We start from the raw sequence: 242,058 nt of genomic DNA on the forward strand, positions 1-242,058 counted from the left end.
AAATAAGCTGGTCTCAGAGGGGTCTTTGTGACAGCATGGAAACCCCTGGAAACACACTGCACGCTCCACACACACATAAACCTGATGCTGGGGGAAGCCACGGAGCAGATTTACTCCCTCACCTTCTCTCCACTTTCTCTCCCTCTTTGTCTACTCCCACTGCCCTTGAGCACTATCTCTACAACCACCCCCCCCCTTACACACATATACACAAACCCCCAGTCACACACCCTCCTCTTTCTCCTTGCGCCCCAACTCAGACCTTGTTATTGCTGTAAGTTATGGCAGGAATGACAACAACTCGGTTATTCAAGGCCCGTTCATGTTTATGGTTATATCATTTTATTAAACAGTTGTCCTTTGAATATCAAACCACAAGACGAGGGAGGAGTTATCGGCTGGCTCACTGACTCAAAGGTGACGGTGGAAATGTGTTGAGCCCTAAAAAGTCAGCTGGTGATGGCGGCATTAGAGGGATGTGAGCGAGGATCAGTGCGGGATATCTTCTGTACAGCGTATATCCGACAATACAGCAAACAGGAGGAGGAAGAGATGGGAACTAAGTTGGTGGTAAAGTCATTAACAGAAGGTCGTTCAGTTAACAGTGTGATTTAAAGGCCTGAAGAATGTGTAGAAATGAGCTCATGTGCTCTCAGTAAATCCTCTTGCTCTCTGCTGAGCTCACAGTGTCACACAGACACAAGCCTGTTTCCTTTCTCTCTGTCTACTGATTAAAAATAGCACACAAATTATGTGCTGCCTCAAACGCACTCCACACAAATACACACACACACACACACACACACACACACACACCAAGCCTCCACCCCCTCCTAATGCTGGGCCCATCCTCCTTTGCTGCTTCTCTGTCCCCTCCTGTCAAATTTCACCTTGAATTTTTAACAGGCAACTGAAAGTCTTTAAAAACTGCGCAGAACTTCTGTGTTTTTTGTGTGACTGATTTTATTCACTTACTCATTAAAAGTGTTAGGACCAAGCAACTGCTTTTAATTTCCATTCAGTTAGATTCAACATTGATATGATACACATACAGTATATTTAGTATCTGCTTGTTTCAGCACCTCACTGAAACTGCAGCCTGTTTGCAAACAATAATTCTATGGATGAAACATTAGATTAAATCTTTTTAAAAAAGAAGTCTAGATTCATTTATAACTTAATGCACAATTCTCTGTATTTCTGTATTTCAGCCATTATGGAGACTTGACTAGAATTTAAAGCAAAAGTTCTGTGGGTCAAGATAAGGTCAGGTTGCACACCATGCATTTGACATAATGATTCCCCTGAAAGGTCTTTTGGGTTTGAAGAGGTTAAGTATGACCCTCCTACGGCAGCTAAGCTCAAGAGGGCTGAGAATTATTACCCTGCAGGATGCTTGCAAAATAGGCCCCGTCATAGACCATTTGGATTCTCAGAAAAACACAGGGATGAATTCCAGCTCTTGTTCTCTGATCAACCAGCAAGATTAAACCTGAGCTGATAAAAGAGAACCATCAAAGAACATTCATGGAAGCTGGAAGATAAGGTTGGCCAGAGGAGGGGTTCTGAGACGGCCTCACAGTTGTAAAAAAAACACTGAGATAACAAACCCTCACAAAAATGCAGATGCTCTTGGGAAATCAATTCACATATTAATCGCACAATTTCACACATGTAGGCAAATTTAGATTTTTCCCATCAGTTAGACATCACATATGAAAATCTAAACTTTTTTCTGGACCACTAGGAGGCAGTGGAAACAAGTTTTGAACACAACATCAAGATATCATCTTCGCCTTCTAAGTTGACTTGGCAAACTTGTTATCTAACAGCTGTTTGTTTACCCATCCAAGAGTTACTAAGCAATATTATCATTTATTTGCAGTTGTGTTTCCGGCCACCTCGTGACTGCCCAGTGTTTACTCCCCTTTTATCTCTATTTTGGTCTCCTCCAACTCCCGAGGGGAATATCTGAGTCTTTACCCGCTAAATGATCCAAGTTTACCACCAGCTAGCTGGTAAGTGTGTCTGTCTGCCAGTTGGTGCTGGGTAGGTGGCGTACAGCCTGTTTCTAGAATTGTTTTGGTGAAAACAGTTGCTTGCATCAGCCAACAGAAACGCAGAGCGAATCACATTATAACCACTTTAAATCAGATGTATAAAAGTAGTTTATTAACGTGTCAGTGCTGTTGCCACATGTGAGTTTTCCTAGGAAAAACTGTGCTTGAGTTGTTCTTGTGGAGGCTGCCACATGGTGAGTGCGAGCCGACGATGGAAGGAAAAGTGATGTTGATCTACCTGTGTGTTACCCAGACTGGAAGTCAACAAATACCTCGATGTCATCGGCAGAGTGAAAGAGCCTAAAACACTTGATAATATTTCCCCACGCTGCAGAAACCAATTATATTTCACTACGGAAACTTGTATTCTAGGGACTGGACTGTCTCTGTTTTACAAAATGTAGCATTTGATCGAATTTCAAGCAGCAAAATAAATGAGCATCAACGAATTTTTCTGAGTTGTTGTTGACCGTGCCCTTTGTAAGTCGACCCCACAGGCTCCTTTATGATGACAGCCCGCTGACGGAGACACAGAGAGCCATTCATGCCCTCTCTCAGCAGAATGTCACTTTTGTGGCTTTCCAGACTTTCAAAAACCACAGACTTGTCAAAGGAAGCCAGTTATGATCCTCTTGTATGTTCACTTGTAATTATTTTAAGTTGGTTGAGTATAGGTTTAGCTGGGCTCACCATTGGGGTTTCTGTGGTGGGGTCTAGAATTACATCCAGTGGTGCTTTGTGAGAAGGATTTAATTTTCTGAGGTTCTCAGTTATTCAGTGAATGTGTCATTTTCTCATCTGCTCCATTGTGTCTGGTTAAATCTGTAAACTACTTCTACTTTTATGTCGGAGAACCAAGTTCAAGTTCACACTATTTGTCAAGGAGCAGCTCTGGAGTTCTGCAGATTCACTTTCCTTCTGCTTCTTAACTAATGAAATCTCATTGAGATTAAAATCTTATTGTTAAGAGAGACCTGGTGAAGACAGCAACATAAAAACTTAGCACTTTAACAAAGTGCTATGTATACTCACATATGGGGGTCAATTAAGAAAAGTTAATGTTTCAAGAGCAGCTAAGCAGGAAGATCCATGTGTCGTTGTTTATGAGGATGTTACTTTTAAAAAATATTAACATTACAATGTTAAATTGCTTGATGCATGTTGATGATGTTAAAACATAAGAGTTTCTGATTGTAAATAACAGAAAGGTGTATTTTGTGAATTATTTGCCCTGATTAGCTGACAGCTGCATGCATGCTGAGAGTGGAGAGACAGATCCATTATTTTCTGTATTTACTGCCAGTATTGATGCAGAAGGTTGCTGGTATTGATACTTACTAGTACATACAGTACTTACAGTACTATGCAGGGGATGGATGCAGAATGTTGCAAAGCATTTAGTCTAAAATAAGACGTCAGCCAGCCATTGATTTATTTTAATCACACAGCTACAGCAGAAGCAAACAGCAACAGAGTTTTTCATTTATCCATCTCAAAGGCCGGACAAGTTGAACAATATTATATTTTAGGTGTTTGGCTTTTGAGCTCTGGAACAGCAAGTCGATCATCAAAACTCAAGAATGGCCTTTTTCCATGACCACAATTCGCTATAATTATCATGTGACCTCTCCAAGAAGCCGGAGTAAATGAGCACCTGTCAGTGGGTATAAACTTTGGTCGTGCTGAGGCTGTGCGCGGGAGGGAATAACAGCGGGTGACCAGAAACATATAAATAAATCAACCAAATGCAGGATTAAAGAGCTGCTCCTGTGAGCCTATTTTAACGTGATAGTGATATTTAATTAAATGGAAGATGGACAGTCCTACAAAAAAATTGCAGAGTTCAGCAGAAGCCCCCCCCCCCCCCTTGTGAACTGAATGGTCTGTGTCACTGAGTGGCAAGGACGAGCTTCTCTTTGTCAAACTCCCTCCTAAATCATGCGCCACATCAGAGCAAGGTTGATTAACACCTGCTTTCAATTAAGTGACTTTCTCATCAAGCTCTGGTTGGAAACAAAAAAAAAAAGCCTCACGCCTCGTCACGTCGAAGATGTTCCTGAATTAGAAAGCTATTAAATCAGAGGAGCAGACGCACGCCGTTGCGAGGGGCGTCGTTTATCTTCATTTGAGCAGGCCCTCCATGATCATCTCCACAGGGGCGGCTAATTGAAAAAGGGCTTCAGAAATGCGATTGTTAGCGGCGATAATAATTTATTACTCTCAGCTTGTGGAGTCCTGGGAGTCATTTGTATTCATTAGTGTAAATTCAAATTATGTTTGCGATTAAAATGTGACTTTGACAGGCAGAGGGGCCTCAGACGGGGACAGGCACTGATGAGACCTTTGCTCCGGGTCATTGCCTCCCACATTCGCCTCTTACTGGGTATGCAGCGGAGAAGCCTTCGTTGCCTCACCACCATCAATCTGTGTCTGATTCAAGTTGAGACGTTAGCTTTGATGGCCTCTACTTAGGCGTGTGTGTGTGTGTGTGTGTGTGTGTGTGCTCTGAGCACACTTAGTAACCAAATTAACCTACCCTCTGAAAGACAACACCAATCAGATGCAAGATAAGACACGGGCGCTACTCAGTAAAGAGTCATTCTTCTCTTTTCTCTTCCATTTAGCCAGTAGTCGCTGTTATCGGGGGGAGTGCAGGTTATTATCTGTCATGCCTGACTAATATTGACCAAGCTTTTCTCCAAATGTCAGGCAGTGATTTCTTTGACATCCAAGAGGAGATGGCAGTTAAGTAGGTCAGTGTCATTGTGATGAACATCAACCATGGCGGGTCACTGACTGGGCTGCTCCTCCACTTGCCCGTCTGTCACAAACCACTGAGCCAGAGGAGCTAAAGGAGCTGAGTGCTCCTTTATTGAATCCCAGTAAATTACTCCCAATACAGGCTGTCACCACGTAAAGTGAGGAACTTTATCAGATGTACACTGCCAAAGGTTATATTTTATTGACCTGACAGGTCTCTGGCGGGGGCCTGCTGGAAAGGGCGACAAGGCTGGAGCAAAGGCTGATGGTTAAAGGCTGTTTGTGTTGGATGTGAAAATGTCAAACACTCCGCTTTAGAAGAAAGAACAGGAGAAGAAAAGCGTTTTTCTCTCTGCTTTTCTGTGAACTCGAGCCACATGCAAATACCTGTCTGTGAAAGTTTAATCACCATCTGAAGGATGACGTCTGTATTTTTAAATGTGGGCACTATGATTTTTTTTTAAACCGCTCTCCTAAGTCACCAGACAACATAGATAAAAAATCATTTTACAGAACATGGGCATTGCCGGTCTACTGCAACCTTGATCAGTTAGATCGATCAGGCCACAATCCCTGTGACTAAAAACATCACAAGTGAAACTTTTCTGGATCCAAACTAAACCTTTAAAACACCAAAGACATACAATAAAACAAATAAACTAACCCATCAAGGCAGCAGTGGACTTGCAACTCCTGTGTCCTGTGAAGTTAAATTCCTGTTTTTGTCTATGGGGTTTGGAAACAACCATTTCTGGTAAAACAAAACGGACCTTACAGGTCGATCTCTGTAGGGAATATTTTCAGACACTTAGAATAACAATCTGAGCCTGTCAGTGGCAAAAACAAGCACTTTAAGTGGACGAACTCTAACAAGCGTGGTTGCTTCAAAGGATTACATTACAGCCATTGTAGACTGTTCGCAGCCCTAGAGGGGATCTATTGGACCAATTCCAAAGCTTTTTGTTCCGACCAGTCATTTTGAACCCAAATATATTGGAAGAAGTGAATGAGAAAATGAGGAAGATATTTCATATTTCTGTATAAACCTTTTAAAAGCACTAACAATGTTACTTTACATGCCACAGTGAAAACCATTCATGGCTGTATGACTATTATTCAGTAGATGACAATCTGACTTCTTCTTCTACTTCTACTGCTACCTCAGTATTACACTATCTGATTTTTCCACACTTTGGTGGAAATATCATCTAAATATCTTTTAGCCGTTGTAATAATGTAGGTTTTTCATTTAAAAAAAAGCTGTGTTAAGGGGCCTCAGATAAGCCTATGTACGCAAACAACTCACTCTGATTCATCGCTACTCTGAGACATTCTCCTCCGAGCCTACAGAGGGGCATTCGTCTCCTGCCTAAAGCTCTGCAGCATGAAAACAGATTTCCCCTCTCAATTACGTGTGAATCACACACTTTAAAACGTCATACATTTCTAGGCAAACATGGGAAACATGCAAACACACACACACACACACACATATATACAACTGTATATCTGTGGAAAATCCCAGAATTTCCTTCTGACCCTGGTCCACACTTGACACGGGTGCAGGAGCACCAGCTTACATCAATGGATCTTTTCTCTTACTGTAGGTGGAGGGAAACCTCATACACACACACATACAGACAGCATGCACGGGAACACACTCACAGGGCAACCCCCTCACACACTCCCACGCTCCAGTCCTCTGTAAATGTCAGACCGTGGGAGAGGGGGTTTATCTTGGAGTGGTATGGTATTTTTACACCTTTCGTTACTGCCTCTCTCTCTCTCTTACACACACACACACACACACACACACACATTGGCTATTCAATGGAGGGCAAACCTTGGCCTTGACACGCTACCTCACTGTATGACACAAAAATATCAAAACACGTACCAAATACTGAAACATTTATGCTCTGAGATACCTTTCAAGTCTTTGCAGAGTTTAATCAAATGTCAGAATCAGAGCCAGTGTCCATAGCAGTAAATGATGGGTATCACTGTCACAAGACCAATTTCAAGCCTCAGGATTCTTTTGTTTGGATAGGAGCCCTTGAATTCATATTATTGTGAATTTATATGGGTTTTTTTTCCCACTTGAGGTTGTTATTGCACTCTGTTGTCCCACATTTGTTGTGTTTCTCATCTGTTATCTGTGTCTGCACAGCTTTTCTCTGCTTGTACCATTAGCAAGCTCCATAGGGAACTTACTGACTTCCTCTGTGTTATACAAACACCTTATCTGGATGCACTCTCAGAAGAGGGTGTATATTTTGGGAATAGATGGCCTTTCCTTCAGTGAAAGATAGTGTTTTCCTTGTCTGGGCTAGTCTAGACTTGGAAAACATTATGAAAAGAGACCACAACTCACAATACCTGCCATCTGGACAGAATCATGGTGACATTATAGAAGTAAAAATACTTTTTTCTGCTTTTTAAAGGAGATGACGATGACGTCTCCACCCAAAACCAGATCAAGTGGCGAGGGTAAGTACATGTGTACACACACACACACACACACACTCACACAACACAAGTCCATCAAATCAACCCAGCACAGATCTGCTACATAAACTCCTGCCTGCAGAGTCTCCTGACGCTGGAGGACTTTGTCGCAGCCATCAGCTGTCAGGAGCAGGTTTGGAGTTCGAACCCTGGGGCTGCACTCATGAGGTACAGCACCTCTTAGATGCAAAAACTCATTTTATCCTCACGATGAAGCCTGAAATTTGTTTCCAGAGACAATGCCTCTGACCCTCTGCTCCCTCTCCAGATCATTTATGGACATCAAAAGGTCTCACCTCTCCAGTAACGCCCGTCATAAAATCTGCCTCCTCGCTGGATTCAAGAAGGCGGTCTCCATCTGGGCTCCAACGTTCTGGGATCTCCACCAGAAAGTGAGTAAGCTGCTTTTGTGGTTTGTTGTTTCTCCCTGTTCTGATAGTTTCCCCTCAGTGTGTAAACTCCTCAACGATCGCGTATCTACAGGATTTAATTTGTGACCAATACATAAATAGCGACTTTTCTTTCTTCCCCAGAGAGCAAGCAGATTGCAACTGTGGCAAGGAAAAACTCCCTCTGAGAGGAAGAAACCTCGGGAGGAACCAGGCTCTCTGGGGGGAGCCCATCCTCCTGAGGGCCGAGAACCTGCTGCTGCTCCTGGCCACGGGACCTCCGCATGCTACATCATGTAAATCCTCTGTGTTCATCCTCACCCAGCAAAGAGACACAAAGGAAGACAGCACTTACCTCACAGGCGGGGGATGGCTTTCTCTTTGACCTTTGTCCGGGAGTGCGTCACAGTTAGGTGAGAAGCAGCCAGCGGTTCAGTCCTGACCGTAAAAACACATTTACAGTAAATACAGTGTTGCTGGATTTCTTAATCGCTCTTCTGAGGAATTTCAAAGAACATCAGTGTTTGCTTTGTGTCTCTGTCTCTGCCACACATTGTCCATGATGTGTTTCACCACAGCGCACATGTACTCAGTGTTTCATTCTTACGTGTTTTCTGTAAAACAGGATGTAGGCCTCTCTCTGCCGCCGGTCACATGCAGAGGTGGCACTTGTTTCAGTGACTATTGCGTCATTGTAAGTGAACCAGTGGTCAGTCGGGTCCTGCAGTCCCACATCTGGATCCACCCCATCACAGATGTAGTGCCCTAACAGGAGAGGAAGCAAATGGGCGGTGATTTGGTGTCAGTTAAAGTCAGGAAAGAGTTATAATTGTGTCTGACTTTCTCAGTGGAAGAAGGAAAACAGCATAAGATGTTGCTTTATAGTTTGAGTGTTAAAACAGTGACTAACAGTAGCATAATTGATTATCTTACCACTTCTTGCCGTGGAGCCGATGTGACTGATGCTGCTCCTGAGACTGTAGCAGCCACCGCCCTGAGAGAGACACAGTTACACCAGGGTTAGTCCACAAAGTCCACACATTTACTTGCATCATCGTCTTACCCGGTCTGATGAGTTCGTTTTTGCAATCAGGTCGTCCAGTTTTTATTTACCTGGCTGGAGGACAAAACTAGGTCCGGGCAGAGAACGACAGGGTCATGGACCTTTTTGAGCTGGAAGGAGGGAGTAAACCTGAAGCGCTTCAGGTGCAGGACCAGCACTCTGTAGACAGAACGAAAAGATTTGAGCACCAGAGAAGATAAAAACTGGTGTTATCAACGCTTTCTATTGGTATTTAGTTAAGTACTTTACAGTTTCTCTGTAGGGTCGGTGGAGCCTAGTTTGATACCACTGGGTTAGCCAGTGGCATCACTGTGGTCGGGAGCTTGGTCGTGTGTGATGCCACTAACCTTGGCAGGGTAATAAATGATGACCACTGGCTTGATGTGGTAGCACCGCACTCAGGTAAACTCCAACTCAGCCTCCTGCAGAACAGCAAAGGACCAACGTGTTTTCACACACACACTAACACAAGCAGTGGAGGCAGGATTGAAATGGGACAGTGTTTTCTACATCATATCATCACGTCATATCCGTCCTTTCTAATGTGAATGAATGAGGACAGGTGTTTCTTACCGCCAGGTAATTCTGGAGCATCTGTTCCACTGGTCCACCTCCAGGTATCAGGTCCAGGGACAGGTTTGTAAACTCCTCCTGTCTCTTGGATCCTACTCCGCACCTGCACATCAAGTTATTATAAAATACAGTTATAATACAGCTGCAGAGGTCATGACAAGATCACTGTTTGTATTCTGTCTGTCGTGACCTATTGAATATTCAAAGATCATTTCAGCAAAATTACAAAACAACACATGTCAGTCAGTGGTGGTGATGTGTGTAACTGTGCAGTCGTACCTCTTGCAGGTCCTGGTGTTCTGCATTTTAAACACCAGGTGATCTTCCACCTGACACCTGTAGGCTCTGCCAGCCGTGGCTGCCATCACCTGCAGCTGTGGGGCCAAATTCCTCATCTGCTCCAGCACAGAGATCAGGAACTCATGGGCATCCTGTAGATACACAGACACAATCGTTGTTAAGAAGTTTACACACTGAGGAGTTTATGCAGCAGATCTGTGCTGGGTTGGGGAACCTAAGACACAAACAGAACAAGCAAACACATCAGTGTCATAAATTCTCCAAAGACATGATCACAAACTAGAGCTCATTGTCTCACAATGTCTGTTTTACTTTGATTTGATGGATTTGTGTGTGTGTGTGTGTGTGTGTGTGTGTGTGTGTATATGCTCATGTACTTACCCTCTCCTTTTGGGTGGAGACGTCATCTTCTGCCTCCTCTTTGGGCACAGCTTGAGGAACCGTCTTGTCCTGCTTTGGCAGTGTTTTCTGTCCCTTGACTTAACTTTCACCACTTTGTTGTGGTGAGGGGTGGGGGGGCACTGCTCCTTCGAGCTCTGCTCTTCAGGTGCAGGTGCGACCTGTTGCCTTTTCTGTTGGAGGACACAAATTCTGTGGTTAAATCACACGAACAGGCACACTTATCAACTAATACCTGGTTCATGCTGAGTGCTGCACTTTGTGCCAGTCATACGTACCTTGAACTGGGTCCAAGGCTTCTGGTCCTTTTCCTTCTTGGTGGTTTTATAATAATAATAATAATAATAATACATTTTATTTTTAGGGCGCCTCACAAGGTCGCCGTACAGAATACACATAAAACATATAATAGATATTTTTAGCACATCACATGACAATAACAACATTGCAACAGGGGAGGGGGGGGGGAGTGGAGATCAGCTGAGGTGACGATGCTGAAGACAAGAGATAGAGTTATTTTATTGTGAATTATTGTGCGTATTATTCCCAATAACTCATGAAATTCTCTGCACTGAACATGTTAGCAAACAAAAGGACCGTAGGTATAAAGAAATGCAGCCGGCAGGCAAGTGCTTACCATTGCTTTTTCTTTTGTTGGTGGTGGACACAAAAAATAACAATTAGTATAAACCATGTCAAATATTGATGAGATTTACAACTTCTAAGTGCAAATATAATTCCTACAAACTACCAAAATGAGTTTAATATGACTTTGTGACACATTCCATCAAACATACCCTGGGACGACCTAAGAGTTGATACCACCACAGAGTGTTTTCATCCTTGTTAGTGGTGGCAGCAGAAGTGTCTGGTCTGTGGACAATGGTGAATGATGGTTTTTCTGTTTTGTACTCAGAAGAAAATCATTTACAGGGATATATTTAACACACAAAGTGTGTAGTTACAAACTCTGCCATCTGCAATACTTTTCTAGTGTTTTTGTCAGTGGTCATGTCTGATAGGAGACAAGTACAGTCTCAGGTCTACAGCTCTGGTACTAATGGGACCAGGACAGATATTTGTGCCATTTGATACTGTACATACAATACACATGGCTTTCTCCCAGCACTTCATGTAAAATAATCCACCAAATTCAACAAGGAAGGTAATTACTCTGACCACAGACATGAAGAAATAGTCAGCACTGATAATAGTTACCTCCTGTGAGAGCTCTCATCTGCCACCACATTCACAACAGTTGTACTCTGTGCAGAAAAACACAAATATGACTGTACACATAATGTATCTACGCAGATGACACTCAAGTGGCTTCGCAGAAAGTCTCTACTCAATGAGAAATGTGCAGTAAAGCTGGAAAACAAACCTACCTTTCTACAGCAACGGCAACTCAAACGACACATCTCGGTAAGTGAAGTAAACGCTGAACGTGACTCAAACTGTTTCTCTCCCGAAGGTTTGTTTGAATAAGACTTAATAAGGATTCTGTTCTAGAGTGGTGACAGCTGTAGGATGTTGATATGTCATATTCCAAACGACAACGACAAGCGTAACCGTGGCGACATGGGTGTGAATATGCACAGATCGATATTTCATATCAAAACATTAAACTTCTTTAAACAGCAGATTGGTGGACTTGGAAGGCTCAGACTGCAAAAGTGCGAAATGTCAAAATGAAATGTACACGTGGCTTTATCTTCAAAATCCCAACTGTAACCTGCTGCATTGTGATGAATACGTATTTAAATAACAATATATCTACATAAATTAGCTCAATACATGAAAAATGCATTTTGAGTTATTATTTGTGTTTCTCCAAAATATTCAATAAAAATGGTAATTTGGACATAAAATCAAGAGGATCAAGGCTGAGTTTACTGAGTGTACTGCTTCACACATATATATAATATTCTGGACCAAGAGTTAATACAAACACAACATACACTACTCTCAAAAAGTTAGGGATATTCGGCTTTCAGGTGAAATTTCAGGATGAACCTAAAATGCATTCTAACCTTTCCAGGTGAACTTAATGTGACCTTCTCTAAACCTTTGAATGCACATGTCCAACTGTTCAGTGTCTCAGTACTTTCTGCACAAGTTGCTGTTCTCTAACAAGAAGCTTCACAGCAACATTCACAACAGGTTTGATCCATGAATCCACCAATACATTTCCTGCTTCAGTTAGAATTGGTATTTAAACAGTCCTCCTCATCCTGCTGTTCACATTCTGACATCATGAGACCAAGACGACACCTAACAGTTGATCAGCAGCACCTCAACACTGGAGGCTTCAAACAGGAAGTCCTCAGACGGAGGTGTTCACTGAGCTTAGAGGGTCACAGAGTGTCATCAGGAGGTTGGAACAGTGATACAGAGACTGGAAGAGTCACAGAAAGGAGAGGAGTGGACGTCCTTTGGCCACATCCCAATTTATTGAGACACTGAAAATGTTTTGTTGTGGTATACCTACCACTGTTGTTAGATTTTCTTTCAATAAATTGTTTAAGATGAATAAAATTACCATTGCATGCTTCTACTTAAATGCCCTACTTTCATGATATAATATCACTGTAGCATTCACTTTTTACATTTTCCATAAATTTCACCTGAAAGTTGAATATCCCTAACTTTCTGTGACTAGTGTATATCATAACAAGATAAAAAAAAGATATTATATGTGGGTTTGTCTGTTATATTCATGTGTAGCTGTGCATGACCACATACAGCTAAGAGACGTTGCTACACACCTCACATCGTATGTTCTCTGTAAATGTATATTCTCACCTACATAAACACGTTCATAGAGTCATGTAAGATTGCTATATCAATACATTATATCAGCTAGAATTGATTAAGAGCATCCTGGATTAATACCAATTAATAACTTGGATCATGGTGCAACCTCTTTTCCATACATCCTACAAAACCCCACATTCATTGTTTTCTATGTCGTTTCCATTCGAACTTAATATAATTCATTCATTTGCGACAACAAAACGGTGATGCATCACCGAGACAGGAAGCTCAGTCTTCCCCTGCGTTGGATGTTACGTCTTGTTTGTTTCTGGGAAATGTGAGCGTGAAATGAATCTGACTTTTTTTTTTTTTTTTTTACAACAAGCCTTGTGGCAGCATGTGGAATCAAACAACCTCGACCCAAAATCAGACCAAAAGAAGCAGCATCTAGCTTCTGATTTGGATGCTAAGTAGCGTGTTCATTTAACATGTTCCAGTGCAGCGCTGTTTGTTTCTTTAACATCCTCAAAATGGCCGTGTGTGCTGTAGGAGCGGAGGTGGCTGGCTGCGATAGGGGTGACGGGGGCCACGACAATGCCTGTCTCCTTCCCTGCTGTTCCACCCGGGAGCCTAAACTACTAATGGCCCCCTAATGTATAAATACCATTCTGTAGGCATTAGTCACACTTTCTCTCTTTCTCTGACACACACACACAGAAACATGTATGCACGCACACACTCAGAGGGGCAGGTCTACGAGGCATTAGTCACAGTGGCAGCCCTGCCTATGGTTGGATTGCAGATGAGGGCCAAGGCCAGGGGCTGAGGGTCTAAATTCTCTTGCACAAACAATGCATGTCAAAGAGGCCCGTGAGAGGCATTCTTCAAGGATAGGAGGATGTTGTTTAGAGCACAAAGAGAGGGCAGCAGGACCGTGCCAGGGACCGGTGAAGATAGAGATGTGTATACCCAGAAGCACAGGTTCCTATTGTAAAGTGTGTGTGTGTTTTTCTTGAGTTTGTATCATGACTGCATAACCATCAGGGTTATTATGGATTCTTTTTTTTTTTACTTTGATTTCAATTTTGACTTTTGTTTGCAAATCAGTTCAGTTTTAGTCAGTTTCCAAAGTGCGTTTGCTTGTTTCGGTTTAGTTTTTATTGTTTTAACAACTTTTGGTTAGTTTAGTTAGTTTCAGTCCAGGTTTTATCTGTTTATTTATTTAGATTTAAAGGTATTACAATACAAACGCAACACTTTCTGAAGGCGACTGACTCACAGTCATGTAGAAAACCCTGTCTCGTCGAACATGTGCACATTGCCTCCTCATACTTGTGTTGACAGATTCTTTCCACATTAAAAAGAGCCAAAACTAAAGACATTTGCTGTATATTTTAATCTATTAGTTTCATAAGGACACAATACTGTTTCAGTTAGTTAGTTCACGTTATTGGCAGCTTCGAGTGCAGAAGAGAGATTTGAAAACATGTTTTTGATTGCAAACCTTTTTTTTTTTAATCTCTGATGTTGTGAAGTGAGATCACAAGCGGGGGAAGACAAAAGCTTCTTTAGTACCCGGGGGGGTTTGGTGACAGCTAAATATCTTCATTCTCACATGAGGCATTACAGATGCAAATTGGCATTTAGGTGCATGTATGGAAGAACGGCGGAGATCATTAATTCACATTTAAAGCATCATTTATCAGGCTTATGTAAAAGCTGTATGAACAGTCATTAATCACTGCATATTGAGTAAAAAGCTTGTGTGCAAAAAATGTGTGTATTTTTATGCTTTTTTTTCGTGTGTGTGTGTGTGACTGCGTGTAAGTGGGTGCGTGGGTGCATGAGTGTGACCTTACCCTAACTTTCTGACACTTTCCCACACATGTCAAGGAAGCTATGAGCTGACAGCCAAACACACTTGGATAAATTCATCATCTTACTCCTTCTGCCACATACATGATCAATCAAATTTCTTTTATTATATTCTCTGATGTTGAAGAACAAGCAGGGGCCCTTTTCAAGTCCAATTCAGCAGGAAACTTTAGATAAGACAACGAATTCTTACACAGTCACGTATGTGCAGGAGGTTCTGTGATATTATTTGCGAAGACAGACATGCAAATTTAACAAATCTATTGATGCCAACAATCCCAAGGAAAGTTTTTTTACTTTTTAAATTGTGTGCTGAAACTAACAGATGGTCTTGGGTCAAAAGCCCGTCATGCTGCTGCTAAAGCACAAACCCATATTTCAGTCTATCTAACAATTAGTGAACCTCACAGCAGGAGACGTGGAGATCATTATTGGAGAGCATCAATCAGACCCTTGAAATCAACCGTGGCCGTGCAACTAATACTGAGCTAAGGCCACTCTGTACCTGTGACCTTATAACAGGGGCTGTAAAACACACAAGGAGGCTTTTATTCTTTTTCTATTTTTTCTGGTTTCACAGCATTGTCCGTTCACGTTGCTTTAACGAACCTATTTTAGAGAGCAAACAATTTAACAGCCTGGTCTCTCACTTGTCTGGTCTATGTTGAGCCAGAATCCGATTACAAGCCAAGACAAAATTGAGAACATTACAGAACATTAATACCTTGTTTTCATCAAAAAGGTCGTGTATGGTTTGGCGCGTTTGAATTCGTGTAGGCTGTTATGTGACTGAGCAGGAATGTGTGTGTGTGTGTGTGTGTATTAAAATAACAGTGTTTCTCTTAAGTGGTTGGAAACTGTAACGAGCTAGCAGCATTTGAAGGGGGATTCCATGAGAAAACACCTCACCAGGGCTTTCCTCAACATCCTTTTCCTCCACCCGCGCAGGCGCCCACGCTCGTACACGCTAATAGACAGTGACATGCATACATGCAGAGAGAGTGAGGCACGCTAATTTCTGCTTCTCTTGGACAAAGATAAAACCGTGCAGGAAGTCGGCAGGTTGTTTGGATTCATTTGTGTTATTAAGACATCAGATAGCTGGAGCGTAGGAGTGTGGCTGCATCGAGCTTCGCTGTGACTGTTCCATGCTTCACCCTCTGAAGACACCGAGCGAGAGTGCAGCAGGCACCTGAATGTGATTCTCTCAGCTCATGCGTCAAGTGCAGTCGTAAATCTGTGTCTGTACGTTAAATACTTCTCACTAAATCTCACTGTCTCACCATTTTAATCCCTCCTCCCTCCCTCCTAGTACATGCATATTTTACTCCTCATTTCATTATTGTTGTACAGTCTGAGGTCTCCAGCTGATGTGGTTGTAATGTTTTATACCTCTGCAGAGTTGCTGGGCAAAGGGGAGGCAGTGAGGCACATTTTCCACTGATTTAGATGTTTCTCCTGTTTACCAGGTAAAGACCCCAGAGAGAACATAGGCTGGAAACTAAAACGAGAAAGCTCATTTAACGAGGAACAGGGGGGAAAAGCTTTTGCAATTTGATTTCACATCATGGCGGAAAAAAGCTGGAAGTTGAAAAGAGTGCATGGAAATCAGCAGAAGTAGTGGAACACAAATGCTTCTGACCGTGCAGGGTAGGAGACGACGGTGAGGGCTGTATGTTGGTGAATTTCATTCCAAACGTGGGATTTTAGATAAACAGTGAGATTGGCATCCGCTGCTCATAACGTTCAAATTCTGGACTAAGAATGTATTGAAGCTGAAGTGCAGCATCTAAGTGCTAATAGTTTCCATAATGTCACACCGGCTGATCTCGGCTGGCAGGATGAACTGTGTCATGGAATATCACGGACCATTGATGTCACGTGTAACCAGACAAAAGCGACCTCTTTCTCACCTGTGATTTAGATGCATTTAAGACCTTAAGTCCTTCACCAGGAATGGATGGCTGTAGGACTTAACTGACACTTTGGGATTGAGTCTGCCATCAATTTACATTTTGTTGTCATATGTCTTTAAATGAGACTTTTATTACCACAATTCCACCAAACTACAAACACAGAATTGCAAAGCAGGAACAACAAGTGAGTTGAGTTCCAGGGTCCTTGTGGCAATCCTTATCAATAGATTTATATAAAAAAAATGTGGAAGATGTTGCTCGTAGCTTTTTAGCTCTCAGAAAACGGAAACTGTTTCCTAATAAGTTAGTCGGATCAACTTTATTATTGTATGAATGTTGTGTTTACAGTTTGTTGTATTATTTAAAAAATAATCACTTAAAACAGGTTAAAAAGTTCAGATGTTGTCATTTTTTCTTTATCGTTTTTCATTCAAGCTTTTTCAGACAGCTATTAATGAAGCTATTCAGTAAAATCAATGCCTTTCTTAATGCCTATTCTTTATTACATGGCCAATACTGGCTCTAGTCTATATACAACAGGTCTAAACTTCGCACTATAGGCAGTGATAGACAAGGCACACCTGTTGGATGTTGCCACATCCACATCTGACAGCCATTACATCCAAGTTCAGATCTCCACTCCATTAAACTATTACACCGTTACCATGACACCACGATACCACCAAAGACGACAGCCTCATCAATCTTCTGCTGTCTTTGAACACACACACACACACACACACACACACACACACACGCACTCAAGGCAACTGACAAGCCTTTCTGCGCTGCGCTCAGGCCTCCTCCTGCAGGGAGTTTATTATTCTTTCTCCTCTGACATGTTATGTGCTCTTTTATCTTTAAATAATGCATGAAGCCTTTTTGAAATCCAGTTGTACATTTGGCTCCAACACTCGGTTTATTTGGCTTTGCTTTGAGATGTCGAGGTGCCCCACACATTACAGAAGTCTGTCAGACCTCGAACCTCGGCTCTCCTTCTTTTTCCCTCTCACTTTTCAATAATGACACACACGATTTACAGAACTTTCTCCGCTCGACTTTGTGCAGCATGCCCCCTGCTTTAGCATGTATGACTCTTTATTTCTTATAGTAGGTCCTACTTAGGAGTGTCCAAGTCCGTGACTGGGATCTTTCCCTCCCTTATGTATTGTAATGGTGTCGGGGCGATAATGTAAAGTGTTAGCAGCGGGCTGGGTCACTGGCTGCTGTTTTGAGGCCTGTGTGTTCTCTCAGGCCTCTCCTTTCCCAGCTCCTCTCCCTTGAAGCACTGTGGGTGTGTTTAGAGCATGCCCAGCAGGCCGCCCTCAATCACAAAGCCCTCTTCTTCCACAGTCCAAGGCTGCCAGCTGGTGAGAGTGTCCCATGTAAGTGTGTGTGTGTGTGTGTGTGTTTGAGAGCAACAGAAAAACAAAATGACTTTATCTACTCCTCCCTGCGCTGCTGAACTAACCAGAGAGGAAGAGAATGAAAGAACTAGACTTGGAGAGAGGCATGCAGGACTTGGATCTTGAGGTGGAATAAATCAACAAGCTGGACTCATTAGACTCAGCACTGCAGGTTTTTTATCTCCCCAGCAGGCAAGCAAGGCTGATAAAGCTCCTCCACTCAGTAGCAGCTCCAAAGAAGAAAAAAAGAACATAAAACAGAAAGAAAGAATAAAGTGCTGGCTTTGGGGGTTTACGGAATCCAAATTAACTGCGGGTCATGTCATGTGAGAGCCTTGCTGCCGGTAAAGCAAGAAAATGAAACGGCTGAACTACATCACCTTTCTGGAGCAGTGGGCAGATCAACCATTCCCATGGGAACTCACATGGGCCCGATGACCCGCCCACCATGAAAGCCTTTATCAAAAGACGCGAGTTCTCAAGCAGAAGAGCAGAAATAAGATAAAAGACGTAGGAGTGTGAAAATGAAGGACACAGTTTCTCGTTTTCTTGAGGCCAAATAACACGCAGCTCTCCCTCCGGCCCTCGCTCAGCTGTATTCTGTGAAGGAGACAAATGACAAGTGGTTGACGAGCATCACCCTCCGATCCGAGCCAAGTCCTCAAACACCACCAGTGGCCACCAAGAGCGATATATCTGTCAGCTGTCATCTTCCTTAAAGTCTCACAGTCAAAAAAAGAGTCCACTTCCTTCCTCCCAGGCGTCGTGCAGCAGCCAGGTTTCAAATGAAAGACATTCTGGTGCTCATCACACACCCTTATGATTATTTACAATAGTGCTGGAATGCTGCTGCGGCTGAGAGCTGCTTGAGACGTGGCTGCGGCCAGACGGACCGTAAAAGACACATTTACTGATGCTACAATGTCCAAAAACTATCGGGCGGCTTTTTTTTTCGGGGCTTACAAAACAACTGGTCATGTGCCATGTGGGTTTATAGTGAAGGATGCGAGAGGGAGTGGACCCCAGTCAGTGGTTACCCTCCTTGTTCATTTGTTTCTTCCCCTCCACATGCTCTGACACTCATTTTTAACTTATACACATTTACAACAGACCAAGCTTCACTAAATAATTTGCTTTTTTTTTTTTTTTTTTAACTGAAATGTCATTAAGTTGATCCAAAGCGAACACCAGAAGGAAAACGCTGTGATGGATTTATAGGCAGTACACTTTTCCATTTTGGTTGTTTGTTTCATTTAACCCTGATTGTTTACTTCTCATGTAGCTTCTTGACAAAATCCAGCCACTGCTTTAAGGTAGGGGGGGGGTCCACTTTGGCCAGGGTGTTTGTGATTACCCTCTGTGTCACTGCTAACAGAGCTTCAACTAGATCCTCTGTCCCTGTGTTCCATGTTTATATGTATATGCATATCTTATTAAATACAGGACAATATTATACATACAGTACGTCAATCCAAAATGTTCCCACCCAGAGCAGATGAAAGTGATCTGCATACCTCTCTCCACGCACTCTGCAAATGAGAAGACTCTCATTTCTGTATTAAGAGTAACTATATTATTTCTTCTCTCTACAGCCTGTGATGGTTTCAGATAGTTTTAGAGAGTTCGTTTGTTCAAATAAAATAAAAACAGCAACACGTTTCCTCTCTATCTCTGAGCAGTATTCAGAATGAACATGGTTGGAGTTTATTTGCTGTAGTTGTCTGCCTCCACAACAGCACGAGGGAGGTGCATGGGATTTCATTCATGTGGCACAAAGAGCGTTGAAAAACTGCATTTAAAATACTCAACAGCAGCATGACTTCCACATTCAAAGTCCCCTTTAGCCTGGAAAACCCTAAGAACACAGGTTTTTCATTTGAGAGCGCTCTTTCCTTTTCCTTTTAGCACCACAATAATAACAATAAAAAACTGAAAAAAATCAGAAGAATTCTGGGCAAATAAAACCAAAACTATCTGCATAGCTGGAATCCTAAGTGTTCATATATGCTTTTTTTCTTTTTGCTTATCTTTTTGCAAATCTATATCATAACCAGACAGACATTTGGAGTCGAGCAGCGCGAATGCCGTGAAATATTTTGGTTCCACATGGATCAGCCCCCACATTCTGCTGAAGCTGGTTGTTGTGGTCGGCCAAACTGCAGAGCGATGGACTAGATCTGTTTTCAAAGACGCTCACGCTGAGCTCTGCTATTAAAGCAGACACTTACAGTGCCATTTCAGGAGCAGCCCTAGGGGCCAAATAACAGTGTTTTATTGTTGTGGATGGTGCTCGAAATTAAACAAGCCACTTTTGAGCTTCAGTGAAACAATTTCAGGGGCTGACTTAATGAGGTGGATTTGGGTGGATAATAATAGGAATGATATGAATTCACAACACATACTGTACTGGCTGAACAATGAAATCATAGGCCTTTTGACTCAGGAGGCATACGGAAGCACTTCAGAGAGGATCCTGCTTGGCCACGGTTTCAGTTTTCATTCCCCAAAACCATGATTATTCTTTTGAATTTCACCCCATCAAAACTGCTCTCAGACCTCAAGGCACCACAGCAATCCTCTGGGTCTGTGATTTGCATTTCAGGATTTATGGGAACACGTTTGAAGATCTCCAGATCAAATGCAATATTAGAACACTCAACCACTCCTCCAGCTCCATAAAAAAAAAGGAAATAATTACATAAACATAAACAATCCTAATGATATATTGAGATATGATGAGAGACGCGAAGCAGAAAATTGGATTGCTTTTACCTTGTGCACAAAGCCAACGAGGAGGAGGGGCAGATGGATGGTCAAGGGCATTTTCAGCCACAATTTCACACATGCAAGTACATGAAAGATGGTTTTTATTTCCTGTTTAAACACTTCGTGGATCCACTTTGGCCCATGACCCCAACTGCTGTGAATGTGATTGTTTGGAGAAAAGCTACATGGCCACATTTCTGATTACTGATGGGGTTAGTCACCGGGTAGAGACAGCGTTAGTCTCTACTCACAGCCTAACAAGCTATATGTAACTGCTGGTGACCACAGTCTGTTCTTTTGAGAGGGAGAGTGACTTCTTGGCCTTTCTCCTGTTTGTCTTTGCCTGTCCAGGTTTGTATTGGCAATGTGGTGACTGAAGAGAAACACAATCAGGCCCAGACTGCTGCTCTGTGCCCTTCATTCATCCATCACATCAAGGACTTTCTGAACACAGAGCTCCTACAACCGATTAATGCCAGTAAGCTCCAGCGCTGGGTGCTGCTCAGTGTAAAGGCTGCCTTGAGGCGCAGACCATAGAGGTCACAAAGCACTTCCTATGCCGCTGCCCTTGTAACGGAAAGAACAGACAGGCATCAAAGCAGTGTCAAATCAAGATAAAACTTTCTTATTAAGTTCATAAACCACCTGGAGCGACTTTCTCCTCCATAGTTTGTCCCATTCAGCCGCTGATTGCACAAAAGCCTTGATTTCCCTCATACAGCTGAGAAACTTCTTGTGTCCACAGCGGAGGTGAGGAGCAGTTCAGCCAGAGATTTTCTGTGTTCATTGCAAATCCTACTTTATCTTTTTAAACAGACAATCTTACACAGCTATTTGACCAGACACATGCCGCCCAGCCGATCAGTTTCCTGTGTGGAAAAGAGGACTTGACACATTTTTCTTGCTGCAAAGTTTCACTTTTCACCAAGTGCGCTGATAGGGAAAGGTAGAGAGTAACTCAGAGCAGCGGTACCGGCCAAGCAAAGTGTTTTCTTTGGCTCCAGTCAGAATGGGTGTCATGGGAGAAAAGTACGCTCCCTGGATATACCGTGACATGTTGTACTTTACTTTACTTTATATTACAATTATAAACATGTTTTAAAGGCAAAATAAAATAAATAAAAAAGAGTTCATCTGTTGCTCAGAGGTTAGCTTTTACTTGAAAGACATGCAGGGGGATATTTAGAGGATTAAGATGAATACGTGTGCACAGACACAGACACAAATGCAAAAGCACCAATGCATAAAAACATGTTTTTCCTCCAAAGACCTTCACTCAATCATGTTTCATGTTTCGTGTTTCATGTTTCGTGAGAGCTGTTCGCGCCTGCTGCTGTCAAGGCACATCTAACTAACATAACACTGTCCGTTGGAATCGGAGAACTGCATTTCAAGCTGAATCTGTGGTTTTATGTTCTATAAAAGTTTTATTTTATAAAGCATAAAGCAGAAGTCCTAGGTTGGATAAGATCGTTTTGGCATGGCAGCTATAACAAATACTCTGGAGAGGCATGGGTCTTCTCAAATAGTCAGAGGGTGACAACAGACAAAGGTGTAAAGGTCAGCTTCAGCATCTATTAACCAGGCATCTCTTCACCCCAGTGTGGTGTGGCTCTGGGCCACTGGGCTATAAAGAGAGATGAGATAATCTGGCAATGGTGGAGGTCCACTGTGGAGCGTGTATTGTCTCTGATGAAGCTAATAAAGTCCAGCCATGCTGTCGGATCCTTGATATTTGGCCCAGGTCCAGACCGGGCATACTGCTCTTGTCTCTCCACTTATCGTCTCCTCTCTGCCCCCTCCGAACTGTGACAGGAGGGCTTCCAGGAGCAGCTTTGATCAGTGTCTGCCTGTCATTCAGCATTAGTCACCCCAGGAGCGGGGAGTCCTCTCCTGGCCCGGGATGGACTGGAGAAGGGCTGGATCCTGAATGGAAGGGCCCATGGCTGTGGAACAATCAGCTCTGTGTGGTACAGCAGACGTCTGGGTGTTAGCAGACATACTCTGGTGTGTGCCACATGTCTCACCCCTGACACTGTCATGACCCAATGTGAACTCCTTACAGCTTTATCTCCCTAATATGGCCCCACAACTCTATTAAAAAGGATGTGTTGGTGATATCATAGCTACTACTGACACTTACACATGCTCATTTAATGATGATTTAATTGATATTTAATGAGTTTTCCAGGGCAAAACTCCTGAAAATAGTGAGGGCATCGAGTTGTACTCATTGCAGCCAGAAGGTAAAACATTTCACATAAATTAGCTTATTTCCCATTCCATTAGAAGCACTGTGCTAATGGCTTGTTGGGCAGAATATTGTTCTTGGCTTGTTTCACTGCCAGGCATGACATCAGACGTCTCCTATCCAAATCTATCATCCGTCCCTGCCTCGTGTCTGAGGTTCATCACATAGATGGGAGTACAGGAGGGGGAGTGCATGCGTATGAGTGTTCAGGCTAACAGATTTTTATAGCCGAGCCTCGAGGTCACTGGGACTGATAGCACCTTTATTCTTTGACTCCCATGGTTTGGCTGCTTTTAAGTTGAATGGGAGGATTGTGGAGTCAGTCTGTGATGGTATGAGAGGTTAAACATAATGTGAAGACCTCATGGTCCATGGCCATGGCCTTGGAAGCGGTCACGGGTGCGATGCAGGCGCACACATGCACGTTCACACACTCAGTATATACACATGCACTGCAACATCTGACACCGCTTCCCCGCTGCTCCCACCGTGTCAGGAGGGGAAGTCCATTCATTTCAGGAAAATGCCTTGTGAATCAGAGAGACTCTGAACCAAGACTGAGGTTTCAGTTTACATGGAGACTGAACGTTAACAGCTTGTGTCCGAAACATCCGAAACCATTCATAAATAATATTTAGATTTTATATGCTAAGGTTGTGATAAGGTGGACTGGGACCATCGATCACGAAGCGGTGCAGACTCCATTGAACAGTAAAAGTAAGGTAACATGAAATTTTATGTTGTTCATTTTAACCACGCAGTCGAACGTATGAAACTTAATCAACTAATGTCTTTTTCTACAAAATCTGCCTCTACATCACAGCAGCAGTCACACAACTAGCAGACATATCAGCTATCACAACCTGTTTAGCATTTCCTGTTCACAAACCAAAACTTGAGCTTCATCCAGAGGCAATCTATCATTGACATTTATGTTTTTTGTACGGTCACACACACACACACACACACACACACACACACACACACACACACACACACACACACACACACAGTGGAGTCTGAGTGGGAGGGGGGAGCTGTAGGATTCCACTTTTGAGAAAAATGTAAAATGAAGAGGGAAAAAAAAGAGAAAAGTGGATATAAAAAGAAAATTGGATGAGAAAACAAGTAAAAAATTGGACTAATACTAATTCATGTACTTTGTGATCAAGTCAAGTCGAGTTCAACCACATATCTCTCATTACCACCGTACATCACTGTGCTTATACCCATTAACATTCAAGGTAAGTTAACTTCAAATATGAGATCAATAAGCTTTCATCAGCCACAGAGAGGAGACGCTTTTAAGGTTTAAAACTATTTTTTTATGGGATGAAATCAAAAATGTATTCATCATTACTTTTTGTTCGACCAGTTTGATTTAATTCACTGTCTGAACACACCACCAGTAAATAATTCACATATCGGCTTTCTTCTTTCTTGCACTGTTGATATGTTGTCATAATGGCTCATCTTTTAACAGCATCCAAGCAGCACCACAACTCTATGAACACTTTGTCTAAAACGCCTTGGTGCTCCTCCTCCTACTATGTTATGGTGTTGGTTCACGATGTTAATTAAAAAAAAAAAAAAAATGTCCCCCCTGTCTTCCAGTCTGATGCCAGAATGGAAGCAATATTGCAGCGAAACCTGAAGGTTCACTTTGTTTAAAACCAGGAAGTTATCAACAAAGGGCCTTCACTGATATTAATTGAATCTGCGTTCCTGTGAGATTGGCCACCGCTGCTCTGGCCTTGACCTTACAGCAGGCTCTCCAGGGCTGTGAACATACATGGGTCTCACTCTCATACTGTATGTTTATTCTGCGGGGTGACCTGCCTGTAACTCCTCCAGAGACAATAGATCCCATTAGGCTCAATAGATGAAGTGTTTGCTCTGGTGTCAACGATTGCCAGAATCATGAAATATCAAACTGATTCAACATGACTTGGAAATATAACAACATGTTTCTTTTTCGGTCTCTGCTTCCCTAACTTTGAGTAATCAGTCGCTCACCACTACCGGGCTTTTCTCCTCCTGAAACCCACTGGCATGACATCACCGCAGCAGTGGTCACGTCCAATTAAAGCCCGGAGATCGACAGGAGGCCTGAACCCCCACTAATGGGAAATAGATATCACAGTTATTACCCTGCAAGGAGGGTAAATTTATTGGGAAATATCACACACTGCCTCGCTAAATGATGGAGACAGAAGCAAATTAGAGCAAGGGTCAATCTGACAGATCCATCAAGTTATGAAAAGACGCTGCCATCATATTCCCAACACGTATTACATATCTGCTTTCTTTAGAGAGCCAGAGCTCTGGGATAACAGGCTTTTTTTTGAGGAACCTTGAGGCCATTGGGTAAAAGCCGGCCCAACAGAAACAAACCTCGTGTAAATCTCAGCAGGATATTGTACTGAATGTGTGTGGGCATATCACATTCTAGTTAAACACTCACGCATGCGTGCACAAAATTATCACATCTCACTGAAGAAATACACTCCGTCTATTCTTCCCAACTCAGAACTCAAGTTAAAAAACACACGAAATGTGAAGTGAGAAGGAAGTGACAAATAAGTGCCCTTTGATTTGATTTACAGTTAAAATACTCAATCTCATTCCCAAGTGCTTTGCCTCTGTTTTCTGTCAATATTATGAAACCTGCTGAAATTCCCATAACTCAAATAAAGCCTAAGATTTCACTTGAAATTTAGAGTTAAAAAAAACAAAAATAAAAACACTGCAGTGCGGTCTGTTGACTGTGGAGAAAGCTGAATGTTCCCATCTTTGTTTGACAGAGTCAGCTACCAAAGGCACAGTCAGTCAAGCCCCATTGTGAAACCCCGAATAATTAAAGGATTTAGCCAATCAATCTCCCGGCGCAATTTCCTCCATCCTGGCTCCAGCCCAATGGGGTTTAAGAGCAGCCCGTGGAGGTGAAGGTCACGGGCCTATGGGACATGTTCAGGAAGTAGCAGCACACAGCGCAGCCTGTAATGAATATCATGGGCGTCAGAGTAAACACAACACCACCGGTCACAGCTCAAATCACACTCTCACCACAATATTCTGCATTCCCAGGTAACACTGCACACTCAGTCACTCCAGAGTCTGAGCACAGAGCAGCTCGCTGAGCAAAACGTCTGTAAAATAAGCCTGACTGGAGACGGCATTGTACGAATGGATAAGTGATAACTGACAAACAACATTTTAATGGTATTGGAGGGGAAAAATAAAAAGGCTTCCACAGAGGCAATTAAAGACGGCATGACAATTTTCTCCAAAATAAAACACACAAGCCACAAAAAATAATAAGCTATTAGTTGAGGTACAAAGTACGACATTGATCTTTCTGCCGGCGAATAACGTGGTCATTGAGAGACGGAGAGAAAGAGAACAAAAGCTGTATGTCAAACCTGGCAAAGGACATCAGTCACACGCACACATATATTCTCCATTTATTTTCCTTCATCACCAATCAGCCGTCCTGTCAAGTGGTTTGAGCCACGCTCAGAGAAAATACTCAGCCAGCCAGTGAGATGTATGTTAAGCACAATGCGTCTCTCAGTGCCTCACCACAGGCTGTGAGGACAGATGTGAACCAAAATTAATCTGAATCAGTCCATTAAGAATGAAATAACACTCCCGGTGTGCTGTGGGATGTTTTTTTTTTTTTTTTTCCATACAAACGTCAGGATGTCACATGAGGTGAGAAGTCAGTTGTCAGTTTTTAACCTCAGTTTAACAGAAGACGTCCAATTCTGCCTTCTGAGATTACACGGCCACCTGCGTGTTCAGGAGTCTTCTATCAAAGGCAAAGAGCCAAAGGGGAAAGAAAACCCCAAAACACAAAACTATTTATTGAGACAAATTCAGAGCAGGAAGGGAAATATTTGGTTAGCTCGGCGGCGAATGGTCGGCGGTGTTGGAGCAGTCCACGGTTGAAGCGGGGGGGAACAGCCGGCCCTTTGTTTGCGGACAGAATGGTGCACTCCGTGGGGTCACTGCAGGAGGCCCAACATCACAGACACAAGCGCACACACACTCTCCCTCCTTCACACACGGGCATGCATGCACACAAACACACACGTTCGCCTGCACATGCATGCACACACACACACACACACACACACACACAAAAACCATAACATTCCTCTGCTTCTATGAATGTTTTATTAACCATGTGAATGGGTCACAGAGTTACACCCCCTAGCATAACTATAGTCTCCATAGTCACACACACAAAAACACACTCCTGCTCTTTCTCACACTCACACACCTACCTACCAGGCGGAGTGGCTGACAGTCACACGGTGGGATTCCTGCTCTCGTAACCCTCCAACCTGTGTCTCCAAAGGCCACACTATCTGGATCTGGCTAAAATCCATGAATCTCCAATTGTAGGATGTCTGTGTTTTACTGGACTTGTATCCGGTATCCTGGTATCAGTCTTACTGCTGAAACAGCCATTCTTTTCCACAAATAAGAATTAAAGGATTAGGTCACCCAAATCCCCAAAAAACATATTTTCTCACTCACCACTAGTGGTATCTAGCCATGCAAATAGTTTTGGTTTTATTTGCCGTCAGTGAGATTTCCACCCCAGCACAGTGGAATTTTGTTTGTGGTGATTACAGCATTGAAACAATACATAAAAAAAAAAAAATTCAGCACCAAAGTGTCTCACCAGAAACAATGTCATGGCCATGAGGAATATCCAGAGATATTGGGATGCAATGTTTGGGGAGGGGTGTTGGTGTAATTCTCCAATGCTGTGAGCACAAACAAAATTCATTTCACTTCACCTGTATTAAGTAGGAAGAAGAAGTTGTATGGCTTGATAACACAACAGTGGAAGAACTGTTTGACTCTGTAGGAAACACGATATGCTCATTTGATTTCTTTCCAAGATTTACATCAGAGGATCAATATCACTCTGTGATGCTAACTATGAAGCGGAAGCCAGCAAGCTGTGAGCTTAGTGTAGCGAAGAATAAAGTGTAAAAACAACTTGTGGTTTTACCGATGGGTCATGTGCTGGATTAGCTCCTGGTTGGGCCACCGGCTCCTGTATCCTCTGCTTTTAGTTGTGTATTTAGCATACAGATGTGAGAGCGGTATCGATCTTATCATCTAATTCTCACCCAGAAAGCAACCAAATATTAAATGTTTTTCTCATCATCTTAATGGCTGCAGCATTTATTGAAAAGTAGCCAAAATAATAATGCTGTTTTCACCTGGACGTTTAAAGCCTTTAAACTGACATTGGCGCTTTTCTGCTTAAATTCCTATATTCCTGAGTGACCTCTTGTACGTTAGAGTGTGACCTGTTGTTTTTTCCACCTATGAAATATTCCTGAGGTACACACAGGAAAGTCACTTATAGCAGCTGTAAACATCCTGGAGGATACACAACATGAGAACATTTGGCTCAAACTTAATCCTTCCTTCATACGTGCAAGGCACTGTTATTCTTTTTGGACAAACCATGACGACATCAGTCCCTAGAGGATGACTGGCCAATAGTCGATCTATACCAAATCCCCCATGCCCACCCACAGACATCTATCAGACACCCACCGCTAAGCTCTGGAACCAGAGAGTCCCACCCAATACCATGAAAAGGTGTTAAACTAGGAGCATTTCCAGGACCAACCATCAGTCGTTGCACCACACACAGGCACACACACACTCGGGCGTGTTAAATCCTCACGCTCCTCCGTACCCCCACGGAGAGCAGAGCACAACTCCTGTTTGGTTTGGATGGCCCTATGGAGGGGACCTCCATGTTGAACAAACTATACACAGCACAGCCTCACAGGCCTCACAGTGCAGTGCTGCTGCACAGATCAGTGATCGGCCAGAGCCAGACGGTGGCGACTCACCTTGAATCACTTCATGTACTGATAAATGTACTGACGGAGGCTGTGTATCACGGTGGCTGCAGTTCCACTTGTCCTATTAACGTGATTTCTGATCATAAAGATCACGTTGCTGCATATCCACCCCATCTATTACGCGTCTGACGCGGCTGTATTTATCATAATGAAAATGTGTGTGATTCAAATCTCAGCGTGAGCCTGACTACTTCCACATGTAGCTTTGAAGATCCAATGGCAACATAAGCAAAATCCAATTTTTGTGCACTGTGACCTGTCACTTAATACCCCCATGCCTCAGACAGAAACATTAAATTCCTTCTAAAATGACATTCAACTGCAACCTCACACTGTTCGTCTGGCTGAGATCTCTTGAGAAACATTCACCAGTGGTGTCTCTGTCCTGCTGCTCTTTTTTTGATCTAACCACAGTGATGCTGCTGTCATCAGAGTCATGATTGAGAGAGGAGCATTATTGTAGATAATGCCTGACATTAATCTCACACTGCCCTACATATTCAGGGTTAAAGGTCAAAGCCATTTCACGTTGTTGTCCTCACGCTTTAACTTGTATTGGGCTGTCTTCTCCCCAGGACTATTTATTATGACCCTAATGCCCTGGTCTCAGATATCACTTTGACTCTCCCTCCCTCTTTCCCTGCCCACACTTATGTTGGAGCAGGATTTTGAGGTATTTCGGTATAAACTCCGGTATTTTGTTGAATAAATAATGACTCATGCTAGTTAATGTAAATGTAATAATGTAATGCAAAGGACTATTGGTTTATTTCTATGTGCTACTTCAGAAAACAACAAGAGATACGCCCATGTTGTCATAATGACAAGGTTTTTTTTCTTCTAATGGTGTGTTAATAACAGAGAACAACACTTCTCACTGGTGGGCAATTATTGTTTGGTTTTCAAATGTTATTACATTCTCAAATGCCACTCTAAATTCTCACTAGATTTATCACAGTGTTGTTCAAAGATGACACTCAGCCGAGGGGGAGACAGTGTGGCATGTATTCAAACAAATAACCACAATAGTTAATCACGCTTTGTTTTTCAACAGCGACGTGGTGTGGGATGAGGGAAAACATTCATGTGTTTGTGTGCTATGACAAAACCACAGAGCATGCCACTTCAGGCAACACCCTTATAATATCACACACACACACACACGCACTTTCAAACACATCTCCAGAATAGTCCAGATTTAAGACCTGTCGCTGCTGTGGAACATAGTGAAAAGGAGTATCCTGTGGGGCCCTTGGGGGCCAGAAAGGTACTATGTAGCTCTGTATATGTGCTCGTGCGTGCATGCGTGTGTGTGTGTGTGTGTGTGTGTGTGTGTGTGTGTGTGTGAGTGTGTGAGTGTGTGTAGCGGCACAGAGTGACCCGAGAGGCCCAGCTAGTTACAGCCTCTCTGCTGGAGACCACCACTTCCACAAAACAAGCATTGTTGGTACAGAGCTCCAGACACCAGAGACACACACTGGAAACAACTCCTCTACACACACACACACACACACACACACACATATACAAAAATATATACACACCAGAGACAAAACTGCACTGAGTCTGAAACCATCAATCCCAGCAGAGATCATGTTCTGTTTGCCATGAATAAAATCACAGTGCGTCGCTCGAAAGAGTCTCATCTCACAGCTGCACTGCAGCCCTCCACTGCAAAACTCCTTCACTCACACACACACACACACACACACACACACACACAACACCCTGTTCAAAATGTGGATCACTGTCGCTAACAATAGCCCTTGGGTGGTTGGTCAGACTATTATTGTAGGTGTTTCTATGCTAATTATGTGTGACTGAGAGCATGTCAAAAGCATTTACTGGAAATAATGTGGTGAGCTGGAAACTGTGAGGTGGAATTACTTTGCCTGCAAAGAAGAAGAAAAAAAAAAGCACAGTTTTTGAGTATCAACAGTGGCTTTGTCTGACCAACACTAAACTGCCCTGAAACACTGTGCCAAAGCAACAAGATCAACATAAGGAAGACATCATCATCATTAACATCATCATCATCATCATCATCATCAAAGAGAGCAGGGAGGTCAGCATCATGACCTCCACTCTGACTGTGTGCTCTGCAGAGACCTCGTTGGCTGACAGGAGGATACGTCAGCACCTCTCACCGCTCCAGTATAACCCCCTCAAGCCTCTGGCGGTCTCACAGACGCAAGTGTAAAAGTAGCAGCTCCCAACTGTTGCCCGGACTAACCCATTCAGCATCCACGTCCCACACAGTCTGACACAGAGGAGTGAGACGGCTCACCGAGCACGAAGGGGAAAGCGAGAGGAGCGGTGGAACATTTACGCACAGCCTTTTTAGTCCGGATTGTTTTGGCGCGGCTTTAAAGTCCACCTTGGATAGTTTTGGACAACATTTCTCTGCACCATTTGCCTCTTGGATTTTGATTTTGCGGTCATTTCAGCACTTACATGGCATCTCTAAGTATGATTTCCTGGCACCTGTTCCTGTTGATGTTAAACTGTTTCCTGGGTGCTGCATCAGTTAGGACCACGAAAGGGGGGCCCAGGAGCGCACAGGACAGCAGCTTTCTCCAGTCCGCATCAGACCCGCTCTCAGATGACCTGGATCAGGACATGGTCTCCCAGCACATGTCCAAACTGTACGAGAAATACAACAGGGAAAACCGCCTCAGAGAGGGAAACACTGTCAGGAGTGTCAGAGCCAGCCAAGGTGTGTGACCACATTGATTAACCTGCCTGCATTACGCAATCGATAGGTATCCTATAAAAGCGCGCAAATGCAATACTTCAGATTTTATTATAGAACCCCAAAAGGAAAAAAAATAGCCTTGTGTGTTATTAGTGTACAAGAAATCCGACGCAAACATAAAAAAAAATGAATGTCAGGAGCAGTCAGAAAGCTCCCCTGATCTTCTTCATGGATGGTTATTAAAAGTGCAAGCGCTCAGTGGGGCTGCATGGCTCGGCCAGACGCTCTAAATAGGTAGGATTGTTTTGGAACAGTCTGAGAATGCATTTAAATGATTTCAGGACGCTGTGGGCACAGTGTGTTTGTGGCAGCAGCTGTGCCCCTTCTGCGCGGAGTCTGATCAATTACCGCAGACAAACGCGCAATATGCGCAAGAATGCATGCGATTTCCTACGAGCAAAACCTCAGTGCTGCAAAGGGTCATTGTCATTGGCTTCTGTGTCCCTGTTGTGGCTACAGGACATGTGTGACTCCACGTCCTGGAGTCAAGGGGGCTTAAAGCACAGTCGTTCCTCTCTGTCTGATACTGTTTTTATAAACACAACTCATAGACATTTATATCCCACATAGTTCTCAGATGGCATATCATAACACGTGTGTATTTTTACTGCAGAGGCTGAGTGTAATCCAAGGAGAGATGTGAGAGAGTTTTCACAACAATGTAAGATCTGTTAAAACAGTTGATTATGTCTTGGTGTCTGGGCGGACAGTGCTGGCTGTATTAGGCTTAAGGGGAAGCTTTAAAAGAAACTGAGGTAAGCATTTCCATATGCAGGCTGAATCCGAGGTAATGTATATCTCTTGAGTCAGTCCATACTTCCGCTGAACTCTTATACAATGAACAATAACTCTGCTGTTGAAGTTAATGTTCATCATGAATATGTAGCTCTCTGCTCACCCCCTCCACCCCTGCCAGCCAGATCCCCAGAGTCTGGTTCCTCTTAAGGGCACCTTCTGCAATCCTACCAAGGCACGCAGCCACGTACCAGCCACAGCGCAGGCATGTAACGCTGAACAAGAAAAGGTGTTTAAATGTCCCAATTCTTGAGATTCTAACCACAGCAGGAGCGCTTTTGGTGTCATTTTCACCTTCAAATAGGACTTGGTGATCAAATTGTTATGAATCTGAATCGTCATTCAGTAATTCATCTACATTTATAGATAAATAATAGTGCAAGCCCAAAAGTGTAAATTCAAATGAGGTTACCACACACACTGGCAAACACTTGCATCATCTAATCATGGCAAACATTTCAGTCCATCGGTGTGGATCAGTAAAAAACTAATCAAGAACAACTGAGCATATAAAACAAATTTTGGCTAATTTATCCGTCTTTAACTAAAACATAAAAGCACCTGTTGTGAGCTACAAAACTGCCAGAATTAATTCCATGTGGATTCATGTTTTATGTCAAGAATCGAGTGGCAAATATTTTCAAATAAAACTTACTTTACAAACGTTATTCTGTGGGTGAAAAAGATCTTTCACTGTCAGGTTGTTCACCTGACTGACACTGATTGATTGTTTGCTTGTTGTCTTTGTCAGACTCCTCTGACCACAGGACGGTGTACCGGCTAAACCTTACAACCCTCCAGGACTCAGAGGTCATCCTCTCTGCCACATTCCACTTCCTGCTCGATCGGCGTCCTCATCAGAAGCCCTGGTTCTGTAAACGCTTCAAAAGCCCGTCCTGTCGTTCCTCAGCCGTCCACCCTTCTCCGTCCATCAGCCTGCTCCTTCGCGCTGTCTCCTCTGGGTCAGAGGTCAGATCTGGGTCAATGGGGTCACTCCTAGGCAATGTGACCTTTCACCCCCACAGGAGAGGGGTGTGGCAGATGAAAGATGTGACCCAGGTCATAAAGGAGGCACAGGACAAGGGTCATCTCCTGGTGTCAGTGGAGTTGGACTTAGGGCAGCAGCACCAGAGGAAACCAGAGGAGGTGCTGTCCACTGGCAGCCTGCCCTACCTGTTACTGTATGCTGATGACCAAGCCTTGGCAGAGCCCAACAGCGTGGCCGCAAGCCTTCAGAGATATGACCCGATCAACGAGGGAGGGGAGCCTCCACATTCCCCTGAGTCCTCTCAGCTCCTGCACAGGCCAAACTCCTCACCAGAGTCAAAAGGACGCGTGAGAAGGGAAGCACCTCTGCTCTCTGACCCTATTCAGAACAATGAGCTGCCCGAGGTTGACTACAGGCCTGATGGATACAGGAAGGATGACCTCTGGGGGAGCACTTGGTACCTGGCGCTCAAACCCAAACCTAAAGCGGGAAAGAAGGAAAAGAAGACAAAGAGCCTGGAGGAAGAAGGAGTGGAGCAAAGTAGAGGAGCACATGATACAGAAGAAGAAGAAAGAACAGCACAGGGGCTCAAACCAGAGGACGCAACTGTGAAAAAACTCAAAGACAGTCGCATGCTGACTATCAGCGACGGACGGAGGCATGAACGGAGAAACGAGGGAAAAGATGGAAAGAAGCACAAGGGGAACGCTAACTCTCAGTCGCCTGTTCTGAGTTTTGATGAACAAACGATGCGTAAGGCCCGGAGGAGGCAGTGGGCCAACCCCCAGCACAGAGGCTGCTCCAGGAGGAACCTCAGAGTGGACTTTGCCGACATTGGCTGGAGCGAGTGGGTCATCGCACCCAAGGCCTTTGACGCCTACTACTGCGCGGGCACATGTGGATTTCCCATGCCCAAGGTACGTAGGAGCACAGACATCTGAGCCACTCTACATTATTTAATTGCATTACCAAGCTAGATTGAGTTACTAAAGTGCATTGTTCTTTTTTTTTGTTTGTTTCTCCTCCACTCATCCCTCCCAGGTGGTGAGGCCGTCGAACCACGCCACCATCCAGAGCATAGTCCGAGCCGTCGGGATCATCCCCGGAGTTCCCGAGCCCTGCTGTGTCCCAGAGAAGATGAGCCCTCTGGCTGTGCTTTATCAAGACGAATCCAGGAACCCAGTGCTCAAGATTTACCCCAACATGTCCGTCCAGTCCTGCTCCTGCAGATAGGGAGGGAAGGGCAACCAGGGGCCGAGGACAAAACAGGGTGGAGGTGGAGAGAAACAGAAAACAGGACAAATGGACACAGAACCATACCTCTGTTTGTTAGGTGGTTTCTTGATGCTGAGAAACAAAGTCACTTTGGCCGTCGTTATTCCTCGAGGAGCACAGGCTGTAGGGAAATCGCTTCCATCTCTTCTGTCTTGCAGCAGCAGACTTGAAGAGACACATTGTCTGGTGTCTGCCCGAACCAGAGGAGCAGAGTCACACATGTAAAGTCGGGGCTCCACATGTCCAAGAAGCCCGGTTGTTTTTGTTCTGTGTTTGAGATAATATTGAGGATTTCATGGACAGGAGCTTTTAAGGGATGTTTTCCTTCTCAGAATGTACTTGGTTTTTCAAACAGTGAGTTTGTGTTCACGTTTTCTTTGGACACAGAGGCTATAAATAAAAGACTTTATCAATGTGTCATTGAGCAGCTTACACAGTCACCTACAGATGACAGAGATTATCAAACATATTTCCACACTTTTACAGACCGTGCACAGCTGTTCTTACTTTAAAGCCAATCATACGCCACATTGTACATATATGCAAACTTAATTTGTTTGCAAGACAGGGAGGTTATTGTACATTCTTGCTCTGCACATCTTAAAAAGTAAATATCCAGTGGATTGTAGGGAGCATCTGGAATTCATTTACACCCACCAACCCCCTCATAACACTTCAAGAATGTTATATGGAAACCAGAAATATTTTTATATTTTGAATGTGAATTTTGGTTAAAAATAATTTGTCATGGTAACTAGGTTATGTATTACTATATTTTAGATGAGATGGTGTTTTGTACATGTGTATTGTTTAAATTATGAAAAGGTAGCCTTCTATAAGTTAGAATAAAAAAGTAATTTAATCCAATTCTCCTGCTGGAATATTATTGTTTCATACAGTTTGTGTTATTTTTGGACATTACTGTGTATAATGTTTAATTCTTGGGGGATATTTTTTGTCCAAACAAACCTAAAAGGGCACCACTGTCCCAAAATAGCTTCATACAAAAGTAGGAAGGTTCCACTCAAAGCCAGCCAACATTCCCCTAAAGCCCCTTGAACCCATTATTACCCCACACCAAAGGCTCAGGCGTCTGTTGTCCAGCAAAAAAATGTGACTGATGCAGTTGCCGTGGGTTAATGGTTGATGGAGGAAGCATGCACGCACCTATTAGGACGTCAGCCACTTGAACTTCAAAACATGGTGCACTTCCCCTTTTCTACCCGTCAGCCACCCCCAATCAAAAGCAGAGCATTTCCAAGAGCAGGTTGTTCTCATCAATGGCCCTTTTTTTCCGTTATAAACAGACAATTTCAATAACTTTAACTCAACTGCTTGTCTTTCTGACTCACATGAGGAAGTAGGTGACCCATGTGGTGTGTTAAACTGACAGTGAAATGACAGGGCGAGCCTTTTGATTATTAACCCATCACTCTGTGGTTGTTTCGCCTTGAGCCTGAAAAAGTTGGCACAGAGTGTCTCATCTGTTCGAAAACAACAGAATGCCTTGAAGTTTGCCACAACTGGACAGCAGTTTTGTCTCAAAGACAGAGACATCTAGTAACCACTTGGTGGGGAGGGGGAAAAGGGGAGAAAAGATTGAGCCCTTGTTCTGTTTATAGCAGTTGGGAATAATGCTATAAGTCTTTTGGCTTGTGTGCATGCAATTGTGCATGGAGAGCTAAAAAAAAAAAAAAAGGACCAGTCACCTGTTATTATCTGTAAAAACAAACTGTGTCACTCCTTCTGTCTGCACTGCCTTGTCCATTAGATAAGCAGAGACTATAAAAAGTATTCACCCTCTTTGGAATTTGTCATGTTTATTTAGTTACTAAGTAAAACATAAAAAGGGAAATCTCATTATGCTTGGTAATAAAAAAAAAACTGTGATAAACTCATATGTTACCATTTGTTATTGCAAGAGTGGAATTCAGTGGGTGATGTGCAAAAGGAGTTGCTTTGCTGCTGAGTGTTTACTGCCAAAGTGTGCTGTTATTTCACTGTGGCTTGTATAAATGAGACCCTAAAGAGATTATCTTTAATTCATATTATTTAATTCATTTCATACACAGATGAGGGGAGGGAGAATTGTCCGAAATACCAGATTTATGAGTCAGTTTTCTCCATTCTGAACAAGTGGAAATCTTCAATGACAAACCTCTTTTTGTCTTTTTACAAATGCACTCTTTATGGGGTAAAACCTCCATTTAAATCATCATGATGACTGTAATTAGGGTTATTATGAATCGTGTTTGTAATAGATGTTTTAGCTTCAAAGGGGGGCCGAACCAGTTATAATGAACACATCCAAGCTCTTTTTTTTTTTTCCTCATTTCCTGACTGATCCCTTTTACAGTTCGGACCCACAGTCTGCTGTTGCAAAGTGAACCCCGTGTCAGCCGCAATCACAGTCACAGGAGAGTACTTACAATGGTCAATTCCAGTCGAGAAAACCACAGTGGTCTAGGCCTGCGTTCAGAGCCCGGTATGCCTAAAAGCCAAAACGAAATGAGCCAAGCGGGGAACCAAGAACAATATTTGTTTTTCCACATGATGACTGTTCAATTAAAGGGGAGCAATACAGCCATTATTAGACAACAGAGGATTTTCTGTGTCTGGGCTGAAATGGCTCTTTCCTCACATGGGTCCTGAGCTCAGAGAACTAATAGCTCCGTTCATTAGAACACAGTTTTAATAGAGTGACACTGTGCCTCCTAATCACCCATTTAATCATGCGGGCCGCTGGGTATTTTATTTAAAAATGATATTTTCCTTTTGAAAGTGGGGAGAAAAAAACTTTTACCTGTTTCCAAAAAACTTTTGGTACTTTTATTCAGCCAAGAAGTCAATTTTAGTCTGAAACTAATAATATTTGGGCTGCAGATGAATTAGGTTTCAAAAATTAATGAAAGACCATGTTGGACATGTATTTGTTCTTGTAGACACATTTCTGAAGGTTGTGTGCAGGTTTTTTGTAGGTTTAAATCCCAGAAATATATAATATAACAGGAGTAATGATCTCCAACTGATCATCAGCACCCATTTAATCAAGCAAATCACGCATGAAAGAAATCCGTTATAGCTCCAGAGAAGCATTAACGAACCCCCTGAAGGCTCCGTCTGACAGTCAGATTGGTTCGTGGCATGAAGAGACCAGGAGGAGAGACTATGTTACTCAAATAAAAGTAGATAACAGCAGTGTGGGTGGGTTCACATCCCTGCTAACGTTACAGAGTGACTGACCAGGGTCGAGGCTTGACTTTCCCATGAACTTCTTCCTGCCTCATTTACCTGCAACAGAGACGGCTATTTATGTCCATCTGCCCGCAGCGTGAACTGAACGGGACGCAGGCCCAGCTATTGGTGGGGAAAAAAATCACAAAATTCAAAGCTCCAGAGCTTAAATGGACTCCATCCAGGTCTGTAGATGACTGATAACCGTGAAACTTTTTTAAAACTAGAACTTGATTTCACTTTTCAGCGGCAGCCTGGAAATCAGCCTCTTATTGTTCCAGCTCATGGTCACAAAAACAGTGTGCTGAAATGTTACTCAGAGGAAACACAGATGATGACTGATGCACCTTTTAAACAATAGATAGACAGATAGACAGATAGACAGGTAGATAGATAGACAGACAGATAGATAGATAGACAGATAGATAGATAGATAGATAGATAGATAGATAGATAGATAGATAGATAGACAGATAGACAGACAGACAGACAGACAGACAGACAGACAGACAGATAGATAGACAGACAGACAGATAAGCTGGTCTCAGTCGCTGCCTGTTGGACACTAACTGACTCCCTCTGGGATTTAAATCAACATGATGGTGGAAGAAAATACTCGACACTTCTGTTTCATTTTCAGACTTTTAGATTTCAAAACGAATGTGCAAACACACTCAATCCACATCTCTTTGTAGAAAGCAAAGCAGAGAAAAGCTGATAAATATGAGGATTGCGTCGAGATATGGATGACAATCAGTGAGCTGTCCTCGGGATCTCTCCGTCTTTCCTCCCTCCTGAGCTCCATAAGGCACAAAATAACCATCAACCTAACATGCGGGGCTACAGGACACACACGAAAACTGCAGTGAGATCAGTTTAAACGTACCTCTATCGTCATCTAGCGGACAGGCTGTGATGTCCACGCGTGTCCGTTTTGCTATTTTCTTTACAGCTACACCTACATTCACTGTTAAAACACCAGAGTCTCGTGAATCTGCAGTCTAAGCCTGTTAAATACGAGCATCGTTTAAGGGAAATAAATAGTGTTCAGTCCCGCCTTTTCTCAGTTGTGAGAAGTCATGTGTCTGGACAGGTGGTGCCTCTCCCGGAAGTACTCGTGGCAGATGGGGCAGGTGAGTTTCTCCTCCCTCCGCCTCCTCACCTGGGACTCCGCCGCGAACTCCTTCTTGTGGTGAGAGCGCATGTGGAAGACGAGGTCGGAGGTCATCCGGAAGGAGAGGTTGCACTTGGCGCACCAGTTCTGCACCGACACGCCGAATGAGGTGAAAGTCGGCGGGAGGATCGTGAGGGAGGATGTGGTCTGCAGCTGGACGCCCAGATTCCGGGACCATTGTTCAGGTGCGTAATGGAAAGCGTTGTTTAATGCAGCCGGGGAGGGCACAGCCTGTAAGTCACCGCTCAGGATGTTGGACGCCATCAGGTTGTTGTATCCCATAACAGTCCTGGGGGTGAAGGCGTCAGCTATCTCCTCTAGGCGGCTAGAGGGGGCTGTTGCAGCGCTGCTGAGATGCGTCTGGGGGTCAAAAGGGGAAGTCCTTTTACTCGGTTTGCAGAAAGCGCTCTTCTGCTCGCCCTGAGAGTTGGACAGGACCAGAGAAAATGCACTGGTGCCGCATGAGCGCACGCCAGAGCTCTCGCCCGCCTCCACCTCCCTGTCGTGCGTAAAAGTCCCCTTGGCTTCCCCCACTTCAGCAAAAGCGTCGTTCTTACATCCCAAATGATCCGGTTTGATCTTATCGGCTTTCAGCCTCCCCGCAGAGGAAGAAGCATCCCCTGCTGCCTGCTCGTAGCCCTTACTCAGCTGTGCGATATTGTCATAGTTTGAAATATTGTTTTTTTCCAACAGAACCGTTTTCCTTCCTTTGGAATAAAGAGTTTCCTCGTATTTCCTTCTCTTGAAGGAAATCTCTGCGTCCTCGTTGCTGCCAGACTTTTTGTGCTCCAAATCTCTGGCGATGTTGTGGAAATCTGTCACTCGGTGTTGCCTCTTGACTTCGGCGCGCTTGTGCTCGTAAACCTCACGGCTCCAGGTGTCACTCTTTACCTGAGTACACAGGAATCGGCAGTGCGCCAGGAAGGGATACTCATTCTTGAAGACTTGGCTACATCTTCCACATTTGAAGTCTGGAAAAGACAAAAAAAACCACAAGATGTATTTGAATAAATACATACAAAACATAGAAACATGTATGTTGGAGTGAAATACAATAACATGTACGACCTCACAGAAGCAGCAGAGGGACTTCATGATAAAAGACCATGTTTAAGGACACCTGTCAGTATCTTGACCCAGAGCTCTGCCTCACCTTCACTCGGTCTCCTGCTCATGTCTGTGAAGCCCAGCAGGTGAGACAGCTCCTGGTCGTACCACACCAGCAGCTCTTCCTCCTGCCGGATGTCCCGGATGGTCCGCACGTACAGCTGACCCGCCTTCAGAAAGGCCTCCGTGTTCTGCTCCTCTCCATTGCGCGCAGCCTGCACCAGCCGCAGCCAGGACAGCACCAGCGCAGAATTACGCATGGCCTCCGGGTCCACCTGTTGACAGGAATCACGTCGTTCAATCAAATCTTAAATCGGTAATCTGGTGAAATGTTGCAGGTGGCACCTTTTAATTCACGATTTTAAATGTTAGTCATTTGATATCACATCCAGATGGACATCATAAAGTTTAGTCACATAAAATAAAGAACAAAGCACATCAAATATGTCAATTCAGTCAAACTTCAACTAACAAACAAGCAAATGTTTTGTCCTAAACAGGATGAAGTCACCAGGCGTCCGGCCCACAACGAGTTATATAATAACCGACTAGAGCCAAGCAGCTTAGAGATGCCATCTATCTGAAGACCAAGCGTCCATGTTGCATGACAACTGGCCAACTCACCCTGAACACGTAGGATTTGGCTGTCTTGTCGCAGGATTTCTGCGCTATGAAGGCGATGGTGTCGTAGAAAGTGTTTTGGAGCACACATGGACCAAAGCACGTGCCTGCGGGGATGCTGCGCGTAACGACCACGCTGGTGTAGAGGTCCGCTGGATGCTGGAGGAATTTACTGTCCCCGGTCCAGATGGACCGAGGCAGGAAAGTGTGATCCATCGTTAGTCTGTAATGAGATGAAAGGGTTATTATTAGATAAAGAGCAGGTGAACAATGCAGGTTTTAAATGTTTTTTTACAGGTTTTATTATTATTATTTCAGGATAAAACGATGAGGCCTTATTTAGTCTTTTATGGAATTGGGTTAAAAACATGTGAACTATAACAACAACAGCATTTAATAATTTGTTTTAGTCAAACAAAATCTAGAGCCAACAACTGGGTTCATTTAAGCTCATTTATACGCAGGTTGTGGTGTCTGACGTGCCCTCAGCAGATTTGGATTCAGATGCTCGAAATCCACATTGAACCGTCTGACAGGAAATGCTGAGAAAAATAATTAATTCAACAGTATTTTGGGGGTTTTTTTGGCCAAAATTACGCGTCTCCACTGTGGAGAAGGCGCAGCCGGTGTCGAGGCAAAATGATTTCTAGCGTCCTTTGTTTCAGTTTTTCAGTCGGTTTCTCCTTTTGTCTCCCCATCTGCCGTGGAGCCCAACTGCCTCCTCTGCGCAGGATAAGTTCAGTATGTTTTTTTGTTTTGTTTTTCTAATTCAAGAACGATATTAAGGCACGAAGATTATGTCACTTCTGATTTCCTCCTCTCTGGTCATTAAAAAGTATTGGATCTTTATCTTTAAAGATGTTGACAGCACGGCGTCACGACGGACCGATCTGGTACCTAATTATGATCATGTCATCTGAGTACATGAAATCCCGGGTCCCTGTGAAGGAGAGCTGCAGTAGTAATGTCGCATGTGGACTCACCCGCCGGACACGGAGGAGGATGTTCGCGCCGTGTGGCAGCAAGTTGCAGCAGGTGCAGTGGACCTCGGTGACGATGCCCTCTCGTTTCTTGGTGACGAGTTAGTTATCCGACTGAATCTTCCTCCGTACTGTCGTCCCCTCTCCTCTCCCACTCCCACTTATCCCCTTCAGAGAGCTCACTGGAGCGTGGCGCATTGATATAAACACGTGCGCGCTCACGCAAACACACACACGCGCGCACACACGCCTCGAATTTGGTCCCTTGGCTAATTCTCCTGCTTCTGATTTACAGTCTTTTCAATGAAGAGGAGAGATACGGGCGCTAGGCAGGAAAGACAGTGATAATTTGGCCAATAACGCACCATATGGGGTCTTTTTTTATTGTGGTTGTTCATCTATGACAGCATGCAGCTGACTGATGTGGATATATTGTGCACCACATATTAGCTAGAGTGACATTTTCACCCTTTTGGATGGTGTGAAAACATCTTGAATCTAATGTCCACAGTCTTGATTGCGTATACAGTTTAAAACAGGCCGTCTACATTTATAAACCCGAGCTTAGAGGACCAAAACACGTAGAACAAGACCTCACAATAGCCTCTGGCAGCTTGCAATTAGTTAAAAGTCATCATAATGTGTGCATGGAGCCGCTGACATCTTATTGTCTGCCGTGGTTTTAAAAGAAAGTCACTCCACTAATTGTTCTTTGCCCAACAGATCCTCAGACTGTAGCCTGTGCACGATATGTGGGATTCAGGAAACAATAAGTCAAGCTACAGGAGAGTTAGAGTGGTGGTAATTGTCCTGGCTAATGTGGGCAGTGGGAAATTATAAAATTGGCCATTATTACATGATATGATGCAGGGTGGTCGAGGTTTGCCACTGGGCAAATGCATTATTCATCAACTAAATGTTTCTGTCTAATGAGCATTTAATGGATTATTCTGCATCAAAGCTTTGGTTTGGGTAAATGTCCTGGTGGTTATGGAGCCAACTTTTTTTATAATGAGAAAGCAGGAGCACATAAAAGCTTTTCCTGGGGACTCCGGCTGGACGGTTAAAGTAGGCTACAATTACACTTTAGGCTGAAAAAATATCTTAATTTATATTAGATAACATTTCCTACAGTTTTAGTTGCTTATTGCATTGTGTTGGGAAGTTTGATGACAATCTCAGGAACACTTTGAAACCCTTCCAGCATCAAATCCTTTCATGGGTCGATTTGCATTCAGGCCCATAATTGAGTTGCGTTTGTTTTTGCAGCCTGACGTCAAAATGCCTCAAGGCAGTGAAAAGAAGGCTCTTTTTTTTGTTTTGTTTTAACCACAAGATCTGAGCACTAATCAAAGCAAGGTACAGCATTATGAATTTACAAATGGCATTAAATTATACACTATACTGAAATGTATTATTATGTTTCTATAAAGAAGAAAATGTTGAGGAGCAACGTTGCGTTCAAGGACCATCATTTTAATTAATCATGTTTTCCACGTGATTTCTGATCTTTTGTTATTTAAAAACATGAGCAATTAAAGAAAAAAAACACTTTCCCTTGTTCTCAAGCAGTCTGCTGTTATTTTGGGTAATCCCATCCCAGACAGCAGATATCTGCTTCTCTGCTGGGTTTTTTTTTTTTTTTTTCTGTGTAAATGTGGAGTTTTGTGTCTCTCCTCGGGTGTCGCTCCTCTCCTCCATCCTGTCCTGCTCCAGTGCATGTTTTTTTTTTTTTTTTTTCTCCCTCAGCTGAAAGAGAAGACTTGGAGAGCCCGGCTTAAACCGAACACGACTCCTGTGGGTTGAATGCACCCAACCTAACAGGACAGAACACCGAGAAACAAAGCCTTTTATACGCACACAGTCGGTCCTGAAACTGACTGTAGAGAGAAAATGTGAAGATCTGTAGTTGTCACAGTGTTGGAGCAGTCAACGGTAACCGGGAAAGATGGCGAGGACGCAGACTCGCATGTTCCTCGCCTTGGTTTTGCTGGGAATTTTCTTTCTCGATGTCTCGGTGAAAGGAGAGCTGCAGGGAGAGCAACAGGAGGAGGAGGAGGAGGAGGAGGAGAGGTCCTGTCAGGGCGCCTTCGACCTCTATTTTGTCCTGGACAAGTGAGTGTCCGATATTATTTATGGCTTTGTTACTTTCTCATCGCTGCGCATTGCCATGCAACCGCCCAGTTGTTTGGAAACGCGGAGCGCATCAGTCAGATTCACTCCCCACGTTTCTGCGGCTCAATTGTGCTCAAGAAAAATAACCTGCGTGTTTGAGCTCGTAAATTTTGGAATCATTTATCATTTAGCTTCTGTTTAAAACTCACAAAATCAGATGTGTAAATAGTGGCTTCCTGTTTCACAGAGAGGCTGCTCCTAACACCATTTTGACCCGCACTGTTTGTCTTTAAGTGTCTTTTCGCACAGGTTTATGTCTTTTGTATTTGAATTAGGGAGAATATTTCGACACTGGGCCATGCTTTTCTTTTCTTCTCGTCCGGTTCAAAGTGGAGAGGCAAGCAGACTGAGCTGTACCCACGGGATGTGGGCAGGGCGAGCAGGATGGATAGAGTTTCAGGCTGATGACGCCTGCGGACACAGCTGCAGCAGCTGCCCCACTGTGGTGCTGTATGTGGCCTGGTGATCCTTTAAACTGTCTCCATCTACTGCGAGCCTATTGTACCCTGAACCGGGCATGTAGTGACTGGAAGCAGAGTCCATTCTTTGCTGTTTTGACTTGGATCCCATCTCACTAAATCTGATTAGGTGTGTTTTGTTTTTATGGAACGAAAAACACCAGAACATGAAACTTGAAAAGCATCGGCACTACTTTTTATGGCATGTTTTATGTTGTTATGACAGGTTAGAGTGTTATTTCTTAATGTTTTATGCAGTAATGATAAGCATAAGAATAACATTTGGGTAGCCTAGTTATGAAAAATCACTTCACCAGGATGTCAAACATTTACCTCTAGAAAAAGGCTGCAGAATATCTCAACTAAAATCTATTTATGTTACAATTTGTAAAAAGTAATCACAATAAACTGCTGTATATAAAACTGGGGCTACATCTTCCGAAATCTAACCTTGATCTTAGAAGTATTTCTCAGGCATTGCTGTGTTCATTTAATAGAAGATGATCGAGGGTTGATGGGAAATCAGGTGAGGATGGCAAAGGTTGCTTACTTAGACTTCTAGGCCACCAAGACGCCTCTTACAACCCCAGCTGACGGGTTGCAACAAAGGAGAGAGTCCACACCAAAAAGTAGCAGGGAGATATTTATTAACTCAACAGCTTGTCAGTGTTGTAGGATGTTGGATGGGTGAAAGAAACAAGTGTGGGTGTGTGTGTAAACAAAGAACAAAACTAAACAACAGGCCAGAAGGACTGAGCCGGCCTTTTATCAGGTAGGACCACTCCTACAGGTGTGGCCGGGCAACTCCGACGCCCACTTCAGGGTGCAGGGTAGCAGCGAGGCCGTCACACACCCATGACCCTATTCGTAACATTTTCAGTCAAACTTTTCTCGTCTGCAACTCAGTAGACTTTGAGTGGCACCATTTGTAAGCCAAGAGGAATACACATTAGGCCACAGCCCCAACACACAGACTTAATCTCATATTAGTCAGATATTTTCAGGCTACATGTTCAGTGAGCATGTTTTTTTTTTTTGCCACGTTTCTTTGGACTATTCCAGCAGTTATCCACGTGTGATCTCTCTGCATTCTCAGACTCTGCTGCTCAGACGTTATAATTGACATTTTTGTCGTATCTTGAGTGAAGCTGCAAGGTGAAGTTTAAACACGTGGACAGAACAATCAGACATGTGGGAACATGCGAAGTGAGCAGGGAGACGGGGGAGAGAATGGCATGAAAATAAGATTAGAAGTGGTTGGATGTTCAGCCCTGTTTGTGTGGAAGAACACCGGGTCATAGCGTCAAATGAGTGAGTGCAGTGATCTGGTGGCGAAGCTTAAACACTGTGGCATCTGTGTATAACATGTGGGAATACTGGTGAGGTAATAGTCTAAAAAAGCTCGCTGTCTGTCCTCAGTTGCCCAGTGTGCACCACCTATGCGCCGTAGACACTTTTAGTGACATTTTACTTTAGTTCCGACACATTTCATGATCTTTCGGATGTCCACGGCAACATCTGCCAGCTGCTCTTTAGTCTTTACACTTTGCTTCAAAAAGTTTAGGAGGATCCTGGGGAGAGTGGCACGTCACGCACGGCCAAGCCTCTGGTACGCCTCTGTTTGTTTGACTGTCTGTTTACTTGACCTGCGTGCTTCGGCAAGCCTTCAGGAAGCTTCTGCTCTTTTCCCCCAAGATGGCACCAACTAGTTGGCTGTTTTTCAGACCTTAAATGCCACACAGTGACCTAATCTAAGGCTTCAGTGATAGAGACTAGAGCAGAGTCACGTGTTGGGGATGTTCTCGTGTGTCTACTTTGGTCTTCAACTCTTTACTATTTGTCTTACTCACATGTTTGGCTTTGGCCTCACTGTCCAGGAGGTTATGAGACATGCTGAGTGAAGAATGTGTGTGTCTGCGCTCCACTGGACGCATGTCAACACACAGAATGAACACTAGAAAAGCTAAAGCACCACCAGCTCCCTACATTCCTACACTCTACATCTGACCCACTCCAAATATCAGGCTGCATTTTTCCTCTCTATCTGGTTGCCCACAAATAGAATAATTGGTGTTGTGTGTTATGGCTGGGTTCTGAACAGAGATTAGTTTTCACTGATCCAAGCAGTTGCAGGCAAAAGGGGGTCCTGCCCTAATATTATGCAAACTTAGAGGGCAGAAAGGTGGAGAGTAATTGCTGAGTTGGTTGGATGTTGGCAGTGATTACGATCAGCAGCCTTTCAGTGTCTTTATAGTAATTGAAGTGACTCAGAGTGCATTTGCTGAGAATGAGAATTTTGCAATACTTAAAAGCCATTAAAATCATTAGTGATCAATATATCAATTATTTTTCTAATTAATTTAACTATATTTTATTCCAAAAATGTCAAAACATAATGAAGAATTCCCAGGGGACAAGGAAATCTTTTACTTTACAAAACCCAAAGATATCCAGCGATATAAAACAGTAAATCTTTGCATTTGAGACACTGGAACTGAAAGATGTTTGATATTTTAACTTGATAACTGGATCAATAATCAAAACTTCCAGCCATTAATTTTCAGCTTCAGTTCAGCACATAGAAAAGAACTAATGATGCCAATGAGGTCAACTCCTCCTCAGTCAGCCATTAAATAGCATCAAATATAAAAGCACTCTGGCATTTGCTTTATATTGATTTGAGACACTTTCTCTTTGAATGACGATTAGTTTGAGATTCAGAATTTATTTTTTTTTAATCAATCAAAGTGGGAAACTTGTACCCTGAGGAGACTCGTCCTGGATCAGGGCTTTTCTCATGCAGTCACCTCCAGGGAAAAGGATAAGTGGAGCAGGAAGCGACTGGTTAAGTGAGAGAGACAAAGGAGCCGTCGTGAGTCTCAGACTTTCACCCTGTTTATGACCCTGTTTCTCACACACACACACACACACACACACACATACACACACAAGTAGTCCTGAGCTGAGTGTATAAGCTGTTTGATGTTGCATCCTTAACTAGACACTCACACTCACATTTACCCCCTGCTGAGTGTTACTTCTGCATCCCGCTGTTGTTCATGTCGCAGCCTTTTCACTCCGCAGACCCACAACCTGTTGTTAGACTGGCTGTGCTCACTGGGACCATCTGTTCCCCCTCACAGTCTCACACACACACACACACACACACACTAACATGCACCCTCTTATTAACACTGATACACACAGGGACACAGTGGCCAGCTGCCTGCTACATGGTCCCTGCTAGAGGCAGACTGCTACATCTGTCCCTGTCTAACCTCAACCCTCTGGCCCAGCAGCAATTAGCCCCCATTAGCGGCCCCCTGGGACTGGGCTTCATTAAGGAGACACAGCAGCATGTAGCATGCTAACCATCGGCGCTCACCGCTGACAGGTTACTGTCCGAAGTAATGGCATGTGACTGAGTGGCCACAGGAATGTCTTCGGATGTGGTGGAGATAAACCATTACTGCTGTTCCAGGAACACATCTCATGGCACTTAGATCTCCAACAAGTAATGGTGTTTTTCTTAATATAAGGCGGAGTTAGATAATTATTCAAATGCATATAGATTAGGTTTTAGTCGAGGCCATTTAAGTTATCACAGTTCATCCTGTGGGGAGCATGAATGTATGTATAAGATGTCATGGCAATCCATTCGATAGTTGTAGAGATGTTTCACTCAAAACCACAAAAGCCACTCTCATATTGGAACTAGATGAAAGGTCAGGGAGCTATAAAGTCAGTAGGCTTCATCCTCTGGGGATCAGGAGTGTCTGTGCAGATTTTATAGCAATCTATCCAAAGGTTGTGGACATTTTAGTCTGGACCTAGATGGTGGGCCGACCGTCCATCCATAGAACCACACCACTAGGGTAGATTCTATTATTTTATTTGATTCTATCAGGTACAAAACATTTTTATTTTTGTGTGATCAAGGCCAAACTTCGTAGGAGAGTTGGCTAAGTTTTAATACAATAAAACCTATTGGCTGTAACAGTCTGTGGAAACATCACGTTTCTTCCTTATAAGGTCGTGTTCTTCTTGTTTTTAAGGTCTGGAAGTGTGAAGAATCACTGGAAAGAGATTTACTACTTTGTGGAGCAGCTTGCAGAGAAGTTTATCAGGTAAAAGCACCATTAGTCATTCAGGAATTTCAGTGTTTCCTGTTTTTGTTTTTATTAATGTGAAACTGTGTTTGCAGCACCATGCTGCGAATGTCCTTCATCGTCTTCTCCACACGAGGAAACATCATCATGAAACTGACGGAGAACAGGTGAAGCGCACTCCTGAGCAACACCTGAAATGTCACTGTTTCTTCCCTCTGGGTCCTTCCCTCCGCATGTCACTACACTAAACTAGTGCTGCACATGTCCTCTTCTGCTGTGTTTATCTGTGGTTTTTAGACATTTCTGGGAATTAAGATTTTCTGAACAGATTTTCTTCAACTCAAAATTTAATTGCGTACAAATTTCATCCAGCTTTAGGCGACTTGCTAATACAAAGCAGTGCATTCAGCCCACTGAGGGCTGAGAACTAACCTCGGATGTTACCTGAGCCACACAATTACTTGCCAGCTGAAACCACACTCCTTCTTTCTATCTATTGTATTGGGAATGTTTCTCTTTTATATCTCTTTCCCTGAGATCAGCTTTCTTACTTCTTTCTTGCCCTACAGGGAGACCATCTCTGACGGCTTAAAGGCTCTGAGCAGGGTTATCCCTGGAGGAGACACATTTATGAACTTAGGCCTGGAGATGGTAAGGATGAGGCTGACGACCCGACACATTAAAGCCAGCCTACCTCACACTAGCTTGGTCCTCGCTATAAGATTTTATTCTGGAAAATATGCACTTAATTGAACCTGGCAGCTGGAACCGGGACCAATTAGATCAGCACGAGGAGCGGCTCAGATCATGAAAGACTTCCTGCTTCTTGAAACTGCTGAGCTTTGTGAACGAGCATTTAAGTTGAGGCATTGAAATATTAAGCCACACTTCCAAGTGGTCTTGTTCTCATTTTTAATCCAATCACAAGCATGCTTTGGTGGTTAAACATAAAAAAAAAAAACATTTCCAGATGATATCCAAGTTTGAAAATCTAAAGCAAAGATGTCATTGATCCAAACAGCTGTAGGAAGGGTTTATGTTGATGTCGAAGAAAAAGGGCATTTAAGAGTCATAAATTCAGCCTCAGCAGACCAAAATGAGCAAAGTGAGATTTGTGAGCTGGCTTTGTAACAAGATCAACATGTGTAAACCCAGTGCAGGCTGCTGTGATATCTGAAACTGTACTTAACTGGGGCAGAATCTTGATTTACGCCTTCTTTTAAATTGCAGGCTAATGCGCAGATCTATCAAGAGAAGCATGGTAAGCCGTGTCTAGTATTCTTATTTCATTAACCTACATCTAATACGTTGTTTCAGAGAGCATAAAAGTTTGTGCTCTGCAGGGACGGCCAGTGTTATCATTGCTCTGACTGATGGAGAACTGAATGAGTGGCAGTTTGACACAGCTCAGCGAGAGGTAAGATGTTCTATGTCCGTCCTCCACCTGTTTGTTGGGGTCAAGATGTTACTGCTGCTTTTTTTTTTATTGATGCTCTTTATGATGTATTAAATAACTTCACAGTTTTGTTTTGATTGATGCACGTGATGGATACATTACTTGCTCCACATTTCTTAAAAAAATTCACTACTTCATTGAGGAGTTTTTACTGGTACCAGAACTCTCTTCATTCTCGCTGCATTGTGGCGTATTTGTTCTTTTTTTTTTTTTTTTTTGCAGGCACAGAGGGCCAGGTCTATGGGAGCCATTGTTTATTGTGTAGGCGTCAAAGAATTCAACCAAACCCAGGTAGGATCCACAGAAAAATATTAAAGATGTTGCAAATACACAAAAAGCAAATACAAGCCTGTTAATTCTGTGTCTGTATGTTTTTTCTAGCTTGCAACTATTGCAGACACAGTGGAACATGTGTTTCCTGTATGGGGAGGCTTTCAAGCCCTCAGGGGAATCATTGACTCGGTATGACACATCCATACCACATGTATACTCTAAACAAACCAACCACATGCAAAGAGACGCAGACAAAATCAAATTATGTCATTAAATAGTCATGTCACTGTGTAATTTTCTGCTTTTGTGCAATTTCTCAGATCATCAAGAAGTCCTGCATTGAGATTTTAGCGGCCGAGCCGTCCAGTGTGTGCGCAGGAGGTAAGAAGGGAGAGCAGCGAGGGGTTCCCCTCCTTGTTAAGGCACTGGGCAGTCACGGTGTGCGATTGTGTCAGATGACAGTCATCTAAAGCCTCTGGAGTGGAACATGAGGTTGAGTAATCACACTGAATGCTTATGACTGCGGAGTGACAGAGAGCGTATTGTCATTCACGGCCGGGGGAAATTAGCATAGGCACTCCGGCACAGCATGTGTGCAAAAAGGAGGAGGGGGGACGGGTGTTGGTCAGAGGAATTAGCTGTGAATCTTTAAGCATGGCTGCTTCTCTGGCCTAGTTTGCCACATCATATATGCTAAATAGCCATTCGGGCTTCCTCGTCCTCCATGTCCAGCTCTTCTGCCTCTAGAAAGCAGCTTCACTTTCAGGAAGTAAGAAACAGGACTAATGGAGATGGTGAGAGAGAGCCCTTATGTGTAGCCAACAGGATGGATAAGCTTTGACATGACCTTATTAGGACTCACTTAAGAGCATTTGCAGCCATGCTACCAGGACAGCCAGTGGAGACTAGCATCCATTATGGGATACAAGGGAAGGGAGAGGATATGAAGAGAAGAGAGGAGGGAAAATGTTGCCTTGAAAGGACAAAAAATGAGGAAGGAATAATAAAGAAACACAGTTGCCCTCATGTGATAATTGCAGTCTGGTGTGTCACCAGAGCTGGACCGTGTGTCACTCGACATGTGCCCAAATTTCCTCCAACAGCCTCATTTATTATTCGATTGATGAGCAGCCTAATGGTCAGTGAACTAAGAAACCACAGACCCGCTTTGACTTGATTCTGGCCTAATTAATGAAGGCCAGAAATTATTGTAATGTGCTGAAATCATGCTTATAGTGCACAGCATTTGCATTTATTATGATACGATCTGTATGAATTATAAACAGCTCATATTCAGACTTCCAGTTCTTACATCTTATGCTCACAAATGGCTTTTAATTGTCCTGTAGAGAAATAACCAGCACTTATGTTCCTTACGCAAAGCTTATTTTTGCAGTATAATATGATTTAATGTTATTCTTAAGCACGTGACCCATTTTTAACTGCAAGGCTGAGGAGAAGACAATCTACCCACATCCACCCATTTTCATATATGCTGACATATTGCATAGGTATTGTGACAGTCTTTCCCTCTGTCTGCATGGTGTCACATACCGTACATGCTTTACCTCAACACACACACACACACACACACACACACACACACACACACACACGTCCCTTACATTGATGTGAAGTGACCAGACTGAGCTGCCTGCAAACAGGCCATCAGACTGGACAGTGAACGTTGGGACACACTATCCAACATGACAGCACTGATTCCACTCACACACACACGCATGCACACACACACACACACACACACACACACACACACACACACATTGAGAGGACAGTGAGAGTTGGGCCTTAGATCTAACATGACAGCAGAGATTGCTGCTTTCATTAACGCCTGACCCTTTCCTCCCCGCTGTCCCATCCTCCTTTGCCCCTCCCTGCCCTTCACTGTCCCGTCGCACTAACGTGATTGAGGAGCCACCGTTCGGACAAGCTGTACCCCATTTCCTCCACACACACACACACACACACACAAAAGCCCGTGCATGTACATGTTTATAGTCACGCACAGACACATTCATACGAATCTAATCCTTGTCAAATGTTCAGGTGTAGATGAAAATGGACATGTGGCCACAGCGGCAGGCAGAAAGCAGAGAGGAGAGGGCAGCAGCATACGTGTTGTACATGTCAGCAGGGCACCACCAGTCCCGTCCCACCATGAGTCTGACAGCACTGACCTTTCAGCCCATCAAGCCTCAGTGTGTGTGTGTGTGTGTGTGTGTGTGTGTGTGTGTGTGTGTGTGTTTCAGTTTATATCTGTAACTCAGTTATTAAGATCAGAAACGTCTGTGGAATCCAACAAAATTCAGTGATAGCTTCAAGATGATTCAGGATTTGATGTCTGAATGAGTAACAGGATTCACTGATAGATGTTTAACTGTTACATGTAGTTGTAATGCTTATGAATTAAACTTTGCCAGTAAGCAATTTTCTATTCAGCTTACTACATTAACAAGGGTCGGACAATAATGAGCATTTTTATGTTGCACACTGCTATTTGATAGTAACTCTGTGGTAAAGGGGCCTGACTGCTAAACCAGCGGAGGCTCTGAGCTTTGGGAACAATTAGTGTTAGGAGCTCTTATTAAGTTGTACATTATTGTGGTTTCAAACCACATAAACCACATAAACCAATACTTAATGAAGAAATTAATACAGTCCAAGTTATGCAAAATTATATTATATTATATTGCTGTAATTTACTGTTATGATTCTAATTCTGTGGTTCTGATTTAATGTGAAATTAGGGCAGGATTAGGGAGAAGACATGGGGCGTTGAGAACAGTAAACGATTAGGCTATGTGGTTAATCGGGTGGTATGTGTGAGTGTGTGTGTGTGTGAGTGTGTGTTTGTACACATGTAGAATCTGAGTCTCGCTGAGGAAATGACATGAGCAGAACTGACAAGTAGCAAGTCATTGAACATCTGTAAACATTCAGATGGACACAGTTGTATGAGGTCGGCTGTGTGCACATTTGCAGGATATTAGAAATATGAGTGAGAGTATTTATATTTTTCTGAAGCTGGAAACCTGCATTGTCTGTACAAACTACGATGCAATGTGTTTAGTAATGTGTATTATCTAATACCTTTATTACGTGTAATATATATGCAACTTATCTCTGTGTTGTGAGAGCTCAATTTCAATTTCCATCTGTCTTGCACATCACCATTTTTCCTCCTGGATATACCCCATCAGCAAATCTGCACTCTTCAACATTTTTACAGCATCTGTAAATATGTCAGGCTGTGCAGGCAGATGTAAAGTGTTGTTTGTTTGCTCCGCTCAGCTCTGCCTCTGTTTGTGTATCTGTATTTATGGCTTTGCGTAGCAGCTTGTCTGACCTTTAAGGAAACACTGTCACATATACACCCACACCCTGTGATGTTTTTATCCAGTGATCTTCACGCTGGAGCTTTAAATGTTAAAGGTGCAGCAAACGTTCAGTTCTATCAGCCAGGATAATGCTAGAGGAAACCTCAGTGCACAGCCAGAGACCACCAACACACACACACACACACACAGATGCACGTTCAAACACATGCATGCACATACTGAGGACATTACACACAGAAAAACCGTGTTAAACAAGACAGTGTCAACACATACACTATGTACACCATGTTATATGTGTATCTGCATATACACACACACACACACACACGTGTTACTGGTGCCATAGGTAAGGTCAGACCTACTTTGACAGTGCTGTGCTGTTGTCAGCCCTGCAGGCATGTTTTTAAGCAAGTGTTTTTTTCCCGCTCTCTAACATATGCTGGGTAGCAGCCACATAGACACTCCAGCATATGCTGACAAGACTCTGTCAGTGCGCTTTAACAGTGCCTGGGGGAAGCTAAAGGTCAAAGACACACACACACACACACAAACACACCTTCTGGCATCTGCACAGCACATATTTGTGAATAGCCACACTTTTGGCATCAGAACCATTGGAGCTTATTATGGCCTTTCCACACATACACGCACAAGCACACAGATATAAACAAGCAGTAATGAGGCATGCACACATTTCTGCTGCTTATGTCAAGCACATCAGAGAAAGGGAACGGAAAGCACTCTCCATAATGGTGCACCAGAAATTTCCTTCTACTTCAAAGTAAAATTGGGGACCAATTTTGATCTTTTTAATATCTCCCACATACAGCTGAAAGTATGTGTCTTACCGTTGTTGTGCATATTGCTAATCATTTCTTGATGGTATCTCCTCTCTTTTTGTTTTTGTCTTAGAGAGTTTCCAGGTGGTGGTTAGAGGCAATGGGTTCCTCCATGCTAGAAACATTAACCAGGTCCTCTGCAGCTTCAAACTGAACGATACGCACACTGTCGGTAAGTTTTACAAGTGTGTGTCCGTGCACACACACACACACACACACACACACAAGAACAGACATGTCCTGAGCAGGTTGGAAGGATTAAAAGCATAATTCAAGTTAAAATAAATCTCAGAAGGAAAAAAAAGTTGTGAGTGCACAGATTTATCAAGTTTGGGACTAAAAGATCCAACTTTCTGCTTGACATTATTATTTTATTACATTCAAACTAAAAAAGATCAGAACAGAGCACTGATGGATCTGATGGATTCATTTCTTTTGTATCCTTCTTATTAAAGCAAATTGCTGTAATACACGAATGCTCACACTTCAATTCATCATGGGACCATGGTTTGGTTTGTGCATTTAAGAAGAATGTGGAAACTAAAGAGGGATTTTATTTTCTCCCTGCACAGATGAGAGACCGGCTGGAGTAGAAGATACCTTCCTGCTCTGTCCTGCTCCCGTCGTAGAGGAGGTTGGGAGGTAAGCTGCTGCACATCTCTTTTGGCTCCCACTGCATTTTCACCCCCCACACTGCTTCTCGGCGATCACTCCAGCTGCCAAACTCTCCGTGTTCAGCTGTAACTGTCTGAGCCCAGATATTTGCCAGCTGCACGCAAGTTTGGTGCGGACACAGAAGACTGCTGTCCTTGAACAAATTAGGGCCAAAGTCATTAAGTGTCTGTGATCAATCAGTGTTTGTCACAGCTAACGAAGCCAGACACCAATCACAAGGGGACAACAGGAGTAGAGCCCAGGAACACGACTTAATGAGAGACTGCTGGAGAGGACCTTCACAACCGTGTATGTGTGTGTATGTGTTTGTGTATTTACGTGTGTGTGATGTATCCCAATCTCTGTCTGACACTTTGGGAGAGCGAAAGTGTGACTGGAGTCGGCGAGGCAGTGTAAAGTTTCCTCTGAGGGCTTCCAGCTTTGCTCCCGGTGATTCAGAGGAGAAGTTTCTTGCGGGGCAGACAGAGCGATGCTGTGGGCCGAGCTCGGAGAGGACCGGGGCCCAGTAGCCTTCCCGTCCCCGCTGCCTGCAGTCCTGTATATAATTATACACTCCAGCCTGCGGCCTCAGACACCTCCCAGTCATCATCTGTCTTGTTGCTGTCACTCAGATTTCTGGCGTGATTTGAGCTTGTCTTGTCTGCCAGTGAAAAGTAGTGCTTTGCTGGGGAAGTACTGCTTAGAGACGGAGGAAAAATACATTTTGTTTTCACACTGTGGCAGCAGGGAGGTTTCAGAATCTGTCACATACAGTGTATTTCACTCACACACGCTATAACAGACATGGCACGTGGAATTTTAATTATAACTCAAAGACAAGTCTTCGGGGACGGATTGACAAAAAAAACAAAATTAGAATCAGCAGCAGTTCATCTAATTTACAATCCAGCAAATATGCAGTCCTTTGTCTGCCTTCCTGCCACATAGTCGTTGCCACCGTGGCCACACTCCTCCTGAGAGAAGAGCCAAACAGGGAGCATCATTAGACACTGCAGTGGTGCCTGAAGGAGGCGTCCTCCCATGTAACACAAGCCCATTACAGCAGAGTCAGCACTGCCTGGGTGCTACTGAAGAGGAAGTCGGCTGTAAATGGCTGAAGGGCCCAGAGAGGAGGCCAACAGCTGGCTGATGAGTTCTGGGCTGCGGTGCGGTAACGTGCAGATAGACGTGGAAATTTGCAGTGATGTGAAAGCGCCACTGTGCAGGCTGGACAGGTGTTTGTGGCACGAAACAATTTGCTTTGCGTGTTGTTGTGTGCCAAAATACTTCACTTCCTCTCAACAATATCCTCTTTCTGACTGTTACTATTCCCAGTTTCTCAAATGTGCATCCTCCTTTGGTGATATAAACTTGCGTCACATTTTTCTCAATTTTCTTTTCGTTATTTAAGCTGTTTATTATTATTTAAAAGAGAAAGCAGAATACACACAAGCACAGTAGATGAGACACATTATCATTAAAGCTAGGTACTCATATCATAATGTAATAAAAAAAAAAACTGAACCCACCTGCACCTTCAGAAATAGAAAGATTATACCAATAGCATCAAGATCGCCACTTAATACAGCAAATATTTCACTATTTTCTGCTATTATATAATAAAAACTTAATGAATAATGACAATTCTCATCAGTTGAAGTTCTAAAAATCACCCTTACATGTCAGATCACATTATTGGTGAACTGATTCCTTTTTTGGGGGGTTTGTAAACTCTGTACATGAGGTCTCAGGGACTCCAGCTCCCAGCATCACCTCTTCCCCCGAACCCCGAAGACCTTCACTCACCTCCTGTGCCACCCGGGTCTTTTCACATATAATGAAGTCATTGACACTGCCGTCACACAAATCTATGTTGACTGGGAACCTTCCGGATGCAGCTCCCCCTCCTGCACACTCGTGTGCGCACACAGGGCAAAGACATATATATATAGTGGGCAGACTGATGATTGATAGGGGCTGAGATCTCGCTGTCAGAGAGGAGCTGATAGCACCGTGTCCCCTGCCTGCCTGAAAGGAGGGCTGATCATATGATTGGTGGGGGTGGGGGGGGGGAGCAGAAAAGATGAGTGGCACCTGCACTGCCAATTTCCTACTCTGAAGTCGGTGTCAGCATGAGTTACGAGACGAGCTGCAGCGGTATGGAGAGGATACAGGAGGGGGCGAGGAGGCGAAAACAAAGTCAGTGATTGAGGAAGTAAAGAGGGGGTCTCAGAGGGGAGGGACAGTGCTGAAGGGATGTAGAACAGGAAAGGCCCTCCTCCTCCCATCCCCCACTCCCTGTTTCCTCTTCTTTCTCCCACCCTGCAGTGACCTACCCCTCCTCAGAGCTCAATGCCCCCCTTGTTTCTGCTCCCCCCCCGAACCATAAGAACAGCACAAGAAGCCTTTCTCCATTCTTTTCCAAACTTAAAACAACCACCCAGCTGTCTGCGTTTCCTCCCCTGTCTGCCTATTTGGCTAACATGCCTCAGTCCTGTACAGCCTCTGCTTCCATCAACACCGTCTTCCTGCTTCCCAGAGCAGAAACTACACATTTCCTCCCATCTCTTGTCTCAGCCCTGCTTATCTCTGTGCAGTTTTAGCTGCAGATACCATCACAGAATACTGGAGAATGAGAAGTAAAGTAGCAGTCTGTGGTTTCCACATTAGAGGTCTGGCTCCGATCCAGACTGAAGAGATTCCATCGGTGGGTGGAGAGCTCCCCGACCTCTTAAAGGACTTTGGCTTTGTGTCTATGTCAGCATGTTTGTCTGCTTATAAGGGAGCGAGTACAGACAAAGCAGATAGAGGAATGTGTTTGACACCTCAGGCGAACTTCTGCAGTAGCCAGAACGAGACCGCGAATGTGTGCACACATGCAAAGGTTGACCCCAAGTGGGAGACGTGTGTGCAACTTCTGTCACGAGTCTGTGTTTTGCAGGGTGATCTACCTGCAGGTGAGCATGAATGAGGGCCTCTCCTACATCACCAGCTCTGTTCACATCACCACTACTGAATGTGTGAGTACCACCTGTGTGTAGCGTCACATGATGATATGACCCTCTGGCATGCTGCCTCGTTTAAATAAACTTTCTTTCAAACTTATTTTCTCTTGGTTCTCTAGTCTTCTTCCTATCTCCTTCCTCTCTGATGTCTCCTCTGTTGTGTCTGTCATCAGAGGAGGCTGTGAGTACTCTCACTTTTCATTTGCACCTTTTTTTTTTTTTCCTCTTTTCTTATATCGTCTCATAGTTTGGTTTGATCTTAATCCCGTCATTCTGTGTTTGTGCGTAGTTTGACGGCACCATCGTGTTAGTATCGTTGCTGGTGGTGTTCCTGCTGTTGGCTCTGCTGCTGATGTGGTGGTTCTGGCCTCTCTGCTGCACTGTGGTAAGTTTGAATTTAAGATCAGCAGCAGGCCTCGTAGTAGCAGTAGTATCTCAGCTTGTGCTCATTTGTTGATCATATATTTATTTTGTTTCCCTCGTGAATCTTTATCTGTATTTTTATCTTCAGGTGATCAAAGAACCTCCACCACCTCCTCCCCCAGAACCAGTAAGTCATTTTATGGCAGTATTGGTTGTATTTGTATTCATATTAATGGTAGTATGTTAGGGAGAGTAGGAGCAGTGTCATGTAACTGTGTCTCACTCCAAGGACTCAGATGATGACGATGGGATGCCCAAGAAGAGGTGGCCCACAGTGGATGCGTCCTACTATGGAGGAAGAGGAGTGGGTGGCATCAAACGCATGGAGGTACACACACACACACACACACATAAAAACCCACACTGTCCGTGCTCAGAAGAATACACACTTTAATGAGTTTTTCTCAGGTGCGATGGGGAGAGAAGGGATCCACGGAGGAAGGTGCTAAGCTGGACAAACCTAAAAATGCTGTTGTAAAGATGCCAGAGCAAGAATTTGAACCTTATGAGCCGAAGCCTCGAAGGTCACCCCGCCGCCCCCCACAGCAGAGGAGGTGGTACACACCCATCAAGGTTAGTGTTGAACGTAAATGCAGTTAGAAGTTAAATGTAAATTCAAGGTTTTTTAGATTCTTTTCATTTGAAATGTATTTTTTGCCTTCATGTGATTTTCTCTGGGTGCTGCAGGGGAAGCTTGATGCTCTGTGGGCTCTGTTCAGGAGAGGTTACAACCAGGTGTCTCTGATGAGGCCGCAGGCTGGAGACCAGGTGAGCTGAGCTGACAATAACATTTCACTTCACATCTTCACCTAAAACATGACTAGACAATCTGATGTACCACAAACCGGCATAATGACTGATACAAAACTACAATTTAGTAATTATGTGTCATCTTGGGGATTGCACTGTGGCTCACAAACACTTAAAGGCTTTTTATGAGCAAGTTGGAGGGTACAGAACATTTCAGTGTTTTTCCATCTCTGTGTTTTTACAATTGAGCATCTGCGTTCTGTCTTTGTGTCTGTCACATTGCATAAAGACAACACGTGTCAGCTAGCTACATGTACAGCTTCAACACAGCAGCTCAGTCCTGATTTTCTACACACACACACACACACACACACACACACACACACACACACGAGTCAATGAGCTACTGCTAGCCCTCTCTTCGTCAAAGCTTTCATTGTTCATGCACAAGGAGTACTGTACTCTTCTTTGAGAATTCCCTGTGACTCCCAGGAAATAACAGGGTTTCTGTCAGGATTTCAAATGGCATGTTTCACTCTCACTCTCTGCTTTAAAGGGTAATTACGGCACAAAACGCGGCTACTGTGTCACACTGGGTTTTATTTGCTTGGTTTCCTGTAAAAAGCCTTTTATGTGCTACGTTACTGGCCACCACTGCAGCTCCTGTAAAAAAAAAAAAAAAAAAAGTCCTAAATCATGACATCATTGTGAGTGGCCCGTTATCTAACCTTGACCCCGTGTATGGCATCCCATAACCCCACAGACATGTTTTCATCATCACACTGGTTGTCATGGTGACACATCTGCTCCGTTGTAAAGGGTTTCATTGTCGATTTTTTTTTGCAGCTGAGGCCATATCGCTGTAAAATGTATTGATTTGTTCTTTGAATGGCGTGATTCATTTTTACTGCGGAAGTGTGTGCATGTGTGCGTGTGTGTGTGTGTGTGTGTGTGTGTGTGCTTACTGTATCTGGAGTCTATAAAAGTGGTCATCAATGGTTTTATCCCTTCTTTCCACTTTCCATCTTTTTCCCCCCCCGAAGCAGAACAATTAATCTCTGTCAGGACAGAAGTTTCTCGAGTCTTTGTCATCCACTTTCTGTGGGGCTGTGGTTCACAGAGCCGCTCAACAATGACCCCCACAACTCCCTTCACGAGCCATTAGCTGCAGAAAATAAAACGCTACTTCTCACATGGAAAGAAATGAAGGGGGAAAAAAAATCACTTTTGTTTGCGAGGGAGATAGTCGTTGAGAGCTGGTGCTAATAACCGTATCGGACATGAAAGGCGACAATGATTTCTATAGCAACAAAAGCCAGGCGCAGATCTAGATTCTCAAAGTGAAATCCTTGTGCAAGAAATGTCTGCAAAAGCAAGAAGCTGCAGCTGGGTGACAAACGGCAGAGCTGGATTACAAAAAAATCCCCAACAAGGTGGCCAAAAGAACAGCGATAACTAGAACGGATCAGACTTCTCAATGCAGATTGTTAACGAGCAGCTCAGGAGGAGCTCGTCCCGCTTTCTCCCCACATTACTCCTACTTCACTGCCTCTGCAAACGGCCATCAGCGGGCTGCCAGTTTCTGCCACACTCCCTGTTTGCGTTTGATCTCTCTCTCTCTGGTGTGTGTGTGTGTGTGTGTGTGTCACTGTAACGTGTGTGTCAGCTCTCCCGAGTGAGCGTCACACAAACAGATGGGGAGTTGAAAGGCCACGAGCCATATTGTGACAGAAGAGATTCCCTTCTTTTGTCCCCAGAGCTGATGGCACTGATGGCCCCGTCACCCAGCGCAGGCCAGACAAGAAGGCGGCCACCACCCCTCCTTCCCCGAGCACAAACGACACAAACGAGCACAGCAGCACCTCCCCTTCTTCTCCCTCTCCTCTGGTTTTCCCCTTAACATTTCACTTAAAGGACCAACGCTACATTTATTCCTCACATCTCTCGGTATCAAGCAGACAGTTTCAGTTTAGCGAAGGTTGTTCGATGACAAATTTCTCCTGCCACCACAATCAGGTGGAGGTGGAGGGAATTTTGTTTGTGTTGCCTCTCAACTCAAGGCCCACCTGCTTGTTCTGGAGCTTTCAACCATATTGCTCAGTTTTACATGGAAATGAGATTTTTAAATGAAAAAAAATATATATATATTAGTAACATATGTTTGAAGCAACAGTTCGACTGGTACTCTCGATAATAATCCACAGAAAATACAGTTTTCATTGGGACTATTTCTTCCATAGAAAGTAGTTCTGGTAAAAATTGTTTACAGCAGTCTTCATTATCCAGAGCAGTGATTCCCAACCAGGCGTACTTGTCCCTCAAGGGCTACATCTGCAGCTGCCTGATGGCAGATGGGAAGATTGCAGAGTAGCTTCGTTAATTTGAAAATTCAGACTTCATACACATATTTGTGTTTAGGGAGGGAAATAAGGAAAATTGGCACGAGGCTGATATTCAGTATGTTTGTTGTCACAGTAACCAGTAAAGTACCAGCTACTACCACAGATAGACGCCACCAGATGTAAGTGATCAAATCTTCTGGAGTAATTTGGGTAAACCAGCTCTTTAACACTAAATGTCTCCATTCCAGATCTGTATTCTGCAGCGTATGTTGTCTATGAAGTGTATTAACTGTTGTCAGCACACACGGAGCATGTTCCTTATGCGAGTGGATCGCTGTAATGTCATGCGAGGTGACAGGCAGAGCTGTCAGGTCAGATGTGTGTCTCCACTCTCTCGTCTTTCTCCCGTTTTCTTTACTATAATAGTGACATGCGCAGCGCATCAGTTCCCCGTAAACGGGCCCCAAAGTGTCTGCTTTATATGTGTTTGTGAGGGAAGGGCAAAGTCTTGGGGCTCAGAAGGAGAAAACAGAGGCCAGACGGAGGAGCTGTGTGACGAGGGATGCTGGAGGAGTTTTTAGGGTTTTGTTTTTCTCCTCAAAAGGAGTTAAGGGTTTAAAGTAAACAATCACCAAGAGGGGAACTAAAGCAGTGACAGACATCAGAGCCAAGGGGGCACACAAGGAGACTCACATGACACATTGCTGACCCCTCACACATCTCATCTATGTACATATCACCTCCTTAAAAGTTCAAAACCTCCTCTTTTCGCCACTTTTCTGCTGCTCCTTTCAACGCCGATCTCCTGTTTTCTGGTGCTCTCTTGCAGCCAGCCCCCTAACCTTTCCCTCCCTCTGTTTCTGTTATTCATGAGGTCGACGTTTCATTCAGGCCATATGTTCCGGTGGAGGCATGCTTACAGTCACACACACACACAAACACACTCATATTCATGAGCTTGTGTTCTCATTGTGTCCATATGCTGTCTCTGGTGTTGTGCTGCTGCTCTGCTGCTCACAAACTGGCCCTTTCACCGCGGCCCGGAGACAAGACCGAAGCAGTCACCCCCTCCAACCGGGCTGCCCCCAATCAATTACTCGCCGCTCATACACACACACACACACACACACAAACACACAATGACCCCCTAAGTCACAAAGCTACTGCTGCTGGGGTCCTCTTATTGGCCCCTGAGTGACTTTAGGGCCTCTGTGTTTAATAAGGTGTTATAATCAGACCACCAAGGGTCTGTGACACAGAGACCTACTCTCCATCCTTCACACACTGACTGAGCAAGACAGGAGTGTGTGTGTGTGTGTAGGAGGAAGCTATGCAGAGGAACAGAGAGGAAAACCATCAATGAGAACAATAAGAGAAGCGTTCCATTCTCCGGACTTGTAAATTACGTTAAATGCTAATGAGCCTCTGTTAACTATTGTGGGGATATAGAAATCCCCCCCTTTACATTCCAACAAGTCGAGCACATAAGAGACATAAACCACTTTCTGTTCTGCATCAAGACAGGCCGATTCACAGCAGAAGAAGAGGGGAGACTGCTAAAGCATGCGTGTGTGTGTGTGTGTGAGATAACTTTGCTAGCATCACAGCTATTGTAGTGCAGGTGTGGACAGAAGACAGAAGCAGCTCTGTGTGCCCTCCGGGGCCTCGAACACACATGCCTCTGTCAACAGAGCCGGGCAAAGTGTCAAACGAACCGCTTTGCTTCGTGGATCATAGAAGCTCATTGATTGTGCACAAAGATGTGCAGCATTTGAATCTCTATTCTGCATTGAAATGATAATGTGTAGATGTGGTTTAACCTTCGTCTGCCCGCCTTTGTGTCTTGCAGGGTCGCTGTATTAACTTCCAGCGGGTCAAAGATGGGGAGTCCACCCCAAACAACAGGGCTCCTCCTCATCACCCCGCCACACCTCCTCCTCCTTCTCCTCCTCCTCCGCCCGTCGAACAGCAGCCCCTGGTCTCCAACTCTGTCCCGCGTACGAAGCCGCCATCGAGAGGGCCACGCACCACCCCACCCTCCCGCACACCCCCTTCCATGATCCAGCCCCCTCATGGTCCACCCCCAACTCGTGTACCCCCGATGCCCCCAGGACCCCCTCCATCCCGACCCCCACCAAGGCTGTAATCATGAGAGGGCCGCCAATAAACAACTAATACATCAACTAATTCCATAAAAAAAAGCCTCCTTTCACCCCAGAGACGCTCATGAGGCAGGAGCTCGGCCTTGGAGCTCCGTGCTTTGTTGCTGGACAGCAAAAAAATATTTATCCGACATCAAAATCAGCCACCGAGTTTCGTCGAAGGTAACGACACGTGAACATTAGAGAAAAAAAAACAAGCATGTAGTTACTTGATTAAAGCTGTGTGTTCGGTGTTAGACGTCATGTTGACAGAGAGGTCAGAGTACGTGCAGTCCTGAGGATGTATGTTGTCGGATTGTGAGAGTTCATATGAATGACGGTAAACAGACTTGTTTACTTTGAGTCGGTAGAAAATAACGTGATGCAGCATGAAGAGAAAGTTGATGACAAAGTTGGTTGTGTTGGCTCCGGTTTGTAAATGTGCACCAAATGATTCATTTAAACTTTTCAAGCAAAACTTTTCCTACATTTGAGTTAAAAATTTAGTGTAAAAGTTCAATGATCTTAATGCAACTGCAGGGCAGTTCCTCCATATTTTATTTATTATAACACAAGCCCTGTCTGCTTCTGTTTTCTATCTAGTGTAAGGTGGGTTTCTGGGTCTTCACAAGGAAGCATTGTGGAATAATCTGATGTATTTGTGGTCTTACTAGCATCTTCAAATGAAAGATGGCATTGAAAACTTATATCTTCAGGGTTCTTCTGTATTCAACATTTATTGACTGAAATGATCACTTGCATTATTTCTATAATAACAACCTTTTGTCTGTCTTCAGTAAATACAATTGGTTTTTTTACGTAGTGCCTGGCAGTGATTTCTTTCTATTAAATGTGTTAAAGTACGGTATTATATATCAAGATTTCTTAAAGTCATATTGTGAATCACCTTACAAACACTTCACAGTCACAGCACAGAGACCTAATGACATTTATTAGTTAAGTGGACATCGCAGGATGCAACATTTGGTGACGTTCGCGTTCCTCTTAATGTCCTTTAATTAAAGTAATTACGCTTCCTGCGGCCGTCGGGACACTACTTATCTATCCATGACATTTATGTAGGTAGTCGGCAAAATTAATAGTAAATTCTAAGATTTTGAAATTGCTTTTGGGTTTATTCAAAGTCACATTTATGGAACACATCGCTGCTCTGATATAACGGTCACTTGTTTCCCCATTAAACGACCGGTCCTGCAGTGCACTCAGGCCTGAAGTACTTATTCTACATTAAAAATATGTTTTAACATTTGTGTTTAAGGGTTGTTGTGTGTAGTACACACTTAAATAAGATCTATAACACAAAGCGTGAGAACAGTGAAGCTGTCTGCATACTCTGAAGTCCCTTTAATATACATTTAACCACAGTATGGATGATTCCTGGTCTGAGAATGTCCTGAATCATCTCCCTTCCTCAGAAACTCTGACACTCTGAGCTTAGACAGCAGAGAGTGCGATGAGGTCAGTCTGTCAGCTACATGACTCATTTTGCTGCAATCCATCTGCAGAAACGAATCGCACGAAGGTAATAGTATGTCAGCTCATCCTGCACAACAACAACCTACAGCTTCTCTCTCTGTTTGGGAAACTAACAGCAGAGAGGAGAGTTTAAAATGTACTTTCAGACTTTTCGGGAACAAAAACAGCTTTAAATTAATATTCAAATCATCTTAAATGCATTGTTGAATCCTCTTATTGACGCCACAAGTCTACAGCGCCCTCATGTGACCAAATAACGCAATAACAGAAGCAGTCTGTCCAGACAATGTTCACACATAAACACATCGATGTTTATCAAAAGGGAGAGTTTTATCTGATGCATGTACTGGAGATTACAGTCTGAACTGCCAAAGGATTTTTCCATTTGGTCTGTTAACATCCATCAAAGCAGGGCCAGCTTCTCTCTCTCTCTCACACACACACACACACACACACACACTAGTGAGTGTAGTGAAAGGGTCCTGACATCAATCAACACATTTCTAGAGCTTTGACGGATGATGCAGTTTAAAAACAAACTGGTTTCACCTTCATTGACAAGCTGTCAGAACATCAACACACACATCCAAGGCGTATGTCTGCATTTTACTGTTTGTGAACACACACACACACACACGCGCACACACACACACACACACACACACACACACACACACACACACAGGCACGCACGCACTTCAAGTCCACTGATAATCCTAAGTGTGCTCATCAGGCTTTCCGCTTTCGTTTCTGCATTTTCTTTCCAGACAGCGCGCCCTTCTGGGCTCCTCTCACCATACCCTTGAACTGGCCTTGCAGTTTGGCACGTTTCCTGTGAACACACGAAGGATAAAGCTCGTTAGCATCCGACTTTCTCAGAGAAATCAATTCCTTGTTGGAGAGTCTACACGGACAGTGTTGTTAGTACCTGCGGTTGAGCTGGGCCTTCCTCAGAGGGATGTAAGCATAAGGATCATGCTTTCCTTTTTTCTTCACATCTCCTTTTCCTTTCTGAGAGACGTCAGAGGAAAGAACAGACACTCAGAATTATAGTTTCTAGACAACAACTCCTGCAGTGTGTGTGTGTGTGTGTGTGTGTGTGTGTGTGTGTGTGTGTGTCCTGACGAGTCAGACTCACCTTAGACTTGTAGTCACCCCCGATGTCTTCCCTTCCTCCCAGGGGTCTGTGGATACCTGAGCCCCCGGCTGAAGGAAGAAAAACAACATGCTGTTTTATCTAAATCACAGCTCATCATGACAGCCAGAGCCCGTCTGAATGTCTAAAACCTAAAAAGAGGAAGTGACATCCCAAAATCTCACCTATAACCTAAACTTTATGCACAGGCTGATTTTACATTTCACACCTCACTGAAGATGTTGGTTATCAGGCTCACCTTTATATTTTAGTTGGGGTTCAATGTCCATGTCGTCATCAAAGTTGTCGTCTCTGAACTTCCTTTTCTGTGACTTTTTCTGAAAGTGATTAAAAAAAAAAAACAATAATAAATGAAAAATAGTAAGACAAACGGTTGCTAGAGCAACAAGAAAGCTCCACAGTGACTGTGTCACACAGATGAGCACTCACACTCTTGACTCCGGCCTCTTCTAGGATATCTTTCATCTCTCCCTCATCTGTGGGAACAGTAATGGGTTATTGTTCACACATAGAGCACAGAGATGTTTATATGGTGCTTTTATCCAAAGCACAAGGTTTTTGCTGCTCATTCATCCACTCAGGCACACACTCGTGCACAGAGAGTGATGGGGAGCTACAAAACAGCACCGAAGTGTCTCGCCTGAGGACACTGTGACAAGTGGACAGGAGGAGGTGGGAATAATTACAACATTCCTCTTACCTTTGTCTTTTCCATCCTCTTCTTCATCGTCTCTGATGATCAGCCGTCCGTCTGACGTCACCTTGAAGCCGTGCTCAACCTTGCCGCTCTTTTTCATCGCTGGGTTGGTGGCTGAGAAACGACCAAAAGCATGTGAGCGAATACCTCCACGGGGCTTTTTCTGTTAAGAAATCAAAGTCTGGCAGTAGTTGTCTGTTACCTAGCACTCTCTGGGAAACCTTGGGATCCAGGAAGTTGAGTGGGTCATCGGCCTCTCCTTCTTTGAGCCAGGCCCGTCCTTTCTGCTGTTTGCCTGCTTTCTTCGGAGCGTTTCTTGCCTTTCCTTCATCCTCTGACAAATCACTGTCTGAATCTGCAAGGATGTCCTCAATGCTAGAGAGGAGAGGACGCAAGGTTTTAAAGAGGGAAGGTGGGAGAAAATTGGTTTGTGTTTGGGAAAAGTGGTTTACCTTTGGCCATTTGCTTTAGGTGCCTCCGCTTCGGTCTCAGAGTCATCCTGCTGCTCTGCCGCCTGCTTCCGTCTCTTGGTGCGCGCCTCGGCCTTGCGGATGTTTGCAAGCACCTTGTGGTGTTCTGCAGGCAGCATGCTCTTCACCAGCTCAAACCTGGAAATACGGCAGATCATCAGAAACAAACACACACACAGTATATATGATATAACACGTGTCTTTCACTTTATACTCAGAAGAACCAATAACTCCTCATCGGGGATTCATCCGATTGATTTTCTTTGTTTAAATAATGTCTGTTTGTCTGCTACCAGTTAACCAAAAGAATCTTGCTGTAAACACAACTGATTAAAGCCCCGTCCAGGGAGATTATTAGAAGATGTCAGCAATAATAATGTTAGCATACTAATCACAAGCCAACATTAACAAAGCGTTGCTTTGTTGAATAATGGCACCAGCTGTTTGTTGAAACGAACACAGCTGACTCCTGTTAAAACTCTGATTGCTTTGGAATTGAGTTTAGAGCTGAAGATGAGTCGCTTCCACATGTCCACGTCTTTGTGCCATTTTCTTTTATTTTCTACGTCTTCATCACACACAACTACACAGCTTCTGTGTTACTCTGTCACATCCACATCCCAAGACCAACACTAAATGTAATATTTCAGCAATTTCAGTAATGTTGCTTGTAAATTTCCCCGTCGTGGGACTAATAAAGGAATATCTCATCTTAGAAAACCCACACTTACCCAAACTTTCTGATGAATTTAGTGAAGATGTTCTTTAGTTTGGTTCTGAAGTGCCTCCTTACGTCATCTTTGATGTTCGCAATGGCCTCCAACTGAACACAAGAGAGAAATCTGTATTAAATAAGGGCACAGCTACCTCCTCCAGTGGACTCCAGTGTCTCCAGTGTCGATGCCTACCATGACAGTGGCGTGTGATGCCAGCGTCCTGGGGTCCATGATGAAGAGGATGACCTTGATGAAGCCTAATGCGGCTTTGACTATTTCTCTGGTACGAGCCGACAGCAGCAGACACACATTGTACAGCAGCTGCTCCCTGGTTGTCGTCTCGATAGCGTCTGGGAAAGAAAAGGCACCAGACTGAGCCCAGTCCACAGACACAAGCATTCGAAACACCATCAGGAAACAGCTGCAAGCCAGCAGGCCTACCTTTATACTCAAACACTAGTCGAGTTAGCGCTAACACAGTGCAGGTGATCATGGTGACGGAGCCGGTGAGTCCTGTGTACACCAACAGCAAATACTGCTCCATGGCATCTGGATGGCAGACACTCAGTTAGCATTTGAAATCTTCACAATGAGAAACTTGCGTCCACACATACATACAGGGAACACAAGTGTTACCTTTTGGGTTCCCACAGAAGCGGACAAACGCGTTTCCTATTTCCACCAGCAGAGTGTAGGCGTTCTTACGAGCTCCGACGGACACCTCCTTCGTGCATATGATCACCTGAAAGAGAGGGAAACCTCGTGAAAATGAGGAATACCAGTCGTCTCCGCGTTTGTGTGTTTGCCGGCACGTATCCGTACCTCTGGCAGCAGCGCGGCGATGAAGTCTTTGTGTTCTTCACCGAGTCTTTTCACAATGTGGATCAGACACTTCAGTCTTGGCTGAGGACGAGAGAGAGAAAACACAATCAGACGGTGCTCTAAATCAGATATACAATCCATCTCACGTCTTGTTTAGTTTATTTTCCTCTACGCGGTACACAGTCTCACCCTCTTTGCTGGCGAGGAGGCATTTTTAAGGGTCTCCAGCAGGACGACTTTGAGTGTTTCAAGATTGGCGACTACAAACGACTGACACTCGTCTCTCTCTCCTCCGCACATCTCCTCCAGCACTCGGTACGCCTTCTTCTGCATGCCCGGCTCTTTGGTCTGGACACAAATGCACACAACAGACAAAAAAAGTTAGCAGAAATATACTTCGTTTCAATTGCCGTTAAGCACGACGTGCATTCCCTTACCTCCAAATACGGCCTGATCAGCTCAAAGGTCTTAGTCATGGTGACCTCATCCACAAAGGGAGCCATGATAACCACAAGGTCCATCATGGATAACCTGAGAGGGGGAGAAAGCCAGAGGAAAAGAAGCACATTAACAGATGAGTGAGTATACTGATATGTATTCTAAGGCAGACAGACATTTATAGCAGAGTATCCATATTCATGTCCTACCGTGTAAACTCAGTGGTCTCTGCGCTGGTCATCCTGTCTGTGGCTTTTTGCAGGAAAGTACAGGTCATCTGAGGATGAGTGTTTAGTTTAGTGGCACACCAGCATAACAAACATGGCAGCACAGACAGCCAATCAACAAATGCACACAACATGTCACATTAATGGTTTACAACATTATACAATTATGTAAACTAGTGTTTCCCAATCCTGCATGCTTTAGATATCGCCCTGCTCCAACATACCTGATTCACTGCACCACATGAGAACACTGTGCAGCAGAGCTTTGACTGACCTGTATTTCTGTGACAGTCAGGTAGACCTTGATGGTGTCTAGTACAGCCATCCTGTAGGCGCCCGACTCCCCAGCCGCAGGCTGCTGGCTGTAAACGTTGAAAAAAATGGGCAGAAAGTTCTTAGAGAAGCGGCCGACTTCAGCCTTCTCCTCCTCTGTAGGCAAAAAGTACAGGAATTTAGTTTAGAGTGGGAAGAGGCAGTAGGTTTTTTTATGTGTTGTCTCTCTTTGTGAACACGCGTCTTCCTACCAGTGTTGCAGCTCTTGTTGATAATGGTGCGCAGAGCCTGGCACACCGTGAGTCTCAGGTCTGGCCGTTCGTTAATAGCCATGCCAAGTACGCGGGCAATGCCTCTGAAGGACGACAGCAGGTCCATGGGACATGTGCAGAAGCCAGGGAGCATGGTCCAGATCTGAACAAAAAAAAAAAAAAACAGAGCGAGCACTTAACTCCTCATTCCCTGGAACTCTTTTACTCTGAAAACAAGGTCAACGTTGAGTCAGTGTAGAGTTACCTGTAGCTGCAGCGTCTGGTAGACTTTGGCCTCAAGCTTCTGTCCTGCTTGCTCCAACTCCTCAGCTACAACAGAGCCATCAGTTAACACACGTAAAGATGAGGGCGCCTAAGGCTCAAGTGGAGCATCTCACACATGGTTTACCTCTCTGCTTGAGTGTAGAAGCCAGAGGGAGGAAATAAGAAATGAAGAATCCGAGCTGAGTGTTCTTCACATGATCTCGTATGACTGGGACCAGCCAGCTGCGTGGGAACTCCAAGTCATCCCTAATGAAAGGAAAACAACACACAGTCAGTTCGAGCGCCACAACGACAAGAAAACCCCTCCGCAGTGTTTGTGTGTCCGCAGTACGTGCACTTACTCGTAGCCGGTGATGTTGAGAGGCACAGCACCCAGCACGACTTCAGGCCCCATGCTCTCCACAGCTCCTCCTACAGCGAGGTCCAACTCACCACTGAAGGGGAAGTGAGGAGTGCAGCGCAGGTCTGCCAGAGACTGCAGGGACTGTCCAGGACACATCACACACAGACAGACTCAGGCAAACGTTTCTCTTTCTTCACTCGCATAGTGGTCAACAAAGCTTCCCGTCTGTACCTTGGTCATGATGGGGTGAGCTCGTTTCCCTGCAACTCGATAGAAGCAACCCAGGATCTGCAGCACAAAGGGCCAGGAGGCGTGGAAGCGATAGGACAATCCTTCCTCTACGATGCTGAGAATCACACACACACACACACACACACACACACACACAGTCACGTTACCACAGTTGCCATGATGAGCATTTACATGTAGTCTCTGCGACAGACTGAGACTAGCTCTGCAAACAGTTCGGGAACTTACCGAAACATTTTGCAGACATAAGACGGGTTCCCTGAAGAGGCTGTGGCAGAGATCGTGCCCATTTCCTCCACGTGAGGGGCAACACATTCAGTCAACAAAGTCTGAAACAGATTAAAATGAATACGTCCTCAATTAGCACCCTGCGTACACTGTAAAGCCTTTACAGGGTGCATGGGAACGCATCTTTAAAGATTCCATTACAATCCAAAAAATACCCTCTACTCAGTGTAGATGTGCTGGAGATCATTTATTTACCTTTAGTGTGTTGGTGGCGGCAGAAACCACCTGCGTGTGAGGCGACAACAGGCAGGATATGGCTGCAGAGAAGAGGCGAGGGAGGTGACCCAAACTCAGAGAACTCTGCAAACTAGACAAAGACAAACAGACTGATTACTAATCTGACCAGAGACACATGTAATGGAAAGATTACAAGAAAGGATTTGCTGTCGTGAGAACACAGTTTACCATGACAAGTGAACGTGTGCTTTCTCCATGACGGCGAGCCAGGCCAGCAGAGGCTGCAGGTCGTTCTCACTGGGCAGGTAGTCATACAGAGCCTGAGGACGAGAACCGGCCCGTTAGCACTCACACCACTCTCTGCATCGTGACTGTGGTGCTTGTGATCAGTTTGTGTCCTCTCACCGTGATGATCTGCGCGTTGAGTTCCGGCGAGAGGGTTGAAGCATTTGGTTTCCCGCCGAAGAGCTTATGAAAAGCCTGCATGGCGCCTGCCGTCACCAGCTGCAGCCGGAAAACACAGTAGCAGTACGTTTTACAATCCGCGTAGGTGAATGAAGGATATCAGGCTGCACCTACGAGTGATTCTGTGCTCTCACCACATGGCTGAGTGTCATCACTCGCAGCAGAGTCTCACAACAGGACTTGACGGCTCCCAGAGGAAACGTGCCCATCAACTCCTTTAGGAGACCCAGCACGTGAAGTGTGGTGGTGTCCTCTTTGCTGCCTGAGGAGGAAAGAAAGAAACAGACATAAACTACGACTTCCTGGACCACAGAATAACAAGCTATTGTCGTAATCGTAATAAGTCCATATTGATTCTGTACCGATGACCGTGTTGTCTCACCTCCTGCCTGCTCCATTTCCTTGATGCAGAACTTGGCTGTGGTGACGGCAGCAGGGTGATGGGTCGGGGCATTATCTGTAAACAGGAAGTCGCTACCTCGGAGAATGGAGCAGACGCCCTGCTGAGCTGCTTTACGGACCTGAGAGGGAAAAAGGGGACATAAAATCAAAAAGTACAAGCGTATATGATTGTTGCATCTTATCTGGGGGTGAATTCAACGCGTGATGCTTCAGAGGAAGCTAACAGCAGACGGACCTTTGGCTTGCTGTGCACTGTGAAGCTCAGAAGGCCGTGGTAAGCCTGAAGAGTAGTCGGGTAAGTCCAGACAGACACGTCCTGCTTCCTCAACAGAGTAGCCAGGCACGACAGGATCTGCAGGGGCAAAGATGACCGAATCAAATCTTCGCTGTGGTCTTCAGCGATGAAAAGACACAAACGCGTGCAGAGACGGTCCACTCACCCATCTAAGAGCCGAGGCGGCCTCAGACGTGGCCTGTTTGGACATGACGTCCATCAGAGCCTTGGTGGTGTCTGAGAACTTAGACACGAGCACGGGAGCAGGGACCCTAAGAGGCACAACACAGCCGTCAGAGGAGAAACAAGTCAAGTGATATCTAATTGGCCTCGACATAGCTGGAAGTTAAAGTCCAACCGTTTCATGACGAGGTTGAGGAGGTACGCCACCGCAGCCTGCGACTCTGCTGAATCCACAACCTCCAGGGTGGTCATCTACACAAAGCAGAGACTCACAGGTTCACTGTCACTGTCACAAGTCATTATCTAATTACTAAGAGAGCCTTTAAAAAGGCAGCACTCACCAAAGCAGCAAAATACTCTGTTTCCGTCTCCTTCCCTCCTTGACCCCGGATCACCTCAGTAACAGCTGCCAACACTGCGCAGATCTGTGAGGAACGTCAGGCGACAAAGTTACGGCTTCAGGGAAACTCAGCGTCTTTCCCTCTTTACCGACCGACCGACCCTCCGTGCGATGCCTACCTCTTTGTGAGCAGCTGAGTTGGACTCCCAGTAGCGCTGCACCTTTCTGAAGGTCAGGTTGGAGCAGTCCGACAGGCCGCTCAGGAAGGTACCCGAGGTCCTCTGTGACAGCTCCTCGTCCGGCTCCTCTTCCATACAGGCATCTTTACGGCCGCCTGCGCGGAGCTCCAGCGGACCTGTCTGCAGATCATTGTGCAGCTTGAGAGCATCAACTGTCAGATCACTCTTTCCTGCGGAGAGGGAAACAGACGGGAGGCACTCCTTTAAACGAGGCTGACAAAGTGAAGCTATAACAGACAGGGTTTCTACAGTCAGATACAAGAATGAGGAGCTTTTGTTTGGTCCGATTCAAAGAATTTACCATAGCTGCATCATGACTACGGTCAACTACAGTTTGGGCATAAACATGGATGCATAAATGACAACTACAGCGCTGCCTTTAGATATCTACACAGAGATGCTTTGTTTCTTGTTTCGGCTCTAAACGGCTCACATGAAACAATTTACTGCTGGATGCTGCCTTGCAGCTTTAAGGGTGCATCATGGGTGTATTCCTGGATGATCAACGGTGGAATCAAACACTTTTTCTTAAGACAACACAGTCGAACAGTGATTGTAAACCAAAAAGCCGAAGTAAGCAAGAAGTTTTTAGGTCTGCATGTCACCTTGATCCAACTACACACGAGGATTAGACTGAAACCCTCCAAACATGGATGAAGTGAAGCTTGGTGCAGAACATCAGCAGGTGTCTGGTGATGTCTACAGGTTATATACTTCCCATGATCAATGAATAATTGATAGGATAATCAGGGCTATAGTTTCCCAGTGTGTGTGGATGTAAACACCCTCAAATTACATCATAAAGTCCAAAATTAAGAATAACATTACATGTATTTAAGACCTAATGTGCTGGAGCACAGAGCAAACATTAAACTTTTTATACTGTTATTGTTAAGACAGTCTCTATTTCAGGGTGTTGGCTTTGGGAAATCAGCAACAATCAATACATCATAATAATAATAATGAGATCTAAATAGATATTAACAGTGTGTCTCTTTGGCCCACAGAGACACAAACACACTGTGGTTATCATTAAGATCGTTGACTAAACTCACTGACGAGTTATTTCAGCTCACAAAAGGATAAAAGTGAAGTGACAACCTTCCTAGATTACCAGATTAATGTTAGTCTAGATTACTGACATTAACACACGCTGTTATCTTGGGCTGTTTCGTGTTAAATGGCTGACTGCAGCTGCTGTTAGCACTAGCCACAGACCCACGTGTAAGGGGAGGCTCACCGGAGGGTCGGCTGAAGAAGCGGCTCTTAGCGGCCTGTCGAAACCGGCTGGTCTGCGGGTTGGAGTCGCTGCTGTGTCCTTTCTTCCACCGCTTCAGTTTGGACCCGGTCCCGGACCGGAGCTTCCCCGATTTGACCATTTTTCTTTCGGGGTTGAAAATAATCAGCAACTTCTCCGTGCGGCTCCAGATGACTCTGTCGCACGCGGATGACGTCAGGGGCGCAGTCACGTGTCTGACCAGTAGAGGGCGCAGCTCAGCAATAAACAGCACAGAGAGGAAGGATGATCAATGGACCTATTACCTAATACCTATTGGTATTGATCAGTCAAACACATATTATTTTACCGCTATTCTGCTCCTTTATATTTATTAAATATAATGTGCTCATTTTATCACCATTCCTCAGAATCAGAACCAGATTTATATATATTTATATATAAGTTTGTTATTTATATACACTCTATACACACATATTTAACTTTGGCAAAACAAAAACATTAATGCAATGTGAATATGTGAATATATATATAAAATAATAGATGTAAAAACTATGACAGAGTGTGAAAAGACAGTAGTGCAAAGATGCTGGAATAGATATGGAATTGTTATGTATATTCCTGTTTATGTGCCATAATCTTTGTTCTGATTATTGACATTTAGGACAGTGATTTTCTGACCATGGCTTGCGACCCCTCATCACCACCCACGGCTTATACTGTGGTCGTGAGCAATTTGAGATTGTAGAATTTGAAGGATTTTCAGAGGCCTGAGGAGATGTTAGTAGCCATCGTTTCACTAGAAAAAGAAAAAGTGACTTACCTTGTGAGCTCCTACGACCCTGACTAACTGCTTTAGGATTACTTAGGAGTCAGGAAAGCGGAGAATGCCTTCAAATTGACAATGTTTATTGATAAGTTATTCAAGTACAGTGGCCATCATATCGTACATCAGACTATAGTATCTTGTTTGGAGTGATGAAATAAAAAACAGATCTAGCCATCTCTTCCCGTCTTTCAGAAAGGAGCCTTCTTTACGTTCCAGTTCTTTATGATTAATATACAGTTGTGAAGTGAAAATGTAGTGTGCACATAGTTACACGACCAAACACCACATATGGAAACTGATATTTACATTTCCTCTACAGTTTTCTGCCACCCTTTATCTATCTCTGAAAATGCGTGACAGAAATCTTTAAAAAAAAAAAAAAAAAGAAGAAAAAACAGAGAATAATGGGTTTTCCTTTTTTCGGATCCAGGCGGTGAACCATATCCAGTTTATCAATAAACAGACACGACAAAGGAAGGGGAACCAGTGTAAACAATAGAGCTGTGACTTGATGTCCACACAGACAGACAGACAGACAGACAGACACTGGGATGTACATCTTAGGACTCTACTTTTTAACCTAAAGTGTGTCAGTGCTTTTCAATATTCTTATTTTGTTTGGAAAAAGGAAAAAATACAAAAAGGAGCAATATAAAAGCAATAATTTCTTATATAAAAATGTACAGAAAATTCCATTGCATGACTTCAAGCCCTACTCCTATTCCTGCATCCCTCTCTGGCACATCCTTTGTATTTTCTTCACTTGGTGGCCCTCCGGCTCACTCCTCAGTTAGCTATAACCGGAGGGTTGATATTGACTATCACTTGGACGACAAAGTCCTTCTGAATCTTGGCGTCTTGCAGACGAGTCTTGTCGGTCAGGAGCTTCCCGGAGAAGAACCACCTCTGGCGGGTCACATCAATTTCCTCCGTTTCTTCCAACTGTTTCTTCAGCTCAGCGATGGAGTCCGCCATGCTGGCTGTCAGACGCACATCCTTACCTAAGAAAACCACGAGGCATAAATAGAGTTGACACAGATTTTCTCGACAAGCTGTGAGACGATGAAAAGCTATGAATTATAAATCAGTCTCCAGCCTGGATGAGTCAAGATGTGATGAAATGCTGAACGCATGAGGGAAAAATACATCATAATATACATATGTTATAGGTCACACTGAGTGTTTCTCACCTGTTGACAATCGCACCCGCAGCTGGAACTCTTGTCTGCACGGAGGAGGTTGAGCTTGTTTTTGTGTGGACTCAGAGACTTTGCTCTCACTGGACGTTTCAGAGATGAGGTTGACAGGCGGGACTAAAGTGTAGGCTGGGAGCTGATAGCGGTTCCCCAGTTCGTCATAACTCTCCGTGAGAGAGCCTGCAGAGGGCAGAAACAGCCTGCATTGACAACCGGTCTCCAAAAACCAGTAACTTTAAACCTTGATACATAAACTCTTCTCTGTCAGTAAAGCAGGGGGAGTGTGAGGCATTCACATTTACATTATATCTACTTACACCAACAACAGCAGTGTCCTTGAACTACTGTAAAAGTTAAAAGCCAAACCCCTCCTGCGTGAGAGCAGATAAATATGTGCAATCATAGTATTTTTTTTTCCATCTAACTGTGTCATGGCTTCCTGTGCACCAACCCATTCACAGTGGTCACGCAGCACTGCGACTATTATGTAACTATTAGCAGCAGTAATCTCTGAACAACTGATGCATGGGATCCTGCAAACTGTCCTTTGACATTTTGAGAATTATTACAGTGAGATATGCATTTGTGCTGGACGTTCCAGGACATTTACAGCTTACAATTGATAGCTGGATGGTGTGTGTGTGTGTGTGTGTGTGTGTGTGTGCCCATGGGTGATGTCATACCGTGTGGCAGAGTAATGCAGGCTCCATCCACTATAGCCTGTGCTAGCTCCAGGTCATTGCACTCTGCAGCCAGGGCTGCTGCTCTGAGTGCGTCCCAGATCTCCTTCCGTCCGTCAAAGGCCGGAGCCGTATCCCAAAACTCATCCCTCTTACTCCTCAGCTGGCCCTCTGTCATCGGGTACTCGCTCTTCCACTTTGGACGCTCCTTCTTGAGGGGCTCATTGCGTCCTGTAAGATAAAAAGAAGAAGGCAGTGGTCAGTTTGATGAAAAGTCCTGATGATCTGCGACCCAACAAACAAACAACCTTCAGTTTTTAAAAGGTGACACGAGCTACGTTTAACTTTGTTGTTTAACATTTATCCTAATGACATTATGGCCGCAGCTAAAACAGCTAAAATGGATTATAGGGCAGTGAAACCAAGTATCTGGCAGTGAAGCTCTGAGAGACTTGTTTACTATGTAGACGGGCGGCTCAGGTCACAACTGCGGTAAAAATAGCTGAGCTCTTTGCTCTTACCTCAGGTACGCGTGCGTGTCAAGAAATACTATTGTGTAATTCAAACGGTCTTCTAACGCTCACTGAAACGTTTATGAGCAGAAAAATAAGCATCTCCCAACATAATATGTGATAGAATCTATGGAAGATACACTAAAGAAGCTAAACACGTCACTTGTACTGTTTTAAAGGCTTTTGTGCATGTGAACACCAGCGAGGTCAGATGAGGAGAAAAAGGGTCGTCTTGCAGCTGAAGATAAAGATAAAAAAAACAACCTTTGAGGGGGCTCAACGTGCATCTGTGATATTCCTCACTGTTATATTTACTATACAGACTATGTCAATCCTACCAAGTACTACTATGCATGTAACTGGACTTCATCAGAACTCCTGCAGGAGTTCCCACGCTGTCATGTGAGGTAAATCCACTGTACCAGTATACCAAGAAAGTCAGTTTGATTCGGAGGAAAACCAAAGTGATTATTTATAGTGTTGTGGATTACTGAGTGGCTAGTAACGCATACATGAGCACTGACATGCACTCACACACACACACACACACACACAAGCACACACCAGTGGATTATAGGCAGTAATCAGGTTCCACATAACAGGATTTATCTGCCTCTGTCCCATAGGGCACTGGTCGGAGAGATGAGCACTCTTCGGCCAATGAAATCTGGCAAAAACACTCAGGGGCTAAGACAAGTCTAAAACAACAAGCACATGGAAATACAAACGCAAAGCTCCTAGAAATCAATCATCACATCACTTCTGTCAAATATGTGCGCTTACATCTGATGCTAAATGTTTCAGAACAAGAATAAATGCATATGTTTGCTTGCTAAGTTGAGCGTGAGGTTTCGTCATCATGTATCATGCACAGATTTGTTCTGTGCCGTTAACAATGCAAAACACTGCATGATTACAAATGTGACGCCATGAACTTGAGAGGTGAGTTTCAGGTCGGCAGTTTGGATTCGTGGAAGGTGTACTTTTTGCATAACATGTAATAAAACATGTAATAAAACATGTAATAAAATGCCACATTAAATATCAAATCAACTTTGAAGAACGTAACTATAATAAATTGTACTCTATCTCCGTGTCTGTGACATTACCATGTTAAAGAACATTCTACTCTTTTTATTTCTCTCGCACACATTTAGGCTTTCAGCCTCCATGTCTGCTGTTGTTATTGTGGACTGGCAGCTGCAAAGTTGCAAAGGAGAGCATTAAAATACCAGCCAAACAAATATTTTATCATATTGTGGTCGTCTGGGATCCTCACAAGAAAGCAGGCCGGCACAGAAGGTACACCGAGTCGCTCTTAATTCAAGATGTATGCACATAACAGCTTGAGAGTAAAATTATTATCAAGACTGAGTATCTCTGAAACACATTCAGAGACGGTGACAGAGTCCAAAACCTGCTCTTCAGTTTCAGTTCAGGGGGCTTCGTGCTTAGCAGAATGAGGAGGGACGTGCTCAGTAATGACAACCTGCATTATATGAAGTATGTTTTCTAAGTCGGCGAGCCTGATTGTTTGTGTTCAGAGAGATCATCTCTGACAGCACGTCCTCAGCTGTGAGCCTCGCTAGCTGGAATCTAAGCTTAGAAATTTCAGATGAAGTCAGTGGATTTTTTTTTTTTTTTCCTTGAGCCTAAACATTCCTGCTATTTTCATTCCTGGCTTTTTTTTTACCAAAAAGGGAAGCGATGTAGTTTACGCCATGTAAATTTGGCTCTTGTTATTCCTGCACCATTTCTATGTGGTATCTTACTAATTACTATTTAGTTTTAGTATTTCCGTGTTCAGCTTGGTGCATATAAACAGCACTGATGACCACAAATAAGCTTAGAAACGTAAAATATTAACATTAACTCAACAACATCAGCATCTTGGTGTCAGTGTTACTCTCTTGGTGTCAGTGTTACTCTCTTGGTGTCAGTGTTACTCTCCGTGAAGAAATGCACTTCGGTAAGAGGCAGTAATGTGGATGTTGGATGTTGAATATGGATGTTGTGACCATGTGTAGCCATTCTCCTTATTGTTGCTTTAATATTTTCCTGCACAGTGTTCACTGTCTGCTGCACAAAGGTACGAGGGAATCTAAAAACCGTAACACAATAACAGCATTAGCAGCACAGACAACCTTGAACTCAAAATACTCAAAATCCCCTTCAGACAAATTACGGCACGACACAGTGAGCACTTCTTTCATCCCACACAGAAATCTGTACTTACTTTTCAGCAAGATCCTGAAGGGTGTGTTTGGAGCGTGATAGTAGCTGTATTCCCTGGAGTTTGGTACTCCCATAGCTGTTCTTTGCCTGTGGTTTGACGTGAGTCAGTTTAAAGTCCACACTAATGAGCTCCTGACAGCGACCCTGAGGTAGAGTCCAACCAACACACACTGCGACAGCTGACGAGAAACAACCACCTGATCTAGTTTTCCACGATTCCCCACACTTCCCCAGTTGCTTCAGATTGACTAAATCCCCTCCGCTTGTGTGTCTTCTAATAAAAAACACTTCACAACCCCAAAATACCACAGGATCAGTTCATGGAAAGAGGTTCAATATGTGCAGAGTAGTTTGAGTGTCCTATCCAGAGAGTAGCTGCTATACGCGAGAGGCCTAATCCTATCAGCTCTATTTAGGAGCAGGATAGAAATACCCAAAGGCAACATGCTAAACCTATTAACAGAAAATAAACCCCTGCCAGACTGTCACAGTCTGCGTGGAGGAGAAGCTATTGCACTTCTGTGAACTGCCACCAACAGGTGCTCGTCTTTCTTCACCTCTGCTATTTATATGAATGAGCACAAATCCGTCTCTTTCAACAACCGCAGTCGATTACAGAGGCCGCCTGCGTTTGCGTCTCTCAAACGGTAGAAAATCTGAGCCCATGAACATGATCTCATATCTGTCACGCAGGTAAATGATCTCTTCCTGCATGGAAATATAACTTGCACCGAGTCGACATGAGGCAAACCATGCACGAAGTAGGTCAAACTTGGATATGAAGACTCTCTGCGAGGGCTTCAGCTGCTGCTCGATACATAATGCATGACAATCTATCTGAGTACATATCCGCTCCTCCTCAAGGAGTGGATTGACCTGTGTCTGTGTAAAACACTGCACTGTTGGGGCAGGTCCTCAGCACAGATTAAACACATGACTAAGCCGTCAGACCTGAAACATTTAACACCTGAGACGGTAAGCTTTCAGACTGAGAAAGACGTCCACGCAACAGGCCTTGGACTCCAGCGCCACCCTGCACGTTATCATAAATATATGACTTGTTAAGGGTTCATCTGGCTGACGCTCAATGTGCATGCAGCCCTTTGCACCTTCTGTGCAAAGTGTAGTACCAAGATAAGATAAGATAGTCCTGTATTCGTCCCACGATGGGGACATGTACAATGTTACAGCAGACACGAGGTCATATATAGAACGATATGTACATCTACAGTAGAGGAAGTATGAGTGGGAGATAATATAAAGTATTGGCGAGGTAAAGAGATGAATAAATATATTCCAGTGCTGTTAGTGTCCGTTTTGGTGCAGTGTGGTCTACTGGGAGCAGTGCTGGCTGTAGATATATGGACTATATATATATATGTACATGTAGACTGACAATGTGTCCTGATGTAATTAACTGTCAGTGTAACACTTCATCACAGAAGCAACTTCCCCTTAGAAAATAATAATAATCTAATCTAAAGTGTTGGTGTTTGATCTTTGATGTTACAGACTATGAAGCTCTCATACTCAGGCCAACATTTCCAGCTTTAATCTCACTTGGAACAACAGTGTGTGTAAAAATAAAGGCATAGAAACTGTAGTGTTCCCAGTTTCTGGTTTAAGGACATCTTTTGTGTTGCACTTCTGTTTGTGCAGCAGTGTGTGTGTGTGTGTGTGTGTGTGTGTGTGTGTGTGTTTTATAATGCATTCACTAAACTAGGTGCTTATTTCAGCACCTGGGAGGCTGCAGTTGGTGCGTTAAAGCTTCTTACCTCCACGTTTTTTGCTCCTTGTCGAGCTTCGGGCACTCCCTTGTCCGTCCACCCCGCTCCTCCCCACACAGCCTCCCATCACCGTCCCTACAGAGCACAGGAGGGGGAGAAATCATCCGTCTGTCTGCACATGTGGGAACATGCTCATGTGTGAACGCTCGGACGTGCAAATGTGGTGATGTCGGGTGAGGAGACGGTTAGTGATGATATCAAATTGGGTGCCTTATGTGGAAAGCATCATCGGGGTGTAATGACAGCTCAGCACTCCTTGTTCCTGTGAGGTCAGACAAGCGGCGATGTTTATGTCACGTGTACCGCCAGCTGACAGGGACACGCGCCTCAAGCTCATGCCAACGTCACTGTTATTTTCTATATTCACATATTTTAAAAAAATAAAATAAAATGTGTTCATGCACTCTTCTGATCATCTCTTATGGTCATTTACAGTAAGTGCTTCCGATGGGATTTGGATAATTTGCAGTGTTGCAATGCATTTTGCAATATTAAACAAAAGAAACAAATAAAGAAACAAAATAAAGATGTGATTATTGTTGCCTACCCGAAATCCAGTCTGCTAAATTATGCATTCGTCTGCAGCTTGCTTGCCACATCCGAACTTGCTGTCAAGTGAAGTTATCAGCGGATCCTGATGCGACGCTCAGCAGAAGAAGCGAGTCAGCGGGTTGGACGGATCCGAGCTGCGGGGCAGAGTGTCCGGGGGCAGCCTGGCGACCGGTGCGGCCCTGCACAGCCTCCGGGAAATAATCTGCTCCGGAAAGACTGCAATCAATACCCGTATTCCCCCCGAATCATAGTGAACGGGGCACAGACGCACAAGCAGTTTGCGCTGATCTAGAATTAAATCCCTATCAGCACGCACGCATGCGCAGTTTGGATAAATTCGCCTGTCGTGCGTCAAGATCCCCAGAATAAGATCAGAAACTGTGAAGTAACCACAGGCTGCACAGAGGTAACCCCTCCACAATAATAGTGACGCATTGAGATAATTGACCGTTTACCAACAAGCAGAATTGTTAAATAAAGACAATTAAAATCAATTTTGTGGAAAAATAAATTCCTTAGTAAGCATTTTAGTTTGAAATGTAAGGCGGAAATATATTTTTTTATTATAATAATACTGGTTATAAGTGTTTCTCCACAGCCAAATTGTACTGTAGCCTTTTAAAAAATAAACTATGGCATTTGCAATAAAACACACACACACCAAGAGTTTAATTAGTGTAACTTTAAAATTAAAGTGTTGATTGTGCCTCCTCCAATAAAACCCCAATTCTGAGTCAGTTTCACAGTTTCATTAGAGAGGAAACAGACTCATAAATAGACTCAAAAACTAGCAATATGTTGGATTAGTTTTGTATCTTCTCTTAATCAAATTAGCTATCAAGTTTAAATGTATATTGGATTATGATGTATCTCAGTCTGATAACAAGATAATCCCATCCAATTTAATCTTGGCACAAAAATGTCGTTAACAGTCTGCAGCCTGTTTGTTCACACCTCTGAGAATAAATAACTTCAGTCTTCCACACTGACTGACTGAGAGTCCTGAAGTGTGATGTGGTGGAATAATTCTTTATGAAGCCAAACGTCCAAAGCATAAAAGAAAAACGTACTTAAAAATGAGTCACTCTGGCCTTTGTGTGTGTGTGTATATAAGGTTGTTACCATCTTGGAATAAGAGCACATGCTGAAGGTATGGTAAGGTAATCTATAACACGTTCAGTGAATGGCTGAACCACCTTTATCAGATGGCAACAGAGTCGTGAAAATCAAAATAGTGGAGTGTAACACGCCAACAGGAAGCCAAACAACAAGTCAAGCAGAAGAAATAAATGAGTAATATGCAGCTTTAATGTTACTGTTGAAATGATGCTGTTTCCTAATTATTAGAATTGATGATGGTTTTTAAAAAAATGCAGGATTCATTTGCGTTTTTTTTGGCCAATTATCATTATTATTATCAATTATTGGTACCATCCAAACGTGCTGTACAGCTTCTGACCTAACTAGACATGTTGAACACTGACATCTGCTGGAAGCTTGAATACTAACAGGCTGTATATGTACTGTATGTATGTACTAATATACAGTCTATAGTGTGTGTGTGTGTGTGTGTGTGTGTGTGTGTGTGTGTGTGTGTGTGTGTGTGTGTGTGTGTGTGTGTGTGTGTGTGTGTGTGTGTGTGTGTGTGTGTGTGTGTGTGAGTGTGTGATTGGTTGGAACCAGGCTGAAATCTGTAATCATCTCTTAATCTCTTTTTCTTGACAAGATCAACGTTGATTTTCCATCAGTCTACTTATCAAAGTCATCAAATGCAAAAGATCAAATATACATCTTTTGAATCGTTTCATGCCAGCGAGATGATTTTTGCTCGAATTGAAGGGAAGAGACTCCTCGTGCTCGCTCGCTTTAATCTCTGTGCGTCTCCACTACTGTAGCTGCTTCTTTCTGATGTAACATATTCATATGTCTGCAAATCAAATGTGGCATGCATCTCAATTAATCCCTCCCTGCTGGGAACATGTCTCTGGGTCCGCCTGCGTAAGCAACACTGTGACGTAACACTGGAGCTGAAGTTTGTCTGCTCAGTATTGTAAAGTGACCCTGGAGCTAAATAAATCCCTCAATACTAGATAACATATATAAATGTTACGTGAATATATATATATATATATTTATATTCATAAACGTGAATATAAATGCATTCTGTGTATGTGTAATGATGCATCTTTAGTAAATACCGAACAATCAGTGTCAAACTGTTTAAATAAAGCAATTTATAAAGATTTATTAACTTATCAGGTACAAAATACAGATAAATAAAACATTGTCATGGTAGTACAGTCTTCCTTGAAAGTTCATTTCTACAGATAATATTGGACTGGAGTGTGCACATGGAATAATGAGGTGGACGAGTTGGAAGGAGCCATTATGTCCTAAATTTTAGTGTTTTACTTTTCTTTCTTTGAATGAAAATCAGCTTGGGCAGAACTGGCAGAGATGGCTTGCTTTAAAAAAACATTAATATGAGGGTACTTCAGTCCAATAATATGTCGTACTTCATCACATGTGGCTTACTGTATAAAAATATCAAACCCGTCATTAGCACACTGCTCAGAGTGAAATTAAGAGCAGTTTGTAGGACTGAGTAAAGAGAACAAACCATCCATGACATTTCACCATTTCACTGGTGAAAAGTGCAGACTGCTGAACCATGAGCAATGCCAAAGCAAATTTTTTGAGGTATTGGAAGTTGACATGACCCCATTTCTTCAGCTGTATGGAGCCTCCATGCAGGGATACTTAAAGCCAGTGTTTCTTAACCCTGGTCCTGGGGATCTACTACATGGGGTGAAGTTCTATTGTGATTTACTCGACAGATATTGCTGGAATGATCGTTTTTTCATTTCATTTTCATTGGAAAAAAATAGAATTTTGTGTGATTGATTGATGTGATTGTTGCTGAACCAAACAAACATGTTGTGTTACATCTGGAGAAAATGATTTATATGCCGGCGCATCGCTGTAGCACCACAAAGCCGGCAGATCCGCCCCTGGGACCTTCCTGCTGCGAGGCAGCAGAGCTAACCACCGCACCATCACAATACCATGCATGTTTTAAATGTTTCCCAACTTCACAAACATGCAGGGCAGCTGGTCTTCAGGACCAGGGTTGAGAAATGCTGCTTTAAGCCAACCAGATCACATGACCAGAGTGGGTTGGACATAGCAAAGATTACTGAAATTAGGCTACAAATATGCCCGGTCTGTCAGTCTGTCATACAGGTATTAAGTCTTTTTTAACTGGGAAGAAGTCCCACGTCAAACCATCACCATATGGGGCATGTCCCGAGGGGAGGAGCACACGCGTCACCCAGTGACTAGAGGAAAAGGGTGAAGCACAACAGCAGTTAGAAGATAGATGATGTTTGGCCGTCTTAACAGAAAATCATTACAAACATCAGATACACACCTTCTCTTCTCCACGCCAAAGAAGACCTTCCAGTTATTGAGCTGGCCATGGTTGAAAGGGTTTCGGTATACCTGGCAGAGCAAAGAAAAAGAAAAGGAGCGATTTAAAACCTATTAAAGAATTAATTATTCCCTGTTTTAATTGAGGGGGTGTGTCTCGTATCACTACATGAATTAATTCGACATATCTAACATGCTCACCTTTCCTCGTTTCTCAATCCGCTTTTTTTCTTTGCTGTTAATGTGTCTTTCTATGCTGGTCTCTCCCCTCGATATGAGAACCGCATGCCAAATCGTCAGAGCTCCCAGGGCCACTCCCACTGTGCTAGAAGAACAGAGCGCACTTCATTTGATCCATGTCTCCACTCGATACTACACACTGACAGTTAACTGCATGTAATTTGTAGTACACCGTGTTTGGAGCTGGTATGAAGTACATCGGTGTAGTTAACTGTTTTGAGGAAGAGTCTCACAGACGTGTGAATCAAATTACGAAGTTAGAGTGCCTCTGCCAATCAAACTTGAGGCAAACAATTAGTATTATTGTGGTTGTGAGCAAAGAGGTGTGCTGAATGATGTCACTTATCAGGTGTGAACACACTACATGCATAAACTTGCTTGTTTACTGTGTAATATGTACTTGGGCATCAGTGCGTGGCTCCGTGTATGCAAAGCAGCATTTCTTACCTGGTAAGCACCCACATGTAGATGATGCTCTTATGAATCACCTTATCCTTAAAGGTGTACGGAGGTGCAGGTGTCTGATAGTTGGTCTTGACATGAAATAAGAACAGCACATGTTACAGAACTAGTGGATAATAACAACACAGAGGCTTAATCGTGTTATTGTGAGTGTACTTTTTGAGGCCGTACCTGGCCGGGAGGGAGAAGCCCTATAAGAAGTCCCATCCCTGTTACTGGCACCCCTGGTTTGTCCATATCCAAATGCTTGAAGCGCTAATGGAACAGCCCGCGTACACAAACCCGAGTGTTAAAGACAGAAACAAGGAAGCGTCAGTGAAGAAGAGTTACACCCCGACACCAGACACCAGACACCAGACATACAGGAAAAGAAACAGACAAATCCCAACAAGCCTGATGAGGACAAAACGCCAAGCAGGCCGGCAACAGCGGTCCGACAGTGTGGCACGAGTCTGAGCATCTCACCTCTATAGCATTGTATGCATCGAGGAAAAGGTTTCTGCCACTGATGCTACAGTAGACACAGCCCAAGGTCATGAAGAGGCAGAAGGAGAAGAAGTAACGGTGGTTAAAGTGGCCCACGCAGTTATTCAACCAGGCTGAGAAGATGAAATTAAGGAAAACTATCATCTCTTCATAGTCAGATTATGTGATTTCTGACAGTACAAAACAAATACTTGAAATAACTGTTGGCACAAAAGGATACGGCAATGATGGTCCATTTTCAGAATGCACCTGCAAACGAAAAAGAAGATACTGAATCTCATATTTAAACAAAACAACTCTGCAGGTCCATTGTATTCCCCTGAGCAGTCCACTGGATCCTCATCAACAAAGACAGGGACTGATTACTTATAGATACCAAAATGAAAGTCACATCTCTCACATCATTTTTACAGACATGGCTCCATCCTTAAGAAAGATTACTATCTTTACAGCACTGCGATAATCTGCAGAGGGGTACTGGGAACACAATTCTACACCTTTCTCAATTAGATCAGCTACTTAATTAGTTAAATTAGTTTTGAAAATGCAGTGACTATAGGACCAAATAGTTTTAGTGGTCGAAACAGCATAGATAAAATATATGGATCAAATTTGAAAGGCAGGAAAACGCCTAATACTCCTAAAACTACTATAACAGAGGAGGAACATCAACGTTGACTCACCTGTTACAGATACCACAGTGGTGTGTTCTTGCTGGTTTGGGCATGATGCATTTTTTGCAGACTGCCACAAATGGACTGTCGTTTTTTTCCTGATTGAAGGAAGACATTTTGGTTGAATTTTGAATTGATTTGATTCAAACCCAGATTAGAGGAGTAACTTGTGGCTCTGCAGAGAAACGTAGGGTATGTCTTACTGTAGGGGGGTACCCAGGGGAGGTCTTGGTGGCCTTGTAGTAATGGAAAGCAATCATGACGAGGTTCCAGTGTCCGTAACAAAGGTGCCAAACGATCCATGGAGGCGAGTATGTGTTGAGGGCGAAAGGCAGAAGGACCACATAGGCTACTCCAAGGATGGAGCTGGTCAGTATCACCACCAGAAAAACAAACACCTGCCAGACAAAAACAGGGGACACCACCGGGGGAGAGACTTCTTCAGAGAAAAACTTAATAACTCCATAAAACTCACTGTAAGCACACAGACAAACACACACTCACCGTGCCAAACCAGCGGGTCACATAATCCACAGTCCAGAACACCGGTTCAAACACTGAGTCGAAAACCACATCCGAGTCTGTGAGGGAGTTAAAGTAAAGTGACTGCACAAGCAGACTCATGTAAGCCCATATTTCCCTAATCCACAGAGGCATTCTGTTCTTTCCTCTCCTGGTCCATGACCGTAACCGCACACAGCACAGCAGGTGCAGCACTGAGCTGGGACACCACCGCATCCTGCATCTGTCACACACACACACCTGTAAGGACAATAAAGAAACAATAAGCAATAGACAGACTTGTAACACTTGTAATGTGTAATACATCTATGTACAACAAAAAAGCATATAGCACAATCTGTGAATAATTTGCCAGTTAATCAATTCATTGTTTGGCCTAAAACAAATAGCAAAATACAGAAAAGTGTCCACTATTAGGCCTGTAACTGTTATAAGAGTCCAAAACCCCCAAAATATTAAATTTACTATCAGCAAAGACATAGAAAGCAGCACATCCTTAAAAATGAGAAGCTGTACACACACAATATTTGGCATTTTAGCACAAGACATGATTAAAACAATACATAGATTATCAGAATAGTTGCTAATTAATTAATCTGTAATCTGACCAATCCTTCCAGCGTTTTAATTATATCAAATATCCTGAACGATGAATTTGGGAGTTGGATAGTTGTTTGGCAGTTTAGTTGTTTATATAACTTGTCTGTGGCAATTTAATTCAAAGGTGTGGATGAAATCAGAAATATAGAGGGAACCACATTGCCTTATATAATGAAAACAAGTGGCTGCTTATGGCAATGCATGGCAAAAAGAAAAAAGACCCAGACAGACAGACAGTCAGTCAGACAGACAGACAGACAGACAGACAGACAGGCAGACAGCAGTCTGGCTGTGCTGCATTCCTGACAGGGTGGAGAACGTGCAGCTACCTGGGCAGAGAGGGGCAGTTAACCTGAAGTGGAGCTCAATTCATCAGGCAATGTTGGGATATTCAAAGACAGCTGCGAGGCAACAAGCTAAAGGGTCGACCCAGAAAATAAACGTGTTAATTCATCTGTGTTGCACTCTGCTGTCAACAGTCTCACAGAATCCCAACGCTCCCAAATCCCTTTTGTTTGGATGTCAGTCAGTGTTTTCCAATTCAAATATCCGACGCTGTGTGCTGCGTTCTTGTATTTAATAACATTTCAGGTGTATTTTAGGGAATACTCACTGTTCTACGAAGGCAAAAAACCCGCCGAAACCCTCCCTCCCGTCGACATTTTCAAAAGGAAGGCAAAAACCGGGATAATTGCCACATACTAGCGGAGGAAGAGCAGTGTCAGAGACCTTCTGTGACAGTGAGCAGATCTGAATCTTGATCCGGTGTTTGTGCGCATGCGCCCGAGGAGCGGCGAAAGGCATCATGGTAGTCTGAGTCAGGAAGTACTGACAGACATGGCTGGTTTCTCCAGAAATTAACATTTATGTGGCTCGGTTTTATATGTTATACGCCTCTAAATGTACACTCACGTAAACAGGCGTGCTACGGTTACTTTATGTCATCAATAGAAGGGTAACAAGCTGGGGGTCGGCGACTGTAGTTTTGTGGATTCTGGGATTTGAAGTTCTTACACGCAGGGCTCCGCTAAGCTGCACTCGCACGCCTGTTTTCTCGCCATGTGGAGCGTCTAGGGAGCGGGTAGCTGTCTGTGTGCGCTGCTGTTTGTCGTCATGTCGTTTTGCTTTAACTTCGACGTTGCAGCACCAACAACAAACCCGGACGACGTGGATGGAAATGAATTACAAAACATAAAGAAAGACAATGCTGCTAAATCTGTGAGTAACGTTAGCTCACTAACATTAGGATCCAGGTTAAGTCACTCAAAAGTACTCAAAGCTGAAGCCAGATTGTAGTTTTCCTGTCACCTTCCAACCATGAATGTCATTATCATTAAACAAACAGATGTGCACATGCAGTGGCTTCATATGGTTTTATGAAGGCTGTGTGCAGAGAAAGGGCACCAGGCTTAGTCTGTTACTGTTGCACTCATATCTATAACAATTCAAAAGAGCCTTGCAGTAAGGCTTAGAAGAAAAGAGAGCAAAACATTAAAACTGTAGTTAAAGAATTGCACCTGGAAGTTAATCCTTTTATAAAAGTCTTAACTCAAGATCCACTCACTACTGCACTAATTAGTCTCCATTACATATATAAGCTTAGATTCAGTGGGGTTGTTAACAGTTTGTTAAACAGATCTGCAAAAAATTAATGCATAAATGGAATTGAGATGATAAAACCTCTTTGATCAACTCCTTTTTAAAAAGAAGAAGGTTTATGTTGTTTGAATTTGCATGAATTATTGTGGTATTCACCGATAACAATACCAAGTAAAATGATTTCATTTTACAGGCAAGAGTTTAGAATAAATTAAAAGGATAGAATAGGGTCTATTTATTGAGCTAGATGGAGATAGATAGATAAGACAGATCTGTCCTCTGTGTCGGTAGATGCAGAGAAGAATTTGCCTCTCAAATGGAGCCTCCGTACTAATACGCACAGACACACCATAAAAATACAATACTTGTTTCATTCAGTCATTTCCACTGAATTAATTAACAAGACAAATTATTCTGTTAGGCGTGAATCCACTGCAGACCACAGGTTCATAGTCTCTTTATGCCAAGAGAGCAGAGGCATGACAATAAAAATTCACACTGGAAATCTTATGTTGAATGAATGAGTTGTTATTGTTATATTAGACACCACAAGCTCTGACGCAACAAATAAAACTCTGCAGGCATTTTTATCTAAACTCCGATGGGTGAGACTACACGAGCAGTTTGATCAACAGATCCACATGTGATTTTTGCAAACTGTGTTACAGTCATACAGTGAATCACATGGCAGATTTGTAACAGTCTCATGTCTCAAGTTCATCAGCCAGCCTTTCAGTCTTTATTCGTCACACACGTTATCGCAGTGAGAACATTAAGTAACTAATAATGCATCAAACTAAATAAAGCAGATGGTCTGTAGTAGCACTATGCAGATTTAATCAAACACAGCACCATCAGTGATCCAAGTTCATGTCCAGAAAGAATCCATTTTAACCAAATCAATCAAAAATAAGTAAGATATTAAAGTGGCAGCTCTAAGATTTGCTCTCTAACCATGAATACTGCTTTGTGTTTTTCAGATGGGGGGTAACGCCAAACCAGCAGAGCCAGTAAAAGAGGCCAAAGAGCACCGTCCACTATCGGGCCCGCAGGTCTGCCCCGAGGATGCTGTCACGGAAACGGTTACCATAGGAACTCTCCCCCCACTTCACTTCCTCAACGAGACAGTTTTCGAAAAGACGGCCGCAGAGAGAGAGGATGGCGAGGAAATTCTGTCTCGCACGGCGGAGCAGAGGTCTGATCTCATCTCTGGCGTGTACGAGGGAGGGCTGAAGGTGTGGGAGTGCACTTATGACCTTCTGGAGCTGGTTGAGAAAGACGGAGAGACCTTTGGGGGGAAGGGAGTTTTGGATTTGGGCTGCGGTGCCGGGCTGTTAGGGATTCTGGCTCTGAAGAGAGGTGCCAGGCAGGTTCACTTCCAAGATTACAACAGTACAGTTATTGATCAAGTCACTGTGCCAAATGTGATACTAAACTGCCAAGAGGGCGATGACGTAGACAGCGAAGACGACACAGAGGGGAGTAACAAGGGGAAAATGCAGGAGAGAGATTGTTGTAAAGTGAAAGAGGTAAAAGACGAGAAGCCACCAGCTAAGAAAAGAGCCGTCGAGCAGCACCCATTACTGGCCAGGTGTCGTTTTTTCTCTGGTGACTGGAGAACATTTCTTGTTTTGGTTAAAAAGGAAGAGCCACAACCCAAATATGATATTATATTCACCTCAGAGACTATCTACAACACCGCTTACTACCCGGCGCTGCACGAGACCCTCCACAGCCTGCTGGCACCGGGCGGACTGGTCTACCTCGCCACCAAATCCCACTACTTTGGTGTAGGTGGTGGACTGCACCTGTTTGAGACGTTCGTGGAGCAGAGGGGGGTTTTCTCTTTGCATCACCTGTGGGATGGAGAAGAAGGACTTCAGAGACACGTAGTAGTCCTACGTTTTAAAAAGGAAAATGAGTAAAGGAGTCCCGGATTTAGTATGAGGAGCCTTCTGCTCTGTTGAAAGGTGATTACTACACAGTTTAACACAAGTAAAGATATCAGGACTTCCTTTCAATCTTCCATATGAAGCTTATAAGTTGTGTGTTAAAGCGACAGTGGTAAAACAAGGAAAAGCTGTAATAAAAGATGCTGTCTCATCTGCTGTTTGCTCTTTGGTTACCTACACCTTCTTTTTACTTCCTATATAGAAATTTGAATATGTCTGCCAGTAAGTGAAGTGCAGTTGAAAGGGGCTGTTACAGGTCTTTAGATGCATGGGGAGGAAAGAAAGGAAATGGGCTCAGTGACCTTTGCGAGTGATTTCCCCAGTGTTCAAACAGCAGCATGAAAGCCAGGCTTGTTTCTGAAGTCCGGCGCAAAATGTCAATTGCAACTTATCCCACCAGCCCAAGGATGTAGTTTGAAAGTGGAGTCTAGAGTCACTGCACATCAATGGTGGGACTCTATGGGGTCTCTGTACCTCTTATTCTGGTAATGGCTCCTCTTGATTCTGTTGGTTTCTACCTTCGGTTAAAGTCACTACATAATCTGGGTGTTTTTTCATTACGCAACAAGAAGTCATGACGCATTATGAGTACATACATCCAGGAAATATGTGCAAATGCACATCCAAGTACAGGAACTATGCTGTGATCTTTTCTACTGCCTGGCCTCCCCTTCTCATCCACATCAAGGAAACCTGTTGAATTAATGTAACAGGGCTTTTTCTGAGGAAGGATACATGAAATCCACACTGGTTTCTCGTATATGAGGTAATTAGGTAAAGAACATGAGTTCTTGAATCGGAGGGTTTTTACAGAGTCCCTGAACAATGAAACAGTCCGCTGGCTGGTTTTACTCTGCTGACCCCGTCACGTTCCCCTGGTTGAACACAGTCAGTATCACATCCCTGTTGTGCTTGGCTGTGACCGCAGAGCAAACAAAGTTATTTTGGGAGCACCGTGCTATTGAATACACCCCTATTAGACCTCACCTGAATAAATGATTCCAGCTACATAGATATTCACACGAATCGATGTCATCCTCAACATGCCCATGACGCACGTAGCACACACTGGCCCGCTGATAAACAATATTTAGCAAAGATAAAACTCTTTTCTAGGAAACAAAGTGTCACCAGCTCAAACATGACTGCGCGTTTTGACACCCACAGCGCGTGGACAGAATTTCCATCTACCTATTATGTGAATATAATGTAGTGCTGAACACTATTTGACTGTTTGACTGCTCATACAAAACACCAAACACGGTTTCTGTTTGCATAGGCCTGACCAGCAAACTTCCAGTGTGACGGCTTCGTCATCGTCTCTCATCTCGACAGCTGTTCATGGCCTGTGGGGGAATTCCTGGTTCCTCCAGTAGACACAGCCTTTCCCCTGCTTACTTTATGGGAACAGGGGGCAGGGCCAGTCAGATGGTTTTCCTCAGAAACTATTATGTGTTGATTCACTGTGAGGGGGCGTGCTGTTCACTCCCACTGTTTCCTTCTTACTGGGAAGTGACTGTCAGGCTTACCGAACGGAGGGAGTGTATGAGAAACAGATAGAGAAGAGGGAGGGAGGCTGATGGGTGATGTGAAAGGTGGTGGTATTTAAGGTTCTTTGCTCTGAATGTCAGACAGTAAGCTGTATCCTTTCTTGGGACTTGGAGGACATGGGAGAGTGAGCAGAACGTGCAGGTGAACTGGGGAGGGATGGCTGCCTGTATATTCATGCAGTGTGGAAGGACTTGCTGCTGATTCAACGGTAAAACATCTTTTTGTTGAGATGGGAATGCTGAAGTGTGTTTAAAGCCTGAGAGCACAGTCCTGGGAGGCCTTCTTGAGGAGATGTATTGTCTGATATATTCAAGATCTGGACAGAAGATTTTCAGTAAATAACAGGGGTAAGTATTTAGGTAGAAAACTAGCTCAGAAAAACTCTGGAGACATTTTTATCTATTATCAGATATGTCCACACAAAACTATGAGCTGCAAACTCTCTACTTGATCTTAAGTTGTGAAGTTTTTCAAACCAACTTCCACATTTTCCAAGCACTGGTAGATGAAGGATGTTAATGCTTAATGGTGTCATACTATGTTAATCGCTCTGATCTTTGTGTGGGAGCTGTTTAAACCAGTCCAGGCTTAGACTGATATCCTCAGAGGGGGTTTTATGTGTGCTAATACGCTGTAGAACTGGTTGTTTCCCAGCACAACTGCCCAAAAAGATAAGCGCTTCCTGAACGTGTTCAGGTGTGGCCTTCCTCGTCAAGTTCATTGTACTGTATTACATGTATCCTAAAAGAATGTAAACTCATGCTGGATAAACCGCAGTGAGTGAGATAACATTGAGGAATAATCTCACCATACTGTCACTGTCAATATTGACTGCAGGCCTTGAATGAGGTGTTTTTTCTAGATGAAGATAGAGATCCTGCGATGCAACACAGGTCGGTTAATGACAAACTTACTTTGGAGGGTTCAAAGATACATCGACCAACTGTATGTCAGTAATCATATTGTCTCAGAGTTCTTTTCCTGGGAGTGTTCGACCATAACTGATGAGTCATGTCATTCCTTGACCGGAGCACTATCACCGTGATCTGATTCTGTGCTTGCATCAGCCCAGTGGACAGACTTTCATTAAGGGCGGTTGTGAAGCATTTTCAGGAATGCTTAGATTGAGAAGATGGTAGGTTTCCTCAAATGACCCTCAAACCCTCCATAGGCTCTGACCACAGCACTGGATCCAATCAATCACAGCTTCATTTTAGAGGTTTGTTTTCCACTTTGGTTTTTATTTCACTTCATGCAGTATTGGGCTCAATCTGTTGCCAATCTGTGAAAAAGTAGATGTTTTGAATTATATATTGTTCCACTGTGTAATGCAAATGTCAGCTCTGACTGGTCACTGTTAAAGATGAACTCTAGCTGCCACTGTTATGGGCTCTTGCTCAATCTTCCAGTGAAAGAAGCGGGACTGACGTTATCATCTCATCATCACCCTGCTTTTCTTGAGAAACGGGTGGTCATGAGTGACTAACCTCAACGTGCTGCTCAACATATAATGCATCATTCATCTTAAACCCACTGACATTGATAATCTCAGATGACTACATGTGGATTTATTAGTCACATGTAGCTTTATTTTGGTTTTATCTCATTAATGCACATAAACAGTTGAAAAGATCATTGTTAATGTAGCACGGGATCCTTGAAGAAGCCATTTTAGGATTAAGAGATTCCCGTGGACCAAATTTTGATAAGTGCTCTACTATGAGAACTGAATTCCATAGATGGTGGCGTCTTCAGGAGTCATCTATGGGCTCAGTTCTTTTGGCATGGTACTTCTTTCTTCTTCTGCTTTACTGCTCAGCGCCAAAGAGCGGAAATCACAACCATCAGACAGCATTAATGTGTTTTTTATTTATTCCAGCAGGTCTTTCTACCTATTACTTTTGTGTGTATGTTTGATACCTACATCAAGCACGTTGGATATGGTTAATAAAATAAATCAAAGTGAATGAATTATTTCCCTCTGTAATTTATTAACACCCATGACACTTGCGACATTTAAGTAATACATTTCACAAGAAAGAGTGAGACACTGATTTTCAGAAATACGAGGTCTATCGTGGCGCATACTTAACCCACACATGTAGACTTCTTTTTTTTTTTCAGATCTAATCTTGTTCCATAAAATCTGCAACCAATCGGGTGATGGCAGCGAGATTAGCTATAAATGATATGATTAGATACGTCAGCCAACATCCTTTAAAAGTACAACATGATGGGAATCATACAAAATTCCCAGCTGTAATTATTTAAGTATAAAATACAAAACAGCTTGTTGGCACATCAACTTCTGGGAGAGGAAGACTCGGTCATAGTTGTAGCAAACCATACTGGTTTAAAGCAGGTCTTTCTGAGGTCCCTGTAGTGTTTCACTGTACACAGGACGCTCCCGAAAACCTTTGTTAGCTCCATGACAGGACTATACATCCTTTACAATCTCCCCCAAGAAATGTCCCACATTAGGTGGTGAGGCCCTCAATCCAAACCCCGTTCGAGGACTGAAGCTACAGAGGTCACGGCTGCTGAATTTGCGCACATATCTCCCATTTGGATTGAACAACATTACAATAGAAGTTTCAGAGTAGTTCTGTTTTTCATCATCCAGACTGGGTCCTAAAGTTTCTGTCCTCCAGACTCCAAACGTGGCTGCGTATACTGTGTGGTGGGCTCCTATTGTACCACTGCATGTGTAGAAAGAGGTATAATAGAAACATTGCTCGCTTGTAGCACATATCAAGGTAATATTAAAGAAAGTTAAATTAAAGGAATAAAGAAAAGAGGAGTGAAGCTGACATCCTGATGCCTTTATTATTGGCTAATTAAGCATTGTAAGTTTCCCCATCGTGGGATTAATAAAGGAATATCTTATCTTATCTTATCTTACGTTACGATACTTCATTACTGTTGCTCTACTCTCGATTTTAGTATTAAGAAGAAGATGACGGTACCGTGGGTGTCTCTTGTCAAGTTCCTTGTACAACATTGCATATGTTTTCTTTATTTTTTCTCAAATAAACAATTTTCTACCTTAGGTCACTCATTCTGAATATAATATAGTGATATAATAATGTGCCTGGCAAAACAAGTAGGACACATCTAAATCGTGAAAATGTTTCTGAACATCCCCTGTAGATATGCACTGTTAAAATTCTACATATTCTATTTTCTAATTCTCCTTAAATGTAAGGATTTAAATTCAAAACACACACTACTGTCTACGGCATATTTAGAGTACAGTAGAAGAATCAGTCATAGAACTTTTAAGGCCCCAGTCCGAAAACACTCCCTCTGAATAAAGGTGGTTTCGTAATGTTTACTTATGAAAATTATCAGCCGACCAGATCACATTCTTTCAGCTGAATTTTCTTTAGGCCGACGCTATAATGTGTCCTTGAGGTGAACTAATTGGTAATCTAAGTCCTTTATCGCTTCTGCCATTAAGCTGCTGAACACAACAACTTTAAATGACAGTTATTTTAGGGGATTTTCTTTTTTTAACGATGTGATGTTTTTATTATTTATTGCTTTTTACTGCTGTTTTTATCTTCATACTTGGGGGTATTTATTTTATGGCTCTTATTGTGACTTATTTTAACTTGTCCCTCCTACTCTCCCTTGTCCTCAATATGCTTTCCTTGATTTGATTATTTAATTATTGGTTGTCTGTTGTATATACAGATATAGATAAGTACAGATGTGTACAGATAAAGCTACAAATGAATTGGCCCTAGGGGATAAACAAAGCTGTCTGAATATCAATCTCAATATAACATCTTCAAAGTAAAGAGGCTCCAGAGTTTACGACACCACATTCAAGTTAAAAAAGAAAAAATAGAAAAACTAAAATGTTATTTAATATGACAATTTTAGTTTGGGTGGTGGGAAGTAACTTTTACCTAACTTATTATTTAACGTAAAGTTTTGTTTGAGGTGCTGGTTCTTTGTGGTTATATCTTGAGTGAGCAGATTATGAAATATAGCTTATAATACATCAGTATTTGCAAACCAGCAGCAAAAATACATAAATGGTACTCTCACTGGGGGCATTTTTATGCATTATAAGTTATGTAGATACTTAAAGAACATGTTGCTGGTAATATTTAAGCACTTTTGCTCAAGTTAAACTTGTAATGCATGACTTAAGTGGAGTGTTTAATTCATTTTCACATCGCTTTAGTAAAGAGACCTCTTTACATCCACTTTGGTTCACACATCCATCAAAAAGTACCACGAAAAACTTTGGGAGCCTCGACCCTGAAGTCACATCCGCCTCCTGTTTGATTGACAGCGTATCAACCAATCAAAATCAACTACAAACCCACACAAACCGAAATTCTCACTTATCATTGGCCAAACACAGCTATCAGTCATGACGTCACGACTCATCCAACCAATGGTAAGGTAGCTTTTTTTTTCTCCAGAGGATGAGCAACAGGCTGTTCCCTGCTGAGTGTAGCACAACGGTTTGGGTTAAATCCGAGTTTCGGTGGTTAGAAATACTGGTGTTTAAATACTTTATTATCTAGGGTTGTCTCGTTTTTGTTTCACTAGGGATAGACAGCAGAAAATAACTGCATATACGTGGTTCTTTAGAGAACAGCCAGATTTGTTCGAGGCCTTGGCATGGATGAGGTACGGCCTACCAGTGGTGCTCAAGCCCACGGGCTGGTGCCGCTGTTTCCCCCCGGACTGCAGGCTATCTACGGGGAATGCCGGCGACTTTACCCCGAGCAGGCCAACCCGCTTCAAGTTACAGCTATTGTGAAATATTGGTGGGTACCTCGTGTTGTTGTTGTTGGTGGTGGTGTGAAACGTGTGTGGGCAGTGAGCTTGTTGGAGAAGTTTATGCTGTGATGGCTTTTGACTTCTAGGCAACAGTTAGCTTAGCTGCTAAGCTAACTCAGCTAACTCCATCCAGGAGCCACACTGCAGCTTCTGTTTTAGGGAGTTTGAGGATTCACTATCAAACTATGCTGAAATAATTGGAAAACCTTAATTTAAATAATGCATCTCAGTACTTTTAAAGAAGCTGTGGCCTCCCAGCTAAGCTCACTGTCCTTTTATTTGTGTATTGAAGATTGAACACAGTCCTTTGACAACAGAACAGTTTTTGATGTGGCTGATGGTTTTCATTTTCTCACAGGTTAGGAGGCCCAGACCCGTTAGACTACATCAGTATGTACAGGAGTATGGGCTGTCCAGCTCAGGACGTCCAGGAGCATTGGCACTATGTCAGCTTTGGACTGAGTGACCTGTATGGGGACAACAGGGTTCATGAGTAAGTTCACTAGTGCATCTGCTTGGTGTGAGAGGAGCTGTGGGGATTTTAAGACACGTGTGATGGGATGGCTCAAGAGCTGTGTTGATCTGGTTATCATTTATATACATTTCACCAAGCCTCCTCTAACTACGCCAAACATTCGCTCATGTCAGGAGCCCTTAAAGAGTAGACCACCTACTGAGTAACATTGTGCCTAATGAAGCTCTATTATTCCACAGCCTGCTGTTGATTTTGACAAGCATTGTAATTTTCACAGCCCTCATGCACATAACAAAAGAGTAAAAGTACAGCTTTTGATGTTTTGTTTACCCTGTTTCTCACTCAGAGTGTGTGTGTGTGTGTGTGTGTCAGATTTACAGGAGCAGACGGGCCCAGTGGGTTTGGCTTTGAGCTCACCTTTAGACTCAAAAGAGAGGTGGGAGAGACGGCACCACCGACTTGGCCGGCCGAACTCATGCAAGGCTTGGCTCGCTATGTGTTCCAGTCAGGTAAGAGCGCTCTTGTTTTGTGCTTGTGGGGGAGGTGGTTAAGTTACACATTAAAACACAATAGCAACAACAGCAATAATGATGCAGGATTAGGATAATGCATACTGTAATTGTTATTCCAATTATAAGAGGATTATTTAGATTTATCTTATCAAAACTATATATTCAGATTTGATTATTGATATTAATGCTTTAAGCTTTAAGATTTTTGTCATTGAGTTTACTTTTTTTAGTAATTACTGAGACTAAGCAAGCAGGTTTAAGACAACTTGTGCTCAGGAAATGCCATTTTCATGTAATGTTAGATATTTTAAGGAGAAACAGTTCAATTGATTAATCAATAAGATAACAGAGAATAAGAGGTAATGAAAAACATAGCTGATTGCAGCCCTACATTCTTCATCCTTCACCTGGAAAATTTGTGTCAAAGTATTGATTTGTTTTTCATTTAGTCACAGTTTGTCAATTGTCTAGTAAATTATTTATCTGCACAGGTTTTAATAGAACAACTACAGCTGCAGTCATCACGTCTCCGTGAATCTGAAGAATGTTATTTGTAAAAGTAGCTTGGTACATTTGAACATGCAGGAATAGAGACGTCTGCTGCAGGCAACAGTCTAGATTTAATACACAGCGTTTGAGTTTGTTGGAGCTCTTGGTATTTACGGGAAGTCTAATTTCCTCTTTCTTTCCTTTTGCATTAGTGAAAACAATCCTTTTAAAATGGCAAACAGGATTGTTGTTGTGTGTGTGTGACTGTATATTCTGTGTGTGATGGGTCTATACTGTGCTGCTAAGTTCTCTAAGTCCTCCAGTTGTGTATATAATGTGCACTTAAAAGATTGGCTGTGAAGGGAGGGGCCATTTAAAAGCCATGCAGAAAAAGAAGAGGGCTATTCTCTCCAGGTTCCCCTCTCCTCACCACCCAGCCCTTCACTGCTATCCAGCTGGGGTCAATTTGCGCGTGGGTGGGCTAGGCTCCTGAGCTAAGTGAATGCTGATTCCTGGCCATCTTCCCCCTCGCTTTTCTCCTGCAGCCAATCTCAATGTTACCTCCCAAGCAGACACATTCCTCAGATTGAAATGTAGTTTTTATGTTTTTCTTTTTCACGGTTTGGTCTCGATTTCTCTCTTTCACTTACTCGCTCACTCATTCTCTTGCTGATCTGTGTCCTGTTTTTACCCGTTTCTGTAACCTTCCTTCAGCAAGTCTGTACTGTCATATAGGAAAGTAGGACTGCTTGCGACTGGTGGTTGAAAGCACAGTCTCAAATGCACTTTCTCAGACTAACACTCATGACATGACACCTTAAAACACGTTTGTCATCCTTTTAAACATTACCGTCTCTTTTTGTTCTATGTTCGACAGAAAACACATTTTGTAGTGGCGACCACGTATCGTGGCACAGTCCGCTAGACAACAGTGAGTCTCGTATCCAGCATATGTTGCTTACAGAGGACCCACAAATGCAACCAATTCAGACGCCATTTGGCACCGTGAGTTTTCTCCAGGTAGGTTCAAAAATGTTATACTCGCAACTGTAATGAACTTGGATTGAACATTTTGATGAAATATGGACCAGCATTAGCAATTTCATGTCAGTGATGATGGTGCAGGAGACAGTTAATTATTGCATTTTTAGTGCATTTTTTTTTTAAATGCACTAAAAAGGCAGTAATTAAAATGAACACATCAGAGAAAGTAAAAAATTATTTTTATTGTCCAGTTAAATGATAAACGTGACATTTAGTTAATAACACACAAGGTACCAAACCTCTGTAGAAATTTGTACAACCTAGAGATTTAATTCTTACTAAAAATAAGTTAAAAAAATAGTTCATTTTCTGCTCTGTGTCTTATAGATTGTGGGAGTTTGTACAGAGGAGCTGCAGGCGGCCCAACAGTGGAACGGCCAGGGCATCCTGGAGCTGATGCGTGGAGTCAGAGTGTGAGTACAGCCGGGCTTCAGCTCATGGTTTGGCTACATAAAGAATCCATGTTTCATATTTAAAAATTAGACTTCAGGTTTTAACGACACGGGGCGAAGTCAGCTCTGTTTCACAGGTGCTATGATTGCTATGTCAGTTTAAATGTCAGTCTAAGCACTTCCAGTATGTGATGGGATGTTCATCATTATAACTTGACACATGCTTCCAGTCTTTTTTTAGTACATTTGTGTTTGAAACGTGTGAATGTTCAATGATTTTTCACAATAACTTTATATGACGTAATGCAGACCAGACCTACTGTTGTTGTATGCTAAGAGAAAATCGAATATAGATGACTTCAGTGTTTACATCTGCCTCCAAATGGTTAGTCATTAAAAACTAAAACTGAAGAACCCTGCTACATAAACGTCACAGATAGAAAGGAGCGTTGTTAATTGTTCATTTATGAACTCTGTGTGTTTAACTTGAAGTTAATGCTGATGATCGTCCTGTGTACAGAGCTGGTGGCCCCTGGCTCATCACAGACATGAGGAGAGGGGAGACCATTTTTGACATTGATCCACACCTACAAGTAAGGCTTTACTAAGTTATGCACACTAAACTAAGTGCATTGTGTTGTATTTATCTTCTTCTCTCTCTTTCTCTTTGGCAGCACTGATACAGCTCCATCTGTGTAGACAAATTATTCAATATAACTCAAACACTGTCACAATCTACTACTTTATTTTGCATGTGGCTTATTGTGAGGTCCTGTGATTAAATAAACGGTCAGTAAAGTGGAGCTAAATTATAAAGAGTAAAGCTTAAAGTGACCCAAAGGAAATTGGTTGTCCATAAATACTTATATAAATAGATAAAAGGAAGCTATTTATAACTGGCCTGAAACAGGTCATGCATCTGTCCTGGATATCAGAGGCAAAGTGACTCTTTTATCCACAGAGCAGTTTAAAGGAAAGCCTTTGTAGAGAAACCCTGTTGGCCCAAAAGTCTTTATGCCTGAGAATGTTAACCTCACACGTGTGAGCTAGTGTTAATGATTGCGTCTATTTTATTGCTCATCTAAGCAGGAGAGAGTGGACCAGGGTATCGAGACAGAGGGCTCTAACCTGAGTGGGGTCAGCGCCAAGTGTGTGTGGGACGATCTGAGTCGACCACCGGAGGATGAGGAGGACAGCCGCTCCATCTGCATCGGGTCACAGCCACGGAGGCTCTCAGACAAAGGTATGCCTAGTGAACAGAGTGGATCCTCTAATTAAGACTGAGCGGATCCAAGAATGCTTCTGGTTTTCTGGTTTCATTGTGTCAGCAGTGCATGATGGGATAATTCCATGCTGATGTTTGTCTGTGTGCCGACAGACACGGAGCAGATCAGGGAGACCCTGAGAAAAGGACTGGAGTTTAACAGTAAGCCAGCATTACCACCCATCAGCAGCCAGAAACAGAGCCACGAGAGACCTCAGTGAGTCACACACACACACACACACACACCCCCACACCGGGATAAGTCCCTCCACGTTGCACAATCAACACAACTGACATCTAAATTCTTATCACCATTGTTTCTGAGCTCCCGGCATTTTATGGTGGTTGATCATTATGATGTTGCTATTTTTCTATGGAAGTCAGGTAGCGGCTCCATGAGAGGAGTTGTGAAATCTGTCCTCACACATCCGCATTTGCAGACAAAGGCCAAGGAGCTGGCATTTCCTTTACAGTAGCTGTTTTTTACAAACAGCCTTTCTCTCACCGCTGATTACACCATATCAGACTTCCTCACTTATATTTCCCTTTTGTTGTCTTCGACTCTCTTTTTTTCTTTTTTTTTCCTCTTTGTCTGTTCCTCAAGGAGTCGAAAGGACAGTTTGGAGAGTGAGAGTTCAGCAGCCATTGTCCCTCACGAGTTGGTCCGAACACGACAGTTGGAGAGCGTCCATCTGAAATTCAACCAAGAGTCGGGCACGCTGCTGCCGCTCTGCCTGCGGTAGTGCACCGTTCCTTCTCCCACACACGACATTTAGTGTTTGAGAATGTCCCCTAAGACAGACCCACTTAGAAATAGTCTTGTGTTGAATGGGTGTGTCCTTAATTAATACGTCTTTAATAAGACTCAAGGGCAAAAAACACAAATGACGTCAGTTTCATAGCTGTTAAAAAGGGGCTTTCTTCAAGTCAGTCCAGAACTCTGATTTTCCTCCTTTTACTTTCACTTTGATGTCACTTCAAAGTGTTTCGAAAATAAAAGGCGAGACGGTTTTAAAATGTCCGGTGCTATTTTAAGTCAGCAGAATGAGTTCAAAGTGAAGCCACTTGAACATAAATGCGACATGAATAACGTGACCGTCATGGATTTTTTTTTGTTGGTCACTTATATTGAGAGGATGAGCACTTTAGTTCCCTCTATCTGTCCGGCACGTTTTGTGTAAGTAGGTTTGCTCTGTTTCCTGATCCTCGACTAACTAGAGATAACCTTAATACTATATTTGCGCACAGGCGTGTAAAACTTCATGAAGTAGCTTTAGTAGGGCAAAGGTCATTAAATCTTTAACAGAGCTGTGTTGTGCATTAGTGAACATGATCAGTGCATCACTATGGCAACCAAGAAACTCATAAAGAAAATCTAAAAAGGGGCAAAAAACAAACCTAACATGCACACAGACATCACAAAGGCAACGTTACATTATATTCTATAGTGAGAACAAATGGAGGACAAAGCTGTTTACAGGATCTTAACATTTAAGTTTTGTCTTTCTCTGACGTGCTGTTTACACACCTGTGGCTGATGCCTATCTGGGCTCGCTTTGACCTTTATTTGGAACATGGGACATTTTTCAGAATGTGCTTTTGCAGACAAGATACCATCTGAGCAGTTATTGTCCAATAGTAACTGTAGATGGTTTTTTATAAATGCTCCTCCGATGATACTCAGACGGGAGGTGAAGATGAACCTGCTTAATGTAATCGCTATCTGAGAAAAGCACAAGACCAGAGTGAGAGAAAGAGACGTGCTGAGTGTTAAGAGTGAGAACACAGTGTAAAGATCCCAGCTATGTGACACCTGCATGGGGCATCAATACGTCAGATGTTTCCTACACATGTGGGACCTTTAATAACCGAGAAGGTTGTGAAATTACGCGAGCAGTTGACACGATGAACAGAACAAGTGAAGATGTCTCTGTCATATCAGAGGTGGACTGAATTAAAATGTTTATTACTAATCAGTTTTCTTGGTAATTTAGGGTGATATGACCTGCCAGAATTAGTCACATGGAAAGAGAGTGATTCTGTTACAGCTCAAATAAATGAAAACACACACTCACACACTGTAGTGTCCTCCACTAGAGAAAAACAAAGAAAGAGCTTTTCTAAAACTGCACATTTCCAGTCACATAAATCTATAAAATACATTCAAACTAAATTTTACAACTAACTAACTAAATATTTGCAGTTTCCATAATAGATTCAACGTTTCATTAAACTGTGCCAGAAAGTACAAACAAGAAGTAGAAGTACACACACATACAAAAACAACCCGCAGCAGCCCACTCCCTTTCAAAAGATAGGTTAGGGTGGTGGAGAAAATGTTGTTGGTGCTCCTACAGACCTCAAAACAAGAGACGTGTAATCAACACTAGTGCAGTTTTGTTGTTGCAGCTTTGGCGTGTACATCCCACATACAGCAAACAAGAGTCACACCTTGTTCACCTTCCAGCTAGCTGCTAAAGTTTTGCGTTAAGTGCAGTTTTATGATCTCAGGCTCGATTCACTCGGCTTTCTGTGATAAGTTGTGTCATGTCTAGTTTTAATAATGTGTTAGAAGAGGCCTGCCCTTCAAAATAAGAGCCCACAGTGATAGAAAAACACAAAATGATGAAACTCCATATTACATTATTAAATAAAAGAGAAACACAGCAATATGACAATCATTTTAAAGGGCCCTTAACACAAGATAACCTTTGTAGTTAATACTGTATTTAATGTTTTACAGGGGCCGGTTGCTCCATGGGAGACACTTCACGTACAAAAGTATCAATGGAGACACAGCCATTACATTTGTGTCTACAGGAGTTGAAGGAGCTTTCGCTACTGAAGAGCATCCATATGCAGCCCACGGCCCCTGGCTTCAGGTAAACACACGCAAACTCAAAAGTTAACATGAGGTGCTTTCATATTTAATGCACTTATTTGACCTTCTGCTAACCCTAACCCTAACCCTTCATAGATATTGTTGACTGAAGAGTTTGTGGAGCAAATGCTTGGGGATTTACAGGAACTTAACACTCGTGAGGAAGTAAGTAAAATCCCCTGTGATTTAACTTTTGTTTTCAGTGTGATTTTGTGTAACTGTTCATCATTTCTCTCTGTACAGACAAAGTTACCAAAGGAGTACAGTTGGCCAGAAAAGAAGCTGAAGATCTCTGTGCTACCAGACTGTGTGTTTGATAACCCACTCCAATGAGACAGAGACACTTTAATCACTAGAAAACACCAACAAAGACACCCGCAGACACACACTCCAAGGGTGGACCATCGTGAGCAGGAGACCTCCCAGGACACGCAGCGACCCGGAGCTGTCGGGTCGCACAGATATGATGCTCCCACGGCGGTCTGGCCGGCCGGTGGCTGTCTCGCTCCTGAAGATGATCTTAACACTGTTAATTCATTCTCACTCCACTGATTGCAACATTTCCCTGAGGCTCAAATGCTCCCGTGAATGTCAGATCAGCCTGAAACCAGCCTGTCCAGATGGTCGACCTGTAAGAACAATCATTATAGGTGGTGTGTCAGAGCAGGATGCTGTCATTCCTCCAATAAGGCCTGCCAAGGTCTGAGGTCTCATATACGTCACTATGATATACGCACGCACTCCTGACAACAGTTCTATTTATTCCATTGGCCTTAGAAAGGAAGGAAAAGTCACATGTTGAACCTTTTTGTCAGTGTTTTTTTCATTTGAGCTTGTGTGTGTGTGTGTGTGTGTGTGTGTGTGTGTGTATAGTATTTACAAATGCTGGACATTTTTCTCTTATGCGTCTGTGGTCGTACCAAAGTTTTAACTGTCGGCGGTTCGCTGCCAGAACTGTCTCGTGTGTCATGAATCTGCAATAATGGAATAACCGGCTGAACTATGATAAACTACTATTCACTGCCAGTTTGTCTGAGATAACCACAACTGTTTTCAAAGGCAAGTGCTGCAGGTGTAAACCAGCTCCTCTCCCTTGTGCCAAGAACACGACTCCTGTACTGAGTAATATATTTCTCACGCATGATGATGCGTGTTTTAAAGTCTTGGAGCTTAATACATCGAGTCCGCTGTAAATGTTCAAAGACTGGGAGTTAACTATGTGTCGTCTCCGGTGGCCACATAACTATGAAATGTGTTGTTTTTTTATGAGTGAGACCTGCTGGAGAAAGTTGTTGAGAGTAAAATTCCTCAGTGCCTTGAGTTGAAAAGGACCACGTATTCTCCGTTGACTCTTAATGCTGCCTACAGCTGCTTGATTAAGGCTTTGAATCAAGGCTGCTGCATTCGTTGTCTGTTTCTGATACCGTTGATACATTCCACGTTAACACTACAGAGAAAAACACTCCTTTTCCTGCCCTGCCTTGTTACAAAAAATGTACTCTTACACAACATGTGATGGCGTCTTGTTTTTGTCTGTCTTTTTTTTTTTTTTTACTCAGTGACATTTGTAAAGTTTAGGCATCTTATTGACTGAATTGACTGATTGTAATCCCAAGTGCATTAAAGAGTGTAGGTATTTACACAAATAAAGCTGCAAAACTAATGCAGAGGTACAGCCGACTTTATTTCTTCTTCCTGTGGAAGATTTTGCTGACCGATTCTATTTGATAACAAAGCCGTAATAAATGTTAGTCAACTATGAATGAATATTGGTGAGTTTCCAATGAGCCACACAGTCAAATGTCGTAAATGTTAACAAGCTGTTAATCAAAAGATTTTAGTCCAGATGCCCTGCAAACCTTTTCCATGAGGTCTATTTGAATGGTCTTCCAAGAGGGCCAGTAAAGGGGTTGTTTAATGTTCAAAAAACATGATTTTTAGAACATTTTGTTGCTTTGTTCTCGTCTTCGACATCTTCGTGTTAAACGGGAGCTGGAAAAAACAACGGCGGACGGCGAGGTGGACTAAATGATGTATAAAGAGAACTGGATACGGCGTTGGAGGCTTCGTTCATTCCTATGAAAAAGTTAAACTTTCTGGGCATTAAAGTCCCCAGATCTTCTGCATTGATAGGCCCATAGAGCATGTGCACTAGTGGCCTGCTGAGTCAGCTAGCCCGCCGCTGATTTAAATGGGGATAAAATTATTCAATAGTGTGGCTCTTCTAGACTCCCAATGTTATCTGACTGAACGGGTCAAATTCTGATGGGGAAACAAGTCATTTTGCTGTTTCTGACTCTACAAAAATGTATCTGCTAAATTATAAACTCGTCTTTCACAATGTTAGTCTATGGAAAAAAGTATTTTTGGGCTCAATGGCCTCACGTGACGCACGCCATTGTTGTAATCACACAGCCACTATGTCAAATCGGCTTCAAAGCCTGGCGCACTTCCTGGAGGCTTGAGGGGAACCGTTGACTGTGTAAAAGAAGTTGACATAGCGTCCCGATCTGAAAAGTGAAGCCAATGAGGAAGCCAATGTCTCAGTCGGTAGTTTCACGTCTTCTTGAAAACAGCATGATGTTCATTTTCTGAATTTAGAGATGATGAAGCAGGACATGCTTTAAGACCGGACTACATTGTATCTTTGTGGAACAAACGTCACTTCTGTTTCCAAAAAACCAAGATGGTGACGCCTGTAAAGTGAAACGGCAGTCCACAAACCAATAGGTGACGTCACGGTGGCTACGTCCACTTTTTATTTACAGTCTGTGGGCGGACTCGAGGGGTTTTCAGCTGGCGGGATCAAACACTGTATAAAAGAAGTGGATGTATTCACCGTGACGTCACCCATTGGTTTGTGGACCGCCATTTTGAAGCCTTGAGTTTTGCTTTATGGGTGTCGCCATTTTGTTTTTTGGAACCAGAGGTGATGTTCATCCCACAAAGACCTCCTTTCTTCTAAATGTGACCATAATTTACTAAATGAAAATGTTTACTGAACTAATAAATAAAATGACATATAGGGTCGTTTTCTCATAGACTTCCATCCATTCTGACTCGGATTCATTTTGCCCCCTGCTGGACATTAGAAAGGATTCAGGTTTAAAGCTCCTCTGCATTGGCTCCACTTCCTTATACAGTCTGTGGGCGGGACAGTCGGCCTGCTGATTGGCTGGAGGAGGTCACATGAGCGACAGATCCAACTATGACATCATAAACGGACCAAAACCTAAACAGAGCGTTTTTTCACACACACACACACACATATATATATATATATATATATATATATATATATATATATACACACATATATATATATAGAAAGAATAGAATAGAGTTTATTGCCATTTGTACAAGCTTAAGAATAAGAATAAGAATAAGACCGACTTTATTTATCCCGGAGGAAATTGTTGTGCGATACAGAGGTCGTCACAATAATACAAAATATTAAAATACAAAATTGAACAGAAACTTAGACACAATAAAATCCAATTAAATAGTCTGTCCCTTTTTTTAAAACAAAAAGTACAGATTGAAAAGTACAAATTTGTGAGAAGTGTCACAGTGTGTGAGGTGAAGTGTGCAAAGTAAGTGAAACTGCACAGAATAGACTTTAACAATTAAATGACCAGGTTAAAAACAGGTACACTGGAATTCTTGTGCATGTCCCTGAGTCAGTAATAATAAATAAACAAACAAACAGTGCATTTAAAACAAGGTGTGTAAGATGGAGAAACTTCACATTATAAATAAATAAGCAGTATAAAGCAGTAAAAGGCACTAATGAAATCTTGAATTAAAGACAATTAAAAAGATGAGGTTTTTATTATAGTTTGCCAATCTGTCTATTATATTGATGCTGAAAAGACTTTGAAAAAAAGTTAATTTTGCACAATATGGGACCTTTAACAAAACTATATGAACCATGAATGAAGCCAGTAGTTATAAAGGCTGTCTTATTAGAAAGCAAAACTAAATATTATCTTCCCATGTGTGGTTCAGTGTGCACTCACCCTCTCACGGGGGGGCCCCTGGGGGCCTCCGTCCCGTCCGGTCCAGGGCTCCCTCCACCATCACAGGTCATTTCCAGTCCCTCCGGTAGAGTTTGCTGTGGCCGTTCCCTCAGCCTCCCTCCTCTCGGCTCCTCCCCGTCTATTTATCAACTCTGTGACGGGTCACGTTATCGGAGGGGGGCAGTCGGTGTGGAAGCACTGAGCTCCGTACCGACGAGTCACAGCCTGCCCGCACTTACCGTCAAATATTTAGTCCAAAGAGTTGACGGGAAAAGCGAAAGAAGCCGAGCAGCAGCCGGGAGGCGGATAAAAGCCCGGCGGTGAGCGGCTCATCGGGCTCCCAGCTGGGATCCAACCGGAGGAGCCGCAGCTCATCGCGGGCTGGATGCGCAGCTCTGAGGCATTATAGGTGCACCGGAGTCCGGCGACGACATGGAGGATAAATAGTTGGTAACGTTGCTTTTCCTCCATCAGAATACACCCGGTGTGTTTGACTGGAGTTCTTTGATGCTTTGCTGGTTGTAGGAAGGAGCGTGGACATAAAATGTCAGTGTGTCATTTCCAGTCTTCGTTATTCTGTGGCAAGTTGTCAGGGTGTCATGAGGACAGTAGTGTGGCTGCTGTTTCTCTGCACTTGGTTTACAGCACTTAAATGATCTGTTTCTCTGCTCTGCTTGTTGTCATGTGCTCTTCATCTCAAAAGGTTTCCCTCCACCTGTGGGTTTTTTTTTTCTTTCTTGGCCCAAATCTGTCTGAAATTAGTAAAACATTGTTTGGAAAAATAATTCTGACTTTTGCTCTCTTCCATAGCTGCATGACATCAGTTTGGATCATGGACGCCAGTTGGAAAAACTGCTTCGAAGAGGAGCTCCTGTGTCCCATTTGCCTGAATGTTTTTGAGGAGCCCATCCAGCTGCCGTGCAAGCACAACTTCTGCAAGGGCTGCATCTCTGAGGCTTGGGCCAAAGACAGCGCTGCGGTCCGCTGTCCCGAATGCAACCATGACTACGACCAGAAACCCACACTGGAGAAAAACTTTAAGCTTGCCAACATAGTGAAGCGGTTTAACGCGCTGAACACTGAGAAAGTCCCCACCGTGCTGCACTGTGTCCTCTGCAGACGAGGCCCCCCGCTGCCCGTGCGGAAGGTCTGCCTTCGCTGTAAGGAGCCCTGCTGCCAAACTCACATCCAGACGCACCTCCAGCAGCCCTGTGCAGCACCGGGACACCTGTTAGTTGACGCCGAGGAGCTGAGCGCCTGGACCTGCCCCAGTCATGAGGAGTACAGGCTGCTCCACTGTGAGGAGGAGCAGGTGGCTCTGTGTCCGTTCTGCTGCATCTCTCACTGCACTAACCAAAGACACACAGTCAACGACGTGGATTCCCAGCGCATACAAATGCAGGTACATAAGTCGCTCCCACACGCACCCCCTCTCCCCCTCCTACCTCACTTGAAAATCAGCTGACAGGCAGGTGACTGTCAAAAGATTTAATAAATGCACTTTCTTCCATGGATTCTTCTTTGAATTTCAAGGAAGCGGACATTTCTTTCAGTTCACCAGCCTATAAAGACCTTCTGTCTGTGCCTCTTCCTTTAATCTTATCTGATGTGAAAGGACTGGACAGGTGAAAGCCACCCCTCAGGGTAGATGATAGCACACACATGCAGACGTACGTCACACACTGCTTTTAACCTTGATCAAACCACCCATTCCACACCGCCACGCCTCCACATTAGCCGCCCTGTGCCCTCGGGTAAGTGCTGTGATGCAATCTGCATCCACCAGAAGTGACGACTCCCGTGTAGTGGGGGTGGATCCACATGCCGTTTGTATATGTTAGCTGTCCTGATCACTTTCAGGGAAACGCACACGGGCAGCGCTGATGAATGAATTCTGTTCTCCAGAAGGAGATGTGTTGGTTTGGGAAAGTGTCAGAAGGGTTATAACTTAGCATTTCAACCATTTCCAGCAGTAGGAAGGTAATTCCAGTGAATTTTTTTTGTGGCAGTAAAAAAGGGAGGAGTGAGGGAGGAAAATAGATTGAACCATATGTGTGTTAATCTAACTGACAACAAGTGAATAACGGCCTGTCTTGGCAGAGTTGACCTCAGGATGCATGGAGGAATGTGTCTCGCATAAGGCCGGCATGTCAAGGCTGCGTCCACTCCTGTGTTTTCCTCAGTTTGAGACTTAATTCCACTTGCTGTCTTCTCAGAAGCCCTAATGTAAGTGGCAAGGTGTAAAAGCAACCACCCACACGGCCTTATACGCATTTCTTCCCTGTTCCTCCCTATCTGCAAAGGGGCGGGAGTGAGAATCAGATTAGTTTTAGCATCTGCCATGTTGCGGTCTTGTCGATGCGTGTGCTGATCTTATTATTCCAGTCGGGAAAGTTTACAGACTCGTTTCTTTCCAGTGTGTAGATCACAAAGTTTCTAAATCGGTTGAAGTCTTCGATGCAAACTGTTGCTCTGGTTCAGAGCTATTATTGGGACAAAAGATGTCTGTTCAGCCCTTTCCACAGCTGCTCCACACACACACACACACACACACACACACATCTTTCTGTTCTTTCACAACTGTATGTTTGCAGGGTGAATGGAGTTATCCAGTTATCTTCTCAGATTAACACAGTCCATGCTGGGCCTTCAGACGCAGAGTGCACTCTAATATTGATAAATGGCTGTAGCCACATGTCAGGCTTCTTGTATGCCGAGGCTGAAAAGTGGCTTCTTTTCATTACTTGCTGAGAGGTCGTTCTCCTTGACAGAGCTGTGGTCTATTTTGGTAAAAGCATTTTAAATTCCCCTGGCGTCACTCTTGTTGCTTTTGGGATAAACAAAGAGGGAAAAACCAACGTAGCGACGTTCATATCTTTAGTTATCTTTGGCTCTCAGAGGAGTCGTTTGCTGTAACCTTTTGCATAGGGTGCTGGTCATTTCAAGATGGGAAAGGAAGAGGAATATAATAGTGATGTAGTCATTGGGAGAGGCAGAGGAGGCGCCCACCCACACAACCTCACCTTGGTTTTCTCAGGCACCTCAAGCAGGAAACCATCGCCCATGCAAGCTCTGCCATTTGCAGTTTCTTGTATCTGGGCTGGAGTGAGTCAGTTCCCCAGAATGCTGAGGGCAGTCCATTGACATCAGACGTGGGGAATAGTTGTCAGTTGATTGTGAAAGAGGCTCTCTGTTCATTGAGCCTGAGGCTCCTCATTTAAACATGAGCTTCCTGGCAACCCGCGGGTGTCTGGATGCCTAAATAGGACAGTGGGGAAAGTGATCATTGGCCAGTTTAATCTTGATAAAGGTAAGCTTTCACGCTGCTGCAGAGAGATCAGCAAGCAGACTGTTCCCTCTTGTCCCCTTATGCTATTTCAAGACAAGAGGGGAATTGGAGGAAACATGACGAAATGAGGAAGACAGTCAATGAGCAGAAGCACTCCGGCACGGAAAAGCTGCTGCCGAGGCACATAAAGCAGTTCACGCTCCGTTTACGATACCAATAACCCCACCAAGCATTCTCCCCTGTTTCTGTAAATGTACCGGTGACACAGAGGGTGTGAGGTGCCCCTGAGCTCTGATGCCCCCTGACGGGGTTAAAACCGTCATTATCATTAATGCAGGTGTGCTTAAAAGTTTTTAAGGATTGTGTTCACAGTTCATGGAAAAACTGGATGAAACAAGAGACGCTGCCAACTAACTAACAAGGTACCAAGTGAGTTTGCAGGGAGGAGACAGTTTTATGGATGACATCAGACCTCACACACACACACACACACACACATGTAATAAGTATATCTACTACTTAGCATGGACTTTAAGTGTTTCTCACCTATTGACGTGCATGTTGGGATAAGCTGCTAATGGCTGCTAGTTAGCAGAACTATATGAAGTCTATTTAAAGCCTGACTAACATGATGAATGCATGTATATGAAAACTTTTGACCTCAATGCATCATTTAAATCTCTTCGCAGCCTAATTCTGTGCACTCACCACTGAATATGCCGCGGTGCGCTGGCCGACCATTCATCAGACACAACTGGTGCATCCAGCACGGCTTTCTGAACGCATCCACAGTCCTCGTGTGCGTGCTGGTAGACGTGATACAAACAGAGCCGCTCATCGTACCGTCGCTCTGCGGTGCCATCAGTTGCCATAAGTTGTTTACTTCTGTGTATGAATTGAAGTCAAGTTTATATGTGATTGGAAAGAATAGAATAGAGAGAAAGACAATAGAGAAATAGAGGATTCGGGGAAAGTATCTGAGCACTTTCGGAGCTTGTTTTCTATCCATGAATAATAGATAATGCTATTCAAGTGTTGCTGTCAGTTACATTCCTCCAAAGTAAAGATTTAACAGCATATAATTACCGTAACGTTAATTACAGGCAGACTTATTGCTCAGGCACCTGTATAATTTATTATTCTATGATGTTGGGTTCGCTTCAAAAGCTCAAACTGCAGAAATGCACGTTTGATTTCTCCAAAGGGAACCCCTTTAACACTGGCAGTCAGCCCTACGTCAGGGATGCAGCGATTAATGACCGATCACATTACTGGAAATACAGTGTTTTCTTCTGAGCACTTAAAAGCTACAGTGATCAATATTTTTCTGTGAACAGTAGATCAAATGACACATGGCAATGCGACAGAGGTTCCTCATAAGTGACAAACCTACAGTTTAAACAGAGTTATCACCAACTCTGCATCTCTGTGGAGCCTTTTAGCATCTTTCACCCACTTGTTTTGGTTTTATGGCCTTATGGTAACTTTTAGTGGTTTGGTTGCTCATCAGCAACATTTCCAGGTGGACAGTAAATATAGTGCACTGCACAGTAAACTGGGGGAGATCTGCTAACATTGCTAAAAAAAAAGCCAGACAGGAGTTGGTGGAGACCAAAACAAAGCCAAAAGGTAAATTAGAATTGGACCTGCATTTGTTGGGACGTGACTCAGAGTGAATTAATGGTGATCCTAGTCTGCTGGATGTGCAATTAGGCAACTGCTAACATATTTGCCAACAACTTAATATGATGACAACATGTCAGTGTTACGCTTACGGGCTGTTCCGCTGTCCCGAGGTTGGCCCAAATAATCAATTCACGTTGCTTTAACAGCGTGAGTACTTTATTTATTATGTTGCGTTTCCCTTGTTTGCGCTTCCATCGTCAATAGTCCAAAGTTTATGTCATAAGGTAACAAAACTATTAGCGCTAATCCTCCTAAAAGGTTTAACGTATATGCAAACAATCATAAGTAGGCGCTTTATTATGTATTGGCTAGTATTTTATATCATTCATAGAGGTTTTTTTTTCTGTTTTGTTTTAGAAACTGGGTGGACTGTTGGAAGTGTGGTGCAGTGTAGTGGCCAGACAGTTGTTGTACATAAGAGTCCATGAGTGTTGTAAGCAGCTGAAGAGGTCTGTTGCTGTGATACCACAGTGTAGCTACCCTGAAACTCGCTCACTGGAGACCGCAGGAATGTCCTCTTTCTCCCTATCGCTCTTTTTCGCTTCAAGCTCTCTCTCTCTCTGTTGGTTTCGCTCTCTTTTTGTATGTCTTTCTCACTTTCTTTCTGTCCGGTCTTGGCATGTGCAAGCAGAGCCCCACGGCACTTTGCCCTTCCTCCCAGCCCCTCTCTCCCATGCACACCCATGTGGAGGGAGAGAGCAGACCCCAGTGTTATGCACATAGACATGACAATCTGTCACTGACACAGAGGCCAATGCAAACAATGGGAGCAATGCATGTGGCAAAATGAGAAAGCAGAGAGGGGCAGTGAGACACCCCCGCTTTTTGCTCCCTCCCATACACATTAGCTTTCACATATAAATACATACACAAGGCTTTGTTGCCATGGCAGCCCTTTTTTCTCTTATTTGGGCATGGTGCCTCTCTCATGCAGAAACAGTTCATTAAAAAGCATACCTGGCCTCCCCTGTTACCGGTTTGCTGTCATCCTGTGACTGTAGATTGATTTCCATCTCCAGCAGTGAATGGAGAAGGATTTTATTTACCGGCTCCTTTGCTGCCTTTTTGCACTGCGATTCAGCCCTCGGAGGAAGTAGGCTGGTCTTGGACTTCGCTTGATGTAACACGGTCTCTGATAAACATACAAGCAATTAAAGACAGATTTGTGCAATTGTGTTTGCCTGTGCTGGTGCCCTCCTCATGGATAAATGCATGTGGTTGTTGCTGGCAGCTGTTCTTCTGTCTCATCAGGATTGCGGAGGAGGTTTTCTTAGTGACTAATAAATAGCACCCAGGTTTGCTGAGGTCACAGTGTACATAGATTTTTAAAAAATTTTTATTTTCAGTGTATCTTGTTGCAGTTCATCTGTCTTATCCGTCTCTCGTATGTCATCTCTCCACAGGCCATGCTAATGAGGCAGCAAGACAGACTGGAGGGTCGTGTCCAGAACATCGATGAGCAGCTCACAAAGCTGGAGTCAGACAAGACGCTGATGAAGGTACCGAACGGCAAACACATTGTTTGTATTTACAAAGACTCGGTTGTGAACATTTCCAGTCCTGCTCCTTCAGTTCTTTGTCATCATGTGGGTTTTGTGCTATAATTGTGTCCACACTGTGCTGTAATGACTCTGTACCTTTGCTCACTGTTGGAAAATGGAAAGAAAATATAATTTATCTCGAGCTTTGAATGGGTAGTGCATTAGGCTGGAACTTTGCTCTTTACAAATGACTTTCCTGCTTCAGTCCTGAGCTGGAAAGGCACAGATTCATCAAAAGTAAGAGAGAAGAAATATATCCAGTAATTCAACACATCAATTCTTTACCGTATGTTGATGCACAATTTACTTTTTCTCTGCTGAATATTGTTTTTTTGGATTAAGGAGAGAATAATCACACATGATGAAATAAAAAGTGATGATCCTTTTCATCAATTTCACTCAAACCCGCTAAAAAACTCCTCCTGAGCTACCAAAGGCATCGTGGTTCATAGGCTGACTAGCACTCTCCGTTGCTAGTAAGATCATTTTAACATGCCATGCCTGGACAATTTGCGTGTAATTGCATTTTCTAACCGTGTGTGTGTGTGTTTTGTAAATGAACGTGCCTCCAACCTGTCCTCTCTCGGCAGGACGCAGTGTGTGAACTGAAGGAGCGTGTGAGAGCCCAGTATCAGAGGATGCACGCGCTGCTAGAGGCGAACCAGGCTGAAACCATGCAGACGCTGGAGAGCACCTTCACCATGTATGTGAGGAAAAACTCCCAGCAGGTCCTGCAGCTCAACGAGAAGCGGCAGGAGGCAGAAAAACTCCTGAGCTCAGTGCAAACGCTCTTTCAAAGATCAGACGGCATTAACTTCATGAAGGTACAAGTCTGCGCTTCCCTATGAATTCCTCTTAACATGCTCTCATGTCTGTAAAGATACACACACACACACACAAACTGAAAATGTTTTACAGCATTTGCATCCACAGATTTGTGAGTGAGACATTTAAAGGCCGACAGAATAACTTGTGCCCCTTATTATTGTTTTCAGAACACGAAACCTTGCCAGCTGTTAATGGACCGGTAAGCGTTTCTCTTTCTATTTCTATTCTGTTTCACTTTACTGTAAACACGATTGTAGAGATAGAAGTGAAAGACAACTTGCGTGCATGTAACCTAATTAGCAGCACATTTAAAAAACAAGTCAGCAACTGATATTTGTTCTTTGATGATGCTAAATAGTTATTTGTTGTGCTCCTTTAATATTCCTGCACTCTTTTCTTTTTCAAGAAGCTGTTTTCAATGCTTTCATGCAGTTGATTATTAAATGTACTCGTCCATGCTAAAGTAACCTTTTGGAAAATGGAAAAACCCCAGTAAATTAAAAGGAATATAGGATCAGCCACATTTATTTATCCCATTATTTGCATAGTACTATTGAAAATGTGTGTCCAAAAAGGAGAGATGTGTATTTCACAGGTAAAGTTTTCTTCCAGTCAAACAAAACACATGTTTCAAGGTACAGAATGTGTCTCAGGGCTCATTGAATCTGGTCCCCAGTATTTTATACACGTCTTTTTTTTTATTTTTATTTTTTTAGGTCAAATCTACACCTGAGCAGTGCCATCCCTCCGCTCAGGGTGGGACAGCTCAACTCTCATCATTTGCTCTCTGAACTCTCAACAAGAGAAAAGAACCTGCGGAAAATGATGGAGGGTAAGAACAAGACTGCTCTGAGTAAAAACAGAAATAGATTTTCTGAGAGCTTTTATGGTCAGCATTAACTATCATCTCTTCCTGCCCCACCACTGCTTGCCATTCATAGAGCCCATCAATGAGGCGCCGATTCTTGAGATCGTCCAGTCTCACAGCAGCTCTGCTGGCTCCCACATGGGGACTAGTTCAGGACCACAGAAGAGGAAATATGGCATGGCATTCCTGGAGGGTACCGCTGCTAACTCCACCTCCCAGGATCCTCCGCCGCTGCTCTACAGCAGCAAAAAACCCTTTCTGGCCGAGCAGAACCATCACGCTCCATCCATGTATTCCTCTGAAGGCCTCTCGCAGAATCCTCACGTGGGCCACAGCCAACTCCTTGACACTTCAGCCCATCACATGGTGGGTCTAGGGTCCAGCTCTGGCCACCACTCAGGGACCATATTCCCCCCCACGCACTTCCCCAGCGGAGGTGCCTCGCAACAAGCCATGTACGAAGGGAGGAAAGTACTGATGTGCACTCTGAATAACTGCTGCTGCTCCAGGACCCCCGCTGCTCGTACCCGGCCTCCGTACCCAGCATCAGACTCCTTCCCCTCCATGACCTCTCAGGAGTTTCGCCCACTACCTGCAAGCCAGCCACTGCAGCATTTTCCTGTGAGGGGACTGATGGAAGCCTCTCAAACAGCCAGGCACCCCGACTTCTACGGGCTGTACGGCCAGTCTTCAACCAAGCATTACGGGACCAAGTAATGAACCAGAATCAGCATCTGTGTCCTTTTATTAAATCAGATTTTACATCCGAATTTTCACGTTTGCTTTTTGTTCCTTGTTCCATTTTTGGTTCAGCGATCTGTTGTTGTCAGTTTGTATCTCCAACATGCCTCCATGATAAATTCTGCCATGATATTTACTTGACCTCATTTTGGGGAAACCATGCCCTGTTGACTTTTCGTCGTCCTGTACTTCCTGAATCGCAGTGACAGCAGTAATGCTCTAATTTGAAAACGCAAGGTTGTAATTTTATTTATTTTCTGTTTCAATTCAACTGGAAGTGCTAATGTGAAAAAAACGTAGTCTTAAATCCAATCAAGCAGTGAACTAAAGAAACAACATATCCTTCATCGCGAGTCCTGACGTGGGACTCCAGAGACTTCAGTGCCTAAAAAGACTGTTAACACGCTCTTATTGTACTTGCAAGTTCCTAGCTCTTGATTATTTCCTGTTGGTGGCTGAAAGCATGCAGGGAGCCTCTCCATGCACTCCAAAGTCCACGTGGCTTTAGAAACACACTGGACTACAAATGCTTGTCAGGTTTTTCATGATTTTTTTTATACAAGATTATGAATAAACCAAAATCAGTGGGAAATATTGAATAAACAAGCATATTAATTAAACATTTGTCGTATTTTAAGCGTTGGTTTATAGATTTCTTTATGCTATGAGTGTGTACTTTAAACTGAATGACGCATTTGTTATTTTAAACATCGTGTTTGATTATAGTTGGAGGTCTGTTTGTACTGAGAGGCACATTGTGCTTGATTTGTTTGGGCTAAGAGGTTTTACAGTTTGACTCACAAGGGTTACAGTTGAAATGTCAGAGCTTCCTGTAAGAAAAGAAAAGAAAAGCCATCATTGCTGTGCATCCCACCCTGCAGCTCACCCACAATCTATTCATAGGTTAAGGCTTGTAAATGGAACAAAAAGGCACTGGATGACCACATGTTTGAGGTCCACTGTGTTCAGAGGAATCTCCGAACACAGTGGAGGAGGTTGAGACAATGATTTGCCACAGACTGGGCCACAGCAGGCCCATTATCTGCCACTTTAGGACAGTTCACTTCCTAGTCAACATCCTGGTCTCGGGCAAAATGTCTATCTCATCCCTCTTTGTCTCATTATTGGAGCTTGTTGTCAAGTTAGGTCAGAGAACAGGAATAACTGATGAGCAGCACCTCCCTCCCCTCCTCCTCTCCCGGGGTATCATTTGCCGGGGCTCGATGCAGAGAATGAGGAGGAGGAGGAGGAGGAGGAGGGCGAGAGCGGCGGCTGATATAAGCGCAGAGTTTTAATGAGGGCTGGGACAGCATAGTCATCTACTTATCTGTCACTCATACTCCTTTCATCGGTCCCCTCCCCCCCCAGCGAGACGGTGAGATAGAGGAAGCGAGCCGGGGGGCGGAGTGGAGGGCTGAGAGGGAGGAGAAGAGAAAACGGGGGTGGGGGGTGGGGGGGGTTACAGAGCAAGTGAGGCACATCACTTATTTATGGGTCCTAAAATGTTCTGCCCTCCTGTTTCATTCTCCCTTTTCTCGTGCTCAGCCTGGTTTTCTTTTCTTCAAGTCCAAGAGAGTGAATGGAAACATTTCTGATATCCTTTCCAAAGAGCCCAGCCCCCTTCAGCAGAGAATACATGAGGCAGAGGGGTGGGAGGAGCTGAGGTTTAGTCACACTGTGGCATGAATCTGACATTTATTGTGTGTGTAGCATGAATCTGACATTTATTGTGTGTGTGTGTGTGTGAAAGCCTATTAGCATTCCCCTTGAGCACAGTTCCTTCTGTGTGTGTTATTAATAAAACATACAGTAGATATCCTGAAGGAGGCCATACCATTAATTTACTCCACATTAACACTCGCGTGTTTATATCACTCTCGTCATTTCAGACAGTGAAAACATCTCAAATCGGGGATTTTAGTGTTTAAAGAAAACAGAACTTTGTCTTATTTTAGTTTGAAAATAGTCCAAATATTTGGAGTGAGTGCTTTTGTAAGCTTAAGGATAGATTAGTAATAGCCTGATCATTTATCAGTCTTAGCACTGCATTGACATTAAGCCTGAAGAAAAAGGGTGTGTAGCTTTATGTGTGTTCGAGTGAATGTGTGCCCAGGTGTCAGCGCACAATCACCCAGATACTGTGTGTTTCCTCATATGTGGGCTCTGCGTGTGTGTATATGTGTGTGTGTGTGTGTGTGTGTGTGTGCTCGGTGAGGTTACATATGGAGTAAAGGGTGATGCACTTGACAGCTGTGCTCTGTTGTGGCAGGTGTGTCAGAGCTGTATATATGTATGAGTACAACACGCCTCTGCCTGCAACAGGACGTGAGTCTGTGGTGTGTGTGTGTGTGTGTGTGTGTGTGTGTGTGTGTGTGTGTGTGTGTGTGTGTGTGTGTTTTCAACGCATGGGGAACTGTCAGCTGTTGTGCAGCTGTTGTTTGTGTGCTTTAGCCAGTAGAGGTACAGTTGGAGTTGCACTGGGCTCTCTGTGACTCTCACACTCATTTTTCTCGACCGCTTATCTTGTCATATTTCCAATTTGATGAAAATTTGATGTTAGAACAGACGTTTGCGTCCTGAGACGTCAGTAAAAGCTCTGCAGCATTCACATCGCAGCCACACGTCCACTGCTGCTCAAACCAAGAGCGGATGTTTTACAGGAAAGAGGATATCTCATAGACTGTTGTGTCTTAAAGTTAAAATCCACCCTGACGCACCTTTAGATTTCATCAACAGCCCCTTGAAATGAGAGAGAGAGAAAGTAAAGTGGAGTCAAGATTAAGGTTAGAAAACCAAAGAGGGTAGAAAGTAATTATTCGAGATAAACACTCCCAAAGAGAAGTTGGATGCATGAAAACAGTTATAGCTCCTGGAATGCAGCGAGCATCACAGACTGGTGATACACGGCAGCAGAGGAGCGTGTGAGGGTGGAGTTTCCCTCCGTAACTAAGGCCTTTGATGAATGTTATTGACATAGTCCCAATACATTTGCACAGCTTGCAGCTTGCGTAACCGTCAGTTGAGCGGTGGATGTGAGAGGTGGCTGACATTATGTATTATAATATGTGGAATAAATGAGTGGCTATTACGGGATGTTAGTGCACACACACACACACACACACACACACACACACACACACACACACACACACACTCACACACACAGCCTTAACACTGACAGGATCATATACAACATAATGCATACAGAGTGGTTATTCATCAACCATGCAGAATGCTAACCTTCATCTGATAAGGCCTTTGAAATCTGTGCCAAAACTCCAATCCAGGAAAGCAGCGCGCGCACACACACACACACACACACGCACACACACACACAGTGTAAAAAAAAAAAAAACACATCAAAGACAAAGAGCCGTGGCCAATGTTTATTGATCTCCATGTCTATTTTTGCTTGTGGAAATCAGTGTAACATAAACCAGTCCTCTGTCGAGTTTAAGCCGAAGGGAGACGAGCAGCATTAAAACAGTGAATGTCAGAGAAATAAGCAGAGGAAGACAGGAAGGCTGTGGACAGGTGAACTGCACCAGTGCTGGTGTTCTTCTACACGTGTGTCAGAATTAAAGGCATCTTTAGCTTTAGCTGTCACTAAAAATGACCTAAAACCTCAGTGAGCAGCAGTAACTAGCAGCTTGGTACTTATATTCCACAACAGTTTAGAGGAAAATGTTTACTTTTACTTCATTACCTTCATAACAAGTTTCCCTGGGGTCAAATTCCTTGTTTGCTTGTTCAAACTTAGCCAATAAAGTTGATTCTGATTTAAAGGCAGTGGTAACTTTTATTCCTTCTGTATTTATGAACATTTTGTTGCATGTTTTAATAACTTATTCGTGTGTTTTGTGCTTGTCTGTGTGTGTGTGTGTGTGTTTGCAGACTCTTCTCTGCTGTCTGCTCATGGTGGCGTCAAGGTGTCGAAGGTTGTTTCGGGTACATCTACGTCTCTCCTCAGATCAGCTTCTCAGCACTTTTCAAAAGTAGAGCAGCCACGTCCGTGTGGCGATCAGTTCTGTTACTTCTGCTTTCGTTGTCTTCCACGATGACCGGTCTTTGCACGGCTTTGGGTACACAACACAAACAGAAACTGAAAAGAAAGTCTGAACGTAGGCAGAAAACAGGCAAAAGTCCCCAGTCAAGTGTCTTTTTAGACACATTACTCACCAGAAACACCCTTTTGTTTTCTACTTTACTGGCATGTTTAAAGTTAATGTAGTTTCAAAATCACTTTCATTATCAGTCAGTCAGCGCATCGATGTACATTTAAATTACATCATCTGACAGTATGTAGTTAGTAAAAGTACTTGAATGTTTACCTACTTTAGCACTTAATATTTGAGGTATATTTTCCAACACACATGCAACATATTCATCACTAAAGTAAAGTAAGTACTAAAGTAAACAACAGGTCCTAAATTAGATACAAGAGCAAACAGATTCTGTCTTATGTCTCTATTTATGTTCATGTTTTCACTGATTGTTTCATCAGTTCAGGCCACAAAAGGCTTCACTAGTGCATAAATCTTCACCAGGTCCTCCTCACAGTGGCCTTAACGATGAACTTGAGCTGCTTTGGCACTGACGCCCCCCCGCTGGGATCAAAGTATTTTTACTTGCTGACTAAAACACTTCCTGTCCTACTGCCCAGTGGACCCTGGACCAGGCCAGAGAGCTGGTGGACAGCTGCAGGTAGACAGACAACACGGTCCTGGCAACCACGGCGCATATCTGGATGAATTCACTCAGTCGGAATGAACAGGAAGTGTTTTGAACTGTGATATGTTGTTTATGAGTGTGTGTGTGTGTGTGTGTGTGTGTGTTACAGGAGGCAGTATCTCAGTTAGCAACACTGAAGAACAGCTGTGAAACCAACTGTTTTCCACCTGGACACCATGAGCCTTACTGAACGGGTATCATGTCAGCCGGGTCTGGAAACACAATCCAAAGTGCACTTTAGTGTGTCATACCTGTGTTTTTAATGAATCTGGCAGTGGGTGAACCCGTCTTGGTCAACTTTCCCAACCGTAAGACTGCATCACCTTATTTCTTATCACCTGCCAGCAGCTTTTCTGTCATTTAATGAGGTCAGAACGAGCGACGCAGCGTCAGCCATGTTTACGATGAGCCAACTTCTTGCAAAGATGAAGTTGGGTTCTTTTCTAGTTACTTCTTTACTCACACTGTTCTTCATGGCACCTTCCAGTTTGTATTAAATTAAAAATCAGTCATCCATTTACTGTATGCTCATCACTAAAGCTTCCACAGATCAGCACTTCTAAGGCCTCTTTTAATTTATTGAGATTAATGAGGCATTGTTTTTTCAGATGAAAATGTTTAAAGAGTGCTGTAGCAAAAAAAACTAAAACCAAGCATAAAGCTGTCGGTGAGGAAAACAGTGTGTTCACATCACATGGTTGATAGATTTGTATTATATTTCACAGGCAGCCAGGAGAACAGTAACAGCATCTTAATAATGGATTAAAAATCAAACTATTTGTTGTCTTTCTTTGAATCGTATAAAATAGATTTGGAGCAAACTTGGACTCAAACTTGTAAAACTATGTATAAAACAGCAGAGAAATATAACCACTGCCCCACAAATGTCAGAGGAGTTGGAACAGAAACATGACACATGGGGTGAACTCTTCCCGTAAGACGACGTTTTATGTGGCTGTTAGCTCGGCCTCCTTTCCACTAACATTTCTATTAACGTGCTTCTCTGCGTTGATTGTTGTTGCTTACGCCGCAGACACACAGCTGTAACCTCTACTGGAAGGTGACTTAGCACACCTCGCAGATGCTGGACCATAAAACCCTTACGCCCAATAAAAGTGGTGTAAAGGTTCACAAAGCTCCCGCTCAGCCTACACCAGTTGGATGTGGTTTATGAGTCAGAAAATAAGAAGCAGTAGCACCTGCTCCGAGTCAAGGTGACATTAACTAGTCGGAGGATTGCTACACATTGATTTGCTCTCTGTGTCATGACTCTTTGAGGGTTTTCTCACTCTTGGCGGTGTGTGTACATAAATGAGTCTACCTCCAAGAGGGAGGTGAGATACTCGTCAAAATCTAGATCATGTTACGGGATGTCGTCTGAGGTTATTACTCGTCTTGTTTCTGACCTTCCTGTAATCACCTTCCCCTCCCAGAGAGAGAGAGAGAGAGAGAGAGAGAGAGAGAGAGAGATGGCATCGCTGTCACAATAACAACAGACCACCTGGGGCGACTCAGAGTCAGAGCCTGAGTGTAGTTCACTACCCACCTTTTACTGAATCCTGCCTCCTTGTTAACAGAAAGCTGCCATAGAGGACATCACACAGGTGGGCATCGCTCATGTTGCCATGGCAGCACCTGGCACGACTTAGCTGTGAGGAGGAAAGATTGCGGTTGGTGTTACCCTCTCATGGACATCTGGTGCTCAGTGGTGTCGTTTGTTCGGCGCCGTCTCCCTCCTCTGTCCCACTGTCACGCAGAGACAGCAGAGATGTTATCACACGCAGGTCGGCTCTGAGTTACGTAGCTGAACGTGTTCAGGAGGATTTTAATGTATCTTCCATCAGTGTATGTTTTGTTGGAGCTGTTTTCTCACACTTTGCTTCTTCGGTGCACCTCTGCAAGTGATGCTGCTGGAGGTGTTAAATTGGAAAGAGCCACTCTGGTCACTCATGCATTCATTTTTGTTGTCGTTTGTCAGCTGGGGAAAGGTTGTGTTGGGCCTAGTAATGCTTCTCCCTCGTCTGATTCCTCCCGTCTTATCGTCACGGCGTCTGCAGCCTGCACGCTCTCCCCGCAGAAATGATAACTGATGACAGATGGGCAAAAACTTCTGACTGGACTGGGATTTATTGGCTGTTTGCAGCTGACAGTTATGTTCCCCATCAATCGTCTGTTATACAGTGAAGCTGCTGCTGAGAAACACGTTCAGATGTGCAGTAAATGTGATGAGACGTGTGACGCTTTAACGGCACCGACTTGAACGGCCCTGACAATGTGCACATGATCCTGTTAAACACTCCACTACAGTGACTTACTGTTTTCCAGCTGCCGTGCAAAGGTGTTTGTACAGATCAAAATGTGTGTGTGTGTGTGTGTGTGTGTGTGTGTTCGGACTGTAGCCTGATTCAACATCTGCCTTCATAAAGCTTTAACTGGTGTCACGCTCTTCCCCGTCTCCCTAATGACTCATCCATTGTTGGTGGCCAGTTCTGTCACACAGCAACGGTTAACTTTAGCTAGTTAACGGTGCTTCCAGGGGAAATACCTGCGATCGCTCACTTCTCCAACTCTCAGCTTCCCTATTACTTATTATTCTTCATTCTTCTGAATTCAGCTGTGAAACTTTAAAGCCCCTGAAAACTTTTCTTAATAAGCTTTTTTTTATTTTTATTATGAGCATTGTTGTCCTACAAGAACAAATTCCTACCAAAATGTTTCTGTTATTTCACTGAAGTTTCTGCATTTCTTGTTTTGTCTGAGTTGTTGGTTATGACATCAGGCCTCTCTGTTAAATGTGGTGAAGAAGAAGAAGTTTTGAATGTTCATCTATTTTAATTCTGTTGTTTATTTAATCGTGGATAGTTAGTGATTGAAATGTGATTAAAAGTCGCTTTAGATACAGTTTGAAATGACTTTATGTGCGTCTACATTAAAAGACGCTAAATCTGTTTGTAGATACATAAACTGTATTTTAATAAGCTGAAAATGACGTTTCCTTTATATAAATTCATGAGGAAGATAAATGAAAACACAGATGTTGTTTTGATGCATTCACTGGAAGTACAAAGATCTTCACATTTATGGTTTACATATGACGTATAAAACACAAACAGCACTTTGGAGCTACAAACAAGTGGAAATGGAGATAATCTTGTGCACCAAGAAACATTTAATAAACTGCACACGTGTGTAAATCATCTAAATGCACCATTTAGTTGGAATCACAGTTAATCTGGAGACCAGTATTTCCTGCACAGACACCGTATTTTTACTTTTACAGCATCTTTACCAGAATCCACTGGTGGTAAAAGAACCGTTTTTCCACCACTGGTGCCGTAAATCCATGTCAGCGGTGACCGTATACAGTATAAAACACTGGGTAGCATTTAGTAGCAAAAACAGTTCTTCTATGATTGAAGGTCTTAACCGCAGTTAAACACACTGCTGAGACCAGAGAGAAACTGAGAGGCGAGAACATCAGAGGCCGACGTGATGTTCCTCCCTCCAACAGCGTGTTCAGCTGCCACCGCGCTCGGCGTTCACTTGGCCGCGTGGAACGAGCACTAAATTTGTAAAATGTGTCCATCTGGTACAGAAAAACCTGTGATGTCTTCAAACGTGTCAGCGAGCGGGTGAGGCCGTTCCAAAAACCCAGCAGTGACCCCCCCGCCCCCGCCTACTGCTTCTGCTTCTTCTTTGCTGGTTTTATGGGGGTGATCTCTTCCTCCTCCTCATCATCATCATCGTCGTCGTCGTCATCCTCAGACATGTCCGACTCTTCAACCTGCGAAGCTGCACAAGAACAGGAGACGAGTGTTAAATCACCGCCTCAGACCGGATCCTGGTATTATCGAGGAGCTTCTCCTGCAGTATTGATCAGAAATATCACTGATTTCATAAAAATAAGGTACATTTAAGTCTTAGCAATGAAAAACATCCATTATTAAGTATTTCAGAACCTCCACCATCCCAGTTCTTCAGGCTCAGATTGTAGCCCAGCTGATTATTTTCTCCATTAATTGAGAAATTGGGTTTTAAAATGTCAGAAATCAAGAGACAAACATTTTGTTTAACTTCACAAAGGTTAAGGTGACAAAAGGTACCAAAAAAAAAAAAATCTAAACTCTCCAAGAATTTATCACCACACCTACATTGTTACTATAAATATAAAGTTCACATGATTCCTTATACCCACAGCAATCTATTTTTTTTTTTACCTCCTTTTCAATGATATATTTGAAATTAAGCTTTTTCCAAACTTTCAAGACTTTCTGTATCGTGCAGTTAGAGAAGTTTGGACATTTAGCATTAAAAACTGACCGATTATTGAATTGTTGATAATCAACTAATGGAATAACTAAATGTTTAAAGTCCTCTAAAGTAGTGATGGAACCAGAGCTTTCAGCCATCAGGCTCCTCTCCTGTGGAATCTCCCTCCAGTTTGGGCTCGGGGTCAGACGCCCTCTCTACATTTAAGAGTAGACTAAAAACCTTCCTCTTTGATAAAGCCTATAGTTCAGGGCTGGCTCAGGTCTTGGACCAGCTCCTAGTTATGCTGCTATAGGCTCAGACCGCCGGGGGACTCCCATGATGCACTGGGCTCCTCTCTCCTCCTCTACCTCTCCATCCTTACGCTTCATGTCTCTTTAATGTCTGCCACTAACTTGCTATCTTCCCCGGAGCCTTTCTGTGCTTTTCTCATCTCTCAGGCTCCTGTGGATCCTGGTCCTGGTCCTGGTCCTGGTCCTGGTCCTCTGGCTTCATGAATCATCATTATTATTTTCCTGTTTTTTCCTGCCACCATATTGCTAATTATTAGTCATATTCCTATCAGCTATATAGTTACTACTATTACTATGCTTGTTCTCCGCCCCCTCTGAGCAGCTGTGTTCTTGTCATTGTCGCCTCATGTTTGATTATGTGGGAACTCAAATCCTTAATTTTAAATTCCTGAATCGTCTCTCTTCATTAAAGAGTTTGGTCTGGACCTCTTTCTGGAAAGAAACATGTATTATGTTCCTAAAGATCTAAGCAGTGTGCTCACATTGCTGCTTTATTTGTTCCTGGACTGATGGAAACGTTTTAACAGCTGATTTATGGGACATTTTTCAGAAGATCATAGGGTGACGAAGTGAAGCGTTACCTATGAGGTGTAACCCGCTGACTGTAACCGGTCCGCTCCCAGCCTTGAGCCGGATGGTCACTGGGGCTTTCAGCTCAAACTCTCCCAGACTCACCTGAGGAAGAGGAGGAAGAGGAAGAGAAGGACGCTCTGGTTACATGTCTACGTGCGGTGCGTTACCCTGCGTGCACATACAACGTCACTGCACTGTACCATGGGCAGGCAGCTGATGTGAAGGTTCGCGATGGGCACCGAAATGGTCTTTCCTTGGTGGTTCATGGCCGTCACCTCCACCACATTACTCTCCCCTTTGGCACCCTCTCCCAGACAAATCTACAGGGATCACAAAAGATGTATTCAGGTGAGTTTTATCCACACGGTCAGCAGCCAGTTCACAGTAATTAAATCATTTATGATAAAAGCCTGTGATAGCTGCCTTGGATGTTTGGATACACACTTTCCTGGAAGCCCTGCAGTAAAGTGGTTAAGGCACAAAGACTCTTGCACTTGATCACACGGAGCCTGTTGCAGTTGTACATACTGTTCTGAGTTCAAGGAAGTGCTCCAGGTCCTCCTCTTCATCCCCTTGGAAAGTGTAGAAAGGTACTTTGGCGGACAGCTCGCAGCCTGGAAGACAAACCAAACCCAGTTAAAACACTGGCTGATGGCAGCGGAACACGCAGGATGAGTTTAGAAGATATCACAGCAGGTTCCTTCGCTGTCTGAGCACCACGGCAGAGACCCACGTGTGCGCCGACGGAGGCGAGGTGTGTTTTAAAAGGTTCTTACTGAACAGGAAGCTCTCCAGCTTGGACTGGCCGGCTAGTCCGAGGTCCGAGGACTCATCGTCGTGGAAAGACATTTTATCAAAACTCTGAAAGCGGGTTTGATGCTGACACAATGAGCCCTCCGCCAAAAATAACAAGCGCGTCGCGAACTATGAGCGTGTGTGATACGTCATCACTGTGCGCCAGTGGGTCTCGTTTTTTTTTTCCCCCTAAATGAGGTGATACAAAATAAAATAGATCAAATAATAAACTAGTATCTTAAAATTAAAACCACTATGAAGTAATTAAAACTGGGCAAACTAGATTAAATTAACTAGGTAATTTAATCTGATGATGTGTGACTGCTGAGGCAACAAAACTGTATTTTATTTCTCACAAAAAGTTTTAAATTCAGTTACAAATGCCTCTCAGCTTTTATATATTTACCAGACAACCTTAAAATCATTTAACACATACAATGATGTGAGAATACAACTTTCCTTTCTTAGTCTTATTTCAGGAGTAAAGCAACTGAAAAAGAAAAAGAAGAGAAAAAGAAAAGATTTCAAACCAGAGATCACTTTGTGCTGAAGCCTGGTGTTTTTAAGTGATGGAGACATAACCTTCATCTTCTGTCTGAAAATAGAGCCAGCAAAGCTTCTTTCAGGACAGGAAGCTTAAAAACAACCTGTAAACCGGACAAAAATGTTCATCCCCTCAGCTGACAGAGAGACATGTGCAACAGAAAAGGACACAAAACAAAGTAGCTTATTATGGTTTATTAGTTTTTAATCATATGTTTTTTTTACATACAAATTTTACATAGGTAAACCGTCACTTGTTTGACACCCCGTCCCACCCACACCCCTAAACTCAGATAACCAAAATGTACAATTGGAGCCCTTTCTCTCAGTCACAGCCCACTTCTAGCACACCCTGGTTGGCGAGGAGAAAGCTCGAGCACTGACAATCGCGAAATGAGCCATTTAAAAGAAGCGTGAAAATCCTGCTGTCATTTCTGAAGACAAACAAGCAGCGGATTTGTTTGGCGAGTTTCACACCTTGTTGAAACCCCAAACAGGTAGGATGGCTGTACAGGACAGGGCGTAGTAACAGTTTCAATAAAGATATACAAAATAATAACGCTTCATGATTGACAGCGCTTACAGACTGTCTACCGACTACAGTTATGCTCATAGAGGCGAGTGGCATGCTTCTTCCTCTATGTAGCATCGGATGAGGTTATTCTAACGACCGCCACAGCAAATCCAGTACACCTCATGCACATTGTTAATGTACACAGTATCAAAAACATCACATTGGCAGGCAGCTACTGAAGAAACAACTGATGATCCTCATGTAACCAACAGAACACTCCTATCTACAGCCCAAGTGCTTTTTTTATTTTTTTTTATTTTTAAGTATAGACACTTAGAAAAACAAATGGGAAATGCGTCAGAATATAAAACATTCAATGGACAGATAGGAAAAGGCCGAGGAGGCCCCCAATAACTACGGTCCGACAGCGGGGGAGACAGGATTTAACTCCCTCTGCGATACCGAGAGCGCTCACCAGGGCTCGGCTGAGAAGACATTCATTCGAGAGCTGATGATGAGAGCAAGGAGGGATGAGAGATGAAAGATGTAAACTGATTATTCTCTATAACCAATGTCAAACCAAAGTTTTAGCACAGCACATCTCTTGAACGCAGCCCAGGTTAAGTGCTGCTTGGAATTAGTGGTTAAGGAAAAGAAAAGAGCAGCTTCAGGGTTAAAGCCTCCACCTCTTTGGGGTATTTTTAACTACAGTACTCCAATACAAACTGGTGCCAGAGAAATGTTAGTAAATGTATAATTCTACATGACTTTGAGCTTCCTCTGACCTGTCACCGCGGAGGATTTCTGTGCCGGGAGGGAAAAACTAAGACACGTGACCGTCGATGTCAGGCTACAATTTTGGAATTTGAGCAACAACAAGGCCAATGTCCAAAGTCACCCGACTCTGACTGACACGTGTTAGAAGACACTGGCGTCCGCAACATAAACCTAAAATCCAAAGGCAATGAACCAAAAGGCAATAGCTCAAAGGGGAAATAAGCAAAACGCTGCTGAATTATAAAAAAAGAAAAAATGGCCACAGGCAAAGCACTGAACATAAATAGGTTGAGAACCATGTTTGTAAACTTGTGGAAGCTTCTCTGTTGCTTTCCAAACGTCTACTACGACTTGAACGGAAGCTCAAAAGGACCTCCTGGTTGAGCCTTGAACAGTCTCAACAAATACATTTCCTCTGCTGGGCTGCAACGCTCTTCTTCTTCTTCTTTCTTGTTTCTTTTAAGGGTTTCACAAACCCAAAGAGCTATTTCTCACCCCTCACGTGTACAGACCCAGCAGTTCATCACTGTTTGGTAGAAACACACGCCACTTGAAAGGCCTCTTCCTCCAAGTCTATTGCAGCGCAGTGGGAAACGCCGTGATGTGATGATGGAAAGCAAACTCTCACACAGCACCTCACTTCCTGCAGAAATGTGTCCTGTATGTTGACAGCTGTGTTATTTCTCTAAGGTAAAGCTAAGAAAGCAGGACGTGGGGGTAGTTAAGACACTACCTGAGATACAGGGCGCCCTCGTTTCACAGCTCTGCCTCCGTTTCAGATACAGACACTTTGCATTAGGGCATGTGGGCAATATCCATGTAATAGCTACTGGATTAAATAGGAAAAAGGCCGATGGAGTTATCGCTTCCTGCCTCCTGGAGGTATATGAGTAGTGGGACCCCAGGAATCGATGCCGGGGGTGCCGCTCTTCCATGTTGGCTCGAATCAGCTGACTACAGATCACTCCTCTGCCTTTCAGCTTCAGATCTGCTGAATCCAACAGAGCCATAACATCTAAGGGCAGCACAGGGAATCTGTGTGTGCGACTGCTGTGCTTCTGTACACAAATCCTAAAAAGAGATTTCCCGGGGCGAGCCCAGATGGTAATGTAGTATAAAATCGTCATGGAAGTTGTTCTCATGAAGGTAGCAAACATGTTTAAGCCACGTTGACTTGCTTTCTAACTGTCTGTTATTGTAGCAGGACGTTTCTTCATAGGCTGCGGCCCATTATGATGACGTCTTTGGGAAAGCCCTCCATTTTGGCCACTTCAAAGCATCCCAGTTTACTATAGAAGTCCAACATTCTCTTATCAGTCTGACGAACCTTACAGAACGCACCAAGGGACCCTGCAAATGAGAAACAACAACAACCGAGTCAGTGAAGAAACCCCCGAAAATGATCTTCCTGACGCTAAGTATGACCAAATATGGTGTCAAGACGACGATAATCTTCTTCTATGTCCCTGAGCAGTAATAAACTGGTTCTGACCTCTGTCACAGGAGGATTATTTCAGATAGTTTGTACTTGGTAAAGCTGAAAGCCCCATTTTCCAGATGAAATAATGTTATTTATGTGATACTTTACTTGCTAAATAGATATTTAAAACAAAAAAACAGGACATGTACACATAAGGACCTTTTCTACCAGAACATGCAAACACTCAAAAACTCAACCCAGACAAGCTGTTTAGGACTCTGGTCTCATTTTCACATTGGAGCTAGATAAGATCAGTGAGCGCAGCTTGTTTCCAACTTAAGGTACACAGCCAACTGGCACTGCTGTTTAAACACATGTACTCATTTACCCCTTCACACACTCTTTGTAACATGACTAATAACAGCGATACAACATGTTCAGCCTGTAGTTGGAACAAGTGGTAGCGATGAATACTGTTGTTAGATAGCTGCCACCTACCGTTGGCCTTTAGAGAAGATAGAAGGCATCCCATCATGCTTTTGGCCACACTGGGGTCAGTGACCTTGGCGTGAATGTCTACCTTGATGAGAGAGGGGAAGTTGGAGAGGAAAGAGTCCGGAAGACGCTCTTCCTCTTCGTGGAAACTCAGCATCATCTTCTGCAGGGAAGACAGACAGAGGCGGTAAAGTAATGTTTAATAATATGAGACACAACCGCACACCACCCGATACAGATATTATGCAACGGAGAGGGATAGATAAAGATCCTACTTCAGCCTCCGTGAGGTCCTTCTGGCAGTCAGGTTTGTGGTACTTCTCTTGCATGAAGGGAAACCAGTTCAACTCGCACGTCTTGATGAAGGGCTTGACATCCACGGTACCGAGAGCATAACCACAGATCCCTTCTTCATCCTCCAGCACAAACCCGTAGTCTGAACTCAGTGTCAGGAGACCTCCGACTAATCTGTGAACAAACAGTAAGGACTGGCTGTCAGCCATGTTGATTTGCACTGCCGGGAAAAAGTATTTAACTGACTAAAGCCCGGACTGATTGTGCACAAATCCATCTCTGTGTTTTACCTGTCTCCTATGAGGTCAGGGTCCTCATCAGGGAAAGGTACATCCTCCAGTCCTTCACAGTACATTTCTTTACAAATTTTATAAACCGCACCCTACAAATAGACAGACAGCGGTTATGGTTTTTCCAGTTGTTATTCCAACACCAAGAATCACTTCACCAATTATGACACCCTTCAGCGTTGGATACAGGAGCCAAAGCTACACCCAGAAAATACCACGAATGATGTCAACATGTTCAGAGAAATTTTGGAGTCACACAATCTGAAGCTGCCTTTTCGTTCACTTCAGATATTTGCTGATGTACAGAACAGCTGAGCGTAGCATTGTGGCACATTGAGCTCAAAGCATTCACAACTTAAACTAGGACAGTCCTGCTGGGAATACTAGCAACTGGCCAACATCAGTTCTTCAACCATAAACGTAGTTAGAACGTTACTGATGCTTAGTAACTGTTATTTAAAAGGTGAAATACTTGAGTTCTGGTAAAATGTAAGGTGTGCAAAGCCCCAATAAAACACACAAACAAGCATCTTACCTCGTCCTTGGGAAAGTACGGCCTTATGGAATAGAGTTTGGAGGTTGGCATTGAAGGTGGAGGTTGGTAGAAAAGATCGTTTGCCCCGTCTATTGGCAACAACCTCTGTGGGTATCAAAAGAAACAGATTCAGTTTCGCTGGCACTGTGCTGCTTTGGCTGACTGTCTCACTGTGCGTTTGCTACAGTCGAGCCACTATCAAACCAAAAGGAACTACAGAAGAGAGCAAAGTGCTTTGGAATTTCAAATATTGTACAAAAAAACCATATAAACTGACATTCCTTATTGATATGACAGTGGACAACATGAGCAAACATCACATTTTTCTCATTTTTGCCAAAAGGAACGTAGCGCAACAAGCACATACATATTTGCTTTTCAAATGTAATAAACAAGGGTGGTGTTTTGGTCTGACTAAGGCTGTACTGGCTGAAGGAGATGCTCCTTTCCCCGTTTGTAAGGCATCGCAATATTTCGCTGCGCAGGACCCTCCTGTTGAGAAAAATAATGATGCTGGCGCAGAGAGAACTCCAGGAAAAAAACTAGAGCCAAATTAAAAGTGAGCAAACTGAGTCATTCAATCGTGTATCAGTTGCCATCGTAAGCCTTGCTGCTCTCCAAGGATGGAGATTCTACTTTAGGCTGGACAGGTGCGTTTGATCATGGAGTTTTCCCATTTCAAACATGCTTGCGTTCTCGCTGGCGCTGCGATGCTTGTGCGCGCGCTTGCAGAGGGTTGGCTTGGGTAATTTGTGCGCTGTGCTTTCCTGCAAAGAAATGTGATGTCATGAAAACAAAACCTAGCCATGCTCGCGTGCGCTGCGTGCGCTAGGGAAAAGCAGCATCTCCTTGGGCAGTCGCTGAAAGAAATTCAAATTAATAAACCACAAAATGCCATGCCAAACACTGGCTGCGACCGCTTTTGTCACGATGGCTTTCAGCTCACCAATTCCCCACCCACAGACTGAGATCATCCCAAAGAAATACAAGGACATGCACATCTTTGGAGAGCAAGTGAAGGGGATGGAACCCGGATGTTAAGGAACCCGACCCACTACAATCAGCTCACCTTCGACAGACCAAAGCCCTTCATACCTACGCACATATTACCATTGTCTTCTTTGCTAACAATACTCTTTTTTTTTTCCATTTGATTGCTGTAAATTCAGTGCATTAGATACCTGGAACTCTCCTGCTAGACCTCCCCTAAAGGCCCAGGGCTCTTGGTCTCCTCTAAGGAATTGTGCTGAGGACTGACTACGACACCCTGTTAGGAGCAGAGCCAAGCGGACATTGTTACCACAGGATGGGGCTCTCTGACACAGATGAAGGGAGTGGGGAGATGGGGAGGAAGGGGGTCATATGTATCTAATAGCAAAATCCATATAAATAAATTAATTTTGTTTTTAATCAGTAAAACATAAAAAGGACCTAATTGTGAATAGAGAAATTATATTCAGAGGAAGTATTTTATGATAAAATGGGGCTCGAGCAACTTAAGCTTACGCGTTTGCAGGAAGAAATCAGGTCCAAGATCTTTTAGAAGCTCTGCACCTTAAATTCTCTGTGTCAATACAACAATTTCAAACTGCTCCACATAACGTGGTGTGCACGTCTTAAGACGGTCTTTCATGCAGTGGAACGCACGCTCTCCGAAAAATAAAGAGAGAACAGAATTAAGTGCAGTTCAGCCCCCTGGGTGTTTCAGTGAGGGTAACACACACTTAAAAAGCTGACTGGCTTCATAAATATTATACCGACCATTGGAGCTAAAACCCACACTATCCATGGACTACAAAGTAAGCTTCAGCTGCCGTCACCCCACTGATCTTAGCACCCCGTGTGAAGTCACATTCTCATTTTATCTGCCTCGTCACATGACCAGGGAGCATGAGTCATCAAACCAGGAAGACAGACAGAGAGTGAAAGGGCCTCTCGGTTTACTATTAACAATCAGTCAGACTAAAGGTGAAGTACACACAAGAGCCATCGCGTATGAGGAGGAGTGTATATCTAAAGAGCACAGGTCTATTAGAGTCTGTATACAACAGCATTGCTGCTAACAAAGTCTATCCCTGGTTGATGAGAAGTCCTGTCATGTGACCAGACAAACGCAGCGCGCGGGTAGGACGCCTAACACTGCTTTACATATGAACCTCTCCCTGATACGTAAAACAATTCCTCAGACGAGCTGACACAACACAGCGCACAGATGCACCCACGGGAAGGAACTCTGAACTCGTTTACCCCAATTAAAAAAAAACCACAGAAGTGACAAAAGAATGATCTCTTAGTTGTTTACTTCCACCCAGATTACATACTCGAGCTGCATCGTCTTAACACAATCATAGTTGTGATGGAAGTCTGCAAGTCTTGTTACGTGTACGTTAGCGCGCTCATCGTAACTACACAGACAGAAACATCCCTGGGTTAGATGAAGATCATGTGCCGTTTCAGGTTAAATTTCAAAGCCAAGTTTAAATTCCCTTGAGTAGGTGCATCAGGCTGGTCTGAGCCATTTCTATAGGCCTACTGACAGAAACAAAAAAACAAGTTAGAGAGATGCTGCCAAAGAGAAATTTGGGAGTTAACACTTAGGATTCAAGGCTAAGTCGCTGCGCAAAATGTGACTTCATCCGGAGGGCTGCTTCCTTTCCTCCGAATCAATCTTTTATATTTATAAATCTAGTTTAAGAAAAAAATGACATAAATCCATTTCAAACATAAACAAGGAAGAGACAATGCCAGCACTGTGCATACATCGGCCACTGTCGATCCAAAAGCAGTAGAAACTTGTACTGTGGATTCTTCCATCTGTACATAGTGAAGGGAGAAAACAGTAGAAAATAGTTATTAGTAAGAGTACTCAGTACAATAACCAGGGAGGTTGCGACTAAGTGCCGGCTGCACAGCTTCTATTGAGGGGAAAGCATGGGGACTAGTTTAAAAACCTGCTATTGCCAACAGCAGAAGTCAGCTGTTAGGCCCTTAATGAGGCTGCATTATTAAGAGGAGTTTTCAAAGATTACTGTGTCTACGGGGCACTCAATTTCCTCAGTGTTGCAATCATTCACTGATGCATTAAGCCAGTAGTGTGGATTTTGATGTGGTTTTGCCCGTGTGGGTATGCTGCCTGCTGTGTACTGTGGGCTAGAGTCCTCAGCTTTACCATATAGCCGGACAGGACAGAAACCTGCGAATGAAACTGGGTTACAGGGGGGTAACCTACAGGCCATGCTGGTGCTTCAGACTATTCACAAAAACACTCCAAAAAAAAACAATGGAGATGTTATTACAAGGCTGAATGTCACCCAAACTGCACCAGAGTGCACCATCTGACAGAATGAAAGAAAGATGGGGTGAGGGGAGAGAGAGAGAGAGAGAGAGAGAGAGAGAGAGAGAGAGAGAGAGAGAGAGAGAGAAGGAACATCATCCTTTATACAAGGTGATGGGTGTCACCCTGATACAGATTGAGCAAAAGATTCAGACAGTTAAAATCGACCAACAGCCTCATTTTAGCGACGACTCAGTGAGGCAGCAACACAAAACAAAAAAACAGACCAATTCATTTATTTCTGACTCCGTTTATGCACCAGAATGGCCTTCCACAGTCACTCAGTCAGTCAACTTGCTCTCCAAGCTCGCGTGCGCGCTAGGGCATGGAGGAGGTGGGATGGGGACTTCCCCAAGGCTCCCATCCCCACAGATGGAAGCAAGTGTGTCTGTGTGGGAATGCAGCAGTGATGTTACCGGATACACAGCAAGCAGCAGTAACCCTGCTGGGACGTTTGCCACGGAGGCCCAGTTTAGAGATCACCAATATGGAGCAGCTCGTTATGAAACAAATAAGGAGGATGCTAGCCGTGCAAGCGGCATTCAGTCAGATGAAAAAAGAAATAAAAAAAGAAAACAATCCACATGTGTGAAACAAGAGCAATTAACAGAATCACAAGTATTGACAGGTGATGTATCTAGCCTGATCTGAGCTAAGTAGATCTATAATAAATGGATTCTCACCCTGTTTGCAGGTGGTGTCCAAGTCTCTGATCAGTAATATTAGCATCTGTTTAACAGACTATGTGTGATAATTAGAAATTTGCCTCATTGCACTACAACATACTCCATGCAACTAATTAATCAACTGTTTAAGCTGATTTTTTTTTTAGGTCAAGGTGACTGAATGATTTGTGTGTAAATGTCTCTGAGAGTAACTAAAGTCAGGATTACCAGACGAGATCAGACTCTTGCTACGCTACTGCTCTCTAAGAGTAAGCTCCTTGGGGTTCCACCCATACATACCTAGCCACTGGACAAAAGACTTGACCATAGAAATGATGCTCTTGATGTCCCAGATGTAAGAGTAGAGGTCGTACAGGATGGTGCGGTTGGCTGAATTGGACAGCCGTGTGAACATCTGGATGACTGAGCCGCACATCTCCTCGAACTTCTCTGCCCTTAATTGCCACTCTGCTACCTGCAGGCGACACAGTCATTGCACATGAGAGCTAATAATGCTGGAAAGGGGCCATTTTGGTTTGCAATAGGCCTTTTGAGCTGTCGCAGTAGGAAAAGCACAGTTGTTACTTATAATATTACCAATGGCTCTGTGATATGCAAACGTCTCCGTCAGTTTTTATATGACGACCTTCATTTGATTATTTATACCTGAGCTTTTTCTGTGGCATGTCAAATGTCTTCAGACAAAAAAGCAGATGGCTTAATGAGGAAAGCTGTAGTTGACACAAATACAGACCGTAATGCTCTGTGGTGCAGGCGCTCCATTTCCCATCATAACCACACCACCCAATGGGCAGATTAGGTAGTACACATCCACCATTTTGTTTTCAGCAACCAACACGGTCCAGAGCAAGTCCGGTTAATAATGAACTAGTTGTCTCAGATAGAACCTCGCTCTCTCAACCCTCTTATCTATTTCAACTAATTAACCCACCTTTTCAGTTTCCTTCCTCTTGCAGTTGACACTGACGACGCTGCTGTTTGCTCTCAGCCAGTTGAACTCCCTCAGCATCTGCACGGCCTTGTTTCCATGCTCATAAGGTAGGTAGAAGAGCTCTGCCAGCAAGCTCAGGTCGTCGAGTGTGAGGGGCTCTACTACGAACAGGGGTTTCTCGTCGGGTCCAGGCACAAATACATCCTGACGACATAAATCAGCAATAACGTGAATTTGTAGACTCTTAATTTGTTGTTGTTGTTTCTACATTGCTGATGTCAAAAGAAATTCACAAATGTTTGCTGCACCTGTTTTAGCTGATCATCTGTCTGCATGGGGGCAATATCGCTCCCAGAGTCCTCCTGGAGAGACTCTTCAGGGGACTTTGACTCTGCCAGACTCTCCTTATCTGTATCCATGGGCTTTAGGTCCTCAGCCATCTTGTCAGCTAAGATTGGACCTACAAGCTTCTCCTCTTGCTCAGCTTCTACTTCCGGCTCTGGCTCATCCACCATCTTCTCAACCACCATCTCCATTGGCTCCTCATCCGAATCCTTCTTCTCAACCTCCACCTGCACAGGTGGAGCGGAAAAATACTTAGAAGATGCTATCATCATCTATCTTAAAGACAGAATGTGGATTTTTTCTAATACACCAAACCACATGCAAAAGACTTGACGCTAAGAACCTTATCAGAAAGAGGAAGTTTCTAGCTTTCTCGTCACTCAAGTGTTATAATTTTGTATAAACAGTAACTCTAAACCTCACCTCCTCTGGCTCCTCCTCCTCCTGAGGTATTTTTGCCAAGGGATGGGAGAGTGGATCCAGACAGAGAGGCGGCATGGCTGGAGACATGATGGGCTGCTGGAACACAGTTGTGACTGTTGTGGAAGAGCAGAGGGAGGGAGCAGCCATGGACGGCACATCGATGGTTGTGCTTTTGGGACCACTCTGAGGCACCTGTCGGCCTGAAAGACAGAGTTGAGCGTCACTGCATCGCGTTCTTCAGTTCTAAAATCATCATTTACGGCTGCCCGTGCCAATGCAATGAGTGAATTTTAAATATTACTGCTAGAAAATCCATTAGCATAAAAATGTGATTTAATAGTGGGACTGCTCTTACTGTTGTATTGATGAGGAACACAAAATTCCCCCAGCCACTCTGTGAGAGCCAGTTTTAGAGCAAGCTGTGGACTGTAGAGCATGTCTGTCTCCAGTTCCTCATCACTGCCCTCATTCTCTAACTTGATCTGGATGGACACTGTGCTGTCCTCGCCATCAGCTGGTAAAGCACGAGATGGAGAAACAAAACCAGAAAAGAAGAAAAGCATTGATGAATGAGTATAACCTCATACAGCGGGAACACACATCAAAACGTTACGCATTAGTAAGTCTGTAACTTTTAGATCATACTTACTCATGACCACATCCTTGCGCACCCCATTCATATTAGACTTGTACCAGGTGGCCAGCGTGTGGATCGCTACAAAGTTGGACTCAAACTCACAGTTGGGGTTCGTGAGGACACCCTTCAGCCGGGGAATGAGCTCTGTTGATCGGCCTTTGTAAGGACCCAAGAAAAGCCTCTTCTGGTCATAATCGTTGGCGTGAATGTTGTCCCAGATCACAGGGGCTCTTCTTAGGATTTTTGACACCTCCTCAATAGACTCCACTGTGATATCTTTGGACACCACCTTTGGGCCTGCAGAAAAGAAAACTTATTCCAGTTAATCCTTTTACCTAAAACCTGTATGACTGTTTGTTCAACAGTAGTAATGGTGTTGGTTAATTCATGGGGAACTGTTAAGCCTCACCTGTCCATAGCACATCAATGCCAGGCAGTAACTTCTCTCCGACTGTGAGGAGGTAGGGGGACTGAGGGACATTTGGGTAGCAGAATGTCCCACAGTACTCTGTTTTACAAGGCAAGAGCAAACAAATAATGAATAAACACGTAGATGAACAATTATGTGCAATGTGCAAAGGATAAAACAGAAGTACCTGTGGGACAGAAGAGGAAGGTTTCGGGCTCTCCCAGGTACTGGTAGATTTCATTGGTAATGGAAACCTGAGCGTGTGCGAATGAGCTGAACACCTCTTTGTCAGCAGGGCACATGTTGTGGTCAATGTCATCAAAAAGTAAGGCAAATGACTTGCAGCCAAAGTGAGAAACCTGGGGGGAAGAGAGAGGGGTTTGAAATCAAATCCAACAAAACAGAACGACACAAAATGTAAGATATGTCGAAAGAGATTTGACATACTCATACAGATCTACAAGTTATTGCAATACCTGATCAAGTTTCCTCTTGAGAGCAGAAACCTCTTTCTGATTGGAGAAGGTGATGTCCAGTCCAGGGGAAATGGCATAGATGAACTCTATCCCATGCTCCTTAGCAGCAGCGATTAAAGTCATGAGTTGCTCTAAGAGATAGTTTGGAAAAAAAGGCATTTATTGAATGCATTATTGTGCTTTTATAGCCCCTAGCCCCTTTCCACCTCCACCATGTCTAAAAGTGGAACATGCAGTCAGTCATTCAACTTAGATAACTAGACATTATTCTTTTTTCCTTGGCCTAAGATCTGTTGTGTATAATCACCTGCTTCCTCAACCGAGTACAGCTCTCTCCAGAACATCCTGTGCTTGTAGTCATCTTTGGGTGCATACAGGTATGTGTTCAGTCCCCATTTCTGCTGCCTGTGAAATACAGCATCATACACTCAAAGCACGGCCGCTCAAATCACCTCGCTAAAGTGTTATTAATGCTGTTTAATTATCATGATGTCTGAATAATTCACACCGTTCACCATACCTTCTGAACAACTCTTTCCTCTGTTCCATTGTCCATGGGCGCCCATAAAAGCCTGCATCAGCAAACAATACATTCAGTTTCAATGCAGCCGACAACATTTCCTGAGCGTACAGACACACAATTCTTGCTTATTTAGACTGCTGTAGTTTTATCTGGGCTTACCATTTAATTATTTTGTATATGCATTGACAAATAGTATGAAAAATGGCTGATCTTTGATGGAATTAAATATTGTGTTTTTATTTTGCAGAAGCCAAATCACACAGAATCTAAAAATATATAATATTTTACCAAAGGAAATTATTAATCACGTTAGTGAGGATGCTACCTGCCAATGTTTCACATATTTAATGACAAATAACCATCAAAATGAAGCCTCTATTAACAGAGTGATTAAAGTGGACCCACAGTAGTGATCCATCTTAAATACAGTGATGTTCCTGTGAACGACGTGTGATACTGTTGGCTTGAAATCGGTATATTTGATTAGCTTGTAAATAAGATGCATCTATATTTACAGCTCCCTGTGCTCTTTTAGGTAATTCACAATCGAGGTTAATTGATTTCGGAAGATATCCAAACGCACTAATGTCAGTCTGATGGTTTATTTCCACCTGATAACAGTAATCGTCTCGAGGAAGCTGGATTCCTGCGACATTTTGATGCCCTGTGTGTGATTGCACGGAGATCGAAGCTCGATCAAATTAAAGATTTCATTGTGTTTGTTTTTTTTTTACTTGATATTACCTTCCACGACTCCACTTATGAATTTTCTGTGGCCCGTCGTTTCGACTGCAATGTCGGGCTCTTCCACCGGGCCGGGGGCCTCGACACAAGCCTCTCCGGAGACCGGGCTGGAGCTCTGCTCCACGTCCACCGGAGGCGTCTCCAGCGCCTTATCTTTTTGAACCATTGTCAGAGATTTCCCTCGATGCAAATGACCAGATTCAGAGAGCAGTGGGAGCTACCTGTAAACGTGCCGCCAAGCTGAACCCGAGGAAAATACGTGAAATGGTCAGTCGGTCCAACGTTAGCTAGCTCGCAGTATTAGCGAGTCTATCAAAGCTGTCGAATAATTTACGACTGTTTCTACGAGATGTAATCGAAATACTATCCGCTGATGCAGGACAACATTTACGCTGGTTAATATCTAAAGAAAAACAAGAGTTGGGCTCGTTTTTCTCTGATCATTTTCCTTCTCTTTCTCGTAGATTTGTCCTGGTTTCAGTCGGTTCTTCCTGTTTACACCGAGTGCGCATGCTCAGGAGACTGGATTAAACCAGTCAGAACCGGATTTGCGTGACAAAACACCGCAAAGATGAGACCGGGGCAAAGAGATAGATAACATTTCTGCACCACACCAACACGTAACAAACATTTAAAAAGGTTAAATTACATATTTTTTGCAGCTATGCGGTTGTCTCTAACGGAGAAACGCTTCTAAAGTCATTTAACGGTTTTTGCATTTGTCCAAAATGTCTTAATTGCGAAATATACTTATAAAGTCAATGAAAGACAATTACATAGCCTGATTATTTAGAGGCTATTGACAGCAGTAATAATCTAGCTGTGTTTTAGGAAAGTAGGGTGAATAATCGTCCACAGAATCCCCAAATTTGCAGTAAAAATCCAGAAAATGCTCATTAACTCGGTCTTTGCGGTGGTGGTGTTGAACATCTCGGCAGCTCTCTAACATCTTGAGGTTCCGGTCCATATTAGGAATGCAGCGGAGGGGAGGTGCAGCTCATCTGTCAGGACCTGCGTCTGTGCATCCTGTCAGCAACACACTCATGCTTCTGTCTTAATCTGCAGGATATATGCAATTAATTGTTATGCATGATTACCCAGCACTTATAGTGAAGCCAGCATCCCAAAGAAAGCACTAGTTATAGCATTAGTTATGAGCTGGTGCGTGTTATATGAGAAAAGAGGCCATTTTTCCTTTGTTTTATGGTGCATTTTCACATCAGACATGATTTTTCCTCAGTAAGAGGAGCACAGGTGATATTAATAATATAAAAGGATGGATGTGCTCCAGTAAGATGCCGACAGTGTGACAGAGAGCTAAGAGGACCATTTTCACAGCAGGCATTTTGACTGGCAAAGTGCACACATTGGCAGAAATTATGAAAAATGGCCATCTCTGGTTAATTTCCTGGGGGGAATATTGTGTTCTCATTTTGCTTATTTAGTCTGAGCAGAAGCCAAATCACAGAGAATCTAAAAATGTGCAATCACAAACCAAAGCTTATCATCCTTCACCTCAGAGAGGATGTTACCTGTCAGTGTTTTCATGTGTTTAATGACCATCAGAATGAAGCCTACATTAATAGTGTAATTATTGTGGATTTCTTATCAATAACCCATCTGAAATATAAATCTCCAGGATATATCCAATTATAGTTTTTGCTGCAGAATTTCAAAAAACTTCCCAAAAAAAGCACAATGTGTATTAGTCATTCCTCCCATCAGACATCAGGCTCTTTAACAGCAGCATCACTGGCTGATGTGCAATCCTCTTGTTTTAAAGGGGTACATAGTGTAAATAATAATAATTATTAATAGTTATTGTATTTTTATCAGTCTTTTTTTGTCCTGCTTTCCTACTATTGTTTATTTTTTCTATTTATGCCCATCTTGCCTCTGTTGCTGCTGTAACGTGCAAATTTCCCCCAATGGGGGATCAATAGTCTTATCTTATCCATCTTATCTTAGTTAAAAGCTGGTACATGCTGCATGACAAGAGGCCGTTTCTCCTCCGTTCCACAACATGATTTTTCACAGTAAGAGCACCACAGGTGTAACTAAAACAAAAGGATACATGTTTTACTGAGGTGCTCCAATAAGATGTCGACAGTGAGTCAAGTAGATGGTTTTCACAGCAGCAAAAACACAGATGTAATAAGATTTAAGAGACGTTGAAGTTGGTGAACTATTTCGTTGGCTCACTGGGACACAAATTAGTGCTTGACAGTCAAAAAAGTGTTGAACAGGATGCTGAAACCAGCAAAGTGAACTCAGCTGTACATTTAATTATTTAAATCTTTGCTTTTCTTGGGACAAATAAAAGTGAATGTAAGTGAAAAATGCCCATTACCTCTCAGATAAATAACTTTGTTTTTCCAAGATTTAACTAAAATATGACACAAGTAATGCAGAGAGGTGAGTTGGAATAAAAAACAAAACAAAATGCATTTCAGGTTCAGGTTTTTATTTAGGCCTGTAGTACATTTCAATGTATTACAACCTCTCCCAGTAACTAGGGAGCTTCGTTCCACTTACCTCTCTCTCTTTAAAATGATTCTCTCCATACAATTCAAATTTGATTATTGTACATTTAAATAAACTTTAAAAAAATTACTTTATTTTACTTATTCCATTTTTTTTCCTTTTACTACTTTCATTACAAATCTTCACTTCAATAGAAGGTGTTAGCTTGCAGAAACAAAATAAAACAAACAAAAAAAAAATAAAGTAAGCAAACGTAATGCAACAACTAAAATGTAAAGACAGTGTTGCAGGTGAGGAGCCAACCCTTTGGCTCTGAGGTAAGTGTCAGCTGCTTCCTTCCGCGGGCCTCCTGTTACCTCTTCTGATACTGCTGGGCCTGCTTCAGTAAAGTGTCGAAGTCTAGTGCATGAAACTTGCTTTTCGTAGGCAATGGTTCGTACTCTCTACTCGAATCTGAAAATAGAAGGATACAGTCAGCTTTGCATCAAAAAATAAATAAATAAAAAGACAAGGACAGCAGAACATTTTGCGTCTTGGTTAAACAGTTTCAAAACACTGATCCGACTCCAAACCACAGCTGTGGCCAGGACTTTATAAATTCTTACGTAAATGTGTAGTGAGTTTTATCCCCCCTCTTAATTCAGATTCAAACCTTCTCCATATGTCTAGCACAACAATAATGAACACTGAACTCATTCATTTCATACAGCTTTTATCCATTTTGCCTGAAAAGTCCCTATTTGAGTGTGTTGCATCACAACCGATATTTAAAAAAACCCATCGCGTGACATTTGTGTGTGATGACATGAGTCTTTACAACCATGTCAGGTCAATGAAACCTCCACATTCATAAAATCAACAAAGAAAACATGACCTCGAGTCCCCTGTGTGTGAAAAAGCTAAATAACAGTTAAGTATTCAACACCTCTTTTCAAACACCAGTGTGCTGCTGTCCCTCCACGTGATGAGTTACTAGCTTTAGTGCAAGTGAAATGGCTCTTGCAGCCAAATATCTCCAATCTTGTGCAAACCACATCAATCATTTTTAAACAGATCAACAGCGCTCTGGGTAAGAGCTACAGGAGCGTTTGTTGTGTCTGTTGATTTACACGTACCCAGGTCAGCATAGCTGGTCTGGCAGAACTGTCTCCTTCCACCAAAACAGAGATCAAATGGCAGCTCATCAGATTTGCGCAGCTTGCTTCCATTCTCGATGGCCGTGAAAGCGTGTTTGGTGTCGTAATAAGTCACAAAGCCATAGTTGTCCCTGTGACAAAAGAAACGATCAGCGCTCAATCTGAATTTGCCAGACAACTGAAGGTTGTGATGGGTCTTGTGCACAGTTTTGAGCTGTGACTTGCTTTTAAAAGAGCGACCCGGGGGAGCTGCCGGGAGGCCCCAGTTATAAACAAGCCTACATTTTCTTTGGCACTGTTGCTTGGCCTAAGAGGTCACAGATAAGACCAACAAGGTTCAAAGACAGTGCAATTTACAAGTAGATCGTTGTGACAAAAGGAAACAATGAGGAGTGATGTACGCGTGTGTAAATAGCTAGCTGTCCATGTTCTTACCCGTGGTCTCTAAAGTGCAGGGTGCAGTCTTCAATCTCGCCAAATAAAGAGAAGCGCTCCTTAAGTTCTTTCTGGGTCATTGTTCCCCGAATTCGACCGACGTAAACAACCCGGCGCTCCTCCTGAGAGAACAAAGTAGTCAGTTAGATTAGATGTTACAACATTTTTACTAGTTAGCCTAAAGGGCCATTTGCTCAGTAAAACTAACTTACGATGGCTTTCTCCTTGCATCTCTTGTCTTCTTGCACATTCATCTTTGCACTGTGACCATAGCCAGACCTACATGGGGAACTGAGGAAGGAGAGATGAAGTCATTTCACACAAATACGTGCCAAAGTATTTGTTTTGCACACGTGTGACGACTACTAATCCGCACAATGAGTAGCACCCGGATAAGCGTGATTCATGTTCCATACCTGTGCAATCTGCTGCTTCTATGCCACTGTGCTCGTCTCTGAGGGGATTGAGACCGTGACCTGGAGCGACTCCACGAGCCAGTTCGAGAGGAGGAATAGGAGTACCTCCTTCTCCTGGGAGGGGAGCGGGACACAGAGGGAGAGGAGCAAGAGGAGGAACGGGATGAGGAGCTCGAACTGCTCTCAGAGTGACGGGGGCGATACCTAGAGAGGAAATGGGAAGGAAGGCCAGTGATGAAGGACACAACTCCCAGAAAAAGCAATCAAGACACTAAATGGACCCAAGATATCTCAACTGAGGGTCTAACCTTTTCTTAGATGGCGAGCGTGATCTAGAACGAGACCTAGAGGAATGAGAGTCTGAGTCTGAACTGCTGGACATGGGGCTGGGAGAACGGTGGGATCTTCTTTTTCTAGACCGGCCTCCGGTCCTCTCTTTGGGACTAGATCTGGGGCTGGGTGTGCGAGAAGCGTCATGTCGACGGTAGGACCTCCCAAAATGACCTCTCCTGAGGCTTCCTTCTTTATCAGTGGCATCAGGCTCCTGTCGAGCAGGCGAAGCATCGGGAGTCTCCAGGACAGAGCTTCTCTCCATCCCAGTCCTGTGATCCAGGGGCTCTTCAAGTGGAAAGTCTTGCGTTTTGGTTGCAACTGCAGCGTTTGTGGTGACCTGGGCGGGCGATGCCGCCACAGCTGGGGGTGTAGTGGTTGGAGTGGATTGCTTGATGGGTTTAATAGTGATAAAAGATTGCTGTTTGACATTCCAGCGTTTCCCGGGCTCTCCTTGGGAAGTGCCTTTCACGGGGAGGCAATAGTCATGGTCCAAGCATGCTATTTCAGGGTCCACAGGGGCGGCAGCAGGAGTGGGTTTGCTACGGGACCTGGCTGGAGGCAGAGGCCGGGCTTCTATCTGGATAACCTTGGAGGGGCTCAGTTTGGAGGCATCAGCGGACTTGCTCTTCCCCAGCAGAGCCACAGGGGCCAGGGGTTTCCACATCTGGTGGGGAGGGGTGGCTGGAGGAGTCAGAGCTGAAGCAGAGGGAAAGACAATGCACCACAAACATTACACCCACGTGACGATCTGTGTGGCAGGGTTGCAAATCTCTAATCATGAGGTGCTATTTTAGACAAGCAGGTCTAATGACTGTGGCGTTTAAACACTGGAAGCATTGAGAGCACAGAAGCCAAATAAGGCCAGCATTCATTGGAAAGACTTGCAATTTGTATTTAATAAAGAGAAAAACCTAAGAAGTCGTTTTCTTTGGCTTCAAAATGGGTCCATTAAACTCAAAACGCTGAAATACCTGCAGTGCTTGAGAGGTCATTAGATCTCACACGCTCCACCACTGTTTTCTCTGGAGCCAACTCAACACTGCAAAGGGAGCACAAGAGTCTGTTAGTACATCACTGGTAAACAGTGTAGCTGGAGCCCCAGTCAGTCTCTGGATTAGAGGGCAGCCATGAATGGACACAAAAAAAAGACAGAAAAAACCCAATAAGCCACGTTGCTAAAATTCAGACCTGAAAAGGCCATCACTGTGGCCACACAAAAGCAGAGTTGGCGGTAGGTCTTGGCAAAAGGTGTTTGTGTCCACACAAAAACAAACACACACACACACACATTTCACTCTCCCACGGATTTTCAATAGGAACCATGACTCCACCACTCACACAGAGCAGCTTGATGGCTGTAGGGTAACTCACCTTGAGTTTCCTACAGCTGCTGCTCTACCAGAGACCTCCAGCACACATTGTTCCTCTTTGGCTGAAGAGAGAAAGAAGGAAATAAGTGCATCAGCACAACAAACAAACAGAGACACTCCCCTCCACACAGAAATGCTACTGGACCAACAGGATGAACTGTACAACCTGCAGCATGTCAGGTGTAAATGCAGTGCATCGTGTGTTTTGTGCTCATAATATTAGTGCACAGTGTACTCTCCATGGGAACTCTTCAAATGATCAGCAGCTATTATCCACCAACATGAGCAAAGGCACAGTCCAGCCACTTGTTGGGGTTGGGGCTTGTACATCCGCCCAAACAAAGACAGCAGGGTGAGAGTTAAATGGATTTGCGGACAGGACAGAATTCCAGCAGCTGAGCAGACAAGAGCACAAAGCAGCTTCTGCCCCCACAGCAGCCGTCTCTTAAAGGGGAATGTTTCAGAAGGAAAAAAGCCCCGCCATCTTTAAACTAGCAGGATCAGATGAGCTTCAAGTTCATACGAACTGCCTGATAATGCAGTTATGTAATTTCACTGATGACACTACTAAGCTTATGCACAACAGCAGTGCATTTGTTGTCAAGTCCTTTAACCGCAGTCCTTCCACCCACTAATCCACACTGCTGAACTAGTGCTGTAATGTTGTATGCCACTTCCAGCCATTACGAAACCAGGGAAAGTGATACTCTGACTACATCTCACCTGCTACTAAACTGTGTGACCCACTGTGCTGCTGGCCAGTAGAATAACCTGCGCCAGAAATTAAGTATGAAACAAAAAAAAAAAAAAGCTTTGCTCGGTTGAAAATGGACTTGTCGGAGCACGCCTTTCAGACATTGATTGATTAATTACCTTGGGTTTCCTCAAACTGCTCCAGCAAACTGGTCAGATCAGCAGCTTCAATACCTACAAAAAAAGGTAATTGTGTTTTGCATTATAAAACAAAACACATCACAGTTACACTGAAACAGACAAACAAGACAGACCGGACAGTAAGCAGGATATAAAGGCTCATTTAAAGAGGTGACAGAGCTCCAGGATGATTATAGTGAGTGTTTATAGATTTTCACAGCGACACTGCGCATTATTTTACTGCACTAACAGCAGACACCCAACCACAGCAGATGAATGTGTTGTTTTGGCTGCATGGTCTTTAACTAGAATTGCTTTTGGTATTAGATACTTCATTCATTAGATCAACTGCAGATCCCCCCCCCCCCTTAATGTAGGTGGGATACCTTGCTGGTCATCATATAGCAATGCTGTGTCAAACTGACATCATCTTTGACGTGACATCCTGCTTCACTTCTCCAGCAGTAGGGAAACGACATTCGGGGGCTTTACTGTGGTCTTTCAGCTACATTCACTGCTAAACTTTACCTCAAACCTTTTCCTCTCACATTCACTGTAACTCTCTGCTGCTCACCCAACCACACGTGCACACACCCACACACACAGAACCCCTGATCCTCAGAGAAGCTCTTATAACAGAGGATTTCAAAAAGGGATTGTGTTCTTGATGCAACTGCACACAAAAACTGGTTGCGGTCGCTGTGGCTACTTTAAAATGCCAGGTTTGCGCAGGATGTCCCGTTAGTGACGATTCTCTCAGATCAGTGATCTGCAGCTATCATCCACAACTTTTACCAATGGAACCAAAACCAGCAAGTGGAGTCGAGGTTCAGTCGTACCATGTGGTAGAAAAGGGGCATGAAGTACAGGATGTACTTCCTGAGCAGCAGGGATGAGACACACACTCATCTCAGGGCTTTGCAGATAAACACTAGTTGCTCACATGTCAACCAATTGTTTAAATGTGTATTTGTTCACAAGACAACACAACATTCAAAAAAAAAAAAAAAAAAAAAAAGAGGGAAAGAGTATATAAACAAAACGATCGTTACTGTCAGCCGTTTATGGACAAGACGACCATTTCAGAATCAGAATGTGCATTCACCTATTTCACTGGTGAAGGCCTCAATCAGCTCCTGCGTGGGGCTCTTCGCCCTTTGGGGTTTCACTGCTGTAGTGGGATTTTCTTTAGATTCATGTTCGGTCTTCAGACTCTGGGAGTCTGCGGGATGTGCAGCCGGGGAAGAACAGGGCTGCGTACAATCGGCAGTGGGTTTGGAGGACATTCTATCAGATGTGATGGGGTTATTTAACGAGGTAGGAGCAACGACCTCAGGCACCTTCTGGACAGCAGCAGTGCTCCTCTGGGGGGCACTGGGAGCAGGCACAGTAGCAGCGGTGGGTTTGATTGCCCCTGTAGTGGTTTTAGTGAGCTCTACAGTCTTAGGAGACACAGGCCGAGATTGGGGCCTTTCTCCAAGTCCACACTTTCCCCCTGGCAGTGCAGGGGAACATTTCCCATCTGCTGAAAACATGAACTGAGCATCAGATTTCAAAGACGCTGGAGGTCCAGAGCTCTGAGGCACACAGGGCAAGGCAGGTTGAGGAGTGGTGTGTTGATGTGTGGGTAGATTCTTCTCTGAATTAGGGGCTGGAGGATTTTGGGGTACAGGCGTTTGCTGGGGTTTAGGAGCAGGAGTAGCAGCTGAAACCTTGGTGGATGATGCAACCATGTAGGCCGGTGGCACCAACAGAGCCTCTGGGGTGGGTGGTGCACACGGTCCTCTTGGCTGCCAGGCAGGTCTGATCTCCTCCACTTCTTTCTTCCCTGCCTGGGGGCTGGGGCGTCGAGGATCCTTGGGGCTGGGGTCAGGCAGGCAGGGAATAGGGGGAAGCTCTTTAGGAAGCTCTGGAAGGCTGGGCCACTTGGTGCTGTTGTCGTCTTGTTTTTCCACCGGCGTTGGCTTTTTCTGCTGTCTGAGCCGCCGGTACTCAGCTAGACTGAGTGATTTGGGCTTCGGCTCTGGGACTGCAGGGGCCACAGGAGGGAGGGCCTCTGCAACAGGTGCTGTTTCGGGTGCTGTTTCAGGACCAGGAGCAGCTGCAGGGCTTTCTGAAGACACCAGGGGCAGGACAGCAGAGGGAGCTGCTGACGAGCTGTCCAGCTTCTCGGGGGCCGGCTGTGTCGCCGTCTCATCGGGCTGTTGGGAGCCCACTGATGTGGGCAAACAGCTTGGCTGACTCTCATCAACGCTAGCGTTTAACGGAGCCGTTTCCTGTCTGGGTGGCAAAGATGTGGCGACTTGCACATTTCTTTCAGGCAGTGGTGTTGTAGTGATTTCTGTTTGTGTTTCAGTTTGGCATGAATTTAATTTCTTAGGTTTTACAGAACAAGCTGGAGTTGAGGCAAGAGGAACCTTTGGGAGTCTGTCTTTCTTCTCTTTGACTGACGTTTTTGGTGATTCCTGAACCGTCTTTCTCACTGTGCCACTCCTAAGGACCCTTCCCTCCACATGTGGAGGGCCATGTTCCTTACATTTCTTTTTCTTTTTTCTCCGGGAGGGGCTTTTCTCTTTGATCTCTTCCTTCTGTCTCTTAATGGCTGCCTCATCTTTCACTTCTGAAGGTTGGTCTGGTGTCACAGATGCATCAACTTTTACTGGAGGCTCGCTGACTGTTGCGTCTTCTTCATCATCAACAACAACTATATGCTCCGAAGAGTCAGAGGCCACATCAGAAACATTCTGCTCATTTTCTGGAAACTGCTCTTTAAGTGGCAGGGAGACCGGGAGATCCATGTCTGGGATGGCCAGGATGGGTTCTCCATTTTCCCCCTGATCCACAACCTCAAGTAAGATGCCTCCTTCGGGCAACATTTGTTCCCCCTCGTCATTCTCCACACAAATGGCCATACAGTACGGGTGCATATGCCTGACCAAATCCCCCAGGCTAACTGAAACACCATCTTCACCCTCCTGCTCCAAGTTCACAGGGAGGGCAAGGTTCAGACCTTCCCAGTCTAGCAGGTCATTGACAGGTGATAAATCTTGTCTCACTGGGCTCTCAGTAAGGGAGCCATCTTCCTCTTCCTCTCCGTCACTCCTCTGGAGAGAGTCTGCCAGTATCCTGGGCAGGCTCTGGGTACAGACAGGGAGACAAAGATCCATTCTGAAATCTGCCTGCGGTACAAGTTTGCATACATTGTTAATGAGCGAGAAAAGCTACCTTTCCAGTTGATGAGGGTCTTGCACTACATAGTGTGTCTCTCTCTGGGGGGGAACGGGACAGACACAGCAGTCTCCTGAGCTAGAGAGTGAACGAAACAGACATAAGAGCATTGACTTTCTTTAAAAAAATAATAGGTAATAAGTATGTTTAGAAAGTGGTCAGCAGGTTGTCCTTTTGACCCCTTTCACTCTCTCTGCCACAGGCTCAAAGGCCAGGTGGGCGATGCCGAGACAAGGAATATAAGGGACATTTTGAGAGTTATGCACGACAGCTGGGCACTAACCGGAGACTGTTCCCTGCCCTTCTGACCTGACAGCAGGTCTGAGTCAGGCAGAGTGTCAAACGGGGACAGGTTCTCATCGTCCACATTGTCAAGGATCTCTGTCAGGGCGGTTAGCAGCGTGGCTTCACTCTCCTCATCCAGTCCTTTAGTCTAAATAAACACACGGAAATTAGGTCGCATCACGCACAGTGGGGAGTATAAACAGACAAATGTACACCGTCTAATCATCATCTTAAGTTACTGTAACACTTGAGTTCAACCATGTGAAGTTAGTCTTGCCTCTATTGTTGGTGTGTCCTCAAAGATAGAAAGGATGGAGGGGTCTAAGCAGCTTTGAAGGGCCTCCAGAGTTTCTCCAGAGTTCAGCACAGCAGACTAAAGAGGGAACAACACACTTTAGAGTTATTTGGCAAAAACATATCTGACAAAACTGAAAACATGACTCAGGCTAAACTACCTGCATCCAGCCACGCCCAAGTACATAACTATGACTACTACAGTGGTGCTGAGTGGATGGAGACAAACACTTGTTACTGAAAACAAATGTTTTCCCCAGCACACACGAATTTAAAGAATAAAACCACTCTGTATTTACTCTGATCAGTTCAAACTGAATCCTTTATTTGATATTTAGATGCTTAATATGCGTCTCTGCTTCTTTTAAAAGAGTTTTGTGGATGTGGAGGTTATTTGAGGCCTGAGACTTCAGTTTCAGGAAGTAAACATCGCTGTAGTATCACATGGCTGTGTTTCCATTTTCATAACCAGTGTTGAACAATGTTAATCTGTTTGGGCAGAGACGACTTCCTGCTTCAAACTAACTAAAGACTTTAAACTGAAAATATTATTTTTTAAAAATCTAGTCTGTGTTAAACCTGGACAGTGAAATAGGATGACCGAGCTCATCTATTTGGTGTTTGGAGCAGGAAGTAAAGCATAAACTCAAGTCAGGAATTTGAAAATCAGAGTTAGAAAAGGAAACCCCAGAGGGCATGGAGGGCACATGTTTGAAGTTCCAGCTTGAAGGAGGAGGAAAATGAAATACTCAGGAACACTGAAGTACCTTTTGAACATGGAATTTACACTTAAATTAGTCATACAACTTTACAAACAAGTTTTTATAGATAATAAGTGATAAGCACCTTAACAAATAATCAGTCAAATGACAAGTTAATGGACAAACTTAATAAATAATTTCAAATCCATGTGGGTGACATGTGCAAGACACCATGTGGTGGAGCCTCACTTGGTGTAGGACAACACACTTACAGCAAATCCAGCACAATAAGAGATATAATGTAATTGATAATATGCACTTTTATCTTATCACTGCAGTAGTAGGGCACAGTGAACCACGTGTTTCTGTCTACACATGCACACACAGTGCGCAGACATATTTGATCCTCGCCTCACCCCGTCCAAAGGGAGGCTGCCCAGCCCACGTGTTACACTACAACAAACCGGAGCAGGGCCCTCAGCTCTGCTCCTGTGTGGTAGTTTAACTACCAACTGATAGCAAACAGTTTAAAACACACATTTTCACAGTTGCATTAAACCCCCCCCCCCCCCCCACACACACAGGTAGTTAACTATAAACCCTATTGAAGGGTGTGTGTAGAGACTTAAGTGAGTGTGCCTACTGCGCATGCGTGGAGGATCCAACATGTGATTCACCACGACTGAGCCACATGTGGATACACACACACATAGGTTATGAATGAAAATCTTGACATGCTGCTGCAATATCAGAGTGAAAGACCCTACAGGTGTGTGACTGTGCTAATCACACACTGCTACATATGAGAGAGCTTCATCACTGCGTGCATCACCACCATCTTCATCATCATCATCACCACCACTGGTGGCACATTAATAGCGTTACTGCAACGTGCTGGCATGGAGCCTGCACCCACACCATTAACCCACAGCCTCTGCCAGGTAGAGAAGAGAGCAGCACATCCTCACTGCAGCGGTGAAGAAGCTAACAGGCTAGCATCTGTGTGTGGCCACGTGTGTTTGGACCAGTTGACGGACTGCGCACAGGCTACTTTTTGCGCATAAACCCGCTGATGGAGCTTAAATGCGCATTTCAGATATTAATTACACGACTGGCGCACAAGCCGGAGAGCCTACCAATAAAAATACACAGCTGTCACATCACTTGTTTAGACCTGTGAGTGTTAAACCAGTGTCGTTCACTAAACAAGCTAGCATTAACACACAGCTAAAATACTACCAGCGCGTTTATAATGAAGCCGCGCGTGTTGTTTAATGAACATACCACCATGGAGGTGACTGGCCGTGACCACCACAACACAATGAGCACTTTTAAAATAAGTTTTTACGAGTCATACTACGGTTGCATCCACGTGTCACTTTTCCATGAGTGGTGTCCAGCTCTCTCTCACACACACACACACACATACATATACACACACATACACAACACGCTGTGCTCCTAAAAACACACACACAGCCGGTAACACTGGGATAACAAACCAGCACATAAAGTATGGAGCTTATTCTTCACCTCGTCTAGTGTATCCATCGGGAAAATATCCATATTGCACGCTGTTAAAGTCTCCTCGCCTGCTCCCCACCGCGCCGCCATCTTGAAAGTGTACTCCTGGTTCACCGGAGGAGCGGGCGAGCCGGCAGCAGACACGTGGTCCAGCATTCCCGGCAAAATGACGTAAAATGACGCCGTAGGGGTCAGGGGTCACCGCGGCCATGTTTGTTTGTAGTTTTTTGTTTTTTTTTAAAAAACAACACATCCATGAGTTTTTGTGGTGGTGGCTGTCTGCTGCTTTATCTCTGCTGCTAAATGAATGAAATAAAAATGCCAATAAATAATGAATAACTTATTCAGTTGTTCATTAACACCACAATAATAATAATAATAATAATAATGCATCTGTATTGGATGATGTTACCATATACAATTATCTAATTTTTACTAAAAGGTAGTAATATAAAAAATGTTTTACTTTTTAATTAAGTGAAAAAGGGGTCATTTACTTTGTTTGGACAAATTTAATACATCAAACATTTTTTTTCTCACGTTTAAATAATGATTCATGCAATTGAGGGATACTACTACTACTAGTTAGTTAGTTCTTATCTGAAAAACAACAACAGAAACAACAGGATGCAAACTAACCAGTGACACGATGCATGCAGGCGGTTTAGTTTAGTTACAGTATGTGATAAACATGACCAGGACCAAAATATCAAATGCTTCAGTTCATGAGCCTTATACAGAAATATAAATCAACTGAAACAAAATTAGATTATTAGACAGAAAATTAATCAGCAATAATTTTGCCAACTGAAATCTGTGCCAAAATGCCAAATATCTGCTGGTTCCAACTTCTCAAATGTGTTTGTTTTCTGCTTTTCTCTGTTTTATACTATTATAAATTGAGTATTTTGGGGTTTTAGACTTTTAGTTGGACAAAACAAGACAACTGAAGACTTGTGATGGACATTAAGGCCAATAGGTTTTGAAAAAAAAAGTTTCTTGCAGCCATAATATGAATTCTATTCTAATAAGAAACAAAGTGGTGTGGAGAGATTGTCTTCCTGCAGAGGCTGCTGGGTGGAGGAGCCGTGGACAGCAGGTGCCACACATTAACAATCAGGACTGCAACTATCAAAAGAGAAAACAATGTCCTGGGACATGACAGGTGATTCAAACACTCCCTGTGTAGAGATACATGTGTGTGCACATGAAATTATACTTTTAGATTCTAACTGTTTTTCACGTATACTTAAAAATACAATATAATATATTAAAAACAAAATATGTAACATTTAAAGAAATAACAGATTCATTGTTCAAACTGAAGAAAACTGAACCACATAGACAAAAGTCACCTGATGAGTAGAAACTGAGTCAGTTTGCTGATTTAGGACTTTTTCCAGCTCTTACATTATCCTGCACTTCTCACCTGTGGCTCCAGGTGCCGCTGTTTAGCACAAAGGCTCTGTGCTGTCTGCAATGTTTTACACACTTCTGTTTTGAAAGCCGTTGACTTAAAATCACTATTCTTTGTGCACAGCTTACCCCGAAAAATCAATATGACGTTCTCTGTTTTCGAGGAGTCAGGGGACGGCTGGGGAAACACCAAAGAGACCATTCACATCCATCACAAAATACCATTTTTGAACAGAGACATTGGTAATATAAGATCTCCCTATATACAGTTTGTTCACTCACTGTGATGTGACTCATGTCCCGTGCTTAGATCCAGTGATGATAACTGCATTAGCTGATTTAGACTCTGAGATGCAGTAAAAGGGGGTCAAATAGAATCCTAACAGTATAACACAGCATGAAATGTGAAGGAAATACCAGTATGAATGATGACTAACCAAACATCACACAACGATGAAAAACTGTTTTCCCTCAGAGCCGTGGAGGTAAATTAAACAGAGGACATTGATGGATGTGTTTTTTTGTTATTGGGTGTAATATACAAAGGAAATGCACGACGAGTGAACATGAAGACAGGCTGTGAAGCACAGAGACGGGGATTAAACTGGGTCAAATACAAAAGTGGTGGCGATGTGTTCCACAGTTGGATCGGTAATGCATGCCATAGGCAATTCCCTGTCCCACAGGCAGAACTGGATTAGAGGTGAGCCCAGCCACAACCACACACACACACACACACACACCGTGGTCTTTCATTGAGGGTTTGTCTGTCACCATTTGCATATGTCATTCATCCTCTGCTATGTGAAGAATAAACCTGCCATGTTCTCCCACTGCCTTTTGTAAAGTTTTAAACCTTCTACATTGTCCAACAGCCTCCTCGCTGTGGTAGAGCTCTGCAGCAAACTCATGCACGCACGTTACGGTACATTTGAAAAAGGAAGCCTGGTTACAGAGAAAACAACAGATGCACCAGGTTACAGGCCCACTGCAGTCTAGTTTTGTGCTGTATATTCACTGGTGTTAATCCAAGGGAGCAATTATGAGTGTCACTAATCAATTTTGAAATGTTTTGTGCCATGGCATACAACATTTGCATAAATATATATATATATGTATAATGTCAGTTTAGCAGTTGGATCACCTCCAAAGTTTCTTTGAACAAAACACTGAACCCTAAATCATTCCTGAACGGTGTGTACGGGGAAAATGCACATCGCTATAGATAAAAGCATAAGCTAAATGGCTGTAGTAGTGTTTCAGGTAGAACAAGAAACACAAAGTAGTTTTCCATATTTGCACGTCACTGCTTGATTCTTTTTTTGGTTTTAGTTTTCTCCGAGTTTTGGGGAAGTCGCAAAGTCCATATTCTGCCTCAAAGCACTGTGTTTGAAGAGTTTGGTTACCAAAAGTAATCTGCTGTTTCTACATTTACAGTCTAATTAATTGTGTTTCCTTGGTACCGGTTTCCCACCTGTGTGAGACACTGCTGGCCTGAGCGGTCTGCTTCCCATCACCTGTCACATCCCAGTGAATCCATTGCTGCTCACATTTCCTCCACAGCTCTTCCTGCGGTGTACCAGAGCCTGTGTACTGTACATCTGTGGGAGCTGAACGGCTTATGAGCTTGTCTGTGTGCGAGAGAGACAGAGAGGAGAGAGGAACACCACTGTGCCCCAACATACTTCCTAACTGCTACCTACCGCTGCTCTGCCGTTGCCATGGATACAGTGCCCTCTCTCCCCTTCTCTCCTCCCTCTCTCGGTGGGTATGGAGGGATGGGGCTGGAGAGGAGTGAGATGAGGAGAGGAGAAGTGGCTCTGGCTGCTGCCTCTGCGTCATATTCATACCAGTGCAGCTGAGAGCTGCCCCCCCCCTTTCCCCCTCTTCCTCCACCTCCACCTCCTCCTTCCTTCCATCCTTCCTTCTTTCCTTCCTTCCCTCTCTCCTTCCTTCCTTCTCATCATCCAATTTGCACACTGCTAGATCCCCCCCCTCCATTTGTGTCTCCTATCTGCATCTGCTCATCACAGCCTCCCTCTCTCTCTGCTGGCGCAGCCTGGTTTCCTGTGCGCGGCTGACCCGGCTGGACTTTTTTGAGCGAGCGTGGGCGCAGAGGAAAGACAAAGGTAAGCGCTGAGATGGAGGATGTTTAAGAGTGTTAGTCTGTGAGAGAGAGTGTGGAGAGGAGAAAAGGAGGGAGGGAGGTGGAGGCGCAGAACAGCTGCAAGACAAAAGGCTGAGAGGTAAGCACTGATGGCATGAACTCACCTGAGATAACAAGGCTGCCACCAGGAGCCTTTCAAACATTTTGTTGGGAATTTAGGCAGAAAAAAGGTTGTCAGTGCATGTGAGCAAGTGTTGTCAGCGGACAACATACCAGGAGTGTATTAGTGCTTCAGTATCTGGCAGTTAGTGTGTCTGCGTGCGGGCACTTTTCTGTCTGTCACATAATGTTATGGAACTGCTGCTGCGCGTCTCCACAGTGGGGAGACGGAGGTGAACGCAGGGGGAACTTCATTATTCTCAGGTTGCGTTTTGAGGGATGTGTTGACAGAGCGGGAATCTCTGTATCTGCAAGAGTGAGAGGAAGAGAGCAGAGAGCAGAGAGAGAGAGAGAGAGAGAGCATGCCTGAGAGTGCAGCCAGTAGTGAAGTGCTCAGCTTCAAAGCGTAATCGCTCCTGGAAACAGAAGCCATTTCCCAAATCACATTCACATTCCCCCCCTCTATTTCTTCTCTCTCTCTCTCTCTCTCTCTCTCTCTCTCTCTTGCAGTGTCGGGGATGCCTCTCTCTATCTCTCTCATATCTGCCTTTGTTCAGAGTTCACCATTTTACTGTAGCAGAATCTTCTGTAAATGTCAAACCCGCAGATCGCGACCTACAGAAGACCAAACGGTGACAGAGCAGCAGCGAGAGATGAGAGGACTCAGAGAGGCAGAGCTTGTTCAAACAGAGAGACAAAAAGTGTGTGACGGGGAAATGAAAAGAGGGGGAGAAGACAAGCAAGGGGAAAAGAAGAGGAGGCCCGCAGGGTTTTTCATTGTGTCTTGGTCCTGAGAACAGTGTCTGACACAGTGTATGACATTTAACTGTGATGCCTCTGCCAGTGCGCTGGTGTGTGGGGAATGTGCCTGTCAGCTTCCGTTTCACTGGAGACAGTTGTTTGTCTTCTGGTGGTGTATTGGTTGTGACTGACAGACAACAGAGATCTAAGGTCACCTGGAGGCGGGGGGGGGGGGGGTCCTTTAATGCAGGGGATACTAGACTGGTGGCTCCCAACCTTATGTGTCTGACGTCCCCCGACAGCCTCATGAGACGAACCAAAGTACCTCTTCATCAACATAATCCATCAAAGTATATGAAGTTATTTTAAACCGGATGGTATTTAATGCTATTAATGACGTAAAAGTAGATATTATTTAGCAGTCACGTTTGCTTTGTACATGGATAAGACAGAAGCTGGACACATTTTTACCCATTTATCCATTAATCTGTCCATTATCTATCACATGTACCTGCTTTATCCATGACTTTAGCTTTTCACCATTTTTCCCATCACATTTATCCATTTACTTCAACTGTTTATTCACTACTTTTCAGCTATTTCAACCATTTATCCCTTACTTTTAAAAAACTCCAGACTTTTCTGCCTGTATGCTGGCTCTCTCTTGTAACATGTATAAGTTTTACGATCGCTCAATACGTGGATACATTTTTTAATCAAACTGTGTTTTTTTTATTTTGTGACATTAGTTGGGCTGCTCTACAGTCTTTCCACACACCCTGTGGTAACTGCAGGGGTATCCCCCTGGGGTGCAAGCACCCTGTTTTTGGGAACAGCTATACAGTATGTGTACGTCTGTGTGTATTTTCTTTACACATTTTCTATTTTGCATTCAGTCACAATAGCTGTAAGTCATCCATCCAGCCGACGGGATCGAGTACAAGAGCAACAAAGACATCCAGCTCACGGAAGTCAGTTATGTGCTTGTGTGTTTGTGTAGCGAAGTGTGAGATTATGAGATTATTGGCTCGGAGAACAGGCCCGCTCGAGCCAGGAGAACTTATAGGATGAACGAGGAGGGATACCAGAGAGGTGGAGGAGGGAAAGGAAATGAAACACCATCACATCAGGCCTCGTCCAGCTGCAGAAAGGTCCAGGTAATATCAACAGGGCGAGGAGATCGAATTGACAGAGCGAAGTAAGATTAAAAAAGGAGAAAAGAGTGGGAAAAGTGAGAGAAGAGGCTGCTGGGCAAACAGTCTGCAGTCGAGTCAGACTGTTTACAGTGCAGCTCCTGTTAGTGAGCGGGTGCACGTTTGTACATGCGCGCTCTGCCTGCCTCCCATGGGTCTCCTGTGTCCCTGCGCTCCAGGTGGGCTTTGCATTTTTAATCGATACTGTCTGTAGTGATTAACACTAGTCTTCTCTCAGCAGCAGAAAAACAGAAGGAAGGAGAGAAGGAGAGAGAGAAAAAGAGAGATGGAAATCTGTCATACATAAGGCAGTGTGTGTGTGTGTGTGTGTGTGTGTGTGTGTGTGTGTGTGTGTGTGAGTGTGTGTTTGTTTGGCAGTAATGACCCTCTGCCTCTGGGCTCCTAGTGAGTGTGTTTATCTCCCACAGCAGCACCGGGCAAAAATGGACGATGCATCACTGCCACACACTCACATACACCTTGTGCATTTTCTCTTTTTCCTCTCCTTTGCTGTAATTGTCTCCCTCTTGCATTCTCCCTTTCACACACACACACACACACACACACACACACACACACACACACACAGTCCCTCGCTCTAGTCCATATTGCTTACTCCTGTCTCACATACCATAAAGGCTCTTTCTTCCTATTTCGCTCCTCTCTCTCATTTTCCCTCCCACTTGTGTTGCAATATGCCTATTAATGATGCAGCTAGAGCACCACTGCCAACTTCCTGCCTCTGACAGGGAGAGAGGAGTGTAGTTGTGGTGTACATGCCCTGCTTTGTACCACTCCCTCTAATCTCTCCACCCCTCTGTCTGTGTTGTTTTCCTCAGAGTTAGCCCATGCGAGCAGCGTGTGGACTGAGTGCAGCTGTTTCGTTCCGAGCAGAGCCCAACATGTGAGAAGATGTCTGTTGGAGGTTGTGCTTGTCCCGGTGAGTGCCTGCTCTCCCTCTTTCCCTCTTCGCCTCTCTTCTCCCTCTTTTCTGCTCCGTCTCCGTGCTCAGTGGTGCTGTCAGAAAGATGACTTATGTAAAAGTGCTGCAAAGCCGCCTAGGGCCACTGTCAAGCTGTGGGAGTGTGAGTTTGTGTGTGCATGTGTGTGTTGGTGAAGCCACGCTGCACTCTCAACACATGTCCTAAAACAAGGTTATAGACTGAAGCTACCACACTGTTGGATTTAGTTGTTCAGCAGACCCTCGCATTCACGCTAGCTTGCTGTGCAGCAGATCAATGTCTCTTTGAGTTTTTCCACATAGACACGCTGAGATATCAATAAGTACTTCACTCGCTGACTCTTTTCACTCTTTCACCCAGTTTTGCCTGACCACTATAGGTCTGCCTCTTGATCGTCTGTGCTCGTATATACTTCTGGAACAGTTGGTGGAAATCACAGCGCACTGCCACGGGAATTGTTTTTCATATTTGTCCCATGTGTCAGAAGTGAACGAAGCGAAAGTGCTTCAATTTACTCTCTGTAAATGGTTTAAAGCTGGTCTCTCTTGATGAGTTTAATGAGGGTATTTAAGAAGATTTGACTAAGAGTTGAAAATGCTTGGAGTTAAGCTGCTGTTTGGATATTAAACAGCTCTTTGTCATTGTGACTTTGCATTTTGCATTCCTCTATTCTCCCCTTTCTTATGCAATTGTTATAGTTGGCTTTTATTCGAGATCTCTTGAGCTTTGAATAACGGTTACATAAGATATATTTTACTAGCATTGTTATGGAGTCTCACTGATACCCAGTGTCCACACTCTGCTCTTGTGTTACCGTGTCAGAGCAAGTGAAAGGAAAACTGTCTGAGTCTATTTGCACATGTCAGTCTTTGGCAAGCAAAATGTCGTTTTCTATCATTTAGATCTTATAATCTGTTCCCTCTCATAGAGTGTTTGATCCTTTTTGACTTTGGAGCCATTTCTCTTTAACGACACCCCAGTGAGAGCAGGCAGGCTTCAGAGACGGTTGCCTTGTGCACAGTGAAAGCCTCACAGTGCCAGGGGACGGGCCCCGTGCAGCACAAGGGAGCAAGTAACAGATAGAAATTGAATCGCAGCATCTGCTCAGGGGGATCTCAGAGAGGCCAGATTGAATTAGGGTGTCAGTATCATTTTAATGGGGCTGTTCTGATTCATTGGTAGTCGGCTATCAGATGGAATAAAATTAGAGAGGCCTCCGCTTGATGTTCTCGTCTCTGATCTTTTCTCCACGCTGCTATCTTGCTTCCTTTCCCGTAGTGTTCCAGTGTCTCTGCCTCCTTCGCTCCCTCTGTTGACAGACTTTGCTGTGGAGCAGAAACTTTTAATGACATCCACATGTTTTTGAAGGATGTACCAGGAAAGAAGTCGAGGCACAGAGTTCTGCCGTGTTCGTGTTGCGCACCAACATTCAAACACACACACACACACACATGCAAGTTTACACATGCAGGCATGCACATACACGCACACACCTTCGTGAGGGAGCCTGCTAGGGCACGTTTAGGCTGGCGAATCTCTCAGATACCACAGAGCAACATTGATCAACACTGGTTTGCAGTTGCTCTCTCGGTCTCTGTGCATGCGCGGTAAATCATTATATTTGAAGGCTGGTTTGTTTACATTCCTGTATGTTGGTGGATGAAAGATCCTCCCCATCCTTTGTGTGAGACTCTGCATTGGAAAAAACAAATCCTCTCTTATTCTAACATCACTCTGTCTTTTCCTTTGGTCCCGGTCTTTGTTTTGTTAATGGTTCAGAGCATTATGGATCAGAGGAGTCTGAAATGAGCGTATTTGTGTGTGCAGAATGTGAGTTATAATAAAGAACAGACTTCTCCCGTCTGTCTAGTTCATTAACAACACGGTGACATCCTGCTGTTGTTGTGACTTTGCTGTGAATCAGCCTTTTTAAGGCTTTGTTCCCTGCATGAAGGAGATCCGTCCTAACACAATGAAGCCAATCACATCCTTTGTTCAGACTAAATGGTAAAAATAGATTGCCTGTGAGCTGAAGACCCCCCCCCCTCCACATGCACCCACTCAAGCATGCGCTCCCCTCTGCTCACCACTCTCTCCGTCTCTCACCCATCTCACTCTAACCCCTCCCTCCCATTTCTGCCTTCCTCATCTCTCACTCTCTCCCCCGCTTCCTCTTTCACTCTCTCTCTCCCTCTCTGTCACTCCCTCATCCCTCGCTCGCTGCCTTTTGCAGTAACAGTGGTGTTACCTCATGCAGAAGAAAGTCACATGGCTCCTGATTGGAGAAAAGTGACTTAAAGCAGAGCCAAGATGGCAGCCAAACAGCCAGGGCTTTTTTGATTACCGTTACACAACAACCACGACTGCCTCCGCTTTATCTCACTGCGCTGAAAGCCTGTGTCTCTTTCTTTCCCTCCTCAAATCTTCACTTCTTCCCTTCTCCTCGTCCCCTCCTCTGTCTACCCTCGTAGGTCTCTCAGATCTTGTTTGCTAGATCAAAATGGCTGTGTGTGCAGAGGCTGAGAGAAAGAAGGAATGCGTGGGAGACAGAGATGCTGGGGAGTCAGAGAGATGGAGGGGGGGGGGGCGCGGAGTGGAGACGAGCTGTGGTGATGTCACATCTGCTGCAGGCCGACGGGATGGCAGAGGAAAGCTGCCATGTGCCACCCAGCCAAGAGAAGGGGGGAGGATGGGGAGAAAACTACATGTGTGGGAAGGCAAAAAACGGTTTTCTATCAAAGAGCACCTTTATTTGTGAGGAATATGCAAGCTGTAGAGTCTTTAAAACATGAAAGCCGGTTTGGTACTGAGGGAGAAGGTGACAGTAGCAGTGCTCAGCCTGAAACAGAGCTGCGTTGAAAACAAAAGGTGTGAGCACAGCCGCAGAGTTGTTTGAAAGCATTGTGCTGCATCTCTGTGCCACCTGTGCATGTACAAGTGTGTGGGTTCAAGACTATTTACGGCTCAGGGCTGTTGTGTAAATACATTACACAAAACCATCAAGCAGATTAACATTATTTTTCTTCTTTCTTGAGTCCTGTTTGACCCACTGGTTGGTGTACAAAGATGAACTGGGCAAAGAGGCTGTGAACGCCACTCTGCAGATTTGATCAAGTGGATAAAAATCCAGGCAAATATTGACATTTTAAAGGGATGTCTGCAACACGGAATTCATTTATACTTCCTCCCAGAGCATCAGGGGTTGAACTGTGACATGAGTGTTGTTTTGAATGTTTTTCCGTAAGTGCCTGTATTCCAGTAAAATCAAGTGCTGTGTCATAGTTGTTTCATTATTCACTATCTGTGGAGCGGCTCCAAGATTAGCCTCTAAATAACAGCATCACTGCAGTCTGTGTCTCTGTTGTTCAGCTTAAGGGAAGCCATTAAACTTAGTTGTGCTAAAAGAGAATATTATAAGAATACATGTGTACATTTATGGTGGATTTTCATTTCAAATGATTTTAGTTGAGATATTTTTTTCACAACGTGTCATTTAATTCCCTGGATGATAGCACAACAAAGGAAGCCATAAATAACATAGTTTAAACCTCACCCGGATGATCATCTGTGCCGTACCTTAGGAACTGGCTACTTCTGCCTGGATTCAGATCACTGACCTCTTTTGTTATCCGTCAACTTATCTTGAACACATGCCGTTTAACTTCCTCCCGTCAAGCCACAGCAGCATCCTCTGGGTGCAGGCTGTGTTAGCTCTGTCTGCTCCGTTGTTGCTATCACGACCAGTCAGATGTCACAACAGTTTCCCTGACTCCACTGTGGCGTCTAGAAAAGCAGAAACAGGAATCTGAACATGCTGTTCGCCCAGATTTCCTCACTGCTGCTTCGCCCTCGCTGTCACAAACACGGCATGTTTACATGTGGTCGGCGTGTGAGGTTACTTTAAACTTGTTTACAGCTCACCTCAGCCTCTTCATCAAGGTCAGTTTGTTTCAGTGTAAAAGTTGGCTAACTCTACTGATATTTCAGTATTTAACCAACCGATTAAAAATCAGCTCTGTTTTTCTGTATTAGAGACCACATTATTAATATCCATAAGTTATTTCAGTGGGAATGTTATGCAGTCTGTCTCTGCGTAAAATAGTATGCAAAGAGGAGCCAGGGATCTATAAATACAAGCGGGTACATCAGATCTTGTCTAGTGCAAGACCAGTTTTCCGGGTGACTAAAATAGGATGTAATTCTCGTGTATATGATACGTTATATTCAGATTCTGCCTTTTAATGTTATCACTGCCTGTCAGCACTACTTGCCAGTGTGTGTTTACTAAATGTGACCCTTACTGCATACAGATAAGAGCTTTCAATTCTGGGAACGTAAACACTTCTATGGAAGTGAACAGCCCATATTTTGTGCCACGTAATCCATTTGGTCCATCTATAGTTTTATTAAGTAATGCTGCAGAGAAGTCTCAATAATATAAGCACTACTACAAACACCATGTAAAAGTTATTAGTAAATAAAGCTGTAGATCTAACTGCATGAAATGATAGATTTCAGACTTCTTTACCTAAATAAAACCTATTTTAGTTGTTAATAGTGTGCAGTATAAACTCCCGGACGCAGTCCATTTTATTGTCTTGTGCTGTGTTCTGCCCTGAAGCATGAGGCAGATGTTTGCAGCATTTGCCAGCAGAGGGAGATGCTGTTCTATCACACCTCTCCTTGTGTCTGTCCATCAAGACTGAACAGACAGCAGAACGGGGGGACTCATTGTTTTCAACAAGAAATCCTACATCTGGGCCCATATTATAACAAAAGGCTTTTGTCTTTCTTTTGTTCCCCCTGTAGCTGTTTCATAATTTAGTTTCTGTCATAAGTACAGCGGCTCCTCTCCTTCCTGGACCACAGATACTTTACCCAGGAGGAGGTTTTTACCGTCTGACGAAGTGGAAAACTGAAAGACATTTACTCCAGCTGTTGTCACGACGTGAAGTTCCAGGTTTGCGTTTTGTTTAAATGACACAATTCACAGCAGATATTCTTTGTGGCGTCCTCCTCCAGTGTGAACACAAGCTGCAGCAGATGCTGCACATCTCTGCTCTATGTGCCCAGTGACCAAAGAGAGACCAGTGTGTCGGATGCCTTTACTCGCTCCATGAATTGTATTGTCTCCCGGTTTATACAATTCTATGAAATTGACTGGCAGCTCAAGTGAACGACTCAAGAAACTGAGCTTTAAATGCACTTTGAGACCACAAATGGTTCTCAAGCCTTCGAATACAGTATATATTCATAAAGAGTGGAGCGGTTATTGATTAAAAATGAGGCCGCAGATTGCACACTTGCATAATGACAAGCTTAGGACTGTGGTCTAAAGGATCAGAGTCTGTGAGCAAGTCGATCACTTTTCATAAGCCCTTACAAAGTTGGTTTGAGTTATGTAACTAGTTATTGTCACGCATTTGCTGAATGGTGTAAACAGTCATGAATCACACTCTGTGGATTTAATACAGGGTATGCAAATGCAAGTCATTTCTTTTCATTTTGGGATTGTTAAGGTCAGGACAGACTGTACAGCACAGGGTAACCAGCACGGGCTCACGTAGTTCCTGCAGCCCCAGCAAATATAATTTTACCTCGCCATCACTTTATTCCTCTCATGTCTGGACAACTGAATTAGATTTCAGCGCCCTCACCGTGCATTGGTTTTATAAATGTTAAGATTGGAAAAATATTCTGAGATACTACAGAGTTTCAGGGGTTTTTATAATCCTGCCAGTTTTGGATCTGTGGCAGGAGTTTGACACGTATAATTTCATTGCACTTACATCTATTGTTTTGAAAATCAACCTTTATTTATTCCTCCTAAAATGTGCTAAGATATATTGAAGGTCTATAGAACTTCCTCGGTTTTTTCTAAGATAATAGGTGCAAAGAAAATGGCTAAATGTTATATAACACTTGGTGGAGCATCAACAATAAACATCTACAACACAAGATAAAACATTATTCAGCTTTCTATGTACTTATGCACAAACTTAAACTGGCTGAAAGTTATTACTAGTTTCATTCTGGTTGATGACTGAACTTCGTTTCATGTCTTTCCCGTATCCAACCTGGAGAACAAGTCAGTCCTGTGACTGCTGTTTATGTTTGCAACATATTTAATGTAATCTATGTTTATACTCATGTGTCACGTCCACCTAACAGACATGGGTGGCATCTGAGCGTGTAGCTCATAAATCTAAGTACAGGAAAATATCATTCAGACCCACTACACTTCTGAATTATAGTGCAGATCCTAAAGTTTTCTAAAAAAAAATGTGTTATAAATCAGAGTAACTGAGCTCATGCATGTATAAAAGCCATATTTCCCTTTGGTGCATGCAGCCAGTAGCAGCTCCAGTGAAGATATCAGACTGTGCAATAACATCATTTATGGCTATAAATAGGAGGCTAAATAAGGTGGAAACTGTTGCCCACCTTGTGCCGCTCTTGGGGGGCCCCTGCTGCACACACGGCACCCGGACAAGACAAATTGGAGGCCCGTACTTGTGCCGGGGAGGGAGGCCGGAGTGTGGCCGGTCTGAGAGCCGGGATGGGCGGAGGAGCCCGGAGGAGGCGGGGCCTTTGTTTGTTCGTGTCTCGGCTGGCAGGAACAAAGGGTCCTGGAGTAGTTGTAGATAGTAGCACCGTCCCCCAGGCAGATGACATTAAAAACACACAGCTGGGGACTGCACATTGACGGGAACCAGCGGATCTAGCCGGGGTGCTTCACTTTCCGTCGCTTGCCGTGTTGTTGGGCATCGCCGGGCTGCGCGATCAGCGGACGGAGCCGGAGCTTTCACCGTCCGGCCGCTCCGGCTAGCAGCGAGGCTAGCTGGCGAGAAACACCGAGCGGAGGTGTCGGGCCACCCTTTCTCTGCAGGTAACAAACAAACACAACAGCCACGCTCCTCCAGCAGCTCCTCTGGGTTCACGGTAAGAAGCTCAAAGTGCTCGCGGAGGAGCCAAAACACGGATGGTTGAGTTAGCGGCACTTTAGCAACTAAGCTAGTTTCATAGTTTAGCAATGGCACCCGTCCGTGAATGCGGCCCTGCGGCTCAGTTTACGCCTGCTCCTCTGTGTCAGGATGGATGCTGGTTTTAATTTTAAAGGCCGGCCGAGCTTAGTAAGTTGACGCCGGTGTGCGGTGCAAGCATGCACATCGCTTTGGGTGTTTTATTGGCTGAGGGCCAGTCTCTGGATGCAGCTCCATTGTTTGCAGTGAACAGTTTGGGCGGACTAAACTGCACCCAAGTCCCACTGTGGGAAGTTAACCTTTGCTAGGGTGGCCATGCATCATCGGCTCTTGTCTGATATTTAGCAGGTTCTTCTATTAAAGGATGCTCAGATGCTCACATCCGTCTGTATTAGTCATGTGCAGCCTCCCTCTGGATGTGTTACACTAAGATGTTACACCCTGGCCTGCTTTATTTTTCATGATGTGATGCCTGTGATGGATGAGAGCTGTGATCTGTAGATATTCTGCACACTGGATGGGTTTAATGCAGCTGACCGGGCCTCTCTTGAGTCTGTGGTGGTGTTTATTCAATATGAGAAATATCTGTGTCAGCTTTTTTTTTTTTTTTGCAGAATGCATCAGGCTGTGGAGACGCCACATGAAGAGAGCAGAGAAATGTACATTAAATTTAGAGGACGTAAAATGCACATGGTTAATTTTTGCAGTGGAACTTGTGCACCAGCTGAACAAAGGCTTGTAATGTGGGGATGAATGCAGTCTGGAGCTGGTGGTGTCAGGGGCGGGGGGGGGGGGGCTATAGGTCAGAGGTAAAGCATAGAGCTCCATTGTTGGGTGCTCCTGAGCAGGTTTGCCCTCGTAGTCGCTGAGGGGAGAGGATGACCTGCCACGATTCTCCTGTGTACTGAGTCGAGGAGGAAAAAGGGGTGCGCGTAAATGAAGGAGGAGTTGTGGTTGTAATTGTTCATGGAGCCTCGACTGGGCTGTGAAGGAGGCCGCAGAGATCAGAGTTCACACGGGCATACTTAACCCCAACTCATGCCTCTCTCCCTCTGTTTGCATTTGTCTTGTCTTCAACTATTACCGTCCGTGGAGTGGCCTGTCTCTGGGCATCGATCTGAAAAAAATACAGCTCTGTTGGGTTTGATCCGGCTTTGGAGTGGCTCGTGTTTCTCCCCCCGTGCTGCTTTTAATTTGGTACAATACGCCACGTTGACAGTATTTATGTTGTGCATAAATTGCAACTAAGTCAGAGTAACAAATTAACATTATGCTGCCTTCAGGTGCCCGTTGGGATCACCAGATTTACAAGCAGGGCACGTATAAACAACACCACCAAGGGGGCAAATACAGGATCAGTATTTCCAATGATCTCAACGTTGCCAGCATCCGTTAACCCCATTATGAGTGTATCGCCACCTCACATTGAATTACTGTAATTCATTTCACATTCTTTCTGCATCTGTGCTAAAAAAGAAGTCCGCTAACTGCAGGGTGGTTGTGCCGGGCCGGCCTGGGTCAAATTTCCAGCAGTTGTTTTTCCTCAAACATCCCAGTGCCCACCGCTGCCCGCTTGGGTAGAAGATATCTTTGGTCAGACCTAATTACATGCAGCCGCTGTCTGTGTGAGGTCTCCTCGAGTAGCGACACAGAATAGATGTTTTCTCAGAGCCCTGAATTGTTTGAGCATGAATGCCTTATCCGGGCAGACAAGGGTTAACAACAGCCAGGGTAGCGAGTGGGGGGATGGGTAGAAGAGGCAACTAAAGGGGGGGAGACACACACACACACACACACACACACACACACACACACACACACACACACAGAGCATGGTTAGGATTACATTGGGCTGTATGCAGAGAAGAGGGTTCCCTATAATGGTACAGATGGTACAAGAACACGCACAAAGAACTCTCCAGACCATCTCCTCTGCTTGTATCTCCCCCATTTCACTGCTTGTTTTCTCAGATTTCTGCAGGCTAATAAATACTGCTGCTGTTTTTCCATGTGATGATTTGTCTTCTTGTCCATTTACCAGATTGAAGATGCATTAGATAATGAAAGCTGCAGGAAATTGTTTTGGCAGAGTGCTTTTATTTGACTAAATCTCAACAAAATCATCCGACATTAGATTACTTAGATGATGCTGTGATTTGAATGAGCTAAATCTAAAGTAATCTTAATCTCCTCTAAATCTCTGCTCTTTTTTTTTTCTCTCTCTCTCCTCCTCCTCCTCCTCCTCTTCCTCTTCTGCTGTGCGCTTGTGTGCAGGCTGTTCGTCAAAGTCATTCAAGCTGTACTCTCCTAAGGAGCCCCCCAACGGCGGCAGCTTTCCCCCCTTCCACCCAGGCGCTATGCTGGACAGAGATGTGGGGTAGGTCTGAGTTATGCTGTCGGCACATAAGACGCTCTGCAAAAAGGAAGAGATTTCTAAAACTAGGGCGCCATTTGCATTAATTCAGTCATTAAATCATGTCATTTATTGCTTTTCTGATGTCTCCCTTTTACTTTTGATATTATAATTCGCTGTCTTGACACAGATATGTTAAATATGCAACATGTCTATTTTTAGATGTTGTTTTTATAGATTTCTACCCGTTATTTGTTATATTTATTATATTGTTGTGTTTTATAGCCCATTCTTTAGACTGCACTGCTTGATCTCCCCACATTTGGTAGTAATATTAATATAAAGTTGTCTTCACTAAAGCAGACTGGTTTAAAATGTGGCCTGAAAAAGGTAAACAAAATAGAAAAAGCAAGATGCAGCTCAATTAAAAGTGACGGTGTCGGATGTCCCACTAAACCTGCAGCGTTCCTCTCATTGAACAGTTTAAACACCTTTTTGTTGCAAGTGCCAAATACTTTAACTTTACTTTTTCCTGTCCTTCTCTCATCATTCTATTGATGATTTTGATGTGAAAGTCCTGTAAGATAAACAGGCTCTTGTGCTAAATAATTGGCTGACCTGTGGTATTTTTTTGCTGTTGTAAGATCAAGATTTAGAGGTGGAGGTATTTAATACAGTTACCATATAGTACTAAAAGGACACACACTATGTTTCTTAGAAAATGGTTGCTGATTTTCATATTTCTTGCCCCCCCCCAGGCCAACACCCATGTACCCACCGTCATACATGGAGCCTGGAATGGGGTGAGTACACTGAGGCTGGAACAGCAAACACACGGTTGTGGTTTTTCCTGTTTCAGAAGTAATTAATAAAGTATGTATGCTGTGTGCTCTACAAACATGTTGCCTGACTCAACATAAACTTAAAGCTGCTCTTGACTGCAGTGTGTGTGTGTTTGTGTGTGTTTGCACCATGGGTGTGGATAAGCAGCTCAAACTGCAGAGCGTTGAATCGCCCTGTTCTCTGTCACAGGAGACCTACACCGTACGGGAACCAGACAGATTACCGGATATATGAGCTGAACAAAAGGCTACAGAACTGGACAGAGGTGAGAGTCGCTTCATCGCTCACACGGAGTGTTACAGGAAGCCGACGCCAAACTGTTGCTGCAAAGAAACACAGGATTAATGTTTGATTTTCAGTTTGGTTCTGATTACAGCCTGCGGTGCTGCACTCTGCATCTCCTGTGAACTACTTACTGTTGCCATGTTTTCAGATTTTGCCCCCCCCAGCTGCTGTTTATGTGTAGCTAACCATGCTAGGGATTTTGTGGGAAATTAAGCCACAGAACTCACTGACTTCATTTACATTCAGGCTCTAATAGGATTATCTGATCAACCTGGCTAAAATATAATTGGAGTGCCAACTGTTTATGTGCCCAGCCACACAGCTGATTAGATGTTATGAGCAATGCTTTTTTTTTTTATGTGATATGACCGTCAGTCTGCAGACCACAACAAGTACATGCACACAAGTGTTAGTACGATGGAGAGATTCTCACTACAGAACTAGATTCTCACTGTCCAACAGAACGCCTGGTGTCTGAATCGTCTTATTTAGAAAGTTCGTCCCCTCAGCGGCACCATCTAAACATTTACTTGTACTCATCTGCTGATCTTTAGATCCCTTGGCGTTAATGTGGATGACTATCGTGAGGCATGCACATCTGTTCCCACTTAATCTTAACTAAACTTCCAGTGGTTTACACAAACTCTTGACCCGACTGCACTGAAGACGAGTACAGTTTGTTTAGTGTTGAAAATGTTTACTCCAAAAGAGTTGGAAAGTTACATTAGGTAATTAACACAATGCCTTTTGTTTTTGAAAAACATGAAGTATATACTGTGTGTCCTCTTCTTGTTAGACTTAAATAATATTTGTTTTGTGTATGTTCCTAATTTTTTATAGTTCCTCTTGTTTAAATTGTACATACTTTCTATATCTCCTCCTGTTTATATGCTGCCCACTAGTTTATTGTTTGTTTCATTCAATGCTCTACTTTGCTATTGTGACGCTGCTGCAGGACTAATAAAGGTAGATCTAACTTAGACGTCACTCTTGCAGGAAAACTGAGAGTAACTGGTCTCCCTTTTCTTTAAGGACTGTGACAATCTCTGGTGGGATGCCTTCACCACAGAGTTTTTTGAGGATGACGCTATGCTCACCATCACTTTCTGTCTGGAAGATGGACCCAAACGATACAGTAAGATTTTCTTTTTTTAGAGCAAAATACTGTTGAGGACTTGTTTCGTCTTAATGTTTAACTCGTATTCAAATTTCTAATATAACATAATGCAATAAAGATGAATTATATCTTTCAAATTTACTTTAATTTTATCTTTGGATAACTGTTTATTGCTTTATGCATGTCCTTAATTTTATCATTTCCACGGCTGTGTCAGATTCTGTCCAACTGTACCCACTCACTCTCTCTACGTGGGTGATTCAAATATCACTTTATTAATCATCTCATGTCTTCATTTGACTTTATTGATACGATCGTCGTGTTTGTCTGCAGCCATCGGCAGGACGTTGATTCCACGATACTTTCGGAGTATTTTCGAGGGGGGCGCCACTGAGCTGTTCTATGTTTTGAAGCATCCAAAGGAGTCCTTCCACAGTAACTTTGTGTCTCTCGACTGTGACCAGTGCACTATGGTGACCCAGAACGGCAAACCCATGTTCACACAGGTACAGTTAATGTCACGCTGGCTGAAAAAGACGCACAGCCCCACTTCTGTCTCCCACTTTCTGTTGACTTTGATCTCTTCCCCGTGGATAAGGTTTGTGTGGAGGGCCGCCTGTACCTAGAGTTCATGTTTGACGACATGATGAGGATCAAGACGTGGCACTTCAGCATCAGACAACACAGAGAGGTCCTACCGAGGAGCATTTTGGCTATGCATGTGAGTCCCAGACTGACAACAACCACACACTCGCACATATTTTTTACTTGCTGCACCTATTCACCTCTCCTTTTAAACCCAATCGTTCAGGATCCCCAGATGCTCGATCAGCTGGCTAAAAATATCACCAGATGTGGGCTGTCCAACTCCACGCTCAACTACCTCCGTGTAAGCAAAAGTCATCACGACCATGTTCTGCTTTCACGTTGTTCTTCAGCCATTTAGATTAACTTCAGCTACACATGCAGCAACCTGCTTCCTCTTTTGTTTACCCCAAAGCTATGTGTGATATTGGAGCCCATGCAAGAGCTGATGTCCAGGCATAAGACCTACAGCTTGAGCCCCAGAGACTGCCTGAAGACCTGCCTCTTCCAGAAGTGGCAAAGAATGGTAGCACCTCCAGGTAATGCATTAAATACCTTTCTGCATCGATGTTTATATTCCTTCTGTTGCATTTATTTCTTCCTCTAATGTTTCTGACAATGTATTTATTTTATTTATGCAGTTAATTTCCCACTCGGGGATCAATAAAGTACGTCTATCTATCTCTCTCCTTTTGAAAGTGCCTAGCAATTAAGTACTCGCAAACAAATCCAGCTGCACTAAAGTTCCTTATCAGCAGCAGACCAAGGAACAGCTGATTCGTAGAGATTTTAGATACTCGATTACGGAACATATCTTGTCCCCTTTTCCCCGCCTGTAGCCGAGCCAGCCAGACAAGCTCCAAACAAGCGGCGGAAAAGGAAGGTGTCCGGTGGAAGCACCGTGAGCTCCGGCGGAGGCAGCAATAACAACAGCAACAGCAAAAAGAAGAGCCCAGCAAACAGCTTTTCACTCTCCAGCCAGGTACCTGTAAGCATTACATCTACTTGACCTTTATCTGCACCTCCAAGTTCAGCTGAGCAAGGCAAGGAGGGGGAGGAGGGGGGGCAGATAGTGGGAGGAGGGGTTAGAAAGAAGGAATGGAGGGTTGAACGTTATTTGTGGGTGTAGGGGGTGGTAGCTGGGGCTGTTGGTGTGTTTAGGAGTAGTTCAGGATAGATATAGCTGAGGGAGTCTCTGGAGGTGGGGTTTGGATTCAGGTGTGGTGGGGGGGGGCCTGATTTCTGTAATTCTACTGAGGATGAGTAGATTTAGTTAGTAGACCCCCTGATGTGAACCAGTGATGGGCAGTCCCTGGTCCTCTGGGGCCACAGGCTTATGGGTTTGTAGAGGAGGTACAAGTGACCTCCATCTTTAAGGAGTACTGTACATGGTGGGGGGCCATGGGGTTGGGTTACCTTGCTCTGATCTTCCGTGGGACAGTTAGGCTTTCTCTCTAAATCAACTTCTAGTCACCACTAAGTCTATCAGAGCACATGGTTCACACAGCACTGCTGACTCTGCTTACTTGGTTGCTTGATTGAGTGAACGAACGAGACCCGAGGTGGAATGAAAACCCCCCCTGATGCAGCACTCAAGGATCAGGGACGCCCACTGCTGGCCAGTAGGGAGGGCCCCTCGACCCTGGTTCTCGGAACAGGGGCAGGGATTCAGGGGCCGCATGGACCACTGAACTGTCAGGGTAGATGCCCGGACAACACATTGTCTTGTTGTGATTGGGTTCAGAGTGAGAGCACTCTAATACCTCAGGGTTTTAATACTCAGGGGTCCCTTGGCCCCTAAAACCTAGCTTGAAGTATCAATTCTAATGCATTTCATTTGTAACGCTGGACTTGAACCAAGTTAGATCGCACGTAGAACATAGGCAAAAAAAAAAACTACAGTTACAACTCGCCCGTGCAGCCAGTCATTCCGCGCACCCCCCTGTATTATGGGGATAATATGTACCGGCCCTTGCTGTCCCCTTTAGGACGTGATGATGGTGGGAGAGCCCACTCTGATGGGAGGGGAGTTTGGTGACGAGGACGAGCGTCTGATCACGCGGCTGGAGAACACGCAGTTCGATGGGGCGAATGGCCTGGAGGATGAGGACAGTTTCAACAGCTCGCCTGCACTGGGGGCACACTCGCCCTGGAACAACAAGGCTCCCTCCAGTCAGGAGAGCAAGAATGACAACTCCCAGTCTTCCCAGTAGAGTGCTGAGGTCCCAGCCAGCCCCCTTTACAATGCTTAAAAACCTACTGGAATCCACCTGAGCCACCACCACTAGGGAGAGGAGTCAGGGAGGGTGGCCTGGAGCACTTGTGTTCAATTAATTTTTGTTGTTTTGTTCCGTTATTTTACTTTTAAGACTAAAGGAGATTGGTTAGGGAAAGGGACGATAGCTGACGGACTGATGAAGCTCTTTGCGGTCACATGATGGACAGTGTCAGCAGAATCCCACTCGCTCCCTCACATTGTTGCACATGATCAGTGGTGCTCAGCCTTGGCCCTTGTCTGCTCGGCTCCAGTCAGTCCTCTTAGAGGTGTGGTGAGCCCTGGGGGGTGGCGGTGTGTGTGCATGTGTGTTTACCCCCCATCATCGCTCACCACCGCGTTTGAGCCAAAGTTGATGTGTCCTGTTGTCCGAGTGCTCGCCTTGGCGACCATGTCAGTGGGTTCTTGTTCCAACCTCGGGTCTCTCAGGCGTGCGTTTTCCTTGACGACGCACCTCGTTGTTTCTGTTGTGCTCATGTCACAGGGAAGAAATGCTTAGCTATCATTTAACTTATTTTTTTGCAGGCTGCAGAAAACTGTGTGCACCTAGTATCAAAATTCAACGTTCGGTTTTTAAAAACTCAATCATTTGTTTTTGTAGGACCTGGTTGGAACAAAAACCTGTACAGTGCCGGAGCTTGAGGACCGGAGTTGAGAACCACTACGCTAAATCTTAAACGCACACACACACACACACACACACACACACACACACACACACACACACACACACACACACACACACACACACACATACATACATACAGTCAGACACACACACACACACTTCACTCACACACTGATACACACACCTACACCTGCAACATAAAACATTGAGGTACTGGAGAGAGGTGGTACGCAGCATGTCTGGACCAGAGCACCAGACGCTACAGAAGTGTGTTTTCATTTTCTATGTTTTAGACTTGTTTTGAATTTTTTTTATTTTTGTAAACAATTTCTAAAAAATAAACAGACAAGCAAGCAAACAAAAAACACCCCAGAATATTCTTTGCACTGTTTTCCACTATTAACTCCAATCTATTTTTCTTATGAATTGACGGTGTATTTTTTTTTTTTTCTTTTCTATTATTGCTAATGTAAGAACTGTAAAACATCTGAAACCTGCAGTATATTAATGTATATGTATTGCTGTTAGATCATTCTTATTGTGATGGTAATAACTTTCATGTAAGTCTGTGCTTGATATAACGTCATCCATCTGTGTCGGACATCACGCTGTCACCAGGTCATTCTGCTTCAGTGCTAGAAAACAGGTCGGGGGAGAGCGAGGATGGTGTTTAATACTAATACGACATCCTGTTTGGTGTGAGTCCAAAGCAGCACACTGGAAACCACTTTTCCCCACTAAATTTCCATCAAGCGCCCGGTTTGGATCTGTTGACTTGTTTGCTTTGTCTCGAAATGTCTATCTGGGGGTCCTCTCTTCAGAGAGCATAGTAACAGAAAACTTCTCAAATTTGCTACTCAAAAATATTTTAAAAACAAGTTTTGACAGGATTGTAAAATAAGAAAAAAAAAAGACTTTTGTATTAACTTAAGTTTCCCAGAAATGTTTTTAATCACAATTAAGAAAGCTGCAGACCAAGGAGCTACATGTAAAGATTCTTTAGATATTGATTACACTGTGCTGTTTTATGTTTTATGAAGAATCATTTTGTTGGCTTTACTCCTCATGTTTGTGTCTGTGCTTGTATATTTTTAGGTAGTAATTTCTGTAAAAGTTATTCTATGTATTCCTCCCTAGAACTATGAGACACTCAATCTAATGTAAAGAGATGAAAACCCTCCTAAAAGTTTTTTTAAACGTGATTTTTAATGGTACAATCACTGATAAAAGAATTTTACCCTCATTTTAGCAAACTGTATTTATTTTTCTATGTACTGACTTTCTGTTTAGGTCCCACCCACCTGTACAATACTCATGATATATATGGAGGAGTTTGTGGGGCTGTGGAGTCAGTTAATGCTCATAGAGGTCATTCTGTTATTTGTGTTGTTTGACATGCGGCTCACGGGTCACTCTGGCTTGTTTACTGCAATGGTTCAGTATGTTCGCATTAAAGAGATATTTAATAGCCATCTTCTGCTGTTGGAGGTTCCTGGTCTATCCGAAAAGTGACGAGATCCACTGAAAACCGACAAATAACCACATTTAGAGAAAAATGTTAGGCATCCTATTTTCCGTGACGTCTTTTTTTTGTTTGTTTATGGTGAGTCACCGTCTGATGAAGAGCCTCGTGTTCCTCAGATGCTGAAAAATGTGCCACAGTGGCACAACCTTAAGTGAAATTTAAGAAAATTAGCCCAAACCTTTAATCATATCTCTTTTTTTTTTGTTGTTGTTGTTATGCATTGGGTGGATTTCTTTTTTCAGCTGCATTTTAAATCTATAACTGAAAAAAGTTAATATTTCATTAATGATGAAATATGCTGACCATTGACGATACATTCTGGGAAGAAAAGACTCACTGGGCTTGACCATAAACTGCTCTGTCAGGGTTTCCTGTTTATGCATATGTGATGGAAAATGGTGTAACTCGTTGGTTTTTCTTCATCAACTGACATCCCAGCTGACCCCTGTTGGCTTGTAATGTGCAGACTCTCCCAGCAGGGGTCTCTCAGAGCACCAGGACAGGAGGGGCCATGCAGTCAGAGGTTCCTCCACCATTATACCGGTCAGAAATGCCATTGGTAAATCCACAGTGAGCTGCAGGCTGTTGTGTGTTTAAATCCTTATTGATTGTCTCTAGCACCCCTAGTCTACTTTTATGGTGTATACACTTAGCGGGCCGCAGAAGTGAATCTAGGGGTAACTTTTCAACAGCCTGTGTTTCCTAAGTTGACGTAATTTAGGGAATAAGGGTTTGTGATATGTGAGACAGAGCTGAAATGGTGATGCACCCATAGCTGGCTCCTGTAGCACCTCACCATAGAGGTGATTTTATAACTATATTTTTTGCCAGGTTTCTGTCTGATAATTCATGTATGGTATCAATAAAGATGAATTTTCACTGAAAAACGTGTCCAGCTGTGATGATTCTGATGAGAAAATATTAATAAGATCTGGAAATGATATTGCAGATTACAGGCTCCAGTGATCACTGCTAAACAATTACTCAAGTATGCGTTGCTGAATCTGGATAGATCCAAAACAGCAGGACAAGTTTTATCTTGGCGGTGTGAGAGGTGTGCCCTGTACAGTTCACTGACTTTTCCTCAAGAAACAAAGTTTGAAGTGGAATGTGAGCAAGACACTGCGACTCTTGTTTCTGAGATAATAAGCACCAAATTCTCAAGGATCCAGTGTGACACTCCCTTTTATTCTCATGTTTTTTTTTTTTTTTGGTTTGTAAATTATACTCTCTTTTTTTTTTGGCAGGCCAGAAGTAAAGCAAGAAGATGGAGGCCATGTTGCTTGGTAGGAAAAGAGGAATGATAACCAATGACAATAGCAATGAGTGCAACAGAGAGCCACAGTGTCAAACGGCTGGTAAACGTGCCTGTTTTCTCTGCCAAGCCAGTGAAGCAAACAAGCATATCAGATGTAGTGTGTTGTGGAGACAGAAGAGCAGACACATTTAAGATGCTGTAAGTGATCCAGATAAGGACACTTTTTAATCTGTTCCATAACAGACACACGATTGGCTTTAGATGTGCACCTTCTGATCCAGCTAAAGGTTCAAAGTAGTTCCTGGCATTCGAGCGCTCAGGAAGCTCATTCGTCTGGATCAGTGTGTGTGCCAAAAGCATCTCAGCTTAAGGTAAACTGGTTAGTGATTTTAAGGAAGTTTTAGCCACAGTTTGTTATTAAATGATAGTTTCTAATATTGCAAACAGGACGTGATCCCTCACTGGCTTCCCATTGTAACAGAATGATCAAACATGATCAAGGATCAATGAGGACATTCACTGAGAGAGTGCACTCCTTGACAAACCCTCTTGGTAGCAGATTAAAAGATCAGCCTGTAATTGATGACTTTGAGTTCAGGTGAACTGGGGATAAGTGATCAGCAAGTGATTGTTGACGATGAAGGAAACGAGAAGCAGAGGGACATGATGTACAACTTCTTCTTTTCATTTGCACTGGCGACGTTAAGGAAGGGGAATCAGATTCGTGCCTATTGTGCGATTGTGTTCCCTGTCGTGCTCTCATCCCTGTAACCTGACGAGACACATGAACTAGACTTCATAAACATACATGACAGTACTTTCTCCTGTCCCAAAGTGCCAAGGTGGTTCTCTCTGCAGAAGCAGGTTATAGGTAAGTACTAGCATCATCTCCGTCTTTTATCAGTGAGCTTGTTCTTCTCCTTAATAGGAGGCATAACTCAGTCTTTGGAAGAGTGATTTAGTTTTTGTCTTGGCTTGTGTTTTTTGCAGTGATGACAACATGAGGGAAATGTAACTTCTCAGCTGTTGCCAGAAATGGCTGAAATATTTTTGAGGATTTCTTGGCAACATTTAAGATGTTGTGAGTTCTCAAAATTCTCTTCCCCAAGAGTATCTTTTCCAGCTATCTTTTCCCTGCATGTTTGGGCTGTGCTGTTGCTTGTTTGGATGCCACAGCATTGCAGATGTGGCCTGATTTACTTGGAATGGCTGGATGACCAAAAATGACCCTTCCATCCAGCAGCAATACATAAATCCTTATTTTTTTTAAAAGAATAAGTATATTTTGATCACTCATTTCCTTGAAATTCATTTTACTCCTCCTTGTTCTCTCCACTCATGCCACAATATAACTACTACTTGCATTGTTGCAGGCATTATAGGCTTGACAACCCCCCGCAACTCTCACTCCTCTTTCCCACGTCACCGCCACCCTCTCTCCCTGTGTCTCTCCGTAAGAACCCTCCCTTCCTCCCTCCTCTCTCCCTCCTCTCTCCCTCCCTCTCCTCCTAGTGCCTGTGTTCTCCAGGCGAGCAAACAGTCGGCTTCAACTTCAACGCAAGAGCAGACAGTATCGGGTTTCTGCAGGACTGCAAGAGTCACACGCCCCTTACTGAGTCACAGGAGATCAGAGCAGCACGACTGTCCCTCTCTGTCTGGCCAAGGTAGGTGAGTAGCATGATGCTCACCCTGTCTGTATTTTGTTATTCCCTCTTTATCTTTCCTTCTCGTTGAACTCACTGGTTTCCCTCTCTCTCACACCCTCACCCTGACATGTGCCTAGACCTTGAGGAGCAGTAAATATCCTCAGGCTGCTGTGTGTGTGTGTTAGGTTAGAAATGGTCAAATCATGTTTTCCTGGTTTCAACAGCCTGCTTTATCCATAAGAGGAAGTAAATATGTTCAGCTATCTCGGGGCTTTACCTTTGTGAAGTTGTTTGCATAAGAGTGCAGCACCTTGAAAAAGCATCCAGGTGATTGGAGCGCTTTGCGAAACGTATCTATACTTAATGCATTCGGAAGATGTTTCACCTTTTGTTCTGATGAATGTTTACAGTCTACTGCTCTGAGAGACAAACGTGGGTTTGAATGAGCTGAGGTGACTGAGTTATTCTGTGTGTTTACACTGAAAACATAGTAGTTGACATCATAAACAAAAAGGCTGCAATAACCTCTAATGTGTATAATTTTTCCCCCCAACATTTCCTGTAACTTTAAAATGTCAGCACCTCCCAGCAGCTTCCTGCTGCACTAAAGTCTCCACTTAGATAAAGAAGGATAAAACATAACAACAACAAAACCTTAAAGGGCAGAACAATAGCTTAACGTTTCTGTTTCCCATTTACACAACGCCATTGTTGCATCTCTTCTGCGAGACAGCAGCCGTTTGCCATTTTGTAATGAACTGTGCTGCAACCTCTTTCTCTGTGACTCAGTCTGTGGGTTTGGATGAGTCTGTCATTGTGTTTTGTCTTGTTTCCAGACAGATCAAACCAGCGCCTGTGCAATGAGGTGATCACTCCGCACGGTCGAGTCTTTCCCTGCCCGTCTCACCTGAAGACATGGGCTTATGTGAGAGTGCGAGGGGCCGGTGGTGGCAGGGCCACGCTGGAGTGTTCAGGGCCGGAGTGGGAGCGCTGCTCCTGGGGCTCAGTCTGGCCCAGTCTGGGCCTCCGCAAACGGCCTGTCCGGCAGCTGCGGCCCCGCAGAGCCTCACCCAGCCCCATTACCTGGACACAGCAGGGGAGGACGCCAGCGCGGGCTCCATGACAGCTGTAGTCCGGTCCTTCCTCCACACAGTCCAGCCAAAACCCTTTCCTAAAGGTCAGTGATGTCAGTATTACTCACTAATCAAACATCCTGAATCTCAGAGGCAACCAGGTGCAATTTAAATCATATTAAAATCCACTGGTTTTCTTGGGTTGAATTTCCCTACAAGGCCCGAGGTAACTCAGTTCATCCAAAGCTAATGATGCCACAACAAAAAGATGACAGCGCTGGTTAATCACTAACTTAATGGAAATTCTTGTATTTTACCATGTCAATCTTTAACCATGACGTCCTGCTCTGACGCTCTCAGGCCAGTGGTTCCTCTGACTCACACTTGTGTATGTGATGTGTTGTACGTGCCCCATAAACCCTTGTCTGTTTTCTACATTACTTCCTGCTTCATATTGATTTCAGAAAAGGAAACAAGGGACACAAAAACATGTCAAACAACCTTTGCCCAGGTCAAACTCATTGTACTCAGTGATCGTCACGGCGGATCCACTGTTGTCACTGTGAGTGGATGATAATCAATAGCAGCTAAATGATGCTTTAGGAGACTCGTGTTTCACTAAAACCTTCCGTGTTGACCGGTAGGTGTCGGTCGTTGTTTGAACACTCTGCAATCGCTCTATGATAAGGCAAATGGCTTGTTGGCGTAAACCGCAGCTTTCTGCTTCGCCATAAAACACTAAACAGGAGGTAATAAAGGCTGCTAAGCTCTACAGCCTTCTTCTGGAGGGCAGGGGGCCCAACACGGGGGCTAATTAATTGCTAAGCAGACAAAATAAACTAGGTTGGTAGATGATATGCACCAACCAAATGGATATTTTTTATTAAAACACCAATGGAAATACAATCTTTTCAACATAATGTGTTTTGTAAGATTCTCAAGACAATTAAACAAAACAAAGAAAATCTAAAAACCTTGAAGTCTGCCAATAAACGCTAATTTGATGGAGACATAATGACATGCCATCAGCAAACACTCAAGCAGCTCACGGTTTCATGTGATATTTGTTCACACCTCGCTGCACTTCACAGATAATTCAACCGGAGCTTAATATCAAAAGCGTTTCAAAGTATCACGCAACAGGTTAGAAAGGAGAAGTGAAGTGGAAACAGGTTCATTCCAGATTGCAATCTGATGTGACACGAGCTATTTGTGTAGTTCTCACAATTGTGAGAACTATACAAATAGCTCCTGAATATACAATAACCACCTGAATATGTCTTCTCAGTTACCTGCGCCTGTGTGTTTTCAATGATAACCATAACAGCAGGGCTCAATGGGACCATAAAAAGCTCTGTGCTTTATTTTGTCTGCGTAAAACTCCAGTCTCTGCTGAAAGCTGCTCCTGCTTCTAAGTAACCAAAAGATAAAGGTGTCAGATTTCCACTTTTACAATGAGAGAGATTAAAATGTCTGTAAGGGACACAGGACACATTGTTCCCATGGTCCTGCTTTTGTATGTGGATAACTGGGCCACAGACCAGCAGCGTATAATAGTAATTATCCCTCCTTGGCTGTGTTTCTGTGTCCTCTGAAGCTATTGTAAAAAAAACACAAGCCACAAAAAACATTTTTTTTTCTCCTTCTAGATCTGATCCTGAAAATAGTCAAGGAGGCTGAACAAGAACAGGTTGATCAAGAAGTCATCAAAGAAGTAAGTGAATGCACCTGAGTTTAATTATTCTCGTGTGTTGGAGAGAACCTCTATACGTGGGAATAAAGCAGACACACCCTCCGTAAACCCCCTCGAGCTGGTAATCTGAGATTGTTTAACGGTGAGGCAGCCTTGTGTGTACGTATCTCAGCTGACTGAAGTTACTAAGAGTCTTTCATCCACTCTGATTGTGGACTGCCGGCACGTAGAAGTAAAAACTACCATTTAGAGATGTCTCACTCGGTTTGACGTCACGGCAGACCACAAAGACGTGCCGCTGTTTTGTTGTCTTTGGCCTTGAAATGGATATTTATGCTACTTTTTGTTTTAATGCATATCATTTGTCTGCATGTTTGTGTCTGTGTGTGTGTGTGTGTGTGTGTGGTGTTTAGATCCTGGTGTATGAAGTGGGTTTCCTGGTGTGTGCAGCCATCGGTGTCCTGTACATCGTTCTGATGCCCTTAGTTGGGTTCTTCCTGGCGTGCTGTCGCTGCTGTGGCAACTGTGGTGGGAAGATGTACCAGAAGCAGACGTCCTCCATTCACTGTTGCAGGAGAACTCTCTACTGGAGTGCATTTGTCACCACGATAGTTATCCTGTGAGTGTGTGTGTGTGTGTTTTTGAACAGTATAATGATGCTTGAATGTGCATTCCTCACTGCTTGTGTGTGTCTCCACTGGGCACAAATGTGTGTGTGTGTGTGTGTGTTTTCAGTGCTGGGAACATCTGCATGTTCATAAGTAACAACGACTTCAAAGCGAGCGTGGACCAGGGTCCAGGGGAGCTCAACAAAACTATAGACAACATCCACAAGTTCCTCACTGTGGTGCCTCAGGTGAGAGAAACCCTGCTGTTGATTGAAGTGTGTGGTAAAAGTATGGAAACGTCAAAGGTCTGGGACCTCAGTGCTGAAGCAAAGGTTGACTAACTGCAATTGATCTCAATTCAGTTAAGATGTTGAAACCATAAATAATGTTGTCCTGCATCTATGTGCCGTGAGACGAGAGCTTTTGTGTGACAAACAGACCTGTGATTGTCCAGTCAGTCGGCTGATTAATGAGACACTCCGTACCGCAGTGTCAATACACTTATCTCCAGAAGACACAAGGTTGGAGGGAAGGACAGGGTTGTGCCCTGTTTGTTCTCCGTCATTTGTAAAAGCTGCTATGTGGGATTAATGCGTGCAGTCAGTCCTTGAAGCCACATCCTATGTGCACACTTTGAAATAGTTTGTTTTTTTTTCTCTCCAGCAAGTCCAGCATGTGGTGGATGAGAGCTACAAAACCATACAGGAGGTTACCAGAAACCTAGATGGTGAGAAAAGGGAAGTAATAATGTAAATATTAGATTAGATTCAGCTGTATTGTCATTACACCTGTACAGTACAAGGCAATGAAATGCAGTTTGGCATCTAACCAGAAGTGCGATTAGTAGCAAGTGCAAAGATATATGGAAAGTATGTACAGAATATACAGAGTGAGGATGTTTACAGATGCTATATACCAGATGCTAAAACCAGAAGAGCCACTTTTGTCCACTCTTGTCTCATCTCACGCCTGTTTGTCTCTGTGAATCAGCCATCGGCGCTCAGTTGGGAACAGAGATCCAGGAGCGATTCAGAGGAACCCTGGACCCAGCGCTGCACTCAGTTAGACTTCTGGACCAAGGTATGTTGTACCTGCATGCTCTGTCCTGCTTCAGACTGAGCATGTAAAATCTTGTGTGCACATTCAACAGGAGATCAGTGATCACCCAGACGGGGACCAGTTTCACAGCATTTCACTTTTCTTTTTTATATTGACGGGTTTCTTTTTGTGACCAACTGTTTTTATTAGTTATTCTATAATAAAATAGGAAAGAAGAGAAAATACATAAACAGACACAAAGAATTATACAGAAATAATTCTAGAGGCGGTGCTGTTACTGTCAGGAGGCCCCAAACCAGAGCATCTGTCACTTTGCCGTCTTATTGGAAAGTCAGAGCTCGGTCAAAAGCAGGGATGTCCTGATCACATTCTTTTGCTCCCAATCCCAATATGACTTCTTTAATATTGAGTATGTGGCAGTACTTGGACATCAAAATGTCTTTTACCACACACTAAGAGAAGTTTGTTTTTAGATTTGAAGATTTCACTGCTTGTCTTTAAAGCGCTGCATGGTCAGGCTCTTGCTCATATCTGTGATCTACTCACTGCCAATGAGCCTGAGATCCTCCAGCAGGGCCCGACTGATGGGTCCAAGAACGGGACCCGGGTCTTTGCTGTTCGGGTCCCTCAGCTGATCTCAGGCAGTTTTAAATCTCTCCTTAAGACTCACTTTTACCATTTTGCTTTTCTTAACTGTTGGTGTTTTGTGGTGTCTTTTATATTTATGCGTATATATGCATATGTGTATGTACGTATATTTTGCTTCATGTACTCATTTTATTGTTTGTTTCTATTGAAAAACACCTTGTAATTATTTTTAACCTGTATTTTAAGCTTCCTACAAATCAGCTTTCTACAAACCCATCTGAGAAGGAATGAAAATACAACAAAACAATAATAAAACCTATGATACATATTTGTTTTACAATTTAATAAACTAATTTTGAGTAAATTGCCAGGCTAGAAGTCAAGATGGTACTTTGGGTTTATGTTTGGTTTGGGTAGCTTAGTTAAGTAATATGGAAAATATTTGTTATGCTCTATTAAAAGCAGCTGCATAATATTTCCCATAATAATCAATTTCCTGTTGTTCTTCCTTCTATGGGGCTCATTTTTTGGTTTTATTCCTGCGTCACCTTTTGAATTCAAAGGCTGGTAGCATAAAAAAAATAAAGGTCATAGATGGTTGCTTTTTTCAGATGGTTATTTTTGTTTTTTTATTTTTAAATGTATGCAAACACTAACCAGTATTTCTGTGTTTTTCATTTCTATGAGCAGAGGTTGTAAACATCAGCGTTGACCTGAACAAGCTGAACTCATCCTTGGCCCAGCTGCAGTCCAGCATGGATCGCCTCCAGGCCAATGTCACTGCTGTTAAAAATCACATCAACCAGACTCTATCTGAGCCAAACTGCATCAGCTGTGACAGCCTGAAGCCTGAGCTGGATAATCTAACACTGGACACCTCCACCTCTGTAAGGACTGATTATGTGTAACCTAGTAGATGATGATGATGACGATGAACAAGGAAGGCAGCATTAAACGAGTTTGTCAGCTCAAGCTGTTTTATGCAAACCAGTAGCTGGATTTGACTGCTCAGATTACAAACTTCCTTGAGTCCAACCATGAATCATTGACATTTGACATTTGAGACATTATCACAAAGCAACAGGAAGACTCAAATATGTGGAGAGGATAACTCTGGCACAGGCTGCGCAGTGTGACACACGATAACAGCCCTTCATTTTCGGCTTTGGATGAACAGCTGATTTTGTTTTCCTCCCATCTGTTCTTCTCTATCCCTCCTACACTGCTCTAACTCTCATACATGCAAGACTCTCCTCTCCTCTTTGGTATTTAAATGAATATATTGTATGATATTTAATCTTCATCACAACCAAAAGTAGCAGTAGAGTTTTCATTCATTAGTAGCAACTCATTTAATTTGTAGAGTCTGTTGTCTTTGCCAACATCGATGAAACCTTGTAAATGCTCGATTTGCTGAAGTCTGCTGCCTCCCTCTGTTAGCTGAAAGTATAACATGTGATTACATGTGACGTCTGGTCACAATGGGTGCACGTGTGTGTGTGTGTGTGTGTGTGTGTGTGTGTGTGTGTGTGTGTGTGTCTGGTTGTTCTCCACAGATTCCCAGTTTGAATGAGCTCCAGTCAGCAGTGGATGAGGTCATCAAAGGTGATCTTAAATCCAAAATCAAGGAGGTCAGTGACGTCTGACAAACTAAAAAAAAAATGCTAATAACATTCAAACTTGATTAATTAAATCTGTTATCAAATCTGTGAGGGCAGATAGAGGGAGGGATGTGAGATTTCATTAAAGACAATGTAATAAAAAGCACATATTTTTATCCTCAGTCAGAGAAGTTAATGTGTAATAAGAGATAAATCACTAACTCCACTCCAGAAAGATAAACTACATAAACATGTTATAAAATTGATATTATGAGAATAACTGGGCTACTTTTCTTCATCCCAGGTGGAGGATTATTTTAACAGCATCCCCCAGAGGGTAACCAATGAAACCAAGGATTTAGTGCAAAGTGAGTGAGGCCTTTGTTTCTTAATGAAGTTGTTTAGTTAAATAGGATCAGTTTTAAAAAGAAATATGTGTCTGTGTGTGTTTTTTTTTTAGACAGCAAGCAGCTCCTGGATGACATAAAATCACAGATCTCCCAGATTACCAATGACATCCCTCTGTCTGCTCTGTCCAACGCGTCGGCGACTCTGAACCAGGCTCAGAAAGAAATCTCCAAGGTGACACCAGAGGTGGAGAGAGCCGAGCACATCAGGTAGGAAGCCTGGAGGCGCAAACGCACACGATCGATGCAAGAAAAAGCACAAAAATCACTCATGGTGCGTGTGCAGGTGGGGAGTGTGTGTGGCCCTGTGCTGCGTGGTCCTCCTGGTGGTGGTGTGTAACCTCCTCGGTCTGATCCTGGGCCCCGTGGGTCTGACGCCGAAAGCAGACCCCACGAAGCGCTCCTGCACGGCGGATTGCGGAGGCACCTTCCTCATGATGTGAGTGCTTAGCTGATGCTCTTTATCCAAACGGTTCCTCCTCCTGAGCTCTGGTTTGACCTCTGACCTCTGATCTGTGGTTTCAGGGGTGCAGGTTTCAGCTTCCTCTTCTCCTGGCTGTTCATGATTGTGGTGCTGGTGCTCTTCCTGCTGGGCGGGAATGTTTACACCCTGATCTGTCAGCCCTGGAGCAGCGGAGAGCTGCTGAAGGTAGCAGCTCAAAAACATACTTCTATATTTGTACGTATCAGAGACATAACGACACTACAAAGGCCCTAACAAGTGTCTTTTTGTTGACATTACCTCCACAGTTAATTGATACTCCAGGATTAATTCCAGGGTTGGAGAAAGGCCTAAATTTTGGATTGAAAACCAACATTAATATCTCTGATATCTACAGGTATGTAACACCTATCCACCCCCCACATGGGGACAAATGCACACATGCTTATGTTCATGTAGTTCAGTTTCTTCCAGGAAAATACATCCAGCTTTTTTTTTCAGTTTCTTCTCCTGTTTTTCTTCGGGGTCTTAAGTTAGCCGGGGTCATGCAGCACTTTATGAATCTGTAATCGTGGTTAGGGACTGTGTAAATAAGGTTTGCTTGACGTTACTGTTTACAGAGACTGTGAGGAAAACCAGCCTCTGTGGACAACACTCCACCTGTATGAGCTCATAAACCTTGAAGACCTGCTCAACGTATCTAAAGTGAGTCTCCTTTTCAATTATTCAATAGAAATAATGTTCCAACCCGCGCTAACTTTATGTAAGTATACGCTGAAATTCTTTGCTTTTGTCTAACCACACTCATTTATTATTTCTATTGTTTGTTTCCTTCTCCTCCACATTCAGTACACGGATCAGATCGAGCAGCTCTTTGAGGATACAGACGTCACTCTGTCCACCATCACGCTCCTGAGCCCTGAAGATAAACACCAACTCAGCAACTTCTCCGCCAAGGCTGATTTTGACTCCAGCGCTGCCACACAGCAGGTGGGCATGACTCGTGGGCCTGCGTGTATCTTTATGCAGATTTAATGTGTTAAATTTATCCAGGAGTAAGTTTTCATTCTGATCCAGTGTCCCCTCCTTGTCCGTCTCAGATGAACGCAATTTTCAGCATCAATCTGAATACAACAGCAGATAAACTCGATGAGCTTGCTAATATTCAAGTAAGTCACAAGACATTATCACAACACATGTTCTCCTGTTAAGGTTTTACTCCACTTTTCTGCACTTCAGATTCCATAACCGACCATTTGCTTGTTTCTAGACGAACACTGATATCAAAAAAGAGCTCCAAAATGAGGCCAGGGACCTGAGGCAGATCCAGGCCGACATTGAAACAACCATCTTCCCACAAGTGGTGAGAAGCTTTTCCTATCATGGCTGCCATCTCTCGCCTCTCTCTGGTTCTCCTTCCTCCCATCTTGGCCTCCGTCTGAATTTTAACACAGACATCTGCTGCTTGTGCCCCTAGGAAAACCTCAACTCGAGCATCAAGAGCCTTCGATCCGCGGCAGAGAAAATCAATGCGAGTACACTGACCAACACCTGGAACTGCCCAGAATAAAGATAATTCTGCTCTCTGTCTGTCTGTGGCTCACTCTTTCCTTTCCTGTCTTCCAGGGAACGGTGGGGGAGGTGCTGAGCAACGTGGGAGCAGCACAAGACTTCCTCAACACAAACACGACACAGATCGTCCAGACCGTGAGTAGAGCCACGAGTCACATGAGTTAGAAGAAAAAGTGCTCCATGTGGTCTGTTAATGCCTGTGGTCGGTCACTCATTTATGCCTGAGGGGGTGAGGAGGGGTGTGTGTGTGTGTGTGTGTGTGTGTGTGTGCTGCTTGTAGTTGTGCTGTAACAATGTGCTTGTCGGCTCCACATCCACTGGGCGTGAATTACATTCATGTTGTCCCACTGTGTTTGTCTTTAATTGTAGTTCTGCATTTTAGTAAGCAATTACTAGCTGCTTTGAAGTACATGTGCAAATACCTCTGTGGCTCTCTGCGACCACGTGAATCCTCACTCTAAGGTCATCTAGTAACAGCCTGCTAACCGTCCTCAGAGGCCAAATTAAACCCAGAGAAACATTATTTGTTATGCACCTCAGAGCAGACTGGAACAAACAGACTGGGCCTGACTTTGATTACATTTAAACCCATTGTTTATTGTGTGTCCACCTCACATCTTGACCTAAATAATCACCTTCTTTTGGCTTGGCTTTGCTCTTGTATTCTTTATAATGTCAACAAATCAAAAAAAATTATTGATATGTGTCCATATCTCAGTATCTTTTAACTTCCCAACCCTGTCAAAGCCAGTTTTAGTTTTACTACCTTTTAAACTGCCAATCAATACAAATAGATTCTATTCAACTGTATTTATTATCTATTCTTATGAATAAAATATATTATTATTATTATTGTTATTAATATAATTGTTGTTGTTTAATTTTATTTCTTATTTAATTTTTAATCATTTGTTAACGTTTCCATCTCTCTCTGAGGATGAGGGCTGATATTTCATGCTGCGCTCAATAACCTGTATATTGTCTGTGTTGTCTAGCAAAAATATATATGAGCAAAAATGAAACAATAACAATACATAGCCGGTGCAGTGCTCACGGTCATGGCAGTGAATGACCATATCATCCACGGCAACAGTCTGGCTCCTTTATGTCTTTTTAACAATGATAACAATAATAGAGGTTTGTTGCAGGCTTTTGCTGCACAGATACTTTCTAGTGGGATTAAGTAATTGTTTGTGTTTTCATGTGACTTTTGGACAAACGTAGAAACATCTCCTGACTTATTCTTTAACGTTTTAAAGCACTTTGACTTCTGTGCATGAAATGTGCTATATAAATAAGCCTTCCTTACTGATTTGCTTCACTTAATCTAAATGCTATTGCGGTTATTTACGGGTCACTTCAGAGGATTTACCCAGAATTCCACTTGCTGAGATGGTTAGTCGTTCCACTCATTTCTTCCCCCTGTAAAGCAGGGAGAAAATGTGAGGAATTTACTCCCTGTCTCTCTCTCTCTCTCTCTCTGTCTCTCTCTCTTGATCCCAGGAAAGCAGAAGGTTTGTGGACTGTCAGCTTGGTTACTTCATTGCTTATGCAGACTGGGCCAACCTCACGGTAAAGATGCTCAGACTTTCACACCTTTAACATACTGCGCATGCTCTTTAAGCAGATAAAGTATGTTTGATGTGCGAGCACATTTGAGTTCACTGTTGCTGATCTGTGCTTTATTGTCCCTCAGATCACGCAGCAGGTGGGCCGCTGTGGACCGGTGGCTGGAGCTGTGGACACAGTTGACATTATCCTGTGCTCAAACATGGTGCAGTCTCTGGTGAGGATCAGGGGTGTAGTTAGCTCCACCGACAGCTGCACACGGTCACCACTACCTGATTTCTTTTTGATAGATACACTGGAATGAAAGTGCCAGTTTATAAATCACCAGTATCTCTCATTTTTAGAATGCTTTCTGGTTCAGTCTGGGCTGGTGCATCATCTTCTTCATCCCCAGCATCATCTTTTCCATCAAACTCGCCAAGTACTACAGGAGAATGAAGTACTCTGACGTCTACGAGTAAGTAGCTCAACAAAAAGCACACTAGCACATCCATATTGTGCCAGAATCACTGATTTGACCTGCTGTTGACGTCTCCATCACCAGTGACCACATCATCATGAACCATATCCCGCGGCCCCAGATGAAGATCACCTGAGAGGACGGCAGCTTTGAGAGGCTGCAGGCACGACTGAAAAACACTTTCTGCACTCCCGCACAAGATGTGGCTCATTGGCACTCTGGAGAAAAGACTCATACTCAAAGAAGAGGTTGTTTTGTGTGTGTTTGCCTAATTGAGTCTTTTTTATCTCTAATTCTCCACCATTGGGTGGAGAATCAAAGCCATTTATTAAGTGGTCCTACAACACAGCTCATATACCATTCACAGCATCTTTGAATTGACCTCAGGGGGACACAGGGCCTAAGGGAATCTGCAGGGATTTATTTTTCTGTTTTATATGAATGTTTTGTATGTATTTAATGCACGAACTGAGCTGCTTCTGAATTCTGAGAATTTATGCTTCAACTGTAAAGCTGATTTTTATTGAGCGTCAATCGCATCGCAGACATTTATAATAATAATAATGATCATGTGCAGTCATACTGGTGTGCCAACAGGTATTTGTGATGTGCCAGGCTCGGTCTGACCTGCGCTGTGACTTCACAGCAAAAAATTGCAATGCGAAACACAAAATTCCTAATTAAGCTTGCACTAATATTGGAAATCAAAGCACAATTATTTGTATTGAGTCATAACATTAACATACTTTTTTGTGTGACTTTACTGATTGCTAATGACACCTTGTTACCATTTTGCTTTAAAAAATATGTTTTTGTAAATATTGATTTTTGCCTGATGTGATTCAATAGTGATGATTTTTGTACTTTTTACTACTTTGTACTCAAAAGTTAGATTGTGTTTTATTTACAGAGCACTTTATATGGTCATTTTGACCAATGGGATTAAAAGGTTGTAGACATTTCTTCCCACTGTTGTGAAAACTACTGTGAGTAAAACTTGTTACGGATCGAAAAAACGAGTCTGCTGCGCATTTTTCTACGTTTCAGCCGTAACATGAGTGGAATCTCTGCGATCAGTCAGTGTCTGTTTTCAACACAAACCATGAAAGTGCTTTTCACAGAGCACATTTGCAGCCCAGCATATCTTGCGGCTCGTACATAAGCCTTCATCACTCTGCAGCAATTTGTCCGAATTAGTTTCTGGCATGTTGCTGTATTATCCTACTCTGCAGCTACAGCTACAGTCTCTGTGCAGTCCCACAGTCAATGTGTGTCACTAACATAAAGACTTTATCGTTACATTTAGTTATCTTCATGGCAGCTATCTTACTCTCTTGTGGCCTTCTGTTGCACACTTGCACACAAAAATGGGATTTCCAGGCGTGCATGGGTTATAAACATCTGTTTAATCCGCTGGAAATACAGAACACACAAGCACATCTGCTCAGCGTGGCTGCATGCTGCCGGGCATCTCAGTCACCTGGGGGCTGTGCGTGCACCCTGAAGACCCTTACGCTGCCTAGAAATGCCTGTGTCAGCCATATTCATTTCACCCACCAAGAAACCTACTAAAACATGACTAGTGCTTCTGTGCATGAATATAAATCAGATTACAACTCCAGACTAAAATAACTAAAAATAAAACATACATAAACATAAACATAAACATACAAACTACATATAAACTACATAATTACACAGATTACCCATTACTGAGGTTTGAAAACCCCACAGTGTCCAGGTGACGGCACACAGAAACAACAAAGCAGCAGCGAATTTGTTTTTTCCCCTTAAATGGAGCAGCAGCTAAACCAATTGTAGGCAGTTCTTCAATGATGCAAAATCCAATCTGGTTGTTTGCATAAATGATACATTAAACCCTTTGGCCAATCAGCATAGAAATTAAAGCACAGCCTTTGGGGGAAAGTACAAATTTTTAATATTACGCTGATGATCCAGACTCATGAGAGATAAAACAGGAGCAGCAGAATGGTTATCAGATCTCTAAACTACATTAACTTTAACTCACCATCCTTAAACGTATTCTGCGCTACAGCAAGCTTCAGTAATTCAGCCTCGTGTGAAATATAAATTAACTCTAGCCTGGGCGCCCCATTAATATAAGTGATAAAAATGTCCTACTGACGCATTAATTCGTCCGACACTGTAGGATATAGTCAGCCGTTCAGAGACAAGCAGAGAACAGAGGAACAGGCAGGGCCAGCAAGTGTCTGCTTGGATTGATTGTTGTTTAAAGGATGCCATCTATAATTAGAACAAGTGAATCGATGGCAGAAAAGCACCAGCATGACTGAGAACCTTGTAACAGGAGAGGCTGGATACAGAGAAACTCAATCTGAAGAAAACAAATGTGGGACACAATGTGAAAGAGACAGAAAGAAGGAGGAGGGATGAAGAGAGAGGGTGTCGGAGGAATGTTCAGTATCAGGTTATGACTGTTTCTGCAGCCCTCTGTTGATTCGTTGCCCTTTGGGGAGAGCGACCCTCCACTCCTGTGATCACATCCCCGTGTGGAACCTGCCTGTTTGCTGCGAGAACCAGCAGCCACACACACACACACACACACACACACACACACACACACACACTCTCTGTAACCTACCTCTGCTTTTTGTTGTTATCAGCTAGTCAGCTAAGAGGCGGCCTCTGATTCAGAAGCTTACTGAGTCACAACTCAACATTCCTGCTATGGGCCCTGACCATGGAAACATTTGAGTGCATTTGCACACTCAAATCCTTCTCCCAGATCACAAACACACACATACGACTGCAGCTGTAAGTGGATTTGTCCGTGGAAGGGATATGGTGAAATGGGGGCAGTGGATCATATGAATGAATAGTTGTGTGTACAAGATCTCAAATATGTTGGCATAGTTAAGCTTTTATACCAGCAGTTCCTTCTGTTTTTCAGGTTTGACTGAATTAACTATAAAATTACTGAATGAGTAAACCTATATGGGTATATCAGCTTGTATATTAAGTGCGTGAGCTGTCAGCCAGACCTGTTGTTGTGCAGTAATGTGAACGGAATATGCTGAACAAACCAGAAATACAACTAGCAACTGTGAGAAGCTTTCTGACAGATATATTATTAATTGACTGGGAGGACGGGGAGGAAGGATGTAACAGGAACACAGTGTAAGCTATAAGAAGCTACCAGAGTGCGGTCTCGGTACTGAACATCTGTTGCAAGGCTGTGATGATGAACCACAAAACACAGTAAAAAAAAAAAGTGGCTTCATACGTAGAACTCAGGACACCAAAGAGAAGTTTTATCTTCAGTTTAATAGCATACGGCACCTGCTCATAAATACTTGTATACATTTTCTTTTTTTGAAATGCGGCTTAAAAAGGAGAGCATCATCAAAAGTAAACAAGGAAAACAGGAACACACTTGTTGTGGTGTTGTGGCCTGTGTGGGGAAGTCAGGGAGTTCCCAGTGACTCTTGGCCTAAACATGTCTGGTACACAGTGAAACTCGTGGCACTCAACTGAAATTATTTCCCCCCCCGATTTAACAAGCTTGATCAAGTGTACATAGCTCATAGCTCAGGAGAACACTATTAATGCACCACTCAGACCAGAGCAAGACGTCACTATCAGCAGGTCAAAATGTCACAAAAAAGTCTTTTACTGCAGAGGAGAAGAAATGATGCAGAGGACAGATCCTCTGATCTACGTTCAGTTCTTTCTCCAGGATGTGAGTGAAGCTGAGGAGGTGAAGAGGGAATGTGACGCTAACCTGCGAATGAAGAGCAGCACTGTGAAAAGGCAATCTGATTGTTCTGCAGCATTTTGGAGTCTGATTGTCACTTAGCGCTTCGGAGGTGTCACAAGAGCGGTGCCTCACCCGAGCGGGGCCTGGGGTTACCGTCATTATTAATTACATTTTGCTCTGGAGGGCTCCACATTTACATTAAAGAAAAGAAAAAAACCACTAAAACATGCTATATAAAACCTGCTCCAACACTAAAGCATTACCAAAGGCATCCAAGAGAATAGGCACTTAAATATACTTAAGTTTACAGCACTTAATCTGGAAACATTCATTTCAACAGAAAACACAGTACAAACAATACTGACTGGGTGATTGAAAAGTGCAATCAGTTTCAGAGCATGAAGAAAACCAACAGGAGCAAGAGGACAGAGGGCCTAACATCTCTAATAACATTACCCTCACTGGGCCCATGAAGGAAGACGCACATGGCCTTATGCGAGCTGCAGGGCACCAATGTTAGTCACAGCAAGCCCGATCCACACTCGACTCCTAACAGAATTAACTCTGAAATTGAATTTAAAGTCCAACTGTGAGTCACTTTTACTGGGTATTCTGTCTGGAATGTCCTGCGAGTTGGGCAGAGATGGACAAGATGGAGCCCAGAGAGGAAAAAAAAAAAAACTGATGACAAGAGAGGAGAGCAGAGGCCAGAAAGGCAGTTTCAGGGGAAGTTCCACGGTCTGGTTGAGCCCATGCAATCCAGGTTAATGTTTGAGCACTTTAAACATGTTAAGTACCGAACTGCAAGTGAGTAAAGGAACCTTGTACCCCCTCCTCCCCTCGTCCTCCTCCTCCTCTAAACCATACCACACACACAACAAACAAACACAAAGGCCAGTTTGTCTGGATTACCAGCTGCATGAACACACTTTGACATCAACAATCAACAAGTGAAAGGCAGCTATACTTGGCAATAATTAGCAGACATCAGCTACTGTAAAAAGCAAAGAATATTCTACACACATACGATAAAACCCCGTGAATGGGAGTTAGTGGCTTTGTTTCTGACGGGGCAGATAAACACTAGAATTGCGCTAATGCAATATATTATTATTATTATTGATTGATTGTAAGGCTAAGCTTATTCAAGGCAAGTCTATGCAGTAACATTCTTGTTCATGTGCAGTTAAGGCTTAAGAGATAAATAACATGGCAGATACAGTGTATACACATTAAGACTGCAGTATTTACACTGGTAAGATCTTCAGTAGTCATTTCTTAGTTTCTAGTAGTCATCGTTCATCATCTGAAATCAGGTATCACAATAATCTGCATCACACTGATGATATCTGTAACACGATGATCTTATTCTGTTTTCATTTGATTGTCAGCAGACATGGCTTCACAGTTAGGTCAGATTATGTGAGGAATGTTTTATGAGATACAGGTTTTGTTCTCCATTTTGAGTGTGCTTGTTCCTTTTTTTTTAAAAAAAATGTAAATCACACTGGATTAGCAGGTAGTGCCACCCGAGCCGCTGGGAAAGCCGTGTGTGCGGGAGACTGCTGTACAGGTGTTTCTGGGAGAAGAGTCGGGGCGGTGTTGGCGTCCAGAGCGGAGTCTGTGCTGGGACCTGTGACAGCCCTGGGCTGCTCTGCAGGCTGGCGGGGAGGTGTAGGAGGGGGGAATGATGGCGACTGGAGGATGTCAGCGTAGCGCTGGCTAGGCTTGGTCTCCCTCTGAAGGACTTTTCTTAGCAGAGGTTTCAGCAGCCCGATGGTCAACTGGCTGCTCCGAGAGTCCGCGAAGGGAGCAGGGGGTGAGGGGGTCGTACTGGACATGGAGAAAGAGGAGGAGGAGGAGGAGGAGGGCAGGGTGTTAGGGGAGGGGAGGTTTTTCAGCACCATGTTGAGAATCGTGGTGACAGTGAGGTCCTCTGGGCACAGAACCCACAGCAAGTCCAGGTAGGGGTCCAGGTCTCTGTGCTGGGCCACCTCACACAGCAGAGTAGTGAAGATCTCCTTGTTGAGCAGCGGACTCTTCTTGCAGAACTTCTGGGCCACCTGGATGACTCGCTCCCACTGCTGCTTGGCCATGAGGATCCTGAGGGCCTGGAGGATGGCGTTGGGCCGCCCGCTGACCAGCAGCAGCTCCACCTCCAAGTCCTGGTGCTGCTCTCGGTCTGGGTTCAGGCTGGACAAGACGCAGAGGGCTCGTTTGTAGAGCGGCACGTTGTTCTCGCCGCCCTCGCCTCCTCTCCCGCTGGAGAAGCCCCAGGAGGAAGCGGCCAGGCTCAGGCCCAGGCCGGCTGAGCCCTGCTGCTGCTGAGCGAGCTCGAGAAACCTGGGCAACCAGCTGGGCTGGAAGCTGAAAAGCGAGCGGCAGAGGAGCTCAAACACGGGCAGGGCAGCTGGCGAAGCGGGGCTCGTGGGTTTGGCTTTACAGTTAGCAGTGTGATCACCTTTGAGGCTGTGGTTGGGTTTCGGCCTGCCGTTTGTGAGCGGGAGGGAAGCGGGGCTGCTGGGCGTCAGAGAAGGACTGAGGACAGTTTTCCACACGTCTGGGGAAGCCCTGGTGGACAGCGAGCCCTCCCCGTTGTAGTGTAGCTGGAGGGCAGCCTGCGTCGCCCTCCACACGTGGTGAGGGAAGAGGCTGAAGATGGTGTTGAGGTAAATCAGAGCCTCTTTATCCAGCTCTGGGGAGGACAGCAGCCTAGCTACTTCTTTCTCAACTAGACTTGCACACACTGCCTCCACCTCTTTAACACTTCCCCTCGCTAAACTCCCCTTCACCTCCTCCAGAGAGACCAGAGCCTTGAGCTCAGCCTCCAGAGAGCCCATTAGCTTATCTTGCCCCGCTGAACATCCATCTCCTCCGTTCTGTGACAGCTCTGCTCCTTTCTGCCGCAAACCTGCGCTGAGGTAGTTCCTCAGGATGGAGGCTAAGGCGATGGGAGCCTGGAACCTGCCTCCTTTCTTCAGCGTGTCCACAGTGAGCTGGGTGCTGCTCAGGCTCCTCTGCTGGTAGTATTTACAGGCCTCCTCAAAGACAGCCTCCACCAGGAGGGCTCCAGGACGGAGGCTCTCCACTGCACCGAAAACAAAAGGCTTCGTCTTTGAGCTGCCATCTCTGGAGTCTGTCTCTTTGTTCACTACCGCAAAAAGTCCAGTTTCTGTGAGGAGGTGAGGTGTCAGTCTTTCGGCCCGGTTCACATATAACAAACCCTCTCTCTTCAGCACGATCTTTTCCAGCTCTCTGCCGCAATTCACGTCTATCAGATGCAGGTTTTGGCCCGTCAGCAGGGCCAAGGTGTCCTGGTACAAGCAGAGGCTGGAGCGAGCGCCACATTTCACCGAGCGGCCGTCTGCAAGTTTGTACACCTGCCGGAGCGTCCCATCTTTCTGCAGGAGACACACCCAGCCTGTGCTGAGCAGCAGCAGCAGGCCTCCGCAGGCTGTCGGAGAGAAGCTGTAGATCTCAGGTGGATCAAGAGTCGATAAATATCCTAAACAGTCTGTCACCAACTTCTTGAAGTCAGACTCTTTGGCCGAAAGCTTCCTCAGGGGAGTGTTTTTACACGTGGTGCTGACCGTGAAGGAGTCATGGCGAGGGGACCAGGAGAGGAAGAATTTGGAGATGGTCGACAGCGGCTTCGCTTTCAAGTCAGGAAGAAGGTAGACGTGTTCGCCTGAGCTGACCACAGTGAACTGAGGATTGTTGTGGAGGGCGATTTTCACTCCCCCCAAGCCGACGGCCCCTTCCTCCAGGTCAAAGTCACGTCTGCAGATGCAGTATCTCAGCTTGTTCCTGGTGGAGCTGTGGGCAGGGGAGCTCTCTGAAGGCGGCCTCTCCTCACACCAGATGATCAGGTTGGAGCTCACACAGACGGACACCACTCTTGCTCGGGGGCTGTTGCACAGGTCTGATGTTTGCAGAAGATGCCAGCCAGATTTGCACTCCAGGAACTTCCAAAACTCTGCTTTCCCATCCTCAAAAACCACCGCCACAGCTGCGGGGCTTCTGTTGCTGCTCTTATTATGGTCCAGATATATAATATCCACAATGGGCACAGTTCTTGTCAGCCACAAATCCAGCTTCTTCTGGTTCTGGACCAGCTGGGGTCTTTCATACTTGTCAAAAGTCACAAGACCGACCTTCGGCTTGCGGAGGATAACGTGAATATGACCTCCATCTGGGCTCAGGCGAACATCTGACTGCTCATTATTGGCCAGTTTAAAGATCTCGTTCAGCTCTTCTCCTCCACTATAGTCCCCGAAGTCTGACAGCTGCTCCAACACCAAATGCGCCATAACTCCCCGCTCCCTGCAGCTCGTAATTAACTCACCACAACGTATGAACTAGCCTGTTAGCTTGCGAGGCACCTAAATCTGACTTCAGGCTCCGGAGAGGCTAGCTGAAACGGCATCCCGTTAGGTCCCGAGAGGGGCTACATCCCGTCGTTAACCTCCGTGCGGAAGGATACATCCACCGGCAGCCTTCGACCCCGCTAACGCCATGTCGGTACACGGAAACCGAGCTAAACTCTCAGCTGACAGTGACAGCTACATAAGTTTAAACCCCAAACCGAGACAGTCTCCTCAGTTGTCCCGATGCTATGCTAGCGCTCCCCTGGCATCACGGGATTGTTAATTTCCGGATACGGAGCGTGATTTGCATAAGAGGAGGAGCCAAACAAAGATTGTGTGGAGGCAACGAGAAGAGCAACTCACGCCGCACGTCGGTCTTCAGTGTTGGTGGTGTGTGTGGTCTGTTTGACCCGGTGTTAAACATCTTAACATCTTTGCGTTGAAAACACAAATAGTGACTTTGTAATGAGGAAAATCAATCAATCAATCAATCAATCGATTAATCTATCAATCAAGATAAGATAAGATAACGTTTATTGATCCCTCAGTGGGGAAAGTTTGCTGCTACAGCAGCTCAAGGGGACAGACAAAGCACACAGTGAAAGAAATAGAAAATTAAATAAACATAATATATACAGAAAAAAAACGTATATACACAAAGAAACATGTACACTGAATACAATAATTACAAAGAGGATGGAAACATGATGTGGATTATTGCACAGTTATATAATAATAATAATAATAATAATAATAATAATAATAATAATAATAATAATAATAATAATAATAAAGTGCATATTGGTAGTGGTTGTGCTTCTATCTATCTATCTATGAAGTGAATTAAGTATTTAGATAATTTTAGCGTAAGTAAATAACACCACACTGTGAAAATCTCTCCATTACCAGTAAAAGTCATGCATTCAAACCTTCAATATGTAAAAATATTTAAATATTATTACAAGTAAAACCTCATTATGCAGAAAAATGCTCCCTGTCAGTGTTTTACTGTTATATATGGTGTTTTAGATTAATGTCACGTGTGCATTAATATGTATGTTGCATGTTACTGCTGTAAACGTTTGGGGTTGAGCTAATTTGAATTACCTTAAACAGTATTGGGAAGTTTAATCTACAGCAATGCATCATGGTCTATAAAATCATCATATGTTTGGAGCGTTAACATATTTCTGGAGTCGTCTTTTCATGAGCTCAGACAAACAGCCTGTTTGTGATCAGCTTTGTGAAGATGCATTTTTCAGCAGGATTAAGTTTTTTTTTAAATTTCTTTATTTAAATAATTTGTTTTTAGAAGCAGGAAAAAAATTGTCAACCCATAAAGGAAACACTTAATCCTTTGGTTTATGTGATAATTAAAATTTAAATCATCAGATATGAATTTGCATGATGTTCGTCAAAGTAACTAAAGCTGTGAGACAAACATAGTAGAGTGAGAAATATAATATTTGTCTCTGAGATGAAGTGGAATAGAAGTTTAAAGTGGCATAAAATGGATAAAGTTTAAGTATCTTGAATTTGCACGTAAGTATTTGAGTAAGTGAATTTAATTACATCCCATCACTGCAGATATATACTGTTGTATATACTGAATAGCATTTTTGTTACAGCAGAAGAAGTATTTTTAGATTTAGCTCCATAGAAAGAAGAATAAAAGGATCGCTAACAATATTTCTGATCTCCTCTGTATGTTAGTAATTCTTTTTCTTCCCCAAACACATATCAAATATTTCATTATCTCTGTGTTTAACAGCAGCTTTTGTTGCCATCTGCACTTTTGGAAACTCCTTACATGCAAAATTAAGCGCAGCTTTTGCACCAGTACGTGTTTCTGCTTTGAAAACATGTTTAATTACAGAATGGGATCCAGAGCAGGCGTCTGTCATGTGGTCAAGAATGAGATGTTTTAGTCAGTTCATTATGTTGGTTGATTTCATTTTGAGTTGTAAATAATTTGGTGTAGATTAGTTTAACCATCATTTGTCAGTACATCCGTACCATTCAGGTGTTAAACCCCAGTAGAAAAACAGTGGAAATAACTGGGGGAATTCAGGGAAAATTCAAAATTGGGTAACAGTTTTGGCTGTTTTTAGTAAGTGCTGGTAAATCTGTCCTGTGAAAGATAATAACCTGCCTTCAGACCCAGCTTCAGGAGCTGAACTCGACCTCTGACCTCTCACCAGACAGTCTAAATCAATAAAAGTCGAGTCAGTGTCATTTGTTAGTTCCTTGAGTCATTGGAGGATAATTCAAAAGCAAAAGCACAAAGAATATTTGCAGTAAGGAAGGATACATCCACCGGCAGCCTTCGACCCCGCTAACGCCATGTCGGTACACGGAAACCGAGCTAAACTCTCAGCTGACAGTGACAGCTACATAAGTTTAAACCCCAAACCGAGACAGTCTCCTCAGTTGTCCCGATGCTATGCTAGCGCTCCTCTGGCATCACGGGATTGTTAATTTCCGGATACGGAGCGTGATTTGCATAAGAGGAGGAGCCAAACAAAGATTGTGTGGAGGCAACGAGAAGAGCAACTCACGCCGCACGTCGGTCTTCAGTGTTGGTGGTGCGTGTGGTCTGTTTGACTCGGTGTTAAACATCTTAACATCTTTGCGTTGAAAACACAAATAGTGACTTTGTAATGAGGAAAATCAATCAATCAATCAATCAATCGATTAATCTATCAATCAAGATAAGATAAGATAACGTTTATTGATCCCTCAGTGGGGAAAGTTTGCTGTTACAGCAGCTCAAGGGGACAGACAAAGCACACAGTTAAAGAAATAGAAAATTAAATAAACAGAATATATACAGAAAAAAACCTTATATACACAAAGAAACATGTACACTGAATACAATAATTACAAAGAGGATGGAAACATGATGTGGATTATTGCACAGTTATATAATAATAATAATAATAATAATAATAATAATAAAGTGCATATTGGTAGTGGTTGTGCTTCTATCTATCTATCTATCTATCTATCTATCTATCTATCTATCTATCTATCTATCTATCTATCTATCTATCTATCTATTAATAATAATAATAATAATAATAATAATAATAATAATAATAATGATAATAATAAGTATTTAGATCATTTTGGTGTACGTAAATAACGCCACACTGTGAAAATCTCTCCATTACCAGTAAAAGTTATGCATTCAAACCTTCAATATGTAAAAATATTTAAATATTATTACAAGTAAAACTTCATTAGGCAGAAAAATGCTCCCTGTCAGTGTTTTACTGTTATATATGGTGTTTTGGATTAATGTCACGTGTGCATTAATATGTATGTTGCATGTTACTGCTGTAAATGTTTGGGGTTGAGCTAATTTGAATGACCTTAAACAGTATTGGGAAGTTTAATCTACAGCAATGCATCATGGTCTATCAGATCATCATATGTTTGGAGCGTTAACATATTTCTGGAGTCGTCTTTTCATGAGCTCAGACAAACAGCCTGTTTGTGATCAGCTTTGTGAAGATGCATTTTTCAGCAGGATTAAGTTTTTTATTTTTATTTCTTTGTTTAAATAATTTGTTTTTAGAAGCAGGAAAAAATCGTCAACCCATAAAGGAAACACTTAATCCTTTGGTTTATGTGATAATTAAAATTAAAATCATCAGATATGAATTTGCATGATGTTCGTCAAAGTAACTAAAGCTGTGAGACAAACATAGTAGAGTGAGAGATACAATATTTGTCTCTGAGATGAAGTGGAATAGAAGTTTAAAGTGGCATAAAATGGATAGTTTTAGTTTAAGTATCTTGAATTTGCACGTAAGTATTTGAGTAAGTGAATTTAATTACATCCCATCACTGCAGATATATACTGTTGTATATACTGAATAGCATTTTTGTTACAGCAGAAGTATTTTTAGATTTAGCTCCATAGAAAGAAGAATAAAAGGATCGCTAACAATATTTCTGATCTCCTCTGTATGTTAGTAATTCTTTTTCTTCCCCAAACACGTATCAAATATTTCATTATCTCTGTGTTTAACAGCAGCTTTTGTTGCCATCTGCACTTTTGGAAACTTCTTACATGCAAAATTAAGCGCAGCTTTTGCACCAGTACGTGTGTCTTCTTTGAAAACATGTTTAATTACAGAATGGGATCCAGAGCAGGCGTCTGTCATGTGGTCAAGAATGAGATGTTTTAGTCAGTTCATTATGTTGGTTGATTTCATTTTGAGTTGTAAATAATTTGGGGTAGATTAGTTTAACCATCATTTGTCAGTACATCCGTACCATTCAGGTGTTAAACCCCTGTAGAAAAACAGTGGAAAAAACTGGGGGAATTCAGGGAAAATTCAAAATCGGGTAACAGTTTTGGCTGTTTTTAGTAAGTGCTGGTAAATCTGACCTGTGAAAGATAGTAACCTGCCTTCAGACCCAGCTTCAGTAGCTGAACTCGACCTCTGACCTCTCACCAGACAGTCTAAATCAATAAAAGTCGACTCAGTGTCATTTGTAAGTTCCTTGAGTCATTGGATGATAATTCAAAAGCAAAAGCACAAAGAATATTTGCAGTAATGCTGGAGCTGTTTGGCTGGAAACAGCTTGGACGTTGCAGCAGGTGAGTTGAAACAATATCTAGAGAGGCAAAGATGAAAAACTCCATTTCCATGTCGGTTTTAAAACTAACTCATATGCATTGTAACTATGGAAACAAGTTTTACCTCCACAGATCTGGAGGCAACAATCCCACTGAGAAGCTGTTCCAGTATGTTCTTGTTCATTTTGGCAAGAAGCTGTGAGAGGAGTGGCTGGTCAATAACAGTTAGTCAGCCGGGTCAATACCAACCTGAGAAACTGACTCACTTAAATCAGCTTCAGAAACGATCCCACTTCGCACCACAGATGTGGCTGCAGGATCATTTCAGAGGTGATGTTGGTTTGGCTAAGATGAGCGGCCTGGTAGGCGTCCCAGCGGACAACTAACACGGCACCCAGAGGTAAAAATGTTTAATCTTTGAAGGAAAATAACATTTATTACAGGCTATTAAAGGCTCAGTGGTGACACACGGTGTAAGTGAACGCCTGCTGTGGAGGCCCTGCTTCTTATTCTTATTTTAACAACTTTCACTTCCAAGTTGGCAACGTCCACGTCAGCCCACACTGTGAGGCTGTGCTGGAAAATGACACCCTCCTGACGTCTGGATCCTTACATACTAACAAAGGAATCTGTCATTTGGCTGGCGGTGCTATTTAGGGATATCTATACGCTAGATATTTTATTTAACAATGTGTTTTTACTCTTACCGGCATGTGGAGACTAACTGGGACAAAGCATGCATGAACACCAGTGATCAGAGTTCGCTCATGTTTAATAATATTAAAAAAGTTAGCAGACAAGCTTGTGATACCAATAACATAATTGAATCATGGAGAAAGTTCTGCTGTCTGTGTGTCACTGCCTCATCATGATCTAACAAGCCACAAGCCTTTTGTTGATGCATCAGATTCATCTTTTACATTCAGATGTCTGGAAGAAGAATTATGTGTTACCTTCTGCAATTTAGTCTTCAGGCTAAGTTTAGATCTCTGGATCAAAGAAGCACTTGAATCTTTCTGTCTTGTTTGTAATATCACTTCATGTCCAGGAGGAGTCAGTATTGAGCTGAACACGTGGATGACTTGAAAGCTCAATGTACAAATAAATACGAGTGAAAATATTTGGTGAGTGCTCTCAAGGCTCAGAGTTTAAACAAGGATGACACTTTTCTTCATTATGTCGTCTTTACTCTGTGATGCTGAGCGCAAAAATACGTTGAATCGCGCCCCAAAACACTACAAACACTCACTTCACAAGCTGCTGTCTTCTCTCACTTGTCCATTAAATCTCGTGACTTTTATTGCTTCTGTTCCACCTCACTGCTTCTGGACAGTTCGAGCTGTCCAGTAAAATCGACCACCACCCCTGTGTGGAGGCTGTGGGTGTCAACTTGAGTACTTTTTGTGGGATATGAGAACATTTTTCCCACTTCACTTTTCCACTTACATTTTCTTAGTCTAAGGTTTCAAAATAATAACTGTTGGGTCATAAAAGCTGCATGTTTAGTTTCCTACTTCTTTCTTACTTAAAGTAGGAGGCCATGTTACTTTGGGAACAAGTGAGAAAAAAGTGAGACATTTGGTTTTACTTGCTAGTTCTTGCAAACTTTCTCCGACCAAACTAGCTGAACAATGACTTGAATGCATTTCCATGAGGCTGCGCTTCTTGCTGGTGCTTTTCTTGCTTTCAGCTCTCATATATTTACGTGGGCTGTCTGTATAATTGTGCCAGAATGCACTTTAAGGGAGGCAGGTTACCAATTCATATGTGTGTGTCCACGTGTTTATGTCCTATTATGTCGCTGCTGATAAAGTATATGGATGCAGTATGTTATTCAAACAGTAGATCCAAGCCCTGCCGTCTCCAGACAAGCTTGCCTTGGACAGAAAACACCCTCTATTAGAGAGTGTGTTTAGTCTGCTGTGCCTGCAGACAGGAAGATAAAGTGCTTGTCTGGAGACTAGAGGGGATTGGAGGCAGGGGAGATTTCCTTTTTGAGTTATGTGATGTAGAAAAAGAAAGCCAATGGCTGCGAAATTTTGCCGCTGAGGGCAAAGAAGATAGTAGGCTGTCAGCTTTGCATCCCCTCAGGATAGAATTATTTTAATTTGAGCACAATTTAGAAGAAAGAAATGTCTATATGTGTGAAAGGTTGTGTTTGTGCGAGAATAGAAAGGCATTCCTCGGTCTGTTTGGGGTTTAAGTGAGACGCCGCTTCTCTGTATCAGTGTGTCAAATGAAAGTTGCAGCCGCCTGTCAGCCTGCTGCCTCTTGTGAGAGCAGGCAGATACTACTGTCAGTCTGCTCTCGCTGTTGTAAAGCTGTCATGTGCACAGCCTCTCTCTCTATCTCACCATATCTCCCTTTGCTTCTGTAAGTCACTTCACTGGAGCATTTTGTCTGAAACTTCAAGGCTCTTTCATTGACTCTCCTCTGAGCTGACAGGAGAGCACAGCATTCTGGGAGGAGTAGTCTCCGTCCCCCTCACACACACGTCAGAGAAAAACAAGAATAACAGGATCAGATCTAAAGTGGAGGAGAGATGGAGATGAATAAGAACATTGCTCAACATTATCTTTCATTTCATTTGAATAATTTCATCGTATTCCATTAAAAGGAAATGTTTTCTGTATTGATCTCTGAGTGGCCACTGTCCGAGTATTTGCCAAATAAATAAAGAAAAGAATCTGAAAATGCAATAATCATTTCAGAAATCTGCATGAGAGCTGCTCATCATCTGGATGTTAGAAAGTTTAGAGTACTACAAAGGGTTGAAAGTTTTAATAATACAATAAATCCAAGCGGGGCAGCGTCTCTGCGGCAGTGACATATTTGTGTGAGCACGTGGACGTTCATGATGGACTGCAGGTCCCGGAGCACAGAAAGGAAAGTTGATACGGAGAGAGGGAAGCTCGGGGGTTCATTAGGAGGACAAACAGGACTTGTAGATAAATGAGCTGTGACTGACAACGTCTTCAGCTGAGATGACTGATCAATAACAAGCTGGATGAGATGTTATCGGCCCTGAGTTTGGGGTGATTACAAAGACTGATGTTTAAAAAAAAAAAGAAAGTTGTAATGAGAATATCCCCAGAATGAGTGAGATCCTGGAAGTGGAACTTCTGATGAGAGGTCAGTGCTGAGATGTCACTCATAACAGATACTGATTAGATAACAGGCCATTTACAATTGGCAGCCCCTCCGCATTTAGCACTAGTCTCTTATCTCAATGATCCGTACCCGACTCTGAGCATTAACAGCATTAGCTCTCACATCACACTATTAATCGGATCCATGGCCCTTGGCTCATTGCGGGATGTGCTGATGTTTTGGAATCACTTCTCTTATTCTGCTCCGTCCTCATAAAAGACACACACACACACACACACACACACACACACACACACACACACACACACACACTTGGCTACTGAAGTGTGGTACCCTCTGCGACCACAGATTGGCAGTGTGTGCATTGGCTTTGATGGTACAGTGACCGAGGCTGGTCATGTGAGGATAAGACAAGGTCGTGCTATCGCTGTGCTTACACAGACCTCGCTGGCTGAATTGTTTAAGCGTGTCCGGAGGGTTTAGGGCGGAGTGTATACATCTCTGTCGTCAAATCCTCCCTCCGTCTGCGATTGTGACAAGAGATCTCACCAGCCAATAACGCTCCTCCATCCCCTCTGTGTTTTATAGCTATAGAAACAGGTGTGAGTCGCTGTGCTCGCTGCAGCTTGGAGTGTACAAAGTCTCGCTGGAGCAAAAGATCAAAGGACAGGATTCATCCTCAGCTTCCTCCTTGATTTCCTGTTCACTTCACCTCACTGCCTCTTCATTAATCAGCCTGGAATTGTACCAAGGTTTCCCTCCACCTCTGGTATTTATACTCTCTCCTCTACTCTCTCTTTCAGCGTCTGCTCCGGCTCGTCTCTCCTTCGGCTTCCATCTCTCTGTCTGTCCCAGGATCAGGTATAATTGCTGTTGAGATAAACCCTCCGATGCAATTTCTCTTTTTTTTTGTCTCTGGAAACATCCGCCTCGCCTCAGCAACACGGAAGAGTCAAACCGGTATCGGCGTAGCCTTTGATCACACAGAGCATCCTCTCTCTTGTCTTGGCCTAATTTAACTGGCTATGTATCCACAACACCTTGATTCTGCCACTTAAAAGCCCTCTGCTGCATTCTGAGGTGAATCTGACAGCATCTCAGCATGATCAGACTCTCTAAACACACAAGTGGCATGTGTGCATGTGTATACTCACGTGTTTATTCCAGTGTGAAAGGGAGTGTGTTTGTTGGGCATGTTGCTGGTGGTTTCCTCTTCAGTTTGCCCCACTTGAGACGTGAGACCTGCGATGAACCTGTGCGTGATGAGGACCTCAGACAGCAAACTGTGAGATTAGCACGTCATGCCACATCATTAAGACTTTGGTGGCATTTGAGATCGTCTGTGTGTGCTTACAGCAATTGCCTTAATGCGCCAGTAATCTTTTATAGGTGGTAATGATCGCTCTGATAGACATGCATTAACAACAACATCTGTTTCCCTTGCTCTTACAGAGCACATGCAGACGTGCACCGTCTCCCGTCTCTTTGCTTCCCTCTCACTTGCCGCTGCTCCTGTTAATTGAGTGGTATACTCTGCTCTGAGACATCTGCGTATGGTGCAGTCTTTTTTGCTTGATCCAACAAGCAAACATTATACTGGAGACAGCTGATTGAAAATACCAACAGTCAGCTGCCATCAGACCAGACTGAACATGAAAATGAAGCAGACACTAAAGCAGGTGGTTATCTGGCAAACCCTCCAAGCTTTCTGTCAGCGAGGAGCATCAGTTAACGGGTATGCAACTTATTTTAGAAGCTCTTTCTGTCGTATTTGAAATTCTCACAACAGCCCGACAGCATTTAATAAACCAAATAGTCTGACAAGAAAAGAAAACAATCCGCTAAGGTCCCAACAGCAGCGGGTTTTCTCATCAGTGTCAGTAGTTATGTTAGTCCGGCAGTGCATTTGCATGTTGTTGGGGCGGCTTTGGAGGAAACCCTGAGCCTTTAGTTGGATATTTTTCGAGATCTCGCCACTCCTGCTAGTTTCTCCCACTTTGCAGATCCTGCCTTTAAAGGTTATTTCATACAACACGTCTATGTTCACCTATCCACCTATGAGTAGTACTAATATTGTCACCACCACATTATTGCTAAGATCCGAGAATGTGGCAACATTCTTAAAAAGCATGAATGATTATTATAATTTGGAAGAGAAACAAAAATTGACCAATTTGCTTAACCCTTTAACCTTCTGCTCGACCATATGGTAGAGCACATTTTGACTCACTATATCTTATTGAAAACATGTTTTACTTACGACATCTAAACTGTTTGGTAGAGGCCAATATTTCAAAAAATGTGGGGTCTGTTCATAAAAAAACATAGATTTTTGTAATTAGTGCCCCAAGGAAATAAAATATATAAAGAATACATTTTTTCATAGCTTTTTTCTTGGTGAGGAGGTTAAAGGGTTAAGCTGGATGGATGCACACACAGTTTGCCTGAGCAATGAGAGATTATCCACATTTTTGAATTCCCTCAGTTCTGATTCTACTCTCACTCGACTGACTGTGCATGAAAGCATCCTGAAAAGGTAATCACACTTCATACAAACCGCAGCCAGTGAGTGACAGCCCCCCAATTTTCCCTTTGACCAGCAGGGGTGTGGAAAACTGTGGGAGAAACGGGGGGGGGGGGGTGGCTTCGGGTCCATTAGCTCATCATCTCACCAGAAGGATTCTTGTTGTTATTCTGGCCACTTCGTCTGACCGCTGCAACATCTGGCAGCATCTGCTTAAGGCTCAGGAAAAAGCAGCAGTAGAGCTTGTGTTGTGCATTTATGTTGAGATCCAATCTGTCCCTGAGACCTCCTGGGAGGACGGACAAGAGAGAGGGTTTTTTTCTGTGTAATTTGACATTCATATTTCATGACAGGATCAAAATCTGTACGTGAAGCTGTAAAAAATGAGTATTTCTCGAAGTCTAAAATTAAAAACAAAATAGCAGTGAAAATGGAAAGTGCTGTCACACTGTAGCTCTGAAGGAAAGAGCACCAACACACCAACACACACTCACCTTTAGCACAAGTATTGATATTACTCCAATACAAAACGATGAAATATTCACACCATATTAAATATGGATAAATCAGTATTTTCCAGTGATAGGAGACCTGCCATCTTGCATTATCCTCCCTGCAGGCCTGTACACGCCTGTCCCATTTGTGCGACCTTAGCTCTCCCACGCGTGGGCGGCGGAGGGAATATGAATACGTATGGCTACACCTTGCACATTACAGACTCATTGATTCATTCGCTGTGTGGCTGCATCTCACGAGGAAATGGCTTTGACACTGTTGGCCTTTGCTTGATAAATTAGGTCCCTGGATAGGCATCCAACATTACACTGCACATTCATTATGAGCTAACCACAGGCCATACGGCAGGGAAAGTTCTATATCACCACACATTAGCTGCTCCATCAGGAACACGGTGAGCCATGAACCTCTCTCCGGCATTTGAAGGAAAGCTTTACACTTGTCAACAAAGCCCGACAACACCAGCGTTTATATTCGCATCAAATGTTTGAGTTATGGCTTAATTGGCTTTTGTCATTGATCACAAAATCCTGAGACATCTTGAGTAAAGAGGAATGAGATCAGAGATGTGGTGGCAAACCATCAGCCAGCGCACCTCCTAATTGGAGGAAGGCGGAGCTCAGGGGACAGAGGAGATTGGTGGAGAGTCTCACAATGGGTGTAATGATTTCCTGTGGGCAGAAGAGGAGCCGGGAGCGAGCCCGATCAGGTAGGGGTCGAAGGAGGGGAGAGGGAGTGGGTAAGCGGGATCAGAGGACGAGGAAAGCAGCTATCTTGAGACTCATTTGTGTTGCAGCTCTGCTCAGAGAGGAATGGACGCCACGGACTCTTGGATCTGGATCAATGTCCGACGACTTCCCCCTCCTGCCTCTCTCTCTCTCGGTGTTTGTTCGCCTCTTTAGTTATTCTTATGAACTTTTAGCCCGAGGAGCTTTAGGTGAGAAGAGACAATCTGGCCCTCTGTTTTCCCAGGAGTCTTTCTTTGTGTTTTTGTTCTTCCTTATTTCCACAGTGTCTAAATCAAACCCTACCTCCCAAGCAGGGCTGGACATTTAATTTAAGCCTTTTTTAATACCACATAGACTTTGATAAACCTTGAGACTTGTCATTGCAGAAAAAGTGCGGTGGATAACATTGGAAATGACAGCATTACATTTGGGTGGACTAGTTCCAGGGTCCTGATGATGTCCATGCTAGCTCAATGTCACGGCTTCCTGGGACACGGGATGAAACTGGGCCATTGTTAACAAAATTTGTTTCACCTGCGCATTTCCTGTAATGACAAGTCGAAATGTCTGCTGAAGCTAAGTTTTGTGGTTCTCAGTGTTTTATACTGACAAAAGTATGAAAAGTATGGAGGAAGAATTTGTAATCCTACAATAATTTACTAAGAACATTCATTTATTGAATCATATTTGTGAATTCCTATATATATATATATGTGTGTGTATATATATATATATATATATATATATATGTATATATGTGTGTGTGTATATATATATATGTATATATATGTGTGTGTGTGTGTGTGTGTATGTATGTATATATATGTCTAACAATAACAATAATTCAAGCTAATTAATTAATTAGAACATTTACAGTTCCCATCATATCAGTTGAGTAAAACATCTGCAAAACTTTAAAACTGAAAAATAAGGCACAGTATGCAGGAAGCAGGTAATCACTGATGAGGAGTTTCTTCATGTTAGCAAAACCATAACTGCATGCTGTAGTTATGAGCATAGTTTTCAGCTTTGTGTGTTACAGTAGAAACTCTTATGTATCTGTATCTGTCTGTCTCATTTATCCCTTCTTCATCCCCTCTCCCTCCTATTTGCTCCGCTTCTTCTCTGTCTCCCCACGCTGCTTTCTGTCATGCCCATTAGTCCTCGGCATACAATCGATACTTGGGGCCTGCAGCTCTGCCACCATAAAATTGGTGATGGAAACAAAGAAGGGTGGGATAGAAATTAAAGTTTAAGACACGGACGAGACTTGTGGGAGTGCCTCTAAATGTAACTGTTGTTTACGGAGCCCTGTTTTCTGTCTATCACTGTCACCACTGTTATTGATCAGATTTAATCCTCAGGATGCGAGAGCGTTAAATGCTTCACTTTTAAAATGTCACTTGTGGATCACAGGTTGACTTTCTTTTCCACTTCTGACATCTCGCCCCCATCTGTCTGCCTTTCACTGACTTCCTAATAGGACGTTTCATCAAAACTCAGCATCGCATCTGGGACTCAGCAACAGTGCAGTGTTTGTAGATTTATAGTTGTGGTCCCTGTTTTATGTCAACAAGGGTTTTGAGAGGGAGGAGAGCCTGCGTCTGAGGTGTAAATTAGACTGTAGATCAGGTAAACTGGCAGACACTGATGCTGCTAGACTGATGAATGGATAATGGTGCCTCTGTTCCAAAGAGCCCTTGGCATATGGCAAATAAACCAGCATGCACACATGGAGGGCCAGCAGACAAACAGGTGCACACACACACACACACACACACACACACACACACTTTTTGTTTCATGCAAAGAAGCTACAGACAGGAGAAACTCAAAGTGAATACAAAAGATGATGTTTGGGTGAAAAACCTTTTGTGGAAAAGTACAGTTTCTCTTTAATAAACCATTTAAATCCACAATATACAGCTTTCATTAAAATTTCATTAAACTTTCATTAAAATTTGCCGCTGCAAAGGGAAATTAAACTTTTTACTACAATTCGATTTCAAAAGCAGAACGTTCAACAATTCACCTTCATTGTTCTTCACTATGAGACTAATCGTTTAAAATCATTTCAATTTATCAGTTTCCTTCAACATCCCAATCTTATCATACATGATATTATCTACAGGGTGAAAAGGCAACTGCTAGTTTGCAGTCATCCAACAAGTATACAAAACAATACAGGCATGCTATTTTCATTTATCCTACAGACTTATTATCTGTTAAGCTAACATCTTTAACATCATTAATATTCCAAAATCATTATTTTCTTATTGTTTTCTTAACCTTAAACGAAAATTAAAAACTCTGTTTTTAGTAATTTAACCCTCTAGCCAGCTGCCAGCATCACTCATTGTACGTTTCGGTAACAGCTCAAGGTTAACAGACCAAAACGTTGACGATAAAGCTTCGACCTTGTCTTCCCAGAGCTTTCGATTCAAAATGGCAGCCTATTGTGTGTGGAACAGCCAATTTGTAGGGACAGCGTTCAGGTCCATTCAACACTGTTCACTGTCCAATTTCTTGACCTTGATGTTGGTCATTAGACAAACTAATTGCCAGTCATGGCCATGTTTACCCTCACATGCAGATCCTGTGGATTGTATTGAGCAACCTGATTGGAAAACTGTGAACTTGAGTTGTTATTCTGAGTTGGAAATATCAACGATTTCTGTCAGCTATGATGTTTCCCACATGGTAAAAAGAACTACAAGTGTCAATAAATCAGTGGCAACACAGCTGCAAAGTCATTATTGCTAAATAAGAAATAAATAGCTCTAACTAAAATCCAGTTCTTTCAGAGGGGTATAGGCTATCTGAACAACGTGAGGTTATCAGGTCTGATAGCTGATTGATTCATTTGACATTTATAGGGAGAACCATGTTTGATCACTGGAAAGAAGCACTGAACCTTTGCAGGGGGTAATTACCACATTCACCACTATTATTGACAAATCACTTTAATTATGCAGCGACTAGACGTTGATTACACTGATTATTGTAAATATTGGTGCCAATATTTTCCCTGCACTGGACACGTAAAAGTCTGAGACGCCATGTTGCTCTCTATTCTCAGAGTCCTCCTCCACAAAACAGAAAGGAGTTATGGAGACAAAGGAGAGAGGGTGTGAGAGAATGGATGAGAGTGGGTGTTGGACAGATTTGAGATGACTGTTTTTACCTCCTCTACACTTAATATCCATCAATTTCTAAATCTCCATCGAGCTGCAACTATGACTCAGCCAAAGTCTGAGATAACTGGGAGATGGCTGGAGAGACAACACGCCGCACTGCGTGGCTTCTAAAAACAGCCACGTTATTACATCAATCTCAGAGTTTCGTCTTTAATCTAACAGACCCATTCATCATATCGCCACAAATCAGACGCACCTCTTCTGATAAAGGTTTTCACTTAATTGAAATTAGTTGTATTATTATTATTTTTTTAACCAGAGAGGCTCCTTTCATGGCATGCTGTACTGGATTCAGCTGCACGATGATAAAGTCTTTTCAATAATCCAACAAACCGGGCCGTAATAAATAATGTCACTTCCTCTGGTGATTGATGATGTTTATATCCAGGAGCGAAGACAGCAACAGATGCTGTGATTAAGTGGACACATATACACACACACACACACACACACACACACACACACACAGAGTCACAAACAAAGGACATACACACACCAATATGCTTAGATTAAAAACTTTTAACAATGGCGTGCTGCTTTTCCCAAGAAAATGACAGATGCTCAGTCTGTAACGCGATACTGTATGTATGATGAAGTGTGGGACATTTACTAACTAACTGTGTTTACATGCACGGTAATGTTAAGATCTTTGTGGCTCTGGAGTGACTTTTTTCTTCTCAGTCTAAATGATTAATGTGATAAGTAGCAATCCATTGAACAACTGAAGTGTGCAAGGTTGCATGAGCACACAAAGCAGGAACACTAATCAAACTTTCAGACAAAGTAGAACTTCACTGAATTGTAACCGAGCTAATGAAATCATTGCCACAGTACAGCCAATAATGTGATTATATTTTGTGCATGCATATTTACTGAGTATGCAAACACTTGAGCTTATGATGAGAGCTTTCATGGTGACTGGCGGTCCTTCCAAGCTCTCTACACATGGCTCGTGTTACAGCGCGGTACACAGATACGGCTGAGACGCAGACATCACGGTGTCCTGCCTGTAATTCTGTTAAAGCATTTCATGATTCAGCAACGTATAGCTGTGCTTCTGAGATAATGTGGTGGCTTTGAGGGGATTTACCCAAGTAGGTGTTCCTGTCTCCCCTGACGCCGGGGCAGGGTTTTTCAGCGTTGTGTGCTGGGAAGTGTTTGACTGCCAGTGACGGCATTGGCAGAGTCGGGTAAACATGGGCTGCGGTCTAATACCTTGGCATCAGCTGGTGAAACTGGGACTGAAGGATTTGATAGCCCACTAAGCTGATATCAGGGGAGATAACGCGTGATTGGCCAGACTGATTTCAAACGCTGTGTGACTAATTGAAGAGGGGTTTTCCAAAACTCACTCAGTCCACGTTCGGTCCCCCTGTCATCGCCAGCCAACTAAATCTTATTCCTTCAGTTTAAAATAATGAGGATTTATGTTGATTCTGTTGGAATTTCTTTTGTCTTTGTTGGAGATCTCCTCTTTGGTCCTGTTGTGTTTACGCTATCTGACTAATCCGAGTATAAATGTGGCAGCATGCTTAAAGTCAGACATGTCTGAAACCCCTTCCCCACAACTTTTAAAGTCATCAGGTATCATAAAGTCATCAGGTATCATCAGCTGCAGGACCAGCAGTGTCCAAACAGGCCTAAGAGTCATTTTCTTTTTGACATCAACATATTATTGGTGACATTAGACTTCAATGCAGATTTCCATGCATCTAATCATATCTTCACAAGAACGACATAAATGATTTCCATTGTGTTTTAGTGTGGAAATGAGGCAGATTTGTTAAATACATCAGTAACGGTCTCGATGGAATTACAAATTAAAAGCACTGAATACATGTACAAGCATTCCCTTGCTCCATTGAGATGATGGCACTTGATAACATCCACACAATGATGTAATTAGGAAACATCGAAACGATCAAACGAGTGACAATCCATCACAGTATTATGCAACTACTAGTCACGAGATGTGTAATAATAACTGCTCAGCTGTTTCTGCAGCAGCATGTCATACATGACATACATACATCAAAACATATGCTGACGAGCCGGATTTTTGTAGGATTATATTTAGTTTGCGAGCGTCTCAATCAGCTCTGCTTGCTGTCTGAGAGCTTTAATGCAAAAACAGCCTGGTGGGATGTTATTAGGATGTGCGAGTGGGTGTTTTGAAGTGGCAGAAACTTTAAAGACATGAGGAAAATAAGTGAAACTAAGTCTCATTAATTTATAAAGCACTTTTAAGTTTGCAGTGTGTATATTTCTGTGGACTTTATATACGTGCATGTATGTTTTTAGATGTGCATCAGCGCAGCATCAGGGCCAGACTTGTCAGTGTCTGATTCTCTGATGCTGACAGAGACAAATCTCCTTTGGGGAGTAAAGTCGTGTCTGTTTAGGTGGTTTTTCAGCAGGTTTTATTGCACTGTGAAGATCTTATCATCTGTGTTGTGATCTGTGATATTATTGCTGGCAGAGAGCACGTAAACAAAAATAAAGGAGTAAACACGACTTCAAATGGACAAAGTTTCAGCCCTTGAAGTTATAACCTTGAAGATTTCCGTGCTGGTTAATTCGGAGACACCGGTTATTGGTGCGCTTCTATAAACGGTCGAGACTTCAGTTCAAAATAACACGTCAGCAACCTGCTTAACCCTCAGTCATTGAAATACTTAGAGCCGAGACCATTACTGGTAGTCGTTACACTACTTTTGTGAGTTTTTCAAATAAATATTCAATTTTATGGAGAAAAACAAGGTCAATGAAGTTACCATATATGGCTTCTTTTCCGGTCTGTCATGTAGCCTGATTGTCGCTGATTGGCTTGGAGAAATCTTGTAGTTCTGCTGCCTCATGGTGGCAAAGGGCTAATCAAGGAAAAGCTGTTTAATGATCAATTAGCCAATGTAAGCTAAGCTTTATAAGTAACTCAATGCTAAGATATGTCACTGATTGGATTCAAAAACAGGATAAATGTTCTTAGAATAGCCACTTGGCCAATATATCTATGGATTAAGTGCACTGCATTACCTCCTGATTTGTTTTTGTCAGCGGCAGCGGCTGGTACGTGTGGTCCTCCTCTCAAATCAGTGCTTATATTCCACCTTGGTCCTCGTGCATGACGTCTTGTACTTTGCTGGAAATGTCACGGCACATTACATTTATTATTTATGACAACTGAGCCAATTAGGAGAGTTTTAGGAAACTTCTTGAATGTTTTAAAAAATGAATACATTTGGCTTTATGATTATTATGACCTCGTAATTTTATTGTCTAGTCACTAAAGATTAATTCACTCAGTCACTTATGCAGTTCCTTTTTCAGGTAACTGGACAGTGACTAATGATGATTTCTTTGGACTGAAGTGGTCCCTCGTCCTCTCTCTCTCTCTCTCTCTCTCCCACCTCTGGCCTGTGTCCTGCTGTCTCCGTCTGTCTCTCCTTCTCCAGGCTGTGACGATGTACAGGCCCTCGACATGCTCAACCAAGCATTAACACTTCAACTTGCGTGTCTCACACACACACACACACACACACACACTAACCCAACAAACACGCACATGCATGCACACACAAATACAAAAGGCTGATTTTCCATCCAACTGACAGGCTGTCTGCTGCACTCCATCCCTAAAAACACCTGTCAAGTCCACTCACTCTCTCTCTTCCTCTGTATCTCTCCAACACACACGAATAGCAAGAATACCAGTTCGCTAGATGTATCTGCACAGACACGGCTCCACGCTTTAACGGTGGCAGGATGCTGGGATTTGGCGAGCGAGGGGAACTCTCTCCCAATTATCCTCGAGGATACCGAGATAAGTGTGTGTGCCTGTGTCTGTATGAGTGTGTGTGTGTGTGAGTGTGTGAGTGTGACTGTAACCACGTGCATGCTTACGGATGACTTTCTGCTTCTCACTCGGAGATCATTAGAGAACCACTCAGTTGCAACAGATCCCTGTGGAGGGAGGCAGAGGCAGAAAGGAGGGGAAAGCAAGAGGTAAAAGAGGGAAAGAGCTTCTCTGTTGTGAAGAAAGAAATCAAGTTTTTGTCTGACTTAGTTTGATTCAGTGGAAGACAGAAAAAGCAGCTGTGGTGCCGACACGTTGTCTAGTTGTCTAGAGATCAGCAGCAGCTCTCGTCTATCATCTTTTAGTGTGTCCAGCTTTTTAAGAAAAAAAAAAACAAACAAACCTCAGGTGTTCTATAGTATCTCTCAATCTGCAGCCTTCCCCCCACAGCTTAAGAGTGATCCTGCCGCTGAGTGGAGCAGCACATGTGCGTATCTCCCTGTCACAGCTCTGTGATAAGAGGCTGATACTAGGAAAAGCCTGGGGAGATGCTACATTAATACTGCCTCTGATTAGCAGTGCAGTGGGGGAGGCCTTCTCTGTTTTGTTTGTTGTGTGTGAACTGGAGGCTGATGCTGCCTAATATGTCCTAATAAGCTGCTTATTAACATTATTATGTGTTAATAAGACAATATGAGCGTTAATAATGGCATGACAATTACATTTATTGTTCTTATTAGAAACGTGTTAATGTATTTACAGCTTAATAACGTTTATAAAAGCATTCTGTGTTTCCTATAACTCACATTAGCTCTCTCAAAGATTGTACAAGCATCTCTAAGCTTTTTTGTTGCTTTATAAACATTAATACCTACTTTGTTAGGCATTTATTAGCAGTTATGTGTGCACATATGAAGACTTTAGAAGCATTTTTGGTCGTATTTGTTGGAATTCTCATAACAGCCTGACGGCAACCAATGGATCAAATAGTTTGTCAGAAAAAAGAAGCACATTTCACGAAGTGCTTAAGCAGTTGAACGTCTTGAAACTGACAGCGTTAAGGCATCACTGTGTGACTTCCATCATTAGCTGATAACTGACAGGTGTGTGTGTGTTTATGTGTGTGTTTACGTGTGTGTGTGTGTGTGTATCTGTGGGCATGAGTGTGCAAATGTGCTTTTGTTTTAATGTTTCAACGTGGGCTTATGTAAAACATGCATTTATGTGCATGTGTGGGTGGCAAATCACTCTCTAAAAGCTGAAAATGAGTGGACTGATGGATTCGCACGTCCTGTGTGTCTTGTTCTGGGAACACCACGCATCTCCGCCGCTGAGAGGCATGAGGTAAAAGTAGTGCACGTCGTCTCTACAGCTCCATGAAACCTTTTTAAGTTGCATTTAGGCTTATTCTCACTGGTGAGCCACTTTGAGCCACAGTGTGGGAGACACAGTTATGATCATTACTGTGCAGCCATTCGTCCTGCTGTTCACAGATAATGTTCCCATGCAATGTATTGTGCAGTGATGCACGAGGGTAATCATGTGACCGCAAACGCACCATCGCGAATGCCCCCGTGCTATTCCTCATGTCACATTCTTTCTCTCATGCACGCAGAGACAAGAGCCTCCAAGGTTCAATTAAAACTTATTAAGGTTTTCCTTTCCTCTTTGCTTTGGCACCAGTGACTGTCATCAGGCCCAATGCAGTAGGGAACCTCTCTCAGTATAATGCGGAACCAGGGCCTGGCTTATCGTCACAGCTGTTTCCACATGCCATAGCTTCACTGGTTTGTTTATTATGCTCAAGGGGCAAAGGGTATTTGATGCAAATGGGGAACAGACTTAACCAGATAGGGACAGTATGTGCAGTGACAGGTACAGCGCTTCGTAATGTTCAGACATCATGGGGCTGTCTTCGTTCACCCTGTGTGCTGAAAATTACATCGGTGTCGTCTTTTCACCTTGAAAGCTTGTCTGCTGTCCAAGTGTTTTTGCAGAAGGAGCTATTAGAGCAGCCATTAATTAGTGTCACTCCGATTTAACGTAGGAGGTTCTCAGGCAGTCCTTGGCTTGTCTCCCAAAACAAGAGCACACATGCATGCACACACAAACATACGCACACACAAACACAAAAACTGTTGTGGTGTGCACACAACCGTGTAAGCCTAATAGATTTTATAAGTGTTTAATTGCTGGCACACTTAATGAAATAATCAAATCAAAATGTCTCCTCACAGTCTAACATTTTGTTTTATTTATGTCGAACACATTTGGGTCAAAAAATCCCTCATCCCTTCTCTCCCTTCCTGGAAATAAATACTGCTAAGAAGGATCTTCTATCCCGACATGACAAGAGGACACTGATGAGCTTCTTCCTCATTGTTTTTACAGGTGAGTTGTATCACCTGGCCTCGGTTGACCTCTATTCAGAAGAAGTCCTCTCCCTAAGCCAAAATGTATATGGAAGCTTTAAATACATTTTTGTCGTAAAATATTAGCATATTATTAGAGTCATTATTTCATTTTCTATTACTAGAACATTTTTGTCATTGGCTCCTTGGGGTGTGAAGTCAACAGGCCTTTTTCCCTGCAGACGTGTCACACCAGGGACAGTACAGGTGTTACCAAAAACATTATTGATGGCTCAGTTCTGTTCACATGCCCCAGTAAGCCTTGACAGTATGAGAGTGAGCAGCATGCACAGTGTCGGGACTCTGGAAAACTGGAACAGCTAAATGGAATTCAGCCATCATTCATTTCATTATGTACACACGCACAGTTTCCAACTGTGACGAGTCAAAATGACTCCCGTCGATAAGACCTGTGACCAAATATTTCTTCATTTAGTGGGAATTCAGCTATTCTACAGGATGACTGCCAAATTATATTAACTCATCATATTAAAATATGTCAAACAAGTGGAAACTGATGCTCCAAACTGGCATTGCTGCCAGGTGCTGTTCTGCAGCTGACCTATGGGGGGCGCAGAGCCCTGCAGGCCCTCCTCCAAACTGGCATTGGCGATGCTGCAGGTTTTATTGACGACATACAGGGATGGAAAGTTTTATGCCTCTGTCCTAATGGGGCTGAAATATTTTTTGTTATTCTACGGGACTGCACAGGCTGTTAAAATATGCTGGAGACAACGTGCATTTTAAATACAACCAAATGTCAGCGAAGTTTATGCAAAGTATGAATATTCTAGACAACTGTAAATCAAGATTTGCCTTTCATTAGAGGACTTTGAATTATTTAACTCATGCCTCTCTCTCTCCTCCCGAAAGCTTATCTCGGTGCTGCTTTGGGTTTATATTGCTACTCCGGAGCGGGCCTGCCGTCACTCTGGGGCTGTGATTAAAAAGAGAGTGAATGCCAGTAGTAACCTTGGAAAATAATTGGGTTATTTTTCAGTGTGTGCCAAAGAAAGTGAATTGTAATAATCTACTTCAACTCACAATTTCCCCCATTATTTTCACTCACTTCACAGATTAATCAAAATACAACATATTCTCATGCACAGTCACACACACACACACACATATATATGTATATATATATATGCACACTTTAATGCGCACAGGGGAAAAGGAACTACATCTTTCCGTAGAAATATTAGTAAAAAGAACTAATGGGCTTTTAAAAACTATCCGAAGGACTGAAACAAAGTACATCCTTATACAGGCAGAATATTTTTTCACACTAATCCAACTGTTCAGCTTCAGTGTGGCGACAAAATGAAACAGGTTCTTCAGTGTACTTCAGGCATGTCCTGGAGGTTCCTGCCTTAAGCTTACTTGCCGCTCTAAAAAACCCATGTTGTGTTTGCCTCTCGGGCTGCAGCCTGTGCCCTTCAGTTGGCTGCAGTGGACTGGGTGTGGCGAAGCTGCCACCGTGGAGAGCTGGGCGAGCTCCTGGCTGCTATTAGAGTTCAGTGTTCCAGCGAGCAGGCATGAAGAATGAACACAGAATAATGTATGAGGGGCCTCTCAGCCGCAGGTTAAAGTGCTGCAAAATGTGGCAGAGTGAGAGCTTGGGAATGTGTGCGTGGGTTTGGGAGGGCATAATAAATGTACACAGACTAGATTTGAAATGGCGAAGACTTTTTATTTTTGAAAGGCGAGAGGGTGGTCCATTGTCTATCTTCAGTTTCAGGGAATTTTTCTTCTGTGCCTTTGTTAGAATTCGAATTTTTAGTTTCTGTTGTCTCAATTCTATTTTATTCACATTATTCGATGCTTGATTTTCTGTCTTTTTTAGTTATTATATACTCAAATAGCACCAGCAGGTTTTGCATCCTTTGTAAAATGTTTTAGCAGACGTCTGCATGGCTGCTTGTCATATCCATCCTCTGCCTCCTGGTTCATATCATCCTCACTCGGTGTGTGGTGAGCAACATTCCCCTGTGCTCCTTAATATCCTTTAATCAGCTCCATTATTAAAATGTCTTGGGTAATTATGAATGTAATTTGCTGTAATCAAATCTCTGTGGATGTTTCATGTTCCACGATAAACACTATTGGGAGGAAACTGTGATATTGTACTTTTATTCACAGAGAATAAAACCAGGAGATTCAAGGAGACAATCAGATTGGAAGAATGCACTCGTGCAAACACACACAGGGACAGAAGGAGCCTGATATATAAAGAATACCATAAGAACAGTTGGAGAACCTCAGCGCAGAGAGGCAGCGTGTGGCACCGTGTTAATGAGTTTGATGAAGCAATAAAAATCAATTACTAGAAAATGATATGCAAATAAACAGTTTTAGAATTCAGTTCACGAGTCCCAGTGTTTCCAGGGGAGGAAATTATGCAGCTTTTATTTGGTAGAAATAGCTGCTATCTTCAGTGCTGGTGGCTATCGTTCCGCCAACCTAATGATAAGCTTTGAAAGTCTGGATTTTTAGTGAGGAGTGAATTATTGCATTTTATAGATTTTAATCTAATTGTAAAAATGTTTTTGCCAGCCATACACACACACACACACACACACACACACACACACACACACACACACACACACACACACACACAGATTTAAAGATTAAACATAAAGGAAACACATGCATGCAAGTTAATGATCATCTGATGTATTCAAGTTCTGTAGATAACCACTTTAATATTTGTAATTTTCAGAATACATGCATGAAAATGAAAATACACATGCACAAATAAATACAGATATCTATTTACATACTGTACATAAACACACACACAGACCCATTGCCTTTTTAAGAGGGCATTCTACGCAAATAAACAAATAAGAACATCACATAGCAGAACATTTCTAGTGACTTAACTACCGACTTAGTGTTTCTTTGACATGGAATCTGAGCGTGTAAAGCACCTCCCTGTGACATTAAGCCTATTTGCTGAATCCACAACGAAACAACAACCTCCTAATGTGCTTGCGGTCCCTATTCGCACAGCATTTTATCTTACCGCTAAAAATACTTCATCCCTGCTTCCTTAAAACGGCAGCACAGAAGTTTCTTTCCTTTAAGAAACTATCCACGGGAAAGCTTTTGCAGCGAGTGTTTTATGGAAAGCAGGAGCAGCTCTAACGTCGTTACAAACATCTGTAATAAGTATTAGGTGTTTTTGTTGCAGTAATCACTGCTGTCAGTCAACCTTCAAATGAAGAAGAACATGCAAACACTTATTGGAGAAGTGGTCATTTTTACCATCAGTATTTGCCAGATTGATGCAATGATTTTAAAAGTGATCTCATAATTGCTGAAAGCTTACAAGCACTGAGATGGATTAAGACATTTATTGCTCAGCAAGTGTGGGTAACATTTAATATGTCATTGTAAAAAATTGTTTTTGTCTTTGCCAAACCTCCTGCCTCCCGCCTCCTGTGGGATCTTTTTTTTTTTTTGCTGCTCTAGTGCTTGGAGAATTGCTTTTAGAGAGGCTTTTAAAATCATGAGTGAATAGCACATTACTTTTAGAATTTGTTTCTAAATTGCCCAATTAGGACCACCTTTTAGCTTCAGATGGCATCGCGAACACGGCCCCTGTTCATGATTATTTCATGTACTCTTATTTGGACTCGTGAATTATGCAAGAGACGTCATAAGTCGGAGAGTTTTGTACTGTGAGAGACCTTTGTGTGTGCGTGAGAGAGAGTAAGTGGGTTCATGTGAGTTTGTGTGGTGGATATACTGTATGTCGCAATGTTTCTTGCTGAAAGGAGTGAGAGAGATAAGTGGAGGGGACAGATTTGAAGCGGCGAAGGGGATATTCTTATAGATATAAGACAGGAAGGAGGGAAGCCGGTATTTAAACTGCGTGACTCTAAGCCGTAAAAACACAAACAAGAGCACACAAGGCCACGCACGTGTCAGCGGAGGCAATAGACGTGTGTGTGTTTAATAATGTAACAGCTCGCCCCTCTTTCCTCTTTTGTGTTTCAGAGATTAGGCAAACTTCCAGAGAGTGCATTCACGAACCCACACTGTAGTCTGTTGTACACACAGGAAGGGAGACAGCATTACACACACACACACACACACACACACACACACACACACACACACACACGCACCTATCTCACTTCACAAATGCATATTTAATATCTGCTGTGGCTTTAGTTGTTTGCAGAACTTTTAATCAGCTGCACCAGAGATGTGAGGGAAGGTTAAACACTGCTACTACTGTAGATGTACTATACTATACACATGCCATAGAACCTACAGTGTAACAAATCTCATCAAACTAATATCAGATTTACAAGAATTGAGGCATTTTGGTGAGAATTACTGATTTGTACATCACTGTTTGAGCTGTGACTATATGGCAGAACTTGTAACTGTTATTGTAATAAAGAGTCCAGATTTTTACTGGAACTTGTTTTGTCCCTGTTTGTCCGTCAACCTGCTGGGATGGAGTGAAGATTAAAGGTTGGGGTTGTATTTTGACCCTTACTGTTAAAAACCTTCCTTTTTGATAAGGCTTATGTTTAAGGGCTGGCTCAGGCCTCAGACCAGCCCCTAGTCATGCTGCTATAGGCTCAGACTGCCGGGGGACTCCTATGGTGCACTGAGCTCTTCTATTTTCTATCCTCCTCTTCCTCTCCATCGTTATGTCTCATGTCAGTCAAATGTCTGCCTCTAACTTTGCTATCTTCCCCGAAGCCTTTCTGTGCTTTCTCATCTCTCAGGTTCCTGTGGATCCTGTGGATCCTGGTCCTGGTCCCGCTGATGTGGTTCTCCATCAGCCAATGGATGTGCGTCTGTCCAAGGCTACAGCCTGTCCGTCCCTGGGAGCTGGATCTCTCCTTCACTGTGGTGCTCCCGGAGGTTTCTCTTTTCCCACTAGGTTTTTTGAGTTTTTCCTTCCCGAAGAAGGAGGGTCATAAAGGGCAGGTGATGCCTCGGACTGATCCACCGGACTGATCCATTGGCCTCATCGACTGCTGGACTCTTTATTAGATTGTTTGTTCGCTTACACTTGTTTATTTCAGTGAACTTTGTAAAGCACTGTGAGACACTCTGTTGTGATATTGGGCTATACAAATAAAATTGAATTGAATTGAATTAAGGTTAGAATTAAAACCTCTACTTAACACTGGAGGTTAAGGTTGGTCTTTGTCCAAAGCTTCAGCATCTCTGAAGCACATCTATTAACACACGTTTTGCACAGCACTGTTAAAAAAAAAATCAGTAATTGCGGTAAGTTGTGGGTTCATGAGGAGTTAGCTGTTGGCTGGTTGCCAGGCAACCTCAGTGATAACAAGACTCAAGAAAGTCACTCCGAATGAACATTTCCCAAAATGTCAAACTGTTCTTTCATAATGATGAAGGTGTGTCGTTGTTACAACAATGTCTGGGACATGGAGGCCCGTTCTCATATACCGCAGCACAGCCCTGGACAGGGTCTCGAGCTGGTGATGTTAAATCCATGATGATCAAGGGCTTGGGGGACATGGTGTTCTGTAGAAGCAGCTAAAATTAAATTCACACTGATTTTGGCTAAAATTGATTGAGCTGCATGAGATACTGTTACCGAGCATAGTTCTAAAAGCTGTATTTTTAGTTATTTGTATTATTACAAATGTTCCTTTTCACGTTGACTCTCTATCCTTTGCTTTGTAGGAGAAGCTGTTATAAAGGGCTCGGGCACATAAGGTCTAACCGACCCATATGTTTTTAGCAATGGACGTTCATACCTCTGTGTAGGTGAACCCATCCGCTGCATTACTGTCTGTCCATGAACACATTCAAGAGTTGTGGGAGGAGAGGCTGTACAGGCCCATATTGACTCACTCTCCAGGAATATCTACATTTGTCAGCATGTATGTGCGTATGTGTGCATGCATGCATTTGAGAGGCAGCGCTGAATCCTACGTGACATCTATGTTAATGCCGATGCGTCCTGGGGCTAGAAAAGCATATTATGGCGTGCACATACATCAGAGGTCCTGCTGGGGCAGTTTATTTGCTTGTAATGTGTTGCATTCAGGCTCCTCAGCAGACCCAAGGCTACAGAGAGACTGACTGTGTTTGTTTCTCTGCATTGTCTGTCCAGACGCACTCAGGTTCACATTATTACAGCTTATTACAGCAGAACATCATCAGTCAGAGCACTCCATCATGTTTATTGCTGTTGTTGTATACATTTCTGGTAACAGTGCTTTGGTGATTTGGTAATTTCACTTGAATTGAAGCTTTAAATGCTCCGTTATGGGTTCAGAAAATTTCAAGGGCCCCAAAATCCATTTAAACTCCATTATATTACAGCAAAAACTGCTCTGACACCAGTGTGTCCCATTCAGGGTTTGATGATGGCAACATTATGTAGATAGTAAGCTGCAGTTGTTGTGAGAGGGAATAACAGTGCAGTCAATATCGTATCCTTCTCTGTTTAGACTGTTTAGACTGTTCCACTCAGATAGTTCTTCATAGTTTAGTTCATCTCTAAAGAACTGCTGTTCCGTACACAAGTCATTCTCAACCACTAGAAACCTCTACTGACGAGATCTGCGTGACCAGACCATAAAAAAAACATGTTTTCTATTGATGATGAGAGCTTTTAATTACTTTTGTCACCGGCGTCTCATTATGTACTTCTGCTCGTGCTCTGACGACAGAAAAGTCGCGGCCTCTCTTGTCTCGTCTCCTTTTGGGCCAGTGAACGACATCATGGAAACAACTTGAACACCGAGAAATGAACCGGTGAGGACGGGCAGAGGAAGGCAGCGCTGGTGTTCGGTGCTTTGGGATGCACCTCAGTAATTAAATGCTGCTGTAGCAAAATTAAACTGCCCAGTGCCCACATTACCCAACAAGGACACAAAAAAAACACTCCTGTGAGAGTTGTTGCTGCTTTTTTTCATTGACTCTCTCTCTCTGGTGTTTTTTAAGAATTTTAAATATCAAGTGAAGCCTGAACCAAATACTTCCAATGGCTAACCATAGTGGCACAATTTAAAGATTATTTTTTTTTTGCCATTTTCATGCTGACAGTAGAGGAAAGCAGGGGAAGGAGAGGGATAAGGACTCCTTTATGGTATGTGTCATGATCCTGTAGTTCAGTTTTTTGTCTCGTCTCATGTTGTCTTGTCATTTCCTGTTTTATTTTGTAGTAACCCTGTTTTCGCCTCGTGTCAGTTATGTTACTTCCTGCCGTCTGTGATTGTCTAGCCCCTCCCTGATGGTTTCCACCTGTTCCCCATTACCTTGTGTATTTATTGTCTGCGCCTCCTTTTGTCCTGTGCCAGTTCGTCATGTTCATTGTCATGTTCTTGTCCTTGAAGTTGATTGTTTGAGTTCCATTCTGGAGGTTTGGTTTTCTCAGTTGTTGACTTTGTCTCAAGCTCTGCCTTGCTCCTTTTGTTGTTCACTTTAAGATCAGTCTAGCTTAGTTTTTTTCAGTTGTCACTTTGTATCGTGTTTCTAGTTTTGAGTGCCTTTTGGCCTGAGTATTTCTGTTCTTATCGTTTTGATTTTGTTTTGTCTATTCGCTCCTGTTTTTTCATGGAGTCGCCTTTTGTTAATTTAGCCTTTGTGTTTTGCATTTGTCCCTGTTTTTCCCCTTGCCTTTGTTTAATAAAGTGTTTATTTTGTCACTTTGAGTCGTGCATGTGGGTTTTCCTTGTCTTGTTGGCCCTGGTTTTTGACACTATGCACTCTATCAGGTGAGCTACCAGGGTGCCCCCACAGTACTGTGTAGTACAGTAACAAGTGTTTTCGTGTTTGCTTTAGCACTTTTTATAACGCTTTTGTCCATGAGCTATAGATTTGACCAAATAAACTGGCTGCAAGAAGTAAAGCATGGACATCTCAGTAGAATCTCCTGTTTCAGCTGGATGAAGAGGTAGTTGTGAACACATATTACATGAAAATGAATCATCCCGGCGGCTCCTCGGCTCAGAGGTGGACCAGTGAATGCATCTTGTTATAGTAGCTGCTGATGATTTTGTGACACTTTGTAAAGTTCAGCTTCATCTTTCTCCTCCTCATCGGCCAGACGCTTATCGATCATCCGGGTCTCCCTTGAAATTAAAATCCTAGCAGGAACTCTTCTAGTCATCAATCATCTCACACAAGAGCACAGGACTGCTGCGGGTGGACAGATGGAGATTTGGAGTTTACGTTGTTGGTCAAGTTTGCGATTCAATGCATTCACAAACTCAACGCAATCACACACACGTGATCAGCTTGATTAATTGGTTTGCATTGATCTTGTGATATCTCACAGAAGGAGGTGGTCAATTATTCCTTCCAGGCAGTGATTATTCTCCTCCACAGATGCTGAGTTCTGGGTTATATTGGTCAAACTGTGAATAAGGTGACATTGACAGAGAGTCGACACAGACGGTTTTTTTATCGCCTTGGTTGTTTAATTGGACTTCTCCACAGCCTTTTAGTATCTTATCTCTTGTGTTTTTATCTCTTCACCTCTGTGTTTCATCACAAAGTGAAAAATAGAACAAGACTAAAATGAACTAGAAGCAAACTAAAAGTAAACTACTGTAAATACAATTTTCTGAATTCCCATGGTTAAGTTTTATATCTACGTGAAAAAAATCCCACAGCTTTGTCCCAGGCTATTAAACCCAGGCTGCTGTGTACCTGCATTACTTTACCTGTAGCAACCCAAGAAAACAAGCACAGTTTTGTGCTGAAGGAGGGGATTTGTGGAGGAGAGAAAAAGTAATCAGTGAGGGAGAGGGAGGAGGGAGGGCAAAAAAAGACCTCAAGGAGTCTGAGAGAAAGCAAAGGGAAGTGATACCGATAGAGAGAAGATGTTTAATTTGGCAGGGTGTTCCACTGAGACACTTAATCTCCTTCAATCTTTGAGGAAGGTGAAAGCGGGGTGGCAGAGGGGTGTGAGGGGTTGGCTTGGCCAGGTGGAGAAACCACAAATCTCCCGTAAATAGCCACTGAAAGCTTGCTCCTGACTGACTGACCGTACATCCTCTCACATAGAAATGTGGTACCATATACCAGCAGGTATGTATTTGCTTTCACAAATATCAAAAAACCTGAGGTGAACTGAGTTTAATTTTGGCACAGCCCATAACGCAAAGTTCATTGTGCATCCCAGACACAGATTAACTCCACACAGCAGAAAATGAAAGGACGTAGAGGAAGATTCATTGAGCTGTAGTCATGCTTCATCAGTCAAGACATTTATTCTGGCAGCAATTTTAATGACAATTAACAGCCAATTAAAAGTTAAAAGCCCAATTAAATTTCCCTGGTCATTTGGAAGGCAAGTTAACGCTGATGAATAAGGCAGTATGTTTCCTCTTAATGGCTGGATTGTCACTGGCTACACCAAACCTGTGTGCAGGTGTGTTAGAGGACGGATATACAAGCTGATGGTCGAGGGAGGAAGGGAACAATTTAACCATGTTTCTTCTCTTGTGATCTGAGTCAATAAACTTCTGGAGATTTCACCATGCAGCGTAAGACACATGCAGTTTCTCAGCCATGAAGAAATCTAAAGAAACTATGGCACAGGGAACTTAAAGAAAGATGAGATCCAAAGTAACTTGTCTTCTGGTGAACAGCAATGGGCTTTAGGGGTTAAGACACAGTGTATGAGTTTTAGGGGGCTCACTAGAGACAGGTTCATGCAAGAATGTTCAAAATGAAAGCAGCAGAAATATCATTCCCTCATATGGGTCAAACATGAAAAATACTAGATCCTTTATGTCCCATAATGTAACTCCATAGCATCGCCTCCCAAGATAAGCATGGAGGAAGAGAAGTGTCCTGTACAGGTGAGTTGTGATGACAGACAATGATTGTGAGTCCACCTGGGGACAGTTAGTGAACATCACTGTCTGTGTTTATGTTGTGTTTGTCTATTTATGCACTTAAAAAGCAATACGGCGACATGTTCTGCAAACTAACACATTACAATACCTGATGAGGTCATTTAGCACGAAAAATACCCATAAATAAGCAACCACAAACTGGTTGATGAACCCCAGACAGGCTGTGTTCTGCAGCCTCTACAGAAGGGGATATTTTCTTTGGTTTTACTTGAAGAAAGAGTGGAATTCATTAAACGTTATAATCATCTGCTATCCTTGTTCTTTTTGTCGCTGGGCCTCGAGACCACCACCAAACTTCTCTGAGACTGCTAACTAAAAAGCCTCAAAACAAAGAATGTTGAACTTTCAAAATCAGCTGATGGTCAAGAAAAGAAAAAGAGTGTGTGTCAATTATTTTGAAAATAGCCAACGAGTGCCTTGAGGTCTTGAGATCCATGTACACATCCATGTTGTTGTTGGAGTTTTCCCTGTTTAAAATGTGATCAGTAGAGCTGATGTGAACCCACTGTCTGCTGTCACCTCACATCCTTTATTGGCCTGTTGCTGCTGAAAGACACATTGGTATATATACCCTGTGTGTGTGTGTTTCATGCCTAATTACCTATCCAACATGTCTTCACAGGTGCTCTTGGGATTCCCCTTTCAATACAGCAAAGGAGATCTCATTTATTCAGCAGCGCACACACACACACACACACACACACACACACACACACACACACACTTTGATCAGAGCTCCAGTTGTATCTGTCCCATATGGTCGTCAGCCACAGCGACCTCTATTTCCAGTGGAGCATATGTGTCTACTTAGCATGGTCCGATGCTAGATTCTTTTTTCTCCGTCTCTTTGATGTTACATAACACATCCATATTTTTACATTAACTCAAACTGTGAACTATTTTGCTGTTTTCTTTGTTTTGCACGACACATTTAAATATATTTGGACTGCTGTGTCGCTGAAGTCAGATAGACGGATGCAGATTTTTTTTATTTGGAAATTAGAGACAAGATAATTGTGGCACTTTTCGTTATCCGTAGGGAAAGTTGTTCCCCGTACAGCATCTGTGGAGCTTGAAGGTATTCAGTCTCTTCTTCAAGGGTGCTTCAGAGGGTGACATGGGGCTCGATCCTTGTTGTGTCCCCCACAGGCCGCCCTGCCGGTCTACATAGAGTTATCACAGGAGCTGGACGTCACGCTGCACCTGCTGCCCGTCTCCTCTCTGCCAGGGGGTATCAGTGGGGTTTATCCAGCTTGATGGAGGTGCAGATGGCCAACAGAACAAAAAGCCTCATGTGGCAAAACCACTGAGTCACACGATGTGATTCACAATTCACTGACTTCGGCTTCTTTTGTGCCAAAAAGAAATTAGAAGAAAATGAAAAGAGAGATATAGCATCTGTTCATTGCGTGGTCTGACATGAAGTCCTTTATGAAATCCTTCGAATAACAAACATTTTCTATCTGTTGATCTAACCCATGAATGATGTTTGAGTCAGCAATCACTCATTTGCTAATTCATGCTACTTTTAACCTGCACTAATCAATGTTTTATATCAACAATCAATCATATCACTACATGTAATGTGGTGTTGCTCATAGTGATGAATCCTCAGAAATTATTACCCAACTGTGCAGCATTTTAGCATCCTACAGGTTATTGTTTCGATTATGTGGCCACAGAATTCAATTTCCAGCTACAGCACACAGATGTTTTTGGACAAAAGCTCTAATAAACCCTTTATGCTACTTTCCCAGCACCAGACAGTAAGCTGATAAGCTGTTCGCGACTATCTGGTGAACACATTGGAGCACTTTGCGGCTACAGGTTCGCTCAAGAAGTGGTGGAGACCAAATCAGAGGTAAAAGGAGAGTGAATATTAGATTTGTCAAGCAGCCAGAAATATGACCTCAAACGAATGCTAATCCTGTGTCTGCTAAATGTGTAAACACGTAACTATTTGGTAACACGTCGACCATTTCAGCTTTGTAAGGTGATGATATGTCACTGTTGTGTTTACATCTTGCTCTGCTACCTTCTACACATTTTGCAAGACCATGAGATCAGTCAGTACTATACTGGATCAATACATTTGTTCAGTGGCCATTACGGCTGCACTAATTACTGCACTATTAGCTGGGTAGCGAAAGGATCTGCCCGCGCTGCCCACTGTAAAGCAAACCAAGTCTGATGACTTTATGTAAATGATTTATAGAAGCTATATGCTTTTTGTGAAACATCCTCCTCCTCCCTTTGTGCAGTGAATATATCGGGCATGAATTATAAATGTGCAAAATGGTAAGTGCTTAAACCACCCAGATTCCTCTATTTTATCTAGTAAGGGATATACACAACACATCAGGATGCCACCATTAACAGCACCATCAGTATAGATCTTGATCATTTGTGTTGACTTTATGACTATGTCTCCTGTTGTGGTTGATGGTGGTTGATTCCATTAAGTGTATAACCATAGAATAATTGATACTTTGCCAATAAGTTGTTTTTTTATACCAATAAAAAATTTGAGTCATATGCAATAACACTTTCAGAACAAAATAGGGAGAGAAATGTCGGTGCCAGATAAACAAAAAGTATTCTCTCTCAGCAAAGTGTTTCGTTGCCATGACTACACACCTACAGCTCTTATTTATGAAAGTAATTTCATTTGCAAATGAAACCAACACCAACAAAGCCGATCTTGAGAGGGTAGACAACAGCTTCTGCTGCGCCTGTGGTTTATCTCATGCATATTTTTAAAGTTTAAAAAAGTGCAGAGAGCCCTCCACCGTCTCTCTCACGGACTCTTTCAAGTGGTTGTTGTAGCTGGAATCATGTCGGAGAGTGCATGGGTGGACCTGCATGTGGGTGAGAGCTCGCCAGGTGGAGAAAGAGATTGCTCTCTGTAGGTGGAGGTTAAATTCTGTGTTTAATGTATGAAGAGTCAGTGAGAGGGTGACAGCGAAAGACAGAGGGAATAAAAATGAAGGTGAAAGCTGTTCAGCCTTGCCAGAGGAGCAGCATGTGGTCTATTCGCATGCTTGATCCAGCATGGCTCCATTTGGACAAAGGTAGTTGTGTTTGTCTTTGTCTGGATCTTATTTTTCTGTGCCGACTTTACAGGTTTGTCACTCTGTGATCAGTGAGGCTGAAATATGAAACAGAAGCTGAGATAAACATACATTTTCTCCTTAAAATGGCAACCTTTGGTTTTGGAACACCACACCTTTCCTTCCCAACAATGCTGTGAATCATCAAAAACACCTCTGCGGGAAAGTAACGGGAGAACAAAATATGGAAATAGCCCATAAAGAGGTTTAGCAGAGAGGGGAGATAAGAGAACAGAGTAGGAGGGCAGATAGGAGGAGTAGAGCATCGACGAGGAACAGACATGGATCAGATGAGAAGGAAAAAAAAATGGACAGCAGGTTGCCCTGAGGACAGAGGGTGTGGAAGGTGGTGTAAATCTGGCTTAATGGGCAGGAAGAGGTCCTCGGGTGTCCATAACACCATGCAGACACACCATGCCCACAACTCAGGAGGTAAAGTTAGACCAGTGTGTGTGTGTGTGTGTGTGTGTGTGTGTGTCTGTGCTCACATTATGTGGCTGTAAAAGTCTACGAAGCTGCAGGGGGGATCCTTGGGGGGTGTGCTTTATGCAAAAAAGACCAGGTGTATTTCATGGGCTGGCAGATTAATGACTCTTAATGGGAGATGTGTGATCAAAGATAAATGCTTGGTGCATTACTGGCGAGGAATGAAGAAGAAATCCGCCTCCTTTTATTTCACTTTGCTTCTAGCAGCAATAAATTTACCATCTCTGTTCTCTCACCCTTAAATATATATAGAGAAGGGAACATTTCCACCACTCCTACATGTAATATAGGTGTGAGGACGGACGTCTATTTGCGGGCAGAAGTTTAGAGTAAGTTGCAGGAAATTAATGCAAGTCAAAAATGACAAACCTGTGTGTGTGTGTGTGTGTGTGTGTGTGTGTTTATATGTAATCCATTATGCTGATGTGGCTTTGTCCAATGTAATCTTAGTGCATCAAAATCCTCAAGAGGATGAGGACAGAATTTCAATCAGACGGTCTAATTGAAAGGAGAATGATGAGAATATTATTATGTTTATCGACTGTGCATTAGACATAACTTGAGACAAATGCATTATTCAGTTAGAGCTCTTTGGGAATTTGACTTTACTGGGTGGCATCCCCATTATGAGGAAGTCTAGACAGTGTAGATGAAAAATAAGGCTCCTAGCGGCTGAGGTGGAGACATCGATCTAGAGCTGTTTTACACTGGACCGAGTGGACTGTATCCCACTGTGGGCATTTGGCGGCGATGATAATTCCACAGGAGGTGGTGCAAGAAAAGACAAGAAAATGACAGCAGCAGCATGATTAGCGATAGCTGAGAAAAGTGAGTGACCGCACAGAAGTCTTGTTTGCTCCAACTGTGGTGCTGCAGCACCAACAACAAAAAGTATTTGTGCCTCTGATGAAATGATTGTTGAAGATAAATGTGTCTAGTAGAAGAAAATGGAGGGGCATCACGTCAAGTTCTCTACTGTGGTTTTCACTCTGCTGATGTTAGATGTCGGGTTGAGAAGTCAAATGATGAATCTTTTACAAAATGTCACCAACACTTTTGTGACATCAGTCATGTTGTGACTTTCCTTCTCTCGTCACCCCAAACTCCTAACGTGTTTTTTTCTCCCATAAAACATTAGCACGACTTGTTCTCTCTCTCCACCCCTTCTTCTTCTTTTTGAGTTGAGTTCTGCCAAAATATGGCTGAGTCACAGTTGGCGCTCTGCTCTGAAAGTCTATTGTCATCTACATTTTCAGCCCTTTGCTTTTTCCCTCCTGGCTCACTGATTCCTAATACTCTCTTTTTGCTCTATCATGACACTGAGTGAGTGTGTGTGTGTGTGTGTGGTGTTCCTTATGTGAAACAGTACGCGTGGTCAGTGTCATATGATCTCATACTGTAGGATCATACACATTTCACACGCAAGCAATCAGAAAAAAACGAAACATGCAATGAAAAGACTGCTCAAGGCTTCAACATGTAACGTCACTGTCATGTAATTAAAGTGACAAAATGATGAAGTTCTATAAAAAGTGATTTGAGAAATGTAAAATGTGTCGTGCCTTATTGTTTTGTTATGTTCTGCTCTGGAGTCTGAGCTCCCTCACTCTCTTCCCCACAAACATGCAAGCAGCCCTTCCTCTTGTTTGAGAAATCGCTGTCATGAGCAATCAGAGAGGATGAAGAAAGAAAACATGACCTATTTCGGGTCTTGATTTGAAGGCATTTTTTCCCCTTCATGGATATTTCATAGGGAAAAGGTGTTGTTTGTGTTTGTGTGTGTGCGTGTGTGTGCGTGTGTGTGTGTGTTGTGGGTTTGGTGTGCATGCATGAGTTATAAACCAGTTTGGAAGATCTTGAAGTAGATGGCTGCTTCTGTTCAAAAGAAGATCCTGGAAATGCCCCAAAACATGTGAAGCTAAAATGTGATGTGAGCCTGTGTTTTGTTTTGGTTTGTCAGGATTCTGGACTTTTTTTGTCACTTAACTATAAAACTACAGTGAAACTCAGACGCTGCTTTGAGTTTAACACTCCTACTTGAATTCCTCCTACATGAAATGTGCTGATATTGGTGTTTGTTGCATCGTGTGAGAGAAATCCACAGTGCAGCCAGATTACTTTAGGTCTGCTGCATCATTAGACAAATGTTGAACTATCTGAACTATGAACTATGGAGTGAGATGATACAACTCTGGTGTCGGAGCTGCAACATGCTCAAGTATCTCTGCATTCAAGATCTATAATAATAATAATAATCTATATGTGTAATTAAAGCAACAAATAACATCTATTCTTTGAAAACAGTCATTTTCTCTTCACATGTCTCTGTGATATCGAGCTGACAGACGAACAAACAATAGTACATAATACTGTTTACCTGTTAACCTAGAGATTAAGGTTATTGTATAACTGAATGGTAACCTTGTGGAAAAGCTCCTCTGTGATGACATGATGATGAACAACTCGCTTGTGTGTGAAATTATTTATCTTTTGCTGTTAAACATTTTATTTTATTATTTATTTAACATAAAAATCAAAATTTACTGGTACATTTTTGAATTTTCACTTTTCCAGTCCTTGTGTCCTGTTTTATTTTGTAGCCTTGTGTTACTTTACTTCCTGCCCTTGTGATTTTCTGCACCTACCCCTTGATTAATTCACCTGTCTCCACTCACCTCGTCAGCCTTCCCTTCTTATACTTGACCTGATGCTTTGTTCTCTGTCACTTTGTGGTCAGTGCATCATTGGTTAGCTCCCTTGTTTTTGTTTTTCCAAGCCTGAATTATCACCTGCACCTTCCTGCCTGAGTTTGTAAGTGTTTCTGCACATTAAACTCTCTGAAGATCAGCCTCTGCCTGCCTCTGTGTTTGGGTCCTTTCCCTCCATTCCTGGCTACCAACCATGATTTATTATGATTGTCATTGTTTATTATTATTATTATTAACATAATTTATGGTTGCAGCCTTATTAGGGCCCTTGAGAAGGTCCTCCGCTTTTATTTCCTATCAGCCAGATTATTGTCCCTCATTGAATTCAGGGTTAAAGTACAAAACCATCCTATGGTTGCTTGACTTTTAACAAATAGAAAACAAAAAAAGCCTTTATTAATGCCGCCACGAGTTTATTATTTCAGTCTCATCTGTTTTATTATTGTTCTTATCCATCACGGGGTACTTTGTAACTTTGGTTTTAAAAACTGCTGTACCGATAAACTATTATTAACATCATTACAATATATGTACAAGTAAAAATCAGACAGAATTTAATTTAGACCGTATAAACACATTAGAAAGTTAATAAAGAACACGTGCAGTAAACAGAGAACAACTGAGAGCAGTCACTGTAAGTAACCCTGAGGCGGCTACCACTACACACACCACAGCAAAGCGAAGTCACGCGTATAAATTTAAAGTAGACATTTCTCTATTCCATCCACCCTGAGACACATCAGGCAGATAAGCGTGGCAGCAGCTGAGATGTGATCTGTGTTTATGGGTTCCGTTCAAAGCAGCAGTCCTCATCTCCACCCGTCCATATTTCTTTGGGCCTCTGGAAATCCACTGTGTGTGGATAGATTGTGTATGAGTGACATTTCTAGGCCATTAACACCCATTGCCATTCCCGTTCAAGAGATCCAGTTATGAATTTCACTGAAGTCAATCTAGCAACCTGACATTTAAGCCTTCCGTTTAATGCAAAGCCCTGCAGCTCCGTCCCCAGTGAAACAGGTCCATGTAAGAAACAATGGAACCAGAAGCAGAGTCTGATAATGTTACGTTTTTGTTAAGCAACGAAGAGGGAGAAGTGCTCCCACTCTTGTCGGGCCCATTCAATCTTAACATTTCCAAATCCTTTACATGTTGGAGTCAGTTTTACAGCCAACAGCCACGGCCTCATTACTGTAATGAGAAGAAGTATGTGTGTTATATAAGTTCCTGTCGATGAGAAGCACAATTAGATATGTCACATTTGATTTGGAGTCTGAGAAGTAGACTTTATGGGAGGATATCTTTCGGGCAGATACATTTCCTCTGACAGAGCCTTCTATAAAACCACCACAGCTGAGGAAGGAGCTGCGCGGATCATTTTTATTCTGATGTATTGTCAATTCAACATAATTTGATAAAATTAGCCATGTGTATGAGCGGTTTGAGATAAGTTAAAATACTGTTCAATTGTGTGAATGTTCTTTTAGGTCCTGGAAGAAATATATTTCCAAACCATGTCCTTCAGAAGAATGATGACGATGGAGGCAGAGACGGCCATCATGAATCCATATTTATTAATTTCTAGGTAAGACCTCTGTGTCTTATTTCTGATGTACAAAGTGACACATACGTGAGTGACATAGCTGCATATGACTCAAAGTAAACATTCAAGGAAAAAGGGGTAAAATACTGTCAGCACTCACAGCCCAGTATATGATCAGTGTAAAACAGAATGTTTTATATAATCAATGCATGTCAAATTGAAGAAAATATACTCTTTGCTTAGTCTTCAAGTCTTCAAGGGTCGGTATTTCATCAATTACCCCATCTTGTGCATCATGTGCAGCTCAAAATGCATGAATTGTACTGTAAACACACCCATATGTGTCTCTATATGTGATATCCTGGCCTGAACATACAATCACACTTCAGGTTAATTTGCTGGAAACTGAAGTGAAGATGCAGCACAAGTTGGTGCTCATAAAGTAAATTTTAACAAACGTAAGTTGTGTCGATACAGCACTTTCACTCACAGGGCTTTTTAATCAGCGTCTCATTCACCTATGCACACACACACACACACACAAACACACTGATGGCAGCAAAGTTACTATGCAAAGCGCTGGTCTAACAATCAATTGGGATTCACTGGCCTGCTCGAGGAAAGGTCGACATGTGGACAGGAGGAGCAAGTAACCAAAGTAATGCTAACCCTGAAATGAATGGACGTCAAGCTAGTTTTCACAAATGTAGAGAAAAATGGCATAAAATACAATCATTGTTTCATTGGAAGAATAGAAATAGAATGTGAATAGAAAGTCTTCAACAGTGATGGTGGTGGTGTAGATGTAGAAATTGAATGCAATGACAGAAGTTGCAATTTTGCATCACTTCTGTTGCTGTGTGTGTTATAAACTGTTCTCCATCCGAACCAAGACTGCCACATACACCAATTATACACAATTCAGCAGGTAATGAAAGGTGAAGTTCATTTATCCTGATGACTTTCCAACACCGTGAACTGTCATGCACTGAATGAAGGAAAAAAAAGAGCTGTGTGAGTGTGTTTGGGGGAAGCAGGTTCAGGAGGGAAGGGCAGTGTTGGGGTCTCCCTCTCTGTAGTCTGGCCGCAGACCTTTCTGAATAGCCCTTGGTTCAGAGCCTCGTTTGTCATGTGGACAGTCCTGCCTGAGGCTCTGATACTCTGGGTGCAGGTGAGTGTGTGTGTGTTTGTGTGTAGGAACGACTCTGAAAAGAGAGCATCTGCATATCCCAATGGCATTCTCCGGTGCTCTCTCAATCAGGAGGTTTTTGGATTCGGTGTGAGTAATGTAAGTTATGAAAGATGAAATTCATTCATGGCCAAAAATAGCAAAAGCAGAATGAGCCCCCTCAGGTGCGACTGTGTGTGTGTGTGTGTGTTTGTGTGTGTGTGTGTGAGCTCTGTTTGTGATGGTGTTGGTGAAAACCTATTACAGCTGATGGGCCTGAGTGGTAGCCTGCTCTCAGCTTTACCGGCTGATGGGTGTGTGTTTGTGTGTGTGTGCATTATGCATGGATTGCAATCTACGGCGATAGCCTTGGGTAATTAGAAAAATGCTATCATACTATTTGCCTACAAGATCAATTTGTCAATGCTTCCCCTGTAATCAAAGTGCAAATCTCTTTGCATATAAATGTATGGCAGTAACACTGATATGCCTGAATGTTTTCTCTCTACCTTGGTAGCAGTATACAATACTTGTTTGTGTGTACTTGACTGAGTGTTTGTTAGTGTGTTCTATTATTATCTGCTACCAAGGGACCCCTCTTCAATGTTTGGTTGCTGTATCTCAGTGGGGCTAATCTATGTGTGTGTGTGTGTGATATTCATCAAGTACACCAAAAGAGCACAGTGTCAACAAAGACTATCTGGGGACCAGTCAGCAACCCAATGAAAGATGCACCTGGGTGTTTTTTTCCTGTCACACCAGGAGGGTTTGATGTATTTGTCTGGTAAGACACAACTGTGCGCACATCCTCAAAAGAAATAGATTTCAGATTCGCTCTTGGTTACCTGCGTTTACGCCGTCTCCCTCGAGACAACAACTCTTCATACTCCCATCACTGCATGTGTTTGGGAGTGT

The 242,058-nt window shown here is 43.3% G+C and overlaps 15 protein-coding genes and 1 non-coding gene across 26 annotated transcripts; 7 read left to right on the forward strand and 9 right to left on the reverse strand.

The window, feature by feature from the left end:
• Positions 1 to 31,249: 31,249 nt before the first annotated feature.
• On the forward strand, positions 31,250 to 34,863 carry gdf10a (growth differentiation factor 10a). The gene is made up of 3 exons (XM_070841200.1): positions 31,250 to 31,642; positions 33,228 to 34,381; positions 34,506 to 34,863. Exons 1-3 carry the CDS (start codon positions 31,381 to 31,383, stop codon positions 34,695 to 34,697), a joined length of 1,608 nt encoding a protein of 535 aa, XP_070697301.1. The 5' UTR covers positions 31,250 to 31,380; the 3' UTR covers positions 34,698 to 34,863.
• Positions 34,864 to 39,036: 4,173 nt separating this feature from the next.
• On the reverse strand, positions 39,037 to 41,091 carry znf488 (zinc finger protein 488). The gene is made up of 3 exons (XM_070840521.1): positions 40,879 to 41,091; positions 40,301 to 40,529; positions 39,037 to 40,118 (listed from the first exon to the last, which is right to left on the reverse strand). Exons 1-3 carry the CDS (start codon positions 41,089 to 41,091, stop codon positions 39,037 to 39,039), a joined length of 1,524 nt encoding a protein of 507 aa, XP_070696622.1.
• antxr1d (ANTXR cell adhesion molecule 1d) lies at positions 39,228 to 64,610 on the forward strand. Of its 2 annotated transcripts, XM_070840519.1 has the most exons (19): positions 39,270 to 39,332; positions 43,605 to 43,970; positions 48,544 to 48,615; positions 48,693 to 48,764; positions 49,167 to 49,248; positions 49,828 to 49,858; positions 49,941 to 50,014; positions 50,276 to 50,344; positions 50,435 to 50,515; positions 50,647 to 50,707; positions 54,598 to 54,696; positions 55,097 to 55,166; positions 58,120 to 58,198; positions 58,473 to 58,568; positions 58,695 to 58,733; positions 58,836 to 58,934; positions 59,015 to 59,179; positions 59,294 to 59,374; positions 63,548 to 64,610. In XM_070840519.1, exons 2-19 carry the CDS (start codon positions 43,804 to 43,806, stop codon positions 63,842 to 63,844), a joined length of 1,734 nt encoding a protein of 577 aa, XP_070696620.1. In that variant the 5' UTR covers positions 39,270 to 39,332; positions 43,605 to 43,803; the 3' UTR covers positions 63,845 to 64,610. The 2 variants fall into 2 exon arrangements, with proteins under 2 accessions (XP_070696621.1, XP_070696620.1); XM_070840520.1 differs by lacking the exon at positions 43,605 to 43,970 and having other exon boundaries at positions 39,228 to 39,332.
• A 1,015-nt stretch (positions 64,611 to 65,625) lies between these two features.
• Positions 65,626 to 75,052, reverse strand: rrp12 (ribosomal RNA processing 12 homolog). Its single transcript, XM_070840518.1, has 34 exons — positions 74,872 to 75,052; positions 73,572 to 73,801; positions 73,394 to 73,477; positions 73,228 to 73,304; positions 73,036 to 73,141; positions 72,831 to 72,947; positions 72,576 to 72,714; positions 72,328 to 72,455; positions 72,134 to 72,232; positions 71,957 to 72,048; positions 71,747 to 71,858; positions 71,492 to 71,592; positions 71,246 to 71,360; positions 71,013 to 71,155; positions 70,796 to 70,917; positions 70,652 to 70,716; positions 70,387 to 70,549; positions 70,137 to 70,291; positions 69,845 to 69,912; positions 69,635 to 69,728; positions 69,387 to 69,545; positions 69,198 to 69,278; positions 69,012 to 69,117; positions 68,817 to 68,924; positions 68,568 to 68,725; positions 68,391 to 68,482; positions 67,642 to 67,797; positions 67,392 to 67,564; positions 67,193 to 67,303; positions 66,922 to 66,968; positions 66,731 to 66,809; positions 66,475 to 66,542; positions 66,265 to 66,347; positions 65,626 to 66,168 (listed from the first exon to the last, which is right to left on the reverse strand). The coding sequence occupies exons 1-34, from the start codon at positions 75,008 to 75,010 to the stop codon at positions 66,066 to 66,068; spliced, it is 3,873 nt and encodes a 1,290-aa protein (XP_070696619.1). The 5' UTR covers positions 75,011 to 75,052; the 3' UTR covers positions 65,626 to 66,065.
• Positions 75,053 to 76,469: 1,417 nt separating this feature from the next.
• Positions 76,470 to 82,929, reverse strand: ubtd1a (ubiquitin domain containing 1a). Of its 2 annotated transcripts, XM_070840987.1 has the most exons (5): positions 82,655 to 82,929; positions 82,096 to 82,182; positions 77,577 to 77,804; positions 76,888 to 77,073; positions 76,470 to 76,698 (listed from the first exon to the last, which is right to left on the reverse strand). In XM_070840987.1, exons 1-5 carry the CDS (start codon positions 82,704 to 82,706, stop codon positions 76,484 to 76,486), a joined length of 768 nt encoding a protein of 255 aa, XP_070697088.1. In that variant the 5' UTR covers positions 82,707 to 82,929; the 3' UTR covers positions 76,470 to 76,483. The 2 variants fall into 2 exon arrangements, with proteins under 2 accessions (XP_070697088.1, XP_070697090.1); XM_070840989.1 differs by lacking the exons at positions 82,096 to 82,182; positions 82,655 to 82,929 and adding an exon at positions 80,322 to 80,560.
• A 1,960-nt stretch (positions 82,930 to 84,889) lies between these two features.
• On the reverse strand, positions 84,890 to 88,702 carry zdhhc16a (zinc finger DHHC-type palmitoyltransferase 16a). Of its 2 annotated transcripts, XM_070840996.1 has the most exons (10): positions 88,455 to 88,702; positions 88,154 to 88,348; positions 87,960 to 88,048; positions 87,497 to 87,525; positions 87,256 to 87,389; positions 86,962 to 87,045; positions 86,776 to 86,861; positions 86,290 to 86,413; positions 86,090 to 86,160; positions 84,890 to 85,997 (listed from the first exon to the last, which is right to left on the reverse strand). In XM_070840996.1, the coding sequence occupies exons 1-10, from the start codon at positions 88,686 to 88,688 to the stop codon at positions 85,895 to 85,897; spliced, it is 1,149 nt and encodes a 382-aa protein (XP_070697097.1). In that variant the 5' UTR covers positions 88,689 to 88,702; the 3' UTR covers positions 84,890 to 85,894. The 2 variants fall into 2 exon arrangements, with proteins under 2 accessions (XP_070697097.1, XP_070697098.1); XM_070840997.1 differs by lacking the exon at positions 86,962 to 87,045.
• Positions 88,703 to 90,167: 1,465 nt separating this feature from the next.
• mettl18 (methyltransferase 18, RPL3 N3-histidine) lies at positions 90,168 to 92,757 on the forward strand. The gene is made up of 2 exons (XM_070841322.1): positions 90,168 to 90,290; positions 91,652 to 92,757. The coding sequence occupies exons 1-2, from the start codon at positions 90,186 to 90,188 to the stop codon at positions 92,594 to 92,596; spliced, it is 1,050 nt and encodes a 349-aa protein (XP_070697423.1). The 5' UTR covers positions 90,168 to 90,185; the 3' UTR covers positions 92,597 to 92,757.
• Positions 92,758 to 98,645: 5,888 nt separating this feature from the next.
• sufu (suppressor of fused homolog (Drosophila)) lies at positions 98,646 to 107,682 on the forward strand. Of its 2 annotated transcripts, none has more exons than XM_070840866.1 (12): positions 98,646 to 98,964; positions 99,336 to 99,470; positions 99,825 to 99,961; positions 101,331 to 101,473; positions 101,825 to 101,910; positions 102,410 to 102,482; positions 102,976 to 103,132; positions 103,268 to 103,370; positions 103,758 to 103,892; positions 105,897 to 106,035; positions 106,131 to 106,199; positions 106,278 to 107,682. In XM_070840866.1, exons 1-12 carry the CDS (start codon positions 98,816 to 98,818, stop codon positions 106,365 to 106,367), a joined length of 1,416 nt encoding a protein of 471 aa, XP_070696967.1. In that variant the 5' UTR covers positions 98,646 to 98,815; the 3' UTR covers positions 106,368 to 107,682. The 2 variants fall into 2 exon arrangements, with proteins under 2 accessions (XP_070696967.1, XP_070696968.1); XM_070840867.1 differs by having other exon boundaries at positions 102,979 to 103,132.
• A 2,727-nt stretch (positions 107,683 to 110,409) lies between these two features.
• Positions 110,410 to 119,035, forward strand: trim8a (tripartite motif containing 8a). The gene is made up of 7 exons (XM_070841480.1): positions 110,410 to 110,503; positions 110,864 to 111,455; positions 116,432 to 116,527; positions 117,160 to 117,393; positions 117,565 to 117,596; positions 118,114 to 118,229; positions 118,339 to 119,035. The coding sequence occupies exons 2-7, from the start codon at positions 110,868 to 110,870 to the stop codon at positions 118,980 to 118,982; spliced, it is 1,710 nt and encodes a 569-aa protein (XP_070697581.1). The 5' UTR covers positions 110,410 to 110,503; positions 110,864 to 110,867; the 3' UTR covers positions 118,983 to 119,035.
• Positions 119,036 to 126,700: 7,665 nt separating this feature from the next.
• Positions 126,701 to 129,793, reverse strand: npm3 (nucleophosmin/nucleoplasmin, 3). The gene is made up of 5 exons (XM_070841164.1): positions 129,649 to 129,793; positions 129,401 to 129,486; positions 129,073 to 129,192; positions 128,881 to 128,974; positions 126,701 to 127,529 (listed from the first exon to the last, which is right to left on the reverse strand). Exons 1-5 carry the CDS (start codon positions 129,719 to 129,721, stop codon positions 127,414 to 127,416), a joined length of 489 nt encoding a protein of 162 aa, XP_070697265.1. The 5' UTR covers positions 129,722 to 129,793; the 3' UTR covers positions 126,701 to 127,413.
• Positions 129,794 to 130,390: 597 nt separating this feature from the next.
• Positions 130,391 to 143,228, reverse strand: oga (O-GlcNAcase). 2 transcript variants are annotated; one of them, XM_070840603.1, is made up of 19 exons: positions 143,044 to 143,228; positions 142,297 to 142,348; positions 142,084 to 142,181; positions 141,777 to 141,907; positions 141,488 to 141,659; positions 141,301 to 141,399; positions 140,904 to 141,188; positions 140,610 to 140,768; positions 140,255 to 140,454; positions 139,795 to 140,058; positions 139,487 to 139,690; positions 138,835 to 139,009; positions 137,296 to 137,349; positions 135,717 to 135,802; positions 134,536 to 134,640; positions 134,001 to 134,092; positions 133,692 to 133,884; positions 133,420 to 133,579; positions 130,391 to 132,851 (listed from the first exon to the last, which is right to left on the reverse strand). In XM_070840603.1, the coding sequence occupies exons 1-19, from the start codon at positions 143,207 to 143,209 to the stop codon at positions 132,715 to 132,717; spliced, it is 2,832 nt and encodes a 943-aa protein (XP_070696704.1). In that variant the 5' UTR covers positions 143,210 to 143,228; the 3' UTR covers positions 130,391 to 132,714. The 2 variants fall into 2 exon arrangements, with proteins under 2 accessions (XP_070696704.1, XP_070696705.1); XM_070840604.1 differs by lacking the exon at positions 137,296 to 137,349.
• A 2,271-nt stretch (positions 143,229 to 145,499) lies between these two features.
• pprc1 (PPARG related coactivator 1) lies at positions 145,500 to 156,212 on the reverse strand. Its single transcript, XM_070840594.1, has 15 exons — positions 156,132 to 156,212; positions 153,881 to 153,976; positions 153,602 to 153,751; positions 153,316 to 153,396; positions 151,630 to 153,227; positions 151,196 to 151,560; positions 150,091 to 150,144; positions 149,219 to 149,279; positions 148,819 to 148,886; positions 147,823 to 148,543; positions 147,515 to 147,718; positions 147,311 to 147,389; positions 147,099 to 147,220; positions 146,643 to 146,794; positions 145,500 to 145,980 (listed from the first exon to the last, which is right to left on the reverse strand). The coding sequence occupies exons 1-15, from the start codon at positions 156,210 to 156,212 to the stop codon at positions 145,880 to 145,882; spliced, it is 3,933 nt and encodes a 1,310-aa protein (XP_070696695.1). The 3' UTR covers positions 145,500 to 145,879.
• LOC139211362 (small nucleolar RNA SNORA50) lies at positions 146,876 to 147,015 on the reverse strand. Its single transcript, XR_011585283.1, has one exon. It is a non-coding gene; the product is annotated as a small nucleolar RNA SNORA50 (small nucleolar RNA).
• Positions 156,213 to 162,535: 6,323 nt separating the features above from the next.
• ldb1a (LIM domain binding 1a) lies at positions 162,536 to 180,181 on the forward strand. 5 transcript variants are annotated; one of them, XM_070840696.1, is made up of 11 exons: positions 162,536 to 162,678; positions 171,958 to 172,060; positions 172,795 to 172,839; positions 173,069 to 173,144; positions 174,197 to 174,299; positions 174,615 to 174,787; positions 174,880 to 175,002; positions 175,093 to 175,170; positions 175,282 to 175,405; positions 175,706 to 175,854; positions 176,855 to 177,731. In XM_070840696.1, the coding sequence occupies exons 1-11, from the start codon at positions 162,651 to 162,653 to the stop codon at positions 177,077 to 177,079; spliced, it is 1,227 nt and encodes a 408-aa protein (XP_070696797.1). In that variant the 5' UTR covers positions 162,536 to 162,650; the 3' UTR covers positions 177,080 to 177,731. The 5 variants fall into 5 exon arrangements, with proteins under 5 accessions (XP_070696797.1, XP_070696798.1, XP_070696799.1 ...); XM_070840697.1 differs by having other exon boundaries at positions 175,706 to 175,848; XM_070840698.1 differs by lacking the exon at positions 176,855 to 177,731 and adding an exon at positions 177,743 to 180,181 and having other exon boundaries at positions 162,539 to 162,678.
• Positions 180,182 to 182,062: 1,881 nt separating this feature from the next.
• prom2 (prominin 2) lies at positions 182,063 to 194,280 on the forward strand. 2 transcript variants are annotated; one of them, XM_070840593.1, is made up of 24 exons: positions 182,063 to 182,220; positions 183,035 to 183,375; positions 184,921 to 184,985; positions 185,378 to 185,583; positions 185,700 to 185,820; positions 186,236 to 186,299; positions 186,563 to 186,652; positions 187,910 to 188,106; positions 188,776 to 188,850; positions 189,125 to 189,188; positions 189,281 to 189,437; positions 189,514 to 189,666; positions 189,753 to 189,876; positions 189,978 to 190,066; positions 190,290 to 190,374; positions 190,519 to 190,659; positions 190,770 to 190,838; positions 190,940 to 191,032; positions 191,147 to 191,200; positions 191,296 to 191,376; positions 192,745 to 192,813; positions 192,938 to 193,027; positions 193,155 to 193,267; positions 193,355 to 194,280. In XM_070840593.1, exons 2-24 carry the CDS (start codon positions 183,114 to 183,116, stop codon positions 193,404 to 193,406), a joined length of 2,514 nt encoding a protein of 837 aa, XP_070696694.1. In that variant the 5' UTR covers positions 182,063 to 182,220; positions 183,035 to 183,113; the 3' UTR covers positions 193,407 to 194,280. The 2 variants fall into 2 exon arrangements, with proteins under 2 accessions (XP_070696694.1, XP_070696693.1); XM_070840592.1 differs by having other exon boundaries at positions 182,063 to 182,216.
• A 4,231-nt stretch (positions 194,281 to 198,511) lies between these two features.
• On the reverse strand, positions 198,512 to 201,319 carry LOC139211288 (BLOC-2 complex member HPS6). The gene has a single exon (XM_070841577.1). It carries the CDS (start codon positions 201,317 to 201,319, stop codon positions 198,512 to 198,514), a length of 2,808 nt encoding a protein of 935 aa, XP_070697678.1.
• Between the last annotated feature and the right edge of the window lie 40,739 nt (positions 201,320 to 242,058).

The sequence above is a fragment of the Pempheris klunzingeri genome, chromosome 12 (assembly GCF_042242105.1).
Source record: "Pempheris klunzingeri isolate RE-2024b chromosome 12, fPemKlu1.hap1, whole genome shotgun sequence".
NCBI classification, from domain to species: domain Eukaryota; kingdom Metazoa; phylum Chordata; class Actinopteri; order Acropomatiformes; family Pempheridae; genus Pempheris; species Pempheris klunzingeri.

Coding starts and splice junctions, on each gene's coding strand:
- gdf10a (XM_070841200.1), top strand. CDS start 31,381: ATGGCATCTCTAAGTATGATTTCCTGGCACCTGTTCCTGTTGATGTTA. Junction 31,643..33,227: donor GAGTGTCAGAGCCAGCCAAG/GTGTGTGACCAC, acceptor TGTCTTTGTCAG/ACTCCTCTGACCACAGGACG. Junction 34,382..34,505: donor GTGGATTTCCCATGCCCAAG/GTACGTAGGAGC, acceptor CATCCCTCCCAG/GTGGTGAGGCCGTCGAACCA.
- znf488 (XM_070840521.1), bottom strand. CDS start 41,091: ATGGATCACACTTTCCTGCCTCGGTCCATCTGGACCGGGGACAGTAAA. Junction 40,530..40,878: donor CCAAATCCTACGTGTTCAGG/GTGAGTTGGCCA, acceptor TCCTGTCAACAG/GTGGACCCGGAGGCCATGCG. Junction 40,119..40,300: donor GAGCAGGAGACCGAGTGAAG/GTGAGGCAGAGC, acceptor TGTCTTTTCCAG/ACTTCAAATGTGGAAGATGT.
- antxr1d (XM_070840519.1), top strand. CDS start 43,804: ATGGCGAGGACGCAGACTCGCATGTTCCTCGCCTTGGTTTTGCTGGGA. Junction 48,765..49,166: donor ATGAAACTGACGGAGAACAG/GTGAAGCGCACT, acceptor CTTGCCCTACAG/GGAGACCATCTCTGACGGCT. Junction 50,708..54,597: donor GTCCAGTGTGTGCGCAGGAG/GTAAGAAGGGAG, acceptor TTTTTGTCTTAG/AGAGTTTCCAGGTGGTGGTT.
- rrp12 (XM_070840518.1), bottom strand. CDS start 75,010: ATGGTCAAATCGGGGAAGCTCCGGTCCGGGACCGGGTCCAAACTGAAG. Junction 69,729..69,844: donor GAGACCACTGAGTTTACACG/GTAGGACATGAA, acceptor TCCCCCTCTCAG/GTTATCCATGATGGACCTTG. Junction 67,798..68,390: donor AAATTCATCAGAAAGTTTGG/GTAAGTGTGGGT, acceptor CCGTATTTCCAG/GTTTGAGCTGGTGAAGAGCA.
- ubtd1a (XM_070840987.1), bottom strand. CDS start 82,706: ATGTGGCAAGCAAGCTGCAGACGAATGCATAATTTAGCAGACTGGATT. Junction 82,183..82,654: donor TTTAGCAGACTGGATTTCGG/GTAGGCAACAAT, acceptor TGTGCTCTGTAG/GGACGGTGATGGGAGGCTGT. Junction 77,074..77,576: donor CTGCATTACTCTGCCACACG/GTATGACATCAC, acceptor TGCCCTCTGCAG/GCTCTCTCACGGAGAGTTAT.
- zdhhc16a (XM_070840996.1), bottom strand. CDS start 88,688: ATGCGGTGGTGTCCCAGCTCAGTGCTGCACCTGCTGTGCTGTGTGCGG. Junction 88,049..88,153: donor CCCCTGGGTACCCCCCTACA/GTAAGACATACC, acceptor TCCTTCAATCAG/GAAAAAAACGACAGTCCATT. Junction 87,390..87,496: donor GAAAATGGACCATCATTGCC/GTATCCTTTTGT, acceptor TCATCTTCTCAG/CCTGGTTGAATAACTGCGTG.
- mettl18 (XM_070841322.1), top strand. CDS start 90,186: ATGTCGTTTTGCTTTAACTTCGACGTTGCAGCACCAACAACAAACCCG. Junction 90,291..91,651: donor AAGACAATGCTGCTAAATCT/GTGAGTAACGTT, acceptor TGTGTTTTTCAG/ATGGGGGGTAACGCCAAACC.
- sufu (XM_070840866.1), top strand. CDS start 98,816: ATGGATGAGGTACGGCCTACCAGTGGTGCTCAAGCCCACGGGCTGGTG. Junction 103,133..103,267: donor ACGGAGGCTCTCAGACAAAG/GTATGCCTAGTG, acceptor GTGTGCCGACAG/ACACGGAGCAGATCAGGGAG. Junction 103,371..103,757: donor CAGAGCCACGAGAGACCTCA/GTGAGTCACACA, acceptor CTGTTCCTCAAG/GAGTCGAAAGGACAGTTTGG.
- trim8a (XM_070841480.1), top strand. CDS start 110,868: ATGACATCAGTTTGGATCATGGACGCCAGTTGGAAAAACTGCTTCGAA. Junction 117,394..117,564: donor ACGGCATTAACTTCATGAAG/GTACAAGTCTGC, acceptor TATTGTTTTCAG/AACACGAAACCTTGCCAGCT. Junction 117,597..118,113: donor TGCCAGCTGTTAATGGACCG/GTAAGCGTTTCT, acceptor TTATTTTTTTAG/GTCAAATCTACACCTGAGCA.
- npm3 (XM_070841164.1), bottom strand. CDS start 129,721: ATGTCTTTCCACGACGATGAGTCCTCGGACCTCGGACTAGCCGGCCAG. Junction 129,487..129,648: donor GCTGGAGAGCTTCCTGTTCA/GTAAGAACCTTT, acceptor TTTGTCTTCCAG/GCTGCGAGCTGTCCGCCAAA. Junction 129,193..129,400: donor ACTTCCTTGAACTCAGAACA/GTATGTACAACT, acceptor TGATCCCTGTAG/ATTTGTCTGGGAGAGGGTGC.
- oga (XM_070840603.1), bottom strand. CDS start 143,209: ATGGTTCAAAAAGATAAGGCGCTGGAGACGCCTCCGGTGGACGTGGAG. Junction 135,803..137,295: donor TTGGATCGACAGTGGCCGAT/GTATGCACAGTG, acceptor TGCTCCTAACAG/GGTGTCGTAGTCAGTCCTCA. Junction 134,641..135,716: donor GTCTAGCAGGAGAGTTCCAG/GTATCTAATGCA, acceptor TGATACCCACAG/AGGTTGTTGCCAATAGACGG.
- pprc1 (XM_070840594.1), bottom strand. CDS start 156,212: ATGGCGGCGCGGTGGGGAGCAGGCGAGGAGACTTTAACAGCGTGCAAT. Junction 153,397..153,601: donor AGGGCAGGGAACAGTCTCCG/GTTAGTGCCCAG, acceptor TTCACTCTCTAG/CTCAGGAGACTGCTGTGTCT. Junction 153,228..153,315: donor GACCCTCATCAACTGGAAAG/GTAGCTTTTCTC, acceptor GTCTGTACCCAG/AGCCTGCCCAGGATACTGGC.
- ldb1a (XM_070840696.1), top strand. CDS start 162,651: ATGTCTGTTGGAGGTTGTGCTTGTCCCG. Junction 172,840..173,068: donor TACATGGAGCCTGGAATGGG/GTGAGTACACTG, acceptor TCTCTGTCACAG/GAGACCTACACCGTACGGGA. Junction 173,145..174,196: donor GGCTACAGAACTGGACAGAG/GTGAGAGTCGCT, acceptor CTTTTCTTTAAG/GACTGTGACAATCTCTGGTG.
- prom2 (XM_070840593.1), top strand. CDS start 183,114: ATGGGCTTATGTGAGAGTGCGAGGGGCCGGTGGTGGCAGGGCCACGCT. Junction 189,189..189,280: donor AACCAAGGATTTAGTGCAAA/GTGAGTGAGGCC, acceptor TTTTTTTTTTAG/ACAGCAAGCAGCTCCTGGAT. Junction 193,028..193,154: donor CAAACATGGTGCAGTCTCTG/GTGAGGATCAGG, acceptor TCTCATTTTTAG/AATGCTTTCTGGTTCAGTCT.
- LOC139211288 (XM_070841577.1), bottom strand. CDS start 201,319: ATGGCGCATTTGGTGTTGGAGCAGCTGTCAGACTTCGGGGACTATAGT.